Source organism: Ambystoma mexicanum, chromosome 2q (assembly GCF_040938575.1).
Source record: "Ambystoma mexicanum isolate Mex_15411 chromosome 2q, UKY_AmexF1_1, whole genome shotgun sequence".
Classification (NCBI taxonomy): Eukaryota; Metazoa; Chordata; class Amphibia; order Caudata; family Ambystomatidae; genus Ambystoma; species Ambystoma mexicanum.
The window spans coordinates 572,839,085-573,127,442 of record NC_090924.1 but is presented as its reverse complement, the minus strand read 5'-3'; the positions used below and the strand labels follow the sequence as shown (position 1 = coordinate 573,127,442).

Sequence of the window (288,358 nt, the reverse complement as noted above, 5' to 3'; positions counted from 1 at the left end):
AGATGCTAATGATGGGCCTAGTCAATGCATGATGTTATTCATCCATCAAGCAACAGATCAGTCAGGTGACAGACCATCCAGACAACAATGAAGTCACCCATCAAATGGCATAGTATGGAACAACAAGGCCGAGTGAAGCATTACAATGTACACCAAGACATTAAAACATGACCTACTCTGCAGACGCCTGTCATGGCCTCTGCAGACAGGTTCTATTTTCACTTTTTCCTACTGTTAGGGTTTCTTTTTTCCTCTCTCTCTCTCTCTCTATCTTCTTTCAAAGAGGTTTGTTGTATAAGGTGTGCAGCAAAGAACAGGGAATTACAAATGATGGGTAGAGTCTGTCTGGCACTTCAACTCATCACAGTGAGCAAAGCGTTAAGGGTTCTGGAAAAATTAACTCTTCGATATAGAGAGAGAGAGCTGCCCATTTTATCAAGACCATTTTACCTTCCAGACTTTATTTTTACTGGCAACCATCTCAAACCTCACTCTAATTTGATCAGGTGCTGTGCACAATGGGTCCTGATGGGAACCCACTAGGGCAATACCTATTGATGATATCATGGTGTTTGTCAGGCATATATCAGGCGCAGAACCCCTAGTTGTTTCTCCCAGAGGTCTACCGAAGTATCACTGTTAGGCCACACACCCTGCACAGATGTCATACGCACAGCCACAGACCAAAATACCACCCTCCGACCCACCCACTCGCCTGTTGTTGAGACAGAATCATATCTCCAGTTTCAAAATGCTGCACAAATCCGGAACTAGGGTCTTCATATAGAGGTCGATGAGATGAGGAGCAGGAAAGATGAAATATTGAGGGAGGATTTCTGAAAGTGTCCTAGAGAACAACAACCTAGGAATTCCCTGTTCTCAACAGAAAATTAATTCTCAAAAATGTAAGCAGTATCTATCTAATTTTAGGTACTTCCTAAGGGTAATGGGTGGGAGGAGTACGAGGGAACTCAGAACCCAAAGTAAATAGAGGTTTTTTGAAGCTGTCTGGTCCTGTCATCTACGCAAGGTGTGAACTGTGACTACAAGGAAACCACCTCAGCCATAGGCAACTGCTTGCATTTAAATAATTGATGAAACTAAGATGCTTTGAAGATATGCAGATGTTAACATCAGACCAGAGCGTCTTCATACAGCCATTGCCGAATACCCTTCTCTGTTGCTGTTACATGATAGGAAGTGTGGTCTAGAACCTGCCAGCTCCTCTTTGTTCTCTGTTCCCCCCCCCTTTCTGTTTACCCGATTACAGTCTACGTAGATATCGTCACAGTTTTTGTTGATTTAATCTTTTGATGCTTGTTTTTTTTTACAGTTGATATTTGATTTGCTTCACGAGCTGAACATCACTCACTTGTTTTCTGTTTATGGATTATCAATGTATGTTCTGTTTATAGGTCACACGTATGGAATTTCCCATTCTTGATTGTCTTGATGCTTACTTTTCTAGTATGATCGATTTTGTTCGTATTTCATGTCCTTATTTCTGTAACCCTCCCTACGAAATCCGATACAATCCATCCCAAACAAATGTTTGGAACCGCCAGCCATGCCAAAAGAACACAATGGGCCTCATTAGGTGGGTTGCGGTAAGGCAACAACGGTGCCGGTAGTGCTCCGGGCGCCGTTGTTACCTTGCCGCAACATTCCGAGTATGCTTTTATTTATTTATGTATTTGTAATGACAGGGAAAAAAATGCATGTATTGTACAAAACGGCATGTAAAACGTGTTAACGTTGATTGAAGAGCAGAGTACCAGTATCCTTAACAATGGGCTAGTGGAAGTGGATATATGACTGGATACTGAAGGGGTGGTAGAAACATGAACCAGGGACAAGGGCAGTAGAACATGATATAGGAATGGGATAGTGGAGGAAGTGCTACATTTTAGGGTGATGGGGTGAGGGATAAGTGTTGTGGGGTTGTTGTACCATGCATTTGCTCCTGGTGTTGTAATGTGCCAATGAGCACACACACTCACACATCAAAAAGGGTAAGGGGTGCGAAGACATGAAAGGGAGCTCAGTTGGGATGGTCATGCATATTCCTCCCCTAGCTCTGCCACTGATTAATGCAAGTTCTCAAAATGCTGTTTTTGCAGTTTCAATGTACTTCTGAGGGAACATGGGCTCCTCCAAGACTTGCTATGATGAAAGGGCAGTGCAGAAATCTGTATCTCGCTATGATAGTAACAGAAGTTCAATTAGATACAAACCACCCAAGAACCCTTTATATCACGCAAATTGAAGCTGGACCAGTGTGGGAAATTTTATCTGACTTTGTTCTATCCGATTGACTCATAAATTCAGTTACTTGTGGATAATGTACTTATATTTCATGTTCAAGAAGGGCAGAGAATGCAGGCATCAAAATATGGATTTTACTGATGTTATGCTTCATGTTTATTTTGAAAAACGATTTAAAATATATTGTATTAGTATTTACGGTAGCATAATTAACGCCTTCCCCACTCCCATTATGCCCTATGGGGAAATGGGGATTTACCGCCCCACTCACCTTGGAATGGGGCGATAAATCCGCCATCCACCATGGTGTAAACGTAGTTTGGCATACTTACCGCCTGGGTCGTAATGACCCCCATAGTCTACATTGTTACATCTTCATTGGGTAAACCAATAATTCAACATTTTGGGATGCTTAAATACCTGTTATCCCTGCATTCATATTCTGTACCAATCAACAATGAGGTTCTCATAGGGGTCTTACGTCTGAGGCCTATAACAAGCCCTCCAGTAAAATTGCCCATTCCATTCTGTTTCACATATTCACATTTGTGTGTCATTTCCAATTCAACCAGGACCACCAATTTTTCATCAGACAATTGTCTCAGGTCTTTAACCCAGTCCATTACCTTTGACCCCTCCACATTAAACCAGAACATGGCTATGCACCTCTTTGCTAAAACTAGTGCTAAATCTTGGATCAACCTCATCTCTAGCTGAAGGCCATAAGAGGCTCCTCTGGGAACACCACGGACAATATCAGAGAGATCAAGGATTGATAGACTAGGCAATCGTGTGACACGAGCGTGTGTCATCCCTTCTGGTTTGTATCCCTTTCTGTCTGGAATTTCACTACCATTGGCCATCTTGGAATGGTGACATCTCTTCCAGTGGCCATCTTGGATCGCTGACATAATTTCCTGTGGCCATCTTGGATCAACCACGTCTCTAGCTGAGGGCCACAAGAGGATCCTCTGGGAACACCAATCAGGAACAAATCACCACATTCCAAGTACACCAGGGGCATATCACAGAGACCAAGCACTGATGGTCTAGGCAATCAGCTGACAACAGCATGTGTCATCCCTTCGGAACTCCCTAGGGGCATCTAGCTAGGGGTGTCCCAGTTAAGCATAGAACAGTGAAAGGTGAAGACCAGCTTTGGCCAGCCTCTTTGCCTCTTCGCCAAGGAGCCTTTGTTTTAGCCTATCTCCCTGTTGTATCAGTGAATACTGTAAGCTTCCTAATTATGGTTCTGTCTCTCCACACTATGCTACTCACCTACAATGCATTCACTGCTGCTCCTCCTGCTGCTCCTCCTACTTTCCTCTCTCTAGGCATTCTCCAATCATGCTACAACTTCCTCATTTTTTTCTATCCCTATAATAAAAATCACAACTTGAAACACCCACTGCTCCATCTCATTTCCACCTCTTTCCAACAAACAAAGTCAACGAGCTAACCATACCTCTTCTAACACCTATCCACCCGCCCCTCTTTCCCTGAGGCTCAACTTCTCTACTCTTCCTTTCTGTAGCATTTCCATCTATGCTGCAAGCTGCTAATTGCTCGTGATGGCTCGTGATGGCTTGGCAGGACTATGCGATGGAACATGGAACGCGGGTTGGGTGAAGACAAATCGGTTGAGCTGGAGCCTGGCAGCGCTCACACAGCTCCCTCCTATTCAGCCCATTAATTTACTTTTGATAATTAATAAATATATATAACTTTCCATCATCCGTGTGTACACATATTTAATAGTTATACATTGATAGTACATTACTACACTTTCCTTATCAACTGAACATTGCACTCTGTAATGCACTGTCTATATGCAACAAAACTTCCTTTATTACTGACTACTTTATCTCCAGCTCTCCTCCAGTAGACCTTCTTGCTATCACAGAAACCTGTATTTCTCCATCTGACATTGGCACTCTGGCAGCCCTACATGAGTCAAAGCTATCCTTCATCCACTCTCTTCGACAGGCTGGCAGAGGTGGAGGTGACAGACACCTCCTCTATTCATGCCTCTATCCATCACAAATCTCCAATGCCAACTCATCAACTAACTTTTTTTAATTCATCATCTCTACAATTGCTCTGCCGCACTCGGTCCACATCTCCATCTATCACACACTTGGTCCCACTGCACCATTCTTTGAAAATCTTGGGCAATTCCTTGGTTCTATTTGCACTAAAAATCAACATAGATGACTTTAAACTTCCCTCTCCAACCACTTCTCTCAGCACAGACATGCATTGGCTGATATGCCATGGATGCGTATCCACTTGCAGGGGGACCTGCAAATCTACCTCTTTGCCCTGTACTCCCTGAAGTCCACTCTTGATAGAGCAAAAATGTTATTCTACATAATACTCATTGACTTTCATGCCAGCCATTCTCACTGGCTACAGGACATCCTAAACTCACTTCTCACTCCTCCTAATTCTATGACTATCAGCTTCACTCTCACAGCTAATGACCTAGCTGAATACTGAGTTTCCAAAGTTAGAGACTCTCTGCTGACCTTGCTCACACTTCCTCCTCCTACATTTTACAATCTGCGTACTTTGCCATCATCCTTTGCCTTTATTTCCCACTTTAATCACACTAATCCTGACAAGGCGCTATCTCTACTGATGAAGGCTAACACCTCCTGTGCCCCATCAGACTCTCTTGCTCCTCACTGAGCCAAGACGATTGCCCCTTTAGTGGCTGAACGCTTCAACCTGCCCTTCGACTCTCCCTGCTTTCAAAACAGCCACAGTCATCCCTCTCCTCACAAGGCAAAGGACTGACCTGAACCTACTAGCTATCATTGACCCTGTGTCTTTACTTCTACACCATTCTAAAGTGCTCAAAAGGGTTGTGTTAAACAATTTTACCAGTTTCTTGGACATCCACAATCTTTGAGACCCCCAAACAGCAAGTTTCTGCTACTGTCATTCCACAGAAACTGCTCTCATGAATGTCTCCAACTTCATTACCTCAGCTAAGCACTCCAACCTATCCTATTCATAAGTCTCTCTGGCTTGGCTGCTGCCTTTGATACTGTTGATCACTCTGATCTCCTTAATACTCTATTTCCTCTTGGGATTCATGATCAAGCCCTTGCCTGGATTGAATCCTACCCTGCACCTCGCCAATTCTCTGTCTCCTGGAGCAGCAACACCTCTCAACTCACTTGCTAACTGTTGGTATTCCTCAAGGCTCTTACTTGGGTCAACTCCTATTTACACTATACCCCTCTGCTCTTGGAGCAGTAATCTCCTCCTATGGGTTCTCATACCAACTCTTCAAGGATGACAACCAAATCTTCTTCTTTATTCCTGATCTCTTTATCAAAATGTCCAACTGTCTCCCTGCCAATAAATATTATATGGCTTCACACTCTCTGATGCTAAGCTCTACCAAAAACAGAGGTTCTCTTCTTCCCTGCCAAAAGTACTCTCTCAACTCTTCCTTCACCTATCCAGTTCCCACCTGACACTCTTCCCTAATTCTCTTGAGCTAGAAACCTCACCATCATCTATGACCCTTCTCACACCATCTCTACTTTCATCGCCAAAACTGGAACAGCAGCTCACCTCCTAAATATTAGGAAAATCAGGCACCTCATTCCTTTCAACACTCCCAAGAATCCCTTAAGCACTCTTGTCTTCTCTAAACTGGACTACTGTGCCAATATTCTCTTTGGTCTCCCCAACTATGCTGTCTGTCCTCTCGACAAGATCATTAACTTTGCTACCAGGACCCTCTTTGAACTCCCTCACTTCACACCTACTTCGTCGTAGTGTCACCTGGCTGGATAGCTGATGATGCAAAACCGGGCCAGATTTAAATGTCTTATATATATTTTAGGAGAGGTTTTAGAGTATTTTGAGGTTGCTAGGATAGTTTAGATTATTACTGATGTGCATTATCTTTTAACGTGTTATGTTATTTATTTATTTGTTAATCGATGTATTCCGAGTAAAGAATATCATTATCACTAGAGCTGCATGTGAATGGTTTGGGAGCAAAGGGAGAAGTGCAAGAGTAATTTACTGTTGCACTGATGCATACAGGCCATGTGTGCAATTGAACTTGCAGGTGTTTTCTAGGTGTTTTTGGCACTTACGGCCTCATTACAAGTTTGGTGACACGAGATGTCACAAAAATGAATTTACTGTTACCGTCACTTGGTCTCGAGGAATTATTCGTGGAATACGAATGGCAGTATGGCGGTGTTAGTCCCCATTTATGGAGTCCATAGGACTCCAGGGGGACCGCCAGCAGTAATTTCTGTCGAAGTGGCCATTTGGCTGGAGGTTTTTCCTCTGTCTTACCTCCAAAGTCATAGTTGGTTGGTGGAGTAATGCGGCGGTAACTGTGTTACCGCCTTACCGCCGTATTACCATTGTTTTGAGCTGCACTGCAGAATTCATGATGATGCCCTTAGTTCTTTTGATACGTGGCCTTAGCATAACATGAGGCAGAAATATTGGTTATGTATGTGGTCAATGTCTTTCATGGTAAGTTTGAGCCTGATCAACTTGTGTGGTGGTCTGAGCAATAGTGCGTTAGTTGCGAGTGTGGGTGTGTGTGGTGTTCCAAGTCAGTTTATACAATGCCAGGTCTGTGCCAGGTCTGTGCTTAGTATGTGTTCTGATTGTTGTTCATAAAGTGTTAAAGAGTGTGGTGAGTTGTGATGCCAGTTATGGTTGGAGACCGAGACAGTTAGAAGAGTGCAGATTAAGGGCTTATTCACAGAGCGTTTTCCAATGGGGGTTTGCCATTCTAAAACGCTCTGTGAATTAGCCCCTAACTATGAAATATAAAACATCGAATGGAACAGAAGCATAATATCACAGGTTGTTATTGAGGAGCAGATGCTAATGGTGGGCCTAGTCAATGCATGATGTTATTCATCCATCAAGCAACAGATCAGTCAGGTGACAGACCATCCAGACAACAATGAAGTCACCCATCAAATGGCATAGTATGGAACAACAAGGCCGAGTGAAGCATTACAATGTACACCAAGACATTAAAACATGACCTACTCTGCAGACGCCTGTCATGGCCTCTGCAGACAGGTTCTATTTTCACTTTTTCCTACTGTTAGGGTTTCTTTTTTCCTCTCTCTCTCTCTCTCTCTATCTTCTTTCAAAGAGGTTTGTTGTATAAGGTGTGCAGCAAAGAACAGGGAATTACAAATGATGGGTAGAGTCTGTCTGGCACTTCAACTCATCACAGTGAGCAAAGCGTTAAGGGTTCTGGAAAAATTAACTCTTCGATATAGAGAGAGAGAGCTGCCCATTTTATCAAGACCATTTTACCTTCCAGACTTTATTTTTACTGGCAACCATCTCAAACCTCACTCTAATTTGATCAGGTGCTGTGCACAATGGGTCCTGATGGGACCCCACTAGGGCAATACCTATTGATGATATCATGGTGTTTGTCAGGCATATATCAGGCGCAGAACCCCTAGTTGTTTCTCCCAGAGGTCTACCGAAGTATCACTGTTAGGCCACACACCCTGCACAGATGTCATACGCACAGCCACAGACCAAAATACCACCCTCCGACCCACCCACTCGCCTGTTGTTGAGACAGAATCATATCTCCAGTTTCAAAATGCTGCACAAATCCGGAACTAGGGTCTTCATATAGAGGTCGATGAGATGAGGAGCAGGAAAGATGAAATATTGAGGGAGGATTTCTGAAAGTGTCCTAGAGAACAACAACCTAGGAATTCCCTGTTCTCAACAGAAAATTAATTCTCAAAAATGTAAGCAGTATCTATCTAATTTTAGGTACTTCCTAAGGGTAATGGGTGGGAGGAGTACGAGGGAACTCAGAACCCAAAGTAAATAGAGGTTTTTTGAAGCTGTCTGGTCCTGTCATCTACGCAAGGTGTGAACTGTGACTACAAGGAAACCACCTCAGCCATAGGCAACTGCTTGCATTTAAATAATTGATGAAACTAAGATGCTTTGAAGATATGCAGATGTTAACATCAGACCAGAGCGTCTTCATACAGCCATTGCCGAATACCCTTCTCTGTTGCTGTTACATGATAGGAAGTGTGGTCTAGAACCTGCCAGCTCCTCTTTGTTCTCTGTTCCCCCCCCCTTTCTGTTTACCCGATTACAGTCTACGTAGATATCGTCACAGTTTTTGTTGATTTAATCTTTTGATGCTTGTTTTTTTTTACAGTTGATATTTGATTTGCTTCACGAGCTGAACATCACTCACTTGTTTTCTGTTTATGGATTATCAATGTATGTTCTGTTTATAGGTCACACGTATGGAATTTCCCATTCTTGATTGTCTTGATGCTTACTTTTCTAGTATGATCGATTTTGTTCGTATTTCATGTCCTTATTTCTGTAACCCTCCCTACGAAATCCGATACAATCCATCCCAAACAAATGTTTGGAACCGCCAGCCATGCCAAAAGAACACAATGGGCCTCATTAGGTGGGTTGCGGTAAGGCAACAACGGTGCCGGTAGTGCTCCGGGCGCCGTTGTTACCTTGCCGCAACATTCCGAGTATGCTTTTATTTATTTATGTATTTGTAATGACAGGGAAAAAAATGCATGTATTGTACAAAACGGCATGTAAAACGTGTTAACGTTGATTGAAGAGCAGAGTACCAGTATCCTTAACAATGGGCTAGTGGAAGTGGATATATGACTGGATACTGAAGGGGTGGTAGAAACATGAACCAGGGACAAGGGCAGTAGAACATGATATAGGAATGGGATAGTGGAGGAAGTGCTACATTTTAGGGTGATGGGGTGAGGGATAAGTGTTGTGGGGTTGTTGTACCATGCATTTGCTCCTGGTGTTGTAATGTGCCAATGAGCACACACACTCACACATCAAAAAGGGTAAGGGGTGCGAAGACATGAAAGGGAGCTCAGTTGGGATGGTCATGCATATTCCTCCCCTAGCTCAGCCACTGATTAATGCAAGTTCTCAAAATGCTGTTTTTGCAGTTTCAATGTACTTCTGAGGGAACATGGGCTCCTCCAAGACTTGCTATGATGAAAGGGCAGTGCAGAAATCTGTATCTCGCTATGATAGTAACAGAAGTTCAATTAGATACAAACCACCCAAGAACCCTTTATATCACGCAAATTGAAGCTGGACCAGTGTGGGAAATTTTATCTGACTTTGTTCTATCCGATTGACTCATAAATTCAGTTACTTGTGGATAATGTACTTATATTTCATGTTCAAGAAGGGCAGAGAATGCAGGCATCAAAATATGGATTTTACTGATGTTATGCTTCATGTTTATTTTGAAAAACGATTTAAAATATATTGTATTAGTATTTACGGTAGCATAATTAACGCCTTCCCCACTCCCATTATGCCCTATGGGGAAATGGGGATTTACCGCCCCACTCACCTTGGAATGGGGCGATAAATCCGCCATCCACCATGGTGTAAACGTAGTTTGGCATACTTACCGCCTGGGTCGTAATGACCCCCATAGTCTACATTGTTACATCTTCATTGGGTAAACCAATAATTCAACATTTTGGGATGCTTAAATACCTGTTATCCCTGCATTCATATTCTGTACCAATCAACAATGAGGTTCTCATAGGGGTCTTACGTCTGAGGCCTATAACAAGCCCTCCAGTAAAATTGCCCATTCCATTCTGTTTCACATATTCACATTTGTGTGTCATTTCCAATTCAACCAGGACCACCAATTTTTCATCAGACAATTGTCTCAGGTCTTTAACCCAGTCCATTACCTTTGACCCCTCCACATTAAACCAGAACATGGCTATGCACCTCTTTGCTAAAACTAGTGCTAAATCTTGGATCAACCTCATCTCTAGCTGAAGGCCATAAGAGGCTCCTCTGGGAACACCACGGACAATATCAGAGAGATCAAGGATTGATAGACTAGGCAATCGTGTGACACGAGCGTGTGTCATCCCTTCTGGTTTGTATCCCTTTCTGTCTGGAATTTCACTACCATTGGCCATCTTGGAATGGTGACATCTCTTCCAGTGGCCATCTTGGATTGCTGACATAATTTCCTGTGGCCATCTTGGATCAACCACGTCTCTAGCTGAGGGCCACAAGAGGATCCTCTGGGAACACCAATCAGGAACAAATCACCACATTCCAAGTACACCAGGGGCATATCACAGAGACCAAGCACTGATGGTCTAGGCAATCAGCTGACAACAGCATGTGTCATCCCTTCGGAACTCCCTAGGGGCATCTAGCTAGGGGTGTCCCAGTTAAGCATAGAACAGTGAAAGGTGAAGACCAGCTTTGGCCAGCCTCTTTGCCTCTTCGCCAAGGAGCCTTTGTTTTAGCCTATCTCCCTGTTGTATCAGTGAATACTGTAAGCTTCCTAATTATGGTTCTGTCTCTCCACACTATGCTACTCACCTACAATGCATTCACTGCTGCTCCTCCTGCTGCTCCTCCTACTTTCCTCTCTCTAGGCATTCTCCAATCATGCTACAACTTCCTCATTTTTTTCTATCCCTATAATAAAAATCACAACTTGAAACACCCACTGCTCCATCTCATTTCCATCTCTTTCCAACAAACAAAGTCAACGAGCTAACCATACCTCTTCTAACACCTATCCACCCGCCCCTCTTTCCCTGAGGCTCAACTTCTCTACTCTTCCTTTCTGTAGCATTTCCATCTATGCTGCAAGCTGCTAATTGCTCGTGATGGCTCGTGATGGCTTGGCAGGACTATGCGATGGAACATGGAACGCGGGTTGGGTGAAGACAAATCGGTGGAGCTGGAGCCTGGCAGCGCTCACACAGCTCCCTCCTATTCAGCCCATTAATTTACTTTTGATAATTAATAAATATATATAACTTTCCATCATCCGTGTGTACACATATTTAATAGTTATACATTGATAGTACATTACTACACTTTCCTTATCAACTGAACATTGCACTCTGTAATGCACTGTCTATATGCAACAAAACTTCCTTTATTACTGACTACTTTATCTCCAGCTCTCCTCCAGTAGACCTTCTTGCTATCACAGAAACCTGTATTTCTCCATCTGACATTGGCACTCTGGCAGCCCTACATGAGTCAAAGCTATCCTTCATCCACTCTCTTCGACAGGCTGGCAGAGGTGGAGGTGACAGACACCTCCTCTATTCATGCCTCTATCCATCACAAATCTCCAATGCCAACTCATCAACTAACTTTTTTTAATTCATCATCTCTACAATTGCTCTGCCGCACTCGGTCCACATCTCCATCTATCACACACTTGGTCCCACTGCACCATTCTTTGAAAATCTTGGGCAATTCCTTGGTTCTATTTGCACTAAAAATCAACATAGATGACTTTAAACTTCCCTCTCCAACCACTTCTCTCAGCACAGACATGCATTGGCTGATATGCCATGGATGCGTATCCACTTGCAGGGGGACCTGCAAATCTACCTCTTTGCCCTGTACTCCCTGAAGTCCACTCTTGATAGAGCAAAAATGTTATTCTACATAATACTCATTGACTTTCATGCCAGCCATTCTCACTGGCTACAGGACATCCTAAACTCACTTCTCACTCCTCCTAATTCTATGACTATCAGCTTCACTCTCACAGCTAATGACCTAGCTGAATACTGAGTTTCCAAAGTTAGAGACTCTCTGCTGACCTTGCTCACACTTCCTCCTCCTACATTTTACAATCTGCGTACTTTGCCATCATCCTTTGCCTTTATTTCCCACTTTAATCACACTAATCCTGACAAGGCGCTATCTCTACTGATGAAGGCTAACACCTCCTGTGCCCCATCAGACTCTCTTGCTCCTCACTGAGCCAAGACGATTTCCCCTTTAGTGGCTGAACGCTTCAACCTGCCCTTCGACTCTCCCTGCTTTCAAAACAGCCACAGTCATCCCTCTCCTCACAAGGCAAAGGACTGACCTGAACCTACCAGCTATCATTGACCCTGTGTCTTTACTTCTACACCATTCTAAAGTGCTCAAAAGGGTTGTGTTAAACAATTTTACCAGTTTCTTGGACATCCACAATCTTTGAGACCCCCAAAAAGCAAGTTTCTGCTACTGTCATTCCACAGAAACTGCTCTCATGAATGTCTCCAACTTCATTACCTCAGCTAAGCACTCCAACCTATCCTATTCATAAGTCTCTCTGGCCTGTCTGCTGCCTTTGATACTGTTGATCACTCTGATCTCCTTAATACTCTATTTCCTCTTGGGATTCATGATCAAGCCCTTGCCTGGATTGAATCCTACCCTGCACCTCGCCAATTCTCTGTCTCCTGGAGCAGCAACACCTCTCAACTCACTTGCTAACTGTTGGTATTCATCAAGGCTCTTACTTGGGTCCACTCCTATTTACACTATACCCCTCTGCTCTTGGAGCAGTAATCTCCTCCTATGGGTTCTCATACCAACTCTTCAAGGATGACAACCAAATCTTCTTCTTTATTCCTGATCTCTTTATCAAAATGTCCAACTGTCTCCCTGCCAATAAATATTATATGGCTTCACACTCTCTGATGCTAAGCTCTACCAAAAACAGAGGTTCTCTTCTTCCCTGCCAAAAGTACTCTCTCAACTCTTCCTTCACCTATCCAGTTCCCACCTGACACTCTTCCCTAATTCTCTTGAGCTAGAAACCTCACCATCATCTATGACCCTTCTCACATCATCTCTACTTTCATCGCCAAAACTGGAACAGCAGCTCACCTCCTAAATATTAGGAAAATCAGGCACCTCATTCCTTTCAACACTCCCAAGAATCCCTTAAGCACTCTTGTCTTCTCTAAACTGGACTACTGTGCCAATATTCTCTTTGGTCTCCCCAACTATGCTGTCTGTCCTCTCGACAAGATCATTAACTTTGCTACCAGGACCCTCTTTGAACTCCCTCACTTCACACCTACTTCGTCGTAGTGTCACCTGGCTGGATAGCTGATGATGCAAAACCGGGCCAGATTTAAATGTCTTATATATATTTTAGGAGAGGTTTTAGAGTATTTTGAGGTTGCTAGGATAGTTTAGATTATTACTGATGTGCATTATCTTTTAACGTGTTATGTTATTTATTTATTTGTTAATCGATGTATTCCGAGTAAAGAATATTATTATCACTAGAGCTGCATGTGAATGGTTTGGGAGCAAAGGGAGAAGTGCAAGAGTAATTTACTGTTGCACTGATGCATACAGGCCATGTGTGCAATTGAACTTGCAGGTGTTTTCTAGGTGTTTTTGGCACTTACGGCCTCATTACAAGTTTGGTGACACGAGATGTCACAAAAATGAATTTACTGTTACCGTCACTTGGTCTCGAGGAATTATTCGTGGAATACGAATGGCAGTATGGCGGTGTTAGTCCCCATTTATGGAGTCCATAGGACTCCAGGGGGACCGCCAGCAGTAATTTCTGTCGAAGTGGCCATTTGGCTGGAGGTTTTTCCTCTGTCTTACCTCTAAAGTCATAGTTGGTTGGTGGAGTAATGCGGCGGTAACTGTGTTACCGCCTTACCGCCGTATTACCATTGTTTTGAGCTGCACTGCAGAATTCATGATGATGCCCTTAGTTCTTTTGATACGTGGCCTTAGCATAACATGAGGCAGAAATATTGGTTATGTATGTGGTCAATGTCTTTCATGGTAAGTTTGAGCCTGATCAACGTGTGTGGTGGTCTGAGCAATAGTGCGTTAGTTGCGAGTGTGGGTGTGTGTGGTGTTCCAAGTCAGTTTATACAATGCCAGGTCTGTGCCAGGTCTGTGCTTAGTATGTGTTCTGATTGTTGTTCATAAAGTGTTAAAGAGTGTGGTGAGTTGTGATGCCAGTTATGGTTGGAGACCGAGACAGTTAGAAGAGTGCAGATTAAGGGCTTATTCACAGAGCGTTTTCCAATGGGGGTTTGCCATTCTAAAACGCTCTGTGAATTAGCCCCTAACTATGAAATATAAAACATCGAATGGAACAGAAGCATAATATCACAGGTTGTTATTGAGGAGCAGATGCTAATGGTGGGCCTAGTCAATGCATGATGTTATTCATCCATCAAGCAACACATCAGTCAGGTGACAGACCATCCAGACAACAATGAAGTCACCCATCAAATGGCATAGTATGGAACAACAAGGCCGAGTGAAGCATTACAATGTACACCAAGACATTAAAACATGACCTACTCTGCAGACGCCTGTCATGGCCTCTGCAGACAGGTTCTATTTTCACTTTTTCCTACTGTTAGGGTTTCTTTTTTCCTCTCTCTCTCTCTCTCTCTATCTTCTTTCAAAGAGGTTTGTTGTATAAGGTGTGCAGCAAAGAACAGGGAATTACAAATGATGGGTAGAGTCTGTCTGGCACTTCAACTCATCACAGTGAGCAAAGCGTTAAGGGTTCTGGAAAAATTAACTCTTCGATATAGAGAGAGAGAGCTGCCCATTTTATCAAGACCATTTTACCTTCCAGACTTTATTTTTACTGGCAACCATCTCAAACCTCACTCTAATTTGATCAGGTGCTGTGCACAATGGGTCCTGATGGGACCCCACTAGGGCAATACCTATTGATGATATCATGGTGTTTGTCAGGCATATATCAGGCGCAGAACCCCTAGTTGTTTCTCCCAGAGGTCTACCGAAGTATCACTGTTAGGCCACACACCCTGCACAGATGTCATACGCACAGCCACAGACCAAAATACCACCCTCTGACCCACCCACTCGCCTGTTGTTGAGACAGAATCATATCTCCAGTTTCAAAATGCTGCACAAATCCGGAACTAGGGTCTTCATATAGAGGTCGATGAGATGAGGAGCAGGAAAGATGAAATATTGAGGGAGGATTTCTGAAAGTGTCCTAGAGAACAACAACCTAGGAATTCCCTGTTCTCAACAGAAAATTAATTCTCAAAAATGTAAGCAGTATCTATCTAATTTTAGGTACTTCCTAAGGGTAATGGGTGGTAGGAGTACGAGGGAACTCAGAACCCAAAGTAAATAGAGGTTTTTTGACGCTGTCTGGTCCTGTCATTTACGCAGGGTGTGAACTGTGACTACAAGGAAACCACCTCAGCCATAGGCAACTGCTTGCATTTAAATAATTGATGAAACTAAGACGCTTTCAAGATATGCAGATGTTAACATCAGACCAGAGCTTCTTCATACAGCCATTGCCGAATACCCTTCTCTGTTGCTGTTACATTATAGGAAATGTGGTCTAGAACCTGCCAGCTCCTCTTTCTTCTCTGTCCCCCCCCTTTCTGTTTACCCGATTACAGTCTACGTAGATATCGTCACAGTTTTTGTTGATTTAATCTTTTGATGCTTGTTTTTTTTTTACAGTTGATATTTGATTTGCTTCACGAGCTGAACATCACTCACTTGTTTTCTGTTTATGGATTATCAATGTATGTTCTGTTTATAGGTCACACGTATGGAATTGCCCATTCTTGATTGTCTTGATGCTTACTTTTCTAGTATGATCGATTTTGTTCGTATTTCATGTCCTTATTTCTGTAACCCTCCCTACGAAATCCGATACAATCCATCCCAAACAAATGTTTGGAACCGCCAGCCATGCCAAAAGAACACAATGGGCCTCATTAGGTGGGTTACGGTAAGGCAACAACGGTGCCGGTAGTGCTCCGGGCGCCGTTGTTACCTTGCCGCAACATTCCGAGTATGCTTTTATTTATTTATGTATTTGTAATGACAGGGAAAAGAATGCATGTATTGTACAAAAAGGCATGTAAAACGTGTTAACGTTGATTGAAGAGCAGAGTACCAGTATCCTTAACAATGGGCTAGTGGAAGTGGATATATGACTGGATACTGAAGGGGTGGTAGAAACATGAACCAGGGACAAGGGCAGTAGAACATGATATAGGAATGGGATAGTGGAGGAAGTGCTAAATTTTAGGGTGATGGGGTGAGGGATAAGTGTTGTGGGGTTGTTGTACCATGCATTTGCTCCTTTTGTTGTAATGTGCCAATGAGCACACACACTCACACATCAAAAGGGGTAAGGGGTGCGAAGACATGAAAGGGAGCTCAGTGGGGATGGTCATGCATATTCCTCCCCTAGCTCTGCCACTTATTAATGCAAGTTCTCAAAATGCTGTTTTTGCAGTTTCAATGTACTTCTGAGGGAACATGGGCTCCTCCAAGACTTGCTATGATGAAAGGGCAGTGCAGAAGTCTGTATCTCGCTATGATAGTAACAGAAGTTCAATTAGATACAAACCACCCAAGAACCCTTTATATCACGCAAATTGAAGCTGGACCAGTGTGGGAAATTTTATCTGACTTTGTTCTATCAGATTGACTCATAAATTCAGTTACTTGTGGATAATGTACGTATATTTCATGTTCAAGAAGGGGAGAGAATGCAGGCATCAAAATATGGATTTTACTGATGTTATGCTTCATGTTTATTTTGAAAAACGATTTAAAATATATTGTATTAGTATTTACAACAGACAGATCAATGTAATACAATGTTACAGTTAAACATCACTACCTTACATATGTAAACCTTTGAAACAATAAACCCTGCCCACAACTATCCACCCTTTTCCACTCCCCCTCTTTTCAACGAAAATATCAACATATAGGGCCTCATTACAACTCAGGCGTTAAGGGTTAACGCCGTCGTTAACCCTTAACGCCTGATTCCGATTTTAACGGCTGCTTTTAGCAGCCGTTAAAATCCATGGCGCTAAACCGCCTTTGTGCTAATTACGCCACCGTATTTTGCGGTGGCGTAATTAGCGCCTTCCCCACTCCCATTATGCCCTATGGGGTAAAAATGGGAATGGGGAAGGGTAAAATGGGAAATGGGGATTTACCGCCCCACTCACCTTGGAATGGGGCGATAAATCCGCCATCCACCATGGTGTAAACGTAGTTTACACCATGGTGGTAAAGTTGGCATACTTACCGCCTGGGTCGTAACGACCCCCATAGTCTACATTGTTACATCTTCATTGGGTAAACCAATAATTCAACATTTTGGGATGCTTAAATACCTGTTATCCCTGCATTCATATTCTGTACCAATCAACAATGAGGTTCTCATAGGGGTCTTACGTCTGAGGCCTATAACAAGCCCTCCAGTAAAATTGCCCATTCCATTCTGTTTCACATATTCACATTTGTGTGTCATTTCCAATCCAACCAGGACCACCAATTTTTCATCAGACAATTGTCTCAGGTCTTTAACCCAGTCCATTACCTTTGACCCCTCCACATTAAACCAGAACATGGCTATGCACCTCTTTGCCAAAACTAGTGCTAAATCTTGGATCAACCTCATCTCTAGCTGAAGGCCAAAAGAGGCTCCTCTGGGAACACCACGGACAATATCAGAGAGATCAAGGATTGATAGACTAGGCAATCGTGTGACACGAGCGTGTGTCATCCCTTCTGGTTTGTATCCCTTTCTGTCTGGAATTTCACTACCATTGGCCATCTTGGAATGGTGACATCTCTTCCAGTGGCCATCTGGGATCGCTGACATAATTTCCTGTGGCCATCTTGGATCAACCACGTCTCTAGCTGAGGGCCACACGAGGATCCTCTGGAACACCAATCAGGAACAAATCACCACATTCCAAGTACACCAGGGGCATATCACAGAGACCAAGCACTGATGGACTAGGCAATCAGCTGACAACAGCATGTGTCATCCCTTCGGAACTCCCTAGGGGCATCTAGCTAGGGGTGTCCCAGTTAAGCATAGAACAGTGAAAGGTGAAGACCAGCTTTGGCCAGCCTCTTTGCCTCTTCGCCAATGAGCCTTGGTTTTAGCCTACCTCCCTGTTGTATCAGTGAATACTGTAAGCTTCCTAATTATGGTTCTGTCTCTCCACACTATGCTACTCACCTACAATGCATTCACTGCTGCTCCTCCTGCTGCTCCTCCTACTTTCCTCTCTCTAGGCATTCTCCAATCATGCTACAAGTTCCTCATTTTTTTCTATCCCTATTATAAAAATCACAACTTGAAACGCCCACTGCTCCATCTCATTTCCACCTCTTTCCAACAAACAAAGTCAACGAGCTAACCATACCTCTTCTAACACCTATCCACCCGCCCCTCTTTCCCTGAGGCTCAACTTCTCTACTCTTCCTTTCTGTAGCATTTCCATCTATGCTGCAAGCTGCTAATTGCTCGTGATGGCTCGTGATGGCTTGGCAGGACTATGCGATGGAACATGGAACGCGGGTTGGGTGAAGACAGATCGGTTGAGCTGGAGCCTGGCAGCCCCCACACAGCTCCCTCCTATTCAGCCCATTAATTTACTTTTGATAATTAATAAATATATATAACTTTCCATCATCCGTGTGTGCACATATTTAATAGTTATACATTGATAGTACATCACTACACTTTCCTTATCAAATGAACATTGCACTCTGTAATGCACTGTCTATATGCAACAAAACTTCCTTTATTACTGACTACTTTATCTCCAGCTCTCCTCCAGTAGACCTTCTTGCTATCACAGAAACCTGTATTTCTCCATCTGACATTGGCACTCTGGCAGCCCTACATGAGTCAAAGCTATCCTTCATCCACTCTCTTCGACAGGCTGGCAGAGGTGGAGGTGACAGACACCTCCTCTATTCATGCCTCTATCCATCACAAATCTCCAATGCCAACTCCTCAACTACCTTTTTTTAATTCATCATCATTCATTGCTCTGCCGCACTCGGTCCACATCTCCATCTATCACACACTCGGTCCCACTGCACCATTCTTTGAAAGTCTTGGGCAATTCCTTGGTTCTATTTGCACTAAACATCAACTTAGATGACTTTAAACTTCCCTCTCCAACCACTTCTCTCAGCACAGACATGCGTTGGCTGATATGTCATGGATGCGTATCCACTTGCTCGGGGACCTGCAAATCTACCTCTCTGCCCTGTACTCCCTGAAGTCCACTCTTGATAGAGCAAACATGTTATTCTACATAATACTCATTGACTTTCATGCCAGCCATTCTCACTGGCTACAGGACATCCTAAACTCACTTCTCACTCCTCCTAATTCTATGACTATCAGCTTCACTCTCACAGCTAATGACCTAGCTGAATACTGAGTTTCCAAAGTTAGAGACTCTCTGCTGACCTTGCTCACACTTCCTCCTCCTACATTTTACAATCTGCGTACTTTGCCATCATCCTTTGCCTTTATTTCCCACTTTAATCACACTAATCCTAACAAGGCGCTATTTCTACTGATGAAGGCTAACACCTCCTGTGCCCCATCAGACTCTCTTGCTCCTCACTGAGTCAAGACGATTGCCCCTTTAGTGGCTGAACGCTTCAACCTGCCCTTCGACTCTCCCTGCTTTCAAAACAGCCACAGTCATCCCTCTCCTCACAAGGCAATGGACTGACCTGAACCTACCAGCTATCATTGACCCTGTGTCTTTACTTCTACACCATTCTAAAGTGCTCAAAAGGGTTGTGTTAAACAATTTTACCAGTTTCTTGGACATCCACAATCTTTGAGACCCCCAAAAAGCAAGTTTCTGCTACTGTCATTCCACAGAAACTGCTCTCATGAATGTCTCCAACTTCATTACCTCAGCTAAGCACTCCAACCTATCCTCTTCATAAGTCTCACTGGCCTGTCTGCTGCCTTTGATACTGTTGATCACTCTGATCTCCTTAATACTCTATTTCCTCTTGGGATTCATGATCAAGCACTTGCCTGGATTGAATCCTACCTTGCACCTCGCCAATTCTCTGTCTCCTGGAGCAGCAACACCTCTCAACTCACTTGCTAACTTTTGGTATTCCTCAAGGCTCTTACTTGGGTCCACTCCTATTTACACTCTACCCCTCTGCTCTTGGAGCAGTAATCTCCTCCTATGGGTTCTCATACCAACTCTTCAAGGATGACAACCAAATCTTCTTCTTCATTCCTGATCTCTTTATCAAAATGTCCAACTGTCTCCCTGCCAATAAATATTATATGGTTCTCTTCTTCCCTGCCAAAAGTACTCTCTTAACTCTTCCTTCACCTATCCAGTTCCCACCTGACACTCTTCCCTAATTCTCTTGAGCTAGAAACCTCACCATCATCTATGACCCTTCTCACACCATCTCTACTTTCATCGCCAAAACTGGAACAGCAGCTCACCTCAGCCTCCTAAATATTAGGAAAATCAGGCACCTCATTCCTTTCAACACTCCCAAGAATCCCTTAAGCACTCTTGTCTTCTCTAAACTGGACTACTGTGACAATATTCTCTTTGGTCTGCCCAACTATGCTGTCTGTCCACTCGACAAGATCATTAACTTTGCTACCAGGACCCTCTTTGAACTCCCTCACTTCACACCTACTTCGTCGTAGTGTCACCTGGCTGGATAGCTGATGATGCAAAACCGGGCCAGATTTAAATGTCTTATCCTGGTTCATAAATCTATCCATAAGTAAGGCACCACTGTATATAGCCTCCTCTATCCAACTCTACAAGCCTACTAGTAATCTCAGCTCTGCCTCCTTAACTACACTTGTGGTTACTCATCCTCCCTGTGCTTCCTCTCCCTTCTGCTCTTTCTGTCTTCTTGCTCCACTTGCATGGGATTCTATTCCCCCAGACATCCAAGCAACAATACACATGGATTTGTTCAAAACCAAACTAAACGCCTACCTCCTTGACTCTGAGTTACCCTCTCAACCTACCTCTCATCTGCCTGCTAGCTACCGTGTTTTCCTTGCCTCTAACCTGCCACTGTCCCTCACTTCCTCTGCCTCCACTCTAGCACTTCACCTATTATGGTCACATCCTGAGCACAGCTGCTCGTACTGCCTACCTGAATTTAAAAATGTCCAATGTTGGTTGTCCTTAATCTATGTATGTCCACTTATGTATGGTCCGCAGTGACTGTTCTATCTACTCCATCCATAATGTGGTCAGAATGTCCCTGAAACTCACCCCATTGTAAGAAGCTCACTGCTTCCCACCAAATCTAATTTTATTTATATTGTGCATTCTTTTTTATCAAAAGAGCATTGTTCCTCCTGTGTATAAATTTAAATGGATAAATAAAATAAATCACTCATTTTATTCAACTGATTTCTTCCCATGTTGTGCAGTTTGTCCACCATCACCTCCCAAAAATATCACAGTGTGTGCTTGACCATATCATATGTAGCCATGCCTGCTAAGCCCTCCCCGTAATAGAGAACATGTCCTTTTGCAATTCCCCAGCCATTGGACAGTTCAGAATACAGTAGTACTAGACCGTGATTATTCCCAACTGAATATGTGAGGAGTACAGGTGCGTCTCACCCGTAATCCTAGGCAAACTCTTCCAAATTTGTTTGCTCAAGTCCAGCATATATAACCTTTTCATTTCACACCTTTCTCGCCACAGTACCTCTTTGAGTGTGTAGGGGCTAGTTGATCCGGCTAAGAGACATTGTTCAGATGTTTGATGTTTATAATGACCATGCAGGAAAAAAATATCATTGCTGTGATAGCAGTTATTTGGCCCATTGAAGTGAACCCTAGGCATATGGCAGCACTACACGATCATATGAGGTATTGTCTGGCATATGAAGCTATACAGTAACAAGTTATATGTAGTGGTGGGAGGACCTGAACATGCAATAGCAAAACTCATGCTGGTATTATGGTGGCATTGTCCGGAGCATACTGTTGATGAAACCTGGAGCCATATGGCAGAACATGACCTATGAGTCTGTGCCTGGGCATAGGGTAATTGTGACTTGACATATCAGATGCAATCAAGCATAACTTGGCAGCAACTTTGCATTTGGTCGTTGTTCCATAGCATAGAGTAGCAGTAGCATGCCTATTAAGCAGAATCTGGGTGTAACATGTCTTTGTCAAGTTGCTTGCATCTGGAATTACATATAATTCCCTGGTAATATAAGTTAGAGCCTGTGAGTACAAATGCTCAGCCAGGCCATATGAAGTCTACTACGCTAAAATGGCAGCTCGTTGGCATGTAAGACTGGACATGGGTATATAGTGACAGGCTGAGTATGTGGTGGTTAAGAGAGGTATGCCTGATCATATGAGGATGTACCTTATTATATGATGTCAGTAGTGCTTCTCATATTGAACATTTTCTCTCAACAATTTCCTGTTCATATAAGGCAACCTGGCATGCAGGCTGTACTTGTTAATTTGACTGAAATCCCCAGGCATATGGAGCAGCACCATAGGGATTTGAAGTGGTGTCTGATACAAAGGTGAAGTACTTGGGCATATTGTCATGGACCTGCCCATATTATGGCTGTCACTAATCATGTTATTAAGAACCTCTGCATTTTGTGGCAGTACTGGTGCATAGAGGCAGATTAATCCTGACATAACAAAGGAGTACTTTGGCAAATGAGGCAGAACCTGAGCAAATGGCAGTACCAGGACCTATGAAGATGGTTATTTTTGGTATTAACGCTTGCATACATTTATATATATATTCACTGAAAAACCTTTAGTTGTAGAGCCGTTAATGTGAAAATCGAACACAACAAAAGCCCTGAAATTCAGCAGACAATTCAGACAAATCCACCTTAAGATTTTATCTATCACTAAATACACCATAACAAAATTTACACTGTTCTGATCTGGAACTGGAAGATATAAATAAACCCTTTCCAAAGGGTAGCAACACATTTCTTGTTTATGACATTGTGGCCAATCATGGTTCCACTCATAAGACATTCCTATGAAATTGTCCACACTTATTGTTTCATTGTCTAACACCTCCACTAAATATTCATGGGCATTTAACTGAGTGTTTCCTGAAAAATCGTCTCTTTTTGTTTCTACAGCTACTACATGTCGAATTGACATTGCAGAATGTATGTGTTTTGGTCTTTCATCTACCAACAGTTTAAAACTTGAAAGGTCTGTGCATCTTTTTTAACTGTTGAAGTTAAGATTTGCATGAGCAATGACATTTGAAACAATATACAAAAGGTTTTGCTTCAGTAACATTGAACTCCTGTTTATTAATAAATCTACAGTGCCAATAATTAACATCTACTTCACGTTCTACCAATGTTAGATTGGCTTCGTTTAAAGAAGGTACAGGAACAATTTTCTTTGAATGTGGCTTTTCCTGTTGCTTATTTTTTGTTGAAATTGAAATAAGTCTTACAGGAATTGGTAATAAGCCAAGGTGAGGAACATACAGTATATTTATCCTATTGTACTCTTGAATATATAAAATGTTAGCTGTCATTTTTGACTCATCAAAGTTTCATAAAAACAACCCTTCCTTATTTTTTACTTGTGATAATCCTATATGTGACAGTACTTCTTTAAAAACAGTTTGATCTATGTCTATCAGTGCAACATCTAAACTCAATCTTTGTGATTTATGCACATGTATTGCATATGCAGAGCACAATGGCTAGTATGCTCTTTTTATAAACATGTCTTTGAAAATAATAAATCGTGAAGAGGTATGATGTGGGGTTTAATGCAAGCCCCTTAATCACATGAAATGAAAGGCCATGTAGGCCAGACATTGAAAAGGAACATTGTGAGTTGACAAACAAAAGGGAGCCTTTCATTTTCAGCCACCACATTAAAAATGCTGTGTGTAAATCAAGGGAAAGAAACTGATTCAAAAGGCCCTTGCATGTGTTTGATTCTGCATGGAAAGCAAGGCTTTGCAAACACTGAAACTGCGATGTCTAAAAGTATGTTCATTTTGCAGCTGAAAATAAAGACATGGAGAAAAATGTTCCCTTGGCAAAATGAATGTATCATGAGAAGGGTCTTCAACAGTGATTGTAAGATTCAAGTTATTAAATATTTATAAAAGTCTTCACATGAAAAATAAATGCAATATATTGAAAAGGCAATTGTTTCTTCCAGATGCAACATTTAAAAGGCCTTATGGACCAAAGGAAATGCAACCTGCACCAATATAATTGGCTGTTGGTAGAGGCATGACTCTGCATTTTGATTTCATGAGAAGGACTGTTGCTATGCAGAAAACTCAAGCAGTGATCAAGGATTTGTATTGGGGGCCTGTTCTCTGAGATAAACAGTAGGATGACCATTATCCTTGAGAGAAAAAAGGCTGATGGGTTTACTTCAGGCTTAAACTAGCAATAAGGCTGCAGAGCCTGGGGTAAATGTATCAAGATAACTGAAACCTATATTGTGAATTGAAAGTTAGGATTTGCATATATGTTTGAACATTTCCATTGTTTAAATGGACTATCATAGTTGTTCATTTTCTCAGCAACGATGAGTTGCACCAAGGCCATTCCAGTGTCTTTTTAAAGCTTATTACGAGCATGTTGAGTTGATATCATTTGTATCTAAATTAAAAAAAATGTCTTTCTAGCTTCCCCAAAAATGTTATGAAGCCGAAAGTTGGGGAGGTGGTGGTTTATTAAATTAGATATCTGGGTAGTAAATCGTACATTCATAACTATTACAACCTTTGTATAAATTGCAAAAAAATTACTATTCACACCTGCAACAACTTGCTAACATGGCAGTCATCTTGCTAAATTCGCCATGATTAACCAAATCAGAATATATATACGTTTTAATGTCATTTTGTCATGTAGTGATGTTTTAGAAATCTGAAAAGTGTAAATGTTAACTCCGGTGGGTGTATTCATTCTCCTTAGGATTTCAGTTTCAGAACTCCAAGAGCTGATCAGCAGAGAGGGTTTGGATCTTGGGGTGGAAAGGACTGGAAGGGATTGTCACAACCACAGGCCAGTCTAGGGGTAAGGCAAACAATAGCACTAGAAGGGTTAATCCTGATAGATAGTAAAGTGCACTGAGATAGTCTAATAAATTCCCCTTGAGTTAATAGGATTTCCTGTTTCCTTGTAATGGCCGCATCTTTGTGCCATAGAAAGACTAGCCTTACCGGTCTAGTCTTTCTAAGCGAACCCTCCTGAGACGCACGCTTCGCGTTGTTGACTGAAGTTCAGTACAGACGCTTACCGCGGTCTCTCCAGGATTCCCCTCGGCAGTTCCCATTTCATTGCCCGCTGCCCAATGCCTTAGTTATAGTGTAGTATCTTCCCCTCCTTAGCCCCGTTTGTAGTTCTCTCTCTGTTAATTTATTCTTCCTCATTTTCCATTCTGTCACGGACTGTTCGTTTATCTCCTCAGAGAACAACGAGGAAATTCCACGCACCCGCAAGTATTCCCCTGAAGTTGTTTTGTTAGGGAAATACAGTTCTTCTTTTTTTATGTGCAAGTTGTGTATTTATGCCGCCATCTGGTGGCGTACTTCGAGTTGTAGTTTGGGTAATTTTAATGCCGGTAACGTGCGTGTTTGATGTTGTATAACGTTACCGTGTTGCCAGGGCTACCTTCAAACAAGCACGCTCTCTCCAGGGCTATTTTAGGCTGCGTCATTATTGCCAGAGCTTCGCTCGTATTATTCAAGTGAAACAACTAATTTCTGTGAGGCACTGTATTTCGGCTTAGTTGTTGCTTATGTTTTAGAGACAGTTTTTCTCTTCAGCCTAATTGACAGAAAACATTATCAGCACGTACCCGAGTGTTAGTATATTAGTTTTCTGAGGCATTTATTTGTAGAACATTGTGACAAATACATCCGTAGGTCATTTTAGGGGTTTCCTTTGTTCACTGACACAGCTCATAGTATTTAGGTAAAGAAAAGAAAGGGAAGTTTTGGATGTTCGTTTTTTATTTAATCAGTTTAAGAAATCATTCTTCCTAGTCACTTAAGCCCCATATTAGTGTTGCTGATTCCATTGCATCAACATTCTTCAGAACTAGCGCCCCTGTGTGAAGAAGCAGGATGGAGAGCTCACCCACATAAATCATCAGGTGAGCTGGGAAAAGACTTGTTTTCTGCAAATATTCTTACATGGGGTTAAGTTGAGAGATTCATTAGGGTTCCTTGTTAAGGGGAGTTTTGTTTGTTGTCTCCACAGTAATTCTCTGTTCCCAAAAGAGAAGGAATTATCCGGGTCTTCAGGGGCGTTCCCACAGAGTTCAGGTAAGCGTTACAGGGATCCAATGAACATTCAAGGCTAATAAATGAATACCTCCTGATTTTAATATTTTGGAGGCATGGCATAGAGGTTAAAAAGTGTCTGCACAAGCCAGAGAGGGTGAAACTTGTCTAAAAATCATCTGGGTGAAATATTGAAAGAAGGTGACAGAATTTAACCTTGCCAGGACAACTGCCTGATTATCATCTGGGTGTAAGGACCAAACGATTGCTGCCGGGTTGCCATACCCTGGGAGACAGCAATTGGGAAATACTGAAGCTGGCTGGGACCCACACCAGGAGAGAGGAGATAGGCTGAATAGAGCAATTGAGCCTGGAGTGTATCTCTGCTGAGCCTGGGGGGTATGTCTGCCTGATGGTGGATTCTGATGTCCCTGTCCTGTCCTTGTGAGAGGAGCACTGCTGACTTTCCTGAGCACCAAAAACAGAGACGTCCAATGTAAATAGTTTGCCCAAAATAAAGTTTGGGGATTTGTTAATACCTTCTCTTTAGATAATGAGTGGAGGGTATAGAGGTAGATCCTTAGAATATTTTGAATGATAATAGTTTTATTAATTCCCCATAGCCAAATATCACAGAGGGAATGTGTTAACCTTTGAATTTAACACATTTCATGCCCAGTGTACTTTAGAAAATATAGTTGGTTTATAATTGGGTACACCTATTTTTCCTGTCCACCCAGACTTCCCTAAAGGAAAGGGGTGTCCTTGCCTAACTGTCACCACTCCTCAGACATGGCCTTTAAACAGAGAGTTGTTGAATATAAGTGTAGCCTGGGTTTTTGGTGCTGATGGGTAGAGAAGTACTTTTCCAAGTGAAACTAAGTTTAATTCTCAAATTAAAAAGGCACATTTGTTCCTGAATATGAGGATGTGACCCTGATCACAGAAAGATTTTGTATTGTTTGTGGTGAAGTACGAAGGAGGGTTTTATCAATCCAACATATTCTGAAAAGATCTGTGTGATTTCAAAACTGCTAGCATTTTCAAGTGTCCAGGGAAATTAAACATGCACAGTGTTGCATGTGAAATTGTTTTGAAAACTGAAAATGTGCATTTGATTTAAATCTAAACCTTATCAAGGAATGCTAATGCTCATGATCTAGTAATGTTCCAAAGTTTTATTTAATTTTCACATAAAACCGGTTTGTGGGACAAGATGGTGGAACTGTTATTTAGCCTGTGTTCCATGGACAAATGTGAAATTAAAATGTAGCATCCCAAAAGTAAAGTTTTGTATTAAAACTATATTTTGCTCCACGGAAAAAAGGTGCGTGTATAATCATTTTGTTAAAATATTGATTGAACCTATAATTTAAATAAATGTGTATTCTTTCTTTACCCGGCCTGGTTCTTGGTTCATTGTTGGCACAGGGGGAGGGTTCTACGTGGATACATATGAATCATGGATAGGACTAGCTTGAACTAGATAAATCATTTATTGTGTGACACCTTAATTGGGGGGAAGGAACTACCCATGTTAAGGGTGGTCTCTCAATACATTGTTAAAACCACAAACCAGATGAGGTTCCTGTAGACAATCAAACTTAACTAAAATATATTCTATAGTTGTACTGTGCGCAAAAGTGACAAAAGCAGCCGCTATCCACATTGCTCCATTCACTAGGCTAATTTCAACATTCATGTTCCGCTTTAGCATAACCTGCACATTTATGCACATCTTTAGACTCTAGACATGCAGTTTTTTTTTCAAATTAATTATTCTAATTGAATGTGTATCTATAACTGGTTTCTTATCAAAAATCATCATTACAAAGTTAAACTTTTCACACTCTGCAAGTGTTGACATGAAAGCTTCACAAGAAATGTTCTTTCATTGCAGTTTCAACATAACATCAGGTCCAGTGCAATCTGCATGTAACAAGTGAGAAATCAGTCTATCTTTTAAGACTGTTTTCAAATGGTCCTCAAGCAACCCTATAGAAATGTTTTTTAGCATTTCTACATACTTTAAATCTACATCATAGTAATAGTAAGTTTGTCATGTTAAAGACAATCCAGAAATCGACATTACCAATACTAGCAATCGTTTTGACTATCCTTTGATTGAAGAATCTTGAAGACTATTTGACCTTTCACAGGAGTTTACTGTAACAAATTTCCAAAAACGAGGACATGTTTGCCCCCAAACAAAGCACCATAGTCTCAAGACATCTTGCATTCATAAGTGAACGAAATCGTGTATCAAATCAGACACCATGCTCACTTCATTCACAATCAAGACATTGCATTTTTTCAGAACTTGGTCTTCTTTTCGTGCTGTATTTGATACAAGTTTCCGATATTCAAGTTTATTATCATGCTTCACTGGTAACATATAAACAACCGATCTAGGGTAACACTCTCCTATATAGAATGCTGCTAAGCCCCTGGGAGCTGTCACAATACATGACACAGAGCAATTGGTCAAATGTTGCATCATTGCTTTCAATGCATGAATTAAAAATGGTTTTCCAGTACCAGCCTGTCCATTAATGTACATCAATAAAGGGTAGTAGTGGACACAGACCATGCAAACACCTAGGGCCTCATTTACGAGGAGGGCGGTAAGGGGTTAACGGCCTGGTTTTACCAGACATCCTTAGCGGGTCCCACGAGCGGCCCAGCATGCTAACAATGGGCCTGTCATTAACGGGCCCATTTTTTGCATGCTCCCCAATTCCCATTGAGCCCTATGGGGGCTCAAATGGGAAAGGGGATGGACCGGGTCTGGGTTCCCTGAATGGGGAAATACCGGCCCCTCCAAGGTCGGAATGGCCCGGTATTTACCCATTCAGGGAACCCGGACACAAGTTTGGCAAGACAGTGTCATGTGGTTGATGGGATTTAGCTTTTCATGTCTCACCAGACAACCAGTACATCCAGGTACTTTATACCATCCTCTTTCAATGTGACTTTCCACGTGATGGTATGAGTATCAGTTAGCTGCTTCATACAAGCAAAGTTTCTTTTATTTATTTATTTATTTATTTATTCAGATTTATTTAAAGCGCACGTCAGCTCGGGGGCTTCAAATGTGAAGACATGTTTGTATAATAGGCATCAATGAAATCTTTTCAAAATTAAGGTACTATTATGGAATGCTTCATCCATACAGAGGAAAGCTAAAAAGCTTATCTGCAGCGTCATAGGATACACACTCTCGCTGGGAGAGCTTTTTGATTCCAAAGCTTAATAGTTTCTGACTAGGGCCTCATCACGAGTTGGGCAATAAGGCCGGCTAATAGCCCTACTGCCGAACCCCCCGGCGCTAATAGCGCCGGATCACGGGTTTGGCGGAACGGGTATTGCCTATTCCCCATTGAGCCCATTCGGGAATTCCCCATTCCCCATTAGGCTCAATGGGGAAATTTCACGCTCTTACCGGCAGCGGATTTCCCGCCATGCGATTAGAGCGCAAAATTTTGGTGCATTTCCCCCGAGCTTAGAGCTGGGGGGAAATCAGCCGAAGCTGTGATTTGGCTGACCTTTAAATGCAGCAGTAAAAGTGATACCACTGCGGGGCGCTGTTGCGCACGACAAGATGGCCGACTAGCCCGTGAGCTCCGGCCTCGATCAATCCTGAAGACCGACCATCCTTGCTCAGGGCCGCCCTGGCAGCACAATCAGCGCGCCGTTGCATGGTGGACGGTCGCGGCCCCCACCCATCCAAATCTGGGGCTTGGGCACTGGATCGTGCGGTAGTTACACCGCCCAGAAAATCCAGCGGCTCGGAGCCGCGCCACTGGCCGCCTGCGGGCTCCACACACACTCCATCCGGAGCCGCGGGGGGAGGGGGCGCACGCATCCTGTTCGCGCAGAATGCCGACGCCGGCAGGACGGGGGAACCTGACGGGGCCCAACGGGGCTTTGTGGACGTGTGGGCTCCCTGCTGGAGTCCCGATCCTGTGGACGGGGGATCTGAGGCGGCGACCGGCACTCCTGGCGGTCTCACTGGACGGAGGCAACCGCGGCGCCACGCGGGATAGACGACCGCGGGCCCCACCGGACGATTGCCCCCCCCGCCTACCCTGAGTCTGCGAGGCACACGTGGAGGACACCCTGCGGAGACGCCTGCTGGGCCTACCTGGACGGGGGTGGATCCCGCCGCAAGTAAGATCGGGTGTGGTGGCCAGCGGGGGGAAGACCGTCCTCAATGGGGAATTGGCACTAGAGGGTATGATCACTCTCGGGGAGATCTCCCCCCGGACATTAATCCTCTTGGACATTGCGGGGCCTGGGACCGCCACGTACATAGCATAATGCTTTAAGGGCCGGGCCTGCTCATCACTCCTTGCTTCCTTGGTGCGGGCTCGAGGTGGGCTTGTGGCCTTAGGCAACTGGGGCACTGGACTACACGCCTCGATATTATCCGAGTGCCTGAATTAAGCGGTTGCACGCAACGGCATACAATGTACTGTTGACCCTACCCGCCTACCCACAACTCCCCCCTATAGAGGCCATTGCGACCTTGCCTGGCTGGTGCCCGCTGCAGCCCTGTTGGACTCACCCCCCTGAATTGTCACATGGCGACTGAGAGTAACACGCTGCCTACCCTATAAAACTCCTTTACAACACACGGATACGGGAAACACTGTAGTAGACACCCCTGCTTGCTCCCTATTGCATATGGGCCGCCACGATCAGAAGGGAGTACGCTCCAGGAAAACCGGTCCAATGGACTCCTTTGCAAGTGCTCAGCCCAGTGGGTCCGCGGATCCACCGGCACAGCGGGCAGTTGGCTCACCTGAGCTGCCAATGGAGGAGAGGGTGGATAAACTCATGGCTATGGTCCAGGGTGGCTTCCTGGCGGTGAACACAAAACTCGATGATATTGGAGCAACAATTAGTTCCCTCAAGGCGAGGGTGGACAAGGAGAGTGCCCGCACCACTGAGGCCGAGGGTAGAATCGCCACCAACGAAGACGCGATAGCGCAACATGATCGCGACATTGCTCAACTGAAGGGGGACCTCCGAAAAACCCTTGATAAATGTGAGGACTTAGAATCCCGCTCGAGGAGGAATAACATAAGGTTGGTCGGGGTGGCCGAAACCTTCGGTAAAGGAGCTATGGAGCGCCAAGTAGAAGCCCTGTTGAAAGAATTGCTGGGCCTGGACACATTCTCGGACCACTTTCTGGTTGAGCGAGCACATCGCACATCGGCACCTCCACCTAAACCGGGCGCTCCACCCCGTACAATAATCGCCCGTCTCCTAAACTACAGGGACAGAGACGCTATCCTGCGAATGTCCAGGGAAAAGGGCACCTTACTACACGAGAATAACAGGATACACATATATCCGGACTTTTCCACGAATGTCCAAACACTAAGAAGATCTTATGAGCCCGTCAAGAGGCAGTTAAGGCTGCGCCGGGTCCCGTATTCGCTTGTTTATCCGGCGAAATTGAGAATACAGCATGGTGGCCGGGCCCATTTTTTTGAGAACCCAACGGAAGCCATGTTGTATGTTGAGGCCTCCATCCCGTTGCCGGCTCGGGACCAGGCCGGGGGCTGCGAACTGCTGCCTCGGGGTGTGGCGGAGCCCGATGTCCCCGAGGGTTGATGGGGTTCTCCTGATGTTACACCGCTATGATGCTACGACTTGTTGGCCACTGGGCGGCCCTGAATGTCAATGTTTGGTTTAACGAGGTCGTAGATCTCTTGTGCTGGAGGCCGCATGAGTGTCGCTCATACCCCCCAGGAGTGTTCCTAAATTATGGTTCTAAGGGTACATCGTCTAGTTGGGGTTGATGATGCGGGTGGGGGTTGGGGATGGAAAAATGATATGGTTAGGCCGGCGGTTATGCCGGTCCTGTTTGGGGAATGTACGTTCAGAGTTGTTATGATTAAATTTGAGAGCAGTCCTATAGCAGGCCCTCCGTTTCCCTTGCAGGGGGGACGAGAGTGTGGGTTCCCACCTGATTTGTGGTATGAACATGACACGGGACAGTAAAGGTCTAGACATCAGGCTCCTTTCTTGGAACATCCGGGGGTTAAATAACCCAATTAAGGCAAGAAAGATCTCAGCATATGTGGTGCGACACAGCCCCCAAATACTGTTTATGCAGGAAACACATGCGGTTGGACAGGTCAATGTTAAATTCTTGCCTAGATGGGGACCCCACAGGTATTACACTGATTACTCGACACAATCCAGGGGAGTGCTGACTCTTATACACCCTAAACTGTGTTTTAAATATCAGTCCAGCAAAATAGACCCACAAGGAAGTTACGTGTTGGTATTGGGGGAGCTGGCGGGGCACCAGACGGTCCTGATAAACACATACGGCCCTAATTTAGACGATCCACAGTTCTATTGTGCTCTAGCAGATATGTTAATCTCATTTGGGGAAGTGCGGGTCGTCTGGGGTGGAGACTTCAATATGATACTAGACCAATCCCTAGACCGCTCGTCGACGGTCCCTAGGACTCCCACCAGGGCGGCACTAGTGGTTAAGCAACTGATGGAACAGATGGGCATGTTTGATGCATGGCGGGTACTACACCCGAGGGAGAAGAAATATTCTTTCTATTCGTCGGTGCACGATTCTCACTCGCGCATTGATTACTGGATCATTAGTCAATCCCTGGTTAAGGCCATCGCTGGATGTGATATACACCTCCGGACCCTTTCTGACCATTCACTGATAACACTTGACATAAACTTGAGGGACGCTCTTCCCCCGGCGAGAAGATGGAGAATGCCATCCACAATCCTGAAGGATCCTAACGTATGCGAGTCGCTGCATGTTGAGATCGCAGAATTCTTGGAAATGAACGAGGGTTCAGTTCCAACTTACGCGACTCTGTGGGATGCATTCAAGGTCTGGGTTAGGGGTAATATCCTGGGTAAGTCGACGGGTATGCTGAAGTCGGTACGGGAGGAGCTGGGTTCTACTGAGGCGAAGCTAAATTTACTACAGACCGAATACAGTACTACACGGAACAAGGAAACCCTTTTACAAATGCACACAACATTGGGAGATTTCCATAAACTGGCTCACAGGGAGGTCCTGTACATGGCCGCACCGGCCAGAGCACGGCGATATGGGGAGAGTAATAAGGCTGGGAGATTCCTCGCCAACATGCTTAGAACTGACAGGCATCACAACCCGATCCCGAGTATACACACCCCTAATGGTACACTGGTAAATGGAGAGCGGGATATCAACTCTGCATTCATGGAGTTTTACTCCACTCTTTATTCTAATCACGATCAAAGAAATAAAGAGGATACGTTCCGATACCTGGACGACCTCGACCTTCCCACACTAACCAATGCGACCCGGGAGACGCTAGATAGTCCTATCACTGTCGACGAGATTGTTGAGTCCATAAAAGCTTTATCGAATGGTCGCTCTCCTGGCTCTGATGGCCTGCCTGCGGAACTATATAAAGAGTTCAGTGATGAGCTGGCTCCGCTGTTGTTGAAGGTATGGGAGGAGGCGATGGACCGGCAGGTACTCCCGGAGTCAATGAGGGAGGCAATTATCACTGTCCTTCTGAAACCCCGCAGACCGGCACAAGACATGGCGTCCTACAGACCCCTATCCCTAATTAATACCGATGCAAAAATCTTTGCAAAAGTGCTGGCCACTAGACTTCTCCCGTACATGCCGATCCTTGTCCACCCTGACCAGGCGGGCTTCATTCCAACCCGATCTACTGCCCTCAACCTGAGGCGGCTCTTTAACGTTATGGCACAGTTAGACCCGGATGCCAAGGCGGCTGTGGTCACACTAGATGCCGAAAAGGCGTTTGATTCAGTGTCCTGGACCTACCTCTTCCTGGTGTTGGAGCGGTTTGGCCTGGGTCACTACTACATCAACTGTGTGCGTTTATTGTACACACGGCTGACGGCCAGGGTCTTGACTAACGCCACTCTTTCCCCCGCTTTCCGCCTATACAGGGGGACTAGACAGGGATGCCCCTTTTCACCCATACTTTTTGCTCTAACTATTGAACCAATGGCGGAATACATACGCCAGCACCACGCACATAGAGGGCTTAGGATGTCTGGGCCTCAGATTATCTCGCTCTATGCAGACGATACCCTGCTGTACGTCCGGGACCCCATTGAGAACGTAAAACACATCATGGCAGACATACAGGAATTCTCTGAACATTCTGGATACAGAATCAATGTGCCCAAGTCCGAAATATTCCCCCTTACGGACAGCACGGGGGACCTGGCTGGTATAGAGGGTTTTCGTTTTGCCCCTTCCACGGTGAGGTACCTAGGCATACTAGTGGCTAGAAATAAGGACCTGCTATACGCACACAACCATGGGGAATTGCTGTCAACTCTGGTGACTAAACTTCAGATGTGGGCTAACCTACCACTATCTTTATATGGGAGGGTGGCGTTGCTGAAGATGGTGGTTCTCCCCAAGCTTCTTTATTATTTCAATAATATCCCGCTCTGGCCTGGTAAACCTTTCTTTGCTAAACTTAAATCTCTTGCTTCCTCGTTCATCTGGAATGGCAAAACAGCTAGGATGGGTTGGGATAAAATGGTGGAACCGTTTGTTAAGGGTGGCATCGCTGCACCGGACTTTGAGTTATATTACCTATGTGCACAAGCACAATATGTAAAACACTGGTTTGATCCTGAGGACACAGCCCCACACATACTCATTGAAAAACACTTGGTCCGCCCAAACGACATACGCTCAGTCCTCCTTAACCCGTGCTATGGTGGCGTATGCCCATTTGACCCAGTGTATACAACCACTCAAGCTTGGACCAAGATATATAAAAGAATCGTCGTGGAATCCCCCTACGACCCGGAGGTCCCCTTATGGGACTTTCCTGGCATCTCCCCCACATTTGATCGGGCCCTTCAGCAATCCTGGGAGCCTAACAAACTTTTTACACTGGGCGATGTGTTCCCTGACGGGGTGTTCTGTGATCTCACGGATTTCATTGCAGTGGTGGGCAGGGGTCAACTTAAACACCTACAATACTATAGAATGTGGGCGGCTTTTTTGGCGAGATGGCCAACGTTCCCACAAGAACCCCAACCCCACGAATGTATTAGGTCAATGGTGTCCACGGACAGCTGTGGCAAGGGGGTCTCCATGTTATACACCCTGGTTCAGGCCCACTCCCCGTCACGTAACACGATGAGAGAGGTCTGGGAACGGGACACGGGCACCCAGATAGATGAGGTCCGCTGGGCCCGGTACTGTCAACTAACCCGATCGGTGTCCATGAACTCTGGGCTACGACTAATCCAATTCAAAGTACTGAACCAACTCCACTACTCCCCCTCCAGGGTAGCTAAATTTGTGAATACTTGCACGGGTGCCTGCCCTAAATGCGACTCCCCTAACGCAGGACCTTATCACATGTACTGGATGTGTCCCAGGGTTGTTGAATTCTGGAGGGAGGTGGCGATGCTCCTTGAAGACATCACAGCCATTCCGGCAGACCTCTCGCCCCTGAAATACCTTTTGGGCGACATAGGGAAGGTAAAGGAAACTACGAGGAGGTTATTCAATATATCATGCATCATTGCAAAGCGTTGTATCCTTAAATGCTGGAAATCCCCCACTGCCCCAACTAGGGCCTCCTTCTTGAAGGAACTCTGTATGGTAAATGACGATGAGGAATTATTTATACTGTCAGTGCCATCACCCTCTCGCCCCAAGGACATCTGGCCATTGCTGCGCTCCTACCTGTGCGACCTGGACTCGGACTCAGATATAGCATCTGAACACACACCCTGATTTGTGATATATACCTATCTTGCAAGTGCTATTTTTGTACTTATAATCTGGATGCTGTGTCGGCTTATTTCTGTATGCTCCTTTTCTGTGTGTTAATAGAACTGTACAAATTACTGTCGTGCTTATGAACTGCTCTCTTAATAAAAATATGTTTAAAAAAAAAAAAAGTGATACCACTGCATTTAAGGGTTACCGCCAAACTCGTGATGAAGCCCTAAGACTTTTGTCTGCTGATATTTCACCCACACATCTGCTGCATTGTTATTTTCAGCTTTTGTCAAGTATGCTGTAACGCAGTCAGCAACAGTTGTGTGATCAGCAATATACTCTTCATCAGTATTGGCATTCCAAAACTGAGCAATCACAGGATTGTAATCATTTACAAATTGACATTTTTATCTCTTTTTAAGTGATATGTCATTGATACACTGTAGCCTTTTTGGAAACACAGGTATGGTTCTTCATTTAAGCTTTATTAAAAGTTACTTCACAAGCTGTTATGGTGAACCACTGGGTCCCATCACCCAGGCTGACTTCTCCTAACTGACTCAAGCTAGAACCTTGACACGACATTCACACCCAAACTGTCTGATGCAGCACACCAACATTCTCTCAGCTCATCCTACACATACATACATTGCAAGCACTAAACAACATCTCTCCCTTTCTTCCAAAGACACCACATACATGTAAGGTACATCACAACACATCTCCCTCGCTACACACACTCACAAAACCACACAAAGAAAGCACGTGGGGAACACACTAATTGCATCGTTTTACTGAGAGTTGCAACTCATAAAGGTCTGGAGAACGTCCCCCCAACCTACTTCCATGCAGCACTCTTCAAACATCTCGGGGTGTGCCTCCATCCCTAGCTTGATACGGAATACAACTCTCCAACTTTGAAGAACGCCACACACCCACACTCACTCGTGGAAGGCACTGTGCTCCACTCTGTGGGAAATCACACCCTCACTTCCCTCACAGAAGGTGCTACCCTCCAACATTGAGAGACAACATACACCCACACTCATGGATGAAAGGCGCTACCCTCCACTCTGTGGGATACCATACCCTCACTTCACTCAAGGAAAGGCGCTACCCTCCAACATTGAGGAACACCATACACCCACATTCACTTCCCTCACAGAAGGCCCTACCCACCAACATTGAGGGATACCATGCACCCACACTCACGCATGGAAGGCGTACTCTCCACTCTGTGGGACACCATACCCTCACTTCACTCAAGGAAAGGCGCTACCCTCCAACATTGACGGACACCATACACCCACACTCACACATGGAAGGTGATACCCTCCACTCTGTGGGACACCATACCCTCACTTCACTCACGGAAGGCGCTACCCTCCAACATTAAAGGACAACATACACCCACACTCACACATGGAAGGCACTACCCTCCAATCTGTGAGACACCATACCCTCAATTCACTCACGGAAGGTGCTACCCTCCAACATTGAGGAACACCATACACCCACACTCACACTTGGAAGGCGCGACCCACCAAACCTTTGTGGGAAAACATCTCTTTCCACACACACTTATGTCTACATACTTCTCAACAGGCATTGTTAAAATGCAATAACACTTCACTTCAAAACTATAAAATGTTGCACTCAACGTCCATGCTGGTTATCAGCCCTAACCTGAAAATCTTCAGCATATCCTCTCATACAACTTGACACTTCCATTACCATTTTTTTCAGTAAATGACTTTAATTCCTAAAAGTCCTTAGGTGCGTAGCACCTGTACACTGAAAATCCTCAAAAGGTTAACACTAACCCATATCACATCTCTCACACCACTTTGACACATTACATGCCTATTTTTCTTCTAATTGTGACTTAGTTACCTAAAAGTCCTTAGTATTGCACTTCTACAATGTATTTCTATAAGTCCATAGGTGCATTCCACCTCTACCCTGAAAATCTTCAAAGTGGTTAGCTATCTAACATATGGATCATCCATTAGCCATGCACAAATTCTGCTAGAAGTTAATAAGATGCCTTAAGTGAAGTTGTCATTAATGGATGAGTGGGGAATGATGTCCCGCAATTTTGGAGGGTCGCGACTTCCGAGAGTGTGTTGAGTTGGAGGGTAGCACCTTCTGATTGTGTGAGTGTAGGTATGGCATCCCACAATGTTAGAGGATAACGCCTTCTGTGAGTGAAGTGAGGTTCTGGTGTCTCCTCTTCAGCTGGGTCTTATAACCCCCTTGAATTAATATTCACATGCAAATGCTGCTCTTAATCTCCCCTTGGGGCTGGCGCATAGCACTAGGGTTTTCTTCTGTCCTGTCCCTCCCAGTATGCTCTGGGGTTTGAGCAGATCCCTTTATACTCAGCCCTGGGGTTCTACGCTGGGGCTTATGCTTCCTTTCTTTTCCTCCCTGGGTGATGGGACTTACTTCTCGTGGGGGCAGTGGTTCTTCTCCTTCTCTTATGATCCCCCCTCAGCAGACTGCTACAGCTTTTCTTCTTCTCTCTTACTTTGCATGCAGGTTCTTTTTCACTTCTTGGAAGAAGTCCTTGTCGCCATTGATACTTTACTTTACTTTATAGACTTGTAATGCGCTTCAATGGACCCAGAGGCATAATGGCATGGACCAGACACAAAAAGATACTTAAATACAAATAGCCATGACAGAAAGAGCCATAAGAAGAAGACTTCAGGAGGCGGAATTTAGGCAAACAGCCAGGTCTTTAGCTTTTTCTTAAATGGCTCGAGTTGTTGTTCAAGCCTTAAGTCCAACGGAAGGTTGTTCCAGGCGGCAGGAGCTGCTGCTCCAAAGGCTCCCGTTTGTGCCTTTTTTGTTCTGCTTCTTGGAATGGTCAACACTTTGTTGGATCAAAGCAATCTAGAGGGGATCTTATACACTAACAGATTCCTCAAGTAGTTTGGCATGGCCCCCTTAAGGCACTTAAAGACGGAAGTGGATTCTGGCCTCCACAGGGAGTCAGTGTAAGGCTCTTCTTGCCGCTGACACATGATCACGCCTCATCAGACGCACAACGGTCCTGACGGCCCTATTTTGGATCACCTGCAGGCGATTTATTTCGGCTTTACTAATGCCAGACAAAAGACTACAACAATAGTCAATTTTTCCGCCTATTATGGCACTCGCTAAACAGTGAAAGTGACATACATGGTTTTGCACTCATACGGTTTAAGAAGAAGACACTGTGGGCCTCATTACAAGATTGGTGGCAAGGCAAAAACAATGCCGGTCTGGTAATACCGGCATCGTTTACTGCTCCGGTGTATTCTGACCCGGCAACCTGGTATTAGCGGCACCCTAAATAACGGCGCTGCTAATAGCAGCATGGGCGTGTACACGCTCCCCTTTGGGGAGCAAATACAGGCATGCCGGTAATAGGGGGACATCCCAACCCACGCGGACATGCAAATACCGGCATTGCGAAGCCAGTAATCACGGGCTGCACGATGCCAGCCATACAATCATCGCGGACCACCCGCAAACAGCAATCAGGAAACGAGCCAACTGCCACAGGTGCACACAATCCCCACAGGTGGAGGCAATGGAGGCTGGGCCAGTATAAAATGAGCACACTCACACACCATACCCCTTCCAACACCAAAATGCCAACACTAGCTGTTGCAATCATAATGCTGGAGGACAGGCCAATACTGCTACAACTACAGCAACAACACCATCTGCAACAACAACTACAGCAGCAACAACAGGCAGCACAGAGGAGACGCAGGAGGAGAAGGAGGGTGAGACAGGCCCAGCAAATACTACCAGCGCAGCCAGCAGTGCCTCGTAGGCAGCCACCAATCCCTCGCACCAGATCCAGCCCATTCAACCTAACCCCTGAACAGATCCACACCCTGTACCGGTTTGACTGGGACACCATCACCACCATAGTGGACATGATACACAGCGACATAGGCAGCCTCATAGAAATACGCACTGCCATCCCCCCACTACTAAAGATGGTGTCCGTGCTCCACTTCCTGGCCACAGGCACCTATCAACACACAGTGGGGCAGCTGCATGGCATTTCACAACCACTTTTTACACGCATGTTGAACCAAGTGCTGGATTCCCTCCTGAAGCATGCAAGCACCCACATATCCCTACCACGGACTGGCCAGGAGATAGCCGACACCAAAGTCGGCTTCCATATACTGGCAGGCATGCCCAATTGTGTTGGTGCCCTGGACTGCACCCATGTTGAATTGGTAGTCCCCCATGCCATAGAGGCGGTGTACCGCAATCGCAAGCAATACCACTCCATCAATGTGCAGATGGCATGTGACTCCGGCAAGATATCCCGGATCAACACATGATGGCATGGTACTGCGCAACTCCACCCTACCCCGTCACATGGAGCTACATGCTGGACCACGTGCCTGGCTGCTTGGTGAGTTGCACAACTGGGCCATGGCAGTGCTCTGGGGTACTGATGTGTACTCCACCTGGTTGGGAAAGGGGTGGGGGGATGCATACCCCACCTGGGTGGCAATTGTCTGTGATTGGAGAATGCATGCAGAGCTAAACACTCCAGACTTGAACCTCACAAATGGAACATGACACATCACTGGCACAAATTAAACAAATAATGCATATCGATGACAACAAGTAAGAGGCACAACCAGGCCACCATGGTGATGGCAAGCAATGCATAACTGTACAGGATGGCAACTGGGCCAATGTGGCTCGTGTGACCATGCATAGAACTAACTGCTTGAATAGGAAGCTAAACATTGTCGTACTACCACAGTACATCCGCCTCAGCATGCATGATTACACCCTGCATCATCTATTGAACGCCATCCAGACTACCACACCTCCTAACAGTTTAGAATGCATCTAGGTGACAATTTTGCATACATACACGGACATGTGCATGTCCACACCAAATTGCTGCCGCCATGACTGTGCTTCCTGAAGGTGCCAGCTCAGAGTGACGCACACCTATTTGTATTTGCTTGCAAGTGACGGAGGATATCCCTTGAGGCCGTGGCAACTTACCCCTGTGCGGAACCCGCAGAACAGCCATGAAGAGGAGTACATTCGTGTGCACACCCGCAACCGTGTTGTGATAGAGCAGTCCTTTGGCCGGTTGAAGGCGCGTTTCCTCTGCCTAAGCAGGTCTGGTGGGGCACTCCTATATAGGCCTGAGAAGGGGGCAAAGATCACCATGGCCTGTGTCATGCTGCACAAAATGTGCGTCCGGAGAAATGTACCACTGCCACCTGACATTGACATGCATGCCCTGGGTGAGGATGATGAGGATGGAGACGGAGGTGAAGTAGCCCCCCCTGCTAGTACATGATGCATGGGATGGCCATGCAGTACGCCACGCACAGATTCACAAATACTCCTGACCCACAGGGACAATGAAAGACATGTGTCAGTCAGACACTGGTCCAATGTGGACATGCACACAGGGAATGTTGGGAGTTGAGCACTGAACACCGTAACACATTAAATGGATGCACACGAAAATAACAATGTCCAGCCATGGATTTCTTATCACAACGTGTGTATTATTTACAACTGCAAAAATGTGCCCACTCCCCCCTCCCTAACCCCCAACAAACTCCCAGACCCCCCAACAAATTCCCAAACCCCCCAACAAACTCCAAACCCCCCCAACCAACACCAATACCCCAATAGACTCCACAAGATGCACTCCTTCACCCCAACCTTGTGTCCCACTCCCATTGTCCGCCCACACTACTTCCGGGACTTCCTTCCTGTCCTGAGGTGGCATTTCAGTGTGCCTTGCACTCCTATGTGTCTGGCACACTGGGATGGTGTGGACAGATGAAGCTAGTATGGAGGTAGTAGGTGAGTGGCTGGCAGGTTCCACACAAGCCGTGGCCGCTGCATATGGAGCAGCATTGAAGTCAGCACCTGTGTAACCGCACCCAGGCAGTCCCTCATTAGCTGAGCCGATGCATTAACAGTGGCTGTGTTGGCTGCAATGGCCGCTGTGGTCCCCACAATTGCTGTGGCAATACCCCACCTGGTTTCCTCCCCGTCCGCTATGTACTGGCGGAGTAGGTCTAACATGGCCTCCTGTCGGGTCTCCACCATTGACAATCGTGTCTCCAGGGTTTTGGAGGGGGCTGGAGTGGTGGGTTGTGCAGTCACGTGGACAGCATTTTCAGGACTTTACTCCTCAGAGGTGGATAGGTCACAGTCACGGAGGCAGGGATCAGCTTCACTGCAGGTGGGTGACTGCAGGTGTTGGGGCAAGAGGGTGGGCACAGGGCTCGGGGTGGCCGGGCATGTCACCTCGGTGTCTCCCTCAGGCTCCACACTGGCATCAAGTCTTCCCAAGTGGAGGCGGGTGCTTCCAGGGACTCCCTTTCAACAGGTGTGGATGTGGCCTGCTGGATTAGTAGTGTGTCAGGCACACTGGCAGCAGGTGTTGCTGGCTGCGTCCCAGCTCGCACAGGCACACTGGCAGTGGCTGTGGCCTGCTTGCCTCCAGCGGAGGTGGTGGTGGTAGCCCTCTTCTTGGGTGTGAGGTGGATGCCCTTGCGGTGGTCTCTTGGGTTGCTTCTTCCTCGTCGGTGCCTGAAGGGTAGAAGAGATGCAGGGCAGTGATGGTGTGACATGGCAGAGGCATACGATGGTGCTGTTCATTATTAATTTGATCATGCAGTCATGTCTTACAGGTGTGTCACGCATGGTATTCAGAGGGGGCATGTTAGCATTGGCAGGTGGCATGCTGTTGATATGGGGTTTGTGTGTTAGGTTACATGGGCACGGTCCTGGTATGTTGCCCGTGTGTAGGTTATGGGATTGGCACTCAAAATGCATTTCTGTGTGGCAGGGTTTGGGCCACAATCTTGACTTGGATATGTTGATGTGGGTGTAGGGACATGCATTGCCTTGCCTAGTCTCACATCGACGTCACTAGTGCTAAGTCATATTTTCCCCTACAGGGATGTGCAGGGTCACTCACCTCTTTCTGTGAATGATGCCGCACCCATCTCCATCTCTCCGAATCCCTCTATTGACTCAGGATCAATAAAAGTGCTGGCAGTCTCCTCCCAGGGCATCAGTTTAGCCGGTGAATGTGGACCCCCACCTGTCTCCATGGCCGCCCTCCTGTTGCTCGATAGGATGTTTCGCACCCTCAAGCGGAGGTTGTCCCACCTCTTGCGGCAGTCACGCATGGTGCGTGGGGTGGTCCCCACGGCCGACTCCTTCCGGGCAACCTCCTGCCAGATTTCCTTTCTCCTCATCTGGGCTTCTCGCTTCATATCATTGTTTTTCATTATGGCTGCATGTGCAGCCAGAGTGTCAGCAAGCATATTGAGCTCAGCTTCTGAAAAACGCTTCTTCCGCTGCCGGGTGGTCGTCTTCCGGGTGGCCTTGGACATCCTCAGGGTTTTCCAACACAGCACGACACGAAAAAACTGGTGGTTAGGGAGGATGGCAATGGATTGTGTTTTTAAAGATGGGCGCCGCCCCATTTCCCGTTCCTGCGCGACGACGTAATTTCCGGGTCTGGTTTTGCGAACCCGGTATTAGCATGGTGGTACTACCGGGCCGGTATTTAGGGGTTGCTCTGAGATGGTGCTGGTATCGGCGGGTCCCGTGATGCCACTATCGGGGGGTTGGAGGGCCTTTAGCAGCATGCCGGTATTGCCATTACTGGCATGGGGGTTTGCGCGTGCTCGCGCACTCGTAATCACCCGCTTAGCGGCATGCCGGTAATGAACCCATTTTTACCGGGCTACTCGTAATGAGACCCTGTATGTCGCTTTCTCAAATCAGCCCATAGAGTGACCAAGAAGTAAAACATTTTAACGGACTGCACAGTCATCTAATTTCTGCAGCATCTTAATTTGCAGTAGTACATTTTCATTTTTGTGTCATAATTGCAAGAATGTCTTTACTACTCTGTACGGATGGGGCCAGAATCCTCCAGAAATATAAAAACAATACTCATTAATGGAGTACTCGAAGAGCACGGTAAAATCCTGCTTTATGCACATAGACAGAATAACAGTCACAATAGCATACAAGTAGCTCTCAGCATTGTGCTGAGTGTGAGTGTTTTTGTATTACAAATATATCACCAATTAAGTCATATTACGATATTGGGTACTGTAGGGTATTTTGTGGAGATTTGGGGCCTGACGGTATTTTATTACCTCCGAAAAATAACTTAGCAATAATCACTCTTTGTATTCAGATTTGGCCATGTGCAACAATAATACAGTGGACATGCATTATTTCAGCACCCAGACATGCATATTTGGTATACGTGGTTGGTATGCGTGGTTGGTGGTATTTTGGTGAGCATAATTCCCTTGTTTTATTTGTGGCCCCAATGTCCAGAATCCCTTATCTTTGCTTAGATTTTTCGTGTAATCACTAGAGAGACCTCAGACCTACATTTTAGGAATACCACATTTTCAGTGTTAGTGTTAGTGTGCCACCATGGGCGATCTCACTGACTTATTTACGACAGAGAGCTATATGTGGTAATTTTGTGGTATTTTCCACTACCTTATATACGGTAGGGAACTATGTTCAGAGAGTCCCTCTTCCCGTTGGCTCATGTACCTCCAACGAGCTATGCTACAAACAATCACTCTCAACTGTCCATACTGAATATGGTCATGCACACATCTGTCTTAAAATGACAATTGCATTGTTTAAAAATCTCCCCTCATCATCAGCACTGTATTGGTAAATAGAAGACACACCACCCGTCTGCTTTCAAATATTTTTCTGTATTATAAAAGTTGCATTTAAACACGATCTCACTCTTTACAGAAATAAATAAAACAGCACATTAACAGCATTGTCTGTAATACACTGAAAAAAAACTGGCGGAGAACAGAACACAATTTGCAACATTAACATGTGATTAAGGCACCGGAATCTCCTTTCCTTCTCTGACTGAACATTCTCATCTCGTACACACTCAGCTCCCACACTTATGTAATTACCTTATCTGTTCAGAGATTTCTTCAGCTGTTCTCTTTCTGAATGTGGCTCCCTTGAAGTTTAACCCCAGTAAAAAGGATCGCCTTTCCTTCTCAAACCGGGGTCATTGCCTGGAATTCTCAGCTTTTGCAGATAGGAATGCTCCAACCAGGAAAAAATAGGTCCTTCTCCCAGCTCTGCCAAATCTTGACTCCCCTTCTCTCTCCTCAAACTCCCCCCAGCAAAACTCTGATCACTCCCTCTAGCATGATACTTGCTATGACGCTGCTCCAATCAGAATCAATCATGCCATCTCCTCCTTCTCTACAAAATGGCTCATTTTTATAGTAATACTTTGTAACCAACTGATTTCCTGTTCTTTCAAGCCCTTTTGCTTCCTGAATTTATGTGGACAGGGCAGCAGAGAAAAAAAAAATGGATGTGCGTTTAAAAGTTCACTTTCAGAATAGGCCTAATTCTGCAGTGGAGACACATTTTTATTAGTGGATTATGTTTCATTAGTCAGGTTAGTTATAAGTAATGTTAGTTATTATTTTCAAATGTGTCTCTCGCACCATAGGCATTTCAGGTGAAAAATAGTGTGCATTTTTTGAATGTGCACGTGTGCTTTTAACTGTAAAAATAGATTTGCAACTTATATGTTAAAATCGTTTTTGACTGAATAGCCTGTCTTTCCTTGTTAATCTGGTAACACATATAGCAATGCACCGCACCCTTGTGGTGGTGCTGCAAAAAAAAAGATTGCTTCCTGTGCAGTAGTGCTGTACTCTGTGCTGTAACACGCCAAATATCCTTACAGTACAAAACCTATGGGTGGTTAGGATTGGTTAGTACCTTAAGATGCATATAGGTTACGTAAGTATTAATGCCCCCATTGGGTTAGATATATCTGATGGCTCCTCCTGAGCCCAGCCCAATCCAGGTAACATTCCCACTACATCACTACATTGGCCACGGATTGACTGTCATTATTCATCCAGGTGGTTTGGCAAGAAGTATTTTTACGGGTTAGCAATTTGCTCACCATACTTGGGCGTTTTGACAAGATGTCAACATGTGTAAGACACTTAGGGTAGGGTGACTGGCTACCCATAAATGCTTGGATTGACTTCAAAAGCCTCACCATTGCGCGGCAGTCTATCTATAAAGAAGTATATCACTAAGTGCTGGGCTCGACCCCACCGAGCTGATACCTATTTTTACAAAGTTGAAATTTGAACGTAGGTGGCGTATAGCCGCATTGGTCACCGACAAGTGACTAGAGCCCCCAGACACTAAACAAAAATACAAAGAACATGGGTGTACCCTTGACCAATTGCGTGTACACCAACCATTCTTTCTTCATGTTATCCTTTAAGAGTTAAACATTTTATCAATTTATCTGAAAGTTATTAGTTAATAATTTTTTATGGTAGTATGCCAACACATGTTTCGACCTTCCCATGAGGTCTTCATGGCGTTTCGTGATCCTAACTGTTTTCAAGCTCTGTACACATTTTTCAAAGTCCCTTGCTTGCTCCAGCCGCCTATGCATCTCCCTTCTGATTTCCATACACTTGTGTGCTCATTGATTCAAACAAAGTGTTCTTCAATACTAATTCTTGTGAGTGATCATGCTCCAAACAGCCCAGTGGCTCGACCTGCAGCAATCTGCACGGATTCTACTCCAGTTACCAATGAGAGCTCATTGGATGTTGGAGGTTATTCTCGCCATTGCTCAGTACATTCATGAGGGGTTCATTGCTGCCTCAGCCAATCTGACAGGTGGTTAAATAACAGAAGTGCCTAATTGGTTTATCAGGATGTGGGGGGAAGGTCTTGAGGGCCTTCTAAAAGGCAAGGTGATCTTCTAAGCAGTGGATGCTAACGGGAATTGCATTCCATATTGTGGGAGCTTGGTCGGAGAACGGAGAATCCCCCATTCCTTGTTGATTTGAAGTGAGGGATGACAAGGAAGAGTGCAGTGCCTGATCGCAGGTTTCTATTGGGTTGGTAACAGGAGAGCTTGTGTTGAAGATATTCTGGGCCTATCTTGTGCAGGGCCTAGTGTCTGATACTAATGGCTTTGAAAGTAGACCATCGCCTCCCAGGGAGCCAGTGGAGGACCAGTGGGCGGGTGTCATGTGCTCTCTGGGGCCAAGGTATAGGAAGAGCCTTGCTGCAGTGTTTTGGACCCGTTGGAGCTTTATCAGTTGATATGCAGGGTCATCCAGGTAAAGGATGTTTAGTGCACTCTAGGTGGGAGAGCATGATAGTCATGATTGCTGTGACTCTGTGAGAGTACGATAGGTAAGGGAAGATGTGTGTGAGGTGTACATAGCAAGATTTGAACACACAGTTGATGTGGTGTGAAAGAGTCAGATCTGTGTCCATGGTACATCCCAGGTTCTTTACTGAGTAGGATGCGGCGGGACGAGGGTCACGCGGTGGGTTGGGGTAAAGGTGACATCTTCCCACAGATTATGATTTCTGTTTTTCAGGGGTGGTGGAGGAGGTGGTCAGCTGTCATTCAATGATCGATTTCTGTGAGGCATGAGGTAAGTCATAATGGGCAATGGAAGAGGTCTTGGGGATCGTGAAGATGATCTGTGTGTCATTTGCATAGTTGTAGCAGGTTAGGTCATGTGAGCGAATAAGGGCAGGGACAGGGTGGGGGGTCGAGGAGAAGGGAGGAATAAGGGTGATTTGTGATTGGCTAGCAAGGAAGGAGGACATCCACCTTAATGCTGAGTCCCTAATGTCAAGTGAGTGCAGTCTGTTCGGGAGGATATAGTGGTCGATAGTGTCAAAGGCTGTCGAGAGGACATGGAGGATTAGTGCGGCAGAGCCTTCTGAGTCTGCATTTCTTTTGAGGTCATCGCAAATGGAGAGTAGGGACGATTCCGTTCCTCAACAGCATCTAAAGTCAGACTGGGCAGGGTTTAGAAGGAGGTTGGTTTTGGTGAAGAGGCAGACCTGGGAGTAGGCTGTTCAGTCAATAAGTTTGGCTATGAAGCAGTTGTTAGAGATAGGTCTGTAATTGGCCAAAAGGAGCGGGTCAAGCGAGGGTAAACAAATTAATAGAATTTTTTCTTAGAATCCATTGGTGATTGTTGTCAACATCTTTAAATTATTCAACACTAAAATTAACAATTTCCTTTTCACATTTAAAGCCTTTCCAATGATTGCCTCTAACAACTTCTTTTTTTGCAAGAAATGTTTCACATGAACACAATTTAAGTTCACACTTCTCCAAAGATTTGAAACTATGTGAGAATGAAACATTTTTCACACACATTCTTAATCTAGTCTCTTAAAAGTGAAGCACTACTGAATATCTCTAGTTTCTTCATTTGCTGTACTGATTTTGACACACACTGTTTATTAAGACACTTACTTAAAATCAATCTGGTTCTACTGGGTTCTGTAGTTGACATGGCTTCTATCTCAAATTCTGCATTTTCACATACTTGATCTTTACAATACATCATCAAATTACTCTCATTACAGATTTGTATCGAACATGAAACACCAGTCTCCACCTTTTCAGATATAGAAATGTTACCTCCCCGCAAATTATATTCCTTTCTTTTGTGGCATGAAGGTTATTAATCTGAAGGCATTCTTGGTGTATACTATACTACACAAAAAAAGTACAGAATGAATACTTAAACTCCAAGACCAATGTACAATCAGTGTAATAACTATAGTAACACTGTAATTAACCAACAGAATAAAAGGAATCTAAATGCTAAATTGGGCAAATCCTAGGAGCTACTATCAGTTAGGTATGCTCACTACATAATGCCACAGTTCTGAAATAAAAACTATTACAGTTCTGAAATAAAACAGGTAAGATGCAGTTTTCGTATAAAAAGGGACATACTGCGGAAGCCTATTGTTTGTTTATTTACCCAACCCTGTGTGGTCCAAACTGATCCCTGTACCCATTCATACCCACTAACTAGCACTATCCAGTCAAAATGCATTTTACTGGTAAGTGTTTCCACTCACCCTATCAGTCATTAACATCAAAGCTATTTTTAACCATTCTGCAAGACACTAAGCTGTTTAATTGCTGCTTTTAATGCTTACTGCTGTAATAAAAAGGCCATAATCAAGTTTAGTTCTGTCACTTGAATGATATCTTCTGCATTCACAAAGATCCTTTAAAAACAATCAGAGAAAATTCCAAATTTGCTCACCTTCAAGTATTACACATTTGCCAGTTACTGCCATAATATGCCCATTGAACCACCCTACTTTTCAACTGGTTCCATCTTATAGCCAGTTACTACCTTTATCTACTAAAAAATAAAACTACTGACTTGCTTGTTCCATAAGACATACATCCTTTGCTAACTGTTCACACACAATATATACTCTTGAAAATAAGTTGTAGGAAAGTGAGTTGGTGTTCAGACACCCGAAGAAAAGTCTCCCTGACCAATGTTTTGATGCATTCCATTTCTGCCACAGCCCCGTTTTAAGCATTTGTATAAAAGAAAGAATGTATGTAACACTACTTGCATTGACACTGCTCCCTTGTTCTCTGACATACAAATATTCCAGGATGTGTATTCAGATGGATTAGCATTGTTAACACAGCATAAAGAATTTGCAACCTACAGCTTTTGATATGTTGTGGACTACAACTCCCATAATTCCTCAACATTCGCATTACCAGCTAAAGCTGATGGAAATTGTTCAGCAACACATATGACGGAAAAAGTTTGCAGGAACTGAAAGATCTTTATTTGATTGTTGTAATCCATTCCTATTATATACCCTTGAGTGAACAGCATTTAGCATAATCATAACATCAAACGTACTAGAGATAGTAACGTAGCATCACTAGTAAGCAACCATTACAAATGCCACCAGTTTTGCCTTTTGAGAAGGCATGGGAAATGCATTTGTCAAGTAGTGCCATAGTGGTATTAAGTGCCCATTGATAATGGCACCTGCAAAATGCTGAAAGTACCTAAACATATAATAGCACTGGCTAGATGAATCTCCAAACATATTCTACAACTGTTCGCTTTCCCAATGTTTTTTTTAATTACAGCTAGTTTTCCTTCAGAAAGTACTATAAATAAGTTACAACACAGTGAATTTACCTGAACTCACTTTGTTTCTGCCTTCAGTCATGTATATAGTCACATAAAAGACCACAACAAATGTACACACTCTTGTACAAGATAGTCAAACTTTCATTAAAAAAGGTTGCTTGCAAAGATGTTATTGTCACAAAATGGAAAAACCAAGCCTTGTTGCAGTCGCTATTATAATAAATTATATATTTATATTTATAAATATGCATACATTTTTGTATATTGTTTTTTATTGCTTTTGCGCAAACCAATTTTCTTTTAAAAAGATCAATTTAACTAGTCTAATTACGTCATGAAAATATAACAGACGGATACATACTTCATGTTTGTGACATAGCGAGTCACACATCATCAGCTGCCAGAGGAGGTATGTTGATTCTTGGTCTTGTAAAAATCGCCATCTTCTCCCCAAAAGTCTGAACCTCAACAGTCTCCTCCTGATTTTAACCATGCAGCTAGTAAACCTCTTTGTGTGCTTTCTGTAGCATTTTCTCAGCTGCATTTTCTTGACATTGCCAACATTTGGTCTGTCTTGCCTGCCTCTCCACTTCCTTAAGCAGATTCCAGAAACGTCTTCCAGACATTTCTCGGCTATCTCAGAGCATTTATCTCCTGGTTCAACTGAGTCTGTTTAGTTCTGGATGCCTAGAGATCCAGACCCAGGTCAAGAGATGTCCATGTCACCAGTTCTCCTAAGGAAGATCTAGAGCAGGGTTGCTGCTTAAAATGCATACTTGATCTTGATCGTTCCAATGTATTCTGGATGAAAGGAGCTTTTCGAGGCAGTGCTGAGTTTTCACTATAACTGCGGTAAAGTCTGCTCGCATATTGACTTCCTGCACCAGGCGTGAAGGTCTGCAAACAGATCATTGTTCTTCTGTGGACAAAGGGAGAACAATGAGCTGTGAGACTGGTTCTCCCCTTGGGAAGAATCCCCAGCTCCTCAGGAAAGAGGTAATCTGTGATTGTGTCCTCTTCTACCCGATTTAGTGGCACTGGATTCTTAGTATACCCAGACTTGCTTCCTGGTCCTGAAAAACCACAGCCCTAAATTGAGTACCCACAGGTGGATTCAGGATATGGAAGACTGATTTGCTTCTAGGTACTACAGCCACCATCAACAGAATCTGCTTGCCAACTTCTCTGAGATTCAGCTTTTATCTGAACTTTGTTTCTCTACAATTCCAGAGTCTCCTCCTCGGTGTACTCAAGTGTCACTCTCTCTACTGCAAGCTCTTGTTGAACTTCTTTTAGTTGAGCAGTCGTCTTAGGTAGCAATGCTGATAATGCATCCATTTTTACTGCAACATGATTCCCCTCAGAGTCTGGGGTCTGTTCTTCACATTAACACAGGGAAAATATGAAGAAAATATTTACACAGGATACCGCTGAAGAGAGATGTCACCAGAACGTTCCAAATCTGCCACGTTTTTTCTGTTCAAGCCCAATAATTGTTCTTGCCACTTGTGGCCACAGAACATATGTACAACTGCACCAACTTGAGTTTCAGGAAATTTGAAATGACAGGAATTTGGAAATATTCATTAAATGTCAGCTGGGATTGCCAGTCCAGAGCTCTAGAACAAAAATTGCAACAGTCCAACATGTATTTTAAGTTTTTCAATCCTCGCATCGCAACACTGCTGTATTAAGATTCCTCAGCATGATCATTTCTTTTAGTTAAAGATTTAATAACACCACTGCCAAGCGAATCATCTGATAGACCAGCAGACAGTCACCTGGATCTCCTTTATGACCTTCTGATACTGTTTTGACAAAGGGTCACAGCTTCACCAGTTTGCATGGCAGATAGTTGTGGTCCTGTTTCACTGATTCCTTTGTCTGTGTGAATGGCAGTTGTCAGAGATAAGGATATACTTTGTACATAACCTTGTGTTGGGGACAGTGGCATCACTAGGAAGGGATCTGGGGGGGGCTCGGAAACCCTCTGCCCCCCTTTGTGCCCCCCCTACCTAAAACGAGCAGTGACCATGTTCTCCCCCTACTTTTTTCTGTGCCCCCCTACTTTTATCTTTGGCCCCCTCTCTGCTCCTCCTAAATTTGATTCCTGGTGACACGACTGGTTGGGGACTGCACTAGCAGCATCTATAGACCACCCAGGCAAGCCATTTCCTCAAATCACTCAGACATCTGAGCCAGCTGAGAATCCCGAGAAGCAGAAAGAAAGGTCATGTCAAGTAGGGAGCTTGGAGGGGATAGAGTAGACAGATCTTGAGGACAAAGATGGAAGTGATTGGGGAGTATCGAATGACATCCAATGTTTGTTGAGGGTGGAGTGCCCTGCTTAATTGGAGTACTGATCATATTTTCAAAGTTCATCACACGGAATAATGTCAAACTGCATATGCTGTCCATAGTCTGTAAGTAGGTCAGGGTTATCATACTGTGGAAGTCTGTAGATGTCTGTGAAACTGACAGAGCTTAGCAATCCTCTGCCTGATGCCAGTGATCCACAACTTAATGCCAGAGAACCACAACTGCTGACCGAGGACATAGTGAGGTTGCTGGTGAACAGAAGTTTTAGCTGGGAGTATAAATAAGAAGAAAGACAGGTAGCCCTTTCCAGGTGCTTGAGAAGACAGTTATGTTTTTCTTGCAGCAACAACCTCTCAGTAGCACCCTGCTCTGATTTAGCATATGCCATCTGGATCCCCTCTTCCAAGCAACATGTTTCCTCCCCCAAGCAGGCCAGATCGTCTGGAGACTGCCTTTGCTGACTGATGAGTACCAGCTCTTGGAGAAGAGCTTCTTTGTCTTTGATGAGCTGCATACAGTGTCTGTCAGTCTCAGCCATACCTGACCAGCCTCATTATGAAGCAAGGCCAGCTGGTACTGTAAGCGGGAAAATCTTTATTGCCTCTTCATATTTCCAGTTTATTAGTTACTGTACATACATATGCAGAACATCCCTATGGGTTCCACCTTCTTTATGAATCATCATTGAGCTGGCATCCCCATAGAAATCCATTGCACGTGCTCCATGCCTTGGAAGCATGGCAGGGATTGTGTACAATTATAATTAAACCTTCCCAGACAGATTCCCATGTTAAGCAGGAATGACTTGTCTGTGGGAATATTACTTACCATGTGCACATACTAACAACCGTCCAGAATTCCAGTTAAATTCTTCCCAAAATGCAAGCATCCGTGTCAGGGTTTAATTTGTATTGTGAGTGCTGTGTACCATATAGCATGCCAAATAGTGTTCACAATGAGAAATACATCTGGATAGCATGCCAGCATGCCAGCTACCATTTACTCACGTTGCACCATAAAATGCAAGTGCAAAAACTAAAATATAGTGTACATGCATATACACTGATATTTGCTCTGTAAATTTACCCCCACAGTGAAAATGGCGAAAATGTGTCAGCGGAAACCTTGCTAAACTTCACAACTAGGAATTCAGGTCTCCACCATTAAATAATCTCTCAGAGCAAAATGGGTTCCGCCCAATAAAAAAAAAAATTACAAAACTAGAAAACTTCAATTGTCTAACAAACGGTAAGTTACTCAATGAGACTAAAACCACATTTACATTCATCTCATTGCTTAACAACTATTCTCAAAGTCTCATGTACCTAGAAATAAAACTACTTCAAATGTAGGAAATGCACCCTTAAGTGCCAGGCTATTATTGAAGTCTATGCAAAAAGAACGAGTATACTCGTCCTTGGCACTTACACTACCTCTCACATGACATTGCATTATAATTGCAAACAGACTTTACAAATGTACAAATAAATAACAGTGTACTGCATTTGTATCTTCACAGACATTAAATTCTGATACGCATGAACTCCTTTCTATACACATCAATGAACACACTCCTACAAAGCCTTAAATGTATAAATGTAATTATAAAGTGAAAGCACTCCCAACCTTGTAAGTACTGCAACATATTTTTTTGCTTGTAGAACACCACTAGCTATATTGCATAAAGGTACAATTCACTCTAGAAAATCCATGAGTAGTAATGATTTAATCCATACCATTTACACCACAGTTAACTGTCAGACATTTGAATGGCAAACAGGCAGATGTAACAATACTTGCATTTAAAACACCCCCTTTTTCTGTACCATACAAATAATTCAGCGTGTGTGCTGAAATGTATTACCGTTGTTACCCACAGCTTAAAAGCTATGTAACCTACACATTTCAATGTTTTGGTCCACAACACCCATAATCCCTCAACATTCACTATACCAGCTAAAACTGATTGACATTATACAGCAACACATCTGACAGCAAAGGTTTGCCGAACCCAAAATACGTTTATTAGATTGTTGTGCCTTATGTTATTGAAGTCTCAGGAAATAGTAACAGCATTTGCTCTTTTCATAACATCAATTGTGCTAATGATAGTAACCTAGCATCAATAGTAAACAACAATTACAAATGCCACCCGTTTTGCCTTTTGATTAGGCATTGGAAAAGCATTTCTCAGGTACTGCCATAGTGGTTTTAAGTGGCCATTGATGGTACAACTGCAACATGGTGCACATACCTAAATATGTAATAGCAGTGGCTGACAAATGTCTCATTATATGTATACATGTTCCAAAATATTTGGCTTTTCCAGTGCAATTTCTGTACTCTATACTGTATATCAAAATAAAGAACATCTCCATGGTTTCCACCTGCTTTATGCTTAAGCATAAAGCAGGCACCCCCTTGTGTATACATTGTACATGCTCCATGTCATTCAAGCATGGCAGATAACATGTACAATTATAGTTATACCTTCCATTAAAAAAACACCAGCAACACCCATCACAAAATCTGATTAGGGACAGACAGTGCACTTGTAAAATAAAAACGAATTGAAATGAAAGTAATGTATTCCCTGCATGGGTTTATAAAATATTAACCTGCATACATTTCTACATGGACCTTTTATTAGTACAGTACTAGCACTGATAACTTAGACTGGTAAAATAACCTCGTGTATGCCCTACTATCTATAATTGTAATTTAGTATTGGATACTTCCAAATGCTAGTTTTAATTTTAACATTAGTGCTGCACTTCACTCTCATTGAAAATTAAACACCTTGTTTGCATAGTTCTCTCCCCACTGCACACTACATTCTTCTCTTTATATCTGTGCACAACAATAAACTACCAAACCCTTTTATATTGCCAGACTCTAATTTCAAATGAGTACTGACCATACACATTAAAATAGAAACACTCTTTGCAGAAACACACACACAGCACTAATAGTCTTTCACAGGTGCCACATTTCTAACTTTAAATACAAAATATTGAGAAAAGAATAATTTTCCATTTATCCTAAACAATTAAGGCAGTCCCATAAATCTGTAACTGCTCAAAAGTCATTAGCTATAGCACTCACTTTCAAGTATTCAACAGATTTTCAAAAGAGACAACCACAAACCAGCTATACACAAGAAATCCAAAAGCTGTGAAACAATGAGTTAATAGATAATAGTCACATTTCCATAGTTAATAATAGTGGTATCGAAGATATCCAAAAAATTCCTCCTTGGAAAACAAAAGTTAATCTAAGGGAATAGGAAAACATATATAGAGCTAATGTTATGAATAGTTTCAATGGTTTATTGAAAGAAAAAAGGACTTAAGTTTTTTCAAAAAATCATATTGGCAAATTGCCATTCAGTTTAAAAAGGTGCATGTAAAAATTAGAGCACAAGGTTTAAACAATTGAATAAAACACAAACAGAATGAAAAATACAAACAGAATGAAAAATAGATACAAGCAGAGGTATAAATTAACAGGTCTGCCAGGATTAAGCAATCAATGAAACACAAACCAAATATAAATGGGGTAATTCATAGAATTTCGTGCACAAGTGGCGCACGCGGCTGGCGCACCTGCGAATGTCTGCGCCAGCCGCGTGCGCTAAAATCGATTTCCGCGCACAGCGTATTCATGGATTTTAGCCTCCAAAACCAGCCGTGGTGCAGAGTGGTGCAGCGACCCTGCAGCTGCGCTAACCCTTGGACCTGGCCAAGCAGGGAACGTGTATTACTGGGGTTCGCATCAAGTTTCACACACGAAAGGGCCTGTGCGAGTGGGGTACGTGTATAGCTGGGGTTCGCGTGAAGTTTCACACGTGATTGGAGCAGGGTACGTGTATTACAGGGTTTGCGTGAAGTTTCACATGAGATTGGATCCGGGTATGTGTATTTCGGGGGTGCGCAGGAAGTTTCACACGCGAAAGGGCCTGTGCGAGTGGGGTATGTGTATAACTGGGGTTTGCGGGAAGTTTCACACGCGATAGGCCCTGTGCGAGCGGGGTACGTGTATTACTGGGGTTCACGGGAAGTTTCGCACGCGATTGGAGCAGGGTACGTGTATTACGGGGGTTCGGGGAAGTTTCACACGCAAAAGGGCCCTGTGTGAGTGGGGTATGTGTATAACTGGGGTTCTGGGGTTCGCAGGAAGTTTTACACGCGAAAGGGCCCTGTGCGAGCGGGGTATGTGTATTCCTGGGGTTCGTGTGAAGTTTTACATGAGAAAGGGCCCTGTGCGAGCGGGGTACGTGTATTACTGGGGTTTGTGTGAAGTTTTACAGGCGAAAGGGCCCTGTGCGAGCGGGGTACTTGTATTACTTGGGTTCGTGGGAAGTTTCACACTTGAAAGGGCCTGTGCGAGTGGGGTATGTGTATTCCTGGGGTTCGCGGGAAGTCTCACACGCGATTGGAGCCGGGTACGTGTATTCCTGGGGTGTGCGGGAAGTTTCACACATGATTTTGCTGTCAGAGCGGGGTACGTGAATTTCGGGGGTGCGCAGGAAGTCCTACGTGTCAATTGGCAGTGTGGGTCCTCCCAGGTGTTCCCTCTACACCCTCCACGGCCCCTGCAGGCAGCCCACACCACAGGGGACTACCCTGCACCCCTGGCCATGTCCCGCAGGCAGCCCATCCACCATGGGCATGCCCCCAGCCAAGCCACCTGTCACCTTACACTACTGATCACCAACTCATGTCCCCTTGCACCCCCATCCCCCAGCACTGAGGGGCACCTGCCAGCAGGCCCCCACTCATGTTCCCCTGAACCCCCACCCCCCAGCACTGTGGGGCACCTGCCAGCAGGCCCCCACTCATGTCCCACTCATGTCCCCCTGCAACCCCACCCCCAGCAGTGAGGGGCACCTGCCAGCAGTCCCCCACTCATGTCCCCTTGCACCCCCACCCCCCAGCACTGAGGGGCACCTGCCAGCAGGCCCCCACTCATGTCCCCTTGCACCCCCACCCCCGAGCCGTGTAATGCCGATCTCATGACACAAACCAAAAGTAAACTATGTACATCAACACATGTCCGTCACACACATACACTGGTTGGCATTGCTAGTGTAAACCCACATTTTCACATGCATCAACCCAAAGAGCGAATCCCATACATGGAACTAAAAAATGAAAATGTATTATGTACATAAAATCAAAAATGAAATGAAAGCATACCAAAATATGAAACATGAAATGAAAAGCATGTGAAAAAGATGATTGAATGAAAATGATAACCAATCCAAAAAAATTGGAAAGAAAAACAGTTCAAAGTCACCCTCCAACAATGCAAATCCAAAGGAAATGTAAAAAAAAATCTCCATTGCTTCATGTTCATAATAAAAAAAAAGAGAAATCAATCCATAGTCCAACTATTTACAATCGATTGTCTGGAAAAAATAAATCCATTGCTCCATGTCCATAATGCAAAAAAAATAAATAATGAATACATGATGAAACTATATACAATCCATTGTCCAAGGATGTAAAGGGTCCATGATCCCAACCAAACAAATGAAACCTACCTAACAAACTACCTAAAAATATAACTATATACAAATTTGTGTGGCATTGTCCATTGACCACAAATAAAAGGAAAACGAAAAGGAAACCTAACTCTAAAAACTATTTACAAGGGCAGCGGGCTAGTCCGACGGCTCACTTTTGGATGTCCCGGACCAGGGCATCATCAAACTTGCGCTCAATGTCCTGGAGGTGGTCCTCTTCCATGGCCCCGAGGGTTCGCAGGGACGACGACATGTTCTCCTCCAACTCCCTGCGAATTTCCTCGAGGCACTCGGCCCGCCTCAGGGCCCTCCGCATGGAGTTCTCCGCCCTGACCGTCATGAGCTGTGCCTCTTCTGCCCGCTGCTGCTCTGCATCTATAGCATGGCCTAACCGCTGCCACACGGAAGACACTTCCAGTCCTGGGTCCTCCTGCCCTCTGGCCGATGCCTGCCCCTCTCATGTCGAAGGCCCCGAGCCATGATGGCTCCCACCTTGTTGCTGCTGCTGCTGTGCCTCTGCCTGTGCCCTGGCTCTTGCTGCCTGCACATCCTCCACCAGCCTGGCCGCAGGGTCAGAGGGAGCTCCACAGGGTACCCAGGTGATAGATGGGTGGGAAGATGGCATGGAGGATGACTGGCGCGTAGGGGGTTCAGCTGAGGAGGGGGTCGGAACAAGGTCCAGAAAACAGAGGAATCCAGCCCTGGTGAGCTGTCCCAGTAGGTCAACGCGGTCAACGAGCCATTCGAGAAGACGTGCAGTCTCCTCATGAAAAGACTGCAGGTCACCTCGCACGGCCCGTTGACGCAACGCCACCCCACCCAGGACAGGCTCAACCTGGTCCCGGATAGCCACGTCCGCAGGGAGAGGAAGGCCAGTTGTTGTAAGCGGATCCCCTCCCTGAAAACTGGTCTGGATGTAGGCATCCCTGCTGGTACGGGATGATGCAGTCACAGGATCGGGGGAAGGATTACACACAGGCACCTCTGCGGTGGCCTGTGCTGCCTCCTGTCCCTGCACTGCAACACTGCACCAGTGGAATCCCCACCTCCAGACCCCGTGTCTGTCCCTTGCACGGCCTCCTCCTCCACCAAACTCCCCACCAACCTGGATGACTCCGTGCCATCTTCCTCCGTCGGACCCTGTGGGGTCTCAGCTGCCTCTTCTGCTGCCCAGGAGTCCAACTCCGACCTCCGCCTCTTGGACCTTCCCTCGGCAGCTGCGGCCTGGGACGCGACACCAGACTCCTCACTCCCCGACAAGATGACAACCTGGGAGGGGAGCCGGGCCTTACGTCTGTGATCCCTGCCGCTGTGCTCCACAGCACCCTTTCCGCCCTCTTGATGCTGCAGGCAGGGAGAGATAAAACACAGGCATCAGGGCACTGTACAATGGACTGATACACACATGACAGTTGCACATGAGTGGCATTGTTTAACTTCAGACAGGGCATCACACTCCATGAGACACATGTCATTTTAACTCACACCCATGAACATTTCAACAGCAATATTGCACCAGGCAGCACCATCCATACACATCATGAACAGCCAAAGGTGAGCCTGACATCACATGAAACACAAGGAGTGCACTGGACATGCACACACGCCACCACACTTACATGCATGTCTACATCTCCTCCAACTGTTGCAGTGATGAGATCGCCATACATGTCACATCTGCCATTCATCCTTCTACATATCAGTGTCATGTGCATCCATGTTGCATCACAGTTGCACACTTGTCAGATACACATACATGCAAATGTACACAGTGCAGATACATGCATTATGAACCACCATCCATGCCACAACCATGCCAATGTACATACACAGAAATTCAAACATGTGTGCTCCCACACCTGCATTTGCCCAGCATGCTTACCAACACATACACCATCAATGTGTCTCACAACTGAGAGGACTCACATGTGGCAGCCTCACGCCCATGTTCATACACATCCCTACATGGCCCTACATAAACACATGTGCAACCTGCACACTACTGGCACACCACGACATGCACAGCATACTATCAACATGCATGTACACTTACCGCTCGACTCCAGACGGGTCTGCCTCTCAAGGATCTGGACATAGAGCGCTGGGCATATGCATTCCAGGACCCTCATTTGATGGTTCGACAGCTGGCCCCGGCGCCCCTTGGCATCCGCTGCTTTAGCGAGGCGCTGGGCCTTGTTGAAGGTCCTGGACCTGAAGTCCTCCCAGCGCTTCTTGACATGATGTAAGTCGCGGACTGCCACCCCCTCCACGTTGATGGTAGTGTCGGCACGCAAACTTCCAAAGAGGGCATCATACTGCCCCAGGACTTGCTGCACCAGGACACCAACTTCGGTGGCAGTGAAGCTGGTGGCCCTCTGCCTCTCTGGATGGGGGTTGCCAGTGCTGCCAGATGGTGTTGTGCTGGACAACCCCAGAGGCAGGAGTCGGTGGGCAACTGGGTCCTGGGGCTGGGCTGTGGAGCGATGGAATCCCAGTCGGGAGTCTTCGGTTCCAGCAGGGGTGATCACAGCAACTCCACCCCTGGCTGACGTGCAGGCAGCAAATGACAGGGCACGTGGGCAGCAGGCAGTCAGGCAGCAGCAGATGGCAGCTGGGAGCGTGCTTGGGGCTCTGGGGGGCAGTAATTCGGCCTTCTGGGCAGGAGCGTGGTCTTCCGTGTGTTTTCGCATGGCCAGCTTGATACAGAGTGATTTGGCAGGTGAAAAAATTGCACGTCAGCGTGTAATTCGAGGAAAGGGCCTTAGCGCGTAAGCGTGTCAACCCACGCACGCGATTTCATTGGACCAAAGGCCCTTAGCGCGTAAGCGCGTAAGTTACATTACGCATGCGGGCGTTTCCCTCATAGCACGTGATGACAGACACACGTGGAAAAACTGCACGTCCGAGCGTCATCGCGTGTAATTGGAGGACAGCGCCCGCATACACGCGTATCTGACATGTACGTGTGGGCCGGTTTAAAAGCTACGTGTAAGACGCCATTTCCTTGTACGTGCTTTTCGTGGAGTGCGAGTGGGTGAAATCTGTACTTTTTGTTGGTCCACACGCGATTACTTCACAGCATTTCTAGTGCGTACTTCCTGTTACCTCTGACAGCTCTTTTCTGAATTTTTGTTGGGCCTGTTTCCTCAAACAGAGTTCACTTCTCCTTTTGTCCTGTCTCCTCAGACACTTTTGACGGGGTGTTTGCCAACGCGCACACGCGCATATTTTTCACGTTCTTTTTCCAGGCAGACAGTGAGTTCCGCATGTTGCCCCCTGTGTCGCGTTCCCCTTCAGAGGTCATTGTAGGCTGCGTGTATTACGCGTATGCTTAGTTTTGTGTTTCTGGGTGCCACCGCGTAGTGCAGGTTCTTTTTTTCACGCACGTGGTCTACGAGGGGTTGCGTGCACGTTAATTTTTGATTTTGGGCTGCCTGTGCGTTGCGTGACCCGTCATCTTCCCCGAGGGGTCACAGACAGCCTTGTTAGAGCACTAGGGTATGAATTCCATCTAGTATCCTACCCCTTTGACCCCCAATTGCCCAGGACAATAGTTTACTGCAACTCCCATACGCACAACAACATCAGTGCCATGGTTGGGAGGCGACCAAGCGATAAGGGACGCAAAGGTGGCCGGCCTTCAAAAGGTGGGCGTGGTGAACGCGGTAGGGGACGTGGCCGGGATTTGCAGGGTGACCCTATACCCCCATGTGTGGAGGAACAATCAGGGACACCCATGCCCCCCCATGGTTGAGGGAAATGTGGCTGACACCATCCCACCTCAGCCCCTGTTGGACCAGCCCATTGTGGCACCTGACCTGGCACAGGATGACTCCCTGGCTGACTTCTAGGTCAGCAAGTCTAGGCCATGTGTGGCGGATCAAGTTGTTGTCACCAAGCCACATGGATCTGGGGCAGCTATGTCATCTGCTGCCCCAAGTATGCAGGGTGGGGAGGCTGCAGGGGCAGCTGCAGCTCCATCCACCCCAGCTCTGACTCTCCCAGCCAGGACAGTGTCAGTCCAGGTCCATCAAACCCACGTTCCCCCTGCCAACATTACCCTGCAACCAATGCCTGCATCAAGACCTATGGTCATTGTGCATTCCCACACTCCTGCTACCCAGTCCACTGGTGATTCTGCCCCTACTGACCAGAGCGGTGTAAGCCACTCTGGCTCTGCTCCGCCTTTAAAGAAGAGGATGAAGGGTGCTCTGGCACGACAGGCTGAGACCCCAGACACGGCTACACACTCCGGTACCTCCAGGAAGCCTAGCTTTAATGATCCGGAACTTGATGCACTTGTGGCCTATGTGTCAGCACATAGCCGCGAAATGGTGGTGACTGCAGGGTGCAAGACCACACCTGGTCAACTTAGGGCACACTGGCAGACCCTCGCGGACCACATAAGTGCCCATGGATTTGTGAGGCGCACAGCTGATGATTGCTACAAGCGGTGGAATGACCTGAAACGCAGAGCAAAGAACAAGCTGGCCTCAAATCATGCCGCTACTCTGGTGACTGGCGGTGGGTCTCCACAAGAGGACAACAAACTCACTGAACATGAGTCTGTTGCTGGGGCCTTCTTCACAGAGGAACAGATCCAAGGTGTGGGAGAACTACCTGATTATGATGCATTGTCCGGTGAGTGCCCATGCGTGTGTGTGTAATGTGGGTGCCAGGTGAGGGTGTGTGTGCCTGAGTGGTATGGGTCACCCATGTGCTTCATCCAAAACATTCAGCAGCCTTGGATTTGGGTGTGACAGTATCCCTTCTGCCCACAGTAGTAATTTAGCGCAACATTATGGCAGTTGCCCTTGAAGTGGCATCTTGCAACAACATTGTTTGTATTTTTCAGTGTTCGTTGAGGCTGATGGTTTCAATTCTCCCACTTTTGCTATGCATTCCTCAGCCCTATTGTCACATTTGTGACATGCCTCTGTCATTGATGAACCCCACATTGGCCCACATGTGCTACCCAGCATGCAGCAAATGTGTTGCTCTTCCATCTTGGTGTCATCAGTGTCTGCCTTTTGCCTCCCCTTCCAACTCAGTGACAGCGCATACATGGGAGGGTTATAGTCATGTGGGACATGTGTAAATTATGTAGTGGTTCTGTAGCTTGTCAGGCCTATTTGTGTGCTATGGTGCTAATGCCTGTTTCCATTTTTTGTCTTTCATGTTTTTGCAGGGGATGACGCACTTGATGCTGTTGAGGTTGAGGAGATGGTGCAGACCCAGGAGGGATCTCAGGCACGACTGGGCGCCAGTGGGGGATGTGGTGTGGTGGTGGGTGAGAACCCAGTCTTGCTGCAGACCATTCTGTCCAGAGGTGTCTCTGGGTGCACCTCCCTAGACCTCTATTCAGGTGCTGATTTGGATGATGAGACCTATGTGCCATCGCAGGTAAGTGTTTCTGGCAGGGATTCTGTTCTGTCCAACCCACCTGCACCAGGGGTAGAACCCTCTATGGGGATGTCAGTGTTGGTAAATCTGCCTTTGGCAGTTACGGATGCAGGGTCACACTCCACAACATCTGATCCTGTTCCTGGGCCAGCAGATCAGAGGGGGAATGCAGTTCTGCAGCCTCAGGCAGTGCCGGCACAGCAAGGCACAGATCACCTTGCCCCAAACAGGTGTGGTGCCCACCGACGCAGTGGCCGTACACCACCAGGCAATACCGCATGGGAACAATCCATGTACGGTATGGCAACCCAACAAGCAGCATCAGTTGAGATGATTGCTCAAGCAATGGAGAGGGTGGCCACTTCCATTGTCCCCCCTTGAAAGGCAGATGGAGCAACTACAGCAGGCAACAGACTCCATTTGCTAATCACACAGGGAGGACATGTTGGCGTCCAACAGGGACCGACCGCGGGACTGGAGACTCTACGCCAATCGATATCAATAGAGTCCCAGGGCCACAGGGAAGCCCTGAGGGTAGAACTCCATCACCTCAGGGAGACTCGTGTTGACCTTGAAGATTCCACTAACTTGAGGACAGAACAGCAGCTGGAGCGGCTCACATGTTCGCTCTCAGCTGAGATGCAGGCAACTCGGGAGGAGATCCGGGCATCAAATCAGGTGGTGCATGGGGATCTCCGCACTATAATCCTCCAGAACGAGACCTTCCACACCCGCAAGCTTGCTGCCATGGAGGACCATACCAGGGCTTTGCGTGGGCTGCCTCCCATAGCACCACCACCTCCTGTGGCAGCAGCAGAGGGTGATGAGAGCGACAGCAGCAGTTCTCCCACATTGGCATAGCCGTGCAGGCCATGAGCCCATGGAGGTGTTTTTTTTTCTCAACATCCACACAGGTGGCTGTTGGTGCGCACCATGTCCTCGGACCTCCTGGGTGGCCTCCCCCCTGGACCCCCACATGGCCATTTTTTATTTTTTATTCTTTTTTACAGTGTGTTGCCTTGTGTGGCTCCCGTGGGCATCCACTGTGTATTCCAGCTGGGCACATGCAGGCTTGTCCTGAGTTTGGGTTAGATGCTTCAGAGACACACACCCCTCCTGCTTCCTGTTTCCATGGGCTTGCAAAGGGTGTGCCCAAGTGACAGTGACTTACACAGTGACGTTGGACTCCCATGGGCTGTGTGGGCAGTCTGTAGTCAATACTGTGTATACATTCCTAGTGGATATTGTTGTTGTATTGTACACTGCATGGTGTATTGATATGTGCTTGTGCATCCATGTCTTCCTCCTAATTTGCAAGTTCATTCCTCATGTCTTCACAGGGCCGTCTACTTTGGAGATGGAGTTCATGTTGTAAGCAGTGAACTTACACATTTGCGTGGCAGCAGCACTGTACAGTTGGAAGTGGTCGATGTGCTGCCATATTCAGGTTGTAAGACTACCACTACTTTAACTTAGTACTGTCATGTTTATGCTATGTTTGAGGTTGTGTAGCTGCATTGTATTGTTGGTAAGTATTTGGTCATGTGTGTTGTTAGTTCTACATTACTGGGAGCATATTGTGTGTGGCCAGTTTCCATTAGGGACACTGTACTTTGTGACACTTGTGTCATGTTTTGGGGATTGCTTTGTTTGATCTCACATAGCATGACATGCCATGGTGTGTTGGGTGGCGGTGCTGGGGAGGGGTTGGGTGACATGGCACTGTTGTCATGTTGTATTTTGCAAGGGGGTAATTAATTAGGCAGCATAGAAGTGTGTCTTTTGATGACACAGCATTGGTGGTGTTTGTGTAGTTAGGGATGCACACAATGTTACACTTCCAGGTGACCAATCTCAGGCTGGTATGGTTGTGACAGTTGACTGTCCCTTATGTCATCATCATTGATTGTCAGATGGTATGTGCCAGGGCTGTGTGCACTCCACAGGGGTGTGATTTTAGGTGAAGTAATTAGCCACCAGCTGCGTACGGGCTGCCTCACCCCGTGCCCTTTCCCCTCCCATGCGCAGCGGCCGTGCATGTGGTTGGGGATGTGGGGGCACCACCATGTCCACGGGCAGGCCACGGCGTGTTGCAACATTATGCAGGACACATGCTGCCACTATGGTCCTGCACACTACTGGGGGAGCGTATAACAGCTGCCCGCCAGAACGGTCAAGGGAGCGAAAGCGTGACTTGAGCACTCCGAATGTGCGCTCCACAATGCCCCGTGTTGCAATGTAGGCTGTGATGTATCTTACCTCGGGTGGCGTGGAGGGGTTCCGAATTGGCGTCATCACGTGTGTGCTCAGAGGGTAGGCACTGTCCCCTGGGGAGGTGGTGATGGGTATCATTAGTGGGGTTGTGACATTACTCAGTATCTGACATGCATGCATGTGCTGTGGCATTTATACTCACCGAGCAGCCATGTATCGCCATGCCGCCCAGCTTCTAGGTCCCGGTTTAGGGTTGACATTCTGTAAATTAAACTGTCATGGGTGGACCCTGGATAGTTGGCATATACTGAGGTGATGATGCCCTTGGCATCACATATTACCTGGACGTTGATGGAATGCCAGTGCGTGCGGTTTCTATAGATGTGCTCTGATGCCCTGGGGGGATGTAGAGCCACATGGGTGCAATCAATGGCACCTAGGACTTTGGGGAATTGTGCCACCCCGTAAAAATCCTGGACGGCAGCCTGCCTTTCTGCAGGTGTTCTGGGCAGGTATATGTGCCTGCGGACTGATGGGCGTGCAGTCATGATGGCCAAGACCTGGTGTAGGCAGCGTGACTGCGTGGCCTGTGACACCCCCCACTATAGCACTTGTCCGCTGAAATGATCCAGTGGTCAAGAAGTGCAGTACATTGAGGACCTTCTCTAGGGGGCTGAGTGCTTGGGAGCACAGGGTGGGTGATGTGAGTTCATCCTCCCACTCACTCACCAGGTCGAGTATTATGTGAGGTGGAAACCTGTACCTCCCATACACCTGGTCATCAGGCATCCCAAAAAGGCTGGTTCTGGGTGTGAAAATTCTGGGCCTGACTATCCTCCTCCTGCGGTATCCCACAACCACTGCTGCTAGGAACGGTATATTCATACTGCCGACTGAGCTTTTTTGTGGTTTGCGCGCACTTTTATGCTGTGCGGGTCCACGTATGCCTGCTTCCTGCTGGCGTACGTGTTTCCAGATTAGCGCTTCTTTTTTGGCACACGCGTTAGCGCGTTCGAATCGATGAATACGTGTTTTGAACATGCGTGTGGGCGTTCTGCAATTTGCCTCCTGTACTTCCCCCGTGATCCCCACATTTTCACACGTTGTTCCCCATTCTGCGTGTCACGCCCTCTGTTCCTCCTACATTTGTTGTGTGTGCCGCGCTATGTGCAATTTCGCTGTGCACGTAGCGCACGCTGTTTGGAGATGTGTGCGCCAGCGTATGCCACAAAGAATTTTGGCACACATCCTGGGATTTACATGCGCACAGACTTCCATGAATCGCTGTGCGTGGGTTTCGCTGTGATTTTCGCACTGGCACTGCGATTGGCACGCTTTCACACGCTTTTGCACGCTTGCGCTGAAAATTTCAGCGCACATTAATTCCATGAATCGGCCTGAAAATTAATAAATGCATTTGTGCAGAAGTATAAATTAACTTAACAGGTCTGCCTATGTAGGCTTTTCACATTTGTTCATGTCAAAAGAACGTTCTCAAAATGATGTTGTATCCATAAAGCTGGGATTCAAACAAAGAAGGACCTAATTACGCATTGGTGGGCCACCTGTAGGGCCGTTGAAATCAAAAAACGCCTTCCTCTGGGCAAAGTAAGAAGAAAGGATCCCTGCAGGGAAGCAGACAAAAAAGTTCTAAGTATCCAATAACATAGGCTTTCTATACAGTTCTTAAACTGGCCAGACCAGACGTGCATACCGCCACCCGCAAGAAAAATCGTAATGTGGCGGCCCGGTATGAACGGTGCTGATACCTTACCGGCACCGTTCATACTGTGGCCGCCAGGGTCGTAAAGAGGCACAGTGTTTGTTTGAACCATAGTAATTGCTGTCCTTTGTGTATTCTGATACTGCTCACTTTACTCTTGAGATAAGTCTGGCTGCTCAGCCATCGCTACCACTTTACTGTGTAGTACAGGCTTGTACCAAAGGTGAATTTGTATTTGAACTTGTAGTCTTAATTGTGTGTGGTGTTGTTATGCTAAATTTCCGCTTTTCATCTAGAGTATGAAATGGCCCACCATGCACCTACCGGTATCCTGCTAGCCATCTTCTCTCTGCCCGGTACAGGAAAGGATGTCTTCCTAATCGTAATCGTGGCAAAAGGAAATCCCCCTGAGACCCTCTCCGGGCCCCGGCCTGACGCTTGGGCTCAGTAAAGGCCCGAGGGAAACCCCGAAGCGAAAAAACCCTGAGAAGAGCAGCTAGTGTTCGTAGACTCCTGAATGTCTTCTCCTTGGGATCAGGACAGCCTGTCAGGCCTAAGTGGAACTCTTGTCTTTACCCATAGAATGGGTACCAGGGCTGGATGTCTACAGTATCCGAAAGAGAGAGGAGAATGTTATAAAAATGGTAAGTCTCTCCCCTTACAGCACCCCCTTTTCCTGTCTTCCTTACCCTCGGACCGTGAATCTTTAGAGTTAAATGTTGCAGGTGAAATTAAGGATGATTCCCATTGAAATCTGAGACAGAACGAAAGAAAAGTAGAAAAGAGAAATGGAAAGCGTTTAGACAGATCCAGCGTAGCGAACTCACCACTGAATGAAAATATCTCCGAAATCCTATACCTCAGATTGGGACCAAGATTCGTTTGGGTACGAACAGATTGAGCGTTCCGAACCAAAGAGGAACCGATGCGTCGAGTACAAGTTGGAACCAAAGTCTGATTCTGCAGAGGGACAAAGAATAGGAAGAGCGCGGTGAAAACAGGAAGAATGGGAAACGCATCCTATGCGTAGAATAATGCCTACGAGAAAAGGGGCAGAGTCTGACGCTTACTGTGACGTCTGGCAGCGACGTTCTCATAGGAGATTGAACGAAGATTATTAACCAAGCCGAACGAGGCCTGGGTCTGAAGACAGAGTAACAGATCTGTATCAGTAAGAGAAGAGAGGAAAGGCGTGAATATGAAATTAGAAAATAGAATTCTGGAGCAACCTAGAGAGAATAATCCTTAGGCAAACTCACGGAGCATGGGTGTACTCCTAAGACAGTAGCAACGCGACGAGCCTGGGGTTTGCCGTCCGGATATTCCGTCCTTCCGGAAGTGGGCAGAGCCTCCGGAGCTGGAGATTAAAACACTAGACTGCAGCAAGGAGTCAGAAAGGATTCCCTCCGGGAAACGCTCCCCTTATTGTCATTACACCAGGGGTTTTGCAGAGGGTACGAAGTGGTCATCACAGGTGTTCCCAAAGGGTACTGCATATGATTCTGCCTAACAATTGCCACATTAAGCCACCGGTAAGCCAGAGCAAGCTGCATCCAACGCAGAACCCAGTAGACACATTGCATAAGAAAGCTGTATCAGATGGACTCACCGACCCTCCCTGAAACACTGCCGAGAAGACAAAGGTATGCAGTGTCTCCAGAGAACCGGAAAGAGGGCAGCAAAACCAAAGGGATTAGAATAGAGATGGTAGGGTGACCCTAGAGTGACCCTAAGTCAGCAAGAGCATAGGACAGCCACATAGTGAGGAGAACTGCAACAATTCTCAAGGCAGGGTGACCCCTGACAGACCAAAAAGTGGTCTGAGAACCAAGAATCCCCAAGGTGGTGTGAACCCAAAGAGACCCCAAGGCGGGGTGAGAACCAAGAAGTCCCAAGACGGATGAGCCCAAAGAGGCCTCAAGGTGTTGTGAGAACCAAGAAGCCTTAAGACAGGGATATGAGCAAGAAACCCAAAAACCACTTTTTCAATTAGCGTTGTGTACACCGATTTGCCTATTGAGATACGAGTTGGGTTTGATCTCGTTGTTTGCATTGGTTGTTTGGAAGTTGTGCAACTTTTACCGTAAATGTCTGCTTGGACTTAACAACACGAATATTCTGAGTTCTCTGGCAGTATATATGTGTTCATCTCATGATGTTTTCCCTAAAAAGTGGGTTAAGGGCATCTTGAGGATGCTGGTTGACGCTGATGTCTCGATTGAGTTGCTACTAACCAATCCAGACAAAGGGAAAAAAAAATCTATTGGCACGATTGGGCTATAACACATCAATTATGTACAAAATATGTGGATTAGGACTTAAATCTCTTTCCACCTAAAAAATTCAAACAAATGGCCCTTTATTTTATAAAGTGCCCATCCAACTTTGTATGTGTAGAAATGTTAAGATCTCGTCTAAATTTGCACTCAACAAACCAAATTCTGGCAAGACGTTGATTAATTCCTAAAGACCAACAATTTTGTTGGTTCTGTAAAAACAGCAAACAAGTGGAAACCCTAATGCATTTAGTTGTTGAATGCTCTGCTCTTGTCAGTTTGCGAGAAATGTATTTTCGCAATATATTGCAATTATCGTGTGATCGCTCTTCTTTTGAAATCTGGACTATTTTAATTACAAGCAATCGAACTGCTATCCACATTGCACTCACACAGTTCATAAAAACAATTTTGCCATATGATTCTGTGTTATAAGAGATTTGTGCATTTGTTATATGTGGATTTCCTGGTTTGAACTTTTCTTAACAATAATTCTGTGTAATGTATTATTTATATTAATTTATCTAAAACTGACTTATTTTTGGTTTGAAAACATTTTAACTAATTTGATCAATGAGGTTTTATATAATCGAAGATTAGTGATTTTATCTGTGTAAATGTTTTGTAATTGTTTTATGGTGTGTTGTGTAAGAAATATGCTGTAAGAAACGTGTTTCTTTTTGAAAGGTTGATTTAATCAGCCAATCAAATAAAAAAATAAAAAAAACAAACCCAAAGGTAGGGCAAAAACCAAGAATCTCCAAGGCAGGGAGAATACCAAGAGTGGGGAGTGAAGGAAGAAACCCCAGAGTGGGGGACGAGACTGAGATGATCCCCAGAGTGGGAATTTGAGCAACAAGACCCTTAGTGGGAAAAGAGGAAAAGAACAACCCCATAGTGGGGAGTGAGAGACTGAAACATAACCATGGTCTTAGAAAACAACATGGCAAGAGAGACTGAAAGAATCCCAGAGTAAAAGAGAGAAGGTCCTTTTGATCACACTGGAGTTGAGAAATAAAGAGACTGAAAAGACACTCGGTGTAAGGTTGGAACAGTGCATCTAGACACCAGGCTAGGATCGGATACCAGCTACTATCCCTATGTTCGGGCAGCAGCCCAAAGTATGTTTTTGTTGAATTTATGTTGTTTCTTTGTAGTGATAGCGACAGAACCCAGGATACAATAGAATTCTAGACCAAGGAATTTATTTATGTAAGACATCCTGATGAGCACCCTTTTAACATCTTTTCTGGGTAGTGAAGGGCATACAATGCCAGGCTTTGTGACAGTTTATGCCTTGTTGTTTGTTAAAGAATAAAAGAAACCATTCAGACAACATGCCACCATGTCTGTCTCCTGATTCATACCTGCCACAAAAGCAAAGAACAGAAAAATGTACTCAAAGCACAGTAATTTACAAGATCCGAGAAATAGAAATACCAAAGAAAACAATAAATTACTCACAAATTCTGAAGAAATCGCCAAAACACTCCTGAATGCTCCAAATCCCTCCAAAAACCCTCAAACTGTGAGACTATTTTGTTTTACTACTTGTCTCATAACCTAGTAAAACATAGGATCTGAGCTTATGTCAGTGGAGTAACTTCTTTTGGAGACCTGTGCGGTCTGATTGGCTGAAGGATACCAATAAATCAACTGAGAGGGCCCTTACGAGCTAGAACAAGGGTCTGAAACCTTAGAATCTCCAAATGTTTTGGACTGCAACTCCCATGATCCATCTGTAGTGTTTGTGCTGGCTGCGGTGTATGGGAGCTGTAAACCAAAACATCTGGAGACACACATGTTTCAGACACATGGCAGATGAACCCGATGAATAAACCTGCCTGTCATCACAAGATGTGTCACTTTGGATTGGATGACGAATCATTGTGTGAGACCCAGAAGCCCACAACAAGTTTGAAAGGGATTCATCAGCACCCAAAATGCCATCCTTTTTTCCTGTCAAGGACAAATATTTTGGGAAATTTTCCTCCTCCATCATAGGGCAGATTTAGAGAAGTTTATCCAGGCCTTCTAAAAAAAAAAACAATTCTAACAAAACCCACTGTATCAGGCTTTGTGGCAAATTAATTCTCTTTCATGGTGAGCATTTTCTATGTTAGCATGTGCCCTTAAATGGGCCTGTTTTGCATTTGTTCTCAGATTGCCATCTAACAAGCACTTATTTACATTAATCAAATCACATGGGTAAAATCCCAAGGCATTGATGCTCATCCTTACCAAATTCCGGAGTGAATTGTGTATAGCCATGCTGGTGTGTCTCACATAAATTGAATGTTTGTTTCATCTTCACTTTCCTTCAAATTAATCTCTAGTGCTTGTGAGAAATTGAGTATTCATCTGTTCTCCCTAAGTTGGAGCCTCCCCCTTTGAGGCTATGGAGGTGAGCCTGCTCTGCAAGACCCTCCCTAGGGGTTTGGTTAAGTGGGACCTCACTGGGAGAGACTTCTCCTTAGGGGACAAGGACACCCGTTCCTGTAAGGAACTACCTAGGTCACATGCCACAGCAGCACTTCCAGTTCATAATAAACTCACTTTGACCAAAATCTTTTCTGTCGGTCAGTCAGTCTTAGTTCTCCTTTCAAAATGTGAGAATACGATGATTTCCAAGTGGTATGGACCCTATGAAGTCCTAGAAAAAAAGGTCCCTTGAATTATCTTATATCACAGCCTGATAGACATCCGAAAACCCAAGTCTATCATGTTAACTTGCTCAAAGAGTGGAGAGTAGAGCCTAGGGAGACAACCCCAGTCACTATGGCCACTCTCCTTACTGAATCAGAAATGAAAACCAACTGATTGACCTTTTCCAGCCATGAAGACCATAGCAACCTACTGTCTCAGTTCCCCAAAAGTGTTTTCGATGCAACCTGGTAGAGTTGCTCATTTCTTCCATTACATCTGAACACTGGCAGGGAAGACTAGCAAACTAAAATCGTATAGGATCCCTAAAGGAAGGAGAAAAATCAATGAGCAGGAGATAGAGAAGAGGCTCAAGTCTGTTATCATGGAGCCCTCTGAGAGTGATTGGCCCTCCCCTATTGTTCTGGCAGCCAGACCTGTTCAATCCCAGCGTTCTGCATATATTTTAGGAAAGTAATTTCAATTTCCATCTTTGATAATTGCCTAGTGCCAGGGATCCACTGAATTCAGCAGATCACGAAAAGACCATCTTTTCAACAGCACAGGTCTTGTTTCAATTCAAAGTACTACCCTTTGGTTTACACAGAGCTTGCAACAGTTTACAATGTCTAATGGACAGGGTGTTAAAACTGTACACTGCTTTCTGTGGGGCCTATCTGGCCGGTATAGTGGTCCACAGTAACAGCTGTCAAGATCACGTACAATATTTGTATTCTATCGCCCGTGCTCTTAGGATAGCCAGCTTAAGGGCAAACCCACGAAAGTGTCACTTAGCCTGGTCCACTGTAACATATCTCTGATACTTTGTTGGAAATGGTCTAATTCAACCACAGGCTGAGAAAGTGAAAATGTTGCAGCAAACAACAACTAAGAACAAGCGCAATCTTCTAACCTTCCTAGATTTAAACAGATGCTCCACATTGACGGCTAATCTCATGGACAAGCTAAAGAACTCACAACCACAAAAACTAACTTGGGATCAAGCAAGCTTTGGGGATCTGAAAACCATCCATTGTCAGGAACCAATTCTTAAGATGCCAAACTACAATACAATACAATACAAGTTCCTTTTACAGACTGATGCCTCCAAAGTTGACTTGGGTGCAGTGCTCTCTCAAGAGTATGATAGGATTGATCATCCATCGTTATACACCAGTAGGAAACTCTTTCCCTGTGAACAGTCCTGTGCCACTGTGGAACTCAAGGCCTTAGCAATTAAGTGGGCCGGCATCCATCTGAGATATTATCTAATGGGGAGGAGGCTCAGATTGTTTACCGACCACTAACCATTACACTTGATGAGCCTGAGAAAAGAAACTAACCAGAGAGTAATGATATGATTTTTGGACTTACAACCTTTTAGTTTCACTTTGGAACACCGAAAAGGAAAGGAACAAGGAAATGCAGATTTTCTGAGTTGATTCCGTAACAAGGGAGATGGGAAAGCCATCAGTGTAAGGAGAAGGGTATGTGACGAATCAAGCCTATTCATCCCTTCTTCCCAAGGAGGAGCATCCCCCTTGGAGACAAACCCAAAGCACAAGAAGCCAGATACAGATCTGGACTGCACAAGCAAGTGCCAAGCCCCACAATATTGCCCTGCACATACTGAGATACCGTGGAGAATGGGAAAAGTGGGAGACCGGCGGGGCAAAATTATATGAAGAGAGAAACTCATCCCAGTCATAAGGACGAGATATTCACTAACAAAATGTTTAACAGGAAGTGTGGAAAACAGATACAGAGAAAAACGAACAACCCTGTATGGGACATATTTAAAGACTGGAAATGAATACCGTGGGAGGAAGGCAAATTACCTGATGAGTTTAAGGGGGAAGAGTAGAGAAAGCCTTGCATAAAATCCTGTCATGAGGGATGTGATATAAGACTACCAAGTGAAAAAGATAAAGAAAGAGACGGTTATAGAGCGAGAACCAGGAAAGGGGAATTATCAAATTCGATCAAGTGCAAACCAATTTAGGAACACCGGGTTAAAAGACGGAAAGATCTACAAGTGTAGACAAGACTGTGGGAAAGTATCTCAAGGAGAATTATTACAAGTATATCAGTAAAGAGACGATGTACAAGAGCATTGTGGAAGAGCTACAAATCATGAAGACATCCACAGATTTTTCCAGAAGATTGTATTAGGAAACATATGGGGTGAAAGAGAGACTTTTAAAACACCAGACGATAAAAGAAGACATGGGGAAGAAAGACATTCTCTTGGCCTCATTTAGGTTGGTTATATTAGTGGTAGGGTCAGGTAGTGTTAGGTTTGGAGTGAGGACATTTTCCTATGGGACTGACTGACAACCAACAAGCACCTTTAGTTCCATTAGATAGGCAGGGAAATCCCTGTAGCTGTAGGGAAAGAAAGGTTTTATTAATGATCCCTGAGTTTGCTCTTAGAAATCTCTGGGTATGAAGTGCGTTATAAATAACGCATTACAATTACAATTACAATTTTATTAAAAACAACAGAGAATGACTTTTTAGTGGCTGCCTCCTTCTTCCAACCCACTACAATCCTTAAAGTGTCGTCATCAGCATCCCATGACCATATTCTTAATAAGCTTTGTTTACATATTCTTAATAAGCTTCTTAATAAACTTTGTTTGTATGTTGAATCCAAAAATGCATAATTGTCTTCAGCTGCAGCTTGTCTAACACCACGTTCTGCAAGAAGAATGAAAACGAAGAGCTACAAAGCCTTTTTGGTCATCTACGTTTCTTCTTGGTAATTTGCAGTTCCTCCTAGGGCAAATTGACATAACTAAGTACAATTGAACAACTGATTACTTAGTCATTTCACTTTAGAATAGACATGTGGCATCTTCAACCCTATGACTGGAGACTAGTGCCAATTTATGGGTGCAATTTTAAAACTTTAACTTTGGCTGTAGAATTCTGTGCGCCCGATTCTCAACTATGCTCAGTGATCATTCACTATCTGCAGCCTGTTTCCGGGGCTTATTGCAGGTTTTGCCAATGTTTTCGTTAAAGAGCAATTTAATCGCAATTATTTAACGAAAGCGCTGCCGAGAACACCTGGAAGTCAACCGTAGTTTATTATGTTGGTGTTCATTTGGATAAAAAGTGACTTGCTTTGCAATGTAAATGAAAAACCCAGAGTTTTACCAAATCCATGAAATGGATAGTTGTGCGTAAATGTAGGGGACTGGATATATAGTAATTTTCAAGGTTTGTTTGATTAATAGACAGATTTATATAGTACATTAAGTGGGTAGGTCAGATGGAAAGAGTGAGGACCAACCTGGCAGTGCCCCAAACGGACAGTGTACAAAAAGAAAGAAAAACACAATATAAATGCCAAAAAGTCAGTTACATAAGGAAGGAACATCAGTAGAGTATATATGTCACGCATGATATTAGCAAGAGTAAAATGTATATCACGCGTGAAATAAATATATATATATATATATATATATTGCATGATATATTTGTTTATGTGCTACAAACACCATTCTCACTGGTGTGTGGGAATACTTGCCAAGACTATCCGTGGCACTCCTGCACAGCACCAAACCCACAACACCACCAAAGAGGTTTCATGTATGCCACCACTTTTTGGCTGACTCTATAGTGCAGGAGTGCCAGGTGAATAGACAGGGTAAATCAATGATACCGAGAGTGCCGGATGCTAGGTTGGTTTATAGACCGTCCTAGCAACCGGCCCACGTGTTCAGAAAGTGGCACATTCTTTCCGACTTCAGAACAATGTGCCAACTTCAGAATAGATATTAAGTGCCAAACATTTTGCAAACCCTTTCTTCTATGTTTTTCGGTACTTAACACTGTGTTGAGAATCAGAGAGTATTGGTCTCAATGGAGAACCTGTAACAGATAATGTGGTAGTTCGTCATAGCAACACCACATGTTGCTTTGTGCACCAAATTATTGATCTATGTTGGGAGTGAAAGATCGAGCCTAAGGTAGCCTGTGTGGATTACTCAAAACGTGTACAGAAGAGTGAACCACTGTATAAATCACTGTGCAGTGCAGTACAGGGTTTTACTGAAACTCCAATTTGTGCCCTGGACACAGATGCATATAAACCTATGCCCAAATTCATGAATAACTAAATAGTTGGACACTATGGCAAAATAATGCTTAAATGCATGGTCTGCGGAATTCATAATTGACAGCCAGTTTAGTCAGAAATAAAATATTAATTCGTCATGTGCTCAATATGTTGTTTGTTTGGCTGCTAGGAACCTACTCTAACAGTTCGAAAGACTTCTCTGTACGTGTTCCAGGAGATGGGACTTGTGATGGAAACCACATCATGTTCTCTTGTGCATCGCCACAAATGGAAGAAACATTTGCGCAAGTTCGGTCCCTGTGGGAGGATGTTCAGAAGTTCCAGATCGTGACTTGCTGCTTTCTTAGCGTTTATTCCAATGTCCTCATGCAACCTAAAATAGAATCTCAAGTTCTCCAAAAAAAAGCAAATGATGTTCATGAATATCTCTTTTAATTAATGGAAAAAATAAGGATGGCTCATTTGGCAGATGGCCTGGTGGTGAAATGCACTGAGCATACAGAATAAATCGGCCTGATATTCTGAGCTGTTATGATTTATTGCATGCTCTGTTCAGACAGGCAGCATTAATGTTGTCCAGATTTTCTTTAGGGCACACAAAGACTAGCTATCAATGCCAATTATAGTAACCGTGCAGTGTGGCATTACCACGGATTGATTGAAACAGAGGTAGGAAAAACAACAATCTTACTAGGCCTTGTGTCATTCAGATCGCGCAAGTGCAGGGAAGGGAAAGGGGACAAGTGCCGAGGGGGCGTGGAGAAGTGCAGGTAATAAAGTGCAGCCAAAGGGTGGCACAGTGCAGGAATCAGAAAGTTCAGCCAACGGGTGGCTCATAAGTGCAGAGAAAGGGCACTGTAGGGTTCAGATACAGACCACAAGTGCTGGGGGAGCAAAGAGGCAGTGCGAGTTGCAACTGGACATGCAGGGACCTGGGCTCAAATTTAGAGGGTGACCAGGTGACCAGTGCATGGATCAGGCAGGACATCAGCAGGAGAGAGGAAGAGAGAATGAGGAAGTGAAGAGGAAGGTCTTGAGTTGCTTCCGGAACCAGAGGTGGTTCTGCTCAAGTTTGAGAGAGGTAGGGAGGCTGTTCCAGAGGGAGGCCTCAGCCAAAGAAAGAGATCTGCCCCCTTTTCAGCAACTGCCCTAAGGACCAAAATAGAAATTGTGCGATTTTTGGATGAAATATTTAGCGTACACCCATAGTTAGCGTAATTGTGAGGCACTAAATTCTGAATTTTAACTGTAGTGAATGAACAAATTGTAAATCTTTTATGAATTGTAGTGTTTTGATATTGTGATACTTCTTGATATTTGAAAGGTTGATTTTATTAACCATATAAATAAAAAAAAAAAAAAAAAAAGATCTGCCCCCAACTAGTTGTTGGAAAAGCGACTGACCCTCTGAGAGTTGGAGGTGGATGAGCAGAGAGCTCGAGAAGGAACATGTTTAGGAAGAGAGAGTTGGAGGTAGTGCAGTCCCAGGTCACAGAAAGCCTTGTGGACAATGCAGAAGGTCTTGAACTTGATCATTGCCACCACTGGGAGCCAATGAAAAGATTTCAGATCTGGAGAGATATGATCCTTGGGCTTGAGGCCAAGGACAAATATTGCAGTCCTGTTCTGGAGAAGTTGTAGAGGACGGAGAGTAGAGGCAGGAAGATTTAGAAAGAGAATGTTGCAGTAGTCCAGCCTAGAGAGGAGCAGGGTTCTGGAGACAGTGAGCTTCTGGGGGAAAGTGAGGAAAGGAAGAATACCTCTGAGGAGGTGCAGCTGTAAGTTTGACTTCTTTTTTTAAATGTATTTTTTTATTTACTTGATTCAATTTACAAGACATTTTTACAAGAAAATAGTTTTTTCCCCCTCATGCCTCCTCCTTAACTATGAAGGTTCCTTAAAAGCTTAGCAAGGCTTGGTCTATCCTCCCATTAAAGTCTTAATTGTGTTCCTGGAGCTTTAGGTTCATGAAAAATTGGAAGACCGCTATCACATAGGAGGTGCTTTCTCCCTCAATTAAGCAGCCCCACCACTCGTCCTCCCCACATGTCCGAATATCCGCAAATATATGCCCCATATGCGTGGTTCTTTGTGTCGTCAGACCCAGGCATGACAACAAGAGATGTCTAATAGTCTCCTGTTGTTCTTTGCTTCCTCAGAACCGGCAGGAGTTGTCCTTTGTTAACGTCCTTATCGCTCTGATCTCATATGTCGGGAGAAGGTTCATTTGAATATGTAGAAAGGTGTTTCTCAGAGCTTTGTTGGGGAATTTGGTCATATATATCGTTAAGCCATTTAGACTCCTTGTTGTTGGTGGCAGATGAGTTATCAATTTGCTTCTGGACTTTAGCAAAGTCGTCTGGATTCCCTAAAACTGTTTCGTGTGAATACATTTTACTTGAAGGTGATTTTAGGTATGCTGGTGACATTTTAGATTATAAAGCTGCTATTTTATTTGTGAAACTATGCACTTTAAATAACAACACCTATGTAGTAGACCTGATGAAGATGTTTAATGAAGGAAATAATCAGAAATGTTTTTAAAGTATTTATCTCCTGTATATGTTGTATTTGAAAGGGGCAAAACAAAATGCAAGTAGTTGGTCACTGTATTCCCATGCTAAGGTCAAACGCCTATTGAAAGAGTCAATATATACTGTGGCAAAAGAAAGAGATATGACTAGTCTAGCAGGTAAAGCAAACAGCAACATGTATTTTGAATATTGGACTATGAATACGAGAAAACCTAAATACTTTTATGCATATCGCTGTGCTGACATTATAAGATCCTACATGTTATTTAAATATAACAAATGCGATACTATGGAAATTATAGGTGCAAGACTGGCCATAACAAGAGCTTTAAGACTGTGCAGACTGTGTGGATGTGAAATCTTAGAAAATGCAAAACATTTAATATGTGACTGCGAAAGCCTAGAGAAGTTGAGATATATATATTTGAAACGATATAATAATGTCTGTACAATAGTAGAAATAGAAAAAATCTGGCAATGTCTTCTCCAAGGTGATGACACTAATCTGATATATCACATGATGACATTTTTTAGTCTAATTTTAATGGTTTTAAAAAACCTGTCTCTGGGAATTTTATATAGCTGACAGTTTTAACCTTATTAAGTTGTTTTTAAGTGATAATTGGATGCATCGATGTATGTATTCATATGTAATATGTAAAGCCAATTGTGCTAAATGCATATGTAATTCAATAAATAAACAAAGTTGTCTGGATCCAATCCCATTCGCTCAGTTTCTGTTTGACTTTTTTGGATTTTGAATAAGTTCCTCTTCTGAGCCGTTTATTTCTTCGAGGATTTTTTATTTTTTTTAACCCATATCACTAATACATTTCTTTTCTTTTCTTTAAGTTCAGTGTGAATGATGGTTATCACATTTATTCGGTTACTAGTGATTGTCTTCCTGTAAAGCATTATCGTGTTTCTAGCGACCATAGATTGTAATGATTGCAGACACAGTTCTTGACGTATCATTGCTACTGGTGTTGACGCCCACAAATTCAATGTTTTTCTCCAAAAGAGACAGTCGGCAGAGCATCTGCACTGTAGATTAGTGAAGGTGCCACCTTACCCTTGTAGAATTGAACAACGCGCGTTGTTGTAAAGCAGCAGAACTTTCTATCTATTGCTCTAGCTTGTAATGCTAGTTTCTTTCCATCAGATGATTTTGCATTAGGTTCTCTTGTTTGTTGTTGCTTAAGATCACCCCCAGGTATTTAAATTCTTTAACTTCTTCGATCTTATCTCCTTTCTCCTTCCAGGGTCCATTCAAAGGTCCCATGACGATTGCTTTGTTTTTCCATAATCATGACCTTGGTTTTGATCTTATAATTTAAATAGTTGTTTTTTTATGTAGGCCAATTGGGGTGTATCCAATAAGATTAAATCGTCTGCGTAAAGAAGTCTTGTGACCCTTGTCTTCCCTACTGTTAGAGGAAATGAGCGGACCTTCAGTTCAGATTCGTTAATATGCCAGAGGTAAGAATTAAACAGCATCGGTGTGAGGGGACACCCCTGTTTTACTCCTCTGGCTGTTGGAATTTGGTCTGACAACGTGCCCTCTTGGTTTAGGCGAACCCTAATTGAAGTATCTTGATGAAAGGCTCTGATTGGACTAAGTATGCTTTCCGGGCAGTTTCTTGCTGTACATTTTTCACACAAAATTTCCCGGTTGACCTGGTCAAAAGCCTGGACCAGTTCAACGAAAGCAAGATACATTTTAAGACTGCCTTACTGGATCTTTTCCTTTAGGGTACTCAGTAGGAGAATATTTGGTAATGTTCCGTGGTCTTTAACGAAACCAGGTTGAAGTGGATCTTCGTGCCCTGTGGCCCTTGCCCATTTTTGGAAATTATCTAACAAGAGCGGCCCAAAAACTATCCCGATAACATCTAAAAGGGCTATTGGCGATAGTTTTTTGCTTCATGTCTGGGGCCTTTTTTGTAGATTGGTACAATTGTTGCTATTGTCCATGCGCTGGGTATTGCTCTATCATCCATACAATTTTTTTCTTACATCAAGGATGAATTCTGCCCATTCTCGGGGATGTGACTTGAGATCGGCATTCGTGATGCTGTCGGGTCCAGGGACCCTTGAACTGCTCATACGAGAACGTTTCTTCTTAATAACTTCCAGATCCTAATTTACCGTCCATGGTGTGGTAAGATCGGTCTGGTTTGTTGAGATCTTGTGGCCCGGTTTTTGGAATAAGTTGGTAAAATGTTCCAAACAGGCTTTCTCTCACACAAAGTTGTTTAGGGAGTTATTTTGGTTCCCTGATGTTGCTCTAATTAGGGTCTAGAACTCTCTTGATTGTCTACTGCACACTGCCTTTACATTGCGACTACGTCCGCCTGATATAAAGATTCCCTTTGTAGTTGCAGCGAGCTCTTGGAAGTGTTTGTTGCTGCTATTACCTGGTCTATAAGTACAGGAGAATAAAACTTTTTCTCCGTTTTATCCTCTCTGTCAATATGAATTTCTTGTATTCATGTTGGTGAGTTTTTGCATCACCATTGGACCAAGTCTTCCTTTTCGTTTAGTAGGTTATCAGAAATGGCTGGTAATCAATACTACATTTTGCGTCTGCTTGCTGATTTTCCTCGCGGATGTTACTGTATGTCCTGGTTAAATCCACAATTGCATTTGCGGACAGTCTCAGCTTAGTTCCTCCCTTACATGTCTCTACCTCTGCGACCATTTTGGACCATTTTGGATCCAGTATTCCGCATGCAGGTCCATTTTGTCTTCAAGAGATTGTGGTCGCTTTAAACATTTCTGAGGATCTCGAAGTTGATCACGTTCTTCAACATCTATCAAATATTTGGTCCAGGTTTGCACTTTGGCTGTTTCTTTCCCAATTTGGAATTGTGGGACAAGTTTTAGATATTGAAGTTTGTAGACTTTATAAGTCCCATTTTGCCATCAGAGACACCCACGGACCATGTTCAAGGGAACATTTTTCCTCCTTCTGTTGAGATCTTTGGTTTTGGGACATACAGCATTAAGGTCTCCACATATTATGATGAATTTCGGAGCACATTCTGCATGTATTTTTTTAACGATGTTATTTGCCATTTCTAAGTATTCTTCGTTTGTGATTGCCATGGGATTCCAGTATGTATTTATCAAAATCACGGCATCACCCTTATCTTGTTTTTTTTTCTGAGTTTTGCTGTGTCCAATTCAGAAGAGAAACTTGGAAGTGGATATTTGTTGTCAGTGGTTTTATGAAATGGAGTTCCATACCGGATCTGATGGCAGTCAGCAGGCCTGATGAAGGGCGGCCTCTTTCGCCCTGAGCGGCTGGTGATAGGTAGGTTTCGAAGTCATCCAAAAATGTCTATTTAGTGAGCTACAGCTCCTGGAGACACAGGATATCAAAATCTCCTAAGTTGACATCACTTGGTGCCAAGAGGTGGCCAAAACCTCTAGTGTTCCAACTGCCCATTACTATTGCATATTCCCGGGTAGACTTGCGTGTGTCTCTCGAGGTGTCGTCTTCTGGGTCAATCCGGGCTAGGCATAGCTAGCTTTTTGCCGCTAGCGCCTTCGAGATCCACATCCATCTGGAATGGTCATTTTTTTCACTTGCTCCAGGAGTTCCCTGTACCTGTTCCTCGGTTTTCAAATCTTGATCTTCTTGAGCAAATGTGATTGTCAGCTTCTGAAGAGGTCAATTTGGGTAGCGTCCGATGTTCTGGGGGTCCATGTATGTATTTCCCTCTGACCCCCGGTGTACGCCTCTGCTCTTTGTCCCGTTCCTCAAGGGTTTTGAGGCATCCCAGAGTTTGGGATTACTTCCTCTTTGTGTTTCAACGTTTGCCTTGATCGTACAGGGACCACTTTTGCACGGTCTGATGAACGTGGTTGATTTGATCTTGGAGTATTTTCGTGTCCCTGTCGGAATTTTGTATTTTCTTTTGTGTGTACATGATTCAAGCTCTTCTTTCTGAGCACCTCCTCCCCTCTCGTTCGACAGTCGAGCAAATCATATATCATCATTTGGAAACTTTCCTGGTCTGTAATCAACATTGTTCAAATTATTGGGGACGGGATATGCAGATAGACAATGTCCCCTTTAGCAGTGGAGGTACATTCTATGATTCTGATATCCTCGGTTCGGATCTGCCTTAGATTCGGAATACAATGGATTAAAGCCAGTGTATTTTTTCTGTTCAAAATCAGCTTGTCACGAAACTCACAAACACGTTCCAGTTTAAAAGTCCTTTCACTGCGCAGGTTTTTACTATACAGGACGTAAGTGTCCTTCTTGTTGTCATGACTTCGACTGCGTCTCTTTTCTGAATTCCACCCAGTGCTTATTTTGGCCTGGTGTTTCGTCCTATGTTCCTTGTCTAGTTGGTTAGATTTTGATCTTTCTTCCCGCTTGGGAAAGTTGGTGTGTCGTCTCTGCTGAGGCAATCTGCTCTTGTGATTTACCACATTAGGAGCCGGTGAATCTCCCCCTTGATTCTGTCTCCACACTTATTCTTCCTGGTACATGCGTTCTGTCCATTTTTGTTGATGGAGAAGCCCTTTGTAGTTTTCTTGTCTATCTTTAAGCGTCAGATAGGGGCTTTCTTGCTTTTCCTCACCAATTTCCTGTTTGCCTGCAAGTTAATCCTTTCCCGGTCTCCCCACCCGATGTGGTGGTTGCGGGATTTCTAATTTCGAGTTTTCCACTGAATACACTGATAGATCCATAAGGTCTATACTGGGTTTGGTACCCTCAATCCCAGTTTGATGATTGTCTGGTGTATCATCCAGGCCTGCGCTCTCTGGGTTGTTCAAAGCCAGGTCTAGAAGTGTTATGGTTCGGTTCCTTTACCCGTACATCTTTCCATTTGCTGTCTTTTTGGTTCCTTTTTATCTCAGGATCGATTTGCGGGTCCTCTATTATTACCAATGTATTCCCTTCTTTTTAAGTGGGCCTCTTGCCTTTAGCAAAGAGTGGGTAAACTAGTGACTCCTTGCTTTGAGAGCCATTGTTTTTTAATGCCGGTGTCCCTAGATTCACTTTGTAGTTCTTTTTGGGGCCCGGCTGCTGCAGGAGTTGGGGTCAGAGTGTCATCTTCAAGAGTCATAACCACACACCCATTAGTTGGGTATCTTTTCATTGATCTCTGTGAATGATCCCTCAGTTGTTTTTGAGGATTTATTGGAATAGTCTCCTGAGGGGCTACATTTAAGTTTGTAGTATTGGTTTTATCTGAATTAGCTAATGCCTTGCTTAGCTTTTTGCCTTCCCCTTTTGCAGACAGGTGGGGAGATATCTTTGTGGCCTCGTTAGTCTGCGAGGCAACCGACATTTTTAACGGTTTAGAGTTCTCCACAGAATGCTTTAATTGTTGTCTTGGTTCCCCTTCAGTTCGCTCAGATGTTTTAGGGATTTGGCTCGTCAGACCCCCCCTTGCTTCCAGGGTGTGATGTAGCCTTCAGCATAAATCATTTTAGTATGGAGCATAGCTGCCAAAGTAGTGTGGTCCTTCAGGCTATTGTTGATGGATTTGTATAATTTACTGTGCAAGAAGGGTGCAAGAGCGATAGTTACAGCTGACATTATGGCAAAAATTTAAGGTTTTTTTGACAGAGTCTCTTTCTCATTATTGGAAAACAAGGTTGAGGATCTTCTGTTTTGTGTTCGTGACCTCGTACGAGGGCAAGTCGTTGGACTCATTCCCGGCTCATTGCTCTTTGGTAGTTTTTTGGCAGGTTTGCCCCAATTCTATTTCTCTTTTGTTGGAATTTTCTTTGGTTTGTAAAACACGGGGGAGCCCTCATGTATAGCATCTTGTGAGTTGTTTCCGCTATGTAGCGGATTCGTTTAAAAAATAGTGGGCACGATATTTACTTGGGAGGAAGGGAGAGAAGTTAAGTCTTGAGAAGAATCGTTTTCCTTGCCCATCCTCACATCAATCGGTGGTTGTGGATGCGTTACGGATCCTTTTGCCGTATTGTCCTTTCTCGGGGATGAGGTCTCTCTAGTGTTGTCAAAAGTTTGATCGTTTGATACAGTCAAATTCAAGTTGCCCACTGTGGCCCCTGAGTCTGGGTCTTTAAAGTATCGGATCCCAGTTCTTAACATTGCGCAGGATGTGTCTGCTCTCAAACCCAACCAAATGAACCTTCCAATAATTCTGCGTCAGACAGCTCATCTGTCTGCATTTGCTCCTTGGCTAAAGGTTTCTGAAAAAAACTGGGCCACAGAATTTGAGGATGTAGGAGACTTGTATTTTCCAGAAATTATCTTCCGTAGAACTCTTTTTTTGCAGAGATTTCACGATTTTCTGGTTTACTTTTACGCGTACAGTCATTGCAATGTGACTTCTACCCCTTGTTTTTTGGGGGGGTTTCGGCCACTTTTTGCAGGTGTCTTCAACTTTGCTGTCTCTTCTTGGGTCAAAAGTGGTTCATTGCAACCGGGGGAGACATAGATGTTGACCAAGTTGCTCACAAGGGTGTTGTTTTGACTTTCAATGTTGTCTTCTTCCAAATTATTTTGCTCGGAGTGACCCGAGGTATCTTGGATTTGTATAGTACTCGGAGATTCCATATTTTGAGGGCTCTTCAAATCTGGCCCTGTCGTTACTGGGTGTATCTCTATTGTGAGATTTCAAGTTTGGTGAAAGTCTTGATGAATGTCTGCCATGGAAGCACCTGCAGGCATTAAGGTGCCTTCATGGTTTGTGGGGGGGTGTGGAGCCCTCATTCCCACACCCTAACCCTCCATCCCCATAATGGGTCGATCTTGGTCCGTTTGCTGATGATCTTCGTAAGGAGATTCCTTATTTACGTTTGCACTTGATGGCGGGGCAGGGCTACTGGGCCCAGGTCGGGCACTGCCCCGTCTTTACCCCCCATCGTTTTTCACAGGGGCCTCTGGCTACTGGGGAGTATGATGTTTTCCGTCAGACGGAGGCACTGTCCGCGCCGGCTGGTTCTTCCGGGCTCAGCCTCCTCGTCCGCTGTGTTCCCCCGGACCCTCTCTCACATTAGCCTCATTCGCTCTGCCCAGCTGGAGTCGCGAGGACTCACCTGGCTCACTCTCTCGCTCTCCTTCTCCCTCCACGGGCCCCGGACACCCGCTCCTGCAGTCGCCCACTTCAACTTCCCCCCCAACAGGTAAGTGAAATGCAGGGAACGTTAATGGCGCTTGGGAATTGTCAATTTGGCCGGTGGCTGGGGATAGAATTGCCTGCTTCAAAGAATTTGCCTCTGAGTGTATAAGGGAGCTACTGGGGGTGAGTTGTTTATTCCACTTAACATGAAGGGCTTATTTGGAGGTGCATAAGCATATGAGTCCGTACGTTCTTCCATTGTTGTTTTGAGCAAAAGCACTGGGGCCAATAGAAGTCTTTTTTGACGGTGTGGATTTCTGAACGGGCTCCCCAGAGCCAAAATGTGTCCTCACGACTTGAACGCGGACTCCGGAGGCGCCTGCCCACATCAACCATTTCCACTGTTTCAGACTACAGCTTCCAGCTCCGCAGCCGCTTCACAGTGTTTGAGGTGTTTTAAAGAATCTCTCCTCCCACAGGTAACAGTAGAGGTAGTAGACAGACTACCAAGCACAGGATCATAGGGAGGGACTGCTGCAGACTGCTTCCACCACAGCTTCCAGCTCTGCGGCCGCTACGCAGTGTCTGAGGTGTTTTAAAGAATATCTCCTCCCACAGGTAACAGTAGAGTTAGTAGACATACTACCAAGCACAGGATCACAGGGAGGGACTGCTGGAGACTGCAGACTGCTTCCACCTCAGCTTCCAGCTCTGACTTCTTAGAGATGTCAGAGATGTGAGGAGAGAAGGAGAGGGTGGAGTTGAAGATGACCCCAAGGTTCTTAGCCTCACAGTTAGAATCAGGAAGAGGGCCCAGAGTGGGTTCCTAGTGATTCCTAATGAAACTCATTATCTCCAGGTGGCCCTTAAAACCCAATTAAGTGGCTGTTGTCTTATCTAGTCTATCATTCTTATGTTCTCAAAATACTCTTTGTTTTTATGCAAACAGGCTGAAATCCTCACTGATGCTATTTGTCCATCTTTGAATGATGACCTTCCATCAGAAAATGTTTTACTTGTTTCTTCTATGTTTCGATAATATGCTTCACTCAGTAAAACAAGTGTAACATTCTTAATGTTACTCATATATATTGGAAGGGAGCTTTCGGAAATTAGCTGTGATCACAAAACACCCCCACCACCCTTACTATATTTATGTTTTATTTATGTTTTTCTCTCTGGTCACGTCGCTGTCAGAAAAGCTTGTGGTGGCAAACTAACACATGACAACTTGATTCCCAACCACATTACATAGCATGATACAGACAGACTAAGATGAGAGAGGGCTCTGGTTTGTCTAATGATACACTAGGTACAGCTATTACCCCATTAAAGACCATTAATTGGTAGGTGTTGCACATTTGCAGGACAGCATGGAAGATTTCACAGTTTCCATTTCTCATTTTTTGGTTTACAAATGTATTTATTATTTAATGATAAAATGTTTAAAGGCAACCCTGTATCAAATGTTTCAGTTACAAGTGAGAGATATCATTTGGACGGCACAGAACGTCATGATACATCATGATAATGCGACAACATTATTTATTTATGTATTTATTTATTTGTATTTGATTCTTTACAAACCTCAACAAAAAACTATCAATTCATTTACTACGTGCATTTCCTATATTCACTAAAAAACACAATTTAAAATACAATTCACTGTTGAAGATTAATCATGTGCAGATTAATTCTAGGGTCAGGAGTCTAACTAGATATTACACTTCCCAGGTTATAAAACTTGAAAAGGATAGAAAACTTGAAAAGCTTGGAAAGGTTGAAAAGCTTACTAAAGGGGCCGGGGGGTTATATTAAAATGTCATTAGCCACAGGGGTGGAGGGGGGCAGTTGCATGGCTTGTAAGATGGCTGCAGCCTGAGAGTGCTCCGGCGGAGGCTCTAATATATGGTATGCCTAGCCAGAACCTCAGCGGCACCGGGGGTTCCAGTTCTGAACTCAGGTCCTTCGGCACTCCGGCATCGGCACCTCGTTCCTATACTGGACATGACTCCTCTACACAGCCTTGCGTGCCTTGGTCTATAATAATGGTATTCAATCTGCACCCATATATACAACTCATGGTACTAGACAGGGGTGCCCTTTCTCCCCATTTTGTGTGCCCTGGCTATCGAGCCAGTGGCCTGTGCCCTGAGGGAATTCCATTGTCATCGCAGGATGACTATTCGCTCACACACCTCCATTTTCTCCTTATACGCAGACGATATGTTGTTATATATAAAGCACCCTATGATGAACCTAAATCCCATGATGGAAGAGATTACCAGATTTGTCTCTCTATCTGGCCTCCAAATAAATTGGACTAAATATGAGGTTCTTCCGCTTACTTCAGGGGTGTCTCCGCGAGATGTTGGGGACTCCTTTGCCTGGTGCCCGCAGGTAATTCATTACTTGGGTATACGGGTGTCCACCTCCCCGACGGAATTATACGAGGAGAACTACTTAGCGGCCCTGCAACACTTCGAACATAAGGTAGACACATGGGCGTCTCTCCCTCTCTCACAAGCGGCCAGCGTTTCCCTATCCAAAATGGTTATCCTGCTGAAATTATTATATATCTTCAATAACGTCCTGATATGGCCCCCTGTGACCTTATGGAATTGCATGAAGACCATGATGACCAAACAGATTTGGGCTGGGAAGCAACACCGAATCTCTCTACATACAATGTGCTGTCTGTCCTCTCAGGGCGGCCTGGATATTCCCAATCTTTTCTTATATTACCTAATTGCCCAGATTCAATATGCCATTTGGCGGTGGTGCCCCACGAGTAATCTTCCTCACTCGCGCTTGGAGAAAGCCATCACTCAGCCTGATGACCCTAGAGGTCTCCTATTGGCTGTCCGCAAACACCACGTGAAGGCAGAGGTGCAACCCTTGGAGATAACACTTAGAGCGTGGGACCGGTTAGCAAAATGGGCGGGGTTGTGACCTTGGTATTCTCCATCCATGGCCATATATCTTATTCGCGGCATCCCTCTTACACAGGAGCACATCTTCATTCAACACTGTCATACCCTGCAGATATACACTATAGGAGATGTTGCCCCGGGAGGCAAATTCATATCTTGGGAAGACCTTAAGGACAGGGGCACATGGTCCCCTGTCACTCTAGTGTTATACTTCCATCTCTGGGAGGCATTATGGGTTAGATGGCCCAACTTTCCTAACGCGCCCCAAACATCTCCATTGTTAGAGTACACTATAGCTCCAACATCCCCCAAAAAGGTGATTTCCACCCTATATGGCCTGGCATGGTCACTAGGACCCCCACATCCGGTCCAGTATAAGGTTAAATGGGAGGGGTGCCTGGCAATGCAGTTGTCAGATGTCCAGTGGAGTTTGATTCTCGCCCAGACTAAAGCTGTCTCCATTAACAATAGATCATTACGAGGTGGGCGGTAAGGGATTACCGGCACCGGTAAGGGCACCGGTGCCAGTAATACCTTACCGCCCTACTACAAGTTTGCTTTGCGGGTCCTCCCTTAACACCTGGTTTTTCCAGGCGTTAAGGACGGGACCCGGCAAGGGACTCTGGAGCTAATAACGGTACCGCAATTTGTGGCACCGTTATTAGTGCCTTCCCCATTCCCATTGAGCCCTATGGGGGCTCAAATGGGAATGGGGAAGGGCCCTGGTCAATGGGGAATTACCGGTCCCGCCAACCTTGGACTGGACCGGTAATTGCTCCATTCACCAGGGCGGAATCGGTAGGGTTTTGGGGGCAGCCATGGAGCTAATAGCGCCATGGCTACCTCCAACCTCGTAATGAGGCCCTTTGTCTGATTCACTTTAAATGTCTGCATCAGTTATATTAATATCCTTATACCCTGCATAAACTATTGCTACTCAGGTCCCCGAATTGTACGAGATGCCTCCAGTCCCCAGCTGACTTCTACCAAGTTGCATGGTCCTGCCCCCAAAACCAATCTTATTGGTCGGCAGGCGTCATGGGAAGCATGGTGGATGACCCGATCCCCTTTGCTCCTGAAACTTGGCTGCTGACCCTGGTCGAATTGAAATCCTGTACTGACAAACATCTGGCTGCCATGCCTCAGTGGTTGCCAGATCACTGGTGGCACGAACATGGGGGTCCATTACAGCTCCTACATTACAACATTGGCTGAAGCTAATGGAGGTCTGTGAGCGAAGGGAGACATAGTACAATTTGACGCTCCCTCCCAACAGCAAACCTAGAGACTACTGGGAGGACTTTAGGGGCTATATGTCCAGCAGATTGGACCAGGGGAATGATTCCTCAGTGCAGGACGCCTCGGGTGATGCCTCTGCATCTCAGCGGGGGATGCAACCCTCCTAAGACTGTTCAAGAGCACAATTCCCTGATTGGTTAAAGTTGAGATCCACGTCCTAAAATTGTCAGGCCGAGGGTGATCACCCAGGAACACTTGATGTGACTGTGGCTGATTTGTGTGCAAAAGTTCATTAGCTGTGTACTGCGGAAGAAGTTGAGGGAGTGGGGATTGTTGCCCCACAATGGGGCTTTGACTTGTATTGTATTGTTTACATAGCAAAAGTTAATAAAACCAGTTAAAAAAAAATAGTTTAGCAGCACGTCTTACATGCTTTTTGCCGTCTGCACTGTGTCGGCTCACAGAGAGCACGGCTAGGCAGCATTTTTTGGCGGGTACATGGCTGGAATTTATCCATCGTCCTCATCCATAGCCTTTGATCATTCCACACTTGATTCAGCACACAGTTATGTGCTTGTGTTTTCTCTGTGGCACGCTTACAGCTTGTTATAAGTTACTGCCGTCCAGATTATATATGAGACCGCATCTGTCAGCATTGTACACACTGATTTGCGGTTTTCTTCCACAGCTTGTGGATTGATTTCATACTGACCCGGTGAGATTGACCAACCCAACCCGGTGCGACATGCACGCAGCAACCAAGTGCGTTTCTTCACGGCTTTTTAAGGTAAGACTTCACACACTGACCCGGTCTACCTTAGTACTAGATACATCAATGGTTGTTCCTAGTACCAATATTTTTCCCTCCTTTGTCTTTATTTTTCTAAGGCAATTTCGGGACCTCCGACCAAGAGCATGGTGCGATCATTTCCCTAACATCACATGTAGGACAAAAATATACAAGCTCCTTGCCGCAGTTATTCTACTTGCGGTAAGCCTAGCAATGTGTATTCATCACACCATTGCCTCTTTAAAACTTTCAACTGAGCAATTGTGTTTGTGTTGAGATCTCATACTTTCTAAAACCCACACACCTCTTGTCATTATGTTTTGACAGAGACCCACAAGACCCTTCTTGTTTTTCAACTATACTACGGTCCTGATGAAGGCCCTCCACATATGAGCCCCATCCAACAGCTCTTCTTCTTGGGCCGAAACACAACTGTGTCGACAACCTTTTTACCTCCCCAGTGTCCACCATTAACACTGTTATTTGTTCACTACAAACATGTATCTGTGCTGACATGTTATTTGCTAATTTGTATCTTTGTCAAATCAAAAAGAAAAACATGTTATTTGTTCCACTATTTATCCAGTCAAAGTGACTGGACTGTATCGATTCATATGTTGTTCATAATAGTGAATTGATAAGTGTGCATGGGTTTTTCCTTTACGTTGATAAACCAATATTGATTATAAAAAATAAAAACAAATGTCAGTAGCCACAGCATGTTTGAATGAATTAAATACTATTTCAATACGAAAATGTCATATAGAAAGAGTACTGTGCATAAACCGATATCAAATATGCTCCAAATTATTTAAAAGCCAAAATCATTAACCCCTAAAACCTTTCACAGGAGCTTCACTCTCTAACATTAAATGTTTTACAATATGGCGCCACATCAGGGCGATATGTAAGCTCACTGACTCAAATTGAGCCAATAGTACCAAAAAGCCTAATTTTTTAATAGAGTCAAGATTATGTTCGTATTTGCCAAAGATGGACATGTACACTAACCCTAATGTTTTACATTCCGTAAATACATGCTTTGCTGTTTCTATTTTACCTTGTATTTTACAAATACGGCATACTCTATAAACTAGTGTATCTTAAGGTGTGCACCCTTAAATACAAAAAGTGGGAGATGATTTGTGTACAATCTAATTATTAGATTATGCACTGCCGCGGGTACGTTTTGGTTTTTAAGTACCTATGTGTGACATTTAAAACATGTTGGTAGGTTTGCAGAGTCAATAGGTGGGCGTAGTTATTTGCCCAATCCCATTGCTCCACTTTCCTCCTAAATAGGGCTTTCAAAGAATGAAACTTTGTGCCCCAACCAAAAATTAGGTGCCAATTTATGTTCTCATACAACTTATAATTAAGGCGTTTGAATGCACCTCCTCTGTATTCTGGTCCAGCCGTCCTATTTCCCCCACCTCCACTAATAGTTGACATTTGGGATTAGAATTGGCTTTTAGATACAATACTCCCTGCCTTGCCAAAAATTGGCCCCTCAAGGAGACTAAGCCTAACTCCAGCCTAAAATATTCCACTGGTGTCAGGTTGGAGGTTTTAGCACCTGTCTCCAAAAATGACTCTCCAACTTGTCCAACCAGTTTAAATCACTATAGCCATTGTGTCTAGGCCATAAAAAACCATGGGGCAATAACTTTGCTTAAAACAGGTAATTATCCCCTCTATGGAGTAGCCAACTGTGTGTTTTGCAAATTTATCAATCATATGGATCAGCCGTTGTGCCATGATCTTCTTGGCCTCTATGATATGTAAATAGTCCTTGTTGGCACTCATTTTTAATCCAAGGTAGGCATAATTCTCTACATAGTCCAGATTACGTAGGCTTGTGGAGAAAGTAGGTCGATTGACCTTCTTAGCTTTTGCCAACGTGACTTTCATTTTCTCCATATTGATGGATAAATCATTTTCGGCTGCGTATGAAGTAAATACTTCAAACATCCCTCTCGCTCTGCTACTGGTGTGATTAAGTAAAACTAAGTAATTGGCATAAAGCATACAGGCTACTGCCAGTCCCCCAATTCTGGGACAGCAGCCGACAACTGTGGAGGAACACAGAGGAGGTTTGGCCAGATATATCAGATATATATTAAACAGCAGAGGGGCCAACACACATCCTTGTTTCACTCCCCTGCTGATCAGGACACTTGCTTTCATAGTACCAAAATCGTCTAATTTTTAAAATCTTTGCCTACCCACTTGGGTCCTGTTTTAAAACAACACTGGCAAGCCCGTTTGTGCCATGCGCCCTGGAGTTCTTGAGTTTCAGAATTGTTAACTCAATATTGTCCAGGGATGCCAGCAATGGCCATCCCGCGGGCAATTTCGGCTGACAGGCTTTTTTGTAAGGTTACCACACATTTTCCTTAATCTTAGGGTTTAGGGTTTTCTTCTTACTCTCACTGTAGGACTGTGCTAAAATCAACCATATGTTTCTGTTTTCACAACTTCTAAGGGCCCTGATAATTTTTTGCCATTGGTTGTTTTTAATCGAAAGTCTCCAGCGTTTCAACCAATGTTTATATTCAATTTTGATCACCATTGTCAAGTAGTTCATCTCATTTCCTGGACCACCAGCACTTCGTAGTGATCTGAACTTCCTTCTCATATATCTTCTTCCATATCGAATAGCACTGTCAAACTTATTGACGTGTTTATCCACTACTACCAGATGCCCTGCAGGATAAGATCCCATTTTAGTAGCTAACCATTTCAGCCAGTGTTCGATTTCATTACCATTGAATATAGCTAGCATCACTATATCACTGGCAGTAAATTGAGCAAGAAGTAGGCTCACTTTTTGGACATGCCTGGTGCTCCATCAAATGCGATTGCCTGCGTGATTCGATTGGGTACCCACACAACTTTGTGGGTTGTTTACCAATGTATGTCTCTTTATGGTTAGGACCAATATGGCATGGTCATTAAAGCCACTTGGCACCACCTTTAAGTCAACAGTTTTCACCTAGCATACATTATTCCCGAAAAAGTAATCCATGGTGGCTCATCTGTTAAACTACCCCATGTGTATTGCCCCAGGTTGTCTCCCTGGTTCTGCCATTCAATGATGTGCCCCCCACCAGGCCCAAAAGATCTCTTCCAAAAGTTCATGTATTTTATTCAAACATGGGATTTCAGGGGGGATGTTTAGTTTAACGATCAACGCCTTACGCCTCTCCTCCTTAGCATCGAGCCTCAGTTCAACAGCCTGAACTGTACCACTGTCAGTGTGCAGGGCTATGTGGCATGAATCAATTTCTTGCCTTATACCAATTATCAGCCCCCATACGGTCTACCCATTGTGCCCTTATCTGCCATAACTTGGTATAGATGGTACCCTTCAACATACAGAGTCGAGGCAAGTTTCCTGGAGGAGGAACACAACATAATTAGTAAGCAGGGGCATTGAGCCATCTTTATGTAATATGTGGCTGTAGACCCTCATATTTCAGCTTGCTATATCGTAATTTCAATTCCGTCTGCGTGACTGTTCCATTGAGTATGTCGGGTACTGGTACACCCGTACCCAGTGTGTTATCTTAATCCCAGGCTTCACATTATCATACGGAAAATGGTCTATGAGAGGCCCACTAAGGTTTTTCTCTCGGCATCGGGGGCCAGAATAATGGAGTCTTTCCACTTTTGCCTTGCTACAGCCTCAGAACGCATTTTGATTCTTTGTGTGCTGTTCACAACAAACAATCAATTTAAAACACAAACTATACAACATTTCTGCACATGTACATTCCAACGATACCACAACTGGTGATGCAAGTCTTATCAAGACCCAATTTGTCAGACTGTCCCATTTAGGAAGCTCAAGTTGTAACATGTCTTTAGTGCTGATCATAGACAACTGAGATATGTTCGTCCACATCTGTAATAAAAATGAGCGATTTAAAAAGGGACTAATCGCATTTGGGTAAAGTTCTTCATTCTTCACTAAGGTACCCATGGTCAAGTCCGAATATCAATACTGCCAGGTTGACAATCATATGGTCCTTGCTCCCCGGCTTTAGGAAGTTCTGGGTAACAGTGGCGATATAAGGTCTACCATCCGACTTGTCAGTGCTTACCAATCGAACTTCCTGCAGGTGTAATTAATTCCTGGATAGAGCATCACTAACTAATATGGTACAATTTACAGCTGTTTAGCCTAGAGCCCAGTTGGCCCCAATGAATGACAAACCAAATTCTTAGTCAAAGGAAACATAGCCCTAGAGCAGGTCCATTTGTCCAAGGGGTCTTTTAATGTTATTTGCCTCCCCATTCCATCACCGTGGGCTTTGGGGAATGATTGTGACTTAATGAGAGGCTAACCACTACCTGTTCATCGAAATGTTGATAGGCTGCTGATCTTGTTCGAAAAAGATACTTGCTTTGTGGTTTAATATACATTACAAGTGGGCACCCGTCAACAAGTGGGTCTTGTTTGTAGGTGGTGGGCTTTTCATCATTCGATGTTCTTTACAGAGAGCTTCCAACCCGTCATCTTGGTTACAGGCAGCAATGTTTACCAAGTCTTGCATTATTAAAGAGGAGGAGAATGTATCCAATAGGACTGAGCTCTCACTTGCAAACTCAGATACAAGAATGGCACAATCCTCGAGGACTGAGGTACTTTGAGTTGTTTCTTGTACCCTGTCCAAACACGGTTTATGGCTGTCAGGTGACTTCTTTCCTTCATTCTATCTTTGCAATTGGTAATGGGGCTCAAGACAGTTGTCCAAAATAATGTTCACCACTTTAGCTGTTATTGTTTTGAATTCAAACTGTTCCACAGCCATATTCGTACAAAGAGTAAATAGAGCCTCAATGTTTGAGAGGATAGCATTGTTCAGGGAGTGTAGGAATGCAATGCCTATTGCGTAGCCGTTTTTTTGTGAGATGATCGAAGCTTTGTTGCAATAGCTTTCGCCACGTATAGTCTCTGACCTGGAGACCAATGCTTCCAAATTAGGGCTAGTAGACACGTTTGCACCTGTAACATTGTTGTCCCTTTCTGGATGGACCCCTAGTGAATTGCGTTTTAGGTTACGGCATAAGTTCAGCAAAGAACCATTGTTATCAATCGTCAAAGAAGAACTAAGCACATGTTTATCGAATTCGTCAACTGGCATTAGTGTTAGCAAGAAGGGTACGTAACTCTGCCTCCAATAACACATTTGATCCACCAGCGGTATTCAATATGTCAGCACTTCTATGAGCGACAGATCATCGCTCAGGCACAGTTGGAACACTAGACCTACCGACAGTGGGAAAATAACCAGTAATCATGTGAAACGACCACTTCCAACCCAATCAGCCCTATATAGAGAAGTCGGGCGGGAATAGAAAAAGGAATTGCTTTGTGGTCACCCTCTCGCTTTCAAGAAAATCACTTTTTTGCAATATTAGAGTCCTTGCTGCTCGCGCTGATGCACAGACAGTAGACAGCACTCCGCGGGTGGAGTAGGATTTTAAATGTTTTGGTACACCTCGAAAAAGAAAACATTAAAACCAGACTGTTCTACAAGTCTCCACACTCAACTTCAATTGGATATATGACTACTGGCACAGTAGTGAGCCTCAAAGACAAAAGTCTGCATTTCCTCACTCCAACCCAATTGCACAAAAGCCTCACTACATAGCCTTTTGACCAGTAGACCTTGCAACTGTCAATATTCTGTTAATCACAGAAACAGTCATTGTATATTCAAATGCCGCTAGAGACAACTGATGTCAAAAACACCGGTCAACAAGATAAAGTCTGGTGCAACCTGGTGCAGCTGAGTACCCCCACCCCCGGGGACTCGTGTTGTATTTTCAAGTGTCACAAAACAATACTAGACAATACTAGACACTCACCAAAAAAAAACTCTTCCCATAACATAAATGATAATTGGTGTGGTGTGAATGCTGAGTGGCATAGTATTGCATAACATAAATTGTACATAGACCTCTATGAGATGACCAAAGTATTCTGATAATGAATGACACCTTAAAAGTGTGATTCAGGGAAGTTTGAAATGTGCATACAAACTGAGTGACATAACATAACATAACAAAACAGGGCATTGTAAGGGGGTGCATGTGCAGATTAAGTGGCATGTTGCCATGGAGAGTGGGCACTTCTTTCGGCCACTTGCCAAAGGCCCTGTCCCGAGCTATCTGTCCACTGTCCATGGCCATGAAAGACTGTCTGCAGTGGTTAAAGTCGGCACTGGGCCTGGCCTGCTACAAGGGGCAATATCTACTCTGAAAGGCTTAGTGAGGTCTGTGACATGTCTGAAGGCCATGCACTAGGAACAAAGGACACTGGTCATGGCCAACAGCCATGGACAGTGGCAACGTGTCCCTGGGGCCATAGTTGGGTCTGGGTCTGGCCACTTGCCATGACCTGAGGGATCGTCTAAGGGACTGAACTTGGAGCTGGGCCCTGCTGCAAGGGCCGGCATCTGCTCTGAGATGCTTATCATGGTCTGCAGCAAGGCTGATTGCCATGCCCTAGGGACTGCAGCCACTGTCCATGGCCGTAAGCCAGGTACAGTTGTCAATGGTCCCTGTGGCCAAAGTTGGGCCTGGTCTGGCCACTGGCCATGGCCATGAGGGACCATCTATTGGTTAGAGTTGACACTCTGCCTGTCCTGCTGCAAGTGTGATTGTCTACTCCTGTCATGGTTAAAGGTCTGGATCACTGTGCGTCGAAACAAAGACCTGTGTTACTACTAATCGTCAGCATATTGATTTATGCACAAGCAGCTCAATAAACATTTGCCTGTCACAAACAATCATGTTTATCAATGTTTACGAGTCCGGGAGACTTCGTTCCGTGGTAGCTGGAAGCTACCATGGAAACTGTGGTGTCGCTTGCTAGGGGGGAGGTCGCGACATCTTGGATTCGGACGGCGGGCTCACGTGATCAAGCCTTCATTAGTCCCGCCCCAGCATTTGCACTCTGCTTGTGATTAACGTTGTTTATGGATGTTATGAAGTTTATGCTGCCAAACCTTGTTCTGTTTCCTGACTTGCCTTTTGCTCGCTCCTTGTCTGTTTTGTTAAGTCCATTTGCACTTCTTGATTTACGGACCTACCTGCTACACTATTGTGACCACGCTCTGCTTACTCCTTGATACTGTCTTGACCCGCCTGCTCTATGACCCGGATTGCCTTATCGGACTGCGCTCTGCTAATTCCTTGGTACTGTTTTGCCCCGCCTGCTCTACGACTCGGATTACCTCTTTGGATTGCATTTTGATAACTCCTTGGTTCTGTCTTGATCTGCATCCTCGCCGACCCAGATTTCCTTCAGAATTGAACTTCCTCCTTTCTCCACAGAACTGTACTGGACTGGCTGCTAGTATCCCGTTCCACACACGGAATAGAGACTTCTGTGGGTGTGTGTGGCTTTAGGCGTCCTCGTTTTGTCAGTACATGGTGTTCTGGACATTAGGCAGGCGCTTGCCTACGGGATAGATTTTTGGGTATTCCCTACCTGTCGCAAACTTACCTCATTTTTGAACTTTCAAGAACTCATGGATTCATCCTGGTAAGCCTAATTTCTCTTGCTACTTCTTCTGTCTTTATATATATATATTTTTGTTGCACTAATTGTTTTCCAACTGTCTTGTTTACAGACCATCTGATACCATACTGTGCATCTTTAGAACTGACCTCTTGATTTATCTGCCATAATAGCACAGGTCAGTTTGATCTCTGCCTTTTGCATTGAGTGTCACTTTGTAAATATAAACACTAATCATACGTGTTTTCCTTGCAGACATTGGTGTCTCGGGGGAATCCATTCTTTCAATTAATTCATCCCTCTGCATGTTACTGGTTACATCCAGAGGGGTACATTAGTGGGAAGAATTCTTCTTCTACTCTACGGGGTCAAGCCATTGAAGGAGAATTCTGACAACTCTGAGATGCTTAGTGGGGTCTGCAACATGACTAACGTTGATTCCCCTAGGGATTGTGGGCACTGACCATGGCCACAAGCAATGGACAGTAGTGTATGGTCCAATCATGAGGGTATAATGGATAGTTTTCAGGCTGCAGGCTAGGTTAAATGGGCAATCTGGTCACTGGTCATGGCCATAAGGGGCCATCTATGGGATTCAGGGGGGCTCTGGGGCAGCATGCTGCATGAGCCAATATCTACTCTGGGATTCTTAATGGGGTCTGAAACATGCATGAATTCCCTAGGGATTGTGGATACTGGCCATGGCTGCAAGCCATGAACTGTGGTGATAGGTCCCTGTATTCATAGTTGAGCCTGGGTCTGACCTTTGCAGGGGCCAATGTGTACTCTGAGATGCTTAGTGGGGTCTATAACATTGCTAAAGGCTATGCTTCCGGGATTGCGGACAATGGCCATGCTCTGGACAGTGGTGAATAGTTCCTGTGGCCATTGGCAGTGGCCAGATCATTTGGCATTTATGAAAGGGGTGCAGAGGTGGTCACTGGCCATGGTTTTGGAGAAGGCCATTCCATGAACACTCCAGCCACTGGCAATGGGGTACCGTGTATGGGGTTTCAATTTACAGTGAGCATGGCTTGCTGCAACCTGAGATGCTTAGGGTGGTTTGCAACATGGCTGATGGCAATGCTCCAGGGATTGTGGATACTGGTCATTGCTGCAAACTGAGGACTCCAGTCAATTGTCCCTGTGGGTATAGCTTGCCCTGGGTCTGGCCTGATGCAAGGGACAATGTGTACTCTATGCCCATTAGTATGGTTTGCAACATTGCTGAAGACAATGCCCTAGGGATTGTAGACACTGGCCATTGTAATTAGGGACTGTCTAATTGGGTTAAAGTTGGCAGTGCGCCTGACCTGCTGCAAGTGGCAATTTCTAATATTAGTAGTCTTAATGTCTAACCTGAGATGCTTGGTGGGGTTTGCAATAGGGGTGAAGGCAACATCACATGGATGGTGTCCACTGGTTCTTGTCAGAAGGGCCTTGTACATTATTGAATGATTTTATAGTGGTAGTACAATGTACAGTGGAAGAAGCTGTTGGCTAGGTATAATATATATTGAGGATGGTTTGGTGTGGCTGCAGTTATGATTCAGCATGATGCCCTAGGGAGGGAATATCCTATTTTTTGTGAATGTGTTTATGTTGTGGCCTATGTTAATTGAAGGCCAAGGATAAGTGGGTTCAGAATGTGTGTCTAGGGCAGGATTTGGGTACTTATTAGTTTGTTTTTTGTTGTTTTTGTGTGCTTTGTTTTAGGTAGGGCTAGGGAAAAGGGAGTGCTGGGTGTGCCCATGGTGGCTTGTGACCATGGCCAGTGGACATATTGTTCAGGACATGGGCAGAGGCCATGCCATGGACCATATAGCAACTCAACATGGTTACTAGGAGGGGGTAAAGGTGTAACTGGACTTAGCCTGGTGCATGGGTGAATGTGTATTCTGATATGGTAGTGGGGTCTGCAACATGACTGAAGGCCATGCTCCATGGCTTGTGGACACTGGGCATGTCTGCGAGCAATGGAGAATGGTAAATGGTCCAATGATAGGGCTATAGTGGACAGTAGAGCAGGCTGCAGGCTTGGTCAAATAGATATTTAGGGTTGTTAGGTGGGGTTGTAACTATTCAAGTCAGTCACAAAAGTGTATTCGATCTATGCCATTAAAATCATACAAAATTCAAATATTACAAACAATACATATGAAGAAATAACCTACCTATCAGTATAGAAACGTGTAAAAACTGCAGGCTAATACACTGATGCACTAATGATTAAATTATATATTTAAGCCAGGTACCATAGTGGTGCCACTTTTATAAAAAAATTCACACACACCCACCCCAAAATTCATTCGCAAATGATTAAATATCAAACATAAAATTCTGCTCTTCTGGGTGCATTATTAAAAACATAGCCTCCACACAGCTTCTAATGTTTTTCTTTAAAAATTGTGGACTTAACCATCTTCTTCTTGGACTATATTACATTTGAAAAGGAGTGTGGGTGCACCTCTACTGAGAACGCATTTTTTTTACAAATACCCTGTTCTATGAATGTCTTCCACTCAGGTGGGTACACAACCACCTTTTAGCTCAGTGCACCCTTTGCAGAGGAGAACTATCCTTTTTCAAATTCCTCTTTGTCCCACCCACAGGTGCAGTACAGCACCGAAATGCCAAGCAATTTCCCTGTGAACAAGAATACCATCAACAACCCCAGACATGTGTTTCAGCCTTGTTGGGCCTCCTCAGTGAGGTGAGGGTGAGCCTCTCTACTGCACAGTGAGAAAGGGGTGCACGTCTGAATTACACTTGGTTAGAGTGAAACCAACAGGTTTAAAGAATTTGAGTGTGGGTGCCCCTCTACTGAGAATGAACATGGGACAAATGCCCTGTCCTATGGAATTTCTTCTACTCAGGAGGATCTACAACCACGTTTTTGCTCACTGCACCCTTCACAGAGGTGAAATAACCATTTGCATATAAGTCTTTGCCCCACCCACAAGGGCAGTCCAGCAACAATATGCCAGGCAATTCTCCTCTGAACAAGAGTACCATCAGAAACCCCAGACATGTGTTTTGGCCTACTGGGATTTCTCAGTGAGATGAAGCTGAGCTTCTGTAAGGCACAGTGAGCAAGGGGTCCACGTATGGATTACCCTTGGTTACTTAGAGTGAAACCCAAAGTTTCAAAGAATTGAGAAGGAGTGTGGGAACCCCTCTACTCAGAATGAACATGGGACAAATGCCCTGTTCTATGAAATTTCTTCCACTCAGAGGGTCTACAACCACGTTTTAGCTCACTGCAACCTTCACAGAGTAGAAATATCCATTTTCATATCAGTCTTTGTCCCAGTCCAGCACCAAAATCCCAGGCAATTCTCCTCTGAACAAGAGCAAAATCAGCAAGCCCATACACGTGTTTCAGCCTTGTTGGGCTTCCTCAGTGAGGTGAAGCTGAGCCACTCTAAGGCGAAAAGAGCAAGGGGTCCACTTCTTGATTACCCTTGGTTACTTAGAGTGAAACCACAAGTTTTAAACAATTGAGAAGGATTATGGGAGCCACTCTACTGGGAATGAACATGAGACAAATATCCTCTTCTATGGAATTTCTTCCACTCAGGGAGGTCTACAACCATGTTTGAGCTAACTGCACCCTTCACAGAGGAGACATATCCATTTGCATATCGGTCTTTGTCCCACCCACAAGGGCAGTCCAGCACCAAAATGCAAGGCATTGTCAGTCTTCCTCACTGAGGTGAAGCTGAGCCTCTCTAAGGCGCAGTGGACAAGGGGTCCACATCTGGATTACCCTTCATTACTTAGTGTGAAACCCCAAGTTTTAAAATATTGCAACCCCAGACACATGTTCGGGCCAGTAGAGGGGCTCCCACACTCCTTTTTAATCCTATATTAAATGTACATACAAATAAGAAATGTACCAGAAATGTGGTCTTTCCCATCCCACACACACATATTTTTGGCCGCATCTGTCCATGGTGTTCTGGACCGCACAGATAAGACATTTAGCCTTACCATTAGAATAGTTCTCCTCTACTTGTGAGAGTGAATTCTTTTGATAAAGTTTCAGGGGGTCATCACTGCACAGCATTGCTGGTACGTTTTCATAGATGGTAATCTTGCTATGTGCTTCTGGGTGTTAGCCCATTAATCATGGTCAATGGACTCCCAGATCAAACTTCTTGGTTGCTTTATAGTCAATGGGCCTCATTACACAGTAGGAGGTAACCATGGTGCTAATAGCACCATGGCTGCCTCCAAAACCTTACCGACTATGCCCTGGTGAATGGAGCAATTACCGGTCCATTCCAAGGTTGGCGGGATCGGTAATTCCCCATTCACCAGGGCCCTTCCCCATTCCCATTTGAGCCCCCATAGGGCTCAACGGGAATGGCAAAGGCGCTAATAACGGTACCGCAAATTGCGGTACCGTTATTAGCTCTAAAGTCCCTTTGCCAGTCCTGTCCTTAACGCCTGGAAAAACCAGGCATTAAGGGAGGACCCGCAAAGGGAACTTGTAGTTGGGAGGTAGGGGATTACTGGCACTGGTGTCCTTACCGGTGCCGGTAATCCCCTACTGCCTACCGTGTAATGATGCCCAATGTGTGTAAATGCTCCAGGTTGCTGAGCCCCCATTTATCCAATAGGTTCACTCTCTCTGAGATCTGTTGAAATTAACCTGTATAGTGTGGTTCAACATTTCCATTAGGGCATTCCTGATATTAGGGTTCATAGATAAATCAAACATGATTTTCATCAAAGGTAGTGCAAATCTAAACCAGGCTTAACGTCTTATGCTAAGAATCCCACGCTCATGCTATAATGCACCCCCTGGGTTTGCTGGTGAAATCCCCACCAGCTTCCTCAAGAAGACATTCAGTACAGGTTCGAGATTATCACATGAGAAGTCCCACAGCTCACTGCCGTACAGGATTGCCAAACTTATCTTAAGATTCAGTACGTCAAGGCATTTGCCCAGCCTTCCCCACCTATAAATAATACAACCTTTAAAGACTCCTTAAACTTTTTTCCATCTGCTTGGTCAACTGCTTGACATGGGCAGTCCATCTCCCAGCTCTCGAGAAGACAATTCCAAGATATCTGTAGGACGTGACCACTACTATTCTTACTTCATTGATACAACACCTGACCTGAGTCTGCCTTTTGCAAAGACCACAATCTTTGTCTTAGATACATCTAAAGACCCTGCTCTAATCCCCCTTCAGTGAGATCTATCAGTGCCATATCGTCACCATATAGAAGGGCACTGTAATGGACCCTGTTACATTTTGCAGGAATTACTTTAAGCCTGGACTTATGTAGGTTAAAATGCACCTATTAAAATAAAGATTGTCATGTGAAGTTATGTTATCATATAATGAGGACAATTTAATAGTGGTTTTGAGGTGTAGTTGGAGGGCAGTTGACCTGACCTGTCGAAACTGATATAATATTGTTTCGTCTTCATTGTATATGTTGGCCTATGCCCAGTTGCTTTGCGAGGAAATCTGTATTGCAAGGTCATGACCTTAGGTTAATCAAACCTCCATTTTAGGTTAGACCGCCATTTTGGTTTATCGTGCAAAGTCACCCTGTGGCCTAAAATGGCCGACCTGTGTCCTCTTGTTTTCACTTTAACCTCTTCAACCTCTGTAGGTGAGTTAATGTCCAACCTGTCTGCAGGCTATATGTTAGGGTCATGTAGACCTTGTCCTTTCTTGACCTAGGGATCAGGGGATTACTTGAACCGGCAAAGTTAACCTACAAGTATACAAGAACAATAATGCTATTTAAACATGATATGTGAAACATATGTTTGACCTGCTTTGAAGCAAATGTGTAAAGAGTGTAAAGTCACATCCAGAGAATAGTAGTACTTGTTAGCAAATGTATTAAGAAGTAAACCACATGCACAAAATATGTAAATTAGGAATGAACATGGCGCAACCCCTAGCCCAGTACATGATTAACTTGTAAGAGGCTGGACATTGTTACGAAGAAACTGTATAAATATGCTGATGTCCAGCTAGCAATCCCTGTTCACTGCTCACATTGAACCTGCTGGTGGTCTCTGTGAAGTACTGACGGCCAAATAGCTATTTGTGTACTTTGTTTTGTAAACTGTTCAGTGTTGCAATAAAGATTCTGGGAATCTTTACAAGCCTGTGTTGGTGTATTTCTCTTTGTATGGTGTAAAAGCCTTGATATTGTATTTTCTGGTTCCACAGATAGCGCCCGAATAGGGACCCTCAAGATTGACTTTGTCTTGTTGAAGGTTGGCTCAGCTATCGGACCGGGATCGGACGGTGTCAACAAAAAGGCCCCTGTGGACGAGAAGTGAATTCCTCGACAGAACAGCATGATCCGATCCCTGAACGGTGAGCTGTAGCCCGAGACGACGTCTTGACGAGGGTCCATATATCGAGGTGGGTAAATTTGCCGAAATCACCAGAACGTGGGTCCTTAGATTGTCCTTAGTAACCCGATCGGGCCTCATAGTCCTTTGGTCAGGTGAATCGTGACCCGATTCTTAATTTAACTCTGACAATTTGAATTTGGCGCATTGTACTCGCGAGCACAATTATTTGACCAGGTAACACCAGAATTCTGATATGCCTGGGAAATTGTTTGCCTGCTTCAGGACATTATTCCGCAGTGACAGACAATCTTTGGAAGTTAGCCGTCCTGCACCACAGGAGGGGTCACCAGCATGTACTATGTACTGTAAGAAAGGCTTTGGTAGTATAGCATTTAATGATATTTGGCACAGACAGACCAGACATAACCCTAGTCTTTGGTGGCCAACAGTGGTAGCTTTGAAATCCTTCGGTTAGAATATTTAGAGTCTGTATTGATAAAGAAACAGGCTAGACCTGTAGCATTTGACTCATTGCATAGTTGGAAAACAGAAGCTTTGCAGCAACAAAAGAGTAGAGAGAAACATATGCGTCGACATATAACGAATGCTGAAAAAGCACTGTTATATGATCAAAATAAACAATTGGAATTAGTTAGGAACACGGCTAGAGCGTTTCAATTAGGCATTCAGAAAATGTACCCTTCGAAAGATTTTCACACGTCTGATGAATTGATTAACAAACTTTTGCATGAACGAAGGCCTGATGCCTCTGCGCCACCCCCGTACATTCCTCCTCCTGGTGCTTTGCCCCTTCATGTTGCTATTCCTCCTCCTATAGTTCCCCCGGTCCTTCCTATTGTTCTTCCTGTTGTTCCTCCAGCCGTCGCTCCTTTGCCTGCTCCCTTGCCTCCACTTATTGATATTCAGAATGTGCCTACTCTCCCTCTTCCAAGTGATTCTACATCGCTTGTAGTAGACCAGGGAACGGGATCAAGGGTTGTGACTCGTAATACTGTGTCCCCAGATAAAAATAATGAATTAATTGCTTGGGCTAAACATTGTATGGAGAGGGGTGAACAAGCTGATGTTTTTTCCACACTCGAAAATCTAAAAAGTATCCCTGAGAAAAATGTTTTCATTGAAGGTCTAGGAATTCATTTTAGCATAATGTGGAATAGATTAAATGATGTAGATCTCCCGCAAGGGTTACGGGATTTGAACACCTTAGCATTGCCTAGAGATACTGCGGAGAAAGTATATGAGCACGTCAAGAGGATTTTTGTGTATAGGAAGGAGTTGGAAGATTTACAGAATGAAGAAGCAGATGGTGATAGTTTAGGCACTGTATTCTTACAGAAACGGTTTTCTCCTCGCCGCGAATTGATAGGTGAGGAAGTGCGAATTTGTACAAAGGATGCGATAAGATCGATTTCGGATATGTCGATAACTCCAGCCAAAGTATATGACACGTATAGTCAGTATACATTCGAAATGCAAAAGAAAGTGATACAGGTTATGGTAGAATACGTGCAGGATGAGTGTGTAAAAAGAAAGATTTGTTGTCCCGCAGAATTGTTGGGTGTTTATAAGAGAGCCTTTTCGATTGATACCTCTTCAACTGCCTTAGCGCTTGATTTGGCTCTGTTGCTTCGTAAGCGTTCGGAGCTACCTACTTCTCAGTTGCCTATGAGAGAGGTCCCTCCGACATTTGTCCCAAAGGTTGAGATTTCGGCCGATGCTGCACAAGGTTTAGTCGCGGTGGACATTCCTGCACATTATGTATCGCAGTTTGTTCACGTCTCGTTCTCGAGACGGGAAGTGAACACCATAATGTAATCTATTCCTGATATAAGAAAGAATCTGACGGGGTTCTATAAAGAAATAGAGTCAGTCTTACAATCATCGGTATTCACCTTAAGTGATATTGATTTTTTATTTCCCGTACTCCTGCCAGTTGATTTGTGGAAACAGATTAGGACTGTAGATGATGTATCTGGGTTAGGAGATACATGGGATAATATGGTTAGGCTCGACAGAGAAAGACCAGCTGGCGAGAGACCACCTCAAGTGATATTACCTTTGCCTGATAGGATTATTGTAAAATTAAAAACCATAGTTCCTGAAAAAAGAATCATTTGGGACAAGCTTACGGCCTGTGTCCAAGGAAAGTCTGAAGGTGCTACCGAGTTCTTTAATCAGTTCAAACAAATGTTTTTGGATTTCAGTGGACAAGACTTAGGCACAGTGTCAGGGAAAAGGCTGTTTGTCGATAAATTTGTACGTGGATTGCTGCCTGACATACAGTTGGAGATTATGTCCTCCGAAAGCGCTTGGCAGGCGAAGTCTCAAACAGTAGTACTGCACATGGCACAGTACTATGAAAATCGTGTGAATAATGAAAAAGAAAAACTTGAGAAAAAAAAAGGTGACCTGAAAACAAAAGTACTAATACAACAGATTGTTAGAAGCCCCAGAGGGGGTAGTACACAATTTAGAGGTCAATATGTTCCACAGGGAAGTATGCCCCTGGCTCCAGTAACCATTAACCAGTGTGCCTATTGTCAACAGGAAGGTCACTGGTGCGCACAATGTCCGACCTTGCAGCAAAGGTCATTTGGGAACATGGGTAGATGATCCAGACCTCGCCCAGGTGTAGGGGGCCCTGGTAGAGGTCAGTATATGCCAGAATCACAGCAACCTTTTTCACAGGATAAACAAGTATCGAGTGTGGATAATAGAAACATTTTTGATCATCCTTCTGCTGCATACCTCTCTGAGGAACTTCCTTTTGATGACATTCTGTTTCGTTAGGATTGCCCGAAGCAGGATTTGGAACCAACGCCTATTCCCGTTCATCAGAAAGGTCCCTACGTTGAGATGGTGGTGAGAAATAGGAAGCATCTATTTTTAGTAGATACAGGAGCACAAAAGTGTTCCATTGACCATTCACGTGTTCCAAAAATTCCCCTGTCAGGGCAATCCAATGTTTCTGCAGGGTTTTCAGGCACACCTGTAGTTTGTCCAGTCTCTTTACTGGTACCGATAACAGTGGGTCCCTTCACGGAGCAGTGTCCATTTCTACTTACTACAAACTGCGGAGAGAATTTGCTGGGGTTAAATTTGTTGAAGGAATTGAATGCACTAATACATTGCTCCTCGAACGGAGTTCGGTTAACAATTTCACCTCAGCAATCACTCGCCTCTCAGTTTTTGACTCGACCTTTACCGCCAGAATTCAGTAACATTCCGGAATGCTTATGGGCAATTGATGATAATGATGTGGGCATTCTTCAAATTGAACCTGTTAAAATTATTCTGAAACATGGAGTAAAACTGCCTCGCATTCCACAATATAAGATCTCAGTTGAAGGCAAACAGGCTTTAAAATGTATAGTTTCTGATTTTGTACATCGTGGAGTAATTGAGGAAATTACAGGTAGTTTGTGTAATAGCCCGATTTTGCCGGTGTACAAAAAAGGTGATAATGCTATTCCTTTTCGGTTTATAATTGATTTGCGTGCTATTAACAAAATTGTGGCTCCTCAGTTTCCCATTGTACCTGATGTAACAATGATACTAACTATGATTCCGGCTTCTGCCACTCACTTTAGCGTTGTGGGCCTCAAAAATGCATTTTTTAGTATTTCTATGCACAAAATAGCAGGTATTTGATCGCGTTTACCCTAGGTGGACGCTCGTTCACATTCACTCGTGCACCACAAGGGTACACTGAGAGTCCAAGTATTTATAGTAGAGCATTGAAAGAGCAACTCGATACTCTCGAGTTGCCTACTACTTGCACGTTACTACAGTATGTAGATGATCTCCTCTTGGCTGCTTTTTCTGAGAGTGCATGTAAAGAAGGCACCATGTTGTTGCATTGTCATTTAGCAAAACATGGCCATAAAGCTTCACTCAAAAAATTCCAATATTGTTGCCAGGAGGTCACCTATTTCGGCTATCTCCTGTCAAAGGAGGGAAGAAGGTTGACACCTGAACGAATAAAAACTATTTCTTGCATGTCTGTCCCAAATACGCAGAAGGAAGTTAGAGCCCTGATAGGTATGGCTTCTTACTGTAGATTGTTGATCCCTAACTTTTCGTTAACGATTAAACCAATGCTGGCTTTGACAAAGAAGGGCATTTCTTTGCCATTGCCATGGACTTTGGAACACCAGACAGCATTTGATTTACTCAAAACCGCGCTGTGTTCGGCACCGGTTTTAGGAACTCCAAATTATAGAAAGGCCTTTGTGTTGTATGTGCACGAACGTGATGGATGTGCTTTGGCTGTGTTAACGCAGGAACATGGATGGAAGAATAGGCCGTGCGGCTATTTCTCATCTGTCCTTGATTCTGTTGCATGCGCTTTGCCAAGATGTTTGAGAGCTGTCGCTGCTGCTGCGTCCGTAAAACAGAGCGAGGGAATGGTCCTGGGTCATGCGTTAACCCTAATGGTACCTCACTCTGTAGATGTTCTATTAAATAAAACTCAAACGCAACACCTTACTTCCGCACGATTGACAAGATACGAATTGATCATGTTTGCTCCCCATATTCAAATTCAGAGGTGTTGTGTATTAAATCCGGCTGAACTTTTACCTGTCCCGCAAGAAACTGTTGATGGTGATGATATGTGACACGATTGCCTTTACACTAGAGAACAAGAGACTAAAGGTAGAATCGATTTGAAAGATAAGCCTTTGAATAGCCCACAAGGAGAGCTATTTTGTGATGGCTCTTGTTTCAAACTTCCGAATGGTACATCCACGGCTGCTTATGCCGTCACTAGCTTGAGCACGATTGTGGAAACCAAAAGAATCATGCATAATTCCGCGCAGGCCGCAGAAATTATAGCATTAACTTGAGCTTGTGAACTTTCTGAATGGCGTACAGTAAATATATATACCGACAGCCAGTATGCCTTTGGGGTGGTTCACAACTTCGGTAGACTCTGGAAAGAACGAGGTTTCTTGACCTCACATGGAAAAAAAGTACAGCACGGCACTTTAATAGTGCGATTACTTTCAGCACTCGCACTCCCTGTTCAGTTAGCCATTATAAAATGTACAGCACATCAGAAGGTTACAGATGATATAGGAAAAGGGTATGCTTTCGCTGATCAGATAGCTAAACAAACTGCCACTGATTTTAGTTCAGAAATGTATGCTGTAAGGGAAACTGTAAATGTTTGCACTTTTGGTGAAAGTATTGATTCTGTAAAAGACATTCAAGCAGATGCTACTGTAGATGAGACCAAGAAATGTGTTGAGGGTGCCGGGAGATTGGATGGTGATGGGTGTTGGGTGGACAATGTTGAAGGAAAATGGTTACTCCCTGACGCCTATATTACAATGATGGTCATTATGGCTCATTCTCCGACCCATGTCTGTGCGCGTAAATTGACTAAAATGTTACACAGTGTATGGGCCAATGATACATTTTCAAAATTGCGGAGCGCTTTGTCCAAGGGTGCATGGTCTGTTTGCAGCACAATGTAGGAAAAGGTACCTCGACTCCTAGAGGAAGTTTCGCTCCACCTTCTGTTCCGTTTAAGGTCATCCACTTTGATTTTATTGAGATGAAATGTTGCAACAAACTTAAATACGTGTTGGTCGTCATTTGTGCATTTAGCAAGTGGGTTGAGGCCTTCCTTGTTAGAGATGCAACGGCCATAACCACGGCAAAGACTCTGTTGAAAGAGTTCTTTCCTAGGTTTTGGGCTGCAGAGAGTCATCTGGTCGGATAATGGGCCACACTTTATCGCTGCTGTAATCCTACAAATATGTGAAGGATTGCAGAATGATAAATGGTTCCATTCGGCCAGACATGCCCAAAGTGCCGGATTAGTGGAAAGACATAACGGCATTATAAAGAACAAGCTCGCTAAGACGTGTGCTGACACCAAGAATGGTTGGACGCCTTACCGATCAGGTTGCTGTCGATGAGAACAACCCCTCAAACTAAGACTGGGCTCTCTCCCTTTGAGGCGGTGATGGGGAGGCCTGCAAATATTTGGGCTATGCCAAAGAGTCGCTCATTGTGGGAAGTAGAGAATGTGCTTCTTTCAGATTATTGTAACCAGTTGACTAAGAATCTATTTTCAATTTATCACCAGGTGCGAGAGGCATTACCTGTACGATACGAGGATCCCGGTCACAGTCTACGACCAGGAGACTGGAGTTCACGAAAGTTTTTGAAAGGTCGTCTTGCCTTGCGCCTCGGTGGAGGTGTCCCTACCTGGTCCTGCTAGTCACCTAGACTGCAGTGCGGGTAGCTGGACGGAAGAATTGGATACATGCAACGTACACCAAACGGATCCCGTGGCCTGTGCCATACGATACAGACGACACAGAATTCCTTTCCAATGCTGTAACCAATGTGCCCGAAACAGCAACAACCGACACGAGAGTATCGGAGACCGTTCCAGAATTCGTAAGGCCAGACAAAACGGCCATCTTGTCTCCGCACTCTCCAACAGTGGTACTTCCGGATCACCCATTTTCTGATCCCATTTCTGTTTACTCGCCACCTCCAATGGGAAGTGGCAACACCTTGCTTTCTGATACTTCAGCACCGGAAAATGTGAAATATAATTTACGTCCAAGAAAATAGACATACGGCACGGTTTGACTGTGCGATTGGAGAAATCATTTGAGGGCTTGCCTTTTGGCCCGACTATACGAAAGGATTCTGTTGGCTAAGGGTTGTGGGAAAGACATTAAGAAGACGCACGACTGGAGTCGCCAGCAAACGAACAATTGGCGTTTTTTCGATTGAAGACTACAATGCCTGCACCCGCTACTGCTCATACCGAACTTTGAGATAAATATGTGACTAGCAGAGACAATGAGCAACGTCTAAGGGGACCCCTGAAAACGTATTGTTGCCTTTTTGTAATAATAACTGGATTTTTAGTAACTACTGGTTTTGGGTTGTGGTACCTGGAGGAAGCATATCTGCTAAAGGACTTTTTACCTGTTGAAAATGTATCTGTTATACCCACTCCTTCCATGCAATTGCATACCTTGTCGCCTAGAGATTCTTCGCATAGACAGAACTATCAGAATAATACTCTTTTGTTAATAATGAATGCCACTCGTGCAATTTTCAATAAGACCAACTGCTGGATCTGCTTGCATTTGCCGCAACATGGGGATAAGGGGCTAGGTCGGTACATTCATCCTTTACCTTTGACAACTGCTTGTTACGCTGGACTTAGAGCACTATTCTTTGGCCGTTAGAATGACAGCATCTCAGGGAACTTTGATGGTACAAATTTGGATAGTTTTGAAAAACATGTTTCGATGCCCCTGGGTTGCTCGCTTTTTGCAAATAGGAGTAAGCCAAACGTTACTTCTGTTGGGCCCTCTGATAGATTGTCTCGTCCCTTTCAGTCTTTGATCTCTGTCAAAATGGACTCTATAGGCAATAAGGATGCTGTGCCTCCATCTTATTCTGTTAACCATAGCCCTGACTCAGTGTCCTTCTGCATACAGAGGAATGGAACAAGGTCAATGGGCGATTTTAGAAATTGTGCGAACGTTGCGAACTTGACTAGTGAGAACAGACCTCTGTATGTAGGTGAACCTGTCTATTTTGTTTGCAGTAATGTGGCATTTCCATGGTTGCCTAGGGAGTGGCAAGGAACTTGCTATTTAGGGATCTTATTACCTGGGGTATTTATTGCCAGTACTGCAGAAATCTCGAAGACTCATCCACAGCGAGATGTGAAGGGGGATACTCCAGCACAAACTCTAGGGGACATAATGAAATCCTTTGTGCCATTTTTTGGGCAAATTACGAATTCAGAAGATATCAGGGGACTAGCGAGAGTACTGAAGAGAACCATCAACCGGACCACTGACATACTCTATAATATGATGTTAGAACAGAAAGTGATAAGATTAGTAGCTCTTCAGAACCGGATGGCATTAGATGTCATTTTGGCTGAGCATGAAGGAGTATGTAAAATAGTGGGGTCCGCTTGCAGCGTTTACGTACCAGACTCCTCTCCAACGATCTTTAGGGCAATCCAAAATCTACATGTTCTTACTTCGGAAGTGCATGTTCCTGAGGGAAACTGGGAACTTAGTGCATGGTTTTGGGATCTCCTAAGGTCGTGGGATGGAAGTTGTTTTTGGCCCTGCTGATTATCTTGGGTAGTTTACTGTTCCTTTGTTGTTGCATACAGTGTCTCCCTGGTATATGTTCAGTATTAGGGGGGTGTTGCGCGCAAGCAACAAGTGTATTAGGATATAAAATATACGCCCCAGATAAGGTTTCCAAGGAGTACATGTTGAAAGAAACTCTAGTGACGGATCTAATGGCAATAGATATGTCAGATAATGATTTGGGGTGTATAGACATTGAAATATGGAGTTAGTCGTAAAGTGATCGAAGGTAGTTTAGCGCTTGGCATAGACCAAAAGGAGGGTTTGTCGAAACTGATATAATATTGTTTCGTCTTCATTGTATATGTTGGCCTATGCCCAGTCGCTTTGCGAGGAAATCCGTATTGCAAGGTCGTGACCTTAAGTTAATCAAACCTCCATTTTAGGTTAGACCGCCATTTTGGTTTATCGTGCAAAGTCACCCTGTGGCCTAAAATGGCCAACCTGTGTCCTCTTGTTTTCACTTTAACCTCTTCAATCTCTGTAGGCGAGTTAATGTCCAACCTGCCTGCAGGCTATATTTTAGGGTCATGTAGACCTTGTCCTTTCTTGACCTATGGATCAGTGGATTACTTGAATCAGCGATGTTAACCTACAAGTATACAAGAGCAATAATGCTATTTAAACTTGATATGCGAAACATCTGTTTGACCTGCATTGAAGCAAATGTGTAAAAAGTGTAAAGTCACATCCAGAGAATAGTAGTACTTGTTAGTAAATGTATTAAGAAGTAAACCACATGCACGAAATATGTAAATTAGGAATAAACCTGGCGCGAACCCTAGCCCAGTACATGATTAACTCGTAAGAGGCTGAACATCGTTACGGAGAAACTGTATAAATATGCTGATGTCCAGCTAGCAATCCCTGTTCACTGCTCACATTGAACCTGCTGGTGGTCTCTGTGAAGTACTGACGGTCAAATAGCTATTTGTGTACTTTGTTTTGAAAACTGTTCAGTGTTGCAATAAAGTTTCTGGGAATCCTTACAAGCCCATGTTGGTGTATTTCTCTTTGTATGGTGTAAAAGCCTTGATATTGTATTTTCTGATTCCACAGACCTTTTTTACGTGATCCTGTTTCTTGTGGATGCTTAGTGTAAGTGTGATGTTTTTGGTTGTAGGTTTCAATATTTAGGGCACTGATGATGTTGCAAATGTTGTAGTCTCAGTGTTATGCATTACTGATAAATGTGGAAAGGTCATAGAATGTTTGTATGTCGGTAAAGAAAAGAAAATACAGTTAGAAGCAGAACACTTTTTGGATGATACAACAAATGATAACCCTCATAGATAGTGCATTTAATGTACTATTATGTGTAAAACATGTGTGCGGGGTAAACTCTTGTAGTGACAAATTTCTATTGATTGGGAAATAAAAATGAGGTGGATTGAAAAAACACATTTTATTTTCAGTTAAAATACATTTTTGGACAATTGTATTTATATGTTGAGTAGTTCATTTTAAGCAGTTAAATACCTGATGGCATAGTCTAACTGTAATTTGTTTAAGAAATATATGTTGTAAGCATAAGTTAATATTTGTATTTTAAAGTAATTATATACCTTTTGGCATATTTGAACTGTAACATTACCGATCATATACATTTAATGTATAATTTTATGATTTCATTTTGATTTAAGGAATATTAAATAGGCATTTTGTACGCTTGCAGGTAATCTGTGTTTTTGTGTAAAATGTTTGTTCGACATATGCAGTATAGTGTCTTGAAGTGGTTTGTCACCTGTGTTGCATGTTTTGCCTACTATGGTGATTGTATTTCCACCAGAGAGACATTGGTGAAGTCGGTGAGTTTATAGTTATTTTAATTCCATATGCTCTGTATTTTAGACACATTAGTATAACAATATTGGACATGTGAATCTATTTTATTATTGAAAGATTGTCTGAATTGCAAAATGAACACACCATGCCATGATATGCATTGTGTAGAATTTGTGAAATGGTATAGCATCACAATTTCATTTGGTACAGATACATAACATAATTGTTTATTGGGAACATGGTCTTGTGAAACATGGTTTCAGAGACTGCATGCAAGTTTCCGAGAGCATGCATTGTGAATGATTTCACTTACAGGGGTGTTTTCTCTCTCTAGATCTTCAGGTAAGTACTTTGGGAATTCTTGTGGAGATTATTTATAGTAAAGTTAAATATCCTGCACATTGATCCAGTAAATGTGTTACACCTGTTACAGTGTGCATAGTGCCAGGATTGTTAGTGTCATTTCTTTGCAGGAAGAGTACTTGTAAACATAGCTGCTCTGAGCCATTCAAGTAGACATTGCGCACAAGTAGTGGAAATTGAAAGAGTAGATTGATTGCTACATTTGCATAGCAATTTACTTGTTTTGTTCTGAAATTTAAAAGGACCAGATGATACGGCATGTGATGGAATAAGGTCTGTTTGATTGTTTTGCCTTTTTTATCAGGATTATTGGGAGGTCTGTTGCAGTTTCATTTCAGAGTGTTTCGTTTTTTCAGATACAGGGTACTTATCCAAACATGGATTGTGCAATGCACATAATCTGTTATATTCAAGGCTGCCTTGACTTTGGTTGTATCAATGTTGACTGAATATAGACCTGTCAGCGTATAACACGTGCAAGTGCCACATAACATTAATTATTTGAAGACTGTTTTGCTAATGATTAAAAATCCATGGTCAAGGGTTGGACCTTGTGACTTATAAATTGTTCTTTATGTACAGTCATATCTTTAAAAAGAAGGAAATGTGCTGCAGTTTGTGGAATTTGTTAAGGTTCTTTACGTGTGTCAAACTTGATGACACATTGGATACCATTTTCATTTGGATATGTTTGTAAATCAACCACCGGTCCCATCGCTCCACTAAACCTAAATCTATATAAAGGTTGTTTCATAGAATTGCTCTGCATTTGAGGCATCGTCTTAATCTTTTCCAAATCCAGCGGTGTTGGATACAGATTGTTCTATGATATTTAGGCATGGCATGTTTACACAAAGGGAATGTCATGCAATAAACTTCTAATTTGTCTATGCAGCTGATGTGGACTATGAGTTGCATTTCATTTTGGAGTGTTGTGTCATTATATTGGGAACAGTATGCAAGGATTGACATTAAACACAGGCATTGTTGATTTTGGTGTGTCAACTTCTCAAAAGCATGATGTGTTTTATCCATACAGTTAATGTAAAAGCCTACTTTTAACGGATGATTTTGCATATTTAGGAAGTTCACCAATACTCATGCTGCTTACAATTTGACAATATATTGGGACTGATGAATGAAGCATATTGAATAAAAGTTCTCAGCAGAGAACATGCTGTCATAGATTTACATTCCCTATGCTGCTGAGTGTGGTATGCAGGGACGTCATTTGGGGATTGCCATGGGTAGCAGCTGATAGGATCACTGAATGTTTAAATGTGTCAGAAGCGGCCATATGGTGTGGCTTGACATCTTTCTTGTCAATCCCTCAATGATGTACTAGTACAAGGCTCGTGAAAAGGTCTATTTCTCTAGTCTTCCAGTCATCCGACCTAGTCCCCTGCCCTCCATCATCCAGTCTCTGCCCAGTCTGACCCGATTAAGGATCAGTTTTGCTTTGTACTTCATGCTGTGTGGCCTAGTCGAGCCCAGTCGAGCTGACTAGGCTGAGCTCAGTGGAACCAGAACGTTGTCCGTGCTGCTCATTCGAAGCTAACAGTAAGGTGGTAGTAATGTGGCTGGGAGTGTTTAGTTGTGAGAGGCAGAATGAGAGGGGCTGTGCTGTTTGAAGGTGCTATTTGCTGCTGTCACACTAGGGAGAATAAGCTGGAATAGCATTCGAGCCTTTATTCACACCAGTGATGTTATACAACGTTACTCTTGGTGATCTTGAGTGCGCAGCAAACAAGCAGTCCCCCCCCCCTTTTTTGATGTGGATTTTGTGTGAGGTATTAAATATGCAATAGGCACCTATTAAGAGAAGAGAGGCCGTGCCTGTCTCACGTTGGAATCGTAGTAGTCTCAAAGTAGCCCACTTGTTTGGGTTGGCTTCTGCTTTGCCTCCAATACACTTTTACCCTTACCCCCTGTAAACCCCAAACTGCAGTATAAGACTGTCTGTGTTACTTATCTCTGATCATTTATATTACTTTAAATAATGTCTGGTAGTACACTCCCCAGAAACTCACACCTCATAGCAAGGTACACATTGGATGTTCTAAATGGCCCGGGTGTTATAATTGCTCCAAGTGGTGAATAATAACTTAGTAACTTTGTATAACAATGTAATTGTAGCACATGTAATAGCAAAGGATATAGTTTAACACAGCTACAACTGACTGGCTGTTTGATAAAGAGTGGAAAGGAGTAGAGAGGAGCTGGGTCACAATTAGATCAAATATTACGTTAAGGAACAAACCCGATACCCACATGAGGGGCAGTTGCCATAGAAAAACACATACAGCTGTACCAGAGCTTGTTTTAATAGGCCTATGGCAATCCTCAATAAAATGGGATCTACAGAGTCACAACAGCATAGACCAGGAGACAAACAGGTGCTTCTGCATGATGCAGTAGCAAATAACCTGTGAGATCGAGATGGTGTAGGGTCAAGCAAAGACCTGATCACACAATCAGTGACTTTTAACAATGGAAATATGCTCTCAAACTCCTGGATATGTTGAAGGGACCAGTAATCACAGCAACCTTGGGAAGTGCTGGTGACAATTTATGCAGCCGCGCTGGTGGCCTGGATAGAGTGAATAATATAATAAGTACTGGCCCTAACATGCGAGACGCTATGGAGGGCCCACGGTGTGCATCTGATACTCTAGTATTGGATTTGTTGCCCAGAAAGGTGAACAGAATTTTAGATTTCTTTGCATTTATTTTAAGTGCATTAGCCTCCATGTAAACCACCAAGGCATTTAATTGGCACTGTAGACCTATTTGGGTTTCATTCAACAGTAGCAGGTCATCCGCGTATAAGAGCCTACTCAAACCACTCCGGCAAGGCACGTGGAAAGCACCTTATTTCGGCAAAAGCTTTTTCAATATCTGGAATCTATAGGTTAATGATCGCTGGAGCCAATCTACAAATAGATAGCATTGCTTGTTGTGGAGCTATCATGTTTTTAAAAAAGTTCCACATCTCCACCGTGTTTTTAGTGGCTACTAATTTCAACATTAAGTCTGCATCATGTTGGCAAAGTAAACATTTGTGATGCTTGAGCCAGTTTTTGTAGCGTTGTTTGCTTACTCTTGCAACTTCCGGATGCTTTTTACATTCCCTCAAAGACTTGTTTAATTTTCTTTTCCTGGTTGCCACTTCCAGATCAAAAGTATATCGGGCTATGAATACTTTCTTCATACCCACAGGTTGCTGTTCCCTAAAGGCCATCAAAGCCAAAGGATAATGAAGGATTGAAGGTGTTTTCGAGTCAGTTTCTTTATTTGAATGACCTCTAAAAGCTTTTGATACAGCCATAGCATCAACCCTGCTTATTCTTAAGCAATTTCCTCCCGGTGTAATTCCAATAGATTCGCCGTTGGCGTCTTCTGCCCAAACTTCAGGAGGTGCCATCCAGGAGATTCCACTTAACTTCAGGATATTATGGTCACTAAGTTTCGTCCCGATCACCTCTAATATTTCCGGTTTTTCATGGAGGTCCTCTGAAACAAAAATATAGTCAAGAATTTGTGTACTTTTACCTCGTTTCCAAGTTGCAGAAGGGGGGATATCTACCCTGATGTGACCGTTAATTAGGGACACATTTCTACTCAATGTCTCCCTCCACAGAAGACCTCTTTGTACACTCAGTCACGCGCCCTCAGGCGGGTCATTTATCAACTCTGCTTCTTTATTGAAGCAGTCAATATTCAAGTCACCGCAGACCAAAACATAAAGTTTACTCCAGGTTATCCTGGCTTCATATATCTGATTCATGACAGCTGAGATTAACTTTTTGGTCATCACCGAAAAAGGATTCCAATATAAGATGCACAATAGCAGGGTCCATCCTCTTGGGTCCTCACATCTAGGTGCCCTTATCATTACAATTTGGATCAGTGGAGTCAAGTTTGTAGATGAGACAACCATAAAGCCGCTGGTTCTCTTAACTGTGGTCAACAACCCAGAAGTTGGTCTTCCTGAGGCACCTTTAAGTGCTGAATTAATGTGCACTTGAAAGCCTTCCAGTAACTGGGGCGCAGTTAGAAAATGACTTAATGACAGAGGTTAATTCAAGAAAGGCTTGGCTGGACCAGCACCAGGAAGTCAAGGCCACTGTGAGCGCCAATGTTCATGCAGTAGCTAAACAAATTGTGTGAAAAGAACAAACTCCTGTCCGAGGTGAGGTACAAAGACATTGAAGACGTCAGAGGTACATCATTTAATAGGCGTTCAAATACAGAAAAGCTCTGAAACATGGTCTCTAGTCACATGGCTGGATGAAAATAGATACTGAGTTGAGCTACATCAAAACCAAGAGACAAAGTATGCCTATACTCCATTTTATTCTCAGGCATGAAGGAACATTTTCAAGCCCATGTTCAAAGGCTAACTGACTGGCAGACGGCAAGAGTGATGATAGATGGCAGGCTAATTAGGTGGGAAGTTATGGTCATGACCAGCACACCAGCACCTGGGTGCCAGCCTGCATGCTGCTAGCGTGTGTGGATATTACAGAGGGGTACACGGGTGCCAACCAGTTATAGAGGGCCATGTAATAGAGAGCCCTATAGTTTGTATAACCAATAGGACGTTGTGTATTTGATGACGTTCATAGTGATTTACACTAGAGGAGGGCTTAGTTGTTCACCTGATGTTAGAGACCCAATCACTTTCCCAGAACGTATACCTAGATATTCACTCTAAGCCAACCACTTTCTCAAGTAGGTTTTTGTAGTTTGCCACATAGATTGAGCCAATGATGATGAGTTTTTACTATATAAGCTATTTTTTTTATGAAACTCCCTGAGTGAAAAGATCGAGCGGATGTTCGTTGATGTTCGTTATACTCCCTGTTTTAGACAATTGATATTAAAACAGACATACTTTGCCAACTTCCGAAGTCAGTCTGATTATTGATGTTTGATTTTTTGCAGATGTTACCCCATAATTATTTCAGAAGCAAGAATCAGAAGTTGAATATGAATAAAACAAAAATCATGGTTTTCGCAAGAGGTAAAAACAATCATTCACGGTTTTTAAATGGAGTGAAAACTGAGGTTGTGGTTACTTTCTGTTATTTAGCTCTATTGTTTGCAAAAAATGGGAAATAAACAAAACACTTAGATATGGTAGCTGAGAACGCCCAGAGAAGAATGGGGGGCTTATTAAGATTTAATTATAAGTTTGGAGGTCACATTTTAAATGAGTGTTTAAATGTTTACAAAATAAGGTGGGGACTGCGCTGTTACAGAGGAGCGAGATCTGGGCATACTCAAAATGCTGTAAACAGAATACACTCTTCAAAAACTTAACAGGGCTCCCATTGCGCATGCCAAACAGTGCACTGCACGTGGAATTGGGGGTGACAACATTTGAAAGACAGGCAAGTATCAGATTGGGGTCCTTTTTTATGAAACACAAATGTGAGAGATTCAGAAGCAAAATATTAAAAATGCATTATTGAAAATTGTAAATTCCTTGCATGGATTGGTTAAGCTTGGTACAATGAGGGCTGTAAATTGTTCAAGAAGTTGGGATTTGTAGCTGTGAATATATTGAAGCAAACTAATTATGCACACTCAAGATATGCATCTATCAGGAGAAAGAGAGGAGAATGGCATACAGCAGGGATTGCTGAGACTATATGCCACCCTTAGTGTGGACACAGTGATAGGAGGTGAAGTGTGTAACATTATGTGCCCCGACTGTCGAAGAAAAGTTTTGATGACCCATTTAAATGTGCTTCCCTTAAATGCTTGTACTAAATGGGGTGGGGTGAAATGACTAATGCCTGCTCTGTGATATAGGTGCCCCAGAAGACCTGGGCCATTGTCTATTGATTTGTAACAGATGTATGGACCTGCCTAAGATACTATTTAACCCACATTTCATCCAGAGTAATATCAGGCACTGTGGGAAGGATATGCAGTATTTAATGAATTGTAACAATGCACATTTTAATCATAACTTGTATAAATATGTTAGGTTTTAATTAATTCCTCGAACCACATATATGACATGTTAGGTTTTGTATGGTTGGGATAAGTGTTAAAACAAGGTTTTATCAATTAGTGTTGGTTGGTATCTGGAACTGTTTCTTTTATTTAGTTTTTTATCTATTGTGGGGAGTAATCCAAATTAAATCAAATTGAATTGAATTGATCGCTGATAAATCTTGTTGTGATTGCTTGGATTGAACCAGGATGTTTTCTACTTTGGTCATTGCTATTTCTGTTTTTTTTTTTAAATATGTGGTTGTCTGAGTGGTTCTTGGCTACATCCAAATGCATCAGGATCTTTCATCTGTTGTCCCTTCCTATAGTTTAATGCTACTGCCTATATTTTAATGCTCCTTCCCCGCCAACATCTCTGTGGTCTCTAAAAAGTCAGACTTCCTACTGCACCTCCTCAGAGGTACTTTGCCTTTCCTCTCCTTCCCCCAGGAGCTCACTGTCTCCCAGGCTCTGGTTCTCCCTAGGTTGGATTATTTTAACAGCCTCTTTCTAAATCTACCAGCCTCTACTCTCCGCCCTCTGCAACTAATCTAGAACAGGACTGCAAGATTTTTCCTTGGCATCAAGCTCTGGGATCATATCTCTCCAGCTCTGAAATCTCTCTATTGGCTCCCAGTGGGTGCAAGGATTAAATTCAAAACCCTCTGCATTGTCACAAGGCTTTCTGGGACCTTTGTCCAAAATACATTCAGCTATCCCTCCGCAAATAACTCGCCTCTCGAGCTCTTTGCTCCTGTACCTTTAAATCCCTCAGGGTCAGTCATTTTTCAAAAAAACGAGCTGGGGGTATATCTCTGTCTTCGGCTGGGCCCTCCCTCTGGAACAGCCTCCCTGCCACTCTAAAACTTGAGGAGAACCATCTCCGGATCTGGAAGCACCTCAAGACCATCTTCTTTGTTTCTGCTTTGAAACCCCTCACCCCTGCTGATCTGCTCTCTCTTGGCACTGTGCACCTGGCCACCCTTTGTTCCTTGGGCCCAGTCGAGCTGACTAGGCTGAGCTCAGTGGAACCAGAACGTTGTCCGTGCTGCTCATTCGAAGCTAACAGTAAGGTGGTAGTAATGTGGCTGGGAGTGTTTAGTTGTGAGAGGCAGAATGAGAGGGGCTGTGCTGTTTGAAGGTGCTATTTGCTGCTGTCACACTAGGGAGAATAAGCTGGAATAGCATTCGAGCCTTTATTCACACCAGTGATGTTATACAACGTTACTCTTGGTGATCTTGAGTGCGCAGCAAACAAGCAGTCCCCCCCCCTTTTTTGATGTGGATTTTGTGTGAGGTATTAAATATGCAATAGGCACCTATTAAGAGAAGAGAGGCCGTGCCTGTCTCACGTTGGAATCGTAGTAGTCTCAAAGTAGCCCACTTGTTTGGGTTGGCTTCTGCTTTGCCTCCAATACACTTTTACCCTTACCCCCTGTAAACCCCAAACTGCAGTATAAGACTGTCTGTGTTACTTATCTCTGATCATTTATATTACTTTAAATAATGTCTGGTAGTACACTCCCCAGAAACTCACACCTCATAGCAAGGTACACATTGGATGTTCTAAATGGCCCGGGTGTTATAATTGCTCCAAGTGGTGAATAATAACTTAGTAACTTTGTATAACAATGTAATTGTAGCACATGTAATAGCAAAGGATATAGTTTAACACAGCTACAACTGACTGGCTGTTTGATAAAGAGTGGAAAGGAGTAGAGAGGAGCTGGGTCACAATTAGATCAAATATTACGTTAAGGAACAAACCCGATACCCACATGAGGGGCAGTTGCCATAGAAAAACACATACAGCTGTACCAGAGCTTGTTTTAATAGGCCTATGGCAATCCTCAATAAAATGGGATCTACAGAGTCACAACAGCATAGACCAGGAGACAAACAGGTGCTTCTGCATGATGCAGTAGCAAATAACCTGTGAGATCGAGATGGTGTAGGGTCAAGCAAAGACCTGATCACACAATCAGTGACTTTTAACAATGGAAATATGCTCTCAAACTCCTGGATATGTTGAAGGGACCAGTAATCACAGCAACCTTGGGAAGTGCTGGTGACAATTTATGCAGCCGCGCTGGTGGCCTGGATAGAGTGAATAATATAATAAGTACTGGCCCTAACATGCGAGACGCTATGGAGGGCCCACGGTGTGCATCTGATACTCTAGTATTGGATTTGTTGCCCAGAAAGGTGAACAGAATTTTAGATTTCTTTGCATTTATTTTAAGTGCATTAGCCTCCATGTAAACCACCAAGGCATTTAATTGGCACTGTAGACCTATTTGGGTTTCATTCAACAGTAGCAGGTCATCCGCGTATAAGAGCCTACTCAAACCACTCCGGCAAGGCACGTGGAAAGCACCTTATTTCGGCAAAAGCTTTTTCAATATCTGGAATCTATAGGTTAATGATCGCTGGAGCCAATCTACAAATAGATAGCATTGCTTGTTGTGGAGCTATCATGTTTTTAAAAAAGTTCCACATCTCCACCGTGTTTTTAGTGGCTACTAATTTCAACATTAAGTCTGCATCATGTTGGCAAAGTAAACATTTGTGATGCTTGAGCCAGTTTTTGTAGCGTTGTTTGCTTACTCTTGCAACTTCCGGATGCTTTTTACATTCCCTCAAAGACTTGTTTAATTTTCTTTTCCTGGTTGCCACTTCCAGATCAAAAGTATATCGGGCTATGAATACTTTCTTCATACCCACAGGTTGCTGTTCCCTAAAGGCCATCAAAGCCAAAGGATAATGAAGGATTGAAGGTGTTTTCGAGTCAGTTTCTTTATTTGAATGACCTCTAAAAGCTTTTGATACAGCCATAGCATCAACCCTGCTTATTCTTAAGCAATTTCCTCCCGGTGTAATTCCAATAGATTCGCCGTTGGCGTCTTCTGCCCAAACTTCAGGAGGTGCCATCCAGGAGATTCCACTTAACTTCAGGATATTATGGTCACTAAGTTTCGTCCCGATCACCTCTAATATTTCCGGTTTTTCATGGAGGTCCTCTGAAACAAAAATATAGTCAAGAATTTGTGTACTTTTACCTCGTTTCCAAGTTGCAGAAGGGGGGATATCTACCCTGATGTGACCGTTAATTAGGGACACATTTCTACTCAATGTCTCCCTCCACAGAAGACCTCTTTGTACACTCAGTCACGCGCCCTCAGGCGGGTCATTTATCAACTCTGCTTCTTTATTGAAGCAGTCAATATTCAAGTCACCGCAGACCAAAACATAAAGTTTACTCCAGGTTATCCTGGCTTCATATATCTGATTCATGACAGCTGAGATTAACTTTTTGGTCATCACCGAAAAAGGATTCCAATATAAGATGCACAATAGCAGGGTCCATCCTCTTGGGTCCTCACATCTAGGTGCCCTTATCATTACAATTTGGATCAGTGGAGTCAAGTTTGTAGATGAGACAACCATAAAGCCGCTGGTTCTCTTAACTGTGGTCAACAACCCAGAAGTTGGTCTTCCTGAGGCACCTTTAAGTGCTGAATTAATGTGCACTTGAAAGCCTTCCAGTAACTGGGGCGCAGTTAGAAAATGACTTAATGACAGAGGTTAATTCAAGAAAGGCTTGGCTGGACCAGCACCAGGAAGTCAAGGCCACTGTGAGCGCCAATGTTCATGCAGTAGCTAAACAAATTGTGTGAAAAGAACAAACTCCTGTCCGAGGTGAGGTACAAAGACATTGAAGACGTCAGAGGTACATCATTTAATAGGCGTTCAAATACAGAAAAGCTCTGAAACATGGTCTCTAGTCACATGGCTGGATGAAAATAGATACTGAGTTGAGCTACATCAAAACCAAGAGACAAAGTATGCCTATACTCCATTTTATTCTCAGGCATGAAGGAACATTTTCAAGCCCATGTTCAAAGGCTAACTGACTGGCAGACGGCAAGAGTGATGATAGATGGCAGGCTAATTAGGTGGGAAGTTATGGTCATGACCAGCACACCAGCACCTGGGTGCCAGCCTGCATGCTGCTAGCGTGTGTGGATATTACAGAGGGGTACACGGGTGCCAACCAGTTATAGAGGGCCATGTAATAGAGAGCCCTATAGTTTGTATAACCAATAGGACGTTGTGTATTTGATGACGTTCATAGTGATTTACACTAGAGGAGGGCTTAGTTGTTCACCTGATGTTAGAGACCCAATCACTTTCCCAGAACGTATACCTAGATATTCACTCTAAGCCAACCACTTTCTCAAGTAGGTTTTTGTAGTTTGCCACATAGATTGAGCCAATGATGATGAGTTTTTACTATATAAGCTATTTTTTTTATGAAACTCCCTGAGTGAAAAGATCGAGCGGATGTTCGTTGATGTTCGTTATACTCCCTGTTTTAGACAATTGATATTAAAACAGACATACTTTGCCAACTTCCGAAGTCAGTCTGATTATTGATGTTTGATTTTTTGCAGATGTTACCCCATAATTATTTCAGAAGCAAGAATCAGAAGTTGAATATGAATAAAACAAAAATCATGGTTTTCGCAAGAGGTAAAAACAATCATTCACGGTTTTTAAATGGAGTGAAAACTGAGGTTGTGGTTACTTTCTGTTATTTAGCTCTATTGTTTGCAAAAAATGGGAAATAAACAAAACACTTAGATATGGTAGCTGAGAACGCCCAGAGAAGAATGGGGGGCTTATTAAGATTTAATTATAAGTTTGGAGGTCACATTTTAAATGAGTGTTTAAATGTTTACAAAATAAGGTGGGGACTGCGCTGTTACAGAGGAGCGAGATCTGGGCATACTCAAAATGCTGTAAACAGAATACACTCTTCAAAAACTTAACAGGGCTCCCATTGCGCATGCCAAACAGTGCACTGCACGTGGAATTGGGGGTGACAACATTTGAAAGACAGGCAAGTATCAGATTGGGGTCCTTTTTTATGAAACACAAATGTGAGAGATTCAGAAGCAAAATATTAAAAATGCATTATTGAAAATTGTAAATTCCTTGCATGGATTGGTTAAGCTTGGTACAATGAGGGCTGTAAATTGTTCAAGAAGTTGGGATTTGTAGCTGTGAATATATTGAAGCAAACTAATTATGCACACTCAAGATATGCATCTATCAGGAGAAAGAGAGGAGAATGGCATACAGCAGGGATTGCTGAGACTATATGCCACCCTTAGTGTGGACACAGTGATAGGAGGTGAAGTGTGTAACATTATGTGCCCCGACTGTCGAAGAAAAGTTTTGATGACCCATTTAAATGTGCTTCCCTTAAATGCTTGTACTAAATGGGGTGGGGTGAAATGACTAATGCCTGCTCTGTGATATAGGTGCCCCAGAAGACCTGGGCCATTGTCTATTGATTTGTAACAGATGTATGGACCTGCCTAAGATACTATTTAACCCACATTTCATCCAGAGTAATATCAGGCACTGTGGGAAGGATATGCAGTATTTAATGAATTGTAACAATGCACATTTTAATCATAACTTGTATAAATATGTTAGGTTTTAATTAATTCCTCGAACCACATATATGACATGTTAGGTTTTGTATGGTTGGGATAAGTGTTAAAACAAGGTTTTATCAATTAGTGTTGGTTGGTATCTGGAACTGTTTCTTTTATTTAGTTTTTTATCTATTGTGGGGAGTAATCCAAATTAAATCAAATTGAATTGAATTGATCGCTGATAAATCTTGTTGTGATTGCTTGGATTGAACCAGGATGTTTTCTACTTTGGTCATTGCTATTTCTGTTTTTTTTTTTAAATATGTGGTTGTCTGAGTGGTTCTTGGCTACATCCAAATGCATCAGGATCTTTCATCTGTTGTCCCTTCCTATAGTTTAATGCTACTGCCTATATTTTAATGCTCCTTCCCCGCCAACATCTCTGTGGTCTCTAAAAAGTCAGACTTCCTACTGCACCTCCTCAGAGGTACTTTGCCTTTCCTCTCCTTCCCCCAGGAGCTCACTGTCTCCCAGGCTCTGGTTCTCCCTAGGTTGGATTATTTTAACAGCCTCTTTCTAAATCTACCAGCCTCTACTCTCCGCCCTCTGCAACTAATCTAGAACAGGACTGCAAGATTTTTCCTTGGCATCAAGCTCTGGGATCATATCTCTCCAGCTCTGAAATCTCTCTATTGGCTCCCAGTGGGTGCAAGGATTAAATTCAAAACCCTCTGCATTGTCACAAGGCTTTCTGGGGCCTTTGTCCAAAATACATTCAGCTATCCCTCCGCAAATAACTCGCCTCTCGAGCTCTTTGCTCCTGTACCTTTAAATCCCTCAGGGTCAGTCATTTTTCAAAAAAACGAGCTGGGGGTATATCTCTGTCTTCGGCTGGGCCCTCCCTCTGGAACAGCCTCCCTGCCACTCTAAAACTTGAGGAGAACCATCTCCGGATCTGGAAGCACCTCAAGACCATCTTCTTTGTTTCTGCTTTGAAACCCCTCACCCCTGCTGATCTGCTCTCTCTTGGCACTGTGCACCTGGCCACCCTTTGTTCCTTGGGCCCAGGTACCTGCTCACCCTGCCACCCTCCTGCACTGCCTCCTGGCCACCCATTGAACTGGGGACTGTATATGTACCCATATAGCCCCTCACCCCCCTCATTTTCTTCTTTTTCTGCACTTATCAGACTTTCCCAGTTCTGCTGCCGTAAACACAGCACTTGCCACTTGCTCTCTGACCACTGTTTATTGCCTCCATTATCTATTTATTTTTATTAATTATTATGTTTCTGTTCTCCTCTGCTCCGCACTTTCCACTCTCCCTCCTCCATGCACTTTTCCCCTTTCCCCTTCCCATGCACTTGTGCGTTCTCATTGTCACTGGGCCTAGTAAGATCGTTGTTGTGTTCTCCCCTGTTCCCCTCCCTTGCCTTGTTGCGCCTTGTTGCGCTCTGAAACACTTGTGTACGAGCACGATACAAATAAAACATCATATCATATCATACTGTAAATTGTCTGGTTAATCCAGGAATGGTAGCATCCTTTTTCACTTGAAGTTCAATTGCATATGGCATCATTTGGGCACAATAGTAAGCATGTCTTTTGTTTTCAAATTCAGGTGCAGCTCGGCACAATCTGGACCAGACCTTTTGATATAGGAAGTCTAACACCATACACATGCGTTCCTTTCTTAGCAAGTAGTAGGCTGACTTCCTCCACTCCATCTTCCTCAACCAATACTGTAACCACACAGCCTACTTCTTTGGGACACAAAATCCCACCAGCTACTTTGCAAGCAATAAAAGAGGCTGTTGATCCATATCTTTATAAGACAAAAGTCCTCTATATATATGCAACACACCACACTGCAGGGGGAAGCAATTTCGAAGTGCGTTGGAAGCTGTAATCAAGGAGCATGATAAACAAGGGCCACTACCTTAGAAGTAACACACACAGTCATCACCATTACTCCTCTCCTCTTCATCATCCCAGTGATGTGGGGATTTTGGGAATGGGAGTCCCTTTTTTGAGAATATGGTAACATTGTTTGCCACGGGTTTTCAAGTCAAACTATGTTTTGAAGAAGAGTATGTGGAGCTGGGAAAAGTGTATTTCATAATGTTGCAAGGCTTGTTAGGTGAGAGTTGGCTTTTTGGATGTGACCAAAGTCTTCCACTATTCTCTATAGGTGAAAGAGGGACGTTCTCACAATGGGCCATTAGATTGTTACAAATGTCAGATTCACCCTGAAAGGGGAAAGGGGGATACTGTGTCTCACCCGATGGACCCAGGGTCTCCTCCCCATGTGAGCCTCCTTCATACAGCCACTCCCAGGGTATGGTTCAGGTAGCAGCTACGGTACCCTGGCCACATGGGAGAAGGTCACAGCTGGGAAAACAGTGGTGTGTCCGTCAGATTCATCACACAGGAAAGAGAGAATCATTAGCCTCCTCAATGTATTCATCTTTCAACAGAGCACAGCAGCAGAAAATCCATACTGTTTTCGTTATTTTCTAAAACATGAGCATCTCAAGTTCAATCAACAGGACAAAAATCAATTGAGGGTTTTTCTGATTTGGAGCCAAGAAACATAGTGGCATCCTATTGCTTGTTACCAAATAATTAAATGCAAACTGACAGCAAACGCCAAGTGTATCTGAATGAAGCTGTGCCGAAATGGACAAAGAAACTGACGAGCATAGACAACTTGGGGTTTTTATAGGGCTTTACACAAAAAGCATTTTACAGAAACGTCAGTATGATACTTTTAGTCAGTTAAATTTACAGTAGACTTCCTAATAATACATTGTTGAGCCTTGGAGGGCATGGATTTACACCAATATCAGTGAGTTGTTTCTGTTACATGTAATAAAGCCTGATTGGGCACCTTGTAACCTAGTGACTCTTGTTCAAGTTCTTAGGTTGCACGGATGGCCTCCAACGATAACACTGAGCCAAAAAGTGTGCACACCTGTATGCTGGATTCAGCCTGATGTGACATTATCAAGACCGTATGGACTTCCACGTGTGTGACAACCAATCAGCTCCCTTAACACACCTCCTTCGTAAACATGGCTGCAGATGCTCCATCATTTCATACCATTGCTGCAGATTTGCAGTGTCCATGGCTCATATGAAATAAAAAAGCTGTCAACTAGCAAACTGAACATTTGCCCATATCAAGAAAGACAACAGAGGAAATGGACAAGACAAAACTTGAAGATAATGTACAATTGAATATACATTTCCAGACTTTTGTCTATTGTCACTTTGCAATGGATAGCGTTCAACGCCAAGCAGGCTGGTAATCACATATCCTTTTGTCCTTTTCAGCACAGGTGCATCAGCACTTCCAACCCTGCGTATATACTGTTCGTGTGCGGGAAGATTGAGAGCAAAGACAGACTGCTTTGAATGTGTTCTTACTGCTGTTGCTGCAGACACAGATGAATAAAATGTTGATGAAATCACCCTAATCCACGTGTGCGTTTTGGGTATATACCACTGTGCATAACAAAGACTGGAGGAAAACCTGGCATGTTGGAAATGTTAACCACCTCTACATCCAAGATTGTATTGTTAATTTGTCCACACATGCATGAAGAGAATTAACACCTACGAATAATTGCATATATTCAACAAACTGAGGTCGAGTCTCAAGTACTCCTGTCAGAACAGCTTTCTTTTACATATTTTGCGGCATATTATTTTGTATAATCAATTTTTACTGCACATTTTACATTACCCATACCTCTTCAAAGTAAGTAGTAACTCACTCAATCTACTTGGTGACTTTGTGAAATGAAAAATGTAATTCACCGTAGAAATACTATGTCAGACTTTAAGAGCTATAAAAAAAGATACCAATACCAACAGAATACATCATGACATCCACTCATCAAGAAAGTGTGATACTTGTCTAGCTGCTGTAACAAGCGAAACAACATAACATAATGTGATAAATGATCAAGGGTATGGGAAGCTGTTCAGGTCAAAATTACACCTTTGAGAATGTGACAAAATGAATACAACATGCAATGAAATGAGTAAGGCATACATTGAGATGACTATAATATGTATCGAAATGAGTATAACATGTATTGAAATGAGTATGACATGTATTGAAATGAGTATGACATACTCTGAAATTCAATGAATAAGACAATCATTGAAATGAATATGACACATGTTGAAGTGAATACGATATAAAATGGAATGAATATGACACCCATTGAAATTAATATGACACACGTTGAAGTAAATATGACACCCATTGAAATGAATAGAACACACGTTGAAGTAAATATGACACACGTTGAAATAAATATTACACCCATTGAAATTAATATGACACACGTTGAAGTGAATGACATACAATGGAATGAATATGACACCCATTGAAATTAAAATGACACACGTTGAAATAAATATGGCACACGTTAAAGTGAATAGGACATGCAATGGAATGAATATGACACCCATTGAAATGAATATGACACACGTTGAAGTGAATAGGACATGCAATGGAATGAATATGAAACCCATTGAAATGAATATGACACACCTTAAAGTAAATATAACATGCACTGAAATGAATAAGAAATGCATTGAAATTAGAAGGACATGTGTTGCAATGAATATGACACCCATTGAAATTAATATGACAAACGTTGAAGTGAATATGACACACTTTTAAGTGAATAGGACATGCAATGGAATGAATATGACACCCATTGAAATGAATATGACTCACATTGAAGTGAATGTAGCATGCATTGAAATTAATATACCATGCATTAGCATGAATAGGACATGCATTGAAATAAATATGAAATTGATTGAAAGGAATATGACACACGTTGAAGTGTATTGGACATGCAATCGAATTAATATGACACCGATTGAAATGAATATGACATACGTTGAAGTGAATATAACATGCATTGGAATGAATATGACACCCATTGAAATTAATATGACACACGTTGAAGTGAATATAACATGCATTGGAATGAATAAAACATGCAGTGAAATGAATAGGACATGCATTGAAATAAATATGACAGCCATTGAAATGAAGATGACAAACGTTGAAGTGAATACGACACACATTGAAGTGAATAGGACATGCAATGGAATTAATAAGACATGCATTGGAATGAATACGACATGCATTGAAATAAATATGACACCCATTGAAATGAATATGACGCATGTTGAAGTGAATAGAACATACAACGGAATGAATATGAAACCCATTGAAATGAATATGACACACATTGAAATGAATATGACACATTGAAATGAATAGGACATTCAATGAAATGAATATGAAACCCATTGAAATAAATATGACACATATTGAAGTGAATGTACTATATATTAAAATTAATATAACATCCATTTGAATGACTAAGAGATTAACTCCATGTCCCTCTTCCTCTTCCCAGTACCTAACTTTGAGTACCTTCCGTGCTCACTGGAACTCTTTTCTTTTCAAGCTGGCCTCCTCCAATTGGAAGGAGTTGGCAGGTGTTATAAGGACTTTGGTGGTCTTCAGGTCTTCGATCCAGGGGAAGGATGTTCTGGAACAAACAGACAACCCCTCAGCTTTGGCTTACATCAACCATCAGGGGGTACAGGGTCCCGCTCTCTGGAGGATCTGGCCTTGTCCATTTGGACTTGGGCCGTGGCACAACTGGTCTCCTTGAGAGTGGTCCATATCCAGGGGGTGGACAATGTGACTGTGGACCAGCTCAGCAGGGTGTTTCCGGTCCTCAGGGGAGATTTCTCTTCATCCCAAGGTTTTTCAGGAGGTGTGTCGTTTGTTCGGGAATCCCTGGATGGACCTATTTGCATCCCCCTGCAAATCTCAACTTCCCTGGTTTTGCTTGAGGACTCTGCCCCCCGGGGTTTGGAGGGTGAGGGGGTGCTCTTCCTTTGACTTGGCCGCCAGAGCTTCTTTATGTTTTTCATCCAAATCACCTGATTCTGAAGGTCATCAGCACAATCGGATAATCTCTGTGCGTGTTCATCCTGGTGGTCACTTACTGGCCTCATAGGGGGTGGTTCCCGGGCCTTCTGGAGATGCAGTTAGCTTCTCCTTGGGTGTTGCTCAGGTGGCTGTCTCCATTGCAGGTGGTTAATGTCCCCTTTCTCCTCTCTCATCCGTTGTGGGTTCTGGAAACAGAGAGGAGGGATCTCCTGGCATTAGGCCTTTCAGCTGCAATGGCTGGGATGGTGGAGAGGGCACGTCAGTCCTCTACACTTAAGTTCTCTGTCCGTCATTGGGCTAATTTTCTGGCTGGGCATTACCTGAAGTGTGTCCTGGCACTGGACTGTGGCCTCCCAGACATTTTGCGATTTCTTCATGAAGGGGCGGAGAAGGGGTTGGTGGTCTCTACTTGCTGTTCTCAGTGCTCTGCTATTCGGGCTTTCCAGGTTTCCTGGTCCTCTCCGGTAGGCGGCGAGGCTCTGGTCTCAACACTCTTGAAAGGGGTATCAGGTACTCATCCTTTGAGCCCAGTTCAGGTTCCCTGCGGGACCTTCCTTTGGTCCTGTCCATATTGCAGAATCCTCCATTTTAGCCCTAGGAGGAGGTGGAGATGAAATACCTGAGCTGAAGACTACCTTCCTGATTGCCATTACTTTGATTCAGCATTTGGGGGAAATCAGGGCCCTCTTGCGTAGGCCACTGTTTCTGGTGATCCAGGAGGAGGCTTTGGTGCTGGGCTGTGACCCCTCGTTTGTGCCCAAGGTTGCCTTTTGGTTCCATCGGTCTCAGGAAGTGGTTATCTCGGCTTTCTTTCTTGCTCAGTCCTCTCCTAAAGAGGAGGCTTGGCATTGTCTGGATGCCAAGCAGGTGGTCTTACATTATCTGTCCCAGAGAGAGTCCTTTTGTCTCATTGATCAGGGGGCAGGGGGCTGTGGTCGCCAGGCTTCCATTCGAACGATTAGCTGGTGGATAAAATCTTTGATTCTATGAGTATGTGGCCTTCTGTACTGCAGGGTGGGTCCAGGGTCGGGCCACAAGAGGGGTGACCATCTCCTGGGCACGCCTGCAGGGGCTACCTTTGTTGGATATTTGTTGAGCTGCCACATGGGCTACAACTAATACATTCATTCTTCATTACCAAATCAACGTGGAGGGGCTCCAGTCTACTTCTTTCGGTGTGGGTGTTCTGGAGGCTGTGTCTGGTTGAGGTGTTGATAGGAGTCATGGTCAGCATGCCTTTGGCTTTTTGCTGTATCTTGAATAAATTGGTTTCGGTGGGTTTCGCATTACCCTTGGTGTCTGTGTCTTTTGTGGTGGGCATGGGCGTCCTTCCTGTTTCTGCTTTGGTACAACTCAAAGGTAAGTACCTGGACGAGAAAGAGGGACGTGGAAGTAATACTCAGATTACTTACTGGTAATCTTCAATATTCCCCCTCCTCCTCCTCCTCTGTCACACCCACCCAGGACCTTTGTTCGGCCCTGGCTGCACACTTCACTGAAAAAACCCAAGACATCCTTTTCTCTCTCACTTCCATACCACATCATACACCAACACTTCTGGAGCCTCCCTTTGCCACTCTACCACTTCTCTCTTCTCTCAATCCCATTACACCTGATGGGGTCGCCAGACAAGTCCGATCTATGAAGGCCTCATCCAGACAGGTGGACCCCTGCCCCTCCAAAACCATTAAGTACAACATTGACTCTCTTGCTCCAGCCTTGGCTGATCTCTGCAATCTCTCTTTTGCCACTGCAGTTTTCCCATCTTCTCTTAAGCACTCCATTGTGCACCCTCTGCTTAAGAAACCCTATTCCAACCCCTCCATTCCAGCAAACTACCGCCCTATCTCTATCACCCCCTTCCTGGACAAACTCTTAGAGAAGCTGGCTATCTCTCAGCTCACCCTCAACACTGAATCTGCTGGTTGATTCCACGAAAATCAGTCTGACTTTAGAACATCCAGAGGCACAGAAACTGCTCTTTTGAATACCTGTGAAGACCTGCTCTTAAATCCCGACACTAACACCCCTCTGACCTCATTCTTCTTGACCTCTTCTCTGCCTTTGACAAGGTAAACCACAACATCCTTATTGCAGGTCTACGTGGCACCCTGGGAATCACAGGTCAGGCTCTGGCGTGGGTAACCTCATTCCTTTCCGACCGTCCATCCCAGGTGGAACTTGGGTCCTTTCTTTCTACTATCACTCTTTCAACCTGTGGTGTTTCCCAGGGTTCTAACTTAGCCCCCTGGTTCTTCAACGTCTACATGGCTGCCCTGGCATGTGTGATTGTCACTTTGATCTCTAACTTCCAGTTTTACGCTGATGACATGCAACTCTCCTTCAGGCTATCCTGAGCAACCTCTTATACCTTGCTCATATCTGATTGTCTGTCTGCAGTTCAGCCATGGTGTGCTGCAAAATGCCTCTGCCTCATTGCCAGTAAGACTGAGAGCGTTCTCATCGGGACTCCTGCTCCCACGTTCCCACTCTCTTTCTGGTCAGCCTCCATTGGCCCTGCACCTGCACCCACCCGTGAGGCAAAAAACCTTGGGGTCATCTTCGACAGCACTCTCTCCTTCTTTACTCATATTTCCTACATCTCTAAGAAGTCCAACTACCAGCTGCACCTCCTCAGAGATACTTTTCCTTTTCTCACCTTCCTCCAGCGACTTACTGTCTCCAGAGCCCTGGTTCTCTCAAGGCTGGACTACTGCAATAGCCTCTTTCTCAACCTCCCTGCCTCTGCTCTGTGCCCTCTGCAACTCATCCAGAACATAAACGCAAGACTTATCCTTGGCCTTAAGCCCACGGACCGCATCTCTCCAGCACTGAAATTCCTCCACTGGCTCCCTGTGTTTGCAAGGATCAACTTCAAGACCCTCTGCATTGTCCACAAGGCTTTCTGGGGCATGGGACCTACCTATCTGCAACAATGCCTACCTAAATACTGTCCTTCCCGAGCCCTCCGCTCATCTACCTCCAACCTTCTACGAGTGAGCCAGCTCTCCAAGCAGAGATTTGGAGGGAGATCTTTATCCTCAGCAGCGGCCTCCCTATGGAATTGCCTCCCTGCTGCCCTCTGTCTTGAGCCTGATCTCCTTAAGTTCCGGAAACTCCTTAAGACATTCCTCTTCTCCTCTTCCTTCTCTATCCCTCTGCCCTGCTAACCTCTTTCTCTGCTCTATCCCTCTCTCCCTCCTTTTCCGCACAGTTTGCAAACTGACCGCCAGGTGTACCTCAGAGTCTCACAGGTCATGGGCACCCTCGCCAGTCCTCTCGCACTTGCCTCTGTGTCTTACACTTGCCTCGTTGTTACTGCATTTGGTCAATGACCCATGAGAGTGCCATCTCTCAGCACTTTCCTCAGCTTCTTACTGACTGGGTGCACTTGGGTACCACACTCCAGTGCCAGGACACACTTCAGGTAACACCAAGCCAGAAAAACAGCCCAATGACAGTGAGAGGACTTAAGTGTAGAGGACTGACGCACCCTCTGCACCTTACCAACCATTGCAGCTGAAAGGCCTAATGCCAGGAGATCCCTCCTCTCTGTTTCCAGAACCCACAACGGATGAGAGAGGAGAAGGGGGACATTGACCACTCGCAATGGAGACGGCCACCTGAGCAACACCCAAGGAGAAGCTAACTGCATCTCCAGAAGGCCCGGGAACCACCCCCTATGAGGCCAGTAAGGGACCACCAGGAAGAACACGCACAGAGATTATCCGATTGTGCTGATGACCTGCAGAATCAGGTGATTTGGAGGAAAGGCATAAAGAAGCTCTGGAGGCCAAGTCAAAGGAAGAGCGTTCCCCTCCCAAGGCCCAATGGGTAGAGTCCTCAAGCAAAACCAGGAAAGTTGAGATTTGCAGGGGGATGCAAATAGGTCCATCCAGGGATTCCCAAACAACCGACACACCTCCTGAAAAACCTTGGGCTGAAGAGAAATCTCCCCTGAGACCGGAAACACCCTGCTGAGCTGGTCCGCAGTCACATTGTTCACCCCCTGGTGAACAATGACCACTCTCAAGGAGACCAGTTGTGCCGCGGCCCAGGTCCAAATGGACAATGCCAGATCCTACAGAGAGCGGGATCGTGTACCCCCTGATGGTCAATGTAAGCCAAAACTGAGGGGTTGTCTGTCCGTTCCAGAACATCCTTCCCCTGGATCGAAGACCTGAAAACCACCAAAGTCCTTATAACACCTGCCAACTCCTTCCAATTGGAGGAGGCCCGCTTGAAAAGAAAAGAGTTCCAGTGAGCGTGGAAGGTACTCAAACGTAGGTACTGGGAAGAGGAAGAGGGACATGGAGGCAATCTCGTATTCATTCAATTGGATGTTATATTAATTTTAATATATATTACATTCAATTCAATATGTGTCATATTCATTTGAATGGGTTTCATATTCATTCCATTGCATGTCCTATTCACTTTAATGTGTCATATTCATTTCAATGTGTGTCAGATTCATTTCAGTGGGTTTCATATTAATTCCATTGCATGTCCTATTCACTTCAATATGCATCATATTCATTTCAATGGGTTACATATTTATTTCAATGCATGTCTTATTCATTCCAATGCATGGTATATTCATTCCAATGCATGTCTTATTCATTCCATTGTATGTCCTGTTCACTTCAACGTGTGTCATATTCACTTCAACGTGTGTCATATTCATTTCAATGGATGTCATATTCATTCCATTGCATGCCTATACACTTCAACGTTTGTCATATTAATTTCAATGGGTGTCATATTTATTTCAATGCATGTCCTATTAATTTCACTGCATGTCTTATTCATTCCAATGCATGCTATATTCACTTCAATGTGTGTCATATTCATTTCAATGGGTGTCATATTCATTCCAATGCATGTTTTTGTCACTTCAACGTGTGTCATATTCATTTCAATGGGTGTCATATTAATTCCAATGCATGTTATATTAATTTCAATGCATGTTACATTCACTTCAATTTGAGTCATATTCATTTCAATGGGTGTCATATTCATTCCATTGCATGTCCTATTCACTTCAAAGTGTGTCATATTCACTTCAACGTGTATCATATTAATTTCAATGGGTGTCATATTCATTCTATTGTATGTCCTATTCACTAAACGTGTGTCATATTAATTTCAATGGATGTCATATTTATTTCAATGCATGTCCTTCTCATTTCAATGCATGTCTTATTTATTACAATGCATGTTATATTCACTTTAAGGTGTGTCATATTCATTTCAATGGGTTTCATATTCATTCCATTGCATGTCCTATTCACTTCAACGTGTGTCATATTCATTTCAATGGGTGTCATATTCATTCCATTGCATGTCCTATTCACTTCAACGTGTGCCATATTTATTTCAACGTGTGTCATTTTCATTCCATTGCATGTCATGTTCACTTCGACGTGTGTCATATTAATTTCAATGGGTGTAATATTTATTTCAACGTGTGTCACATTCATTTCAATGGGCTTCATATTCATTCCATTGCATATCGTATTCACTTCAATATGTGTCATATTCATTTCAATGCACGTCTTATTCACTGAATTTCAGTGTATGTCATACTCATTTCAATAGATGTCATACTCATTTCAATACATGTTATACTCATTTTGATACATATCATAGTCAGCTCAATGTATGCCTTACTCATTTCATTGCATACTGTATTCATTTCAATATGTCACATTCTGAAAGGTGTAATTTTGACCTGAACGGCTTCCCATACAAGGGAGTGAAAGTTTTCTTATTTACGAAATCAAAAATATAAAAAACGTATCAGTCAGCAAGATATCAGTAAAAGCAAACGTAATACAATGTCAAGTCACAAATAAATAACTAAAAGAAACACACAGAATGGAATAGGGTAAATATAACATCTTATATATATTTGTATATGGTGCCAGCCACATCTCACATGGCGGCAGCTACATAAAGTTACGAGGACAAAATCGGTAGACAAGAGCATGGTGCCAGCCATATGTTGCATGGTGGCAGCTACAAACAGTTTTGCATGGTGGCAGCTACAAACAGTTGCGTGGTCAAAATTAGTATGCATATACAGGTGCCAACTAAAAGTTGCAAGGCGGCAAAAACATATATATGCGTGGTCAGGTCAATGGGTAAATGCGTGGTGCCTGGCACAGAATACAGAGGAGGCAGGCTACACATCAGTGCATGGTTACTGTCAAAATAGAATAGCATGGGGCCAGTCCCGTATTGGACAGTGGCAAGTGCATATTAGTAAATAGGTTTCCAATCAATGGCCAACAACGTGGAGCACAACTCAAGGTATGGCGGGCAGCTACAGACACTTACTGGGTGGGGGAGTGGGGTGCCACAGGCGACTAACGAACGGGGGGTTGGTGTGGGGAGTATGGACATACAGGTGGCAGCGGAGGGGGTGGAGGGTACAGACATACAGGTGACTAACAGGGGTGGGGGTGGGGGTACAGACATACAGGTGGCAGCGGTTGGGTGGGGTTGGGGGGACAGACATACAGGTGTCAGCGGAGGGGTGGGGGTAGAGACATACAGGCGACTAATGGGGGTGGGGTTCGGAGTACAGACATACAGGTGGCAGCGTAGGGGTGGGGGTACAGACATGCAGGTGCCAGCAGAGGGGTGGGGGTACAGACATACAGGCGACTAATGGGGGTGGGGGTGGAGGTACAGACATACAGGTGGCAGCAGAGGGGTGGGGGTGGGGATACAGACATACAGGCGACTAACGGGGGTGGGGGTACAGCCGTACAGGTGCAGAAGAGGGGTGGGGGTGTACAGACATACAGGTGGCAGCGGAGGGGTCGGGGGGTACAGCCATACAGGTGGCAGTGAAGGGGTGGGGGGTGTTAGGAAAGATTTCATATTGTATGTAATTTTCCCTCCCTGTGGCAACCCCCACACTTTTTGCTGCTGTTTTACACCCTGATCTAGAATTTGCCAGAGAAGCGCAGCCTTCTGCCGCACTCCTCTGGGCTTTCGCTCAATTCTTATGGGGAAACTGACATGCCCTTAAGACAGTCAGTACAGGGTGACTTTGTTTCCCTTAGTCCTTTCCTCATGTTGCAGCTTTTGTACAACATGAAACAAGAGTGCACTGTAACTTACTTTACCGCGGTCTTGGGTCTCTAGTCATTCCATAGGCCCTAGAAACTCTCGCTGGACTTATTATGAACTGTGCAGGTGTGTCACAGACAGGACTGGTGGCAGCTATCGTTTCTCTTGTGTTTTGAACCCTTTTTCGCCATGTTATCCACGCTTACCGCTTTTGGCACAAATGAGTGGCCTGACTCCAAAATGGCCATGCCACAAGGTTCTTTGTCCTGTCATCTGACCGTCTTGCCCCTTCACCTTCCCCAGGTCGAGCCGACCCGGGTCAGTCCTTATTTGATCATGCACTTTCCCGCGAAACCAAAAGCTTTTGCAGGCTTCTGCATGCCTTGTGTGTATGCCTCCAGGATGTGGGCTGGGATGTCTGTTCCCAATAAACATCCTGGGTGCCAGAGAGTCTGGAGTGTCCTGAATGCCTGGGACCACCGTGGTCCGTGATAGGTCCACGTATGTTGTGAGTGTTTGTGAGCAGATCTCCCATTGGGTCCTCTCTGATTTGGCACGAAGGGAGCTTTGGATAAGAGGAGGCTGAAAACACTGCTACCATGTCGATCTCCTGAGTTCACACCAAACAAGGGATAAGGATCCAAGTATCCTGCAACAAGAAGCTGAGTCAAGGAACCGCTGGTGACCCGCTGAAGGTTTGGCACCCTGAACTGCTGTCGTCCTGCGAGACCCCTCTGCATCTGATCGTCCTAGAAGGTCTGCAAAGGCGCTTCGACCCATTGGAATAGTGGGATCAACTATTCCCGGCACCTTCATCACACCCTGCAAGTAAGCCTCTTCGGAATTGTCCCTGGACCAACCAGTGGGCTGACCAGTTTATGCAGGATGCTTTGCTCTGTCACCGCCACCATTTCAGGGAAGCCTTCGAAACTTGGTCTACTGCTTGCTCTGCGTCCACAGCACCCTCACACCGAAATTCGTACACTTGGCATTCCCAGGTCTGAAGTGAGATGAGTGTGCCCGGACCAGAGTAAACGCGGTTGCTGTGTTGCTCTGCTGCGTTAACAACCTGTGCATGTCCGCTGCATTTGGGACACCCTCGACCCTGCATCCTGCTACACAGAATCTACACTGTGTCGAGACGTCCTGATCATCACAGCTGAACCTGCCAGCAACGTGAACTGAACTGGAGAAGTCTGGGTCTGTCGACGTCGGGGACCGGTGTTTAGTCCATAACCCAACCGGTGGCCCCTCGCACAGGAGCCCGTTTCTATTCTACCGCTGTTTTGAAATAGAGACTCTATCCCACACTCTCACCCTGCCTCTGCCCACAAGTGGAGGCCTTTCTTGAGTAGTAGGTACTTGTTCTGCATCACTTCATTCACCTTCCTGAACTGCATGAGACCCTTGAAGAGACCCTACTTTATCCATTGGCACCAGCACGTGCAGGTACTTTTGAGCATACGGCTCCTCTCTTCATAGGGCTCGGACTTCCTCCTAGTTAGGTGTTTTTCTGATGTCGAACTGGGTCTAATGATTACTTGCACTGCCTGTTTTCCTCCACATCTAGGTGGTCTACATATTACGTGCTCATAACTCCTTAGACCCCTCGGTCTTGTATATATATTGGGGGTCATTACGACCCAGGCGCTAATTGCGCCAACATTACCACCATGGTGTAAACTATGTTTACACCATGGTGGATGGCGGATTTACCGCCCCATTCCAAGGTGAGTGGGGCGGTAAATTTCCCATTTTCCCTTCCCCATTTCCATTTTTGCCCCATAGGGCATAATGGGAGTGGGGAAGGCGCTAATTACGCCACCGTAAATTACGGTGGCGTAATTAGCATCATGGCAGGTTAACGCCATGGATTTTAACGGCTGCTAAAAACAGCCGTTAAAATCAGAATCAGGCGTTAAGGGTCAACGACAGCATTAACCCTTAACGCCTGGGTCGTAATGAGGCCCATTGTATTGATTGTGATGTGTTGGCTTACTAGAGTATTATTGTGATTCTTTGCTATGATCGATGTTACAAAGGCCTTGTAATAAATGTGTCTACATTTTTAATATAACACCTGACTGGAGTAATTTGTAAGTGTCCTTGCTTTGTGTGCTCATTGAGGTCTTTCAGTCACCCTCACCCCTCTTGAGACTTAGTCTTGACCGCCGCCATCGCTACCCTGATTGGTCTGGCTTGTCCAGAGGTTACCCTGTTCCAAGAAACTAGGCTGGCCTTCTGAACCTCTGCCCCTCCAGGTCAGAGTTCAAAAATCCATCTTAACAGGGGATACAGCCATACAGGTGGCAGCGGAGGGGTGGGGGGTACAGACATACAGGTGTCAGCAGAGGGGTGGGGTTTACAGACATACAGGTGGCAGTGGTGGGGTGGGGATTACGGACATACAGGCGACTAACATGGGTGGGGGTACTGACATACAGGTGGCAGCGGAGGAGTGGGGGATGGGGTACAGCCATACAGGTGGCATCTGAGGATTGGGGGGGTACAGACATACAGGTGGCAGCGGAGGGGTGGGGGTCGGGGAACAGCCATACAGGTGGCAGCAGAGGGGTGGAGGGGTACAGACATACAGGTGGCAGTGGAGGGGTGAGGGGTACAGGGTGGGGTGGGGGTACAGACATACAGGTGGCAGCGGAGGGGTGGGAGGTACAGATATACAGGCTACTAACGAGTGGTGGGGGTGGGGGTACAGACATACAGGTGGCAGCAGAGGGGTGGGGGTACAGACATAGAGACGACTAACAGGGGTGAGGGTACAGACATACAGGTGGCAGCAGAGGAGTGGGGGTACAGACATACAGGTGGCAGCAGAGGGGTGGGGGGGTACAGAAATACAGGTGGCAGCGGAGGGGTGGGGGCGGTACAGACATACAGGTGACTATCAGGGGTGGGGGTACAGAGATACAGGTGCCAGCGGAGGGGTGGGGTGCGGGTACAGACATACAGGTGGCAGCGGAGGGGTGGGGGGTACAGACATACAGGTGACAGCGGAGAGGGGGTACAGACATACAGGTGGCAGCGGAGGGGTGGGGGGCACAGACTTACAGGTGGTAGAGGAGGGATGGGGATATAGACATACAGATGGAAGCAGAGGGGTGGGGGATACAGACATACAGGTGGCAGCGGAGGGGGACAGACATACAGGTGGCAGCGGAGGGGTGGGGTGGGTACAGACATACAGGTGGCAGCGGAGGGGTGGTGGTACAGACATACAAGTGACTAACAGGGGTGGGAGTACAGACATACAGGTGGCAGCGGAGGGGTGGGGGTACAGACATACAGGTGGCAGCGGAGGGGTGGGGAGGGACAGACATACAGGTGACTAACAGGGGTTGGGGGTACAGACATACAGGTGACTAATGGGTGTGGGGGTGGGGGTACAGACATGCAGATGGCAGCGGAGGGCTGGGGGTGTGGGTACAGACATATAGGCGACTAACGGGGGGATGGGGGAGGTACAGATATACAGGTGGCAGCAGAGGGGTGGGGGAGTACAGACATACAGGCGACAAACGTGGTGGGGGTACAGACATACAGGTGGCCGCAGAGGGATGGGGGTACAGACATTCAGTCGACTAGCGGGGATGGGGCTACAGATATACAGGTGGCAGCAGAGGGGTGGGGGGGTACAGACATACAGGTAGCAGCGGAGGGGGGTACGACATACAGGTGGCAGCAGAGGGGTGGGGTTACAGATATACAGGTGGCAGCGGAGGGGTGGGGGGTACAGACATACAGGTGACTAACTGGGGTGGGTAGAGACATACAGGTGGAAGCGGAGGGGTGGGGGTACGGACATAGAGACGACTAGCGGGGGTGTGGTTTGGGGTACAGACATACAGGTGGCAGCAGATGGGTGGGGGTACAGACATACAGGTGGCAGCGGAGGGGGTAGAGACATACAGGTGTTAGCGGAGGGGTGGGGGGTTACAGACATACATGTGGCAGCAGAGGGGTGGGGCGTACAGACATACAGGTGGCAGCGGAGGGGGGTACAGACATACAGGTGACAGCAGAGGGGTGGGGGGTACACACATACAGGCGACTGCCGTACCGTGGTGGACATGGGTAGACAGGGCTTTGGAAGTGGGCCTTTGATGGTGTGGCCGGCTCCAGCCTCCCGGTTGCAACCATTGGCTAAAGGGGCCAAGGCAACCAGTAGGAGAGGGGGCGGGGGCTGGGCCACACAAAGGAGAAAAACTATTTGAACAGCAATGAGGACACGGCCAACTTGAAGGAGCATTACAGGCATGGAGGCACTACAGAGTTTAACATTACATTTGTAAAAGCTCTGTGGGTAATGCAAAAAACACACCATGCTGGCCACACCAGCTCAAACAAGTACAAGCACGATCAAACAGTGCAATTTCCGACCACAAACACGGTTGCTCGGAAAGGTGTAGAAATGTCTCACAAATTGTTTTTTCCTTATCCCCAGCAATGCACATGATGAAGGTGGTCCGCTGCGGTGGAGGGATGTCCTTCATTAAGACCTGCATTACCCATAACTTCCCATTTCGTTTTTTCAATTTTTTTTATTTTTTTTACACGTGAGTGCCTGAAAGGTGTGACAGTGGTAGGCCTGGCAGGTTGGAGCTGGGATGGAGGGGCCTGGTGGGATTTTCTTTCTTCTTCTGCTTATTCTCAGATTGATAACTGCAGGCTATCAGTATAATTCAGAATTACCACGGTATAATTCCCGCACCTGTGCAAACTTTCTCTGTTTCAATTACTTCCTCTCCAGCTGGAATACCCAGCGGTGCTTCTTCCTCTTTTTTCTATCAAATGAAACAAGTGCAATATTATGCAGTATTTATCATAAGTGTAGTTTATAGTGTGGTATAGTATAGTAGAGTATAGTACAGTATCGTTTAGGATATAGAGTTTGGAGTTTGAATAGAATTTGGACTTCGCAGTTTACAGTTGGATAACGTTTAGAACATTAATTTAAGGGGCAAATGGTGCATAGAAATCCCTTGTTCTCACTCACTACAGCTTGTTCTGCAGTTGCAGGTCTGGGTTGTTTGAGAGGCTCGTCAGGCTCACAGGCAGGTCTGGCTCATGACGCGTATGTCATCCCAGAAATGATGGGTCTGTTTTGGGGTGCTCTCTTCTCCACTCTTCTTCACCTTCATCAACATGTTCTTTCTTACTCGGAGAGGGTTTGTCCTCCCACCACACTCCAGAATTCTAGTGATAGATCATGCCACATAACAATGAATGCACGCCACTTACACCTCACTAAATCTATGCTCCTAAGAGCCGTCTCTAAAAAGAGACGCAACAAAACGGGCAGAGACCGAGACAATCACCAAGAATTTGTGAGCAGGAATTGTCAGGAAGCTCATCAGACTGCACTGCATTCAGGGATTTCCACTTCGGCCTAAGCCACGTGCACTAAGTATGAAACAAAAGTCTGCAAGTAAGATTATGCATGCTTTGCGCTTAAGCAGTATTACATTTGCACTGAATATACTTTAGTAGGTGATACATTTCACAGATGGGGCTATGGTTTTCATTATTTGCACAACTGTATTTTTGTGACATATGTGTGTGTGATGATTTCTACTCTGAAAGAGAATTGGTGGAAAATGTAATCTGCAAAGTGAATGGCGTGGGAAAACATCTCTGCTGTCTCCGTGACCAGAAAAAAACACAATAAAACGTGCTCCTTTGCAACTCTGGACCCTAAAGTTCAAGGTGCAAATCTATCTTTCTTCTCCACTGCAATTATGCTTCTCGGGCGGGTAACAAGCACGTCCTACATTACTTAGTAGTAGGTCTTCTCCAACAAGTGTACCTAAACTGGGAGTTTCACCCTGTCTTTAAGGCAGAACCCAGATGTGCGTTGCCATTTTCCAAAAAAAAGGTTAGGAGGGCATTATCACCATCCTCCTTGATGGTACTTAACATGCTTGTTTTTCCTTCTGCTGTGAGTTTAATCCCTTCAGATCGGAGTCTCCCCATCCTCTGTCTTGAGCGAAATATACCCTAGTTTCTGATTGTATTCTTTCTAGGTACAGTCTTACTAGCCCCTCTTAGCTCTGCCTGATTGTCACTCTTACCGCATCCTTCAGATATTTTACCCCTGCCTCCACCCGATGCTCCAGATGACGGTCTGACTGATAGTGCACTCAAACCTCATTGCAGTCTTCCAATCACTCTTCCTCCTGGTGTTCTAACTAATCTCTTCCTGCTGACTTCCAACCACCTCAACATATTCTACCTCAACCTCCTCTTCATGACTTGACAACCTCCTCCTGATATTCTGCACCCACCTCCTCCTACAAACTTTCAACCTCCTTACGATTTTCTGGTCAAACCACATGATGATTTCCAACCTCCTCATGATATTCTGCACCAACATCCTCCTGATGACTTAAAACCTCTTTCTGATGTTTTCCACCACCCTACTGATGATGGCAAATCGTGTGCTGAGGTTCTAGACAAAACCCCTCCGTTTTCTCTGTAACCTCTCAGAGGACTTTTTTTTTCCTCATGTCTCCAACTTAGTCCTCTCCCTTCTCTCACTCCAAACAGTTGCTGTCACCTCCTTATCCAAACACCCACACCACTGTGTTTTGAGCAAGCCATATTATACCGTGTGGGCCCCTCCGCATGTTGCCAATCTGGTTTTGTCAGCATACCTAATGGGGCCGAGGGATTGGTCCTGCTTCATTTTTCTATTGTGAGCATGAGTATTTGATTGTGTATGCAATGTGTTATGGTGCAGGAAGTCTGCAGCTTCATAAAGCCAGTGTGTCACAACGAATTCCCTGTTTGCATCTCTCTGTACATGTGCAGTTTCATCCACTGACCACGGTCCCCACTGTGAAGGCGCATTTGTGATAGGACCACTGCTGGATGCTGCAAGTACTTCTGAGTGATCCCAATAGTTTGGAAGACGGAACCTGTATTTCTCCAAGACTCCCCCATGGAGGATGCACATTTTACCACGCAGGTTTGCATATTCCTTTGCATTCCCAACAAGGACCAGTGTGCAGCAAACTTTCTACTCGTCATGCACCAGTTCTCCCCCCAGAAGGGTTCATACTATACTTCACTGACCCCAAACAACGGCGAAGCGTGTTTGCAGTTGTTTCAATACTAGAGAACTCTCTGTTTCGGTTCGAAACATGGTATGTATAAAATGACACTGCCTTATAAACAAAGACATGTATCTGAAGCAAAGACTTGCCATTTGAGCTGATTTGTACGCACATTGTCCATTTTGCTCTGAACTGGAAGTGAAGTTTCAGTGACTTGGATGAAATGGCTAATAGTAAATATATTCATCACAACAAAACACTTTAAATTCAGCAGATTTTAAAAGAGTTAACTGTGAGTCCCCACTGCCTCCCATGATGTCATTTTTTATTTTTGATTTCATTGATGTTCCCTGCTGTGAGCTCATGTATGTGCTCATGGGCCAAGCAACAGCCACCCGCTATTATATATATTTAGGACAATAGACTCACAATTGTATCCCCCTCTTAAGCATAAGTGAAGTGGGATGGGGCTAATTTGGTGCCTTTGTTGTTTTTCTCGGCCTCGGAAGGATTTTGCACTTTGATATACTGTATCATGTCTCCACAATTTGCGTGTGTGCATCATTTGTGACAAATATGACTATCCACACTGTCTTTCCTGACTCACACACTGTCCGTGTTGGTTTTACTTTGCTCGTGTGCTGCTCAAGGTCTTCAGTGATATCCTCAGAGATAGAGGAGTTTATATTGATGAGCAAGAAGTTGTGTTCATTGACCACTTTGTTGATCTCTCCTCAAGACAACAATCCTGTAATATGTTTACTACATGAGAGTGTTCATATCACTGGATTTACACAGGTTATAACGTTGTGAATTATTTGTTCTGCCTTGGACTTGTCTTACATATGCATATATCTCCTTGAACTAGTGCAACATCGTTTGAGTGTAGCCCTATTCTTGTATCACCTAATATTTGTTGTGTTGTTATTATAATCTTTACCGTAGGTTCCAAAGACCCCTCATTGCTCCACAGTTGACCATTATGCCAATTAACAAAGGCCAGTATAAGAACTCAATGGCCATCGTAATGCTTCTTGATTTTTAGCCTTCTTGATTAATTGAAATTGTGTGATATAAGCATCCAAAATAGCTACCCCTCTATTTGAGTTAAAATAGCCTAAAAATAGCCCTTCAACAATTCCTATTTTAGTGTTTGGTGTTTCCCTTTCATTAGATGGGACTCCCATAATACGTGCAGACCTCCTTCCTCTCTGAAAGCACGTTAACACTTGTTTGTTCTATTTCAACTGATTGTTAAGTTAGTTTCTGTTCCACGAATGTGTCCTAACCAGAAATCTCTGGTTTTAATGATGGTGTCATTAGGGTGCTTTTTCCCATGCGTCTTTGTGTATTTCTTGTTGTGGTTGTCTACACTGAGGTGCTCAGTTGTGACCATGTAGTCTTTGCCTCTAGCAAGCACCTGATTTCAGCCTTATTGTTTTGTCTCCGATTCAACATTTTTCCAGACTTGTCCACAGCCTTTATCTTCCATCACTGGCCTCCCACCTCCAATACTTAACGAGTTTGTGCTTACAGTCAGTTACACCCCGAGACTTTAGCCAATGCATGTATGTAACCTGCTTGAATGTTATCCATCCTACAACAAGAATCACTCCAGGATATGCAGAAAATGAAAACGCAGCATGTGATGTCTACCCACCTCCAGCCTACTTACCATGCCTCACTTTATTCCAACTACCTTACTGTTCAGGCAGTTCTGGGAAGAGTTCCTTTAAGACCTAGTCCATTAGAACTGCCCCTTCCCCTTCCATTGAACACCTTCCTGCAAAGTGTGGTGTTAGCCTGTTTCAACATAATCTTTGTGATGCGTAGACACATTACTTCTCTCTTTCTTACTCACTAGTGCAACACTCATATGGGGTACAGTTTTGAAATATTGTTCTCAGGATTCTCCAATCCCTATACACCTTATTCTTTCAGGTCATGTGTCTCTGACTTTTTGAAATACCACTCAGGCTCACTGGCTAATACTCTGTGTATAGATGGCTTTTCAATTCATGTACTCTTGACAGTCTTCCCTTAGTTTCCTTTTTTATGAGTTTAGGTCATGCTAACAGCAAATCTAATTCATCTACGCAGCTTAGCATTCTCTGGCTTTTTGCATAATGTGTTCGCTCACTGCATATCTGTGAAAGGGGCCATGAAAGCCTCCAGACACTGTCTGTCTCTTGTCCTTAGGCCAAGTGAGTCCCATATCAGTTTTTCATGTGTCCCCTTCTTGCAAGTAAAGGACCTCTGTTAAAACACGCATACAAGCGTTGGCATTACTGCACTGGATCACTGTTTTGTAGGTTGTTGGACATTGTTGCATCTATATATGCACACCATGTCATGTATATTGTTCTGGACTGCCCCCGCCTGTGTAGAAAGCACTTGACTGACAGTCAGCTTCCATGACCGATTGTTAGACATGTTTTTCAGCCTTGTTCATTCACCCTTTCATTCTGATATAGCTCTGGCCACAGTCATCCAAGGCCTCCCTATATTATGGAACAATCTTTGCCACTTTCTGGAGCTGGTCTGTCAGTGAAGTTTAATTCTTGCCTTTCCATCCTCCCAGCCTAACAGGTTGCCTCTTTTATATGGGGGTCCAATTTTAGTAGGTGCCAATTCCTTTTCAAAAGCTTGTGTAATTCAGCATTGTTTGCACAATAGGTTGTTATAAATTGTATCTTGTCCAGATTTTGTCCAGTCTTATGTCTTTGTATCAGAGTACACCCATATAAAATACTTTATTGAAGACTCTCCATCTTTTATTTTCAGACGGGCAAAAACGAAAAAACAAACCTAAGTCCATATTTTATCCAGTAAATCAAACAAACAAATGCATCAACATGGATGCCACAACTATCCACGGGCGTTAGGAAATGCGGCACATGTTCCATGTGCAAACATGCATTAGACAATACAGAAGTATTCAAGGACTCTAATGGAATCAAGTTATAAATTGTGGACTATATTAACTGTCGATCCAAATTTGTGATTTATGCCATCAAATCTAAATGTGAACAAATTTATATAGGCAGTACCTTTAGAGAACTTAGAGTTAGGCTACGTGAACAGTTGTCATATATTGAGAGTCAGGACACAACATTGCCTCTAGCCCAATATTGGCAGCAGAACCACCAGTGGTGTGACAAAAAGCTATCAGGTTTGTTGCTCTCAAGAAAGTCACACTGGGACCAAGGACTGGAAATCAGGAACAAAGGCTAAGGCAGGAAGATGCCAAATTGATTTGTAAATTCAGAACGGTTGAGGGGCATTAATTCAGATAATGAAATGTCTCCTTTTCTATAAATAATATCAGATGGAAAATTGTTTACTGTACTGAAGGTTTTGTAATGAAGCTTGAGGAGAGAAGGCATAATGATTTGAGGGCAGCAGTCTGTATTCATACTAGAAATACTAGATTTGGATCGAACCCATACTAAAAGCACAGCTTTTTATTTTTACTCGCCAAAATAATAAACACAAAAAGATTCTAATCTGGAAGGAGCGCACCTTTCCCATCTAGCCAATGCTTTGTGCAGGTAAACTGCATATTCAAAAAGACTTGCAAACAATGATACTTTGCATGTCGTATCATAAATATATATTTTTTCTAGATTTTTACAGGCAAGCAATAGCCTCTATAATTGATAAACTTACTTTAAAAAGTATCCATCTATTAATAATGTGATGATTACTAACATAAATATCAAGTGTAAATAAGAGTAACATTCTCCAATAGGAACCCATATTAGTAACCCAAAATATGGTGGCGATAATGGAAACAAACGTAGGACTGCCTTCATTTCCATGAACGCGGTCAGTAAATATAATACTGCAGGAATCCACTCCACGTTAGAATGTGGACACGATTGCACAGACGGCAGGGGCCGGAACTTAGAGGTAAACCCTTAACTTGAGACAGAGCGCACCATAGGGAGTGCGATTCCATGAATCCTCACTCATAAATGCGGTAAGGGATAGCGTTACTCGTAGATTAGTTATGCTGACAAATTTTGAGATTTGAGAAAGATGCGTGCAATTCCCACGCACCGCAAACTAGTCTTCTGCTTTAACGATTTGTGCAGTGACATTGTAAACAATAAACAAGTCAAAATTCAATCAGCTAATATGGAATAGATTATAGACACTGGAGCGCCATCAGTCGTGAGTGTGCAACATTTAGAAAGATAGTGTAATCAATATAATGTACGTAGAGCGTTAACTGATAATGGTTTTGCTTATCAGGCGGGGATTTAACCCATGACACTTCCAATTTTCAAGACTCTTTTTGAATAATGATTCACCATCTAGGTAAGAGATGACTATCCATTCAAGAAACAATGATAGCTTTAAAAAACATGCACGGTTCTTTTTGTGTGTATGGGAACTATTAAATGAACATTAAGAGACATGCATTGATTTTTTATTTTTTCTTCATCCCTCCCACCAAATATGCATGTATTTTATTCTATTTTTCTCCTAACTATCCCTCATGTATGTGATGTAATGAATCATTAGATATCAAAATGAATTGAAAATGCTTTTTTGGGCCACTTGTTTGCTATGATTTGATGACATTTAATTTACACCTGTGGAATGATATTTCCATGGCCCTATTGTTAAAATGAACATATTTTTTGTTTCTTTGGGTTACTCACAATGCTTGCATTTGGTTCTTTATGTGTTGTTACTTTTTTCAAAACCTAATTAGAATTGAAAAATGTATGTTTGAATTTAAAGATTAGCCCTGATTTGAGAAAGGCAGTGATTTCCGCCGAAACACGTGTTATCAAAAAGGGCCACCTTAAGAAATATAAACCACCACTCAATATTAATAAACATTTGAGTGGTATCCATATGAACCATTTTGTATATTTCATTTACTGTGGCTCATGAACAAAATATGAAGCAACATCATACCACTATTTTTTGTTAAACGGAGTAGAGGGACCTATTTCTCAGGTTTTGCCTGTCATACTCATTCAACACCATTTGCTTTGAACCGGATTTAACTTTAGGGCGCTGAGGTCCACTTGTTAATATCCCCAACAAAAGGTTACTCACAAGATACCACTTCATTAGACATAACGTAGCTAACTTTAGTTATCTACATTGTTTTTATCATTATGTGACCCTTGAATTGTCCGCAAGGTGCGGCTCTAGTTCTAACTCACACTGCAGGATGTAACAAAATGAATTCATTGCATGTTATATTGTCAATCTCTTGTTGATACTCACAACGTATTATTTGCACCCTACCAATATGGCATACCTTTCCACTCCAACGCCTGTAATGTCCGTGCTATGCCCCCACTCCCCTCGCCTCACGGTCCCCCACACCATTCACCCTGGCCCAATGTTCACCCAGAAGCATAGACAGGATTGTCCAACAAATGGGGCCTGGAGCTAATGTAGTAGGGCCTACCGCAGGGATATTACATCTTTAAATGCCCACACAGCGCTGCTGAGTGGGTATTTACACATTTTGGGTGGGCCTTGTCTGCTCACGCTGGACCCTGTCTATGCCTCTGTGCTCACCATTTACTTTGCTAAGCCTCTCACTGCTACTGCGTCCAGAAGATACCCAGGAGAGGTGCAACATGCCTTTGTGCATTCACCCATATACAAGGCACTTGTGTGGGTCGGATTTCTTATGGGCAGTACCCAGACTGCAACGTAATCCATCATGGTGGTCTAGAACAAGGCTCTGATGAGATAATGGCCCTTGGTTACCACGTGGACCATCTGGTAGTCAATAGTTTCTATAACTAAATATGCCCATATCTTTGCGCACATAGAAATGTATGAAGGAAATGCTATATGATAAGCTACAGTTAGCCTGGATGTTAATTTCTCTTTTAGTGCATTGGGAATAATTAATATTATTATAATGATGGTATTTATTGAGCACGGAGCTAGCTTTGGGAAGCTATTAAGTGCTTTACATAAGTATATAACAATAGAGATGCATAACGGAGCAATTTACAGAGGTATACCACAGTATCAGGCATGTCATTTCATCAAAATGCTAGGGTTAGCGGAAGTAACATCAAACAAACCTTTGACCGGTGATGACATCAACGAAAGTGATGTCATTTGAGCCCACCCCAAAGTGACATTATAGGAAGCAATAGAAGGCAACCTTTCACCCCTTGACAAAACTGGAAGTGGCATCACATAGCAGTGTTCCTAAGTACACTTCGAAAAATATGGTTACAATATCACTGTAATGTGATATACATCACATACAAGAATAGGGCATCATATGTATCGTTTTTATCAGTCTGTATAGGCCCATTAATACTGTGAATGCAGGCAGACATCCAAGGCCAAATGATAATGATGTTTTGTTATATAGTACTAATGTTTAATTACTTTATATAGAACAAATATACAATATCACCCAACCCGTGTTGGTACTCATTTATCGACCTCAGAAGGATGACAGGCTGATTTGATCTTGCCAGGATTCGAACCTGCAACCTGCAGATCACACACGCATTACAGCAGCAAGTTCTCAACCAACTGAGCTATTTTACAGGCTATAGCTATCTTACCGGCTATAGTAAAATGAGCAATTAAAAGTCTGAATGTTCTCAAAGTCAGAAAGCAAATTACACTCTGTAATGCATACCATTAAACAGGCAACTGAGATTTCGTTTTAAAAAAAAAAACATTTAATTTAAATTTTTTTAGGGGTAGCAAGAAAGACCACAGGGGTCGCTGCTGCGATGCCTGGTGTCCCCAAATTATGTCCCTGAACAGTATAGATGCATAACAGAATGCTTTTCAGAGGTAACAACAGAACAGATATACAGTGGGGTGTAGGATACAGAAGGGCACAGAGGAGGGGTACAGCTGTACCGGATGACAGGGAACAGAGAGGAAGGTGGTGTTAGCGAGTCAGGTAGAGCGAGGGGTGATGTGATGGCCTAGGTGTTGAGGAGAAGAGATTCATTGAAGAGGTGGGTCTTGAGTTCTTTTCTGAATTATATGAGTGTGGGGGAGTGTATTGGGTGGGGGGAATGTATTAGCACTCAATTCAATTTTAATAAAAACTTTAATGAGAATGGTCTCAGTCTTGCCATTTCTGCAGATCACTGTTCTGCAATTGGCACTTTGTTTCCTCTTTTTTTTGACAATCAGAGTAATTAATTACTGTTAAGGATGCAGTGATGCATGCAAGTTGCTAGACCACTTCCCTCTGAAACTATACTGCAGCGGTCGCCGCACTCTAGTGAAGTTGAGTATTGAGTTTGATAGGAAACTTGAAAAATTAATAACTTATAACATTTGACTCGTATGATGGATATGGCTTTAATTTTTCAAACACAATTGTACTCACTGGCAACAACCTCCTCCCTTCTTCTCTGAGACTTCACATTTTGTGAAAGATCTGTTAAAAAATAAAAAAAAGTGTGTTGAAAGGAAGGATGATTGGTCACACTCAGCCTTCAGTAGGTTCAGGTATGTTTATTAGATAACAGAGTAAGCCTTGTGCGGGGGCACCGGCGTCCCATCCGGCCAGTACAGATGTCAACCGCCACTCTCTCGAACACCATGATGTTACCACACTCCACATTCCACAAGCTCTCATGCACAAGGACACTAGACACATCATAACAACGTTTTATTAGGAAAGTTAAAAAAACATTTTTAGCCTAGTCCCCATTCATATTCCCATAGATAAAAAGTCACATTTTTGTTCAAGCGTACAGCCAAAACCGCTGGTCGGAATTGTTAAAGGAACAAAACAACTTGGACACAAAGCGTTGCCTAGATTTATGGTAGGGATAGTGGGTTATTGCATACAGTGGTTTGTAACACTTTGAAGGAGAAGGGTGTACCCCCTTCTCCCAAAATTATTACTCCCATGGTACATTGCAGCAGAGAGGCTGACAGGAGTTTCCAAAATGAAAAAAAAAGCAGCCATTGTTTCTCAAAATTCTATTGCTAATATATTTTGACTTGTTGGATGGATTTGGATTACATTTTATAAAAGATTGTCAAGGGCCCCTCCAAACTGAAAATGTTGGGAACAATATGTCCTTCATCACCAAATTCATGAATGTGTCGTTCTCATCTTACTGGGTTCCAGTATCCCTCAAGGAAGCCTATGTACTACCCCTGCTCAAGAAACCTACCTTAGACCCAGCCTCCCCTACCAACTACAACCCTCCACCACAGTGCCGTTCCTCCTTAAGATTCTGGACAAAGCCGCCAACTTGCAAATTCAGCAATACCTAGAAACCCACCACATCCTCAGACTGCTACAATCTGGCTTTCAACCTGGGCATGACACTGAGTGAGCCAATGTCAATTTAAAGAACAAGCTTTTTGAGAGTAAAGACACTGGCAAACCAGCCCTCCTTCTGCTCCTGGATCTCTCAACTGTGTTCCACCTGGTTGAACATGAGATACTATGCCAAAACCTTTCATCGGCAGCTAACTTCTAGATAGGAAGCAACAGACTGGTTCTCCTCTTTCCTGTAAGGTAGGACCATGAAAGTCTTTGCTGAGATCCAGTAACTCTCTAAAATATCTTTACAAAACCCCTCTTTGACCCTCTAGACTCTTCAGGCATCTCTTACACTAACTGTGCGGACAACACTCAAATCCTCCTCCCACTCTCTGGTAACCATGATACTGACCCCACCACCCTAAACTCAGTTTACCAATTCATCGAAATCTGGATGGCCACACACTGCTTATGTCTTAAAGATGACAAGATAGAAATCTTACTTGTGGGCTCACCAGCAATACTAAAAAAAACTTAACTCCCGCTACAGCTCCTCCTCCATTGATAGGGTCACTATCCCTGTTCCCTCTTCGGTCAAAACACTGGAAGTGTACCTAGACACATCACTCACCTTCAACTACCAAGTGAACACCATTGCGTCATCAGCAGCATACACAGCAAAACTCATCAACACCTCAAGAACATTCCTCTCCCTGATAGGTGTCTAACCATCGCAAGAGCAATCATTGGAACAAGACTTGATTACTGTAAACCTCTTCCCGCAACATTCAGAAAATGCAAGTCATACAGAACAATGCCCTACGTGCTGCTTTCAACATCCCTAGGCAAGCACTTATCTCTGATGCAAGGAGCAATGCCCACTGGCTACCCATAAGAGACAGAATTACTTTCAAAACACCTGATATCACTCATAGATGCCTATCAAAGTCAGCACTGCCCTACCTCTCAATGAAATTTGCCATATTGCAATCAAAGAGACCTACGAGAATAGCCTACACCACCTGCTTGCCTACACCCAAATTCAGACTCATCCAGCATCCTTGCTATGGCCACTAAACTGTGCAATGCCCTCCCACCTGACCTGTGGGCGAAACAATCCTACTGGGCCTTCTGGAAATGTCTGAAAACCTGGCTATTCAGGCAAGACACTATCTGATAAACATCCATACCAACATCCATACCATATCTAACCTTTACTCCCTCCACTCAGACACTCAACCATGTCCATGTACTGTGACTCTCCTAAAACAAGCATCCGTTGTAACTGAACTGATCTTAAGCTGTATCCTGTAAATTACTTGATCTCAGCATCTTGATGCCCATGGGCTTAGTACGCTATACAAATCTAAAAAATAAATGAATGAATAAATAATACAAATGAAAAAGTTATTAAGAAAACAAAACACCACAGTTGCACAGTTTTCAACCCATTCATTATCCCCTAGAGAAAAAGTGCAGTTTTTTAACAGACTTAGGGCCTCATTACGGCTTTGGTGGTAGCCATGCCGCTATTGGCAGCATGGCTGCCACCAAAACCGTGTCTGGGTTCCAAGAATGGGGAATTACCGGCCCATTCCAAGTTCGGAGGGCCCAGTAATTCCTCCCTCAGGGAACCCGGGCCCGGACCTTCCCCATTCCCATCTGAGCCCCCATAGTGCTCAATGGGAATGGGAGAGGGAGCTAACAACGGGCCGATTAAGACGGCCCCTTGTTAGCTCTGTGGTCTCCTCGCGGGGCATCTTTACCGCGTCCTGCGAGGGGACCCCGTAATTTTGTGTAATGGGATTAACGGGTCCGCCTCCATTAGCGGAGCCCGTTAACCCATTACGCAAAAGTCGTAATGAGGCCCTTAGTGTGAAAACCGCTGGGCAGATTTGGACAAAATAAGAAACAAGATAGGAACAAAGCACATTTTTTGTCTGGTCTGTGGTAAATCCATCCAACAGTTTTAAAAACATCTGACACAGAAGTTTGTGCCCCCTCCTCCTTAAAACGTTTTTATTGGCCTTTGTGATTTTTACAGCAGAGAGGCTGAGCGAGGCTAATAATCTTTGACTTGCTGAATGGATTTGGATGCCTAACTAAACTGCAAATGTAGGGAATGATTCATTAGAAAATGAAAATGTTTTGGAAGTTTTTGAACAAATAAGAAACACTTCGGGCACAAAGTGCTGACTTAAATTTCTTGACTCGTTTGGGGTAAATCCGTCCGGTGGTTTTTAAAATATTCGAAAGAGAATGGGTTGCTCCCTGCACCTCAAATCCTTTATATCGGTATTGGTGCTTTACAGCAGAGAGGCTGAGAGAGGCTAATAACTTTTGACTTGCTACATGGATTAGATGACATTTTCTAAACCAATCGTTTGTCAAGGGACCCCCAAAATGGAAATGTTGGTTGTCATTTGTCAATTGTCAAATGAAAAAGTTATGAAGAATGGAGTGAAAAGGGTATAGTGGCATGGCATATGTAGTGGCCATGGCCTTTAGCCGTGGGCACCTAGTAGGTCCAAAAGAAACATATTGGGGGAACATGTACAATGGACATGGCTGAAGGCCAAGGCGAGTGGGCCCAAATCACATGTATAGCCACCTAGTGCATGTAAAAGAAACATATTTGGGGACCATATATAGTGGACACAGCCAAAGTCTTTGGCCATTGGCCGTGAACAAAGGCCATGACTAGTAGCCCATAAATAAACTATGGTATAACAAAACCCTTGACATTCACTGAAAAACTTGTGCAGTTAAGTTGACCAGATTTAGTGCAACACAATCTTTGAAATTCAGCAGATGTGAGAAGTCATGACCAGCAAATCCTGTGAGCACATACATACTATAAGAGAAGGAATAGACAATGACATACAAAATAGTATTATTATGGGACATCACCGGGAGTTAAACTGGTGATGACTTCCCACATCTGCTGAATTTCAAGGGTTTTGTTGCATTCCATCTGGTCAACTTAACTGCACAGTGAATATATGTGTGTAAATATATCTATTATTCATATAAGCTTTTGGACAACTATTGGTCCAGATAAAGCTTAAAATGTGAAAGGCTGAAACATGCGCACTGAAGGTAAACACACGTATGATTATGATGTTATGCAAACACATTTTGTTCTACTAGATTATGTTTGCACAACAACCACACAGAAATGCAATGATGGCTACTTAGTGCTTTACCTATGTGATTGTTTGTAAACTTATAATGTTTTGATGATATCTTTTTAGATACTCTATGTTCGTGTTCATTACAGTGCTGACAAATTAAATGTGTTTACGGGATGTTATAATGCACACAGCTTTTGCTACTTGATATCAATATGTTTTGCCCTCTGCATTCTCATTGCTATGTTTTATTCTGAGTCCAGACTGATTTGATTAATATTTGTTTGTCAGTATTTACATGTTCTAAGTTTCTTTTATTGGACCGGTATAGTGTTTCAAGATCGTCATTTGTGAATTATCTATTTGCAATTATGTATTTGAGAATTAAGTATTAAAATGTTAATGTCCTTATATATTTTGAATTGTTTTTACTTTGTATATGTTTAGGTTGCTTTCGACTAAACTACACATTTGTTGTGATGATTCTAAAATATGTATCAAACCAATTCAGATTTAAAAAGTGACATATGGAAATGTTCCAGCTGAGACAACCTCACCCCCTTAATGTGTTTCATCCACTGGCAAGACACCCCTTTTCTTCCCGGTTTGTGTTGCTACTGCTTCCCTGCCATCCTGAGCTAACATGTAGAGCTCATGACTTCGGCGCAACCTGTGCAGGTTCACTACACCGCTATTTGTTCAGGAATTGGCCATCTGAATGCACTTGTGTCCTTCAAGTGTAGTACCCCACTGGTGGGATCCGGATGACACTCCACCATTGACAGCTGTCTTCTTTTAAAGACCTTGGGCTACAATTTCACAATCTATTCTCAGGCTTAGTGTCTCAGAAACCTCCTATTGTTTCTGGTCTGGTTTATTTGCTAGACATTGTTTTCAAAAGTTCTCTTTCATATTATTTATGAAGCAAAGAACCCAGGTTAATAGAAAAAAAGATGTCCTGGGTTCCTAAGCCTAAGCAACCATTTTCTTTTCTAACCAAACGGGGCCCTCTTGATGATTGTATGGAAACATTTCTGTGAACACCTTCATTTATATGGAGTGATGGTTATACCCCTTACACCATTCCCACTATACTTACTCTAATCCTCCCTTTGTGGTGAAATTGCTTTCCTTGTATTCTTCCTGACATGCCTTTCCCGTGTAATCCTAACCTCAATACGAACCGCATCCATGACCTTATCCTTCTGAGTTATCATTGTGAAATACATCAACTCTCACAGGCTTTTCATCAAAATAAATCATTTAAAAATAGCTTTTAAAAAGTAATGAAAGCCACTGTATTCTACCTTCTCTTCGGCCATTTTGTTGGCGAATGAATATGCATCATTTGCTGCAACAAACAGAATTCTTTCTTACACTGCTGCTTCGACAAACAAACGTGTTGAATTTCGGAATGTTGATTACTTGCAAATCAAGATCTACCATAATTACTGTGGGTCCAGCTCCCCCCCACACCCACGCACCGACTGTGCTGGCATGCTCAATTGCATCCAACCTCTGCTTCGCATGTCACTGGTGCATTGTTATGCTGCAATTGTAAATAGGTACTGACTGGTCCAATTTTGGGGTCATATGGAGCGACTGCAAATTTGCACATGAACATTACTTCCATTCTTCTGCAAAGAATCAAGGGAGGAACTCACATACAATCTTGGTCGGAGCACACAATCCTCTTACTCTTAATTGTCAATGTCGGGGCCTTCCACAGCAGAATAGAACAATAGGAACACGCTGTGAGCTCCAGGGGTCTCGCGTATGATGCTCACCTCAATGGTCCACATTTAGTGTCTAACAAGAAGACGCTGACAGTTCATGATTGCACGAGTGACACCAAACAACAGCTGCAAATGCAGCCTTTTCTTTAGCAATAATGAGTGTAATTTCAGTTTCCAGACAGCGATCTAATCTGCCATGACAGGCCAGATCTCGAAGAACTAGCAAGTCCACTAAAATATAGAGAAGAACAACATCTGGGAGGCATGTCTGAATTCCTTCAGGAATGAAGCGTTTCTGCAGAGTGCCCATTAGGTTTCCTGGCAAGTCGAATCACTTTTTGGAAATCTGTGAAGATTCTCGTTTAATGCAAAAATGAAGCAACCAGCCCATTGTTTTACGCGATGGTGAGTGTCAGCAAAATAGATTGTGTGATAAAATATAGGCAAAGTACCAAAACAATAACAGCATCTAGAGGAGTAAACATTATTTGAAATTATTTTTAACATATACTAGATCTGAGCAAACATTTTTAAAAAGTAGTTTACAGGTCTTCTGAAATCTCCAGGTGAGGCAGATGCTTGGGGATGTTAAAGAGGTATGTTTTTAGTTCGGAAATTCATGATACAAGAATATATCCATTAACTTCAAAAATCGAAAAAGACGCTGCAGGGATGCAGAGAAAAGAGAGTTGTACAATAAGCATTGGGAGTTGATTGGGCAATACTAAGAGAAGGGAAAGAGCAGAACGCATATGCGCATATGTTCTAGATAAAAAGAATGTCAAACTTCAGTGATATATCTCAGTAGGTTAGTGCACCTGCCACTGATATCAAGATGTGACCATCATCCCCCAGGTTTGATTCCATGTAGGGTTGAATCAGCATTTCATCTTTTAAAATAAGATAAAGCAAGTTCGGATTATGTTGTAAAAGTCAGATTTCTTGGCAGACCTGCACCACTGAAGTACAGAGTCAATCACATGGTGTAGGTGTTTCATAGTGTTTTCTTTCACCTTGAAGGTCCAAAATGAATACCATAGAGGTGTGAAATATTACAATGGGACACATTCAGGCATGTATTACTGGCAGGCCAGTAGGGTTGAGGCACAGACAGTCACAACTATTCATTCTTATGAGGTCCCTTACAAGAAGACTGCTGTAGTGGTATAATCACAAGACAGGGCATTCAGGGGAATCATTTCCCTTTAAAGGTTATGTAGGGCTTGGATCATGCCTGGCATGTGTCCGCATGAATGAGGCAGTCTATTTTTCATAACCACCCACCCTCCTGCCTTGCTTTACAGACCCGCCTGAGCGCCTGGCGACTACAGAAGTGACATCGGTGCGCGATATAAAAACCTTTAGCATTAACATTAACACTAACATATATACCAGATAGCTTTGATGAATACCATAGAAATTGGTGATATTGTTTTGAGGGAAAGTGTATGGCTGGTATGTACCTTGGAAATGCCTTTGGAGCAGGTGCAATGTCAGTCACATGTTAAGGGAGAATGATGTAGCCACTAGCCCTCGACAGGCCACTTACACACATTCAATTGGTGGTGAGAATGTGTGAGTGACATGTTTGAGTGACAACCATTCATGACAGTCATTAGCCACTGACATGCCTGTACAGCTGGAGAAGTGTATCAGTCACATGTCAAACATGCATTTTGTAGCTCATTTTCCCTCTGACCAGTTACATGAGTATAGTTTAGATTAGAACATTTGGAATGACATACAGTCATCGCAGCCAAGTTACCATGGCAGGCCAATACAACAGTGTTCTGCGTTACGTGCAACGTTCATCTCGCATAAACTTAACAATAACTTAGCACCCAAACGTTGTAAAAGATTGAAAGGCATATCAAAATCATAGTAACCTAAACTTGAGCTTTTTAGAATGTGTTTTAATAATTTGGCCCAGGCCTATCAATACATTTAATGTAACCTTGCTACGTACATGCAACGTACTAATTTTCAAAGTGCAGCAATTGCCAATTTGACATTTTTTCAGTGACCGAGGCATACGGAAGTACAAGGAAGAGACACAAGAGCTGTAGATCTGAAGTACCCATGAGCTGTGCCTGCTTAGTTCAGCCATGTATAATTGATTGTTGGCTAAATCTAATGTGGGACTTGGAGATAACTGCAAACTATTCTGTGTACATCACATACAGCATAAAGGCTCTCCAGGGTTTGAGTCCTACCTACGAAACTGTACTCCGTAAACTGCCTGGGAATATAATGATCCGTGAACATTTATCTGGTATTGTGAAAACCTCGAGGGGCGAAAGGAGGGCTCAGTGAGACACACCAGATAGCAAGTGTCCTTCAACCTGAGAGGATGAGGGCTAAGGGCCTTTAATCACCAAGATGGTATGCCAAATCCTCCATTATCCCCATGTGAACGCTGCATGAGCGGGGTGGATGGTAAGAAGGAGAGAATGTGCAACAATTCACGTCAGGCAGCACAGGGAAATGTAATGTTGATCATAAAGGTAAGTGGGCGGGTGATGAGCTGTAGTGGGCGGAGTGCTGGAAGAGAAAGTGCAGGCTTGCTGGAGGACATGCAGCAAGAAGCCCACTCAAATACATGTAGTGAGCTGCACTGGGAAGAGCAGTCGGGAATGCTAGCAGAGTGGGCAATACCAATGGGAGCAAGAAACGGCAGTAGTGCAAGGTACACAGGCATTTACTGCCGGATTCAGCACCCTTCCTCCAAGCTGACTGGATGAGCACCATTCCAAGTGTGCTCATATGGGTGAATGGTCATCTCACTTTTTTTTTACCAGAGTACCTAATCTTGTACAGTGTACCCTGTGGAAGCATCAAGACGTACACAGAGTTATCTAGAGAAATCCAAGGAATACCAATTTATCATAGGCCTGCAAAGTCATACAAATGTATACAAGGAGTAGAGGCGCGCGAGGCACCCAAAGGAAAAAATAACATAAGGTGTAAGAGAAGCCGTGCAGGAATAAAATGTGTACTAGAAGGCATGGAATGCATAGAAAGGCATACGTTGTGCAGTAAAGGTCGTACACACAGGCTTGAATGGTGCACCAACATGTCAGATTTCACATGGAATGTAAAGATGTACATTAAAAGGCAAGGACGGCGTTGAAATCTAACTCCATGGTTGTACTGAAGGGCAACTGAGATGTACACACAGTTTGCCCAGGCATCGATGTGCACTACTATCAGTTTGAAAAAAAAAGGAAATGCTAGTCACCTTTGATGGCTGGCCCAATAGATAAGTAAGATCTAACTGGAAGTTAGGTTTAGATCTTTCAGTGGGCTCTCCCTCTGATTCTTTCCTAGTGCCATAGACCCCACTAGGTACTGAGGTAAGACACAGATTAAACCTGCTAGACCTATTAGGAGGACAATTAGGAGGAATAATGAAAATGACAGGTTGAGGGTTTTTAAAGGCGCAGATGTTGAGTGTAGGTGCAGCTCTTTAAGAATCTAAACTTAAAATGTTCTTCCGGTAGCACCTAATCAAACTTCTTGAAATGGTTTATTATGCAGTCAAACTCAACTCAGGGAGTTTATTTCCCCCCAATCAAGGTGGTGCACAACAGATCACGATTATTTTGATTCAGTTTGGCAAGGCCTCCAACCCATCTCGCACCCAATCCCAACAAATACACGGTGCCACAATGGACTGGGAACCAGGCCGGTGTGTAGTAAGAATATAGATTTATTAATTTATTTAAACCAAATTTGACAAACAGACTAACAACAGCCACCAATGCTGTGGCAACACTAGACCAAAAATGACTTCCGTAATGGCACCAACACAGAGATAATGCTAAGATATAAAATCACAATATCCCACAGCTTTCCTTTTCAAATTACTCACCAATACAGGAAAAGAACAATTCAAGGCACACAGTGATTGCTTATTTGGTTATAATACTTTTTCTCCCAGCAAACCCCCCTACCCTCCAAAATTCAATTAGTCTTCACCCCTCTGAATTGAAGGCCAGTAGCAGAGAGTGGAAACAAAATGGGAAATCATTTTGGGTCCTGATAGAAAAATGCACTCTTTGAAAACAGAGAATCAAGGGGAAACATCGTTTTGTACGTATTACTACACATGCAATACGAGGGAAAGAAAAACAATGGGAACATTTGTTTTGCCACACCTATAAAGAACAGGCAGGGCTTTGTGGTTTGGGTCAGAGCACGATGGGAACAAAGGGGTAATTTTGTTTGTCCCACCACACATGCAAAGGAAATACAGGGTTTCACACTTCTGATTCAAAATGAAGGGGATCAATGGGGAATTTCGTTATGCACCCTGCACACTCACTTGGAAACAGGGTTTTGGGGATTAATTATTTTGGATTCATGACCCCCTATGTATACTGAAGTCAGGGTTTTCTGACAAATAGTCAATCAAATCTTTATGTCTACACCGGCTCGACACACACTGGGAGGAGGTTGTTACTTTCGAATGCTAACAAAATACATCCTGTGATTTACTTTAATTAAATATGCTAAGGATCTACACAGACAAACAGGGTATTTTGCTATGGGGAAATAACTAGGACAATACTTAGGGCCTATACAGTCTATGGGGGTCATTCCGAGTAGGGCGGTAAGGGTTAACGGTCACCATTCACGAGACCGGTGCCGGTAAACCCTTACCGCCCTATTCCGAGTTCCCTTTGCGTGTTGGTACTTAACGCCTGCTTTTTGCAGGCGTTAAAAAACCAACCCGCAAAGGGACCTAGGAGCTAATTGCGGCACCGTAATTTACGGTGCCGTAATTAGCGCCTTCCCCATTCCCATTGAGCCCTATGGGCAAGGGCCTTGGTGAATGGGGAATTACAGACACCACCAACCTTGGAATGGGGCGGTAATTCGGCCATTCACCATGGCGGAGTCGGAAAAATAATGGCGTCAACCAAGGCGCTAATCGCGCCTTGGTTAACGCCAGGGTCGGAATGAGGCCCTATGACTTTGGGATAGTTTTACTTACAGGAGAGGCCTTGTAGTGGGCATCAGGGAACAGCAGGGCACCTCTCGACAGCAAGGGTGCCAGTCAAGGATAGTTCCCTCTTGCTTCTCCAAGGGGTCACAGTAAGCTTCTATGTCTCCTGGTCCCTGTCTCCAATGCACAATTCGAGGCCTCTCTGCTTGGGTGTTTCATGAGATCAGCAGCAGGTTACCTCCCGGAATAAAGTGAAAAATCCCAGTTCTGATGCAAACTGGTCTACTTATAGGGCAAATGATATCACAAACTTTTTATGATTTCCACAGAAGGGATTGGTTGGCTCTCTCCACCCACCTGTGTGCTAATAGGACAAGTAGTTGAGGGGTGTAAGTTAGGAAAGATGGGGGAGGAGAAATCTTTGTCATCCTAAACTGACATGTGGGTTTTGCATGTTTAAACTCTGAACATCTATCAACATGGTAAGTATCCTAATGTTCCGAATCTTTATATATATGTATCTATTTTTAATAACTTCATTTTAAGACAAATCAGATTATGCTAATCTGAAGTCGACACACCTTTCCTGCGGAGAGATACAGTTTTTCTTTGATTACTCAGGAGCCGCATCAGTGAAAAATATGACACTTCATAGTTCCCATGTTATATTTGTCCTTCACCGTCACACCAACTTTCAAATTTCTCAGAATCATGGGAAGGCCCACATCAAATGTTCCTTAATAACTTTTGTTATGTTTATCACAAAAAATGAAGGGGATTACTGTCACCTTTAATAAAAGTCTGGAATGAGAGTTATGGCATATACGGTGCCCTTTTTATGCAAAAACATGTATTTTTCTATTAATCACACCCTAGCCTCACATGCCTCGCTCACTCCAGCCCCCACCTTTTTTCTCTAAGTTTCATATCCCCATAAATATGTGACCATCCAGATACTGGCTCATGTTTATTTTAGCCTATCCCTCCTTGGCCTCCCAATAGTCCTGGCTATAGCTTTAATTCACATTTTATTGGTTTCGTGACCTCAAGGTCACTTCTGCTGAAAAAACAGGCAGGGCTTTATCTATTTCCAGTGTGGTTTCCATCAATGGCAATGTATTTCTTTGTATTTTTAAGCATTAGCAATAGACCTGATTGATTGTTGACAACCAGATCTTCCTGTCCAGACAAGCAGAGGAAAGGTCGTTGAAGTTAAAGTTACATTTATGTAGAAATGCCCAGATGCATGTACAATTCTGCAAGAAATGGCTTGTAACTTACACACAATGCATTTTACATGAATCATTTTATAAGGCATCTGGGCCTTATAAAATGATTATATCAGTTGCAAAAGACTTGAGTATTACTTCTGGATTGTCTATACACACTGCAGCTATATGAGAAAACCATGTTCACCTTGAAACCAGGTGGGCACTTCTCTTTGCATATTGTCATTTGGGATGAGGGAAAAGAAGATCTTGCATTTCTTATAATTGCAATAAGCTTGGTTTCACTTGCGATTTCTGGATCACATTCTGGTATTACCTTGAAGATAATATACACACTGCTATCTGTCTCTATCAGTAAATTGTGTAGCTTTCCATGGGTTTAGTAAAACAACATTGTCAGCCACATATCTTTCTTTTCCTTGCTGAAATGCATTGCACATATCTTCACACTTTTGAACTTCCATGGGCACTTTCCCTCCTTTGAGATTTAGGCCTGTTTTTGGTTCAATGGGCCCCATGTCTGACATCACCATTTCCGTGCTGGATTTACATTTTAATGAGACTCCACAAATCACTCTGGACTCTTTATTTCTGGCTTTCACGAGCTATATTCTACCCCACATGTCCCCCTTCCTGGGTCTTTGATTCCAGTGATACAGAGAGAAGAGCAATGAGAGAGTGGGGTTTCTGTTTCCTTGTGGCCTTGGTTCATTGCAGGAATTTCCTCGCCAGAGCACATCACTCGTTTCCTCATCCTGAGGGAATGGCACTCTGGTCTGCACTCCACTCTATTCGGATTTTGGTTTTTGGTCGACACCCTCCCTTTCTGGTAGCTCCACTTCCGGCCTGTAGAGGCAAGACGTTTTTTAATCTGCAGAGAATACAAGACCGGTTAAGTATTTTATACAGTACTAATTTCCCCGGCATGATCGACGCACGAATCGACAACAAAACAACATTTTACACATTACCTTTAACTTGACGTGTACAATTCAGAACATGATCATCACTTTTGGTACTTCCTGATAAGTATAATTTGTTTTACTCTCTGTAAATGTGTGATTTTCTCCATCCGGGTTTCCTCATTACTTTTATTCTTCAGATGGTTCCTGGACTTCACCCTCACTAGGTTCGTCAATCAGTCACAAAGTCTGTCTGGGCTGACAGCTTTTGAACTGATTTTTGAGAAACTAGGATGATACATGGGTTTCCACTCCATTAGTTGAAAGAGTTACTTACAATGGAATCCATGTTACCACAGATTGTTAATTCAAGACTTCTTATTGCATCATTGTCTGTGACAGGTACATGATGGCTGTATCACTTTTAAAAAAAATTCTGGTAATTGTTCATTTGTTTATTTTATGCTCTCTTTAATGGGATAGATGTCTGGAGAAAGGGACACACTATTGATTTTTGTATATCACATACAGAAAAGCGTTCAAGGAAATTAAATCACACAAAATGTGCTTTTAATGAAATTCATGCTTACTCAAATAAAATGAACTGTAAAACATACAGTCAAAGAAATTATTCATAGATAAAATTATACTGAAAGAATTCCCCTAAATTTAATTTGATTTGACTACTGTGAAGACATTTCATAAAACAGGTTATTTCAACCATGTCGCTCTCACTAGAGGGGCTCCCACACTACTGCTGTGAAGAAGCCAAATTAGATTTTGTATTCCTTTTTTAAATCAAAAGGTCTAAATGGGTAGCCTGAAACAGAGTTTGTGCACCCAAGCCTTTAAATGAATGTATCAGTGCAGGCTTCAATGTTTTAGACGTTTGTCATAAATAAACATTCTGGAAAAAGATCACAGGCTAGAATGTTTACACAGGGTAAAATGCATGAACAGGCAAGGAACACATTCAGATGAAGTATCTCCGACATACTGACTTCAGTAAAAAAGAACAGCCAGTTGGTAGACTAATTAGACCATTTTGGTCTCTCATCTCTAAGACTATGACATTATCCAGCCTTTGTATAGGGAACACATCTCTTACCTTGATTTTGTTCATCAAGAAGCTTCAGCAATTCCAATGTTCTTCGACTCATGAGACATTGGTGATGGAACTGACATGATGACACTCAAATATTCTAAGCTATCAAGGAAATTATGTGTTTTTGGTCTACATCAATGTGAATTTTGAGGGATAACTACTATCAGTTGTAAAAACTCCTACCAAAGGTTTTAACATGTTTTCACTGAGCCAAACAAGATACATACCGGGTAATTTGTGGTTCTGGATCCATAGTTGACTCAATTCCACTGACATATTATCCAGTTAACAAAGTTGTTGCCCAATTACACATATACCAGCCACATCTTAATGTATTCATGATATACACACTGAAAGAGAGAGGATGTAATGTCTACTCACCCTTCCAAAACCTTGGCTGATCAAAACATTAAACTTCAAATTACAATAAAGGATTGCTATCTTTGCCCTGGTCACATCATTTACATGGGGCACCCTGTCACCCTTAGCTAGAAAGGGACCAGATATACTGCAAACTCGGGATTTCAGACAAAATGGAAAGTCCATTATATTCCCCATCCCTCAAACCCCAGTCTGTCACTGCCAACACACTGCTCTTCACCATCTGGCAACTGCCACAGCCCCGTCCCCTTTTAGGCAAAGGTATTGCACAACTTCATGGAATCCACACTCTACTCTCAATATTTTCTGCTCTGTGTTTCATAGTGAAGAATCTGTTGCAGGCTTGTAGTATCTCTCTGATACCAAATGCCATGGAAGTGTTTCTCTGTTGGTGGTGGTGGAGGGGGGATTTCATTTTGGACTGTGTGAGGGAGAAAAATGTGGGTTCGAGGGAGGCAGCAGGGTAGATTTAGCAGAATTAGCAGGGATCATAGCCCTTGCCCCGGTCAAAGACTGACGAACGCCTGACAAACATCATCTTTCCATGCCCAAGATGAGCCTTATTCTGAGAGGCAGAATTCCCAGCAGGTCACTGAGCAGAGCAACTGAGCCTTGCAGGGTGAGCTTTGAAGCATCACTTAACCTGCCAAACAGAATGCTAAGCAAGGTAAAATGAGAAACTGTGTCCCCAAATTACAATTAGTCCTGTAGGGGTATTTTGGTGAGCTTTAAAAAAGACACATGGCTACCTGTTGTTATTCTTATATTGGGATCATGAGCCACAAGACAAAAACTGGACCAGGTGTGCACTATGGTACAATTTCTCTATCTTGGTGATATTTCATAGGTGGTATCTTGCTGGTGGTTTGGTGTAGAGGCTCAGAATAGATTTGTCAGGTCACCTGAAACTGCAATAGGCGGAATCAGCTCCTTATGATTTGACTTAGTTCACAATGTCTTGGTGTATCTTACTTTTTACTGAGGTGGTAAAACAGAGAATAAAAATACTTTATAGCTCTCTACGTGTTATCACACATTATTACGACACACAATTAATAGACCAAAACTCTTGTTGAAAATCCTCATGTCATTTGCCAATTTACAGATGCTTCTTTTGTTGCACATAGGATATAATGTATCAATGTGAGAGAGACAGAAAGAGAAAGAGAGAGCGAGAGAGCGAGAAAGAGAGAGAGAGAGAGAAAGAGAGAGAGAGAGATTGACAGGGGCCGAATGAGCTAGTGAAATGGTCCCTGTATTCAAGAGGGCAGTGGTGGGAGTGCAGGTATGCACATTTGATTGTTTTGTCAGACCTACTCTGCGGTTCCCCAGACTAACGTCCTCTCCTCTAAGATAACCTACCACCTTACACTATACACACAGACCCCACACAGACAGCCACTGCATGTCTAGCCTTTAGCACACGAAGACTAACCATGACTATGCTTTCCCCTTTAGCCCTGTCACAGTCTCCTACACCAGCTGTTAACCAGACCCAAAGTGTTTTAGTCAATTAGATCTTGGTCTCTTCCCTATGGATAACATATTCACAAGGTTTCCCCACCAAACCCATGGAAGGAAGTGTGGCACTCAGGAACTGGATACTTCCGACCTGTACCCCTCAAAATCATATGCTTCACATCTGCCCTTCCTACTGTCCCACTAGTGAACCCCACGCCCCTTTTTCCTTACAGAGCCCTGTCCCCTTTTTTCCTTACAGAACCAAGCACAGTGATGCTACCAATAGTGGCAGATGGGCGCTATAAAAGACCACTTACATTACATAACCTACTATGAATTGACTACATTCAAAGATCTATTAGAACAGGAATCAAAATTGTCTCAGTAACACACATAAATAGAGATCATACTCCCATCAACCCCTTGTGATATTTAAAGTGATTATTTCTCTGAACTTGTGCAATATTCTTTTTTTTACTGAAAGTATTCTGGGAAAGTTTACAGGCTGAACATTAGGCCATCTTCTGTCAATGGTCAATTTCGCAATACAGAATAACATTAATATGGACTGATGGCTGTAAACCCATGAAAAGCTTAATTGTTAATTTGTCACAAAGATAATGAGTTCGGAATCCCATCTAATTGTTTATTCACTTGTTTCAGATAACTGTGTGAACACGACTTACATCCATTTTTGAAGATGATACTATTTTAAAAACATACATGGGCAGATTTCTGCATAGATCAAATGGCATCTAGACTAACTCCTCGCTTTTTACAAAATCTTTTAATTGTGGGGAGAGGGAGGAAATAAATTCACGGAGCAAAAACAAATGTCGTTTTAAAATGGCGGAATGGAAAGGCGTTTCTCACAGTGTCTAAATGTTTCTCAACTAGGAACATCTACATATAATCCTTCGGTAACCCAGAGATTACATTTATAAAAATACACACCACATTTATCAATCTCTCTAAACTTGTTAGGTGATATTTTTAGTAAATCATGTTGTCTCTAGATGTCCAAAATAAACTGAAATTTCGTTTTAGCAATATGCGTACATGTTTTAATAAACTGAGACTGGAGTCAGAGTATTAGCATTGAATCTTTCATAATAAAAACAGACAGGAGAAATAATAGTTTCACTGTCTGGCCCATTCAAAACCATCACTTCCTTTTGATGCATGATGTTATTCCATATGTGACCGTATTGTTGTTGTGGTAAAATGTCTAGCAAAAACTCTCCAAATAACAGATATATTTGGGACATATTGAGTATGTACATTTAAAACCTTTGTGGGCCAATGCTTTTGCTTCGCTTGCATGCTTGGAAGAGAGGCATAATGCTTTCACGCCTCCATTTACCACTCTGCACCATTTTGCTCCAGTGACAAGGCAGAGGAGGGGTACAGAGTGGGTTTAAGGTCTCTGCCATGCCCCATTTTACACCGGCATGAGATTCTGTACCTGATGAATACCAGACATAACCCCAGAAAATCCTTAGTGAAGTCATCATTTGAAAGCATTGTATACTTTTTTAACAAGATGGAGAGGAAAATAAAGGAGTACAAGTGTGGAGAATGAAAATTGCATGCAGTGGACCCACCAGCACGTAGTGAAAACAGTGGTGCTCTGCATGCATCTAATAGAAAGTGAGGCTGGAAGTGTAGCGAAATCGCTCTCTTTACATCACCCAACACTGAATAAAACACTGAATACAATGCACGTGCAAATAAAAATTCATAATGGAATCGTAGAAAAAAAAAAACTTCATTGCTAGCAGACACCCTTTCAACCACTTAGGCACAGAAGCTTTTTTACTGTCAAATGAATGTATTGATAGGATGTTTTTACTTTTTTTGAAGTGGTTGATGCATGCACATTACTTAGTGTGGGTAAAAGATTGAGAAGGACATTGCAATAATCTCTCCATCCAGTTGTTGACCCTAGAAGCTGCTGATTTATTTTTCAATAGCTCAATACGTGTCTGCATTAAGGGCAGGTTTTATTTTGATAGATCGTTGAGATGTAGTATAGCCTTGTAACTCCTATAGACCACATCTTTTCATTGAACTAAACCTCCATATACAGCAATAGGTTCCCCTTTAATCTGAATAATAACATGTGCTGAGATGTTGAAATTATTGACATATTTTCAATCATTTAGCAAGTATGGATCCTGGATTTGAAGTTGAAATGACCAGATTTTCCACATAAATTTGTACTTAATTTTCCTTACCATCTACATTGTCCTTACCATTTACGTTACATGTAGGAGTGCTGTTAGCCAATCTAGAATAATGTCTGAATGCTCTACCACTGCCACTGATATCAAGATGTGACCATCATGCCACAGGTTTGATTCCATGTAGGGTTGAATCAGCATTTCATCTTTTAAAATAAGATAAAGCAAGTTCTGATTATGTGGTAATAGTCAGATTTCTTGGCAGACCTGCACCACTGAAGTACAGAGGCAATCACATGGTGTAGGTGTTTCATAGTGTTTTCTTTCACCTTGAAGGTCCAAAATGAATACCATAGAGGTGTGAAATATTACAATGGGACACATTCAGGCATGTATTACTGGCAGGCCAGTAGGGTTGAGGCACAGACAGTCACAATTATTCATTCTTATGAGGTCCCTTACAAGAAGACTGCTGTACTGGTATAATCACAAGACAGGGCATTCAGGGGAATAATTTCCCTTTAAAGGTTATGTAGGGTCCTCTCTGCTTGGGTGTTTCATGAGTTCAGCAGCAGGTTACCTCCCTGAATAAAGTGAAAAATCCCAGTTCCGATGCAAACTGGTCTACTTATAGGGCAAATGATATCACAAACGTTTTATGATTTCCACAGAAGGGATTGGTTGGCTCTCTCCACCCACCTGTGTGCTAATAGGACAAGTAGTTGAGGGGTGTAAGTTAGGAAAGATGGGGGAGGAGAAATCTTTGTCATCCTAAACTGACATGTGGGTTTTGCATGTTTAAACTCTGAACATCTATCAACATGGTAAGTATCCTAATGTTCCGAATCTTTATATATATGGATCTATTTTTAATAACTTCATTTTAAGACAAATCAGATTATGCTAATCTGAAGTCGACACACCTTTCCTGCAGAAGGATACAGTTTTTCTTTGATTACTCAGGAGCTGCATCAGTGAAAAATATGACACTTCATAGTTCCCATGTTATATTTGTCCTTCACCGTCACACCAACTTTCAAATTTCTCATAATCATGGGAAGGCCCACATCAAATGTTCCTTAATAACTTTTGTTATGTTTATCACAAAAAAATGAAGGGGATTACTGTCACCTTTAATAAAAGTCTGGAATGAGAGTTATGGCCTATACGGTGCCCTTTTTATGCAAAAACATGTATTTTTCTATTAATCACACCCTAGCCTCACATACCTCGCTCACTCCAGCCCCCACCTTTTTTCTCTAAGTTTCATATCCCCATAAATATGTGACCATCCAGATACTGGCTCTTGTTTATTTTACCCTATCCCTCCTTGGCCTCCCAATAGTCCTGACTATAGCTTTAATTCACATTTTATTGGTTTCGTGACCTCAAGGTCACTTCTGCTGAAAAAACGGGCAGGGCTTTATCTATTTCCAGTGTGGTTTCCATCAATGGCAATGTATTTCTTTGTATTTTTAAGCATTAGCAATGGACCTGATTGATTGTTGACAACCAGATCTTCCTGTCCAGACAAGCAGAGGAAAGGTCGTTGAGGTTAAAGTTACATTTCTGTAGAAATGCCCAGATGCATGTACAATTCTGCAAGAAATGGCTTGTAACTTACACACAATGCATTTTACATGAATCATTTTATAAGGCATCTGGGCCTTATAAAATGATTATATCAGTTGCAAAAGACTTGAGTATCACTTCTGGATTGTCTATACACAGTGCAGCTATATGAGAAAACCATGTTCACCTTGAAACCAGGTGGGCACTTCTCTTTGCATATTGTCATTTGGGATGAGGGAAAAGAAGATCTTGCATTTCTTATAATTGCAATACGCTTGGTTTCACTTGCTATTTCTGGATCACATTCTGGTATTACCTTGAAGATAATATACACACTGCTATCTGTCTCTATCAGTAAATTGTGTAGCTTTCCATGGGTTTGGTAAAACAACATTGTCAGCCACATATCTTTCTTTTCCTTGCTGAAATGCATTGCACATATCTTCACACTTTTGAACTTCCATGGACACTTTCCTTCCTTTGAGGTTTAGGCCTGTTTTTGGTTCAATGGGCCTCATGTCTGACATCACCATTTCCGTGCTGGATTTAGATTTTAATGAGACTCCACAAATCACTCTGGACTCTTTATTTTTGGCTTTCATGAGCTATATTCTAACCCACATGTCCCCCTTCCTGGGTCTTTGATTCCAGTGATACAGAGAGAAGAGCAATGAGAGAGTGGGGTTTCTGTTTTCTTGTGGCCTTGGTTCATTGCAGGAATTTCCTCGCCAAAGCACATCACTCGTTTCCTCATCCTGAGGGAATGGCACTCTGGTCTGCACTCCACTCCAATCGGATTTTGGTTTTTGGTCGACGCCCTCCCTTTCTGGTAGCTCCACTTCCGGCTTGTAGATGCAAGAAGTTATTTAATCTGCAGAGAATACAAGACTGGTTAAGTATTTTATACAGTACTAATTTCCCCGGCATGATCGACGTACGAATCGACAACAAAGCAACATTTTACACATTACCTTTAACTTGACGTGTACAATTCAGAACATGATCATCACTTTTGGTACTTCCTGATAAGTATAAGTTGTTTTACTCCCTGTAAATGTGTGATTTTCTCCATCCGGGTTTCCTCATTACTTTTATTCTTCAGATGGTTCCTGGACTTCACCCTCACTAGGTTTGTCAATCAGTCACAAAGTGTGTCTGGGCTGACAGCTTTTGAACTGATTTTTGAGAAACTAGGATGATACATGGGTTTCCACTCCATTAGTTGAAAGAGTTACTTACAATGGAATCCATGTTACCACAGATTGTTAATTCATGACTTCTTATTGCATCATTGTCTGTGACAGGTACATGATGGCTGTATCACTTTAAAAAAAAATTCTGTTAATTGTTCATTTGTTTATTTTATGCTCTCTTTAATGGGATAGATGTCTGGAGAAAGGGACACACTATTGATTTATGTATATCACATACAGAAAAGCGTTCAAGGAAATTAAATCACACAAAATGTGCTTTTAATGAAATGCATGCTTACTCAAATAAAATGAACTGAAAAACATACAGTCAAAGAAATTATTCATAGATAAAATTATATTGAAAGAATTCACGTAAATTTAATTTGATTTGACTACTGTGAAGACATTTCATAGAACAGGTTATTTCAACCATGTCACTCTCACTAGAGGGGCTCCCACACTAGTGTGAGGACTGCTGTGAACAAGCCAAATTAGATTTTGTATTCCTTACTTAAATCAAAAGGTCTAAATGGGTAGCCTGAAACAGAGTTTGTGCACCCAAGCCTTTAAATGAATGTAGCAGTGCAGGCTTCAATGTTTTAGTCGTTTGTCATAAATAAACATTCTGGAAAAAGATCACAGGCTAGAATGTTTACACAGGGTAAAATGCATGAACAGGCAAGGAACACATTCAGATGAAGTATCTCCGACATACTGACTTCAGTAAAAAAGAACAGCCAGTTGGTAGACTAATTAGACCATTTTGGTCTCTCATCTCTAAGACTATGACATTATCCAGCCTTTGTATAGGGAACACATCTCTTACCTTGATTTTGTTCATCAAGAAGCTTCAGCAATTCCAATGTTCTTCGACTCATGAGACATTGGTGATGGAACTGACATGATGACACTCAAATATTCTAAGATATCAAGGAAATTATGTGTTTTTGGTCTACATCAATGTGAATTTTGAGGGATAACTACTATCAGTTGTAAAAACTCCTACCAAAGGTTTTAACATGTTTTCACTGAGCCAAACAAGATACAGACCAGGTAATTTGTGGTTCTGGATCCATAGTTGACTCAATTCCACTGACATATTATCCAGTTAACAAAGTTGTTGCTCAATTACACATATACCAGCCACATCTTAATGTATTCATGATATACACACTGAAAGAGAGAGGATGTAATTTCTACTCACCCTTCCAAAACCTTGGCTGATCAAAACATTAAACTTCAAATTACAATAAAGGATTTCTATCTTTGCCCTGGTCACATCATTTACATGGGGCACCCTGTCACCCTTAGCTAGAAAGGAACCAGATATACTGCAAACTCGGGATTTCAGACGAAATGGAAAGTCCATTATATTCCCCATCCCTCAAACCCCAGTCTGTCACTGCCAACACACTGCTCTTCACCATCTGGCAACTGTCACAGCCCCGTCCCCTTTTAGGCCAAGGTATTGCACAACTTTATGGAATCCACACTCTACTCTCAATATTTTCTGCTCTGTGTTTCATAGTGAAGAATCTGTTGCAGGGTTGTAGTATCTCTCTGATACCAAATGACATGGAAGTGTTTCTCTGTTGGTGGTGGTGGAGGGGGGATTTCATTTTGGACTGTGTGAGGGAGAAAAATGTGGGTTCGAGGGAGGCAGCAGGGTAGACTTAGCAGAATTAGCAGGGATCATAGCCCTTGCCCCGGTCAAAGACTGACGAACGCCTGACAAACATCTTCTTTCTATGCCCAAGATGAGCCTTGTTCTGAGAGGCAGAATTCCCAGCAGGTCACTGAGCAGAGCAACTGAGCCTTGCAGGGTGAGCTTTGAAGCATCACTTAACCTGCCAAACAGAATGCTAAGCAAGGTAAAATGAGAGACTGTGTCCCCAAATTACAATTAGTCCTGTAGGGGTATTTTGGTAAGCTTAAAAAAAGACACATGGCTACCTGTTGTTATTCTTATATTGGGATCATGAGCCGCAAGACAAAAACTGGACCAGGTGTGCACTATGGGACAATTTCTCTATCTTGGTGATATTTCATAGGTGGTATCTTGCTGGTGGTTTTGTGTAGAGGCTCAGAATAGATTTGTCAGGTCACCTGAAACTGCAATAGGCGGAATCAGCTCCTTATGATTTGACTTAGTTCACAATGTCTTGGTGTATCTTACTTTTTACTGAGGTGGTAAAACAGAGAATAAAAAGACTTTATAGCTCTCTATGTGTTATCACACATTATTACGACACACAATTAATAGACCAAAACTCTTGTTGAAAATCCTCATGTCATTTGCCAATTTACAGATGCTTCTTTTGTTGCACATAGGATATAATGTATCAATGTGAGAGAGACAGAAAGAGAAAGAGAGAGCGAGAGAGCGAGAAAGAGAGAGAGAGAGAGAAAGAGAGAGAGAGAGATTGACAGGGGCCGAATGAGCTAGTGAAATGGTCCCTGTATTCAAGAGGGCAGTGGTGGGAGTGCAGGTATGCACATTTGATTGTTTTGTCAGACCTATTCTGCAGTTCCCCAGACTAACGTCCTCTCCTCTAAGATAACCTACAACCTTACACTGTACACACAAACCCCACACAGACAGCCACTGCATGTCTAGCCTTCAGAACATGAAGACTAACCATGACTATGCTTTCCCCTTTAGCCCTGTCACAGTCTCCCACACCAGCTGTTAACCAGACCCAAAGTGTTTTAGCCTATTAGATCTTGGTCTCTTCCCTATGGATAACATATTCACAAGGTTTCCCCACCAAACCCATAGAAGGAAGTTTGGCACTCAGGAACTGGATACTTCCGACCTGTACCCCTCAAAATCATATGCTTCACATCTGCCCTTCCTACTGTCCCACTAGTGAACCCCACGCCCCTTTCTCCTTACAGAGCCCACTCTCCTTTTTTCCTTACAGAACCAAGCACAGTGATGCTACCAATAGTGGCAGATGGGCGCTATAAAAGACCACTTACATTACATTACCTACTATGAATTGACTACATTCAAAGATCTATTAGAACGGGAATCAAAATTGTCTCAGTAACACACATTAATAGAGATCATACTTCCATCAACCCCTTGTGATATTTAAAGTGATTATTTCTCTCAACTTGTGCAATATTCTTTTTTTTACTGAAAGTATTCTGGGAATGTTTACAGGCTGAACATTAAGCCATCTTCTGTCAATGGTCAATTTCGCAATACAGAATAACATTAATATGGACTGATGGCTGTAAACCCATGAAAAGCTTAATTGTTAATTTGTCACAAAGATAATGAGTTCGGAATCCCATCTTATTGTTTATTCACTTGTTTCAGATAACTGTGTGAACACGACTTACATCCATTTTTGAAGATGATACTATTTTAAAAACATACATGGGTAGATTTCTGCATAGATCAAATGGCATCTAGACTAACTCCTCGCTTTTTACAAAATCTTTTAATTGTGGGGAGAGGGAGGAAATAAATTCACGGAGCAAAAACAAATGTCGTTTTAAAATGGCGGAATGGAAAGGCGTTTCTCACAGTGTCTAAATGTTTCTCAACTAGGAACATCTACATATAATCCTTCGGTAACCCAGAGATTACATTTATAAAAATACACACCACATTTATCAATCTCTCTAAACTTGTTAGGTGATATTTTTAGTAAATCATGTTGTCTCTAGATGTCCAAAATAAACTGAAATTTCGTTTTAGCAATATGCGTACATGTTTTAATAAACTGAGACTGGAGTCAGAGTATTAGCATTGAATCTTTCATAATAAAAACAGACAGGAGAAATAATAGTTTCACTGTCTGGCCCATTCAAAACCATCACTTCCTTTTGATGCATGATGTTATTCCATAATGGACATGTGACCGTATTGTTGTTGTGGTAAAACGTCTAGCAAAAACTCTCCAAATAACAGATATCTTTGGGACATGTTGAGTATGTACATTTAAAAACTTTGTGGGCCAATGCTTTTGCTTCGCTTGCATGCTTGGAAGAGAGGCATAATGCTTTCACGCCTCCATTTACCACTCTGCACAATTTTGCTCCGGTGACAAGGCAGAGGAGGGGTACAGAGTGGGTTTAAGGTCTCTGCCATGCCCCATTTTACACCGGCATGAGATTCTGTACCTGATGAATACCAGACATAACCCCAGAAAATCCATTAGTGAAGTCATCATTTGAAAGCATTGTATACTTATTCACAAGATGGAGAGGAAAATGAAGGAGTACAAGTGTGGAGAATGAAAATTGCATGCAGGGGACCCACCAGCACGTAGTGAAAACAGTGGTGCTCTGCATACATCTAATAGAAAGTGAGGCTGGAAATGTAGCGAAATCGCTCTCTTTACATCACCCAACACTGAATACAATGCACGTGCAAATAAAAAATCATAATGGAATCGTAGAAAAAAAAAACTTCATTGCTAGCAGACACCCTTTCAACCACTTATGCACAGAAGCTTTTTTTTTCTGTCAAATGAATGTATTGATAGGATGTTTTTACTTTTTTTTGAAGAGGTTGATGCATGCACATTGCTTAGTTTGGGTAAAAGATTGAGAAGGACTTCGCAATAATCTCTCCATCCAGTTGTTGACCCTAGAAGCTGCTAATTTATTTTTCAATAGCTCAATACGTGTCTGCATTAAGGGCAGGTTTTATTTTTATAGATTGTTGAGATGTAGTATAGCCTTGTAACTCCTATAGACCACATCTTTTCATTGAACTAAACCTCCATATACAGCAATGGGTTCCCCTTTAATCTGAATAATAACATGTGCTGAGATGTTGAAATTATTGACATATTTTCAATCATTTAGCAAGTATGGATCCTGGATTTGAAGTTGAAATGACCAGATTTTCCACATAAATTCGTACTTAATTTTCCTTACCATCTACATTGTCCTTACCATTTACGTTACATGTAGGAGTCCTTTAGCCAATCTAGAATAATGTCTGAATGTTCTAAATAAATAACAAGCAAAATACATGACGCCAAAAACCAATGCCTGGTCTCACACTTAACAGATATTGAAGGACCAATATGTTATTTATGCAAATCCTACATTCAGCTGAGTTTACAAAGCTAAGATTGTATTTTAAAAGGTTGGAGATTGGACCAATTTCACAAATCACTAAGGATAAAAGCAATGTTTACAGTCAAAAGCCTTTTTATTAACGGTGGGTATTATTGCTAACCTTCTTCCTGACTTACATACAGGTTCTGCTACCTAAACTAAGTCAGAATCCTGGACTGGGTCCACAAAAGGGCAATATAAAGTACAAGAGAGGTCCGTGGATGGAGCTGGTGCCCACTTCACTGAACTGGAAAACATGGCAATACTCATTGGGCCTTATTTACAAATCGTTTTACAATGGTGGAATCCCATCGAAAACTGCTTTGTAAATTATGCCCATGGATGGTGGATTGCAACTGTGCTATGGCAAGAGCTTTACTGCAAACAATTTTAGAGACTGACTCAGGCTTGATTGTTATTCAGTTGTGAAATAAGTGTTTCAATTGGGAATTCATTTAGGTGAATTTAGCAAAATATGTGGATTTCTAATTTGAGAAGGTGCCTATAAATGGCACCATTTGCCATTTACGGTTCAATATCTATTAGGTAAAGATAATTTGTAGAATATTTAACACAATAATCAATTTGACAAGTAATGGAAATTCATACATATAGAAACATGACCAAGAAACCTAAATTCAAAACCAGAAGTTTATAAAGGAATCAGTAGTGATCCAATTAAATATATATATGTTTTTGATGAAAGAAGCATGACAACAAAACATATTGAACAGACAAATGCATAATAATTAGAATGCATACAACTGAGTCAATATGAATCAAAAACAAAAATATTCATTTAGATTATGCAGAGAGATCTATTGAATTCACATAATGCAAGTGATAGCATAAGATACATTCAACAAAAACATTTTTTAAGAGCCAAATACAATTGCAACTCGATGGAAAGAATGCCATTGAATTTCAATAAAGGAAATAACAATCAATGGTATACGTTCTATCTCAGTAGAGATGGCAATCACTTTTAAAAAAAACGATAGCCGTCTTAGAGCCAATGTTGATAAAGGTATAAACCACTTAATAATAGGCAAACCAGTCATTGATAAAGATGGCTACCTCTTTTAATAGGAGGACTAGTGTGCTTAGATACAATATTGATGATTGAGAGTGGCAATCACTTTTGATATAGAAGAAGTTAGTTGACGCATCTAATACGTGTCAGCATTTATTTATCAAACATGCCTTTGGGAGCAAGGTTTACTTGCCTTAGTCTAACATTGACTTATTGGGACCTTGAAAAACACTCTACATCTGTTTGTTGATTCTCTTTTAATTAGGAATAGCCAAGACTCATTGCATTGTGATTAATTATATGATTTACTGTTCTGTCACTTGTATTGGCCCCCTAAGCCTTACACCGTTTTGCTGTTTAGTCCCCTGTGATAAATTACACCCCTTTATTTAGAAACAAAAAAGTTTTATGTGGAATGAACTCATATGAGGCCTAGGGATCTGACTACAACTCAAAAGGGGATAGCTGTCTTGAAAATGAGAGGATGGGTAACTCAATGTGTTATCGGAAACAAAGGAACTAACCTTGGTTTCATGCCTTTGGGATAGTCTGCTTAAGGAACTAGTAAAGCTAGTATTAAAGATGTCAGAATGGTACAGCACAAAACCTGGAGAAAATCCCCCAAACCAACCTCATTCTTTTCGAACCTACAGTTTTTATGAAAATAGTGCCCTGCTTGCTTCTTGGTTTAAAAAGAAATCAGAGCCCCAGAGATGCCTCACCCAGCTTGCCTCCTCGGTTTTCAGTCGGAAGGATAGGCCTAGCTTGCTTCTTGACATTCATACTAGCAAATTATTTTTCAGCCCTTGCTTAAGGTACCCCATCACCCCATAGCAAACCATTACCCACCTGGGCAAACCATTACCCACCTGGGCCAATACTAATACCTTTGACATACTTCTACCAGCAAACATGTCTTTCCATTAATTAGGACTGTTGCTGTGCCATGAGTTGCCCTCCTGAGATAATATCTGTTGTCTCTGGTAGTAGTCATTCTCTCTCTCTCTCTCTCTCTCTCTTCTCTCTCTCTCTCTCTCTCTCTCTCTCTCTCTCTCTCTCTCTCTCTCTCTCTCTCTCTCTCTCTCTCTCTCTCTCTCTCTCTCTCTCTCTCTCTCTCTCTCTCTCTCTCTCTCTCTCTCTCTCTCTCTCTCTCTCTCTCTCTCTCTCTCTCTCTCTCTCTCTCTCTCTCTCTCTCTCTCTCTCTCTCTCTCTCTCTCTCTCTCTCTCTCTCTCTCTCTCTCTCTCTCTCTCTCTCTCTCTCTCTCTCTCTCTCTCTCTCCCTGACTGTCAAAAACCAACATTACACACACGGATCTGTTTTCTAAGGTTTTGAAATTACTCATTTGCAGCCATAGCGGCATGAGTTGTAAAGGTATCTTATGGATGAAGCTGCCTGATGATGTTTTGATCGTTTTGTTTCTTTCTTGGTTCTGGCTCAAATTGTCTTCTGGCTCTTTCAGTTACGGAGGGCAACTGCCTACATCTCTGCTGTCATTATTCCCTGCCATTAAACAGCAAGCATGGCAGGTGTACAGGCTATCAGCCCCATACTTCTTCCAGGTCCATCATCCACTTGCTCAGGTTGACACCCGCCACTATGCTACCCCCTTGGTGGTCCCTTGAACTAAGCAGGCAGAATTTCACTGATTCCCTGACACGGGACCTCCCCTAGCTCCTTCTGGCATAGCATACCATATGACTTGGATGCACCTCTCACATTTTAAAGCATTGTCTAGGGGCAATTTGGTGTATTTCAAAACTTCCACGTGGAATACAAAATAATAAGAAAATATGGATGTTAGTATTGAATATAAACCCCTAACACTATCACCAACCCAACAATACAAGCCACACATTGAAAAGGATGTCATTGGCCTTTAAAACAAAATCCAAAATCTGCAAAGGGTGGAGGGATATAAAAAAGCAAAACTGTTCCCCAGGGGGTGGGGGGTCCAGTAGAAGCACAATATTCCACAAAAGGGAGATGGGCTTCCAATAACACACTCATAATACACACATGGCAAAGCAACACATGTTCACACATCAAAAAAGGAAGCTGGTCAGTATAAAAAGATCACCCTTACTCTGCCCCTTGCAATTTGTACAAAAGATGGATTGACACTCCCAGTGTGAGTAAACCACCTTGATTTCCACTCAGGGAACAGTTTTACTGAGGAAAGAGGCATATATGGTTGTAACCACAAACATTAGGGTATTGTTGTGGATGTTCAAATTCTGCATTGCAGATGGGGACAGCTACAGGTGCACCAGCAGCCCAGTCAATGGGTCTCACGCCTGTCTGTCCATGAGGTTGATGTCTACAGTCTGACAGCTGAAGAAGTAGTTCAACCAGGCAAAACTACAAAAAGCACCCATAATTCTGGGTGATGCACGAACAAAGGCTACATTGTAGTTGGAGGCCTTCTTTCGGGGTGATGTGCCAGCAAAGTAGATAAGAATGCCAAATGCACAAATGTGCTCCAGGATCTTCAAGCATCATTTGTGCTAGATGAAATTACAATAAGAGATCTTAGACCAAATAATAGGACAGCCTCAAAGAGTATGGCAAAGTACTATTGTATGCTTAGTTTAATAGAGCAGGGAGACCAGACCCACATCAGACTGATGCTTGCATAATCACAAAGAAGTAGCTTGATTACATGGAGGTCTTATACCTCACCATGCATATTGTATGATGTCATCCTATGTGGCAAAATACAAAACCTATTGAGGGAAAGGATTGTTGAAGGAAACATACCTACTTATAGAGTATGTAAGGATCAGTGCATCATTGCTACCCCCTGTCTGTAGGGCACACTTTGAACTATTTCGAAACACAAATAGTACTGATTATAGTGAACACAACATCAGTGGGTTGACTTCTGCAACTTTGTATGTTAGGCTGTCCCCAAACTCCACTGATTTGTAATCATTCTATCTCAACCTTGGACTTTTAGCTCCTAGGCAGCACATTCCTGAAACAAAACCTAGGTGTTTGCATCCCATCGGACTACTCCCCATTTTCCCAATTAGTCCATCATCTGTCATCGGTAGGCCATCAGCCAAAGTCTTTCATTGACCTTGTTGCTGCTGACTGTTCTGGAACATTCAAGGGAGTGTGAGCACACCACTATTTTAGCTTAAGGCTATAATGAATAGCCTTTTTTTTTAACTTATGAGTCACTTATGAAAAGACCACACATTTGTCAATTTCAGCCTTCTATTTATTGCTATTTGATTTAATTATGCAGGGTGCTGTTGCTCCTATTGGCATCTAGAGACTTGCTCACTCTATCTCATATGAACTTTTTACACTTTTAATTGACCAGCAATTTGGCTCTCAAAGATGTTTTCGTCTTCTGCCATGTATAAAGAATGTCCCACAATCAGAGCTTATCCATATAAGCATATCTATGTACTCCCTGTGAACTTTGCGCTCATCCCTCAAAATAGCATATTTACACTGGGCCAACCTTGACTTATCATCGGATCTGCTCATGGGGCTGTCTTTCTGCGTCTCCTGATTCCTACAGCCTTGTCCTGTCTCTGAGGTACCTTGGTTAAATTCAATGTGAGCTGTCGTCCATTTTCCTAACATGGCTGTCCTTGCCACTTTATATAATCCTCGATAGCAAGCTTCTATATGCTGTCTTTCTACACTGCATCACTACGCATTTACAGTCATTGGTCAGTAAGCCACTTCATCTCCTTTAGATCCACGACTGCCTCATCTCCAGGCCCCAGCACCTGCCAATGACCCAGCCATACTGCCACTCAACACCTTCATATCGCTTCAACATATGTTCACACACCCCGTCCATGACATCACCAAATCCATGCCAGAACCTATTTGAAGTCTATTCATGATACTCGCTGGTGCACCCTGACATCTCGGCAGGTGGCATGACCCCACATAGCCCTCCCCATGCGAAATCCCCCCACAACTCCATCGTGAGGGCACACTCTGCATGGCTGTCCGAGTGCACAGTGCCTCCAACACATTCGATGTGGCACAGGAACGGCAAAAGAGGGTCCCATCAAGGGTTCCTCCCTGACTGAACCGAACACGATTGTGGTGAGGGTGCAGAAACTGACAATAAAACATCCACCTGCTCCTCCACATGTACTTCAATTAGTATGAGTAGTGTAATCTGCTGCAAGTAAATCTTGCAGCACATTACACCACTCAAGTTATTGAGAATGCACTCTCATCAAATATCTTTAAAAAGAGAGACCACAGTGTTTGACCTATTTGCCTGCTAACTGCAAAAATAGCGTTGTACAAGTGTTTTCACTGCATACTTTAGAACATCCAATTAGTAAGTGAAAAGTGCAACAAATTATCTGTTGCAGCAAACATGTTTAATCAAATAAAAACTATTTAACCATTAAAGTATGCATCTTCCAAAAACGACTGCTTACCTCTCCTAAAAAGTTAACTAAAGTGTAACAGCACATCACAATACGTCAATGCAACTTAAAGGTTTACCTTCCGTCCATGCTTGTCGCAACACATTTGTTACGAACTTCCCTGCGTACCCAGACAGAAAGCAATGCAGTTGCCAAAACTATCCAGAATGTTCCTCTACAAAGGGTACTAATGAACCCCAAATCTCCTTGTCCTCTGCCTGTGTATTCATTTCTCCATAAGTAGACCAGCAAAGAGCCTGGGACCAGAATATTGACAGTTTCAGTTGGATGGTAGAGAGATGTAAGCACAGGGGTGAGTGGGGGTTGGGCTGTTCCTGTCTCCATACCCCAATATCCTACCTGTTCCCACCTTGCCTTTAGCAATGGCGATGCAGGCTTGATTGTCTTTACTAACTTCACATAGACTATGCAGGTGTGCTACATTGGGCCTTACAAAAGGAAAATGCAAGGTTCACAATATATGTGGTTACGCAATTGCAGATTTTAATATCTGACCATTCTGTCACATGAGAGTTGCTCTGTTGCGGATGCCATTTAGGTATCAATTACACATATAAGTGGATGGCAGCCGTACCCCTTTTGCAATGGTGCAGACGGGCTAAAAAACAGTGGTGTCGAAGGTTGCCCAGCAATGCCAGTGGTTCAGATTCATTCAAAACCTTCCACCCATCACTTTTGATGTTATAGTTTGTCTCACTATGTGAGAGAGGGTATGCCCAGACGTGGGCCCCTTGGTCACTGCGCCACAGAGAACCAAGCTGCACCTCACTGGGGAGGCACAAGGCCAAAAAATATCTGGGGTTGCTTGTGTTTCCTGCAGAGGGGACCTTGCCTAGCAGCTTGGGATGGGATGTTACCATTGGTGGCAGTACTTGACGGATTTGCATATGGCTGGACCCCTTTTGCAATGGTGCAGATGGGCTAAAAACTGGTGGTGTGGAAGGTTGCCCAGAGCAATGCCAGTGGTTCAGATTCATTCAAAACCTTCCAGCCACCATTTTTGTGGTCATAGCTGACATCCATACAGCACAAACTGGTTGCAAACCTGGCTTTAAATCATGTGATTGCTGGTGGTAGCTTCTACTCTTGACAAAGCGAATATAGGAATGAAGACATTTAAAAAAAACTGTGTGCATTTACATATGCACTAATGCTTTAAAGATTAAATGGGCTCTGCATGCTTCTGCCAGTGGGATTCCATTGCGGTCAATAATGCAAACCAGACCTAACAAGCTGACTTACCGTGTGATTACTGCCAGCATGTGTCAAAAGTAACCCTGAGACACGGGAGCAGGGCACTTAGACGTGAAATTGTATTCCTTCACCAAGCACATGTATTTAATGTTCAAGCACATGTTGTGCACTGGGTATTATGAGCTATGTTTTCTCTATTTGCCACACACACACACTCTGTTTCCCACGCACCAGCACCATGCCGTGCTTAATGACTTGCAGGTGATCTGCAAAGGCGTTTACGGAGTACGATCCAGCATCAAGATATTTTCAACAAAATAGAAACATCAGTTGACTGATAAAAATGGTTTTACTTTCTCAGCTAGCAAGCACCATGTCCCAAGTTAGGCATACACCTGCCGTATCTAGTTTTGCACACATAATGGGGTCCATAGTTCAAGCTTCATAAGTCTGCTTCTGTAATGCAAAGAATATAGCTTGCAAATTACTGCACATTATCATACAATGTGATCATAATAGCCTCCACCTGCTCAGTTCCTAGGAAGGACTAATGATTGAAATCCTTGGGGCCACAACACTGCTTCCATTTGATGTAATTACAACCAGTTATGCAAATAGCTCGGTAGACCTCATCATAGAAATGAAAATGCTAGCTCACATAAATGATAGGGTGTGGTCTGCCTGGCATATTGCAAGGCAATGCAGTGACAGCCTGCCGAAACAGAAGACAGTGAGAGTTGTTCGCATGTTTGTTTTATGAGTAATAAATATATATCTCGCCATCATTTTTTTTTAGATAGGCAACTGACCATTATTATTCCAATACCATTCTCAAATGTTAAAATGTTTTATGATTGCACTAGCACCATTACAATAGCTGTCCCTACAGCAGTGGCACAGGTCTCCCTGCTTCCAACCTCACTAATGTATTGCATTATAATGAATACACATCCTAAACTGTGGTTTATGAGTCTTACTCATTTTGTGAGCCATCTGGGATCAGCTGGCTAATTTTAGCATGGGCACAGTTTCGAGGCCGCTCCTTGTGGTTTAGGGTTGAAGTAAATGGTGCTATGATTATGCTTTTCAGCGCTATGATTTTGCCAAATAGGCACAGCATGTTAGAAAAGGGCTTGCCTAAACCAGCTACACATGCCAGGAGCTGTGCTGAAGCTAAGCAGGGGAAGGATTTTTTAGTATTTCCATGGGAGATTGCCCTCAAATAGTAGTTGCTTGCCTTACTTGTTGGACGATTGCCCCTTCCATCCACCATTAGTGAGGTAATGGTAATGACACAGTGCAAACCCGTGCATGGAGGATCCTGCAGGAGAGTCCCAGTATCTGGGGATATCTGAAGGCTGTAGTTTTCTCCTCCATCACTTCAGAGACATACACACCACCATAGTCTGATATTAGTGATTCCATGGGATGGGTTTTCTGTCAAAAGCTGATGAGTTTTTACACCTTGATGGGCCAACCCGTTTTCCTCACTGTTGGAGCTGAAGGATTCCCTTCATAGGTGTTGTGGTTGGACATGAGGGGATAAACAAGTTCCTTATAAACAATGTCCAGTTGAATAACCTCTGGGAAATCCTTAGCGCCGTAAAGAGAGCATGTGTTTCCATGCTCAGAATATTGTTTCTTCCAAATCATACATTGCTCCAGGAAACGTTCAGCACTCTGGACTATGCTGGGGAAGATGTTCCTCCTCCAAGAAATGTCCAGGTCGTAATAAATTAAGGGCCCAGGTGCAGTTACACATTGTACAGCAACAGTGTTCCGTATGTGCTGCACTTGGTAAGTACTGTTGGGTATTTTGTGTAGATTTGGGGCATACAAAACCCCTTTCTTTTGTTTAGACTGTTCTTGTGAGCTCTAGAGGCCTCAGGCTTCTACATTATTCAATAACACCACATTTTCATATGGAGTGCCACTTATGGCTGTTGTCACTGATTTATCTACACCAGCGAGCTATGCTTCCATAAAGTTTTCTCAATAACATGTGGTATTATCACTAATATATTTACATTAGTGAGATTATGTTTCCATGGAGTATTCACAATAACATGTGTTATTATCACTAAGATATTTACATTAGTGAAACTATTTCCAGAGGCCTCTCTCTCTGCTGATTCATTTACCCCCAGCAGACTATCAGATTGTGTTCCACTCAGAAGCCACACACACATATACACTGAGTGGAACCACGCACACAGCTATTTATAATTACTCATGACATAACTTTTTCCACATAGGATGCTTGGCATATATTACCTAATAACCTCCCCTTTTATCATGTGACATGGGCTAACTGCACCAGAGAAAAACAGAGGCAAAGAGAAGCCTTTAGACAGGCTGTGATTTACATCAGTTTCATTTAAAAAATAATACATTATCAGCTTTGCGAGGCAGTCTTTTCTAAAATAAACATAAGAGAAACAATTGCAATATACATGGCATTTCATTAGATTCTTTGCAACAATAAAGAAAACAATGCATCAGTGGACTTGCATTTAGATGGCAACTTTAGAGTTTAGCATTTAAATACAGTGCTTCTTCAATGGAAGCTATCGCTTTCGCTGCCTGCCTGAAATAGATTTCATTCACACACCGCACTCTCACTTTGTATCAGATAATTACCAGCAACTTGTAGCTGTTCAGCACACGAAATCTCTGGGCTGGTCGCTTTCTTTAGATGGCTCAGGGCTTCCTTTTAGAGCACCCCAGCGAAAACATGGAGAAGAACATGCAGTTCCAATCTGCAATCTTCTATTCTCAAGCCGGCGCTCATCGACTAGAATCCCCAGCCTGTGAAGGTCAATAGTGTATTGGAACGACGCCTCTCAGCCAGGCAACCCCACAGCCACTTCAGCCAAGTCCTCACCGAAGCCATGCAAAATGGACACTGCCTTTCTTCCTCCCCAAGGTGCACCAAGAAACCTCTGTTACAGCCCCTAACGTGAAGCCTGTCCAATAAAAATCCATCATGTCATACCCTCCTTCTTCAAACAATTGCTCACTTTTACAGTAAGCAACTGTAACAAAATTGATTTCCTGCTTATTCGAGTTTTGTTTCCTGAGCAAGGACCGTGAAAAGCACAAAGAAAAAGAGAGAAAAAAAAATCTGAATGCACGTTTAAAGTGAGCCTCACCCTGCCACATTTTGCACATGGAGAACACATTACAATATTAAGAAGTTAAAATCGTGTTAGTACTTGTTAATTATATTCATTCATTAATTATCTAATGTGTCTCCTGCAATAGAGGCCTTTCAGGTGAGAAAAGAAAAAGAAATGGTGTGCTTTTTAAATGAGAAAATGGTTTGTTTTTGACCTGTTTAGCCTGTCTTCATTTACATGTCCATATGTTACACTGGCAACACATGGCTTGCTGTACCGCATTATAGCAATACATTGATCCCATTCAGTGGCACTGCACTCCAAAAACACACTAAATAATCCTACAAATCCCCTCCTTTTTCTGAGAATTTGGCCATGGTCCAAGCCACAATTGGAAGAAATCCAACTTACCCCCTTTCTTCTTTTAAAATGTGGTAATCCAACAAAATTAATATTCACATGTGAAAAATGAAAATTGAAAAATCATTGTTCACTCATCATAATATAAAAATTAATCTCTGAGTCCATCAGTTCTTATCAAATATTTTACATATTTCTTCCCAATGGAAGTGTCCATAGTCCAGTGTTTTAATTTTATACTTGAAGTTAATCACAAAACAATAAAATAAAACAAATAGTTAAAATAAATAATTAACATAGCAGATTAAAATAATTAATTAAAATAATAAATACATGGAACTCCATACTCCAGGGCACTTGTCTGCCTCTGATATGTCCCGACTGTCGATGTCACATCATTTGGTTCATTCGGGTGCTCTTTCATCTTGGCACTCTTGGATCCTTTTTCCATATAAGTCATCCCTTCTTTGTAATTCCGGTTATTTTGTCTTCACCTCCACCCGGAGGCAGGCATCATTTGATCTTCATCCAGGGGACTCACGGAACCTCCGACTAAATGTATGTTAATATTCTAAATCTAAAAGAAAATAAACAAATTAAGTGCACAGCACAATACTAACTTCACCCTTTTGCCAAAAATAAAACATGCTTTGTAAAACATTTCGCCCTTTTTCTTTCGCCTTCTGAAATTAAGCACAGGTTAAAGAGAAAACAAACATACATAAAACAACATTCAATATTTAATACATTTTCATTTTGCAAACCAATTCCATTAATTTCAGCTTCCATTTTTTAAAATATATATACATATATCACAGAGTTTATGTTCCATTATAATTAACCATCTTTATGTAACTTCTATGCCGCTGCTTTCTGACTAGACCCATTTACCTTACCTTTTTATGTTCAAGGGACTTTATCTGTTTCTACACGCTCAAGTTGTTTAATCTCATGTTTGGGGTGGCATGGTTTAATTTGATTCACATGAACAAACTGTTCTATTGCTGTTTCACCTTCAGTCTTCAAAATTGTATAAACCACAGGAGATACCTTATCTATAATTCGAAATGGCCCCTACCAGGCTGCTAGAAATTTAGAATTTTTCTGTTTACCTTTTCCAAAATGAAATTTATACACCTGATCGCCCACACAATATTCCTTTACTGATATCTTCTTATCATAATATGACTTTGCACTGTCAGCAGCTCTTTCTAGATTTCTCTGTACAAAAGCAAATGCATGTTGTAAATGCTTCCTCAGTTCATCAATGTATTCATGAACTGTGGATGCACACACAAGTGTCTGCTCATGTGTTCTGTATAGCAGGTGTTGTGGTAACACCATTTTCCTACCTGTTAAAACCTCATGGGGACTAATACCTGTTGCTTTGGCAGGAGTTGATCTAATTGCCATCAAAACCAAAGGTAAACGTAAATCTCAGAATCTGGAACCTGCTTCTGCCACAAATTTCTTTAATATGTCCACAACTCCACCCGAAGAAGCCATCCGATATGCAATATGTAGTTTTCTTTTCACACCCAGTATTTGCCAAACCTTACTCATTAGAGCACTTGTGAAATGACTTCCTCTGTCTGATTCTATTCTTTGTGGCAACCCAAATCTTTAAAACACATGATTCACCAGTAATGTGGCTGCCGTTTGCGCACTACAATCTGGTGCAGGAATACACTCAATCCATTTCGTCATCAAACACACCACACTTAAAATATAACGGTTCCCCCTGCTCAACCTCTTTACAGTCCCTACATAGTCTATTTGCAAATCTGACCATGGAAGAGTTAGGCCTCTTTTCATTAATGGAGCTCTATGCATTGGTGAAGCAGGTTTAAATTGGGCGCATACTAGACATCCTCTAGTATATAATTCCACATCTTGGGACATATGTGGCCAGTAAGCATAATCCTTTAGTATTTCCAATGTTTTTTGTGAACCTCTGTGGCCTGCAGTTATTGCATCATGTGCATGGTGTAGAATTAGCCCTCTGAATGAAAGGGCTACCACCCACTATATCTGTCCTGTTATGGACTCTCTAATCATGAGTCCATCCAGTAGTCTAATTCGTTTTTTATTCTTTAATAGCACCCTCAACTCTTCTTTTCCTATACAATCATGTTCTGTTAAAGGATTTTGTTCAGGGTTTATCAAATGATTATAATATATTCCCAAAATTAGATCATCCTTTTGTGCCTCAATCAGATCTTGGTCTTGTGTATCATAACTCCATTGGGCTACTGGTTGATCTACCTCATTAGGTACTTTAGAACGTGTTACTGCATCAATTTGTATTTCACCAAGTAAATGTTCAATAGGTAGCAATTCTCCCATCACGGCCCCAATTTTAGCCAGGTGATCTGCCTTATTATTCCCCCTTTATCCTCTCCTGGTGTTTTTAAATGCCCACAAATTTTTCTCCAGTATATTGTTAAATCATTTTCTGACACCAATTTGTCTATGGCTTGTATCATTTTGCATGTTTAAGTGGTTTCTTGTTTTATGTAGTCATGCGTCTTGTTTTCCAGCCAGGTAAATATTCCACAAAGCTATTTCGTGTATAGTCAGAATCAGTCACCAGGACAATTTCACTGATTTTATGATCAACTGCAGTAGAAACCTCCTTATAAATGTCTGCCAGTTCTGCTACTTGACTGCTCCTAGCTCCAATTCTCATCCCTATACTAGGGACGCCTTAACATTTCAACCAGACATTTCCTATTCCTGACACTAATTGTTTATTACTGTCATTTTCAATGTGAAAAGCACAACCATCAACATATACAGTTGGCAGGTCCTTGCATGTTTTTTCATCAAAAGCTTTGTGTGGTGATTGTTCAAATTCCTGCAAATTAGGTTCTACTTCCATTTCGTGTGATACTTGTTCAGCTGCACAGTCATGTAAATCTGCTAAACCTTGAGCAATTGGGCTTCTCTTATTTTGGCCATATCTCACTTCTACAGGAAAGACTTGTAATGCCAGCATCCATGAAGTGATTCTGGATTGTGCTAGATTACCTGACCTAATTCTTTTACTCTCTAAAAACTGCAAAGGTTGATGATTTGTCTCAATAATCACCTTATCTCCCTGAACAATGGGGCGGAAATGTGGTAGCGCCCATGCAGTGGTTAATAGGGCCTTTTCACATTCATTGAATTTCATTTCAACTTGGGAAAACGCCTTACTTGCATAGGCAATGGTTTTGTGATTCAAATCATGTTTTTCTGATAACACTGCTGACATACAATGTTCAGAGAAACCTATAACTATAAACAAATACCTGTCCTCTATGGGATATGCTAAACATGGTGCCTTTACAAGACATTCCTTTAATTTAGCCATTGCCTCAGACTGCTCTTTTTCCCATTTCCAGGGTGTATTCAGTTTAAGCAGTTTAGTCAATGGTTGAGTGATTTCAGCATAATTTTCAATGAACTTTCTGTTATAGCCTGTCATTCCTAATAAACTTGTTACCCTTTTCACATTTTTAGGGTCTTTTAGTTTTTGTATAGCCTCTATTTTTTTCTTTTGTGGATTTAGTCCATATTCAGTCACTTCATGGCCTAGAAAGTTCACTTTTTTCTTGCACCATTGTGCTTTTTGTAAAGACACTTTGGCGCCTGCCTTCTGCAATTGGCCAAGCACATGTCTTATTTCATCAAAATGGCTTTTCAAGCTTTCATTTCTTATCAGCACATCATCCACATAAACGATGGTTCCTCTTTCTGCTGCATCAGGCATAGCTTTTCTCAAAAATATGCCAAATTCACTCCCACTATTGACGTACCCGAATGGAGTTCTAACCCATGCGTATTGAGTCTTATCAAATGAAAAGGAAAATAAATTCTGTATCTCCTCTGCCAATGGCTCGTAACAATACCCAGAGGTAAGATCTAATGTGGTAAATACTTTTGAACCATGTATCTGAGCTAATCCCTGATCAATGAATGGCAGTGGCCACCTGGATACCGGCACTCTTTTATTTAACTACCTCAAATCTGCACACAGACGCCACTGATCATTTGCCTTTAACACATCTAAAATAGGTGTATTAGATGTGCTATGAATGGGCCTGATGATTCCCTGCGACTCCTAATTTTTAATAATCTCTGCCAATGACTCTAAACACGCCAATGGTAGTCTATACTGGCGCGCAAATATTGGACTTCTGTTACACCCTTCCGGTAGCGTGGCCACATGTAAATCAGTTAGACCGCAATCATAAGCATCTTTTGCAAATACATCTTTAAACTCCATAAATATCCTCCTCAGTTCATTTTTATCCCCATCATTGTCACATTCATCCGCTGATAAAATCTGCTCCTCTACCATTTTGGAAAATTCTGGAAAATGTTCTGGCATGGGAATCTCGGCGCTTTCCTATAATTGTGTGGCTGTGTCTTTTTATAAAGCTGCCATTTTAAAATGTTTTGGCATATCAGCTTCCACTTCAATGGGCTGATTTTCTATTTCATTTTCATTTAAGTTAAATGTTATGCAATCCTCTTGATGACAGCACACCGTCTCGCTTGAATCATAAGGGTACACAGAATGAATTTTAAATATCCCATTGGGCTGAGAGTCCAGGTATTCTGGCAATTCACCCTTAGCATCTACATACTTTTCAGGGATATTTCCAATCACCATGTTATTTAGATCTGCTGTGTAATGTGATTTTTGTATGGCCATTCCTATTGGGGAGTTTTCCTCTAAATGAATATCCTGACAACCTTTATTAGTCACCATGGCCCTCATTACGACCCTTGCGGAAATTGACTGACCGGACCGCAACAGCGTAAATAGCGTTTCCGCCATTGCACGAAGGAGCAAAGTGCGGCCAATCACGACCCATCGGGCACGAGCATTACGCCATGGCGGAATCCGAAAGGCTGCGATGGCGGAAATGACCCCAAAACGGCCCTTACCGCCGCCGTACGCTGCACCAGGTGCAATACCGCCACCCATCTTAGCGGTCACCGTAATGAGCGGTCACCGTAACGAGCGTGCACCGCAAATTACGGCCACCGTAAATATACGGAAACGGAAGTAAAAGCATGTGGCCGGAACGGGAAACAGCACGCCGCACAACTATAAAATCCGAATCCCAACACAACCATAAAAAATCCGACCCTGACACACATCCCAACCCGTTAGCAACCCCAGTTAAAAAAATAAATATGGGAAAGGTAGCCAAGAAAGCGTGTGACCGCAAGCGGCAGGTACACTTCTCCCGAGAGGAACTGACCGTGCTCACCGAGACCCTACAGGAAAATTCCGCCGTCGTCTTCTCCAGTCAAATGACCAGGACGGCCCTTGCCAACAAGAAGGCCATATGGGTCCTGGTGGCACAGCGCGTAAGTGCGGTGGGGACAACACCCCGCACGCCACAGCAATGTCGCAAGCGGTGGGACGACCTGCGGATCCGCGTACGCAGCATACTTTCTGCGAACAGGAACATCGCCACAGCTACCGGGGGGGGTTCAGAGTCGCCCATCAAGTTGACCCCCTGGGAGGAAATCTGCGCCTCCACCATAGGAATGGAGAGCATAGAGGGAGTCGGAGGGATGGAGAAAGGAGTGCCGACATCCGGAGAATCAGGTAGGTTGGCCAAGAGAAACAATGCGAAATCCACAAACCACGAACATGTGCAGTACCATGTGACCCCATAGTGCAATACATACTTAGCCCTGACAGCGCCCTCTAAAAGTCAGAATGAACAAACAAATCAATCAAGAAGCCATAAACAACCCCTACATGTGCAGCATGCACCCCCTAACTGCAGGCAGCCAAATGAATGCATCCTCAATCCACACGGAAATGAGACCACCTCCAAGGCCCAGTCCCAAATCAGCCTCATGTACCACCCCAATGCATTTGATACGTTGCCATTCCAAATCCGACAGACCCATAACTAACGCTCGCCCCTCTTTACTCCACCACAGGGTCCGATACCAACGACGAGCTGCAGGACACCCCTACCAGCACGCCTGCAAAGAGGGCCAGGACCAACGTCCCAAGAGCCTCCACCTCAGGTGCAAGGATCAAGACACGGCAGCAGCAGGAATCAAGTGGCAGCACACTGGAGGGGACTGCAACAGGCACCCCAGCAGCCAGCAAGTCCACAACCCCAGCACCACAGGTCCCCCCAAAGAACGTATCTGATGGCACCGCCTCTGGTGGTAGCAGCACCATAGGGGACACAGCTGTCATGCCAGCATGCTCCGACACGGAAAACAGTGCTGGCGACGTAGGTACCATCCATGACCTTTCCCAATCCCCCTGCATGTCCCATCCCCTACACCATGACGAAACCACGCAGGGGCACCCTGAAGACGACGACTGGCCAACCCCCACAAGTCCTGTGCCAAGGCAACATGTGTTGAGCAGCCCCCCTGTCACACCACCGCAAATGTCCATGGCCCAGCAGAGGCAACAGTCCCTCGACCTGCTGATCGAGCAACAGCAGGAAGCGTCCACGCTACTCAAGGACCATGCAAATGAATGCGGGGGTTCAAGGGCAGCCATGGAAACATCCACCGAGACACTCAGGGCACAAATAGAGAAAAGTAGTGAGAGCCTCAGGGGAGAAATGGAGAGAAGCACCGAGAGCCTGAGAGCACAAATGGAGAAAAGCACCGAGAGCCTGAGGGGGGAACTGCATGCGACGTCCAAAGACGTCTGTGCTGAACTTGCTGCTGTGCGCCGTGTGCTCTCGGAGCTCTCACAAACCCTCAGAGACATGCATGGACGCGAGCAGGCAGAGACCTCATCCGTGGCAAGTTCCGTCCAGGGCAGCCCCCAACGCAGATCTGGCAGGAACCTGCGCTCCACGGGCAGGGGTGCCCCTGATACCCGTAGAGGGGGCTTGCAATAGCGTCTACCCACGGACAGCATGCATATTTGGACACTGGTGTTGGGGGGGGAGGTAGTAGGGTGGAGGGGGTGTGTTGGGCTTCACTGGGTGGCGGGTCCATAGGGTGTATAAATCAAATCACATTAACAATACAGCACCTCATTATCATCCAATGACATGTGTGGACATTGATATTTGCGTACGAGGCCTTCATAGGCGTACAGTCCACAATGTGCCTGTACTACACACACACAGTGCCACAGGTCCCCTTTCCGTGTAATAGGCACCATGCGTGGTTGCTAGAAGCATGCATCTATGATGCTCTGTCGGATTGCACGTGCATCCTGTGCCTCATGGACTCCTTGAGGTGCCTCCACATCCCCACCCTCATCATCATCATCATCTTCAGGTGCATGCAGTACAGCGTCAGGGGGCATGGGCACATTCCTACGTATGCACATGTTGTGCAGCATGACACATGCCATGACCATCTTAGAAACCTTCTCATGGCTGTATATGAGTGCCCCGCCAGACCTGCTGAGGCTGCGGAAACGAGCCTTCAGTAGGCCGAATGCCTGTTCAATGACCACACGGGTACGTGAGTGGGCATGGTTGTAGTCCTCCTCATGCTCGTTCTGTGGGTTCCGGATTGGTGTAAGGAGCCATCTCTTCAGTGGATACCCGGCATCACCTGTATGAGACGAATAAAGGGTGTCAGTGGAATGATAGTGCTAAGTAGCCCCCCCCCCCCCCCCTGCAAGGTCATTGACGCATCAAATGGGCCACGATGTCATGCATGAAATGAGACTCACCGAGTAGCCAGGATCTGTGCCCTGCGTGTCGCTCCATGTAGCGTGGTATTCTTGTGTTCCTCAGGACCATAGAATCATGGGTAGATCCTGGAAATCTGGCACAACAATGCGTAAATATCTTGTTGGAGTCACACACCATTTGCACATTGATTGAATGAAATTGTTTCCGGTTGCGGTACTGGACCTCCATGGCATGTGGGACAACCAATTCAACATGGGTGCAGTCGATGGCACCAATGCAACCCGGGATGCCGCCAAGTGCATGGAATCCCACTTTAGCGTTGGTAATCTCCTGGTACGTGCGTGGTAGTGTGATGTGGTCGTCGGCGTGCTTCAGGAGGGCATCGTGCACTTGGAAGAGTGTCCGTGAGAACAGTGGCTGTGAAATGCCATGCAACTGTCCCACTGTGTGCTGGTAGGTGCCTGTGGCCAGGAAGTGGAGTGCAGACACCACCTTCAGTAGGGGTGGGATGGCGGTTGGGCTATCTATCATGCTCACGAGGTCAGCATGTGTCATGTCCACAATGGCGATTATGGTGTCCCGGTCCAAACGGTAGAGGGTGTGGATCTGCTCAGCAGTGAGGTTGAACGGATCGGCTCGGAGGCGTGGGATTGCGGGCCGCCTGCGTGGTGGTGGTGGCAGTGCTTGTGGGCCTTGCTGACCCTGCCTTGCCCTCCTCCTCCTCCTCCTCCTCCGTCTCCCCTGTGCGCCCGGTTGTTGTACCTGTTGTTGTTCGTCGTCTTCTTGTAGTTGTAGCACTTGCAGTGCTATCTGGTACCCCAGGCCCAACATCGCTAGTCCTGCCGGTAGCATTTTGGAGTGGGAGTGGTTGTGGGAGGGGTTTGGGTCTGCAATATATGTGCTGTCGGCCTGTATGGCCTCCACCTGTGCTGATTGAATGAATCTGTGGCAGATGCAATCCCTTCTGGTCGAGCACGGCCCGCACGTAAGGCTGCATTTGGCCGCATGGCATCTTGGGATTGGAATCATGTATCAAATCCCGATGGCAGTGTGATGTACTTTGACTGATTTTCATGCTATGCTCCCATTGTTACACATGCTATGATTGCAGCCGCTTACATACCTGTGAAGAGTCAGTGGTATGTAGGGCTCGATCGATGGCCGACCCTCATGCAGCACAGTAACGTACTTCACCGACGGGCGTGGCGTCCCATTTGTGATTGCAGCCAGTTAGCATCATGACACACAGCCGCACTACATTGATGTAATTGTGAATGCAAGCGTTCACAGAAGCCTTTTCGACGTAATGTTGCAAGTGAGGAATTCGAAGGCCAGCATTTTTGGTTTTGAAGTAGCGGCGAGGATACGCCCACAGGTCTGGCTGGAAATGTAACGTTCTATTGTAGAATGTCCTTGGGACATGGCCCATAACGAGCAGGCAATGAATGATATGAATTGAATGGGATGCGCAATAGCGTAGTGGACGATAAGGCAGGACGTTCCCAAATCCATCTTGCTTCACAACACTACAGATCCGGCCAGGGGCACAGTGGTTTTTGCGGACTGCATTACGCACAGACGCGATGGAAGTTTCACATATTATGTGAGTGAATATTCATGCGTTTTCATTGCGGGATGAGGGAATGATGTGTGGATGCATGGACTGATGAATCCGTTCAGGGTCTGCCATGTACATGGGTTTCTTGGTTCACTCCCCTTCCCCTGCGTTATGTGATGCAAGGCTGCCATAGTGGGACATACGTCTCTCTGCCCTTGTCGGATCCTCCCTGTCTCGACGCGCCTTCATACACTTGTGTCTAGGCACGTTACTAATCCCATGTCATGGGTTCTATCTTGACGGACGCATGCACAGTAACCGACGTTGCCAATGGTGTATTTAGCTCGATTGGTTTCGTTGTGATTCGATACTGGATTAGGGGTGTGTATATTCCTTTGGAGTGGGCTAGCATGCATATGGGTGTGGATTTGGTGTGTTGAATGAAGATTGTAATGCATCATGAGTCCCGTAATGCAATCGGTTGATTTGTGTTTCTTTTGGGTGACAGGTATCTCCTGCCCTATTGCAGATGCCATCTCTACGCCACTCCTCCAGATGGTTTTTACTCTCGACTCCTGCAGCTTCGGGTGAATCAGTGGAGCACCATTTCGATCATATGGGACGATCGCCAATGGGCCACATGCCCTTACGCTGTACTGGTGGCTAGGTGCAACATTTCGGCCTTTCAGCTCGACTAGTGCCTGCCTCATGGGACGGACCTGCGGTTCTTGCCGCTTCCATGTTGCCTTTTGGAACGTTGATGTAAGCCCTGTGTGCCATGATGGTACAGGGCGTCACACAAGTGGAAGCCGGTCAATTATTGCAGATGCAGCCCTCGGTGATGATGGTTGTTTTGGTGGGATTTTGCAAATTGATGTGGGGCCTTTGTCATTTGGATGTGCATTTAAATTGTATTCCGATATTTGTCGTGTTGCGTTGTTCTTTGCAGGTGATGTGGCGATTTTCGCTTTGTGGCGGTATGTATTGCATGATGATCTGCTTTGTGTTCCGCCTTCTGAGTTGAGTTGTGTGGTACAGTACTGGCCGCGTTTGCCTACGTAGCACAGTATGGTCACGGATAGAGGCTGCCATTGTGTCTGTTTACATGATGTGCTGTTCAGGGGCGGGGGATTGGCTTTTGGCCGACTGGTGCCTGTCAGCCAGGTCGATTGGTGGAATGATGGGTTGTTCAGAATGTGGCTGGTCACAGGTGACTGTGTTTGCGTGCGTTTGTTGGAGGGGGACTGGGGTCATGTCCATTGGAATAGCTTCTGTATTGATGCCATCTGTGCCCTGCAGCTCCCATCGGCCCCTCTTGGGATGGGCCTGGCTGCTCAGTCACTCTGCCGACTTGTGTGGTACATGCTTCTGCTGATGGTTGGTTTGTTTACTGGCATGAGTACAGGGCTGGTGCAATCCCCCTCAGGATGCTGTTGTGGATGTTGCCTTGCGCTGGTGGCAAGCGATGGGGGACTACTGTTGTTTTGTGTCATGTGTTCTTGATTTTCATTTTGATGTGTTGTACCTTCACATGCCTGTGCTGCGTCAGTACGGCTATGGTGACATGCCGTACATGGATGCCCACTCACGGGGCGCTTTGAGCCCCTGCATGCTTTTCTACGTTGGCATGCATGGGTGAATAGTGGATTTCACTGGTTGCATAGTGTGTGTACATTGCGCCTGCCAGGAGTTGTGCAATGAGGCCAGGGAGTGGAGTACAGGCACTCAGTGGGCCATTTACGGTTGGTTCGCGTTGCCGTATTTCTCGCCATGGCGGAATGGTACTTTACGACGTGCTTGATGGCGTTCAGTACATGTCCGCTAGGGTCAGAATTCGCGTACCGTTGCGCCATGGCGGTGATTCCGGTTTTGCAAGGCGCGCGTGCGCGTACTTGGTGCAGTTAGCGTTGCCGTTCACTGCGGTGTCGCTAATGGCATCGTACTTTACGGTGACGGGTCATGATCGCAACGAGCGGTGTTCGATGGCGGTATTGCATTTCCGCCATCATTTTTCCATTTCCGCAAGGGTCGTAATGAGGCCCCATATGTTTTACAGATCCTTCACCCACATCTACCAATTGAATGTATTCATAATCCAGGCCTTGCTGTTTCATGGATTCATTCAGACACACAAATGCATCAGAATCTTTCATCTGCTGTCCATTTTTGCATTTCAGTGTTATTGCAAACTGCTTTGTGAATGCAGGGATAATAGTATCTTTCCTCATTTGTAATTCAATTGCATAAGGGACCAGCAGTGCGCTATGATAAGCCCTTCTTTTGTCTTCAAATTCAGGTGCCGGCCCACCTTTGCATGACCATATCTTTTGATTAAGGAAATCTAACACCATACACATTCTGTGCATGATGTCATTGCCCATGTAAAAGTCATTTTGGGTTCCACTCACTATCCAAACATTATGGTAAATTGTTTTTTGTCCAACGTTAATTTTCAGCATGCATCTACCTGCAATTCGGGTTTCAAAGTCTGGACTGTCCAAACCAGAGACATACTCGTTTTTAATCCTAAATTTCGGGATCTCCTCCCTTTCCATTATTTTTTGCAACAATTTCTCATTAATGAAGCTCCTTTCCTGTTCAAGCAAGCGCTAAAGTGGCTTTCATTGTTTTAGAATAGTCATTTATCCCAACATGAACCCATGGTTGTTCATCTTCCATGTGTATTTCATCAAGAGTGGTAATGTGTTTTTCTGAACCTGCTCTAGGAGCAGTATTCTGTTTGCATGTCTTCTCTTTTAAATAAAAACGTAAGGTGTGCTCATCTATGGCAGTTTGCCATTCTTTCCTTTGGTCTAAGTATATTTGTGCAGGTAATTTTTCATTTTCACTCTGTATTTTGTCTTGACACATTAATATAACAGTGACGCTAGGTATGCAACTATTCTGGAGATACACCTTCACTGCATCATTTGTTTTTGCAACGGTGTGACATTCATTTATATTGCTGTTTTGTGATTTTAGTTTCTTAGGTGTCAATGGTTTTTTAGTTAAGGACCACAGTACTCCATTCACCCCATCTATTAGAGGAGAAAATCTTTTTAGGCAATCTGTTCCCATCAGAAATGGTATTTCACAAATGGATGTGAACAATACCTCCTGTTTCATTGTGTATTTACCTATCTTTATGTCAACCTCGGTGACGCCTATAATAGGCACCTCCTCCCCATTAAAATTATGCACTGGACCTTGATTTTCCTTCACTGTGATCTGATTCTGCAGGGATCTCTCTTCATTGATACTCTTTACTAAGTCTTTAGACATAATTGTGGCCTGTGCGCCAGTGTCAATCATTGCAAATGTATGGCATTTTTCTTCCACAATGATGGGAGCATAATACCTGTCTTCAACTTCCTCTAACACACATAAGAAATGTGAATTCTTACTGATTTCAGGGCTAACCTTTCTCAGGCCTTTTTCACTTTTGGCTATGCACATTGGTAAATGGAAAGACATTTCCCTACTTTTTGCTCATTTCTGTGTGAGAGACTTTATTCATTTCCCCATGTTCAGAGGTATTTTGGAGTGTGGGCACCGTTCACCCATCCACCCAGGTATCATCACAGGTCACACTACAACCCTCCACCTGAACATGTGTAACAACATCACTTGGCAATTTGTCATTGTCTAATTCTGTGCATTTGTGATTATTCAGTATGGTACCAGCCCTTTTAACCTATTCAAAAATATGTGTTTCAAAGAAGTCTTCAGGTGACTGACCGGTACCCTCCTTTTGAGCATTTCTTTTTCCTGTCTGTGTTTGGTCATTGTTTTGATTGCCCAGGGAAGGAGTTATAGCATCGCCACTTACTCCTGGTTCACTGGTATTCCCCATGCATGAGTCATTTTTCTTAAACCTGCCTCTTTGTTCTTTTGGATTTTCAGGTTTTCCTATTTCATTTGCACAGATCGCCAATGTTTGATTTAGTTCTAGGTTAAACTGTACTTCTCTTTTAGGTATTTTCACTTTTAAATCATTGGGCATCTCAGAGTCATTATGCAAAATTACATTAGAGCAAACTGTCTTTTTGGTGCTGCAGGTATCATAAGTACTTAGTCACTTTTCAGAAGCCCCCTGGTCATTGCTATCGCCTTCCACCCCGTCCTTTGATGACTGTTTTTGTGCTGTACAGAGCTTTCCTATTTGCTCAGCTAACATTTTCACTTGGGCCTCGAGGCACTGGAATCTTTCCATCTCTCTAGAATCCTCTCTCTGTGGCCTAGATCGATATTGGTTATTTTCTCCCTGATTGGATCTATTCTGATACCTCTCAGGAGAATGATTTCTATTAGGATGCTTCCTGAACTCTTGATTCATTTGCAGAGGGGAGCGTGGTGCACCCATCCTTTCGTTGTAGTCCCCGGGTGGGGAATCATTGTACTGACGTGGATTGTAGTTCATGTTCTGCCTCATGTCCTGTCTCTCAGGTTGTGGGTACTGGCCCCTATGTTGATTCCCATAATCAGCAAATCGATCCACATATCTGGGTCTATCCTGATTACCATATATCATGGTATTGGGATCAAATCTGCTTTGTGTCCCCAATGTCTGATAAGGACCATCATTTATTTGATCCTGATTTTGTCTCCGGTTATTGTTCATACCTGACATATCAGGTCGATAGCCTGCCCGGGGCCTATCTCCTAAGTACCTGGGGCTGATGTAGCTCTCCCTATTACTAGGATCATGTGATTGGAACATTGATGCAGGGTGTGATGACCTTTGTTGATTACCTCTCTGTTCAGGTGCCAAATTATTTTTACATGGACTTTGAGCAGACTCAAGGGACTTTTTGGCTGACCTGATTTCCATCACTGTTGCTGAGGGTTCTTTAGATTTAGGTCTAGTATCTTTCATTTTATCACTTTCTCTACCCTGACAATAGAGTACCTCATATAGCTTTGTGCTTTGGTGCGCAATCCATTCCAGGGACTTGTCACGGTCAAATTCACGGACTAATTGGGATATGATGTCTTTCTGTAGCCCATAGAAGTAAGCAGTTTTAAACTCATTGGAATTGGGGTCAAAAGATACATCAAATCGAGAAAACGCGCTTTTTAAGTCTTGTAAAAACTGGCGAGGGGATGTATTAGGTCCAGCAGTGATTGTGTAAGCGACCTTCTCTGCCTCCTGCAAGGACTGGAAAGGAGAAAAATGACGCCAAATCTCTTTTTCGAACTCCGCCCCTGTCATATTCTGCTGCTCATTCAATCCTCTTATAATACTGGCCGTCGGGGCATCTAAAGTTAAATGAAAATACTGCATGTACTGTTCCTTAGGTATCTGGAGGGCTTTAAAAATGTCATGAACCGCTTCTAAGTGTTCCTCTATGCAGCATTCCCCTCCTTTTTTAAATGGTTTGATCAGGGCTTTAATAGACTTCATTATCTTTATGGGGCTGCTTCTTGCAATGCATGGAATTGCGCTACTTAGTGACTCAACCCTGGTTCCAGGTGTGTGGGATTGGTGGCGGCCCCCAATAGGAGTATCAAATCCCCCAAGGGCGCTGCAACCAAGTTCAGTCACCGGCCCAGTCACTGGGGCACTAGCCCTTTGGGTAGAAATAGAATTCACCTCAACTCCATTGAATGTGGTACCTTGCCGCCTCTCTTGGGACCTGGGTATGCACATTTGCTGTTCTAAGTCCTTACACTTTTTAAGGAGCCTGTCTGCTTCGTTTTGCAAATAGTTGTTTTCATCACTCATTTTATTAATTACCTCCTGCATGTCACACATTTGCATTTGGCATTCTTTAAATTCTTTATTTCTCTTGTCTCTTTCTTGAAGCATTTAAAACCATTTCTTGTTCCGCATTTTGGAGGTCACTTTCTTTCTCATAATGTTCTTTTTGTAAAATCTGCATTTCTGACACAATCTCATCTTTATCTTGTCTAATGTGGTCCACCAATGCTTTTAAGTGTACCAATTCTTGTTCAGCGTCCCCAAACTGTTTCTTGCTTTTGGACAATTGAACATCAAAATCTCTGCATTTTAACTGCATGTCTTTTTGGCATACATCCAATTCTGCTCTTAACATTTCCTCTTTCTTACTTGCCCCATCTAAGTCAGTCTTTAACCTGTTAATTAGCTGGGTGTCATTTTCTTGCATTCGCAGGGACTTATTCAAAATAAACCAGATTTTGGCGCATAGCCGTATCAAACAGTCTTTGTCTGCATTTTTATCGGCTGCATTTAATAACCTTAGAAGACAGACCTGAATTATGCTGCCTTCTGCAAAAATATTGTCGAGTTTTTCTTTCTGCACCTCACCATGAATGCGGTCATGCCATTCCGAGGTACGATTCGATGACCACGTCCCATGTGCAAATAACTTTGCCTCTAAATATTGCACTTGGTCTGAGAATGTGGTTTCCCTTTGAGACATTCCAATGTTTTTTGTGACACACTGCTATTATGAAATGGGTTCCCTTTAATGTACAGATGGCGGTGTGAGACACACTTGCCACGCCCAGTAGGTGCTCTATGATCACTTTCCCAGCCTGCAACGCACCATAAATATGTTGGGTATTTTGTGTAGATTTGGGGCCTAGCGGTATTTTCTTACCACCAAAAACAAAATAGTTTAGTAATAACCACTCCTTGTATTTAGATTGGGTTTGGTATTATAGTGGTATAGTAGCTATGCATTATTTCAGTTCACAAATACATTTAGTTGGTATACATTTCGTTGTGGTATAGTGATGAGCATAATTTCTTTGTTTTATTTTTGGCACCAACATACAAAACCCCTTTCTTTTGTTTAGACTGTTCTTGTGATCTCTAGAGGCCTCAGGCTTCTACATTATTCAATAACACCACAATGGCTGTTGTCACTGATTTATCTACACCAGCGAGCTATGCTTCCATAAAGTATTCACAATAACATGTGGTATTATCACTAATTTATTTACATTAGTGAGATGATGTTTCCATGGAGTATTCACAATAAGATGTGGTATTATCACTAATTTATTTACGTTAGTGAAACTATTTCCAGAGGCCTCTCTCTCTGCTGATTCATGTACGCCCAGCAGACTATCAGATTGCGTTCCACTCAGAAGCCACACACACATATACACTGAGTGGAAACACGCACACAGCTATTTATAATTACTCATAACATAACTTTTTCCACATAGGATGCTTGACATATATTACCTAATAACCTCCCTTTTTATCATGTGATATGGGCTAACTGTGTCAGAGAAAAACAGAAGCAAAGAGAAGCCTTTACACAGGTTGTGATTTACATCAGTTTCATTTCAAAAATCATAAATTACCAGCTTTGCGAGGCAGTCTTTTCTAAAATAAACATAAGAGAAACAATTGCAACATACATGGCATTTCATTAGATTCTTTGCAACAATAAAGAAAACAATGCATCAGTGGACTTGCATTTAGATGGCAACTTTAGAGTGTAGCATTTAAATACAGTGCTTCTTCAATGGAAGCTATCGCTACGCTGCCTGCCTGAAATAGATTTCATTCACACACCGCACTCTCACTTTGTATCAGATAATTACCAGCAACTTGTAGCTGTTCAATACGCGAAATCTCTGGGCTGGTCGCTTTCTTTAGATGGCTCAGGGCTTCCTTTTAGAGCACCCCAGCGAGAACATGGAGAAGAACATGCAGTTCCAATCTGCAATCTTCTATTCTCAAGCCGGCGCTCATCGACTAGAATCCCAAGCCTGTGAAGGTCAACAGTGTACTGGAATGAAGCCTCTTAGCCAGGCAACCCCACAGCCACTTCAGCCAAGTCCTCACCGAAGCCATGCAAAACGGACACTGCCTTTCTTCCTCCCCGAGGTGCACCAAGAAACCTCTGTTACAGCCCCTAACGTGATGCCTGTCCAATAAAAATCCATCATGTCATACCCTCCTTCTTCAAACAATTGCTCACTTTTACAGTAAGCAACTGTAACAAAATTGATTTCCTGCTTATTCGAGTTTTGTTTCCTGAGCAAGGACCGTGAAAAGCACAAAGAAAAAGAGAGAAAAAAAAATCTGAATGCACGTTTAAAGTGAGCCTCACCCTGCCACATTTTGCACATGGAGAACACATTACAATATTAAGAAGTTAAAATCTTGTTAGTACTTGTTAATTATATTAGTTCATTAATTATCTAATGTGTCTCCTGCAATAGAGGCATTTCAGGTGAGAAAAGAAAAAAAATGGTGTGCTTTTTAAATGAGAACATGGTTTGTTTTTGACCTGTGTAGCCTGTCTTCATTTACATGTCCACATGTTAGACCGGCAACACATGGCTTGCTGTACCGCATTATAGCAATACATTGTTCTCATGTAGTGGCGCTGCACTCCAAAAACACACTAAATAATCCTACAGTACTCCACAGGTGCACCTAGAGCATCAAGAGTTGAAAGTACCAGAGGCTGTGATCGGAAAATGGGACAATTCCCTTATGTGCAAGCACACCCTTTGTTTCTTCTGAGGCAGGGTTGTCCATCTCCAGGCCTCAAAGGCTGGAATTCTATCGGGGTTTCAGGATATCCCTCATTAATTTTCATAAGAAAACATGTGCATATTTATTAACAATTTATCCAATGAATATTAATGAGGGGTATCCTGACAATCAGACGTGCTTCTGGCCCTTGAGGTGGGGAGTTGGACAACTCTACTCTAAGGGGTAAACTATGAAGTGGGTTCAGATCTATGAAAAATTCACCAGGTTTAGATGTTTTGCCTCGTCATGTCTGAGTTAAGCATGGATTCGGGGAACGGGGGAACTTTCAAATTGTCTGTGCTTTACTGGGTCCGAGATAGAGACCTCAATATGGTATTTGACATGAATGAACAAGGTACTGTTGCAATAATAAGAATGGGTCAGATTATTCTTCTTAAAGATGCATATTCTAAGATGATGATGAAATGTGTTTCCCTGGTGTTTCTGAAGTTGTGTTCTCTGTTATCGGATTTGTCAGTGACATATTGTACATCCTCCAGATCATGTTTAACCTCACAACGTTTGACCGGCCGCATAGATGGATCCTCACATAGTCATGGCAGAATGTCACTTCAAAAAGACAGCTGGGTTGACAAGGTGTGTGTACTCCTTACTACCTGACTGCCTATGTTTCATCAGGGGAATAATAAGAGCCAAATCTCAAAGTGGCCTTACCCAACAAGTGTCCCCCCTTCGTGCTGGTAAGAGGTAGCTTTTTAATATGGATAGTAAAGGAGGCCGTTTACCTGTCCAGCTTTTCATACAATTGACACAGCACTGAAACGTATGGTGCCCAATCTATGGACACTCCGGTCCCCTGCACACCTTAGTGCTGAAATATCAGCCAAAGCTTCAAGAGAAATACAAGACAATGGGCCTCATTAGGACCCTGGAGGTAGCCGTGCCGGTAAAAACGGCACAGCAGCTGCCATGGTCCTTTTTTCCCGGCGCCTGGCATTGGGGAATTACCGAGGCATTACACCCCATTCCCATTCCCATAGGACTCAATGGAAATGGGGAGGACGGATGCACTGGCACTGTGTGCAACAGTGCTGAGGCATCCATCAAGGCCTGCGAGCTGGTGCCTTTCCGCCCGCCAGGTCAGACCTGGCGGGCTTAAAGGCACCCACTTGCAGAACTCGGAGTATGCTGATCCGGTAACAATGGTGCCGGTAGCTTACCGGCACCGTTGTTACCAGACTGGCATACTCATAATGAGGCCCAATGTCTCATTGACAAAATGTAGATGGAGGACAGTAAGTTTTCACTCCCCGTTTCATCCCTAGGCGCACACCAGAGACCTGTGTTCTGTCTGCTCTCTGTCCCTGGCTGCGCTCTCATGCTCCAGAACTCTGGGGAATGTCCTGTATCTTCCTGGTAGATGGGTGATAGTGAGTTTTGACTCCCTGTTTCATCCCCGGGCGCACACCAAGGATCTGTGTCGATGTGCTCTATGTCCCTGGCTGGGCTCTCATGCTGTAGAGCTCTGAGAAATGTCCTGTATCTTCCAGGTAGATGGATGATAGTGAGTTTTGACTCCCCGCATTTCATACCCGGGTGCAGAGCAGGGATTTGCGTTCAGTCTGCTCTGTGTCCCTGGCTCGGCTGTCATGCTGCAGAGCTCTGGGAAATTCACTTACTCCCCTGTATCTTCCAGGATTTGCCTCCCGTGCCCTTTACTTTCCCTCCCAAGACAGCCAGAGTGATAGGCTTTGTCCTTCTTACCGAGCAGGTTTCTTTGTCCCCGCTGTTCCATGGTTAAACACACACTGTTACCCGAAGCAGGGGCGATCTGTGGTGGTAGGCTTGTGCCTTTGGAGAGGCACAAGCCACCTGGCACAACATTTACAGTGAAGGTCCTGTGGGCTCTATCAGTAGGTACCAAGACGACACTGTACAGTGCTGACCTATCGTTGATTTTCTACAGTTTCAGAACACAATGAGGACATTATTTTCACCTTAAAGCCACCGCTTAACAGTAACGCAGTGTTACGGTGCTTGTTTTGTTTATCTTGCCACTGTTTGTATCCAATCTCGATGCAGCCGTTATTCCAGGCTAGAGGGTGACTGGTCCCTGCTGTGCGTGGTTATAACAGCCCAGGCTTGCTTGTATAAAACACGTTCTTCTCAATTTATTTGCAGCCAGGGATGAGGATAGAAATTTTTTTCACGAAAGAAAAGTGTTGTGCGCATGTTTTGATGTGATGTTTTACCAAAATAAAGCTGTTGTGTCATGTGTTGCAATAATGTCCCCATTTATGCAAAAAATGGAGGGGGGCACACAGCCTTTGCTGCCCAGAGCCCAGCAAATCCTAGGGCCAGCCCTGGGTGAAAGCCCTTCCGGTGGTGGCATACACCATCATCGTCTTCTCCTTGGTTGGGGACATGTAGGACTGCCACATAGTGATAAAAAACAAATGCATGTACTCGGCGACAAGCCTCCAGCCAAAACTATTGCACTGGAGTACAGATTGGGAGTAATGACATATGAGGAGGAACAGAGAGGTTGCATTGGAGTACAGATGGACACAAAAGCCCAAACAGCTGGCCTTGCCAATGCTTGTTTTCTTTCTGGCTGCTGTTTTAGAATCCATGTTTATTACTGTCGTGTTTATATGATCATTTTTCATTTGGCCGTAAGGTTAGCACTTTGGAAAAAAGTATTTTGACTCACTTCGTTGTTACTATTTATGCACCGTTACATTCAAAATGGCAAAAAGGAAACACAAAAACAGCTGGTTGTTTCGAAAATAAGTGTTATTTGAGTACAGAAGGGCTTCTCTTTCGACCCTTTAGTGTTGTTAACATAGAAAATTAAACATAACCCTTGTCCATATAACAGCTTTCATAAAATTATTTTGGATGGATTGTGATTGTTGCTGCTTTGATGCTTTGACAGGTTACAACTCTTTGCAAACTCCCACCCTTACACATGAGGAAATCCCTCCTCCCCCCCTGGGGATAATCCGGGCCAGATCCACTACAACGCGTCTTTAGGTTAATTGCAACAGATTTGCAATATAAACACTGGAGGCCTGACCTCAGAATCTGTTTTTAACTCATGCTCTTGTGCTGCGTTCTCTCTATGTCGCCAGAATTTGCCGGACTATGGTCCATTTGTTATGGTTTGAATTAAAACGCATTACAAGTTGTCCTCATAAAATTATGCAACTGTAAATCTGAACGACAAAGTAGGACAGCAACATTATTTCTAATTGCGACCCTGGCGCCTGCCTGACAGTCTGTTTGCAGCCCATTATGAGACGAGAAACAGCTGAGAGTCACGTTAGGGCACAGTCGCCATACAAACAGAATCTATGCAACCATCTTAGACTGGGTTACTTTTTCGTTTTTCTAGGTTTTTGTTGACCCCGAGGGACAGTTGAGTGGCCCATGTAACCCATACCTGCACAGCAATGCAGAGAACCTTGTCAAAGGTAGACACAGAAGGGGGAGCAGAGTGTTCTCATGTGCTACAGGTGTCACGCAAGCGCAGTGGCTGACTTGTAAAATCAAGCATTTACGGTCAGGGTCGGACTGGGCCATACAATTGTCTCTGGCACCAATGAAAAAGTGGCCCACAGTTGCAAATGAAAATTCATTTCTTTTGTTACACTGTTTGAATAATAACCATGGGGGAGTGATTTATTCAGCAACACTGGTCAAAACTACTAGCCGCAGAGTGAATTAACTCATCAAACTGGCCCAAATTCGACTGTAAAAGTGGCCCACTTCGACTGTAAAATTGGCCCACACCAGTTTTTTGTGCTTTTGGTTCGGCCCTGGGCCCATTGCCGTATAGGCCCATCCGAGCCTGTTTACGGTTACACCTACAACCGCTTGTACTTTAGTACTATTTTAGTGATTCACACTACAACTTAAGAACAATCATTCACCCACAGAGTTTTACCTAGTTTTAGGCTTGGGCGAATAAGTTTGAAAGAAACTCGAACCACTACAATTTTGGGTGGAATCGAGGTCCTGGAAACCTTTCCAGGAATTTGCCCAGAAGTTCACCAATATTCAGGGCCCAGTGGAGGAATCAGGCTGCCATAACTCCCCACTCCCCAGAGCAATATAACTCGCACCATTTCTCTACAGGGCCTATGAGCACCCCCCACCCCTGTAGTGCAGTGGAGCATGTTAAATGTGTTGTAGAATAATAGCAATGTCATGTTTCAGCCAGTTTTGTAAGTGACATATCAGGCCCTCTAAATCCTACATCTGTCTCTTATACCAGATGGTTATATGTAAAAATGTTAAATATTGCATGCCGCACACCAAAAACACAGATTTTCTTTTCGCCCATTTTGATGCGGTCTGCAATACTCAACATATTTCTCTTATTGTGGGGTTCACCCCGACCCCTCTTCTTCCCTCCCCCACTATCTCTCAGTAAAACAGAGGGCTTGCTCCTCCGCCCGCTCCCATCAAAGCGCATCATCTGAAACCCCACTTCCGTCACAGACACACACTATCCTAGACACACACCTCAACATCCCACAGACACCAAAAAACATAAACACTTGCCTGTTTCGTCCCATGTCTTCTGTCTTCTGGCCTCAATCTGCCTGTCAGCGCCTGCACATGCTCGTGTGCGGCAGGGATTTGACAGTTTGATTTACAAAGACCGCTTTGAAAAATATCTTTTCTCTTAAGACCAAATTGTAGGGGTTGAAGGCCGAATTTATAATTCTGCATCGAATATGTATAATGCCCCCAGCACCTCTAATCCTTCTTGCTTGATTGATAGTTTATTTGTATAGTGCCTATACGCACATGTGTTTCAAAGTGCTTCAAGGCAAGGGAGGGAGCAAGGGAAAATACAATGACATTCTTACAAGGCCCTGAGACATTAAGAATGTGAAATTAACTATTGTACTAGGCCTGACAACATTTCAGATAGTGCAAGAGCTTTGACAATGATAAGGAGGGGAGGAAAGGAAGGGGAGGTAGGAGATGAGACAGACACTGACTATCATACTAGGCTTGACATCATTTCTGGTAGAGCAGGGGAATGATAAAAGGTGATGGGGGTTGGGGAAGGAGAGGAACAAAACATGCGACTATCGTACTAGGCCTGATGACATTTCTGGTAGTGCTGCAGATTGACAAATGGTGAGAGAGAGGGTTCAGGGAGAGGGAGAGGAACAAAACAAGCAACTATCATACTAGGCCTGATGACATTTCTGGTAGAGATGGAGATGGACAAAGGTGAGAGGGTTCAGGGAGAGGGAGAGGAACATAACAACCGACTATCATACTAGGCCTGATGACTTCTTTGGTAGTGCTGGAGATTGACAAAAGGTGAGGGGGGAAGAGGAACATAACAAGCGACTATCGTACTAGGCCTGACAACATTTCTGGTAGTGCTGGAGATTGACAAAAGGTGAGGGGGGTGGAGAGGAATATAGCAAGCAACTATAGTACTAGGCCTGATGACATTTCTGGTAGTGCTGGAGATTGACAAAAGGTTTGGGAGATGGGGGGGGGGGAGAACAAGCGACTGTCGTACTAGGTCTGACAACAATCTGATAGAGTAAGTGCATAGAATATAGTGAGGGGACGGGGAGAGGAGAAAGAGGGAAAAGACAGGGAGAGCAAGAGAAGACTGAGAAGCAGTGAGTGTGGTGAAAGAGGAGAAGAAGCAAAGCTGGTGAAATACATGGTTATAGAGGATTGTTGATGCAGGAGGATAGCAGGAGAGGACTGCCTGTGGGCTGGGGGACAGCAAGATGAGGATTCAAGCATACAGGCATCACATGCATACACCAGGTGGGGATGGGGCCTCAAAATACAAGAGGCAAGCATACAGGCATCACATGCATACAACAGGTGGGGGACAGCGAAATACAAGAGGCAATCATACAGGCATCACATGCATACAACAAGTGGGGGAAAGCGAAATACAAGAGACAGGCATACAGGCATCACATGCACCAAGAGGCAGTCAGCGCTACGGTCACACGCAGGGAGCAGACAGGGGCCTTTGTTGTGGGCCTTGGATGTTTGGGCCGCCTCCTGCCTCCCAATTACTGTGATTGGCCTTACAGGACCAATACAGCCAATGGGAGAAGGGAGGGAGAGCTGGCCAAGGCAGAAACCTCGGTGCAAGGTGGTGCAGCCATCTAGAAGTAGCTGACACAAAGAGGCACAGAATACTAAAGTATCCATGATTTTTATTTTTTTATTTTTTTATTTGATTGGCTGAATTATTCAACCTTTCAAATACTAATTTTTTTACAATTTTCAAATTCATATCTATACATTTAATTCATACAATTATATTCCAAAAATCTAAAAATAACATGATTCAGTTTTTACAATTTACTATTACAAAAGATAAATACAATGTATGCAGATTAACATATTGCATTCCAGAACAGTTTTTTCACATCTCAATTGCTCCATTAACTCTAATGGGGCTCAGATTGTATAGCAATATTAACAAGCTCGACCAAAGCTATCTGTATAGTCGTTTTTGTTGAACATAATAACAATTTCCATATTTCCTCTTCTGAATTATAACATAAAAATTGCCAATGTTTACTAAAATACAAATTCCTAAGAGATATCAAAGCTGGACGGCGAATTACAAGATGAACAAGGGTTTCTGTTTGAACATTACAATGGCGACATACAATTTGATGTTCAGGAATCATCTTTCTTCTTACCAATACCTGCCTTGTTAGACACAGATTTAATCGAATGCGCAACATTTGTGATCTCACATATCTTGAGGGACATTTAACTAAATAAGATTGCATCATACAAAATTTCTTGTAAGAAAACATCATTGCTTCGCAATCGACATAGTGTTGACATTGTGCTCGTGTAAATATCCAGTCATTTTGATATAAATACATTTTTGCCTTAGACGGGTTCGACAAAAGGACCGCTATTGAAATATCGGCATTACACAAGGATTCAAGAACACAGCTAGTCCAGGCCTTAGGAAATCTAGATGATGATGTTAGTACATAATTAGGAACTATTCCCAAGATGTTTGGAGTCTTTGCTCCTATAAGGCACTTTCTATAAAGACTAATCAGTTTCCATTGTACTTGTGAATAAAGAGAAATGGCACCCACTTCATATCGCAGGAGAGGTATAGGTGTACACTTTGGAAGACCTAGTACGGATTTCCAATATTTGGCTTCCAAACAATCCCAATATTTTCTATCACTGTTTCTTGTCCATACGAAATTATCGGTACAACTTTTTGTTGATAAAAAGTCATAATATGGGTAGTTGTAAGTTTACCATATTTATACAAAAGTATATTAGCTTGCGAAATCAGTGTCCGCATCTTGGCTTCCAGTGTTGCAATCTGAACAATATCACTGTTTGTGTCAGTAAAAGGCAATCCTAGGTATTTATATTCAGAAACAACCGATAATGCTTTATACTGCATGGACCAATGATAATTCACCAGTTTAGTAGTGTATGCCTTATGACAGCGAACAATTTGAGTTTTTTCATCGTTTATAATCAAATTATTCTCTATGACATACTCATCCAATTTATTAAGAAGATTTTGAAGGCCTGTCGGTGTTAATGATAATAAAACTAGGTCATCAGCATAGAGTAGCCACATAATTTTTTGTTTCCAAATTTTGGAGCATCTGAGATAGTGTCTTCAAACTTATGATTAAGGGCCTGATCACGACTTTGGCCCTACCGCAGAACTCCCCGGCGCTAATAGCGCCGGATCACGAGTTCGGCGGTAATGTAATTCTCCATTCCCCATTGAGCCCATTCAGGAATGCCCTATTCCCCATTGGGCTCAATGGGGAAAATTTGCGCTCTTACCAACGGTGGATTTCCCGCCGGTTGTAATAGCGCGAATTTTCGGCAGATTTCCCCCCAGCTAAGATCTGGGGCAAAATCCGCCGCAGTCCTGATTTGGCGGACCCTTAAATTCGGCAGTATTAGCGCTACCGCCGGATTTAAGGGTTACCGGCAGAGTTGTGATCAGGCCCTAAGTCTAGCAAGAAGAGGTTAAACAATGTGGATGCTAATATGCACCCTTGTTTCAATCCACTCTCCGTTGGAATTCTGGCAGATAATAGCCCATCAAGTGTCAACCTTACTTGTATAGAGGTATCAGAATGTAAAAGTTTAATCAAAGTGAAAAGGGATGCAGGACAACCATAACGTTGCAGTTTTGTAAAAAGTAATTGCTGTTCAACAGAATCGAATGCAATTTGAAAATCTACAAATGGCAGATATAGCTTTTGATTTTGGTCAAGGTATTTAGCTTTGAGTAGATTAAGTGTGAGCATATTTGGGGCTGTGCCAAATCAACTTACAAACCCAGATTGAAAAGGGTTAGCTCAGGACTCGTCCACTCTTTAAATTCTTGTGGTATAATACGACAATATACTTTGCCAGGAGGATCTAGCAGCGCAATTGGTCTGTAACGTTTTTAAACAATGGAACAATGATTGAGTGTTTCCATGTAGATGGAATTCATTGTGTGTAATGAATGTTTTGAAAAATTTGAAATAAAATTTCAGACCAAATTTCCGGATTTTGCTTAAAGATCTTATTGGATAAGCCATCCGGACCTGGAGCTTTCGATTGGCTTATTGTGTTGATAAAGTACAATATGTCCGCCTTCACTATATCAAGGTGAAAAGGAGTATTTACTTCTACTGTTTATTGGCATTGACTAGCCAAAGAATCAGCATATATCTTAGTAAAATGTGTGATCCAGATTGCTTCAGGGACACTATGTACTTGTGTCATCAATTGGGAAGTAATTGTTACCTGATTCAATGCTAGCCACATTTGTGCAGTATTTTTATTTTACATCAGATTCAACATTTGTTCACCATCTCTTTGATTTAACCTCCCACGATAAGAGCACAACCAATTTCTATATGTCGTGTTAGCTCTAATTATAGCTGTTACTCTTTGTTGACCAATCAGGTTTAGAGCCTTACGTTTTTGGGCACGATGTTCTGACTTTTTCTTTTTAATTTGACTGTCAAAGACATGAGCTTTACCATTAACTTGCATATTAGATTTTTTTGTACAGTATACTTCTGCATTAGATCATAATATGATATGTCAGAACAAGCACCACTATGTCAGGAGTGAACAAAAACCGAGTTTATATCATTTGCAAACGTTGAAAGGCTTTAATCCGTCCACCTAAGGTGGTTCATTTGTGCATTAAATGTCACAACACCCGAGTACTGCATTTGACAAGGAGATAGTGGAAATTGTGTCTCATTCTATTGTGTTGTGAGCATTTGATGATTACTAACCGGTACATTAAGTACTCAAAGAAATTGTATTCTGGTTAGTAAACTATAATCTACGTACATATAGTCGATAATCGCACGATTCCATTTGATGTTAGGTGGAATATCTCCCATACAAGAGCCGTTAAGCATACACAGAGCACGGGAAGATATCAGATGTTCCCACTGAGTTATTATCTTCCTTTTAATTGGGTTACCAAATTCAAAACAATGCATGTTGAGATCCCCAGCCAAGATAACATGCGCAATTTCTGAATTCAAAACAACATAATCCAGCATTTTGGAAACCTCATACAAAAAAATTAGAATCTTCAATACAATTAGGATTCCAATAAGAATTAATTAATGCCTACAGAGTTGAATGAACAGAAACAATGGTAAGTTGTTTGAGTACGTTGGGGGCATATGAGAAGACAATGCTAAGACCGGAACTCATTTTAATACAAGTGAGAAGACCAGACATAGGCCGACCCTTCGCGACCTGCAGAGCAGGAGTGAAATGGATTGTGTGATCATGCCACACAGGAGAATTAGTTAACCATGTCTCTTGAATTATGTCTATATCATACTGTTCCAATTAAGACTCTGCGTTGTTAAACAGATGTCGATGCCCACAAGTATTCCAAGATACCATTTTTATTGCTTGATTCATTCCCTGCGGTGATAGTTAACTATTGGCTTCACAAGAAGGTATACATTTAGTATCAGTTTGCTTCATACAATTTGAGGTGACAGTCTCAGATATCACTCTAGGTGAAATACCTGCACAAAAAGAACTAAATTGTTGTACTTTATTTGTTTGAGCTTGTCCTAAGAATAGTAGAAAGCCCAAATCAAATAGTTCTTCCTTTGCAGACCAGATGATGTTGCAAACTAACTGAGAGCGTAATCGCAAGCATACCAAACCCAAATTATTTTCGTTAACAAATTCCACCTGATCAATGTCAGATGTTCCTACATCCTCCAATTTGTAAATATCGGAGAAAAGTTCCAGTATACTCCGTCTATTCAACATATTGAGGGAAAGGAGCTTCCCGACAGCCAAGTATTAAATTAGTGACATGTTTATCAATTATTGGCAGTTTTGATTTTATAAGAGGAGCCTGTTTTGATTTTTTGATGTCTGCCCTAGGTGTTACTGTTTTTTTTTTTTGTTGTTCTTTGGGTAATAATGATTGCAACAGTCGAGCGATTCCTGCTCCAAGACCTCCATATTGGTCATCTTGTACGCCCAAAATACCAGGTGTACTTGTTGACTCACTCACCAAATTACTCTTCTTTAGTAAAGCTGCAGTTTCAATTGCTATTTGTTTGGATTTGGTTTCACTGACTTTAGTACAACCTGCAAATAGAGACGGTGCCTCTCCACGTTCTCCAAGAATAGTCAGCTACTTATGATCATGATTTAATGAAGATACTCTAGTTGGAATTACAGCGAGAGCACATTGTCCAATACAATTTACGTGTGGAACACCCACATTAGGTAAGTTGACAAATCGCGACATATACAAATCCACCTCTCTTCTAATCTCCTGGCATCTAGTTTCCTCTGTTACTTTGTTTTCTACTATAGTCTTGCATGAAGTTGCTTTCGGGGGAACAGTGACGGCAGGTAATGAGGTTGTTTGTATAGCATGTTTGTGAATCGCTGCTACAAGCTCATCCAAAGGGGAAGGTGTGCTAAATGCACTATCACTCTCATTGGTAGCTTAGAAACTCAGTTTACGTTTACGGTTTTGGTCCAGTAATGCAGATTTTTTCCCAACAGCAGCAGATGCCAATTGTTTGTTCTTTGGTGGGGCCTTAAGTGTTTTAATACATTGCTTTGTAGCACCTGACATTACATTTTTCTTGTTATTCATATTCTTTGTCTTTTTTCGAGGATCACATGCCATGGGCACTTTTCCTTTTTGTTGTTTTAAATGTGTACCACTGTTTGGCTGAGTTCCAGACGTGATCCCCTTTGGTTTATTTGTGAAAATTGTATAGGCTTTTTTGGCCATCTTTTCAGTTGTATTTTGAACTATCACAATGTCATTATTCTGTTCTACCCCAACCTCTGTTATTATGCCCGTTATGTGTGGAACAACTAATTGAACATCAGCAGTTGTACTGGTGGTGCAAGAAGGCATTTCGATATCACAAAATAACATTGGTGATGTAGCTTGGTCATTAAAATCAATAATTGCATAAAATGTGATTGCCAAGCAATTATGTTTGCAATCTGGGAACTCTGGATATTCATTTTTTCATTCAGGCTCTCATAAAGTTATACAATCGTAAGCATCATCGTATTAAAAGCCTCAAGGGCCAATCCTACTACAGTACTCATTCCGTAAGTGGCAAAGGGGTTCTTAATACCACGTGTTTGCCTAGGCGTTGGAGCAAGAAAAGAGGATGCCACATACAATCTCACCGGGCTTATTCCAGAAAACATCTCGGGCGAGAAGGACAATTTTTCTGGAATGGTCTGTGTAGTATAGTCTGTATGCATTGAGCCCAGATCAATAACCACTATATCACCAGAAGCAGCTGGTCTTTCACCCTCAGTATCCATTGAGTCATTTACCACAGTTTCACCCCTCAATACAGTGCTATCAGACAAAGAAATATTGCATACTGCGGAATGGATGGAAAGACTCGTCATTGTTTTCCTAACACTTCCAACAGCCGCCTCCTGCTTACCAGATTCTACCAAATTCGAGCCCAAAGTGGCTTTTATGGATGTGGCAGGAAAGAATCTGCGTATAACAGCAACCTGATTATTGTTTAATACAGGTTGGACTGACTTTGCAGTTGAATGTTGTATTTTGGGAGTCGAGCAGGATTCATCCGGAAAGAAACTTTTCCGGCTCTTTGACTGCTTTGTACTGAGAAGAGTTTCAGTTTTCTGTACTAAGGATAGTGGGGGCATGCCTGTACGTAAAGTGTACAAAGTGCGTTTCATTGGTTGTAAACGGCACACACAGTTATATCAACAAATCAACATGGAGTTCAATTAGATCAGACAACTCCGCACCCACCTTACTGTGAACTGAACAACTAGTTCCAAAATAAACTGTCCGGCGACTGGACGCGCACCAGCTTGCAACGCAGCACAAATGCACCGTCGCAATGGCGAAGCGGCAAAGCATTGCTTCAATGGTGCTTTGCTTGGTGCGCACGCGCTGGTGCGTGTGAGGTCGCCTTTCTGAAATGTCGGCAAATAGTGGGCGGAGTCTCACAGTATGATAGTCTAAAAACAATGACAAAATAAAGAAAATAAAGAAATTTCAGTTACAATGATAACCTTTAACGTTCCTTAAGTCCGGTATATTGCCCAATAAAAGTCAAACAGTAGTTATATTCAATTACCAAAGAAATGACAGGACAAACTTTGAAAGTCCAGCTTCAATAGAAGATAGCGAGCGGGCAAAGCGGTGCTTCAATGGTGCTTCGCTTGGTGCATGCACGCTGGTGCGCGCAATGTCGCCTTTTTGAAACGTCGTCGAATGCAGCTACGACTGTGACAAATTGGGTCTAGCTGGTCACATAACTGGAAATAGCGCTCTACGTGACTTCCCTCAGCACCGCCCACATGCCTGACCTCTTGGTTTGCTTACTCGAGACCAGCCAGCCCGTTTAATGGTCAAATGCACAAATGCATCTTAAGCCTCCTCTTGGAACTTTTCCATACCTGGACTTCGGTCCCTGGGAGTGTTCCTACCGCAACGCACTTTGAGGCCATACACATGGAAAAAGGAGCTATATACATGACTACTACAATGCAATTCACTCAATGTGCAATTTGGCAAGTTGCCAAAGTCTCACCTGAGCACACAAATAGACGGGTCCAGCAACCATCCTCCGTGTGTCTTCAAACGCATACAAAAGCCATCTTCATAAATAACTTCAGAAAGGACTAAGAGTGAGGCCATGTGTAGCAATGCTTGTGTGCCCAACAAGAATAGCATGGTTGCAAAATCAGTGGCATCTTGTGTGTGTTTGCAAATAAAGTATTTTATCACTAAAGACTTATCTTAATCAGTGTGTATACAGACGCTCATGGAGTCAATATGTTCTGAAGTAAATGAAGTCTAATAAGTGGCAGGGCCCAAATATTTTCTAGCACACCTGTGACCCATCGGTGCAGGCAGCTCGCCTCCGAATGTTGACACCACTCATGGCTGTTCTACACAGAGTTATCATATTTGGAGTTAAAGTTGCAGCTCCCACCGGTTCATTGGGGGTGGTGGATGCACTTTGCGCATTACAGATAACAATAGACATAATTATTGGTTGTGTTTTGAAAAATAAAACAAATGTTGAAGTGTTTCTTTCAAATACATCACTGTTAACATTTTGTTCCGTTCCTGTCTGTGAGGAATTGGGCAGCTGGGGTTCGGCATGGGGAGGGTTGCGGCCGGAGTCACAAGACATGTGTTAATGAGCCATTGAGATGTGGGGTGTTGGGACCCAGGACCGCTTGAACTACAACCCTCATGAGGACTTGTGGAGGGAGCGTGTGCATCACGCACGCAAGGTTGTGGGGGCTTTGAAAAGCACCTCCCCTGCCGGTGCCGCTTGCTGGCGATTTTTGGTGGATGCTGGCGCGGGCCAGAAGAGGCATGAGCATGTTGTGCAGAGGCAGACCTGTGACTGGGGGAGCAGCAGCAACAGAGACTTGGAGAATCGGCTCCCTTGTTTGCTGCCTTGCGCTCCACTAACCGCCCTTCAGAAGCAGAAAGCTAGATGTGGCCGCAGTGATACATCGCCTGCATAGCTTCACCTGGGGTGGTTCTGGAAGGACCCCCCAAACATCAGATAAATTAACTTTATTGGTCGGGTGGCATGTATGAGCAGTTGTGGGACACATTAGCCTGGAAGGGTTTCAAGGACGCGCGCATGGGATTGAAAGCGCACTAGGAAAGGAACATTGAATGTTATGCACATGTTTTCAGTGTTTGCACTTACTTTTGTCTGCTACATGTACGCCCTTCATGACAAACACTTATAGGGGCTGAAAGCTCCTTTTCAGTTATATGTATCTGTGTGTGCTATTAGGTTCTCAGGCAAGCCTGGTGACTGCATTGTAAATTTAACCATACGCAATATTTGTTTCATGTAGCTGATGTGCATTATGTTAAGTCATAGGCAGGAAACTACCTTCCACACTTTTAAATAAGAAAGGGTGTGCTTATGGGTGTGTGGTGTCCTGAACCAAGAAGGGGCATACTCAGGTCATTGTTTAGTATGTCAAGTCATTTCCTCCAGAATAAGGGAGTAATGGTGCAAGGACCTAAGCAGGATATGGTCCAAAAGGATGCATGTTTGTACATCTCTTTCCTCAACTCCCCACTACCTATTCAAAAGCAACTTCCCTAATCCTCCATCCAGTTTTCCTAACTCCCCTTCCCTATCCACAACTCTCTAACCCTCTTCCCCCCATTGGGTGCCTCGAGGTCAGCTGCAATCTACATCAGGAACTCGTACCACCCAAGGTGGGAGGACTGTCTTCCATTTGACTACCAAGGTCAGGAAGGAGTTGTGAGATACTCCTTGGGTGTGACAATGTGGATGGCAAGTGTAACATGTTCAAAGAACAAAAAAACTAAAATAATGTTCTCCTTTGGTAAATTGATGGTCAAATACAGGAAAAATCATTGCTCAACTGAACCTGCAAAAATGTCAAACACTGCAGCAGGACCTTTGATATGGTGGATAGGCTGGCACGCATGACAGGCCTTCCCTCTTTGATATTGGCCTTTTCTCATACCTTGCTCCTGTGTTGGGGATGCTGGCTGATCATTTTTCTGTTGTTCTCAATCCACCCCACTTGGTATTAGAGTAGAGAATTTTCAGGGATGCCATGCAGGCTGAGTGGAGCAGTGTGCAGCCACGTCCAGCATCAGTGGCCAGCATTGTCACCATCCAACTGATTGTTATTTATGAAAATGAATAAATTACCCTGCCCTGTCTACCTGGGACATCAGGTCCCTGAATAACATTGAGGCAGATAAGGATGCAAAATACTCTGGAAGTGAAGTAGAAGTGTTCTTTGTGTTCCCCGTAACAATGATACAGCTGGAAGATATTTACTTTCACTGGGAATTGTAAATATATTGCTCAGAGCCTGTCACTTTAAACTGTACAGACTTTAAAATGCTTGTGAGATTGCAAAGTGAAGTGAAGTAGAAGTTTTCTGTGTGTTCTGCTGAAGAAGGAAAATCCGATTATCCCTTCCCTCCTGATGGCGCCCCTAACCGGAAGAAGCACTCCCGACAGAACAACTATCGATCATCCGAAACTGCACCCTGTCCCACCGCTCCCAACGTAAGCTTACATCACGGCAGACATCCAGCCATCCGCCCCATCATCCCCACAATGGCAAGAGCCTTAGCCAACACAACCAACGACAACCAAGACCGAGCAGGGGATGACTAAATGGACCAACTCGATTGACGTCCCCGCAAGCCAGGCTGCAGGTCGTTAGAGACTTTATGACAACATAGCCACATTAGACAGGAAGCACACATGCAGTAGGCACAATCAGGACACTCAAACACCAAACCAGACAAAGAACATGTGCCTACAGTTCTATGAGCTAGAGGACAGTGACACACATCCTGTCTGCACGTTTGTTATTTTTCATGTAGGCCCACTATCTCACCGCAGAAACGCAAGATGCCAGAAGAGCTTGTGTATATGCATGCAAATGATACCCGCAATTTTACTCTATGGATGGACAGGAGTACTCAAGGGACCTGACCACTCCTTACATGCTTTTAAACTTGAGCAATCATATTGGAAGAATAACCAGAATTTAGGTAGGCCTCGGATCAATCCAGCACACTAAACTCCTTTTACAGAAATCTTGTTGCTGCAAGCTGCTGAACAAGCAGAACAGCCCCGGCAGGGACTGCCACCGCCAAGGCTGCTATGTTGCAAGTGACATTCTTCACTCAACGGTGCCACAGTGAGCCCGTTACAGGTCAGGATACCGCAAGATAAAATACAGATCAAATTGAAGTAATTCAACATCCCTAGCGGTCTCCTCACATGTGATCCGGCAGACCTGACATGATGCCAAGACCTGGAAGCTGGGAAGATGCAGCCGTCTCATGTTGGAGACTGAACCTTGCCACATAATTGCAACAATTCACCAACAATATGCGCTGGGACTGGACTGCTCTCATGGCATTAGCAAAGACCTCATTGTTGCACAGCTGCCACTTATTCACAGCTTGTTGATACATGTTAGGCAGGAACCTGTGCAGTTCCCTCTGGGACTACTGCAAAAGATTTAAGACTACAGGTGGTTGGCAGTAAACTCAATTGGTAGCAGTCTGTACCACCCAGATTTACCTGGTAGCTGTAGCTGAGCAGTCAGACTTCTCTCAAGAAGAGTTAGGCAGTATACAAAGTATTCACGATAGGTCAAAAGAACACAGTAGAACAAGCAAACACTGACGAGAGCTTGGTGTAAAAGAGATATCATTATTTATTTAAAAACACATCTAGTTAAACACACTGGCACTAATATCAAGCAGTTCAAAAACACGGTCACTAAAAAATATACACTCCCTTCAACGATTAGTTAGACAAGTCTTAAGTAAAGCAACACTTATTTTCAGACAGCGGTGAGCGCTTAACGAAGATGGCACTCTAATCAATCGGTTTAAAAGAGAGAGAAAGGCAGAGCAAAGATAGAAACAGATCCCAACACTTTCGGAAGAACACAGTAGGAGAAGAAGGCAGTTTAAAACCGTAAAGTCAAAGTTAACAAGGCCGGACCCACTTTAAGAGGCTCTGGTCGAAATGTGTCCAAGGTCACACGGTTCAAAGTGCCTAAAAGTCTCGCAATAAGTTCAGAAAGAGTTGGACCAAAAAGAAAGGGACCAGTTAGATGGTCAAGGCGGCCAGCCCAGTCCAGAAGGTTAAGGGGTTATTGTTACCTTGTAGCAATCTTTAGAAAGGGAGGCCTGGCGGACACGGTACTTAAAATGGTGAGAACGCTCCAGCAGGGGCAGTTGTTCCTGCCAGCGGGTGCAAGTCGGTGCTTCATCCGGAGGAAGAGAGGATCTCGTCGGGGAGGAAAGCAGGGGTCCGTTGCACTGCCAGGGAAGAAACCAGCCGCAGAGTTCTCAATTAAAAGGAGCAGACCTTTTATTTGCGGTCCAGTGGTAAGTGTCTATCCGGTTGCCAGGTGCTTGGCACGGGCAAGTCGAGCGCAAGATGTCCTGGGATGCGAGCAAAGAAGGTAAACTGGTTGTGCCCACCAGTCAGGGGAAGAAGACTCTCCAGCAGGGAGATCTCCTCTGTGGTTGGGAAGTGGTGAGTCGATTCAGCAGGGCTCCTCCGGTGGTGTCGTCGTAGCAGGTCGGCTCAGCTTCTCCCTCGTCGGATTTTAAGGTCCTGTGGCGACTTCTGAAGTTCCAGTCCCAAAAGCCCTGCTTTTATGCAGCACACCCCCATTCACACAGCCTAGCTGTCAATCAAACATGCTAAGTGGTGAGACGACCGGCTCACCACTTGGGCCAATCACACAAGAGTACGACTTGAATTACCAAGGTAACTCAGTCCAGGGTGCCTAAACGCCCTCCCACACCCCCTGTGGTACCCAGACAGAGTGGCACCACTTTTGAAGGCTTCTGTGGAGAAGCCCGCCAAAAAGTGGAACAAAGGGCTCGACCTTTGGTTTGGTGTTACAGAGGCGAACACAAACGCCATTTTAAAACCGAGTTCTGGCAGAAAATACCAACCGGTGAATTTATATTAAATAAATAAACCGGCGTTATGTTAGAGGCTATGTTAAAAAGTATTAGCCTCGAACAATGGGAAAATCCCATAGAGATATATTCGCGGTTGAATATAAAAAGTAGTATCCACTGCCACCAGCCAAAACTCGACGAGGGGGGATGGGACAATGCCCCCTTGCATAACAGACCCAGGGGCAATCGAATTGCCCCTACCAGTACGTCCACAATATGATGGTTTGTGCTGGGTCTGTTAGTAATTTGGGACTAGTAAAGCCAATGGTGACTTTACATGCCCTGGGAGACAGTAGTCAGTCCCAGGGCATGGAATCTATGGTGGGGGGTCACTATGACACCCCGGTGTTACTGCACGGAGGGTGCGGCGTAACACACATAGAAAAAACATATGAGACCCTATGGAGTAAAAGACCCCATGGCCCATGAAACACATTAGCATTCAAAGGAACACCACAAATCATGATGGGAGAAAAAAGAGTCTCACTCTTGGCAGGAGAAAAAAACAAACTCCAGAAATCCAGCAAAGCTGCTGGGGGACTCACTAGGTTAGGAAATTCAGCCTAAACAGAGAATTCTCCCTAACAATACACATTATACAAAAGCAGGTGTCCCGTGGGCTAGGAACAACGATGGTCCTAGGCTTGGGGGCCCACAGCCTGACCAATGAGGACTCTGAGGGACAGAGGCTGGCGGACGGAATCTCCAGCCAATCATCATGGGTTCCAATATAACATTTCTCAGGTAGCAATTTCTAGGGATGAACCAAGTATAGCACCTGACAGCGTGCCCACCAAAAACAAGGCACCCTATATGGCTCTGTACTGGACCTCCCACTCTGGGAGCGAACCCAGAGTGGCGTAAGGTTCGTGGAAGGTTTTTGGTAAGTGACAACGATTGTGACGTCACGAGTGTACCAAAAGGGCCTGCGAGCCTGAAATTGTCGAGATGTACTTGGATGGAACTTGATTCCTTGTATGTTGTTCCTGCTTGTTTGACATAATAAAATGGCAGTAACTCTTTGCTCCTTGTGTGGACCTCGACTTCTTTGGGACATTGGAAGGAGTTAGGTCCTTCTGTGAGATTGAGGTCCGCTGACCCTAGGTACCGCTCTGCCGACCCCAGAATTTACCCTAACACTGCAGTGGACAAGGGGCAGGGTATAGAAGTCTCTAAGGCTTTGCACAGAGTTTGCTTTCTAGGGCCTGCACATACCTGAGTCCTCTGACTCTCCCACAAATGCTGGAGCAGAAAAGTACTGCCTTCTCGATGGTGCCGACAGTAGAATCATCGCTGCATGTCCCCGGCGGAGCAAACGTCCTTAGTGGGGGAGAGGTTTAATTCAACTGATCCTACTACAAGCAAGGCAGAGTGTCTTGGAGTGTTTCCTGGATTCTCAGGGGCGAGGAGAGAGAACGTGAGGACTGCCTCCAACAGGGACGGCACAAAATTCAAGGGTAAGACTTAAACATAAATTGTAACATGTGGGTGTCCCAGCTAAATTTTCATCACGCACAGTCAAAGAGAAATTAGCATCTAGTGGGGAAAAGGGGAAATCATTTAAAATCTATTCCCCTTTCCCAGACACCTTGTCTTTACCCAAGAATGTCGTCAGATGCCACGCTACCTTTTCCACGTACAAGACAACAAGCACAATGTCAAAAGGATGGGAGGCTATTGCAGGCAAAGAAGCATGCTCCTCCTGCACCCCCTACTACAGTTACAGCTATAGCTACTGTCTCTGCAAGGAAGCACTCAAGTACTTCTAAAAGATGCTGAGAGCTGACGAGCAGACTCAGAGTAGGGTGACTATCTAAGACGATGAAAGCAAAGAAATCTCTGTTAGGCTCTGTAAAGACTGGAGGGGGGTATCTGTACTCCTGCTCTCTATATGGCAGAGTAGAGGGACAGAGCACACCAGCCAAGATTCTCTATTTGGTAAACGTGGATGAGCAGTCAAGGCTTAAGCTCTCAAGAGGTGATGCAGGCTGGTTATGAAGTACAGTGTAGTCCCAAGCACCCACAAAGGAATGTCCACACCCTATGTTAGTGAAAAAAAGTTTTGTTTATATAAATAGGCTCAAGTTATGTATACAATCACAACAACACACTTTGTGCTCAAGATAATCTAAAAATGGTAAATATATGCAGTTTCAATGTGGTACCGCAATTACTCTTTGATTCCATTAAAATGCATCAACTGTACTCAGTTCAAATCTCATACTAATCAGTTAACAATGTGAACCAACAATAGACATAGGAGAAAATCAGGTTGGTTACAACAATGGTCAGAATACTGGACCCTACCACTGGACACAGTTCTGTGTGAGGAAACCCCCACCTTGGCAAGCTGTAAATAAAGATATAATACATGCCTAGTGTTAATATGGATTTCTGAACTCTGACCTGGAGGGGCAGAGGTTCAGAAGGCCAGCCTAGTTTCTTGGAACAGGGTAAACTCTGACAAGCCAGACCAAACAGGGTAGCGATGGCGGTGGTCAAGACTAAGTCTCAAGAGGGGTGAGGGTGACTGAAAGACCTCAATGAGCATACAAAGCAAGGACACTTACAAATTACTCCAGACAGGTGCTATATTAAAAATATAGACACATTTATTACAAGGCCTTTGTAACATTGACCATAGCAAAGAATCACAGTAACACTAAAGTAAACCAACACATCACAATCAATATAATATATGTACAAGACCCAGGGGGTCTAAAGGGTAAATGCAGTATGTCGACAACCTAGAGGGGAAGAAAACACGCAGTGCAAATAGTCTTTAGGCCCAGTTCCGCATCAATGATACACATAACTAAAGAAGCAGTCCAAGCCCTACGAAGAGAGGAGCCTTGTGCTCAAAAGTACATGCTAGGCAGGTGCACACGCTTGTGCCAGTGGGCAGGATAGGGTCTCTTCCAGGGTCTCTAGCAGCTACGGAAGGTGGATGCGGCAATGCAGAACAAGTTCCCACTATTCAAGAAGGGCCTCCACTGGGGGCAGAGGCAGTTCGAGAGTGCAGGATGGGTTTGCTATTTCGGAATAGCGGTGGAAAGGATAGGGACCCGCAAGGGACACTCGTGTGTAAAAATGGGCTCTTGAGCTAGGGGCCACCGGTTGGGGTATGGAGTACTCACCGGTCCCCGACGCAAGCAGACCCAGACTTCGCCAGTGCGATTCACTTCTATGGCAGGTTCGAATGCGGCAAAAAGGACATCTCGGCAAGAGGGTCACAGGGGCAGCGAACTTGCACAGGTTGTTGCCACAGCAGGGCAAGACGGTAACCGTGAATACTCTGGTCCGGGCGCAATCATCTCACTTCAGACCTGGGAATGCCAAGTATACGAAATTTGGTGTCTGGGTGCCATGGACACAGAGTTTGCAGTATACCAAGTCTCGAGGGCCTCCTCGAAATGGCGACGGTGACAGAGCAAAGGTCCTGCGTAAGCTGGTCAGCCCACTGGTTGGACCAGGGACACTTCCGAAGAGGCTTACTTGCAGGGTTTGATGAAGGTGCTGAGAATAGTTGGTCCCACTATTCCAATGGGTCGAAGCATCTTTGCAGACCTTCTTGGACGATCAGATGCAGAGGGGTCTCACGGGATGACAGCAGGCTCAGGTTGCCAAACCTTCTAGCAGCGGTTCCTCGACTCAGCTTCTTGTTGCACGATACTTGGCTCCTTCCTTTGTTCACTGTGAACTCAGGACATCAACCTGGTAGTGGTGTTTTCAGCCTCCTCTTATCCAAAGTTCCCCTTGCGCCAAAACGGAGAGGACCCAATGGGAGATCTGCTCACAAACACTCACTCCATACGTGGACCAATCATGGACCAACGTGGTCCCAGGCATTCAGGACACTCCAGACTCTCTGGCACCCAGGATGTGTATTGGGAACTGGGAACAGACATCCCAGCCCACATCCTGCCTGACCAAATAAGGATTGCCCCGGGTCGACTCGACTCGACCTGGGGAAAGTGAAGGGGCAAGATGGCCAAAGGACAGTACAAAGAACCTTGTGGCGTGGCCATTTTGGAGCCAGGCCACCTATTTGTGCCAAACGTGGTTAACGCAGTTAACATGGCAAGAAAGGGTTACAAGAAAACGATAGCTGCCTCCAGCCGTTTCTATGACACATCTGCACAGTTCATAAAAAGTCCAGCGAGAGTTTCTAGGGCATTTGGAAATTACTAGAGACCTAAGTGTGCTGTATGGTAAGATACATTGCACACTTATTACATGTTGTACAAAAGCTGTACATGAGGAAAGGACTAAGGGATACAAAGTCTCCCAGTACTGACTGTTTTAAGGGCATTCATTTTCCCCATAAAACGTGAGCGAAAGCCCTGAGGAGTGCAGCTGAGGGCTGTGCTTCTCTGGCAAAGTCAGTCAATGGTGTTTAAACAGCAGCAAAAAGTTTGGGGGTTGACACATGGAGGGAAATATACATACAATTATGAAATCTTTCCTTAAACCCGCCCCTCCCAGACTAAGGACAGGGGGAACTAATCTACCCATGGATGAGTTAGTTCCCCGTTCAGCTTGGTTAAACATTCTGGACAACCTATCAGCATTGCTATGTTGGACACCTGGCCTATGCTCAATAGTGAAGTCAAAGCCTTGCTTGTTATGGTCCACCTAAGCAACTTTGAATTCTCTCCCTTCATGTTCATTAACCACTTTAAGGGCTTATGGTCAGTTTGCACAGTGAAGTGGGTCCCATAGAGGTAGGGCCTCAGCTTCCTTAGGGCCCACACAACAGAGAAACATTCTTTCTCTACTGTGGACCATCTGAGCTCTCTGTCCTTAAGCTGGCGACTAATGAAGCCAATAAGGTGTTCCTTACCCATCTCATCTACTTGTGATAGTACAGCTCCTATCCCAGTGTCAGAGGCATCTGTCTGCACAATAAAAGGTCTTTGGTTATCAGAGGCCCTGATAACAGGGGCCTGGCACAAGGAGTCTTTTAAGCCATTGAAGGCCTTTTCACACTCTTCAGTCCAAGTTGCCTTCTTAGGTTTCTTTGGAGTAGTGAGAGCAGTCAGAGGGGCAGCCATGGTACCACAGTCTGCCATGAAATTTCAGTAGTACCCAGTGAGTCCTAAGAAGGCTCCCACTTGGGTCTGTGTAGTGGGCATAGGCCAGTCTTGTACTGCTTGTAGTTTACTGGGTAGAGGCTGTACCCTCCCTCCACCTGCCTCCTGTCCAATGTAAACCACTGATCCTTGTCCAAGCTGGCACTTACTGGCCTTTATGGTCAAGTGGGCCTTCTGAAGAGCCTGTAACACAATCCCTAGGTGTTTCACATGGTCTTCCCAGGTGGCACCGAAAACTGCTATATCATCCAGATATGCAAGACAGAATTCATCCAACCCATTCAACACATGATTCACAAGCCTCTGGAAAGTGGCAGGTGCATTCTTCAACCCAAAAGGCATTACCCTGAACTGTTAAAGACCCTCTGGAGTTGAGAAAGCGGTCTTCTCCTTGGCATGTTCTGCAAGGACTATTTGTCAATAGTCTGCAGTGAGGTCAGATGTGTGGAGGTACTGGAGACACCCAAGGTATCCACCAGCTCATCTGTTCTAGGTAAGGGTTGTGCATCTGTCTTGGTGACAGCATTCAGAGCCCTGTAATCCACACAGAACCTCAATTCAGAAGTACCTGCCTTTGGAACCAAAACCACAGGGCTGGACCAAGGACTACTAGAGGGTTCAACCACCCCAAGATCCAACATTTTGTTGACCTCTGTCTTAATGTAAGACCTTACTTTGTCTGACATTACGTATCCCCTACTTTTGGTAGGTACACTGTCTCCTGTGCCTATGTTAGGTTTGCACCAAGGTGTCAAACCAGGGGACTGTGAAAACAGGGGGGGACATTGCCTAAGGAAACTTTTCACCTCAGCCTGCTGATCAGAAGTCAGGTGAGGGGCTCTCAGACACCCTCAATGGAGCTGTCTGAAGGACTGCTTTGGAACAGGTCAGGGAGAGGTTCAGACTCCTCTTCCTCGACATCTGAAGCCAATAGCAGTGCTGCAATTACAACTCTTGGGATGAAAGCCTTCAGCCTATTTACATGGGACACTTTTGGAGCCTGACCAGCCCTTCTAAGGTCCACTAAATAGTTGACCTCACCCAGTGACTCCATCACTGTGTAAGGGCGTGACCACTTGTCCTGTAAAGCTCTAGGCCTTATAGCATTCATGATCAGGACTTGCTGACCAGGTGTGAAGTTGATGAGGGAAGCCTTCTGGTCTTACCAATGTTTCACCAGAGCTTGCTCTGCCTTCAACTTTTCACTACCCATACCCATCAGGAGTACCATCCTTTTTCTGAGCCCTAGCACATAGTCCACTACGTTGGTAGGGATGGAGGGAGTGGGCATCCCCCATCCCTCCTTGACTATGGCCAAGGGTCCCCTTACAGGGTGACCAAACAGAAGTTCAAAGGGGCTGAAGCCAACACCCTCTTGTGGTTCCTCTCTGTAGGCAAACAGTAAGCATGGTAAGAGAAGATCTCATTTTCTTCTTTGAGGTTCTTCCAGAGCCCCAATCATACTTTTGAAGGTCCTGTTAAACTTTTCAACTAGACCATTGGTCTGTGGGTGATATGCGGATGTAAACTTATAGGTGACCCGACATTCCTTCCACATAAAGTTGCTGCCTCTGTCAGACACAACTTCTTTACGGAAGCCAACCCTACTAAAGATGCAAAGTAAAGCTTTTACAACTCACTTGGCAGTCACAGTTTTTAATGGGATGGCCTCAGGATACCTGGTGGCATGGACGACCAGCACCAGGATAAACTTATTGCCTGAGGATGTTTGGGGTCAAGGGGACCAACAATGTCGATCCCTACCCTCTCAAATGGTACCCCCACAAATGGGAGTTCTACCAATGGAGCTTGGATTGTTGAGCCACTCTTAACAGATACCTGGCAGGAGGCACAACTCCTGCAGTGACTTTCTACTTGCACCCCCATCTTGGGCCAGTAGAAGTGCATGGATAACCTTTGCTTGGTCCTCTTAATTCCAAGGTTATCATCATAGGGCACTTCATGTGCCAGCTGCAGGAGAAAGGGTTTTACAGCAAGGGGAACCACCAACCTCCTATGGTCTCCTTCGGTAGATTCTGTAATCTCACTATACAGGAGCCCACCTTCCCAATAAATCCTGTGCATCCCAGGACGTTCACCCTCAAGCTGGGAGAAGGCCTGTCTCCTTAGGCCTTCCAGAGATGGAAACTCACGTTGGTCCTTACTAAATTTTTCTCTATCAGGACCACCTTCCACTAATACATCATTTAGTTCAAGATGGTCATGTGGGTCAATTATTTCAGGTATCACCACCTCCTCGTCAGGTCCTGGTGATTGAACAACTACCTCCACCTCAGTGGTAGGTGAGTTGGGAGGAATATTTTTTCCCTCTTTTTGACTTTCTGACTCCTTTAGCCTTGGGTTTCCCCTTTCGCTGGGGCTTGGCATTGGTCTTGTCCAGTGCTGCCCTTGTTTGAGACCTTGTGCAGGGTCTGTCAGCTGCATCTCCCACAAGCCCTAAAGCTCTGAGATCATTTCCCAACAAGACCTTTCCTGGGACATTCCTCTGTATGCACATTGGAATTCTGACTGCTGTACCATTGAGACATGCGATGTAAAACAGATGGAATAAAAATTGAATTCATCAGACCATTGTTTGATAATAACAATAAATTAAAGAGACAAATTAGTCATACAAATAAATTAGAAACCATGCCATGGTTCGAATGGATGTTGGTTGGCATCACAGGTGTTGTAGTGACCATGAGAAGGAACATCAAATGGAATTGAGGGTGCAAAGTAAAAATGAATGCATTAAGCAAAAGATGCTTGGTACCAGACCCTTTTGTAATAGCATGCATTTGGGAACATCACATGGGCATAAAGCAGATAAGGGAAAATCTATGTTTAGATGAGGTAGACAAGCCAAGAAATGGAGAAACTGCACGTTTAAAGGTAAATGTGTGAAGGTAGACAAAAGGAGAATCTGGCATAAAGTGGGGTAACCAGTATTAACTGCCCTAATGGAAACAAATGATCACACCACGTGAGTCTATGAAGAACCCAAGAAACCGTAAGAACGGGCGAATTGTGAGGATGTGGTAAATGGCAGCTAAGTTATTAGTTGATCGTGAAATGGAGTAAGAACCATGTTTAAAACAATAGCACACGTTGGTCTGTATAAGCGGAATTTGCCGCTGATGGCATGTGAACCGGGTCAGAGCAAAAGTGTTAGCAACCTATATGGAAATAAACGGCAAATAAGATAGCTATTGGTAGCAATGAAAGGAACCAGAAAGTGTAACGCTTAAAAAGAAAACCAATTACTTACCCTGATGGTAATTATTCAAAATAATTTTAGTGCAGGTTACTGTCTGGTCATAAAGTATGTGAATCTAAAAGTTAAATAGTGAAGGTGATCATAAGAGGAGATGTAAACAGAGGCACAGAAAATGTACGGTCAGTGGTACGGTATTAAGTGGTCATACCTGTCATATAGCTTAAGAATGCTATTATGTGCGAGTCCTGGGGCCAAATCCCCAACAAGAAGTCATGTTCGTGCCGCCGATAGAATGCGCCAGACACAAGATGATAGCTACGGACGCAGTAGTGACGTTGAGCGCAGATAGTGCGTGTGACATCACGCATCAGTGATGCGCATGACGTCACACACACGTTGAAAAACAGTGACATTACGCGCACCACTGAGAGCCAAAAAAAAGTTGTGCAGAAGGCACAAGTGAAGGTTTTGATTTGACATGTACAGTTCAAATGAATGATTATTTAGGTGTAAACAATTAGTTTGAAAATAAATGAAGAACAATCTGAGATTATAATGTAACAAATGATCATCTGTTGATGTCCAAATGTGATGTTCCCATATAATCATGGTAAGTTCGCAGAAAATGAGTAATAACATATTTAATATTATTAGTAGTCTAAATCAAGAAATTTATTTGAATAAGTATTCATTATATGGGGATGGCAGGGAGAGGCTGTGGTAAGTATGTGTTCCCATAATGTGGATGTGAGTTAACAGCAAATAAGTAATAACAGATTTACTATTAATAGTTATCATATTACAGAAAGTATTAATAAACATTCATAGGGATGCATGGAAAGGCTATGGTAAATCTAAGTGAGTTGAGGCCATGACATAAGTCTAGACATTGTTGATAACGAGAAATATGTGCAGAATTGCTTATAAAAATACATGCATTTCATGGTCTGTATTGAGGCCTATATGAGTACTGCAAAAATTACAAATGAGCTTTGATTCTAATTGTCTGAGTTTAAGGCATGTATTGCCACCACGTTACCACATTTCACTCTGCTCAAACCTATAAAACAAATATCAGCTTTGTTATCCATTTGGTGTTTGGTTTGCCAGTGTATTGCCAGGGGCAAGTTGGTGTCCTGTTTAGTAAGACTTGAAAAATGTTCTCTGATGCGTATACATAATTATCTTATGGTGCTGCCTATGTATAATTTTTGACAAACACATATGATCATATATACAACTGATTTGGATTTACAATTCATGAAATCTTTGATTTGAATTTGTATCCCACTGATATCTGCAAACTCTTGACAGTTGTGAAGTGCAAATTGGCATTGGTTGCAATTACCACATTTGTAGTAGAAACCAACAGGCTGTTTCAACCATAGAGAAGAAATGTTGGTGTCTGTAGGATCAAAAAAAGAAGGACTGAGTTGATTCCTAAGTGTATTGGCTGTAGTAAAAGTAAACTTGGGCTTTTCCATGATATAGGGGCCAAGATCTTTGTCCAAATGTAGCAAATGCCAATGTTTAGAAGCGAGTTTATAGCGGGTGAACGAATCTCTTGTGAACTGCGTAATGATTGAAATTGGTCTCCTTTGATTAGATCCTGAAGTATTCTCAACAGTTTTAGGAGTTAGAAGTTCAGTACGGTTAATTTATAGCCTCTTTGTTTAAAGCGGTTACTCAATCTGATACATTCTGCTTCATAGTCCTCATTCTTAGAGTAGTTACGTTGTGCCCTATAGAGCTCACCACAGGAATGTTTAGAATAGTTGCTCTTTGGTGACAGCTCCTGGTGTGCAGACGGGCATTGACTGCTGTTGGTTTTCTAAAGGTTCTTGTTTGTGATAGGTTGTGTTCTACAAACATTTCCAAGTCTAGAAAGGTAGTGGTAGGACTGGAGTACCCAGACAGAGAAATGTCAAAGTTAGTGGAATTAGCAAATGTGACAAATTCATCAAAAGAGCTACTGGTGTCATTCCAAATAATCAAAATATCATCAATATACCTCTTCCAGCAAATAGGTTTTTTTGTGGTATGCTGTGTTGTTAAGAATACGAGTTTCTTCATAGTGTGACATAAAGAGGTTTGCTAAAGATGGTGAAAATTTAGAGGGATCAAGCATCAGTTTCGACTTCAGCTTCTGAACGATATCCAACCGTGAGAGGCCCCCAGATATACTGTTCTGTCTCTCATTCATTCTGCTGGGTCACTCAGGCAAACAATCACTCAGAGGGGCATTCAGGCAGTCAAGCAGCCAATCAGGCTCATTGTACATTCAGACCATTCTCCTCCCTGTCAGACACTCACAACAAGAAATGTATATTGGGACAAGTACCCAGCCATTCAGCATTCCACACTGTATTCATACCAGTTTCGGACAGGCTGTCTCAGTCTTTGATTCACATACCTTAAACCAGACACCCATAACAAGAAGTGCATATTGGTCACACACTCCATTCACCCAGGTCCCACCCACAGGGTGTACTCACAACATACAGTCACTGGGAAGGCTCCAGCCAGTCTGGCCTGGACTTCCCCACAATACCATATAAGGAACTTCCACCCAACAGCCAGTCAGCGGGAAGGGATAGAGTGAGGGCTTCTGAGGACTTTGGGGGAAAAAAGGTAACATGCAATAGAAAGCAAGAGGCCACTGTGGCCATATTGTCTCCTATTATGAATCAACTGATTCCAATGGCAGGGCTTGGGGATCCCAAAATGGAGGATACTCAGAGCACCTGTCATATTCAGCATGGAGCTGCCACCTGCTCATACCCTGCTCTGTGGGCCACACACAGGTACCCAAAGACATACACTAGGGGTACAGGGTTGTACCCCCACCCATGGATGCCATAAAGGTATCCCAAGGGTCTGTACACCAAACCAAAAAGAGGAAGAGCTGCACTGCCAGGATTCCCACATGGACTCCTCTGCAAAAAATAACACAGAGCATACCTGAAAAAGGACTACAGAACAGGGACAGGGAGGCCCTGCTCTTCCAATGCATTTCCAGCATCACAGACTCTGCTGGACAGTTAATTGTTCCCTGCTAAGTAAGTTTGGTGCCGTCCATATCTATCCATAATTTTGTGTACAAGCTTAGGAAATGCATCTGTAATGAATGATGTCCACGGATTGACTGACACAGACATTTTGGACACCGATTTATCACTGATCGCAACACAGAAATATTTTGTAGGAATCAATGTAAGTGCTCCACGGGCCACGGAGCAGTTAAAAATAAATGTTTTCACCCCCTCGGAACAGGGGGTCTAACCTAGTTCGAATGGAAAAATGTTAGGTTAGAATTGGACACTCTATTGATGCATGACCTGCTCCATTAAAAACAATTCTAAATGCCTCAGAAGGCTCCCTTGACCCTCGAGCGAAGGTTCCTCTAGATGACACCCACATTTCATCAGAAAGGATATTGTTTCCACAGAGTCCTTCAATTGAGGTTTTACAAGAAGAACGCTGCTCCCAAAATTCTGAATTGGCACTCTCTCCCTTAGCTTCACTGTTGGCAAGGGACATAGCTCTTGTTAATGAAATACTGAACCAAAATGCCAATTGTACCAAATCATAGCTTGTGTTTGACCCCTTGATCTCTGTCATGCTACAAAATAAAAAAGAGGCTATACAAGATTGGCATAAAAAGACCTTGTAAATCCCTTTGACTACTGAGGTTGGACTTAATATTAGCCATAAGGAAACCGAGTTAACTCCAAGTGCCCGCTTGCAGCTAATTTCCTGTTCATCAGAGACGGTTATTGAGCCTACCAAGACGCAAATAATTTCATCCTCACTATCATCTTCCTCTCTCGACAATTCTATTTTTTCTCCTATACCTAATCAAGGCCCAGCAAATCCTTTAAATTCCACTGCATTCCAAATGCATTGTTTCGTTATGTCAGCTCTAAACATCTTTCTGGTGCCTTTTCTAAAATGATTTGAAACTGTGAATGAAAACATTAAAGACCAAGCAACTTTATTAGCCATGATCCATTCAAAAATGGTATGTATAGAATCATGTATCACCTCATTGCAAGCAAGAGTAGACCATGATTTCTTCTCAACTGCAAACAAAACTGCAGGAAACTATGGAATTGGAATGCACGCATAATACGAGTATATTGGGATCATTGCTGGAGATTCTAAACAAGAAAAAATGGGACCATGATCAGCGATTTACTGGTTTTAACCCTCACTTTTCAGTACCCTATTTTATGAACTGATGAAGAATGGCGATCTACAAACAGAATGACTCCAATTCTCGAAGGAGTAAGCAGTAGTTCATCGAACATGGCAAGAGAAACAGAAACCTTTCAACGGCCTATTCGAGATGTCAAAGGATCTCCATCAATTAGCATTTGGCCTGAGAACATTTGTGAAGGCTTAACACCACCGGAAGTCTCTTTTCCCATTTTCCAAAAGAGAAAGAAAAGAAAATTGCTTGACAAAAAAATTAAAGAAGACTTACATAGGAAAACGTATAAAAATATCCAACAACAGATAGTAGGAAATCTAATGATGCGAGGAATTTTTTGCGCAACTTACCCATTCCTCTGGCTCCCTCGAGCTTCTCTTTAAATAATACAATTAATAAGCCTTCATCCAGTTTTTAATCTTGTGCACAATGACAAAATGAAGTCAACAGATTAGCCCTGGAGACTGATAAAGATGATGTGATTGATACTCTTAAGATGGCAAATGATTGTAACTTTTCCACATAGACGATCCACGACGATTGGGGGAATGGTGAAATTCTGGAAATAGCAACTCAAGACTTACAGGGTATTGAGATAACAACAGAGCGTAACAAAAATGCCTATATTCCCTTGGTTAGAAATTCACCTTTTCTAACTCTGGTGGAAAAAACAGATGGTTGACGACTTTGAATTGTGCTCGCGAATGGCAGCCATAAGACTCCTTCTATTATTGGGAATAAGTCAACTTTTACAAAGGCAGTAACTATTGACATTAAATTGAAATTCTTGCATTATAATGGGAAGAATCAAGGCACATGAATGGCCAGAAAGTCCAGAGGGCACATACCTTGTTTTTGGAACGCTTACTATTCGCTAAAGATGGTCTGATTTTAAACCGTTTAAATGTATTGCGATTGTTTCACACATTCCATTATTAAGGTTTGTCAATGCCAACAACATAAACATTGTGGAATTGATTATTGAAGTGCAGTTTGACAAAGTGATTATATATCTAAAGTCTAGTGTGATTAAATCATCTTTACTTGAACTAGTTAATTTGCTCATCCCCTTGGGCTTTGAATTGGGTGAACCCTTAATTAATAAAAGATTGGCTTCTTTTAAGCCGCACATTTTTAAGAAATCTGTTGACGAGAACATCATATTGAGGTCGATGATACATTTAGGCTCAAGCCAAGGGGGAGCAGCAGGTGGACAAATAACTATGGCGGACAAAGACCGTCAAGCTTCAGGTATAAATCCAAATAATTCCTTAAAGGTTACATTTTACTGTTTGAATAAACTGGATCGGAAGGTTAGAGAAGCCCCAGAAACCCAGCCCAATTTACTTCAACCAGTACAACCGTCACGGTTGGCTGTGTCTCCTCTTCAAGTTAACAAATAATAAGAGACATCTGAATGACGTGACTGGGCAATGGGTTCATGAAGTATGCAGGGCTTCAAATACTTGTTCGTTGATGTCGATGTGCACTTTCAACATATTATACTTGCAGGAAACGTTTCTTCAATCTAACCCTATATGTGATGGCTACAGTTCTCATCTCAAGCCGGCTTACAAGGGCTTTTAGGGGAAGAACCTCTTCGGGACTCCTTACCCTTGTGAGAAACAGGCTGAGGATAACTGTGATTGACAACTGGAACCCGAATCCCTTTGTATAGGTGTTTTTACTGAAATTTGACCAGGAGGTCCCAACGGAACCAAAATTGGGCTGACTTTTTAATGTATACTGGAATTATATTGCTATAACAACTAAGACATTTGTGGAACTTAATATTCCATTCACAGTCATATGTGGGGACCTGAATATTCCATGTATTGATAAAAAAAGTCGAGATTATTAGGGATTCCGATAGTTCCATCAGTAAAGGGCACAAGCGAGCTGTGATGTTCCTCAATGCAATGCAAATATGAGAATTGTACATGCTAAATGGTCAAACTAAAGGGACATACAGGGTAAACCTACTTGGTCAAATCACATGCAATTTAGAGGTCTGGATTATTTTATTTGTAACAGGAAACATGATTAATAACGTAACAACTTTGGAGGTTATGGAAAAGAAAAAGAGTGATCATTCTCTTTTGAAATTGACCTGGAGTTTTAGACCAAATGAAAGAAATAAAAATCTAGCCAGTACATTTGGAAATCTCGCAAGGCAGAAATCACTTGCAAATTGAACCTTCTGACATAGCTGTGCTACTGGTTAAATACAATGCAAAATTAGAACGGCAACAGTTAGACGTAAATTAGTTTCCATTATTGCTTGATTTCGCCAAAAGTGATTAAAAAGGAACAAAACCTTTTTTTACACCTAAACACATCTACGAAGAGAAGATTGCAGTGAAAAAAATATAGCTACGTGTAGAACTCTGGGCAATTAATCTAACATAGAATGTGCTGGGATTCGTACTCCTTAGAAAAATGACACAAAAATACAAACATTGGCTATCTTTACATAAAGCTCAAATCTTACAGAACGATGTTAAGGCGATGCTAAACCACAATAAAGAAAAAAGATTTGAGAGAAATCTTGCAAATTATTAATTACCAGACTTCGCCTCAATCAGCCTTTATGATAAACATGGTCACAGAGAAGGAATGAATTACATTTTACGAGAAATTGTTTGGTTCTGCTGGTAGGTCCAAGCATTTGTCATTCATGAAATCCAGAACAGCTTGGACCATCCCACTTTTGAAGTGGGGAAATGATACTCATAAACAAGATCCTCACCAAAAGGGTTTCGTAAAGGCAGTGGGAACTGCCCTGAACCTGTTTCTTTTGAACATCTTGAAAATTAAAACTCAAAAAGTAGTTAAAAATGTATTTGGCCTTCATTGAGCTGAAAAAGGCTTTTGATAACGTTGACAGGCAGATCCTATGGTCTAAGCTTGAGGCCTGGGTCTGCCCAATTGCCTTATTATTGGCAATCAAGGCTCTGTACACCTCGACAAAGGTACATATCAGACTAAATTCTTATGGACTTCTGACAATAGAAATCAATACTTATAGAGGACTTTACCAAGGATGCCCTTTGCTCCAATCCTTTTAAACTTATTGGTATTCAAATGGCATTAAACCTTGGATCTTGCTAGGGAATTTCCCCCTAAGATTGGTGGCCCAGAACCTAGCATGGATTCTGCACATGGCCAATCTTGCCCTGATTGAACAGACGCCTATAAGTCTGCAACAAAGGTTGTCCTGCTTACAGGAATGTGTAGTTAAAAACACGTTAGAGATAATCACTACTAAAACAAGCATCCTGATCCTATGCTCGATGAGGGGTAAACAAAAATATCCTTTCAGGTGGTACTTGGGTCATGATGAACTTACCCAAGTAAATTTAATGAGCAATTTGGGTTCTTGCATTCATTCCAATGCAAATCACAGCCCAGGCAACACTGATTCACAAAAAAGTTGGGACTTTTTCTCTCATCACAGTGCTGGCCTTCTATACATAAAAAGTGATCCCAATTCTAACCTAGAGTCAATAGGCCTTTTTATTCACTCCTTGGAGAATATGGCCATCACTAGAGGGCACTTTTTCGAGAAGCCTATTGCAACTACCAAGGGGAGTACCTGCTTCCATAATTAGACATTAATTAGGTCTAATTTCAATTTACGCAATAACGGTATGGAAGGCTCTCTCCTTATTCCAAGAATGTACCATGTCTGCGTCAGCCCTCCCTTACCAAATATTGAACATTGAGATTGCGAATCAAAGTCCTAACCTGTTTGAGCAGTGGAAATCAGGATGTTTGACTATTTTAGAACACCTAGGAACCAAACAAGAAACATTAGAGAAAAACCCAGAAGATGTAAAGAAAAAACTATGGCAACAAGATTGGGTATTGACTGTTGAGACTAAATACAAACAGCGGCTATACACTTATTTAAGAAACGAAACCAAGGCGTATAATTCTCTCTCAAAATATCTAATTCAATTTTTTTAGTCCTCTGTTCCAAAATCAATTCATGAGGTTTCGAATGAATATATACCTCACAATGCAATTTTTGCTGACCTATAAAAAGGTGACAGGTGATTCCACCAGAAGTAAATTCTGTGTTGCTGAGGGGTGCGGGAGCGTGGGTTGGAAACCTTAAAACACATTAAATTGTTTTGCACAGGCTTGACCGAATTACGAACTAGATACATTGAGAAGTTTCTCAAACGGTGATAATCTTATGATGCAGAGGAATGGTGGGCATTAATGTTGAGTGGAGAAACTTTTTCCATAAAATGTGCTTTCATAAAGAAGTCTTTTGCCAGACTAACATCTTGAATTGAGGTTTTGGGTTAACATAATGAAATAGACATTTTAGGGTTTTGGGATAGAATGATTTTATACTGCAATTATAGTTGTATTGTATTTTAGCATAAACTCGAAATGTATAGGTTTTTTAACTTTTGATACAACGTGAAAAATATATGTAGATGACGATGAAGATAATTGTTTTTATGAGTGATGTGTGATGTCTTTATCTGTGATGTATTGGTGGATTTTAGATGTGACGTATTGAAAAAAGTTTTTAACAAACCAAATTTCGTAATACTAAAAAATAAAAAAAAGACTCTGGCCAGTGCACACTGTTGTTGACTGTTATACTAGTAAGACTGACTGACACATAAAATAATAAAGTTTCCAGCACACCACAGTATAATTAATCTGGATCAGAAATAAGTGCCAGGGATCAGAAATAAGTGCCAAAGCTGAGCCCTGGGAAGTGCCATCCCCCCCACAAATTAAGCACTGGGCACACATGCCAATACTAGTGCAGTGCCTAGAAATAGCATGGTGGCAAATAGAATGCCATCTTCGGTGTGTCTGCAATATAACTGTTTCATCACCCAAGACGTAACTTACTCTGCGTGTTGACAAACACTCATGGGACCTGATTTACAAAGCATTTTTCAATGAGCTTTTCCCGTTGATGAATACTTTTGTAAATGAGGACAGCCAACATGCACCACAGCAGATAAAGTGCAAGAAAGGGAAATTAAAATACACTATGACATTTTGGCTACCTCCAGATGCAAGTCCTTTAATAGTGGTTTGCTGCTATGTTAGATTTATTTTATTTATAATATTCACTTATTTGTGTATAGAAACTCCAGAAGAGAGCAGACCACAGTAAAACATGCGGGCTGCTGGTGTGTCGAATCGCAGTGCATGAGAGCATAAAAGTGGTATTCATATGCAACTGAAAATAGTGGTAAATATTGAAAAACAGCTATGTCATCTAGACAAAAGATGCAATCTATACGAATATACAAAACACACCATCTTATACACTTCATTGGGCACAGTCGGACCAATGCCCTCGTAGAATACTAAAAGTAACCATTTGCCTTAATACAGTCCTGTGGTCAAGCAGGGGCAGACCATGCTCCCATAGTCTCATAAACAGTGACCTGACCTTAATGCCTAGTCTGTGGAACCCTGTGTGGTGTCACAATGTATACCCCTATAGGTGATTCATTTCAGTACTAGCAGCAATGTGTCCCACCCCATAGCTTCATTCAGTCCAAATTTGTTAGTATTCAGACAAAGTATTCAGCATTGTCCCATCATGAGCAATATCCCTATAATTTTGGACCCACCAGAGAGGAAGAATGATCTTTTCTGTATTTGTCCATTTGAATTTGTAGGGGCCCTGGTTGCTATGTAAATAATGATCCATCAGTGATGTGTCACTTTTTAATTCCTTATGCATGAACTGTGCCCAGCAATTAGAACTTTTAGTGGCTTGATAGTCATTCCGACATAGTGCAAGTCATGTCACATGGGCGACAATTACGTATATGTAAAATTGTCTGACTTGAAATTAGTGAAATACTACTGTTACCACACGGTATGTAGACCTAGGTCAATTTCCTTAAAATCTGTGGTAAAATGGCAGGCAGAGAAATTACCACAGGGATTAGACCCATTTGGCTTTCAGTGTTCCATATTATAGTTTGTGTTGAAATGGTCGAAATGTCCATAACGGCATGGACAAGCTCATCATGAATATGTCATGCCACAGATAATTGCATTACCCTAGCCAGGGCACTATTGCTAACTAAACTAGACTATTACAAATCATTATACATAGGCACCAGCCAACATAACATAACAAAGTTACAAATCCTTCAAAACAACACGCTTAGAGCATCAACCAACTTTCCTAGATCACTCCACATCTCAAAGTTGAGACGTAATGTTTGCTGGCTCTCGATTTACCGAAGAATTAGACTAAAAACCTTATCAATCACCTTCAAATGCCTAAAGCATCTAGAACCCATGTATCTTTGCAATAAATTCAAACCTAAATCCTCGGATTGACCGTCTAGAGCCCCACAAGCCAATTGCCTTATCATACCGAGGTTTAAGTTCCAAAAGGCTGGGGGTAAAAGCTTCCCTGCCCTAGCAGCCAAAATTTGGAACACCCTACCTCCCACCCTCAGAGCCGAACCCTCCTTCTACAAATTCAGAAATAACACAAAAACCTGGCTCACTCTAAATGGAGACCAATAACCAGCACCCTGTCTCAGTGTCCCCCCTTTGCAAATTACTCTTCCGATGCGTTTATATCCTATTATCTAGAAGGTTCCAATGATTATGTCTCCTTGTATAATGCTTATTCAATGTCATATGTAACAATTGGTATATATTTTATTATACATATATGTACTATGCAACTGTAAATATTCTATGTAAATGTAAGAAATGTGCCCAGATGCCCCAGGGATTGGTGCGCTATTTAAATAAAATAAATACAATGCCCAAGTAAAAGCTTTACATCGATGATCAATGTTGTTTGCACCTATATTCAAGATATGCTAATTCCTCTGAATAATTTTACTCACTTTATTGGCAAAGGGGGGATGTGACAGGACACACATTAGTCAGTTAACATTATGTGTTTTAGGACATGTTGGATGATCACTTTCCTCAGGATGTTACAAGGTTTTTGTGGGCACTTTGTTTAATCAGTTTACGCAATTGCCTCTCTACTTAAGTTGATTACTTAGTTTGTTAGGATGTCTGTCAAATTCTTTCAAAGTAGAACAATTGAAGTTGTCCACAGGATATGGTCTGACTTAGAGCTTAATGATGTTTGATAAAGTACCCTGCTTCGTGGGCCACCAGGCGAGTGACTCAGGGGCCCCGCATTTCCTCAGGCCTGGGGATAATGGTGCCAGTAGCAGAATGAGGGGATCCAAATGACACACTCTTTGGTTCCAACTACTTGCCAGGGGCCAGTCATATGGAACCCGCCATACCCTCTCCTAAGACTCAGGGCCCCAAAGGACCCCCATAAACCCTTTCATCTTTAGAGGGGGAACCCCACATGATACATGGGGACCACACATTCACTTTCTATAGCTCCTGTGTGACCAGCAGACTTATGTCAGTCCATGGATATATCCAGAGTACAAACAATAGAGGCCTGTGGACCTGCAGCCTGTAAACATGCACACTCACCAAATGCCTTCAAGCTTTATCAGGAGCAAAGGGATATCTGTGGAAATATGCCTTCCCCCTTCTATGCCTCCCAGGTGAGCAATAATGCACAAGCTGATGCCATAAACAGGCACCTCTCCCTGGCTCAACATACCCACATACAATAAAATATGGCCACCAATGTTGACATAGGTTTAAGCCGACCCCATTTCAGCCCTCGCGACCCCAGCACATGGTCCAATCACAGTGTAGACAAGTTCAAATGACACACGTGCATCTACTGAAGCAAAGACCTGCTCAGGGGCAGGAGTTACTGCTCTATATGAGCCAGGCAGTGTGAGATCATGGAGCAGGAGGAGCATGCTTGCTGAAGGCTGTAGACTGCAATCAGGTAGAAGATCAGCAGAATGCAGGAGTGAAGGATGTTGGAGGCAAGAGAGAAGACAGGGTCAGGAGAAGGCGGAGTGGATTTAGAGGAGATGGTTGTAGACGAGGAAGGTAGTGACAGTTGGGAGGAGACAGTAACATCGCAAGGAGGAAATGAGAGTTTGGTGGAGGTGGTTATCGTAGGAGGAGGTATAGACATCTTGGAGGCTTGGAGGAGCAACAGAAAGAGGAGAATAAGAGAGTTTGGTGGATGTGATTGTAGTAGGAGAGATGGTGACAGTAAGGAAGGCGTGGTAATGTTAGGAGGAAATGGTGACAGTTGGGAGGAGGTGGTTGTGATAGAAGGAGGTGTGGAAACAGAGAAATTGATATGAGGCCGGGAAGCCCAAAGGAAACACACCAACACAGGTTACAAAGAACATACAAAGTGCTTTATTCAAAAGCTACAACAATTACCAAAAGTCAATTGACAAACGGATAGCTATTCGGCTCTCAGAATAACAGAACAAACTTTCAACGGTAGTTCGCTGCATTAGTGTGAGAGACCGTACATTGGGATACTCAGGTTTTTATACTTTTTTATCCAGCTCTGGCCAACCCCCTCGCGGGTTAACCATTCTTAGGACCAGGCCTAGAGTTCGTTGCCAGGTCGATCCCATAATGTATGCATTTCTATCAGTTTCACTGATACAGTTGTTCATTTACACATAGGTCAGGAATAGGACAAGGTCTCATTTCGCGACCCCAACAAGTGGCCTGCAGGCATATTATTCATTCATGTATGCGGAGGTCACAACGGCCAAAATCCCACTCGAAATGTCATTCGGCCTCCATTTTGACTTTCAGGGTGACTTCCACATTACAAGAGAACCTAAAATGGCGGCTGAATCCAAGATGGCGATTTACACAGTACACTAAGGTCAAGACCTTGCCGCGGAATCTATTTACACAATGTTTTTAGACAACTTGGCGTAGGCCAACACACATTCAAACAATGCGATAGGAGGTATAATATTATTTCGATTCCGACAGACCCTCCTTTTGGCCTATGCCAAGTGCTAAACATTATTCCTAATACTTTTGAAAATATCTCCATGTGCTATCATCCATAGATTCCGCATCATTGTCTGTTATGTCTATAGCCATAAGGTTGTTCATAAAAACCTCTTGTGACATGAATTCTTTAGATGCTGTACTTGGGGCATATATTTTATGCCCTATTGCTCTAACTGCTTGGGCGCAACATCCCCCTAGCATTCCACATATACTTGGGAGGCATTGAAAACAGCAACAAAGGAAGGAATAACAGGATCCCCAAAATAACCAGAATAACGGAAAGCACCTTCCAACCCCAAGATCGTAAAGAATCCCAGAACCAAGTACTAAGGTTCCAGTCTCCTACAGGGATATGTACTTCAGAACTGAGAGTATGCAAGTTCTGTATTGCTTTAAAAATTGTTGGCGAGGAGTCTGGTACGAAAATACAACAAGCGGACCCCACTAATTTGCATACTCCACCTCGTTCTGCCAAAATGACATCTAATGCCATCCGATTTTGAAGTGCTACCAATCTTATTGCTTTTTGCTCTAAGGTCATATTGTAGAGCATATCCGTGGTCCGGTTGATCGTTCTCTCCAGTACCCTTGCTAATCCCCTAATGTTCTCTGAGTTTGTTATTTGTCCCCAAAAGGACACAACTGATTTCGCTATGTCTCCCAATACTTGCCCAGGGGTATCTCCGTTGTCGTCTCGCCGCGGGCGAGCCTTAGAAATCTCTAATGTACTTGCTACAAATACCCCGGGTAACAATATTCCTAAATAACAAGTTCCCTGCCAATCCTTGGGTAACCAGGGAAATGCTAAACTACCACAAACAAAATAAACAAGCCCCCCTACTTACAGAGGCCTGTTTTCCCCAGTCAAATTTACAACGTTTTTACAAGCTTCAAAATCTCCCATTGGCCTAGTGCCATTTCTCTGTACGCAGAAAGGAACTGAGTCAGGACTATGATTTATAGAATAAGAAGGAGGTACAGCATCCTTATTGCCTATCGGAGCCATTTTAAAGGCAATCAGAGTTTGAAAAGGGAGAGATAGTTTGTCAGACGGCCTAATAGAAGCGACGTTAGGTTTACTTCTATTTGCGAAAAGCGAGCATCCCAGGGGAGTCAATTCACGTTTCTCGAAATCATTCAGATTAGTTCCATCAAAGTTCCCTGAGATGCTATCATTCCATCAGCCAAAGAATAGTGCTCTAAGAGAAGCATAGCAAGCAGTCGTTAAAGGTAGAGGATGTATATACCATCCCAGTCCCTTGTTCCCATGTTGCAGTAAATGAGTGCAAATCCAACAATTACTCTTATTAAAAATGGCATGAGTAGCATTCATTACTATCATCAGAGTGTTATTATGATACTTCTGTCTATGTTGGGAGTCTCTGGGGGACAGAGTGTGAAGGTGTACAGAGGGAGTCAAAACAGTTGGTACAATCTCGGTCGGTAATAAAGGTTTCAAAGGATAGATTTCTTCAAAATACCAAAGTCCTACAGCAGCAGTTGCAAAAATAACAATTATCATTATCAACACACAACAGTACGTTTTCGGGGCCCAGGCACATTGTTCATTGTCCAATTTGGTCACCCCCTTATTCACAAGTCCAATACGGGGGGCAGCAGCGGAGGTGGCAGGCATCGTAGTTCCTCGATCGACGACCCCAATGTTCGTTGCTGGCGACGCTACGGTCGTGCGATTTCTTAGTCCTTCCCAACCCTAGCCAGCAGAATCACTTTTTATTCAACAAAACTTTCTCATAGCATGAGAATTTCCAATCACTTCCTTTTTCCAAATGCACGCAAAACTCGTGCCAAAGTTCTATTTCCTTGATCGAAGGTTGTACCTGGTGGTACCCAAAATTGTCTGGTCCGGAAGTAAAGTGCCGTCACTTCCTAAGGGAAGCGACGTGTCGGAGGCGACGGAAGTCGCAGAGCTGAAAACAGTGTTTTCCGGAAGTGATTTTTCAAGCGAGTGCGGAGACGAAATGGACTGTTCCCCACGCTCCTCGGGCTCAGAGAACTTCTCTGACGCACTCACAGCGCTGTTTGCTACTCCAAGATGAGAGACTGCAGCGTCAGCGAGAGGTTCTGCTTCTTCTGTAACGTGTGGCGTCGGGTGAGGAATTTTCTTGACGTGCGTCGCGTGAATCCAGTTCTTCTTTCCAGCCACCCGCACTGCTGTCCTGGTGACCAATAACACCTGATGGGATCCCCGCCAGCGAGGCGCGAGACAAGAATACCTCTCGTAGGCCTTCACTAGGACCCAACTTCCAGGCTGTATATTGTGTCCTGGGCCCGTGAACCATACAGGTAAAGCAGAGTGCACCTGGTGATAAATGAAATACAGGTTTTTAGTTAACTGGTTACAGTAGTCTACAAGCAATACATTTTCCACCTCCCTCAGGGCTTTAGGTTTCGGGAGACCCCAAATGTTAGCAGGTCTCGCCATCACTACTTCAAATGGAGAAAGCCCAGTTCTAGTCTGAGGTGTGGTACGCATAGCTAATAACACAATAGGCAAGGCATCTGGCCATTTTAGTTTGGTATCAGCACATGTTTTTGCAAGTTTATTCTTTAAAATACCGTTGTGTCTTTCCACCAACCCAGCGCTTTGAGGATGTCTAGCTGAGTGAAATCGTTTCTCAATACATAGAGCTGTACATATTTGCAAAATTACTGCTGCAATAAAGTGAGGACCATTATCCGACCAGATTATCCTCGGGAGCCCAAATGGAGGAAAGCATTCTTTTACCATAATCTTTGCAGTGGTCATGGCGGTAGCATCTTTGACGGGGAAAGCCTCAACCCATTTACTGAAGGCACAAATAATTACAAGAACATATTTTAGATCATTACATTGTTCCATTTCAATAAAATCAAAGTAAATGACCTCGAAGGGAACAGAAGGGGGCCCAAAGCTTCCCCTTGGAGTCACTGTCCCCTTCCCCACATTGTGCTGTAAGCAGATCATACAGTTCTGGAAGTGCCTCTTTGCAGTCTCCAGAATCTTGTCATTTACCCAAACTTGTTCTAGCATTTTTGTGATCTGCTGGGCACACACATGCGTAGGACCATTTTCCTTCAGATGTATCCACCCAACACCCTTCATCATCCAGTTTCCCCATTCCTTCAGCCCATTTTTTATATTCCTCTATCGTGGCATCAGTTTGAATATCTCGCACAGACCCAATACCTTCATCCATTATGCAAGCATCTCTCATTTCCCTCGAGGCATACATGTCCGTGCTGAGGTCTGTGGCCGTTTGTCTGGCTATCATATCCGCAAAAGCGTTCCCTTTGCCCACATCATCTATGACCTTCCGATGTGCTGCACATTTCATGACCGCTAACTGTTTAGGGAGTGAGAGTGTCGAGAGTAATTGCACTATCAAGGGGCCATGCTGAATCTTGGTCCCATGTGAGGTCAGGAACCCTCTTTCTGACCAGAGCTTTCCAAAGTTGTGAGCCACACCAAATGCGTACTGACTATCAGTATATATATTTACTCTACGCCCTTGGGAAAGTTCACAAGCTCGGGTCAACGCTATAATCTCTGCGACCTGCGCAGAGTTATGCGAAATTCTCTTAGTTTCGACAACTTTGCTCAATGTAGTAACTGCATAAGCAGCTGTAGATGTACCATCCGAAAGTTTGAAGCAGGAGCCATCGCAAAAAGCTCCCCTTCTGCATTCCCCAAAGGAGTATCTATGAGATCTATCCTGCCCTTCGTTTCTTGTTCAGTGGTATACAGGCAGTCATGTAATTCTTCGTCACCGCAAACAGTGTTTTGCTGGAAAGGTAAGAGTTCAGCCGGATTAAGAACACAACACCTCTTAATTTGGATATGAGGGGCAAACAGAATTAGTTCATACCTTGTTAACCGCGCAGAGGTGAGGTGTTGCGTTTGGGTTTTGTTCAATAGAATATCAACAGAGTGAGGTACCATCAAAATCAAATCATGGCCTAGGACCATTCCCTCACTCTGTTTTACAGACGCGGCAGCAGCAGCGACAGCGCGCAAACATCTTGGCAAAGCGCATGCGACAGGATCAAGGGCGGAGGAGTAGTAGCCGCACGGCCTATTCTTCCCTCCATGTTCCTGTGTTAACACAGCCAAAGCACATCCATCACATTCATGCACAAACAACACAAAGGCCTTGTCATAATTTGGAGTACCCAGAACCGATGCCGAACATAGCGCGGTTTTGAGAAGCTCAAATGATCGTTGATGTTCCGATTCCCATGGCAGTGGCAGAGAAATGCCCTTCTTCTTCAGAGCCAACATCGGTTTTATCACTAGTGAGAAGTTTGGGATCCACAACCTACAGTAAGAAGCCATACCTATCAGGGCTCTGACTTCCTTCTGTGTATTTGGAACAGACATGCCAGAAATGTGTTTAATTCTTTCAGGTGTCAATCTTCTCCCCTCCTTTGACAGGAGGTAGCCTAAATAGGCAACCTCCTGACAACAATATTGACATTTTTTAAGCAAAGCTTTGTGACCATTTTTAGCTAGGTGAACAAGCAACAGTACAGTGCCTTATTTACAAGCACTCTCAGAATCTGCAGCCAAAAGCAAATCGTCAACATATTGAAGCAGCGTACAAGTAGGTGGCAATTCAAGGGTGTCAAGCTGCTCTTTCAAAGCTCTACTATAAATGCTGGGACTTTCATTATACCCTTGAGGTGCCCTTGTAAATGTAAATGAGCGTCCCCCCAAGGTGAATGCAAACAGATATCTGCTTTCTTTATGTATAAGAATACTAAAGAAAGCGTTTTTTAAATCCACAACGCTGAAGTGCGTAGCTGTAGCAGGGATCATTGTCAATATCGTCGTCACATCAGGCACAATTGGAAATTGTCGGGCGACCACTCGGTTAATAGCACGAAGATCAATTATGAACCAGTATGGAATTGCATTGTCGCCTTTCTTATATACCGGCAAGATCGGACTGTTACACAAACTACCTGTAATCTCATCGATCACCCCACGATGTACAAAATCGGAGACAATGCATTTCAAAGCACGTTCTCCTTCGACTGATATTTTATACTGCGGAATGCGTGGCAGTTTCACCCCATGTTTCAGAACTATTTTAACGGGCTCGATCTGTAACACTCCGACATCATTGTCGTCCACCGCCCACAAACATTCCGGGACAATGCTGAACTTGGGAGGTAAAGGTTGAATCAAGAACTAAGAATTAGGAAGTTGCTGTGGTGAAACCGTTAGCCGTACTCCATCCGAAGAACAATGAATTACTGCGTTCAATTTCTTTAACAAATTCAACCCCAGCAAATTCTCTCCACAGTTCGAAGTGAGAAGAAAAGGACAATGGTCCTTAAAGGGACCCAAAGAAACGGATACCGGTGCAGAAACCGGACAGACAGTTGGTATACCAGAAAACCCTACGGAAACATTTGTTTGCCCTGACAGTGGGATGTTTGGAACCCGAGAATGATCAATGGAGCACTTCTGTGCTCCAGTGTCAATCAAAAACTGGTGTTTCCAATTCCCTACTAATAATTCAACGTAGGGGCCTTTCTGATTAACGGGAATAGGTGAAGGTTCCAAACCCTGCTTCGGGCAATCCTAATGAAATAGAGCCTCGTCAGAAGGAAGCTCTTCAGAAAGGTATGCAGCAGAAGGGTGATCAAATGTGTTCCTCGAGTCCATACTAGATTTTCCCGTGAAAAAAGTTACTGAGGATCTTGTAAAAGCTGACCTCTGTCAGGGCCCCCTGCTCCGGGGCGGCCCCTAGGTTGTCTACCCATACCCCCAAACGCACTGTTTGACCTCTGGCGAAGGACAGGGCACTGTGCTCGCCAATGACCTTCCTGGCGGCAATAAGCACATTGATTAATATTCACAGGACTCAAAGGAGTATTTCCTTTTGGGACGTACTGACCTCTAGTCTGTGTCGTGCCTCCTCTGGGCTTTCTAACTATTTGCTGTAATAATACTTTGGTTTTCAAATCTCCCTTTCTCTTTTTAATTTTTTTCCTTCTCATTATTAACACGGTTCTCATAATACTGAGCCATGTGCAAAACCTCAGATTGAGATTTTGCCTGCCAAGCGCTCTCAGAGGACATAATCTTGGACTGGATATCAGGTAACAATCCACATACAAATTTGTCCACAAACAACCTCTTCCCCGACTCTGTACCTAAATCCTGTCCACTGAAGTCAGAAAATACCTGCTCGGATCTATTAAAAAATTCGGTGGCGCCTTCATTTTTCTCTTGGACACAGGCCGTAAGCTTGTCCCAAATAATCCTTTTCTCTGGAATTATAGTTTTTAGTTTTGCAACAATTCTATCAGGCAAAGTAAGTATTACCTGTGGTGGTTTCTCACCAGCTGGTTTTTCTCCATCAATTCTAATCATATTAGCCCACATATCTCCCAACCCCGGCACGACGTCTATTGTCCGAACCTGTTTCCATACATCTACGGGTAGGAGTACAGAGAATAACAAGTCAATGTCACTCAAGGTGAACACAGAGGACTGTAAAACAGACTCTATTTCTTTGTAAAACCCCGTCGGGTTTTTCCTAATATCGGGGACTGATTGTCTAATTGTGTTCACTTCCTGTCGTGAGAACGGGACGTGAACAAATTGCGATACATAATTTGCAGGGATATCCACAGCGGGGGTACCAGTCCCAGGGTTGGCGGGGATCTCAACTTTTGGGACAAAGGTCAGAGGAACCTCTCTCATAGGCAACTGATATATAGGTACCTCCGGCCGCTTGCTAAGCAACAGGGCCAGGTCAAGCGCTAAGGCAGCTGTAGAAGTATCGGGCGAGAAAGCCCTTTTACAAATCCCCGATAATTCTATGGGGCAACTAACCCTTTTCCTTACACATTCCTCTTGCAAGTACTGTACCATCACCTGAATTACCTTTCTTTGCATTTCTACTGTATACTGACTATACATGTCATATACTTCATCTGGCGGTATCGATGAATCCGAGATCCATCAAACTGCATCTTTAGTACAAATTCGTACTTCCTCAGGTGCCGATCTACGGCACGGAAGGAACCGTGTCTGTACATATATTCTATCGTCTTCGTCGTCCTCATCTCGCAACTTTTCAAAGTCTTTCCTAAACTCAAACAATTTTTCAACATGCCCATATACTTTCTGCTCTGTGTCCCTCGAAAGTGCCAAAGCATTCAGATCTCTCACCCCTTATGGAAGATCTGAATTTTGTAATCTACCCCACATCACACACAAATGAGTCCCCAAACCTTCGATAAAAACATTTTTCTCGGGAAAACTATTCAAATTAGATAATGTGGAAAAAACATTAACTTGATCACCTTTCTCCATACAATGCTTAGCCCATGCAAACAATTCCTGTTTCTTATCTGCAGAAACAGTACTACGAGTCACAATCTTTGATCCTGCACCTGGATCGACTTCAGTCAATACGGGGCCACTCGGGAGCGGAGGTATAGGTAAATTTAATACAGGTGCAACTATTGGTGCAGAGGGAAGGGGCAGTGCGATAGGTGGAGGAACAACAACCAAAGGACTAGGAACAATAGGTTGTACAGAGGGAACAGGAATAACAACAGGAGCAACAACAGGAATGGGCAGAGCGCCCAAAATAGGAGCATACGGAGGTGGCGCTGAGGCATCAGGCCTGCGTTCATTTAATAACTTCTCGATAAATTCTTCAGAAACATGAAAATCTTTAGAGGGGTAAATTTTCTGGATCCCGAGTGAAAAGGCTCTATCCATATTTTTAACTGATTCTGACCGCTTTTCTTTATCATATAATAATGCTTTTTCGGTGTTTGTTTTAAGACGATGTGCATGTTTATCCCTACTTTTAAGCTGCTGTAATGCTTCTTTCTTCCAATTCTGTAAAACATCAAAGGCTGCTGGTCTGGCCTTTCTCTTTAACAAGATCGATTCTAAGTATTCAATACGGGGGATCTCAAAACTACCGTTGATTGGCCACTGAAATTCGGAGGCATGTCTGGTCTGTCTGTGCCAAATATCATTAAATACTATACTTCCAATGCCATACTTACAGTACATAGTACACGCCGGCGACCCCTCCTGTGGTGCCGGGCGGCTAAATTCCAAGGATTGTCGATCGCTGCGGAACAGAGCCCTAAAGCAGCTAGACAATTTCCCAGGCATTTCACAAAAAATTGGTGTTACCTGGTCAATAATTGTGTCTGCAGATACAATATGCCAAATTCAAATTGTCAGGGTTAAATTAAGAGCCGGGTCACGACTGCACCTTACCAAACCTAAGGAGGACCGTACGGTTTACCAAAGAACTTACCTAACAAATTTTACCTTGTGTTTGGTGGTTTCGGCAAATCTGCCCGCCTCAAAATTGGACCCTCGTCAAGATGCCGTGTCAGACCACACGACTATCGTCCAAGGATCGGATTGTGCAGCGCTGCCGAGGTATCGCGTCTCGATCGGTCGGGCCCGCAGAATCACACCGTCCGATCCTGGTTCGATAGTCTGCGTCAACCTTCAATGATCCGGCATCAATCTTGAGGGTCCCTATTCGGGCGCCAACTGTGGAAACAGAGAAATTGATATGAGGCCGGGAAGCCCAAAGGAAACACACCAATACAGGTTACAAAGAACATACAAAGTGCTTTATTCAAAAGCTACAACAATTACCAAAAGTCAATTGACAAACGGATAGCTATTCGGCTCTCAACATAACAAGTAAACTTTCAACGGTAGTTCGCTGCATTAGTGTGAGAGACCGTACATTGGGATACTCAGGTTTTTATACTTTTTTATCCAGCTCTGGCCAACCCCCTCGCGGGTTGACCATTCTTAGGACCAGGCCTAGAGTTCGTTGCCAGGTCGATCCCATAATGTATGCATTTCGGTCAGTTTCACTGATACAGTTGTTCATTTACACATAGGTCAGGGATAGGACAAGGTCTCAGTTTGCGACCCCAACAAGAGGCCTGCAGGCATATTATTCATTCATGTATGCGGAGGTCACAACGGCCAAAATCCCACTCGAAATGTCATTTGGCCTCCATTTTGACGTTCAGGGTGACTTCCACATTACAAGAGAACCTAAAATGGCGGCTGAATCCAAGATGGCGATTTACACAGTACACTAAGGTCAAGACCTTGCCGCGGAATCTATTTACACAATGTTTTTAGACAACTTGGCGTAGGCCAACACACATTCAAACAATGTGATAGGAGGTATAATATTATTTCGATTCCGACAGAGGGGCTAGCAGTCAAAAGGATGTGGTTACATCAGAAGATGATGAGAAATGTATGCAGGTGTTAATCATGTGAAGTGGTGGCAAAGTAAATAAAGGATGAAGGCTCCATTTGACCAGCTCAGTCCAAGGCAGGCTAAGAAGTTTGGTAGAAGCATGAGGTGCTGGCAGGGAGACCGGAGCAGGAGTAGAAAGAAAGGAAGAGAGGCAAAAAGAACTACTCAGAGGGAACCCTGAACATCAGGAAAATGATTGGGAAGTCAAGATTAATAGTGAGGACTCCTGACTCCAACTTCGACCCTTTCAGATCTATCCTTATATTTATGTTTGGTGTGGACAATGCACAGGTGTGTAACTGGGATGCTAGTTAAGAGACCTTTACCAGAAAACTCTTAATCCTGAAGAATTGACACTTGTATGGAATCTTTTGGTTGTATGAATCTTAAATAAAGGCTGTGAACTACTCATTCTTAATTCACTATTTTGTGTGTCAGCTTCATGGTTTCTGTGGCAGATAGTAACTGCCAGAGAGCAGCAATTACTTTTGACAATTTATTTGCAGTATACTGTTGTTGCCAAAATCACAGCTGCTGCTTGGATCAGATTATCCAAGAATAGTATAGAATGTCAACTGTAAATCAAGCAAAGTTTTTCCATTCTGAATATATCCCCTTGCTGATCATTAACATTTCATCGATATAATGTCCCATCTGAATATTTGATTTTTAAGTTAATTTGTTTCTGCTTTAATTATATTGTTTTTGAAGGAGTCCACATACACATTAACCAAGCATAGTTAAAGCATAAGTTCCATATCTGTTATCCCTCATAGGTGAAATTAATTCCATGTCAGAGCTATTGCATTTGGAATGCCCATGAGTATAGAGCATCTATTTAAGACCTATTGCATAACCAAAGGTGTCACTGTTTGCGGACTATTCATATATATATATATATGTATATTACACAGCCATGATATTGGCTGTGTAGTTATGGTTAAGTTGCTGTTTCCATAGGAAGAGCCCTTTTTGGGTGGCTTATAACTCTGCTACCCCTGGACATATCCTCACCAAACTTTGCAAAAAATATATATATAAAGTATATGGGTCACTCTGAATTATTTTGCAAAGTTTGGTGAGGTTTAGTCCAGGCGGGGAAAAAAACTTTGCTCACGCCTACAGGCCAAACCGGTGGATGTATTTTCACCAAATGTGGATCAGGAGCAGCGGCTTGGTACCGAAAGCGTGCTTTTGAAAATTTGGTGAAAATCCATCCAGTAGTTCTTTTTAAAATTACCAAAAAGTAGGTCACAAAAAATTAGTGATATCTATGTTCGGTCCGTGGACACAGTTCCCTGTTCACTCAGCGGACATTGTCCTGATTGGACGGTGAAAAGCATGAAGTGCGTCAGATTTTTAGAAGCGCCTGTCATCTTGGATTTGCGGCCGTCCGCGGACAGCGTGGTGAAACTTGGTGGAAAAATACTATTTAGTAAAGTGTTTTGGTGTGTAAGACTGTTTGGGGAGGGTGGGGGACTAAGAGAAGTGTTAAATGTTGTATTTATTTAGGTTGCAGGCACCCCTGTTGTGTTTGTTATGACCACAGACAATACAGGTGTCCTGAATGTTCGTAAATAAAGGAAATGGGGTGTTCTGAGGACACCAAGGCTTTCCGTATGGTTCGTAGGGAAGTTGAAACTGTTCTAAGAACAAATCAAGTGTAGTTGGATGTTCATAAATAAACACAATGGGGGTGTTCTGAGGACGCTAGAACTGTCCGAATTGTTCGCAGGCAAGCTGAAACTGTTCTAAGAACGCACGCAGTGTCCTGAAATGTTCGTAAATAAAGGAAATGGGTGTGTCCTGAGGATGCTCTGACTGTCCGTATTGTTCGCAGGCAAGTTGAAACTGTTCTAAGAATATAAATGATATCCTGAAATGTTCGTAAATAAATGAAATGGGGGTGTCCTGAGGACACTGTCCGTATTGTTTGTAGGCAAGTTGTAATTGTTCTAAGAATATGTGTCCTGGGATGTTCAGAAATAAACAAAAATTGGGGTGTCCTGAGTACGCTATACCTGTCCGTACTGTTCGTGGGCAAGTTGGAACTGTTCTAAGAACACATCAAGTGTCCTGGGATGTTCATAAATAAACGGAATAGGTGTGTCCTGAGGACGCTATGCCTCTCCATACTGTTCGCAGGCAAGTTGAAACTGTTCTAAGAATGCTTGTCATGTTTGCAGACAATAAAAGTGCCCATATGGCATAGTTAAAATGATTGAGTCTATGGGTTTGATATGCTGTAGTGGTTGTGGCCAGGGCATAGAGTCTTTGGAGCATGGACTTATGGCCATGCACTCAAGACTTTATGCCCTGGCCACAAACACTGCAGCATAGCACACCGATAGTGGCTTATCCAGTCTTGGGTGCATGGACGAGATCAAATTTATAAGCAGCGAAGTTATAAGCTATTATGGGTGTGGTATGCTGCGGTGGTTGTGGCCAGGGCCTAGAGTCTTGGGTGCATGTTCAAGACCACATTTATAAATAGTGAAGTTATAAGTCACTATGGGTGTGGTTTACTGCGATGGTTACACTTATTATAATATTCTTACTGTTTGGTTTAGTAACTGGAGTACATGTATTCCTTGTTAATTTCTGTGATAAAAGAAAATATCATGTTTGTATTGGTATTTTGTAACGACTTAAAACATGGAATAATCAACATTTCTTTTTACCCTCATATTTAGTAGATTAAAAACCAGTGTACTGTGCAGTTTGCTCAGTTTCTGTGTTTGTTGCTAGAATCATTGGGTCTGTGGGAAAAAAAATCCATGTTGGATTAAAAAAAAACATTTTTTGTTAAGATACAGTCTATTTGTTTGTTTGTTTTCTGTGTTCACTTGTTATTTCTAGCTAATGTTCTATATGTTGTCTTGTTGCAGATTTTTGGAGCAGTTAAATATCTGTTGACATATTGTAACTGTCTATTTTTTGTTATAATGAATTGGTATTGATTTATCTGTTTGGATATTGTAAAATCTTGGTGTAGTTAGATACCAGTTGGCATATTCTAACTGTCTATTTTCTGTTATAATGTAGTGGTATTGGTTTATCTGTTTGGTTATTGAAAATCTTGGGGTAGTTAGATACCAGTTGGCGTGTTGTAACTGTTTATTTTTTTATATAATTTAGTAGTATTCATGTATCTGTTTAGTTGTTGTATCTTGGGCCAGTTAGATACCTGTTGGCATATTCTGTCTATTTTTTTTAATAATGAAGTGGTATTGATTTATCTCTTTTTTATTTTAAAATCTTGGGGCAGTTAGATACCAGTTGGCGTATTATAACTGTCTATTTTATGATATAATTTAGTGGTATTAATTTATCTGTTTAGTTGTTGTAGAATCTTGGGGCAGTTAGATAGCTGTTAGCATATTCTAACAGTTTACAGTTTTTTAATAGAAGTTTTGTTACTGTTTAAGTACAGTTTAGTTAATACATTTTGGTTTTAAGAAGATTAAATAAGCGTTTGTAAGATGTGCAGGTAATCTCTGCTTTAGATTAATGGTACTATCATTACATTCGAACCATCCACATTTTTTTTATATATGCGGTATAGTGAGCTGCATTGGTTGTGTCTCCTGTGTGATAGATTATACCTATTGTTGTGAAGATTTTCTTACAGGGTGATACTTGACCATGTGTGAATCCAGTCAGCTTACAGTTGTTTTTGGTACCATCTGCATTGTAACGTAGAAGCATTAGTATTACGTATTTACTATGTGTTTGTATTAGTAAGGTGGAGCGATTATCCGAATTGCAGGTAGTACATAATCTACCATGGTTTGCATTTTGTACTAGTTGCTGAAATGGAACGGATTCACAATCAGTTATTGATACATACACAAATAGCTCATTGGGGATTTGTTCTTGTGTCACATTGTTGCAGAGAGTGCATGTATGTTTCCACATGTATGAAATCTGGAAGATTTCATTTATAGGTATGTTTTTGTTTTCCAGTACTTGTAATAAGTACATTAGAAATTCTTGTGGATCTTCCTGTGAGTTTATAGTGAATTTCACCATTCCAGCACAGTAGTCCAATTGTTGTCTTATTCCATAAACACTATACGTGTTGTCAGGATTGTTTGTTGCGTTTCTATGAAGTACTAACATTTGCAAACACAATTTGTCTGTACTGTGTAAGTAAATGTTGTCAACAATTGGTGGTAATTGAAATAGCATATTCATTGCTACATTTGCGTAGCAAATTACACCAATTACATTTGAAAGTTTAAATGGACCGGGTAGTTCTGTATCTGAGTGCTTTTTTTTGAGTTTGTCTTCATTTATTGAAGAAGTACCTGGTTTACGTTCCCTAATAGTTTCTTTTTGTTTGTGATACTTGACGAAGAATTTGTTTTCTTTATTCTCTTTGGAGGATTTGCAGGTACATCCTGTTGCATTTCTGTTTGATTTAGTTTTCTTTTAGAACATTTTACTTTTTGTGGAACAGGATATGTTTTTAGATGGGGGTGTATAATGAACGAAGTCTATTGTATTCTTAAATGCAAGGAATATCAGCGTTTACTTTACTTGCATCAAAGTTGGTTAGAAATAGACCGTCAAGTGTACGTAAGCGTGATAGTGCTACGTAGCTCATGCCTTCTTTAAAGACTGTGTTACCAATATCTATCATTGCTTTGTCTAGGGTAAGACCTTGTGATTTATGAATCATGACTGCGTATGCAAGAGTTAGAGAAAATTGTTCTATCCTTTTTACTTCTTAAAGTTTGTCAAAGAGTATATTGACAAACTGAATTTTGTTGTTGCATGGGTATGTTTGAAAGCCAACAGCTGTACCCAGTGCTCCATTAACTAGTCCTTGATCCACGTCAAAGTTATGTTTAAGCGTTACTCTGCAATTTAAGGATAATTTTAATATTTTTTCAAATCCAGCTGTGTTGGAGATTGAATTTTCTAAACTATTTAGTCTTGTTGTGGCTTGTTCACAAATGGGTAGTGTCATACCAAGTATGTCTAGTTTGTCTGTGTTGCTAATTTCAATTATTGGTTGCATTTCTTTTTTTAACATTGTTTCATTGAATTTGAAACAGCTTGCAAGAGTTGGCATTAAGGCCATACAATTGACATTTTTGTGGGCTAATTGTTCCATAACATCCGTAGCACATGCATTATCGCCATAAAGTGCATGAATGTGCCAGGTTTCCAATATTGCTTGTGCTTCTTCAGATAATATACCAACTCTAATACTTTTTAACATGTTGGCATAAGTGAGATCTGCAGATTGCTGCATGTTTTCTGTTAATTCTCAGTATTGGAAATGTTGCCAAAGGTTGACATTTCTTATGCTGCCAACAATTTTATGGCAGAGTTTGTGTCCTAAGGTTTTAAAAATAGGCTCACCTTTCACTGGTGTCAATTGAAGAAGATCTCCGAAAACAATAATGTGTTTTCCTGCAAAGAGCTCTTCGTAGTTTGTTTTAAGTACTTCTTGTAATCTGAAGTGAATCAAAGCTAACATTAGGTTGGAGACCATGCTCACTTCATCTATTAGTAGCATTTTCATTTGTTTTAATACTCTGCGTAGTTCCATTGCAGCTTCTGTAGAAAGTTTGTAATAGTCTAATTTGATTTGGTGTTCTACTGGCAGGAGTAGTAATCGGTGTAAAGTGACACTGCCTATGTTGTAGGCAGCTAAACATGTGGGGGCAGTGACAAAAGCGGACAGTTTGTTGTTTGTCAATTGTTGAAGGAATTTACTGATGATTTTGATTAAGAATGTTTTGCCAGAACCAGCTTCACCACTGACGTACATTGGTATAGGTTTGTAATTTTGGCAGGTGCATTCTTTGTTTTCATGTTGTACACCATATGCAATTTCTTTTGTTATTTCTTGGAAAATGCTATGTTGCTCATTGTTTAGTTTAGATTGTAGCATATTTAAGTCTTCTTTATCTTCATACTGACACATGGTGTTTTCTACTTCCGTCATAGCAAATTCTGCCTCATTTGTTATTAGTGGCTCTCCCAGTGATTCTTGGCTTTCTGTTACAGAAGGTTGACTACTGTCAGCAGTGTCCTTATCTAGTTGGGCCTGGAGTTCTTCTTCGTGTTCCTGTTCATTGTGCAACATTGTTTTGTACTGTGTAAAGTTTACATCGGTTATAGTGCTTTCATTTGCTTTGAAAGCATCTTCATAGGAGTCATAGTCATCTAGTATTTCTTCTTCTTTTCTCCATGCTTTAAAGAGTTGTAGCAGGGACATGTGATATAGTTCTTTATGTTGAGGAGTGTTTAATGACAATTTGATATGATTAATTAAATTTGGTTTGGTGAGTTTTACTAAGCTGCCTTCACAATTTGACACTCTGTATCTAACTTTTTTTTCATTGGGTTTTATATTATTTTTGTATGTGAAGTTTTGGGCTATGTGGTAAAGACACATGGTTTCCAAAGTGGTACTTCTGTTTGGGTAGTATGTGTCCAGCAAATTGTTTTTTAAAATGGCTTGGCTGTTGGGATCATGTTTGGCTATTGTTTCTATATTGTCATATGATTTCAGAACTCTTTTTCTAGATTTAGCAGGACCAAGACTTAGCCATACTATATTTTCAGATTTTCCATACAAAGCAGTACCGGTTAAACGATCTGCTGCTTCATAGGAGCCACATTCTCTATGGGAGAGCATTTTTATGCCCAAGCTGTATAATTTCTGAGACAGTGTTTTGTCTGATGACAGGTCATTCCAGAGGTCTTGGAGCTCTGTTTTGTCTTCTTTGGTTAAGTATGCTGTAACATATCGTGCAAGGCAGGATCTAGAAGCTCAAATTAACCAGCTTCTGGTGACTCTTGAATTATTTCAGTGGTTTCTTTCAAGTTTTCTTCAATATTCATTTCTTTGTAGTATTTATTATTGTCTTTTAGATATTGCAAGGCTTGTCTAACTTTATGTAAATCTACCAGTTGTTGCCAATTTGTTTTGTCTTTTGTAGGTACACCATTTACTAAGATAATTAAAGATTGCTCCATTGGACGTTGCACTTCTAGAGAGTGCACATTTTGTTTTAGATCTAATGGTAAATGCACTACTTTTCCACGAATGCCTTTCACTAATTCAGAGGGAGGTAATTTTGCTGTTTTTGGTTGAAGGCGTATTATTGCTTGAAAGGGGTGCACTGTTTGAATTATGATGCTCTCATATAAATTGAGTTGTTGTAGGGGTTTTGGTAGTGGAAATAATTCCAAATTATTTGTGATACCCCGTGAAGGAGTTTGTTTGTTGTCAAGTTTTGTAGTGCAGTAACTGCAAAGTATTAAGGGGTCAGTTGTTTCATATTTGTTTTCTGCTATAAGGTAGAGAACTCATTCAAACCATTGAGAATCTTCATTGTCTTCTATTTTGTATGTTAGGTCTACAGTTTTGTGTTACTTTTATAAAAAGTTCTGCGGCAACATACACACACATGGTTTGGTACTTCAGCAGATGTACTTTTAAATGTCAGTATTTATTTTTGTGTGTGTGTAGTAGAATGTTGCCATGCATAGTTTTGTTGCTAATTTGTTTTACAGCTATTTCATTCTGTAAGTGGCTTTCACTTCCAAAATATTTTTTCTGGATATAGTCAATTTCTTCAAGTAGGTCTTTTGCTGTACCCTGTAGAAGAATGTTATTTAAATTGGATAGTGCTAAAGCAGGACTTTTAACATAGTACAGTTTATAGACCACATTTCTTATAGTTGAATGATGTGTTGATATCATTTTGATATGATGGAAGGTGGTTTTGCAAGTAGGTCCTGAAATGCAGGCCAATGAATGTCCTTGTAGTCTTGTGTACTTGCGCACTGGACAGGTAACCATATTTTGCAGTAGTTTAATTTTGATTTTGTCTTTGCCTTTCACATACTGATGGAGGAATTGGCGTAAAGACTTGAAAGATTTTTTGGGAATGTTACACATTGACGTGCATGACCATATGTGTACTAGACGTTCTGATTCAGTTGAATGGAGAGGTAATTCTAAGTTTTCTGTGGATATTTTTGTAAGCAGTATTTCTTGTTCCATTATGGTATTATTAACTATTTCATAACCTCGTCCACTGCTATGTATGGCAATTGTATTTGTTTGCTTTTGTTTGTTTGCTTCTTCATTAAAAAATGGTTCTGTGCTTGTAGTGTGACTCCACTCACCTCCACAGATATTTAAGACGTTATTTCTGTTGACATTGCATTTATTAAGAAGTCTTTTTTGTAATTTAGTCATTAGTTTTGTTAGTGGTTTCATTTTGTTTAACACTAAAATAAATAACTTTCTTTTGAGAAGGATTGCACTGTCTATCAAAGCGGATAGGTTTTAAGGGTTGTGCCTGATTTCTCTACTGTTTTTATAAGATTTTGAAGGACTCTGTGACGGAACATTTTTGCTAAAATACTTTTTTTGGTATGCTTACTTGGCACTATATCAAGATTTATAGGAACAGTTTTATCAGTAGTGGTAGCTGAATTCTTGTTAATTGTTTTCTGTTTCGTTTTATATTTTGATAGAGGAGGCAAAGTTTCTGTACTTGAAGCTTGTTTTGTTTCGCTAAATGACTGTATTAGCTGTTTTGTTTGAACTTTTTTTTACAAATTCTGCTAGAGAGGATGCTTATTTTGGACACTTCTATTTTCATTTGCTCTACTTCTGCGTTGCTTTCTACAAACTTGATTTCTGGTAGGCATTCATTAGGGTCTGTTAAAAAAAAATGAAAAAGGTATGGGTTGGGGTGTTCTGCAATGTATGTGTGCTGTGTGCATGAGTGTCTGAGTATGATGATAAAGATGTATGTGATGGTGTGTGATTGTGCATTGGGCAACTACAACTAGTTGGGATGGGTATTCTTGAATTTATGTGCTACTAAACTGGGGTTCAGATGAAAGTAGAAAGTAAGCTAGTGGTGTGGAGAAGTACAAATAGTAAATTTAATGGTATACAATTAAAACAGTTGTTTGCTCTATAATATCAAAATTGTACCGGCTGAGTTGGGTCATTTGTGCGCTGAAAAATGGGAATTTGTGTGCCATTCTGCCTGTAAATCTCTGTTTAACAAATGGGGATTTGTGGAAAGAATGGTGCACAATCTATATTTTTAGGCGCAGAAATAGCATGAATTAACCTTACAGTGTGTTTGAGTAACAGTACAAATATTATGGTGGTGTTTAACTTACTTTTTTCTGGAATGAGCAGGTTTCTTCTTAGTTGTTGTTTGTACTTCAAATTCTGCTGCTTCTTTTCAGGAGAGTGGTCTTCACTGCAATTGTAAAGGAAACATATTAGTAATTTTGTTTGTATATAGCACTGATTTTAATTTAGACAATGATTTTTATGTTTTTGTACAAGTATTGTTGTTTGATATTTGAACATAGTGTGTGCATGCTATTTTGTTTGAGTATGTTAATTCTTTATATTGTACTTTAAATATGTTAGTTCAACATGCTTTGCAAATGTGTGTATGAAAAGAAATTAAATAGCAGATAGGTTTGGAAGTGACAGTTGATTATAGGAGATGGGAAAAATGACAGTAAGTTTAGTTTATAGGTTATGCAAGCTAAAAGTCAGTTAATTTTTATTCATATGAATGTATAAAAATTGTGCATGTACTATACAGAAAATATGCATACCTGTAGTTTGTGTTCATGCATATGGATATGCATGCAGCTGCAAGTAGAAATCTTGGAGACTTCTACAGTATTTCTTGTAGAAGGTGCTTTCCAATAATATGACACTTGTACTCAGAGAGATTAACAGTACATTTGAAGTGCTGATCTATGATGATGCAGTTAGCTGTAGAGGTCTTGGATGTGATTGGTGGATGGTTGTGTGACTGCTTAGCTATATCCAATGAGGAAATACCATAGAAAGTGAAATGGAAATGGTAGAAGAACTGTCCATGTTACGATATGTCCACAGACATGGCGGTAGCCCGCGGACATTGCGTGTTACAACCAGGGATTTTGGGGTGGGGAGGCATGCAAATGAGAATGAGCAGAGCAAGGGATTGGTCAGTACAGTTTAGTGGGTGTGTTCTGGCAGGAGAGAGTTTCTCAGATACTCTTTTTTGGATTGCCACATGTGGAAGTGCACTGGCATGGAGTACGTGGAATGAAGTGGTTGGACTTGCTACTTCTCTGTGCTACTTTGGAGACAGAGCAACATCCAGACATAATTGTTTTCATTGTGGAGGGAACAGTTTAGGACATGTGTCTGGAATTTCTTTGCAATTTGCAATGAAAAAAGGACTTGGGAAGGTCATGGACATGTTTCCAAATTCTCAAGTAATTTTTTCACGGATTGCGCAGAGACAAATATGGCTTTGTTCTTCTTCATTTGGCCCGCAAATGGAGAAAGCAAGGTACAATGTCAATAAGGCTGTTTGTGCCTTTCTAAGAGATTTTGGCATGTCCTCTTTTCACAATGAAAATATTATGTTTCGTAGCACATACATTTTTCGCATAGATGGAGTCCATTTTACTTATGCTGGCAATTCAATTTTTCTGAGAAATGTACAAAATGCATTGCAACCTTTTTTGGAATTACAGCATCCATTTTGTAGTAGGTGTTGAGCATTTCACATTTTTCAAACACAAACAAACACCACCAAAAGGCTCTTTTCAGAGCCACCACTTCCTCCCAGACAAAACTGCAATGGTTATGATAGGGCAGCACACCAAAATTTTAGATGTTCGCAGACTGTTCCAAGACCTCTACATCTAACTCCATCATCAGAGTTCCGCAATTCAAATGTACTGTTGATCACTCGGAGTACAAGACTCATATCATTGGAAAGCACCTACTACAAAAACCACTGTACAAGTCTTGAAGATTTCTCCTTACAGCTCCATGCATATCCACATATCCACATGCATGATTACAAACTACAGGCATGCATATTTTATTCAGAGTACATGTACAACTCTTATGAATCCATATAAAAAGAGTAATGCCACTAAACCTTCATAGCCTATACATACATGCCAACGCTCCCGATTTAAGCGCGAGACTCCCGCACAATTTTTTACTGTCTCCTGCCTAAATTAATGCAAATCCCAATGCAATCCTATGAGAAAAATAAATGTTCCCGATTGCTGTGCTGAAATCTCCCTCTCTGGGGCTCCCGATTGTTGGCATGTCTACCTATAAAATGAACTTATTGAAATGTTTCCCATCTACTATAATCAACTATCACTTCCAAACCTGTCTGCTATCTACAACACAGCTGAAAAAGAAACAAGTGAATTTCATGCACTTAAAATTCTACTCATTTTCAAAGCATGTTGAACTAACATATTGTAAATAAAATATAAATGCTGCACATAGTCAAATGAAATGCATGCATACACTATGTTCAGATATCAAACAAGAATACTACCACAAAAACAAAAATATTAACGTCTACATTAACATCATTGCTATAAAGACACAACATTACTAACTTCTTTCTTTTACAATAGCAGTGAAGACCACCCTCCTGAAAATCAGCAGCATCTAAACTACAAAGAAAATTTCCAAAGAAACCTGCTCATTCCACAAAAAAAGAGTAAGTACAATACTACCTTAATATTCTTACTGTTCCTCAAAGACACTGTGTGCTTCATTCATGTAATTTGTGCACCAAAAAAAGTGCGATTTCTGAACCATTCTGCCCACAAATCCCCATTTATTAAACAGAGATTAGCAGGCAGAATGGCACATAAATCCCCATTTTTTTGGAACACAAATAACATACTTAACCCTTCGAATATTAGTACTACAAAACAAAGAACTGTTTTATTTTTATACCATTATGTTTACTATTAATGTTTCTCCTCACCAATAGCTCACTTTCTACTCTCATCTGAACCACAGTTTAGTAACACACAATTAGAAGAATAGCCTTCCCAACACATTGTAACTGCCCAATCCACAATCACACACCACCACATACATCTTTCTCATCATACTCAGACACTCATGCACACAGCACACATCCATTACAAAAACGGCCCAACCCATACCTTCTTTTTTTTTTAACATACCCCAAAGAATGCCTACAAAAAACATGTCCATAGAAAGCAATGCAGAAATAGAGCAAATTAAAATAAAAGTGTCCAAAATAGGCATCCATCTCTACCAGAGTTTGTACAAAATGTTCAAACAAAACAGCTAATACAGTCATTTAGCGAAACAAAACAAGCTTCTAGTACAGAAACTTTGCCTCCCCTATCAAAATGTAAAATGATATAAAAAATGCTTAACAAGAATTCGGCTACCACTACTGCTAAAACTGCTCCTATAAATCTTGATATACTAGCAAGTAACCATAGCAAAAAAAAGTATTTTAGCAAAAATGTTCTGCCACAGAGTCCTTCAGAATCTTATAAAAACAGGAGAGAAATCATGCACAACCCTTAAAACCTACCATAGAAAAGTAATTCTAGAAGCTCGTAGACAGTGCAATCCTTCTCAAAAGGAAGTTATTTATTTTAGTTTTAAACAGGATGATACCACTAACAAAACTAACTACTAAACTACAAAAAAACTTCTCAATAAACGGAATGTCAACAAAAATAACTTCTTAAATATCTGTGATGGTGAATGGAGTCACACCACGACCACAGAACCACATTTTAATGAAGAAGCATACAAACAAAAACAAACAAAAATAATGGAACAAGAAATACTACTTACATAAATATCCCCAGAAAACTCAGAATCACCTCTCCATTCAACTGAACCAGAACATCCAGTATACAAATGGCCATGCACGTCAATGTGTAAGATTCCCAAAAAATCTTTCAGATCTTTATGCCATTTCCTCAATCAGTATGTGAAATGTAAAGACAAAATCAAAATGAAAGTGCTGCAAAATAGGGATATCTGTCCAGTACGCAAATAGACAGGACTACAAGGACATTCATTAGCCTGCATTTCAGGACCTATTTGCAAAAGCACCTTCCATGATATCAAAATGATATACACCCAAAGACCTAAAAGAAGAAATCGACTGTATACAGAGAAAATATTTTGGAAGTGAAAGCCACTTACAAAATGCAATAACTTTACAACAGACTAGCAACAATTCTGCACATGGCAACCTTCTACTAAACACATACAAAAAGAAATACTAAAATTTACATCCACTGAAGTACCAAACCATGTGGGTGTTGCCGCAGAACTTTTTACAAAAGTAACACAAACACTATAGATGTAACATACAAAAAATCAAGACAATGAAGATTCCAAATGGCTTGAATTAGCTCTCTACCTTGTAGCAGAAAACAAATACGAAATAAATGACCCATTAATACTTTGCAGTTACTGCACTACAAAACTTGACAACAACCAAACTCCTTCACGTGCTATCACAAATAACTTGGAATTATTCCCACCAAAACCCCTGCAACAACTCAATTTATATGAGAGCATCATAATTCAAACAGTGCACCCTTTTCAAGCAATAATACACCTTCAACCAAAAACAGCAAAATTACCTCCCACTGAATTGGTGAAAGGCATTTGTGGCAAAGTAGTTTATTTACCATTAGATCTGAAAGAAAATGTGCACACTCTAGGAGTGCAGCGTCCAATATAGCAATCTTTAATTGTCTTAGTAAATGGTGCACCAACAAAAGACAAAAAAATGTGGCAACAACTCGTGGACTTACATAAAGTTTGACAAGCGTTGCAATATCTAAAAGACAATAATGAATACTACAATGAAATAAATATTGAACAAAACTTAATGGAAACAACTCAAATAATTGACGAGTCACCAGAAACTGGTGAATTTGAACTTCTAGATCCTGCTACAGTTTCCAATATTTTAGACCATTATACAATTCATCCATTACACTCTAGTGACACCATAGACGATGCACTAGAAATGTACCAAATGCGACAAACCAAGGGATCACCAATGAGCTTGTGGGAAAAAAGTATAGAAGCACGTGCTTTTCTTCTACTATTTCCTACTGGCAAAGGAGGAAGGTACAATGATAGACCCACTTAGATAACAGCATCAGAATACCACTCATTACAAATGTATTATGAAGATCCCGGATTTAGAAAAAATGTGCAATACATATTCCACCTCTTCTTTGAAAGTGAACTACCAACGCTATGTTACGGAGTTTCACACATATTCAAATCAGGAACCCACTTTCAACATATGTCAGCTACGCAATTAATACACAAAGTGCGAGAAAAAGATGAGGTTTTACAATCAAGCATTACAAATCTGTTTGCAAACATGCGTGGTACGAAAGGGCACTGGTTCTGACATCACGGAGATGTATGTTGTATGATAAGAAACCATGGCCCACCCACTTTGTTTCTTACATTAAGTTGTGCAGAATATGCATGGGAATATTTACATGATTTCCTACGCATATCAAACAAAAACAAAACAAACATAGATATACTAACACCTGGAGAACTTTGTTCTCTAGATCCTGTTAATGTTTCAAGATATTTTCACCATCGTTTCATTGCTATGCTACACTTTATTTGTAATAAAACTGTTCCTCCCCTCAGAGAAGTGCAACGCTTCTTTTGGAGAAAAGAATACCAAGCTAAAGGAGCAGCACATATCCACATGCTTTTATGGATTAAAATATGTCACTTGTGAAATCCCTTGACAAATGAGACATTGGGCCTCATTACACGGAAGGCGGTAATGGTTAACAGCCACCGTTAATGGTAACGGTGACCGTTAACCATTACTGCCTTACTACGAGGTCCCTTAGAGGGTTGGTGCTTTAACGCCTGCTTTTTGCAGGCGTTAAAAACCAACCCGCTAAGGGACCTCGGAGCTAATTACGGCACCGCAAAATTGCGGTGCCGTAATTAGCGCCTTCCCCATTCCCATGGAGCCCTATGGGGCAGAAATGGGAATGGGGAAGGGCAATGGCAGAAGGGGTATTTACCGCCCCTCCAACCTTGGAATGGGGCGGTAAATCCCCTTTCCGCCAAGGTGGTGCCGGTATTTTACCGGCATGAGCCATGGCGCTAATAGCGCCATGGCTCACCGCCTTCCGTGTAATGAGGCCCATAGTGACCTTCATGCACAAATTGTACAATTTCAAAGACACAAATGCGGCAAATATTGTCGTTGCAAATACAAAAACAAAGGGAAATACTACACCAAATACTGCTAGATCAGTTACAGAAACCGGTGAAGTGAACAACTTCATGCCTTCAGTTAGACATAGTGTTAAAGGTAAATCACGTACACGTATTACATAAAAAGAACAGAAGAATCAAAATATATCAATGATTCCAATGCAATCATTGCCCTCTTGTGGAATACAAACATAGATGTGCAGTACTTTGCAGACAATTCCACTGCAGTTGCACGATATGTTACAGCCTACTTAACGAAAGCAGAAAAAACAGAGCTTCAAGACCTCTGGAATGACCTATCATCAGATAAAACACTATCTCAGAAATAGTACAGTTTAGGCATAAAAATGCTCTCTCATAGAGAATGTGGCTCTTATGAAGCGGCAAATTGTTTAACTTGTACTGCTTTGTATGGAAAATCTGAAAATATAGTATGGCTAAGTCTTGGTCCTGCTAAATCTAGAAAAAGAGTTCTCAAATCATATGAGGACATAGAAACAATTGCCAAAAATTATCCCAACAGCCAAGACATTTTAAAAAAACAATTTACTAGACACATACTACCCGAACAGGAATACCACTTTGGAAACCATGTGTCTATACCACATAGCCCAAAACTTTGTATACAAAAATAATATAAAACCCGATGAACAAAAAAATAGATATAGAGTGACAGATTGTGAAGGCAGCTTAGTGAAACTTACCAAACAAAGCTTAATTAATCATATCAAATTATCATTATAAACTCCTCAACAGAAAGAACTATATTACATGTCCCTGCTACAACTTTTTAAACCATGGAGAAAAAAAGAAGAGATACTAGATAACTATGACTCCTATGAAGACGCTCTCAAAGCAAATGAAATCACTATCACCGATGTAAACTTTATACAGTACAAAACAATGTTGCACAATGAACAGCAACACGAAGAAGAACTCCACACCCAAATAGATAAGGACACTCCCGACAGTAGTCAAACTTCTGTAACAGGAAACCAAGAACCACTGGGATAGCCACTAATAGCAAATGAGGCAGAATTAGCTATGACAGAAGTAGAAAACACCATGGGCCTCATTATGACTTCGGCGGTAGCCATGCCGCTGTTGGCAGCTTGGCTGCCACCGAAATCGGGTCTGGATCCTGGTCTGGGTCTGGGTTCCCACAATGGGGAATCAACGGGCCATTCCCGAGATCAGAGGGCCCGGTAATTCCTTCCTCTAGAAACCCGGGCCCGGACCTTCCCCATTCCCATCTGAGCCCCCATAGGGCTCAATGGGAATGGAGACGGTGAGAACCATGGGCCGATTACGAGCGGCCCATTGTTTGCTCCCTCTTCCCCTCGCGGGACCCGTTAAGGACGCCTGGTTTAACCAGGCGTTACTTACCGGGTCCCACGAGGGGAGCTTGTAATGAGGCGGAATGGGTTTAACATGTTCGCCTCCTTTAGCGGAGCCCGTTAACCCATTCCGCCTCAGTCGTAATGAGGCCCCATGTGTCACTATGAAGGAGATACAGAAGATTTAACTGTACTACAATCAAAACTAAACAAAGAGCAGCACACCATTTTTGAAGAAGTAACAAAAGAAATTGCACATGGTGTACAACATGAAAATAAAGAATGTATCTGCCAAAATTACAAACCTATACTACTATACGTCCGTGGTGAAGCTGGTTCAGGCAAAACATTCTTAATCAAAATCATCAGCAAGTTCCTTCAACAATTGACAAACAACAAACTGTCAGCTGTTGTAACTTCCCCCACAGGTTTAGCTGCCTACAACATAGGCAATGTCACTTTACACCAATTACTACTCCTTCCAGTAGAACGCCAAAACAAATTAGAATATTACAAACTTTCTACAGAAGCTGCAATGGAACTACACAAGAGTGTTAAAACAAATGAAAATGCTACTAATAGATGAAGTGAGCATGGTCTCCAACCTAATGTTAGCTTTGATTCACCTCAGATTGCAAGAAGTACTTCAAACAAACTAAAAAGAACTCTTTGGAGGAAAACACATTATTGTTTTCGGAGATCTTCTTCAATTGACACCAGTGATAGGTGAACCTATTTTTTAAACCTTAGGACACAAACTCTGCTGTTAAACTGTTGGCAGCATAGGAAATGTCAACCTTTGGCAACATTTCCAATACAGAGAATTAACAGAAAACATGTGCCAATCTGAAGACCTCACTTACGCCAACATTTTTAAAAGTATTAGAGTTGGTGTACTATCTCAAGAAGCACAAGCAATATTAAAAACCCGGCACATCCATGCACTTTATGGCAATAACTCATGTGCTACTGATGTTATGGAACAATTAGCGCACAAAAATGTCAATTATATGTCCTTAATGCCAACTCTTGCAAGGTGTTCCAAATTCAATAAAACAATGTTGAAAAAAGAAATGCAACCAATAATTGATATTTGCTCCAAAGACAAACTGGACGTAAATGGTATGACACTACCCATGTGTCAACAAGACACAACAAGACAAAATACCTTAGAAAATTCAATCTCCAACACAGCTGGTTTGGAGAAAATATTAAAATTATCCTTAAACTGTAGAGTAATGCTTAAACGTAACCTTGACGTGGAGCAAGGACTATTTCATGGAGCACTGGGTACAGTTGTTGGCTTTCAAACATACTCATGTGACAACAACATTCAGTTTGAAAATATTCTCTTTGACAAACTTTCGGAAGTAAAAAGTCTAGGGCGCTCAATAGCTTGATTCCTTCTCTTTAATGACATGTATGTACGCAGAGAACAACAATTTTCTCTAACTCTAGCATATGCAGTCACCATTCATAAATCACAAGGTCTTACCATGGACAAAGCATTGATAGATATTGTTAACACAGTCTTTAAAGATGTCATGAGCCACATAGCTTACGTACACTTGACAGTCTATTTCTTATCAACTTTCAATGCAAGTAAAGTAAAGGCTGATATTCCTTGCATTTTAGAATATAATAGACTATACACCCCCCATCTAATAACATATCCTGTTCGACAAAAAGGAAAATGTTGTAAAAGAAAACTAATTCAAACAGAAATGCAACAGGATTTGACTGCAAATCCTCCAAAGAGAGTAAAAGAAGCTAATACTTCATCAATTACCACAACCAAAGAAGAACCTATTACTCAAAGTAACTCAGGTACTTCTTCAAAGAAGCAACACACACTCCGAAAAAATGACTTGGACACAGAACTATCTGGTCCATTAAAATTTTCAAATGTAACTGGTGTAAGTTGTTACGCAAATGTAGCAATGAATATTCTATTTCAATTGCCACCAATTGTTGACAACATTTACTTGCACAGTAGAGACCAATTGTGTTTGCAAATGTTAGTCCTTCATAGAAACGCAACAAATAATCCTGACAACACGTATAGTGTTCATGGAATAAGACAAGAATTGGACTACTGTGCTGGAATGGTGAAATTCTCTATAAACTGACAGGAAGATCCACAAGAAAGTCTAATGTACTTACTACAAGTACTGGAAAACAAAAACATAAATATAAATGAAATCTTCCAGATTTCATACATGTGGAAACATACATGCACTCTCTGCAACAATTTGACACAGGAACAAATCCCTAATGAGCGCTTTGTGTATGTATCCATACCTAATTGTGAATCCATTCCATTTCAGCAACTTGTACAAAATGCAAACCATGGTAGATTATGTACTACCTGCAATTCAGATAATCGTTCCACCTTACTAATACAAACACATAGTAACTATGTAATACTAATGCTTCTACATTACAATGCAGATGGTACCAAAAACAACTGCAAACTGACTGGATTCACACACCGTCAAGTATCACTGGTAAGAAAACCTTCACAACAATAGGTATAATCTACCACGCAGGAGCCACAACCAATGCAGGTCACTACACAACATATGTAAAAAAGAAATGTGGATGGTTTGAATGCACCATTACTCTAAAGCAGAAATTACCAACAAATCTTACAAATGCTTATTTAATCTTCTTAAAACCAAAATTGTATAACTAATCTGTACTTAAACATTAACAAAAATTCAATTAAAAAACTATAAACTGTTAGAATACGCCAACAGGTATCTAACTGCCCCAAGATTCTATAACAACCAAACAGATAAATGAATACCACTAAATTATAACAAAAAATAGACAGTTAGAATACGCCAACAGGTATCTAACTGCTCCAAAAATCTGCAACAAGCCAACAGATAGAGCATTAGCCAGAAACAACAAGTGAACACTGAAAACAAACAAACAAATAGACTGTAGCATAACAAAAAAAGTTTTTTTTTATCCGACATGGATATTTTTATCCACAGGCCCAATGATTTGAAAAACAAACAAATTGCACAGAACATTGGTTTATAAACTAAATATGAGGGTAAAAAAAAGCGGAAATATCTATTATGCAATGTAATAAGTCTTTATAAAATACATACACTAACATGCTATTTTCTTTTATCACAGAAATTGAAAAAGAATATGTACTCCAGTTACCAAACTCACAAAAAAAAATATCCAATCTCAACAAATCAAACAGTAAATATATTCTAATAGAACACATAAATACTGCTGCATAACGGAACCATTGAAGCAAACATCTAACCATACACCACAATACAAAATGTTCACTTCCATGGATATGTTATACTACAGTGCTTGTTACCAAACTCTACAATCTTAATAACATGACGTAGCCAAAACTTCACATACAAACTATACAAATCAAACAGTACAGAAACGGTAGATTTCAAACATTTAATAGATATTCGATTCTATGGGTGTAATCTATGGGTGTGATATGCTGCGGTGATTGTGGCCAGGGCCAAGAGTCTTGGGTATATGGCCTACGGCCTGCTGCCATGCACCCAAGCTATGGCCACAACCACCGCAGCATATCACACCCACAACCACCGCAGCATATCTTACCCATGCTGACTTATAACGTCAGTGCTTATAACTTAGGTCTTGGGTGCATGGCCTTTGGCCATGCACCCAAGACTCTAGTCCCTGCCCACAACCACCGCAGCATATCACACCCATGGTGGCTTATAACTTCAGTGCATATAACTTCAGTCTTGGGAGCATGGCCTTTGCCCATGCACCCAAGGCTCTAGGCCCTGCCACAACCACCACAGCATATCACAACTACAACCACCACAGCATATCACACCCATGCTTATAACTTCAGTCTTGGGTCTAGGCCAACCACCTGATAGATATTCAATTCTATTGGTGTAATCTATGGGTGTGATATGCTGCGGTGGTTGTGGCTAGGGCCTAGAGTCTTGGGTGTATGGCCTATGGCCTACAGCCTTTGCCCATGCACCCAATACTCTAGGTCCTGCCACAACCACTGCAGCATATCACAACCACAACCACTGCACCATATCACACCATTGCTGCCTCATAACTTCAGTGCTTATAACTTTAGTCTTGGGTGCATGGCCTTCAGCCATGCTCCCAAGACACTAGGTCCTAGCCACAACCAACCCACCATATCACACCAATGCTGGCTTATAACTTCAGTGCTTATAACTTCGGTCTTGGGTGCATGGCCTTCGGCCATGCTCCCAAGACTCTAGATCCTGGCCACAACCACCGCAGCATATCACACCCATGCTGGCTTGCAACTTCAGTACTTATAACTTCAGTCTTGGGTGCATGGCCTTGCATGGCCTTCGGCCATGCACCCAAGACTCTAGGCCCTGCCCACAACCACCTGATAGATATTCAATTCTATGGGTGTAATCTATGGGTGTGATATGCTGCAGTAGTCGTGGCCAGTGCCTAGAGTCTTGGGTGTATGGCCTACGGCCTACGGCCTTTGCCCATGCACCCATGACTCTAGGTCCTGCCACAACCACTGCAGCATATCACAACCACAACCACTGCACCATATCACACCCATGCTGCCTTATAACTTCAGTGCTTATAACTTCGGTCTTGGGCGCATGGCCTTTGGGTGCATGGCCTTTGGCCATGCACCCAAGACTCTAGGCCCTGCCCACAACCACCTGATAGATATTCGATTCTATGGTTGTGATCTATGAGTGTGATATGCTGCGGTGGTTGTGGCCAGGGAATAGAGTCTTGGGTGTATGGCCTACGGCCTATGGCCTGCGGCCATGCTCCCAAGATTCTAGGCCCTGGCCACAACCACCGCAGCATATCACACCTATGGTGGCTTATAACTCAGTATCACAACCATAGAATCAAACATTTTAACTGTGGCATATAGTCAATTTTAATGTCTGCTGACACCACACGTGTCCTTAGAACAGTTTCAACTTGCCTGCGCACAGCACAGACGGGAATATTATCCTTAGGATGCCCCTCATTTGCACTAATTGCGAACATCCCAGACAGTGCGGGCATGGCGAATACATCAGTAGCACCTGCCACCTAAACAAATACACAGGGTAATTCATAGAATTTCGCAGAAAAGTGTCGCAAGCGGCTGGTGCAGAGTGTCCGCGTGCAATTGTCTGCGCCAGGCGCGTGCGCCAAAACCGATTTCCGCGCACAGCGTATTCATGGATTTTAGGCACCCAAACCAGCCGTGGCGCAGAGTATCGCAGCGACCCTGCAGCAGCGCCAGTAACGCCCCCAAGAACGCCCTCGTGCAAGGAAAAGCCATCAAAATTGCTAAATCATCGCAAAGGGCTGCGCTTACCCTGGACCAGTATACAGGGCTGCCAAAGAAGGAACGCAAAGCGGGTAATGTTCATATCAGGGGTACGCGGGAAGTTTTACATGCGATTAGCCAGGGTACGTGTATGACAGGGGTACGCGTGAAGTTTTACACGCGATTAGCCAGGGTACGTGTATTACAGGGGTACGCAGGAATTATCACATGCGATTTGGCTGGGTACGTGTATGACATGGGTACGCGTGAAGTTTTACATGCGATTAGCCAGGGTACGTGTATTACAGGGGTACGCGGGAATTGTCATACGCGATTTGGCTGGGTACGTGTATTACAGGGGTGCGCGGGAATAATCACACGCGATTTGGCTGGGTACGTGTATTACAGGGGTGCGCGGGAAGTTACACACGAGATTAGGCTGGGTGGGTCCTCACAGGTGTTCCCTGTACACCCTCCATGGCCACTGCAGGCAGCCCACAAAACAGGGGACTACCCTGCACACCTGCTCATGTCTCCCACCCCCCCCAGCAGTGTGGGGCACCCTCCACCAGGCCCCCACTCATGTCCCCACCCACCCCCACCCCCCAGCATCCAGGGGCACCCTCCACCAGGCTCCCACCCATGTCTACCACCACCCCCACCCCCAGCCACCATGGGCAGCCTCCACCAGGCCCCCACTCATGTCTCCCACCCACCCCCACCCCCCAGCAGTGCAGGGGCAGCCTCCACCAGGCCCCCACTCATGTCCCCCTGCACCCCCACCCCCCAGCATCCAGGGGCACCCTCCACCAGGCTCCCACCCATGTCTACCACCACCCCCACCCCCCAGCAGTGTGGGGCACCCTCCACCAGGCCCCCACCCATGTCTCCCACCACCCCCACCCCCCAGCCACCATGGGCAGCCTCCACCAGGCCCCCACTCATGTCCCCCTGCACCCCCACCCCCAGCATCCAGGGGCACCCTCCACCAGGCTCCCACCCATGTCTACCACCACCCCCACCCTCCAGCCACCATGGGCAGCCCCCACCAGGCCCCCACTCATGTCTACCACCACCCCCACCCCCCAGCGACCATGGGCAGCCCCCACCAGGCTCCCACCCATGTCTACCACCACCCCCACCCCCCAGCCACCATGGGTAGCCTCCACCAGGCCCCCACTCATGTCCCCCTGCATCCCCACCCCCCAGCATCCAGGGGCACCCTCCACCAGGCTCCCACCCATGTCTACCACCACCCCCACCCCCCAGCCACCATGCATGGGCAGCCCCCACCAGGCCCCCACGCATGTCTCCCACCAACCCCACCCCCCCAGCAGAGTGGGGCACCCTTCACCAGGCCCCCACCCATGTCTCCCACCACCCCCACCCCCAGCCACCATGGGCAGCCTCCACCAGGCCCCCACTCATGTCTCCCACCCACCCCCACCCCCCAGCCACCATGGGCAGCCCCCACCAGGCTCCCACCCATGTCTACCACCACCCCCACCCCCCAGCAGTGCAGGGGCAGCCTCCACCAGTCCCCCACTCATGTCCCCCACCCACCCCCACCCCCCCAGCCACCATGGGCAGCCCCCACCAGGCTCCCACCCATGTCTACCACCACCCCCACCCCCAGCCACCATGGGCAGCCCCCACCAGGCTCCCACTCATGTCTCCCACCCACCCCCCCAGCCACCATGGGCAGCCCCCACCAGGCTCCCACCCATGTCTACCACCACCCCCACCCCCCAGCCACCATGGGCAGCCCCCACCAGGCCCCCACTCATGTCTCCCACCCACCCCCACCCCCCAGCAGTGCAGGGGCAGCCTCCACCAGGCCCACACTCATGTCTCCCATCCACCCCCACCCCCCAGCCACCATGCGAAGCCCCCACCAGGCTCCCACCCATATCTACCACCACCCCCACCCCCCAGCCACCATGGGCAGCCCCCACCAGGCCCCCACTCATGTCTCCCACCCAACCCCCACCCCCCGGCCACCATGGGCAGACCCCACCAGGCTCCCACCCATGTCCCCCACCACCCCCACACTCCCAGCAGTGTGGGGCACCCTCCACCAGGCCCCCACCCATGTCTCCCACCACCCCCACCCCCCAGCCACCATGGGCAGCCTCCACCAGGCCCCCACTCATGTCTCCCACCACCCCCACCTCCCCAGCAGTGTGGGGCACCCTCCACCAGGCCCCCACTCATGTCCCCCTGCCCACAGGCCCTGACAATCCTCAAGCATGGGCCTCATGGCCAGCCACCACAGCCCAAAGACACAACCAAGTATTACATGCGCCCATGATACTACTCCAATGGAAACAATGTAAATCAACACATGTGTCTCACACACACACAATGGTTGCAAGTGAACCTGAAAACCCATATCATGACATGCATGAAAACAATGAGATGAAACCACACATTGAAGAATGAAAAAATCCAAATAATGTATTAAAAACAAAAGTAATGGCAATCAAAATTAAACAAAATACACAAGTAAAAAAATAACGAAATTAAGCTGGCTGTCCCTTTTCAAATTAAAATCAATAAATGATAATCCAAAAAAATGTCTTCCAAAGTTCAAGTCCATAAAAAGGAAATGAAGGAGAAAAAGAAATAGAAAACCATTGCTCCATGGGAAAAAATATTCATAGTAAAAAAAATATCCAAATCCAAAGTCCAACTATGTACAAAGTATTCAGGGTCCATCATCCCAACAGAAGAAATGAAACCTACCAAAAAACTTATCTAAAATGGAACTATATACAAAAGGTGGAGCAGTGTCCGTCGACTCCAAATAAAAATAAAGTATAAAGGAAACCTATCACTAAATAACTATATACAATGGTGGCGGGCCAGTCCAGCGGCTCACTTAGTGGTGTTCTGGGCCAGGGAGGCGGTCCTGTTCCATGGCCCCGAGGGTCCTCAGGGACACCGACATGTTCACCTCCAACTCCCTGCGGATTGCCTCGAGGCACTCGGCCCGCCTCAGGGCCCTCCGCATGGAGTTCTCCCCCTGACCATCGTGAACCACGCCTCTTCCGCCCGCCGCAGCTCCGCATCTATGGCGTGGCCCAACCGCTGCCACACGGAAGACACTTCCCATCCAGGGTCCTCCTGCCCTCCGGGCGATGCCTGCCCCTCCGATGTTGAAGGCCCCGAGCTATCGTGGCTCCCACCTACAGCCTCCTGCTGCTGCAGCTGCTGCTGTCCGTGTGCCCTGTCCGATGGTGCCTGCACATCCTCCTCCAGATGGGGTGCAGTCGTTGATGTGGCCACCCCTTCTGGACGTCCGACTCCCGACTGGCAGGGATCTGTTGTCCACCAGCCTGGCCGACGGTCGGAGGCAGCTCCACAGGGCACCCAGGTGACACATGGGTGGGAAGATGGCATGGAGGACGACTGGGCATAGGGGTTCCGTGGAGGAGGGGGTCAGAACAAGGTCCAGGAAACAGAGGAATCCAGCCCGGGTGAGCTGTCCCAGTGGGTCAACGCGGTCAACGAGCCATGCGAGAAGACGTGCAGACTCATCATGAAAAGACTGCAGGTCAGCTCGCATGGCCCGTTGACGCAACGCCACCCCACCATGGACAGGCTCAACCTGGTGCAGGATAGCCACATCCGCAGGGAGAGGAAGGCCAGGTGTTGTAAGCCAATCCCCTCCCTGAGAACGGGTCTGGAGGTAGGCATCCCCGCTGGTGCAAGATGATGCAGTGACAGGAGCAGGGACAGGATTGCACACAGGCACCTCCGCGGCGGCCTGTGCTGCCTCCTGTCCCTGATCCTGCACTGCACCACTAGCACCAGTGGAATCCCCACCTCCAGACCCCGCCTCTGTCGCTTGCACAGCCTCCTCCTCCAAACCCCCCACCAACCTGGATGACTCCGTGCCATCTTCCTCCGTTGGGCCCTGTGGGGTCCCAGCTGCCCCTTTTGCTGCCGAGGAGTCCAACTCCAACCTCCGCCTCTTGGACCTCCCCTCGGCAGCTGCGGCCTGGGACACGCGCTGGACTCCTCACTCCCAGACGAGATCAGAACCTGGGAGGGGATCCAGGCCTTGCGTCTCCGGCTGGTGGTGCGACCCCTGCCGCTGTGCTCCACAGCACCTTCTCCGCCCTCTTCATCAGTTGATGCTGCAGACAGGGAGAAAGAAAACACAGGCATCAGGGCACTGTACAATGGACTCATACACACATGACAGTCATACATGAGTGGCATTGGTAAACCTCAGCCATGGCATCACAATCCCCAACACACATGTCATTTCAATTTGCACACATGAGCCATACCACAGCCATATTGCAACAGCCAACACCATCCATTCACATACAACAGCATGAGCAGCCAAAGGTCATCCACACATCACATGCAACATGGGGAGTACACTACACATGCACACACACCACCAAACTTGCATGCATGTGTACACCTCCGCCAATTCCGATCGACATCCATGTCACACCTGACAATCATTCCTCCACATCCTGTGCCATGCAAGCCCACACACAGAAGCACCATCCATGTGTCACACATGAGACCCCTCACATGTGTCACCCTCACGGCCTGTACACCCCCCCCTACTTGCCCACATGAAAATACATGTTCAACCTGCACACTCCTGGCACACTACACGCACAGCTTACAATCAGTATGCATGTACACTTACCGCTCGACTCCAGACGGGTCTGCCTCTCAAGGACCTGGACGTGGAGCGCTGGGGATATGCGTTCTAGGACCCTCATCTGATCTTCCGACAAGTGGCCCTGGCGCCCCTTAGCATCCGCTGCCTTCAGGAGGCGCCGGGCCTTGTTGAGGGTCCTGGACCTGAAGTCCTCCCAGCGCTTCCTGACACGTTCGTAGTCGCGGACTGCCACCTCCTCCGCATTGATGGCAGTCACGATGTCCATCCAGATCCGAGTCCGTCCTTCCTTGTCGGTGCGCAACCTTCCGAAGAGGGCATCATACTGCCCCAGGACATGCTCCACCAGGACACCAACTTCGGTGGCAGTGAAGCTGGTGCCCCTCTGCCTCCTTGGCCGGGGGTTGCCACTGGTGCCAGATGTTGCAGTGCCAGACATGGCAACCCCAGAGGCAGGAGTGGGTGGGCAACTGGGTCCTGGGGCTGGGCTGTGGGGCGATGAAAAGCAGTCGGGAGTCTTCGGTTCTAGCAGGGGTGGTCACAGCAACAGCACCCCTGGCTGATGTGCAGGCAGCAAATGTCAGGGCACGTGGGCAGCAGGCAGTCAGGCAGCAGCAGATGGCAAGTGGGAGCGTGCTCAGGGCTCTGGGGGGCAGTAATTCAGCCTTCTGGGCAGGAGCGTGGTCTTCCGTGTGTGAACGCGTGGCCAGCTTGATACGGAGTGATTTTGCACGTGAAAATCCAGCAAGTCTGCTTGTAATTCGGGGAAAGGCCCTTAGCGCGTAAGCGCATCAGCACACGTCTGTACATTCATTGGCCCAAAGGCCACCAGCGTATGCGCGTCTATGAAGTCACGTGCACGTTGAATATGTCACACGTTTGAAATGTTGCGTGTTAAAAAAATGAAAGACACATCCGAGTGTCAAAGCGTGTAATTGGTGGAAATGGCCTTAGCGCGTACACACGGAAGTGACAAAGAGTGTAATTGGTGGAAATGGCCCTAGCGCGTACACGCAGAATTGACAAAGCGTGTAATTGGTGGAAATGGCCCTAGCGCGTACACGCAGAAGTGACGCTGGACTGTGGGCCTGCATAAAAGGTACGTGTAGAACACCATTTCCTTGTATGTGCTTTTCGTGGAGAGCGAGTGGGTGAAATCTGTACTTCTTGTCGTTTCACACGCAATTTACTTCACAGCGTTTCAAGTTCGTACTCCCTGTTACCTCTGACAGCTTTTTCTCTTTTTTCTCTTTTTATGGTTTTCCTGGGCCTGTTCCCTCAAACAGCGTTCCCTTCTACTGTTGTCCTGTCTCCTCAGACCGCGTACAATTCTTCTTTTGGCGGGGGTGTTGCCAACACGCACACGCGCTTCTTTTTCAGGTTCTTTTTCCTGGCAGACGGTGAGTCACGCACGTATCTAACATCTGTGCTTGCCCCGTGTGTAGCCTACCCCTTCAGAGGTCATTCTAGGCTGCGTTTGACACGCATAGGTTCATTCTTGTGTTACTGGGCGCCACAGCGTAGTGCAGGTTTTTTTTCCGCACACATGGTCTAGGAGGGGTTGCGTGCACGTCATCTCCCTTTTTTGGGCTTCCTGTGCGTTGCGTGACCCGTCATCTTTCCCCAGGGGTCACATTCAGCCTTGCTAGAGCACTAGGGTACAATTACCATCTGGTACCCAACCCCTTTGACCCCCAATTGCCCAGGACAATAGTTTACAGCCACTCCCATACGCACATTAACATCAGTGCCATGGTTGGGAGGCGAGGAATCCGTAAGGGTGGCAAAGGTGGACGAGCCACATGTGTGGAGGACCAGTCAAGGGCACCCATAATCCCCTCCTGCACCCCCTGGTTGAGGCTGATGTGGCTGACACCATCCATGCTCAGCCCTTGTTGGACCAGCCCATTGTGGCACCAGACCTGGCTGACTCCATGGCTGACTTCCAGGTCAGCAGGCCTATGACACGTGCGCTGGTGCACGTTGATGTCATCAGGCCACGTGGATCAGGGGCAGCAAGGCCATCTGCTGGCCCAAGTAGGCAGGGTGGAGAGGCTGCAGGGGCAGCTGCGGCTCCATCCACCCCAGCTCTCACACACCCAGCCAGGACAGTGTCGGTCCTAGTCCATCCTGCTGACATTCCCCCTGACACCATTACACTTGAGCCAATGCCTGCACCAACTCCCATGCTGAGTGTGCAATCCCACACTCCTGATACAGAGTCCACCAGGGCTCCTGCCCCTAGTGTCCAGAGCGGCGTAGGACACTCAGGATCACCACCACCTTCCAAGCGGAAGAGGAAGAGTGCTCGTTCGGCACAGGCTGATGCCCCAGACACGGCTACACAGTCCGGCCCGTCGAGGAAGCCCAGCTTCACGGATGCCGAACTGAATGCACTTGTCGAGTATGTGTCCGCACATGATAACGAAATGGTCATTGTTGCAGGATCCAAGACCACACCTGCACAACGCCAGGCACACTGGCAGACCGTTGCGGACATCGTAAGTGCTCTTGGAATCGGGAGGCGCACAGCCAATGATTGCTATAAGCGCTGGAATGACCTAAAGCGCAGGGCAAAGAATAAGCTGGCCTCAAGTCATGCCGCAACTCTAGTGACTGGAGGTGGGTCTCCAGTAGAAGACATGCAACTCACTCCACATGAGTCAGTCACTGGGACCTACGTCACGGAGGAACAGATCCAAGGCATGGGAGATCTGCCTGATTATGAGGCATTGTCCGGTGAGTGCACATGCATGTGTGTGTCATTCATGTGCATGGTGTGTGTGTGATGGCTTCTGTTTGTGTGCCAGGTGAGGGTGTGTGCGCCTGAGTCATTTGGGTCACCCATGTGCTTCATGCAATACATTCTGCGCAGCAGCATTTGGCCATAGCAGTATCCCTTCTGCCAACAGTAGACATCTAGCCCAACAGCACGCCAGTTGCCCTTGAAGTGTCACCTTGCCATAACATTGTTGCTTACTTTTCTCTGTTCATTCAGGCAGATTGTTTGCATTCCACCACTTTTATTAGGCATTTCTCAGTCCAGTGCAGGTGTCCGACCCACCTGCACCAGGGTCTGAACCCTCAATGGGGATGTCAGTGTTGGCAGCTACGCCTTTAGTGGTTACGGATGCAGGGTCACACTCCGCGACTCTGATCCTGTTCCTGGGCCAGCAGATCAGAGGGGGAATGCAGTCCTGCAGCCTCAGGCAGTGCCGGCACAGCAAGGTGCAGTTCGCCTTGCCCCAGACAGGTGTGGTGCCCGCCGACGTGGTGGCCGTACGCCACCTGGCAATACCGCTTGGGAGCAATCCATTTACGGTATGGCAACCCAACAGGCAGCATCATCAGAGATGATGGCTCAGGCCATGGATAGGGTGGCCACTTCCATTGTCCCCCCCGAAAGGCTGATGGAGCGTCAGCAGCAGGCAACCGACTCCATCTGCCAGTCACACAGGGAGGACATGTTGGCGTCCAACAGGGACAGGCGGGCGGCACTGGCGACTCTGCAGGAAGCCATCTCCATAGAGTCCCAGGGCCACAGGGAAGCCCTGAGGCTGGAACTCCTTCAGCTCAGCACGACTCTTGTTGAGCTTGAGAACAAACCGAAGGACAGAACAGCAGCTGGAGCATCTCAACTGTACACTCTCAGCTGAGATGCAGGCAACTAGGGCAGAGGTCCGGGCATCCCGTGAGTTGTTGCATGGGGACCTCCGCACACTCATCCTCCAGAATGAGACCTACCACACCCGCATGCTGGCAGCCATAGAGGAACAGACTAGGGCCTTGCGTGGGCTGCCTCCCATAGTGCCACCACCTCCGGATGCAGCTGCACAGGGTGAGAATAGCGACAGCAGTGATACTCCCACAATAGGGTAGCCGTGTGGGCCATGAGCCCATGGAGGTGTTTTTTTTTCGCAAGATCCACACAGGTGGGTTTTGGTGTGCACCCTGTCCTCGGACCTCCTGGGTGGCCTCCCCAACCCCCCCGGGCCCATTAATGGCCATTTTTGATTTTTTTTTTCTTTTTTTTTGGGACAGTGTGTTGCCTTGTGTGGCTCCCATGGGCATACGCTGCATTGTGGCTGGGCACATGCAGGCTTGTCATGTATTTGGTTCAGATGCTGGGGTTTTTGTCACACACACCCCTCCTGCTTCCCGTTTCCATGGGCTTGCAAAGTGTGTGCCCAAGTGACATTGACGCACATGGTGACATTGGACTCCCACTACATGTGTGGGTAGTCTAGTAAATACTGTGTATACATTCCTAGTGCATATTGCTGTTGTGTTGTACACTGCATGTTGCATTGATGTGTAACTCATCATCCATGTCTACCTCCTAATTTGCAGGTCCTTTCCTCATGTCTACACAAGGCCCTCTACTTTGGAGATGGAGTAAATGTTGGCAGCAGTGCACCTACAACTCTACATGGCGGCAACACTGTACAGTTGGAAGTGGTGGGAGTGCAGGCATTTCCAGGTGGTGAGACTACTAATTCCTTACATTCGTAATGTCATGTTAATGGTAGTTTTGAGGGTCAGTAGCTGATAAGTGTTATTGCTAAATACCTGCTCAAGTGTGGTGTTGGTCCTGCATTACTGTGAGCATTTCAGGTGTCGCGAGTTTCAATTAGGGACACTGTACTTTGTGACACTTGTGTCATGTTGTGGGGATTACTTTGTTTACCCGCACATAGCATGACATGGCATGGTGTGTCGTGTGGCGGTGCTGGGGATGGGTTAGGTGACATGGCACTGTCCTCATGTTGCATTTTGCAAGTGGGTATTAATTTTAGCTGCGTGAATGTGTTTTTTCACGAAACTGCATTGGTGGTGTCTGTGTAGGTAGGGATGCACACATTGTAACACTTCCAGGTGAACAATATCAGGCTGATATGGTTTTGACGGTTGATTCTCCAGACATTCAGGATCAGTGTCAGGTTGACTCATCATTGATTGTCAGATGGTATGTGCCAGGGCAGTGTGCACTCCACAGGGGTGTGATTTCTATGTGAAGTAATTAGCCACTAGCTGTGTACGGGTTGCCTCCCCCGTGCCCTTTCCACTCCCATGCGCAGCGGGCGTGCATGTGGTTGCGGATGTGGGGGCACCACCATGTCCACGGCCAGGCCCCGGCGTGTTGCAACGTTGTGCAGGACACATGCTGCCACTATGATCCTGCACACTACTGGGGGAGCGTATAACAGCTGCCCGCCAGAACGGTCAAGGGAGCGAAAGCGTGACTTAGGCACTCCGAATGTGCGCTCCACTATGCCCCGGGTTGCAATGTGGGCTGTGTTATATCTTACCTCGGGTGGCGTGGTGGGGTTCCGAATTGGCGTCATCATGTGGGGGCTGAGAGGTAGGCACTGTCCCCTGTGGAGGTGGTGATGGGTATCATTGGTCGGGTTGTGACCTTGCTCAGTATCTGACATGCATGCATGTGCAGTGGCATTCATACTCACCAAGCAGCCATGTATCGCCATGCCGCCCAGCTTCTAGATCCCGGCTTAGGGTGGACATTCGGTACATGAAGCTGTCGTGGGTGGACCCGGGATAGTTGGCATATACTGAGGTGATGATTCCCTTGGCATTACAAACTACCTGCACGTTGATGGAATGCCAGTGCTTG

The 288,358-nt window shown here is 43.6% G+C and overlaps 2 pseudogenes; both read right to left on the bottom strand.

Annotated features, from left to right (window-relative positions):
* Nucleotides 1-50,423: 50,423 nt before the first annotated feature.
* LOC138568989 (protein WWC3-like) lies at nt 50,424-51,820 on the bottom strand (annotated as a pseudogene).
* A 317-nt stretch (nt 51,821-52,137) lies between these two features.
* LOC138568775 (protein WWC3-like) lies at nt 52,138-52,981 on the bottom strand (annotated as a pseudogene).
* Nucleotides 52,982-288,358: the final 235,377 nt, after the last annotated feature.